This window comes from Saimiri boliviensis, chromosome 5 (genome assembly GCF_048565385.1).
Source record: "Saimiri boliviensis isolate mSaiBol1 chromosome 5, mSaiBol1.pri, whole genome shotgun sequence".
In the NCBI taxonomy this organism is placed as follows: domain Eukaryota; kingdom Metazoa; phylum Chordata; class Mammalia; order Primates; family Cebidae; genus Saimiri; species Saimiri boliviensis.
The window spans coordinates 19,648,958-19,937,315 of record NC_133453.1 but is presented as its reverse complement, the minus strand read 5'-3'; the positions used below and the strand labels follow the sequence as shown (position 1 = coordinate 19,937,315).

Below are 288,358 nucleotides of genomic sequence, written 5' to 3'. Positions count from 1 at the left end.
GTTTCTGCACACGGAATTGAAGATGCATCTGTTATTTTTTTAACTTCAGAAGATGGTGACCTTCTTCTAATCTCTGTTCATCTGGAATCCTATCTAGCCCCACTCTTTTAAGATTAATTTACAATCAAGACCAGATGGTTCAAGGCCACCCATTTTCATAACCAGGCCCAATCAGATAATTATCAAATCTTTAACAAAAACATCTTGGCTGGCATACAAATGCTTGCAGAAAGCATGATTATGCACATGAAATACTAAGAACATATATAAATATTTATGTATGAGTGTATGGCATACTTATAAAAAGTGAGCATTTATATTTAAACGTCGACAGATAATGTTGGCTAAGGGACACAGTGTAACAAGATGCTGTGTGGAATCACAATACATTAGGCTTATCCTAGCTTCGTCACTTGATCTCTTCGACAGTGTTCAAATGACTTGACCTCCTAGCATCTTCATTTCCTCATCGCCACAATGGAAATCTTGAATTAAATGAACTCCAATTTTATAACTAGCTCTAAATGCTATTCACCCACAAACGTGGATTGTGAAGATCACTAAATCACACTGAAAAATAGAAAAGCCTGGTCTGTAACTTTCAGTCAGTTAAGAGTTATTATAAACTGTCCAGTTGTGTAAAGTCTTAGAGTCTATAAGGTCTACTTTCAATGAAATTGAATTTTGCAGTTACATCGGAACCATGGGTGCTGGTTTGGGGAACACCACAATAAATTTTCAATACCTGATGGCTGGTCTGTCCCTGCCAGACTTGATAATAACCAGCATTTTTCTCTTTTCCTTTGTCCTATCTCTTCCTTCTCTTCCCCACTTAAAGTATATGTGAAAAAATTTAGTTGTCAATTAGGAATAGTATTTGCATCAGAAAACATTACTCTAAAAAGACAGCAAATGAATGTGAGCTAACATTGGTAAATCCACTATATGCCAGGCACAGTTTGTACAGTAATACATTTAATTGTGACATATTGTTACAAATGATTATGAATTATTAATCATTATAACTCTATAGGAAAACGATTACTAACCCCCTATTATCAAGAAAAGGAAATGACTACTGAAAGTTCAAAACTTGCTAAAGGCCACATGGCAAGTGTTAGAAAAAGAATGAATCTTGTCTATCCACTTCATTCCACAACACCATTCTCTCACAGAAACAAAGATATTAGAATCCTCATAAATTAAATTTGTATTACAAAAATATGAGTCATGGGTATTTTGTTCAATCACTTGGCACTAAAAGAAATGCCTGTTATGTTCCAGGCACTGCACTAGGCATGGCAAATATAGTGGGAAATAAAGCAGAAACTGACCTTATTCTTATGCTCCATAAAATGGACTAGTTTGTCATCTGGGTGATAGAAATAGAAGTATTTTTATTCGCTTTTATTTTTGCATTTTTCCCATTTTTTTAAATAATCTACAATATAAATAATCAGGACAAACTTTCATAATCAGGAAAAATATTTGAAAGTAAACTTTTATCATTTATAGTTGTGTATAAGATGGTTGATCACATTCTTCCTTTTTTAGGGGGTTGGGCTACGGTTAGTAGAAGCTATGCAATTTTTTAAGTAGGTTGTTTTGGAGAATATCACATTGTAATGTTGTATAGATCTGTTTTTATTTCAATGTAGTGAACAAAAATAACAAAGCATATGTTAAAAATTATTTACATGGAAACATTTTAATGTTCAAGAAGAGAAAAATTCTCATCGTTATGCTTTCTGTATATTATTTCTAAGTAAATTCAATATTCACTAACCTAGATTCAGGTTATATCCACCCTGTGATTCACCTCCAATCCTGTGATTCACCCCCGATCCTTATGTTACATGCCTTAAGTCTCAACATTTTTATGTTCTCATTTGATTGAAGTAAATTCATAGAGCTAGTCACCCTCAAACATATTTCCAACCGTTTCTCAAAATATTTGGTGATCCCTTCAACCCATCATTTGCTCTTAGCAGAGTGCTCCCTGTTTCTGTGGGTACTTCCCTTTCACTCTTGACAGAGTGTACTTTAAAGAATGTTTTATGGATTGGACTCTTCTTTTGGATTCTGAGCTTCTTAAGGACAGGTTTTGTCATTTTTTAATATGTTTTCTATTTTTTTAGCAAATGCACGAATGCATATTTTTAAAGGTCAAGTGTACTACATGGATTATAATGAAAAACAGCCATCTCCAGCTCTGATTCTTCTCTGGTCCTTTTGTTACTTTGATCTCTGGTTAGAAGTTTTTCTTAAAAGCTGTTAGGGCACTGAGTACAAACTTTGAGAACAGGAAGGATTTCCAAACATCAGGGGTCTTGATTATTTCATTACGAGACTCCCAAATGTTAATAACCATTTTTTCCCCTCCAGAGCTATTACAGTTTCTTCAGAGAAATATGCCTGGTTTCTTCAACTGAGTGGAAGAAGGAGGTTATAGGTCTTACCAGTTAGGGTGTTTTTCAGAACACAGTGCTGTGAGAATCTCTACAAAGCAAAGAGATTCTTTGTTTAATGGTTAAGTGTAGGAGAAAGTGCATGTAGGAGATAAGGCATGCCTGCCTTTCCATAATTTAGTGTATTCAAAAGTCAGCTAACCAAAGTTCCTTTTATCCTTTTTTCCCTTTTTCTTATTGAACGGGAGGTGGGGAAGAACTATATATGAGACTGTATACCTTGCCAATAGGGAGCTATTTACAACTTTATTTACCTAGTGACATCTCATGACCACAGGACACACTTCAAAAAACAATTATCTAAGTCAGAACTGCTCAATAGAAATATAATGCCAGCTGCAAATGTGAGCCAGAGAAGTAATTTAAAGTTTTTTACTAGCTATACTTTAAAAAGTAACAAGAAGCAGGTAGAATTAATGTTAATATTTATATTCTATTAAACCCAATGCAGCAAAAATCATTTCTTCCTATTATCAATAAGAAAAATATTGAAATATTAATTTCATTTTTGAACTAAGTTTTGAAATGCAATGTATATTTCACACTTATAGGATATTTTAATTTAAATTTAGATTAGCCACATTCTAAGTACTCAGTAGGCACAACGTACTTACAAATGGCTACCATATTAGACAGCAAATATCAGGTCAAAGATCTTGACCTGGAGGCTTAGTATGTCTATGAGATGTTGTCTGTTTATTTGTTTGGAGGGTTAATTTTGCTTTGTTTTATTGAGAGAATAATTTTAAAATAGGAGATTAAACATGATTGATTCCAGCCTTCTAAACATTCTTGAAAATTGGGAGGTTTTGGCCACAATGGGTCATTGGCAACATTCTCCATTTGGTGATTCATCACCACCTGAGCTTAGTAATGGCTGCACCTGCCTCTTGGTCATGCTGGTTTGCAGATCATTTCACACATACATATCACCTGCCTGGTTCTCATAGGATGCTGAATTTGCAGCTCTAAATCTAGGCCAACCTTTCTTTCTTACAGATAAGAAAACTGAGTCCCAGAAAAATGAATTTACTTGTCATTCAAGCTACAGATGGTAACAGAGCTAAAACTAAAAACTGTGTCCATGATAATGCTTTCTAGGGACATCAGGCTATTTTATCAGGCCAAACTTCAATTTTTCCCACTTTAATTAGCCTATTTCTCCTTTTGTCCTCCATAGACTTAGAACAATTGCCTAGAATCTTTCCTCTAAAAGCAACTCACATACAGTACTCATAGTTCCACAGTTTCTAGCTAATTATAGCTCCTCTTAATGTGATAAAAGCAACTCTGACTTTCGAACAATAAAATAAATGCATTGTTTTTGAACCTTTAAAATATCTGTGGCTCTTTTCTAGTCTTGGCATGGTTTACTTAGCATAAAAATTCTTTAAAAATTAAGTACATACCACATTACAGAATTCTTTAATAGCACCATAACTAATATCCAACATGGAGAAATTATTTTGCTTGCCATTCTCTTTAATTAATACTAAATTAGCACTAAAATTATTAATAACTTTAAATATGAATCCAGACACAAAACAGTACATATGGAATTCAATCTATAGGAATTGCAAGAATATGTGACACTAGCTGATGAAAATACAAGTAGAAATAGCGCTACCCCAAAAACGGGGAGAGGTGTATTAATCTGGAAAAGGCCTAAGGAAACCTCAGAACTGCAGGAGATTTATATATTTTGATGTAAATGGGGATTACACAGGTATATAGATAGATATGCAAAAATGTATCACTTGAGAGTACTGCAGCTTCATACTTTATTGTATTTATTTTGATCTCAATTCTAGAAAGAAGATAAAAATTGCATCTTTTATTGATTCATTGCTTTGTTTTAACTTTCAACTAAGATGTATAGAGCTTTACATACCAAGATACAGTCAGGTAAGTGAAGTATAATAATAAGCAATAGGGCTCAGAGGATCCCAGTACACCAAAAGACAGAAGAGAAGCATAAATATATACTTAGGAATTGCACACTAATATCAGTTGTTCCACATACACAAAAAAGTGACACACAACAATCGGACCTTATATATGCTAAAACATACAATCTGCTAGTTTGGGATCCTTTCAAATCAGATATTGCATCTGCCTGTGCCCTAGAACATTCAGTGACTGATGCCAGTAAGCCTAATGTGTGACCAATATAGTCAAATTGCCTTTTTTCTGGTTCATTTATTTTTTTTTAATTGTGTTAAGTAGTTAAATAATTAGTTTAAACATGTTCAAAGCCAGACAAAAGCAAAAATGTTGCAAAGGAAAGGAGAAAATGTGTTTGCCTTTCTTTATTCTTAAACTAGTGGTATACTGCATGGAATTTAGCATGATTGACCATTGTAATTGCTTTTTCTGGAATGAGCAAGAACCATATTCTCATTACTCTGCCACCACAAATACTAAGCAGTCACTGGAATGTCTCTTGTGGTGTATCTGTGGGTTTATATCATGTCACTTCTACTAGAATTATAATCATTAATTGCTTAAGAGTTTATTCAGTTTAAAATATTTTCCATCAAAAGCCACTCTCAAATAAATACTTGGATAAAATGAGAAGTAGTGAGGGATTTTTAAACTGTAGCTTTTAAAAAGCAGAAGTTAACTTTTTCATACTCTATAAATTGTGTCCGCGTCAAAATGCAACTTGCACACTGAATTGTTTTTCATTTGTGAATACAGAATTATTTCATTTGTGTTGGTTTATAGTGCTTCAATTTTTTAAAAGTCATTAAACTAGAAAGCTCTCATAGTCCTTGGTAGCTAATCCAGATGCTTCCTTAAAAAAAACCTGCAGGGTCCCTGTTTTCCATGACAAGATTGCATGCCTGTATCAAAACATCTCATGTACCCCATAAATTTATATACCCATGTATCCACAAAAATTAAAAATTATAAGAGAAAAAAACATTTTTTGGTATGCATTTTCAAAAAAAAAATCCCGCAGGGGATACATTCCAGTAGGAATTTGCTTTCAAGCAACAATTTTTTTTTCTAATGCTATTTCAACTATGTCAACCAATTTTTCAAGTTATATGAGGAGCAAAGAAGATAACATTTTTACATAAATTTTATTCTTTACATCCAAATCTTTAAATATTAAAATTTTCCCTTGGAGGAAGAAATAATTTATTATCTTCTGATATAAGGAAAGAAATAATTGAGAAAAGCTAGCTCTCCATTTTCTTAGTAATTGACCTCCTAGTATTCAGAAGGAGGTTATATAAATGGGAGTATTGGCTTTTTAAGCTTTGTTTATAGATTTTGCCAGATGAGGATGTACCCTGCTAACTATAACTGTGGATTTCCAGCTGTTACCAGAAATCTTGGTACGCACAGCTTTGGAACTCAAAGCATGTCCAAAGATCAGCCACTAGTAAGCCTAAAATAATATCAAGTATTAATTATTGGTAAACCTTTCAACAAAGCCTGCTGATTCATGAAGACCATAAAATTATAGGGATGAACATAGTCTTAATACATCCTCTTTTTTTTTTTTTTTTTTTTTTTTTTTTTTTTTTTTTTTTTTTGTCCACTGAGGCTTGAGTGGACTTAAATGAGCCTAAACAGAGGAGACATTCTGTATTTTAAAGACTATTCCAGTAATTCAACAACTCCCTTTAGGGACCTACTATGGTATTTCACCACCCTTCCTTTCAGAGTATTTTTTTCCCTTATTTATCATCAAAAGCCCTCTGGCTGCAGATGAAATTTGAGCTGGGTCTGTGATTTTTCTACTTTTTGAGGAAGTATTTTCTGGATTGGTTTTTCATGGCCTGGAAATGCAACCCCTAAAGCAGAGTTAGAAGGGGCAGAGTGCTGAATCCTCCACTCATTGGCACCAGCTCCCTTCTCTCTCCCCCTACAACACACACACAAACAGTCACTTTGTTTCTCCATCTTTTTCTTGTCCTACTTATACAATGTTATTCCCAAAACATAATTGAATGAATTCTCCCTGATTCCTGGTTTAGGGGAGAAAGACTAGCAAATGTTAAACTAAAATTGTCTGAGCAGTGGATGATGCAGTCTCTTCGAACTTCTATCTAAATGACAACCAGCTGGTGAAGTCCCAGGGTAAGAGAACAAATTAGGAGCCCAGTAATAAGGACAGGGGACAAAGAGCACTGGGGCAGATTAAGTTTTCCAAGCTGGGACTGACAGCAGAAGTAGGGCACTCCCAAAATGGATTTAGTCTGGAGCCTAAGGCGAAACACAAGAGGTGTTTAAATGCTGTGTGTTGCTTCAGGTCAGGGTTGTACCATTGAGAATAAACGTACAGGAAGCTGGTTAGTATGAATGCTATAGTTATCTTTCGAAAAGGGCGGGGAGGGCCAGGTCTAGAAACCAAGCCAGACCTGAAAAGAACTGTCTACATTTACAAAGTAACAAAACATTAAATATCCAATGATATTGTTATATACACAATAACAACTCAGTGGAATATTACGCAGTTATTCAAAATGATGACTATGACTATGGAGAGACATGAAAACATATTATGATATTAAATGTTTTATTTTGATAAGGTTGTCATAACAAAATACCACAGACTGGGTGGCTTAAACAACAGGCATTTATTTTCTCACATTCTGGAGGCTGGAAGTCCAAGACCAAGTTATTGGCAGGATTTGTATCTTTTCAGCTTGTAGATGATCATCTTATCCTCTTAGTGTCTTCTGTGGTTTTTTCTCTCTGCAAATGCATCCCTGGCATCTCTTCGTGTGTCCAAATTTTCTCTTCTTAAAAGGACACCAATCAGATTGAACTCACCCTAATGTCCTAATTTTAACTTAATTACCTCTTTAAAAGCCCTATGTACAAATGCAGTCACATTCTGAAGGGCTAGGGGTTAGGGCTTCAACATATGTGTGGGGGCAAGGAGAGACACAAAATCTAGCCCATAGTATGAGCAATAAGAAAAAAATATACTAAAAATGGTTAGGATGATGGAACTCCAGCATCCACTACTCAGTAAGACTTATTATTTATTAGTTCCTTCAAACCTCACAAGAACACAAGTCATAATTTGAAAGGAAGAAACAGAACTCAAAGAATAAAATAATTTGCCAAAGTACCCACAGTTATTACATATAGAAACTGGGATTTAAGGCCAGGTACGTATAGCTTATGATAAGTTAAAATAGTTATCTGATTTTAAAAAGTATATGCCATTATAGCATTATTTATACAAATAAAAGAGAGGGAAATGAATATAATCAAGAATTAAATATGCACCAAGTTACTTTGCAAAGTGTTATAGGGTCATAGTAGATGGATAAAATAGATGCAGTCCTTGTTTCTAAGAAGAGGGAAAATTTGCATGTATAAATGCCTAAAACAGCTACAGGTAAGAAAAACAGATGTGATAATTACAAAACAGGTTAACTAATTAATGAAGAAATGAATTATCTTAACCATATTATACTTACAACTAAGTTTTGGTAAATCCATTTAAATTTGTTTATATTGTATATCTGTATGCATTAATTCATTCAATTATATTTATTGAGAATCTACCATGTTTCAGACATGAATGTATAGGCATGAATAAAACAAAACTGGTTGATTGAAGACATGGAATCAACCTAAATGCCCAATGACAAACTGAATAAAGAAAACGTGGTACATATACACCATGGAATACTATGAAACCATAAAAAAGAGTGACATCATACCTTTTGTGGTAGTATGAATGAAGCTGGAGGCTATTATCCTTAGCAAACTAATGCAGGGACAGAAAACCAAATACCACATGTTCTGACTTATAAATGGGAGCTAAATTCGGGGAACTCATGAACACCAAGAAGGGAATAACAAACACTGAGGTCTATTTGAGGGTGGACGGTGGGAGGAGGGAGTGGAGCAGAAAAGGTAACTACTGGGCACTGGGTGATGGAAATAACCTGTGCAACAAACCCCCATGATATGAGTTACCTATGTAACAAACCTTCACATGCACCCATGATCCTAAAATAAAAGTTAAAAAATATAAAAAGAGAGTCTAGGAGCCATAAGGCGTTATCTTGTCCTTTGTCCCTACACAATAAGCCTCAAACAAACACAAATAGATCACAATCTTTGCTAGCCAAGGGCTTCTTAGAGATCTCCCTTTTTGATCAATGTATGATTAAGCCTAACAATCCTAGCTTGTCCTAAAGGATTCCCTTCTGGCCATTAAAATCTCTCTTGCCACAAGGAAAAAACAAAACAAAACAAAAAACGTTGTTTGTAACTTCCAGAGAGAATTTTTTAAAATCAGGTCTTGAGACTATATGCATAAAAACTCTCTGAACCTTTTGCAGAACTATTCAATCAGACTATCTGAAGCTGGAAATGTTTATTTTTAAGAGTTCACCAGCTAAAGTTCGTGATTTACTGATCTATGGGGAAAGGCAATAAATGTGATCGGAGCTATAATAATTATCTATTGCTGTGTGATAAATTATCTCAAAACTTAGCATCTTATGACAGCAAATATTTATTATCTCACAGTTCTGTGGGTCAGGAATCTGGGTGCTTCTGCCTCAAAGCCTCTCCCAAGCTACTGGAAGGGAAGTATCACCCAGAGGATGAACAGATGGCCCAGCTTCCAAGCTCACTTATGGAGTTGTTGTAGGCTTCTCTTCCTCATAAGCGGGAGGACTGAGGGCCTTGGTTCCTTGCTGACTATTGTCCAGAGGTCTTTCTTCATCTTTTGTCATATTGGCCTCTTCATAGGGCAGCTCATGACATGGAAACCGTGAACAAAAAAGAGAGCAAAAAAGACAAAAGCCAAGGCCTTTATGTAACCTCCTGTTGGAAGCAACATCCAATTCCATTAATCTAAAGTAAGTCTCTAGACCCAGCTCAAACTCAAGGTGAGGGAGGAACAAGGGCAAGAATGCCAAGTCATCTCAATGGTGTCCACCACTTGTCCCTCGTCCAGAACTGGAGGGTCAGCAAAGAGCCTCTGAGCTCAGACCTCAAGAATGAGTAGCCAACACTAGGGGAGTGGAGAGGCCAAGGACTATTCCAGAGGATGAGGACATTACCACAAACTCAGGGGATAGAGAGAGTTCAGTGCATCCAGGGAAACCCTATTTGTCTTGTAGATGTCTCAGCTGTTATCAAAAGCACACTATTTCTGCTTATTTGGGGGGACTTGAGAAGAAAATCTCATCTCTGCACTATCAGGATCAAGGGGATTTTTCTCTTTAAGCAAATGAGATTCTGGATATACTTAAATCTTAAATGAATCTTAAACCTACTCCGTGTGGGTTTCTGTTATTGACAACAACAAGAAGAAACTAAAACACATGAAAATATAAATATATATATGTTTAGTAGCAATAAGTTGGTTTGATTTCTTTTAGTCTGTCTTGGTTGTGGCAGAAGTCTTTCACTAACAATAAATCTTGTCTCCTTTGCCGCATTTTAGTCTTAATTCTTCATCATGCAAACGTGGGCCAGGTGTGGGCTACACATTAAAAAAAAAAAAAAAAAAAAAAAAGAAAGAAAAAAATAAAAACTACTGGATATTTGGACTCTGCTGCTGACTGAAGGGGAAAAAAAAAGAAACCATTTCAACAGAAGCTGCTAATCTGAGTGTCAATGTGGATTGGAATAAATTTATTTGAATTTTTTAGTCTGTATCATATAACCCAAATTCAAAGTGGGGAATTGTGGTATCATAGAAAAGGCTCTGACCTCAGCATCTGGGAGAATAGGGTTTTGCTGGTTTTGCTTCAGCTGCTAACTGATGAGTAAGCATGGGTAATTAGATTATCTTTGCAAGGCTTCTTGCCTAATCTGGTAAATAGTTTGAGTGAGACCAGTGTGGTTCTCAGTGTGATGCCCAGATCAGTGCTTCAGAATCACCCAGAAGGAAACTTGCTAGAAATGCAAATTTGGGGCCGGACTTCAGACATGCTGAATCCGGAACTCTGGAGTGGAGTGCCAGACTAGCCATTTGAATAAGTGATTCAGTACATTCTGAGACACGGATACATTTGGGAACCACTGAGCAAGAAAATCAGACCTTTCCAACCTAAAATCTATAGGATTCTGAACTTAACGAGGGTAGCAAAAAATAATAGAAATAGTAAAGATTTCCAATTTAGAAAATTTAAATTGTTTTTGGACAAATAAGGGAGATGCTAGCACATAATGCTCTAACACATAATCATTAAGAGAAATAGATCAGGGCAGATTATTATTTAGGCCCCTATCTATATTGTAGAGACAAGTAAAACCAGGACTGGGCAGATGAAGCATGTACACCCAGGGTCAAAAAGCAAATAGTGGCAAAGTCAGAACTCATATCCAGAATCCTGATTCCTGGTTTAATATGTCTTCCTCTCCACAGCTATTACTACTTCTGTTTCAATATACTTGGGTACCATATTTTGCCCGCATACGTTCTCTAGACACAGAAGCCAAGCATTATCTATCTGTAAATGTTTTGGGTCAAATTTTACCTCTGATATCAATGTTTTTTCTTAAAGCATGAGTCACAATAGAACACAAATATGAGTATCCTGAGAAATAGAGCACATATATATAATATATATACAATAGAAATATATTTATATTATAGAAATATATATATATATGTGTGTGTGTGTGTGTGTGTGTGTGTGTGTAAGTTTCAGTGAATTATTTTCTTGGAGGCTCCTAAGCACAGTCATTCTACTTTGGCTGGGTGCCTATAACTAAAGTTTTCCAAAGTTTTCATTCAAACTTTCATCTTTAAAATTGATAGTGTCATTAAAATAAAGGGACATAGGCATTAACTGTTCAGTAATTACTGACTATTAGATCTTTCATGGTACTTGAAAAACATCATCCATTTAAAAGATACATCAGGTAGTAATGGCTAATCGCCTAATTTGATTCTAACTTTTTTCAGTGAGTAATAATAATATTATTAGAAGTGTAATAAATAGAAATCTGTTTTGTGAGACCTGAGGAAGTCCTAGGCCAAAATAGATTTTCTAACGCCTTCTATAAATTGAAAGGATACTAACGAGGCGTTTGCGCTCACTTGTCCTCATTTGATATCCCATAACCTTTGTCATAAGGCTCAAGCGGCTAACCTCAGCGCCCTGTCAAATTCCTACTTTAGTAATACAGTTTTGTCTACCTCAACTTTTTTTATAATTTCCAGTAAGTTAATTATATCTCCACTTTTGTTTCCAAAATAATTTTATAGTGTTATAGTTTATTCTAACGGGTCTTGTTTTCTCATTCTCTCTCCCTCTCTCTCTCTCTCTCAGGATTAATAAAAGAAGGTTATACCATCTTCTTTAATCTGAAATTAGGAAAACATGACATAAATTGAAATACATATGATCTAATGCAGTGCTGGCTATCAGAAGCCTTAAAACACCATGTGGAGAAAAACACTAGACAGTATCATCAGTTTATTTTAAAACTTTCTTTTAAAATCGACTTTCTTTGATCCATTCTTAATTTCTTATGTTTTGAAACATGGCTATCTCTTCTCATTTGAGTTGTCATCTATCTCTCTTCCTAGGTCACTGCTCTGAAATCTATTTAGGAACCAGTAGACATGTGCAATAAAAAGACAATCCTTGTCTTGGGCTTACCACACTAACAAGCGAGGCCAGCCCTTGCAGCACTCTCTGCAGGAATGGCAGAGGCAGTGTGAGTTGGAAATCAGGTCACATGGCTTTGATCTTGGCTTTTAGTTCTGCCAATAACTAGTGTAGACGCTGGCCTAAAGCGTTTAAGTTCTCTGGGCTTTGGTATCTTCATCTATAACTCCTTTTAGCTCTGACATTTCATTAACTTTATCCCCTTTGGCCCAGAAGCAATTTTGGAGTCCAGGGGGTTCTTCAGGAAGCTTCACAGACTTCTTAGGAGAAAGGAGCACTTGCAAAGCCATGTAACTGGCAGAGTTCCAAGGCCTCCATCCCACCTTAAACATGACAATTTCCATGGTGTCTCAGCCTCTATCCTCATTATATATGGGAAGAGATTCCAGGTAAGATTATTTGGGGACTGGAGGTTAAGGAGTGGATGAGAAATTCCAACGCTAACTCTTCGTTTTGACAACTTTGTGCAGTAGAATACAATAAAACAGTATATTGTAATAGATTATAGAAATCATTTTCTTTTAGAGTCAAGGTCCTCCTTATCTTATTAAACTACAAAAAGTTTGATACTGTCATGTATTCTAGATCAGAGATTGGCAATTTTCTTTCTGGAAAGAACCAGATAGTAAATATTTTCAGCTCAGCTGGCTTATGGCCTTGGTTTCTGTTGCATTGAGTCTGCCATTGCTATATGAAAACAGCCATAGACAATAACTAAACAAATGGGCATGGAAGGGATTGAGCCTTGGACTATAGTTTGTTGATCCCTGACAGAGATTAAAGGGTGGGATTCACCTGTAAAAAGTGTTGAGGCATATTTGCTTGTTGGAGAACATTGTTTAGAACTATAATAAAGATTTTAGAATTTTTTTTGAATAGCTATTTTAGAAAAAATTATTTCATGATTGTATTTTTTTCTTAAAAGATAGTATGTCAAAGAAAAATCTTTTTCTTCTGTGCTCATTCTTATTTGCATTTTCCACAATACACATTCATTAAATATTTTGGAATAAATCAAAATAATATTAGTTCTTATAAAAAGTTTTAAATTAATAGTCGTTCTATCTTGTTATAATAATTTGCCATCAAATATCTCACATTAGAATTATTTATCAAATGATCACTCTACTAGTATGCATAATCTTAGAATTGTGGTCTAGAAATAGTTTCATTATTTTCAACATGTACCTTGATGATCTTTTATTTTCTGTATTTACCTCTAGAAAAATCTCTTGCCTCTCATGGAATAGAATTTATTTTTAACTGCTGAGAAGACACAATAAAAACATTTGCATTTGCATAGAATATATTTTTTGTTGATTCATTTTTAGCAACAAATTCAAGTTTCTTCAGTATGTTTACTTTTCAGTCTATGTTGGTGATTGTATAGAATCATGATTTCTAAATGGGTCGGTTACAGAAAAATCTGTCTAATCTCTACAATTTCTAGATAGAACATTTGTCCCAATGAACACACTATGGTGCATGTGGTAGATAACAAATAAATAATAGGGATATAATGAATGAGAAGCTTTCTAAAACATTATCAAATTAATCTTAAGCAGGACACAGCCAAACCAGAGATCTGATTACTTCATCCTAAAAGTGAATAGTCTTCTTGAGTTGTTTGTTGTCATTGTTGTTGTTGTTTAACGGAGTCTCGCTCTGTTGTTCAGGCTGGAGTGCAGTGGCGCAATCTCAACTCGCAATCTCAACTCACCGTCTCCTGGGTTCAAGTAGTTCTCCTTCCTGAGCCTCCCGAGTAGCTGGGATTACAGGCATGCTAATTTTTGCATTTTTAGTAGTGACACAGTTTTGCCATGTTGGCCAGGCTGGTCTCAATCTCCTGATCTCAAGTGATCCGCCTGTCTCAGCCTCCCAAAGTGCTGGGATTATGGACATGCACCACCGTGCGCAACCTTGTTGAGTTTAGATTATTCAACTAAAGATGTTAGCTTATGCCAGGTGCAGTGGCTCATGCCTGTAATCCCAGCACTTTGGGAGGCCGAGGCGGGTGCAGATCATTTCAGGCTAGGAGTTCCAGACAAGGCTGGCCAAAGTGGCAAAACCCCGTATCTAGTAAAAATACAAAAAAATTAGCAAGATATGGTGGCACAAGCCTGTAACCCCAGCGGCGAGGGTGGCTGAAGCAGAAGAATCACTTGAACCCAGGAGGTGGAGGTTGCAGTGAGTCGAGATGGTGCCACTGCACTACAGCCTTGGCGACAGAGTGAGAATCTATCTTAAAAAAAAAAAAAGAAAAAAAAGAAAAAAAGAAAAGAAAAGAAAGGAAAGAGAAAGACTAAAAGCATAAGCAAGCAAGTCATGGTATTTAAGGTTTTCCAAGTTCAGTGTAACTATGATTAATACATAACTAGAAAATCGAACAGTGGTCTTTATGGTATTTAATCTTCCTATATTGGCTGGTTAATATCAATACCACAAACTGAATAAAAACTGAAAAAAAAAAAAGAATTAAAATTATTTAAACCTCTCTGGTGTGTTAATGTTAGCAAAAGCACAAGGCTAGACTTTCAACAGAGCAGCAAATCCATGTCCTGAGTCTATTGACTTTTGGAAGTATAAGGAAGCATTCAAGGGAATGGTAACCTCGAAGGGATCTGACTTCACTTTGCTCAAACCTGAGAGGAAGGGTCCTGTGATTGCAGGTGAGTTGAATGGAAACTACGTCCTCTCCTATGCGTGGAGACTGTGCATTTGGAAACCAAAGCAGAGTTCAGATTTCTGACCCCACCCTTTCCAGCTGATGTGCCTATAACACTGCCGTAGAAGTGTTATAAAACTTATAAAATGGCTGTGAATAATTCCTCGTGCACGTGTCTCATCCCCACTCCTCCCCTCAGGAGTAGAGTCCATTTCTATCCTCCTTGAGGCGGGACTGGGCTTGGGAATTGCTTCCACCAATCAAATGTGAAGAAAGTGACACTGTCATCTGCAGCCCTTACAAGGCCTAGCAGCTTCGGCTTTTCTTCTCTGGGGGATCTGAGCTACTATATAAAGAGGCACCATTACCTTCCTGGAAAAAGAGACATCCCAGCCTTCTAGCTCAGGCATTCCAGTGAGCCCCAGGCATTCCAGTGAGGTTATCTCAATGTACCAGGCCCAGGCTTGCTCCCAGCTGAATGCAGCCAAGTAAGAGACCCCAGCTGACACCACGTGGAGCTGAAGAGCTGCCCAACTGAGTTTAGTCAACACAGAGAACTGTGAGAAATAAAGAAAATAAATAATAAATCAGTAGTTTGCAGCATAATCTGTTACATAAAATAGAGAACTGAAAAACACATCACTTTATTTCAGCTTTGCAGCCTACATTTTGATGGCTGCCTCTATAATATTTCTAAAATCAGTCTACTGCATTTACCTAAATGCATTCTGTTGAAGCTTCATTTTCTTCTACCTCATGACTAAATTTCTCAAGACAGACACACACATGCACACATATATGCACACACATACTAGTAACGTTTAGAATTGGCCAGGATCTGTATGTACTCTCCAGGGCTGTTTGTTTATTTGTTTGTTTTTGAGACAGAGTCTCACTCTGTAGCCCAGGCTAAAATGCAATGGTACAATCTCCATTCATGCAGCCTCCACCTCCCGGGTTCCAGCAATTCTCCTGCCTCAGCCTCCCAGGTAGCTGGGATTACAGGCATGCACCACCACGCCCGGCTAATTTTTGTATTTTTAGTAGAGATGGGATTTCACCATGTTGGCCAGGCTGGTCTCGAACTCCTGACCTCAGGTGATCTGCCCACCTCAGCCTCCCAGATCACTAAGATTACAGGTAAGAGCACCACGCCTGGCCTCCAATGCCATTTTTATTCTCTCATATACTGTCTTCAAGGTGTCAGTGAAACGTCAAAGAGAATTTTTCTTTTGATTATTTTCAACCTGTTTATAGCATATGCCAGTGAATTCTACAATTGATCCAACAAATCGTTACCCCTAAGCAATTAGCAGTAACATGAATTCACCAGAAAAACAAAAGAAAGCACTGTGCTGCTGTGTTTGTATGTGTGTGCACACTAGGGTGTAAATGTGTGTGTGTATTTTAACCTTTCATCTACTATAATTAAACTTGCCCATGCCTGTTGTATTCTTGTGATCTGAAAGGCTTAAAATGAAATTTAGCTGGCTCCATCCCCAGAATGTCTAAATTTTCCCAGCTCTAGGAAGAATGACTTTTACACCCTCTGTACACATCTGTCCCCCATACTCTTGCAGTCAGTTTCCCCCCGCCCCAGCATTAATCCCTTAGGCTTCTTCTTGCCAAAGATGTTCTGCTGTTTGATAGAACACTAATCTCCTAGAATCTCAAAGTATCAGCTTACCTGTGAACGCCCAGAAACTGTCTCCATCCTTAGCCTCATCCCCTTTTATGTTTTCTTCATCTTTGAACAAATGCATTGCTTTCTGTCTGAGAATGAGGCTTACATTCTGTTGTGGTTAGGAGGGATATTGACCTGAAGGCACACTGTTCCCTCTTAACTCAAAGAAGCAAGATCAACATTCAGAATTACTCAGTGACAAATCTCGATTGGTAGAAGAACAAGTCACCCATGGGCAGGAAACTCCGGTAAGCTCAGGGAAGAATTCTTTGTTAAATTAACCTAAAGGCTTTTACTGAACTAAAATAAGTCTTGGAGAAAGAAATAAAAGGCAGAAGTAGGCAGATAAAATGTAACAGGGAAAAAGTTCTCTTTCAATATTAATCTCCCGTCATGGTTCTACACATTTGTAACAGGAGAGAAGAGGTGATACAAAAGGAAAGTGCAAATTGACAGTCTTAGGACTCCAATTCGGGTCAATTTATTACCAGGAAAGAGGCTGAGCTGTGAAATGAAAAACTCAGTTCCTGCACAGATGAAGGGTCTCAAACTACAGTATTTCTTCACTGGGAAACTGCAGTCGATTTAATAGAATCCCATGGAGTACAGCTAAGGAGTTCACTCTTGTATGTCATATAAGCCCAATTTTCTTTTTTCACTTCTTTCTTTTCTTTTCTTTTCTTTTTTTTTTTCTTTTTTTTTTGAGAGGGAGTCTTGCTCTGTCACCCAGACTGGAGTACAGTGGTATGATCCCAGCTCACTGCAACCTCTGCCTCCTGTGTTCAAGCAATTCTCCTGCCTCAGTCTCCCAGATAGCTTGGATTACAGGCACGTGCCACCATGCTCAGCTAATTTTTGTATTTTAGTAGAGACAGGGTTTCACCATACTTGCCAGGCTGGTCTCGAACTCCTGGCCTCAAATCATCCACCTGCCCAAGCCTTGTAAAGTGCTGGTATTACAGGTGTGAGCCACTGTGCCCGGCCTCCAATTTTCAATTTTAATGGGCATTGAGTTTCTCATGCTTCAACCTAAATGATGATTGTATGAAAAGTTGTCTTTTGCTGGAATGATTTTTGCATTTGCTACCCTATGTCTAACTCAGGCTCACTGGTGACATGGGGTTAAAAGCGACAGGAAAGTGTCCAGCTTCCCCTCCTCCCAATCACAGCAGAGCTTCCTTCCCATCCATATCTGTGCTGCTGAGCTCTGCTGAAAGCCCTGGGGTTTCCTTCAATCTGAGGCTGAGATTGTATTTGGAATCTTTGCCAATACATCTCAGGAAATGCCATGATCTAGCAGCAAGGTGAAACAGTATATTGATGTTTGCCAGACTGCTCATGGTCGGTAGACTACATGTGTCCTTCCAGACCCTGTGAGCTTATGGGAAGGCAGAGAAAAAGAAAAAGGCAAGTAAGATTCATCTGAAAATTCAGAAACAGCATGGGCTAATAATGGTATATGTGTTTATGTGGCAATTTGACCTTGACCTTGCTTCTAGGTCCCAGGATACCTCTAATTTTGTCAGGCAGGAGTGATCTGCCTGTGATGCGACACCTAGTTAAAAAAGAAAACCTCTCGATTCATGCTTCTCACTGCATGCAGAAAAGCTGGGAAGAAAGAAAAGAAAAAGCTACACTAATCGAGGGTGGAAAGATACACTTATTTTTGAAATGGACATGGGAACAAGTTTCAGATGCATTCAAGATTCTTTTGCTCTTTTTCCCTCTTAGCTCCACACGATTGTGGTGAGACCACACCTAGACGGCTGCGTGATGTCTTGGGTACCTGAGTACCCAAAAACTTGGACTGAGTTCAAAGGAGATGATTAAAAGAATGGGGGAATTGGAAGTGATTGACTGAGGAGAAAAGATTAAAGGAGCCAAATCAAGGAATCTGACAGAGCAAATAGCTGAGGGGCAAAATGATAAAAGCTACAAGTACCGGGAATGTGCAAACACCAAGTAAGAGAAACATTCCTTGTTACAAATTAGCAGAGGAAAGTTTTGGCCGAGAATTAGAAAAATCTTGCAGGAGAAAGTGTTCAATTAGCCAACTGATTACTAAGTAATAAAAGTGGAGGCTGGATCAGGAGGGACATTTTACGAGCAGGCAGAATATATTTCCAGAAGGTGCATGGTAATGGTCGCTCCAGCACTTAGAAGGCACCATGGCCTGCACAACCTATCAGAACAAAACTCCAATAATTAGGACTAGTTACGTTAAAATTTACATTAATTACATTAATTTGTTCAGTCTTCTGAAAGGTAACTAGTTACTATAAGAGAAGAGCAGCAAAAAACTTTAGAAATTATAGACTCAGAAAACCAGCTTTAATGTCAAACAATTTACTACAAATTATAACATGGAAATTAAATGCATAGCATCGTAGTGAACTTAATGAGGTGAACAACAACTGCAAAGACTTCTAATGAAAAGTGAAAATAATTGAAAAAAGGCACTTCTTATAAAGTCAGCCTCTAGTAATGAGAACCACAGCTGCTTTGAAGCTTTCAACCCATTCATCCTGATGACCAAAAGGGATCCCTTTTGCTCACGGAAGTCATTTTTCAGTTGTCCTCCTAAAATTCCTAGTATGACCTTGCTGATAAAAGTATGCCAGCTTGTTAAAGAAACTCTTCTGTTTAGAGTCTTAGCACAAAGGTTATGGAAATCTTAGATACAATTTGCATAATCATCAACCAGATAACTTGCAGTGTTAAAACTATTCCCTTAAATGTTGAAAACCATGACTCTTGAAGATGACCACCCCGCCCCGATTTTTAGGAAAGACTGAGTTTATCAAGTGTTCTATAAAAATCTACTGAACGAAAATCATCAAATTATTTTGGAGTTTAAAACCTAATAGTTACGTATTTGCCTATCACCTATCCTTTTTGCAATTGTGTAAGATTACAAACAAATTGGAACTCTTTTTGATAATACTTTTTTCTGATTTCTTACTCATTTTTATCCAATTAAGTCCATTTCTCTAATAAGCTGGACAATTTAACCATTTCTCTAAGAAGCTGGACAATTCTCCCCATGATAAGCTTTGCCCTCTGCCCTCATTTAACTGCACACACCCCAATTTCCTCAGTGGTAAAATTTACAGGGCCTCTCTACCAGAATTAAGAATCATGAGCTTGCTTTAATTTGAAATTGCCCAGTCCTTTGCTACAATAAACACCCCCAAGATTTCCTCCACTGGCATTTAATAATCTGCTTAATTGCACTGGCAGACACAGGTATGGTTCATTTAAAGTCTGGCCATTCCATTGTGTTGCCACTCCTTTGTCCCTAATAACTGGTAAACAAAACAAAACAAAAAAAAGACTGGACATAAACATGTTATTCTATTGTACATGATGAATGTGATTTTTACTCTCTAATTACTACCTTTGACATTTTTCTCCTTTCCCTTTCCTTTTTCATTATTTTTCCCTAAAGAAATGTATAAGCCCTACAGGCTGGACATGCTGAACTTAAGCATCTGCCACAACGTGGTGTCTCTTTCTGATAATACCAGCAATTTCAGCTTCCCACTTGCAGCGTGTAGTTTCATTTTATGTCAATAGTGGTTTCATGCAGAGAACAAGATCTCAATGTGAGGAAAAGGATAAGAAACCATCCCCCAAATCGCTGTCACATAACCTGAAGTGAAAGGGATCCCAAAGATCAGAAAGGAGGCGCAGGATCTGAAAGCTGAGTGGGATCAGATAGACTGCACTGGAGAAAGTTTTCCAAGATCAAGTTCCTGAAATGACAATCATTCATCCTTCCCTGAGAAAGAGAAGATGCATGCGTGCTCGTAGGGGCCTGCTAAAGGGTCTGGGGTTATGCAGAAACAGTTCCTTGTAGTTTATTGTACTTCTCCAGGGAATATATATATACAGAAACCTCGTCTTACTACATAAAATTCCAGTAACTTATCAATATGTTAATTGCCATCTGTGACTTACCCTTCTTAGAAGTAATAAGACTAAAGAATATTTTCTTTATAATTTCAAAGTTATATGCAGAACTACCTTAACTTGTTTTTATTACCTTTAATTAGCTTAATAATCTTCACATTTCCTTGTTGAATAACTGCTAACTTAATGTGTTGCCATAATGCATTTTTAAATTACTGCTTCAGAAAATTCAGTGCTGATTTCCACTTTCCGCTCACTGTATTAATTATCTATAAATATGTGTAAGATTTCTTTCAGCAGATTTTCACAATCTCCTTATTATTACTATATAGACAATTTAAGGTGCTACAACAATTCAAACTTTAACATCCTTGTAATTTACTCAGCCTTATAATTGATATTTACAAGCTCGGCAAACCTGGAAGGAAAGAGAAGCATTAGCCAACCCCATTCAAGTTCACAGACCTTTAATTTGGACATAAGTGTCGGGTCTTGGTTGTAGAGAGTAACAGTCCCACCCTCCTTTGTGCTTAGGTATGTGTGCCTTTCAAGACACAGTTTCTCCTTTTTAAGCAAGAGATGATTTTCCTGAGCCCATTTATTCCTGTAAGCATGAGTTGAAAAAGAAAGTGAACAATTTGTGAGCTGTGTGTCGGGAATAGACAGTTGTTGGACTGTCTTCAGCATTAACAGAGTAGAATGAAAAATAAAATGCCTAACTCCTAGCACTTGTTATACAATGAAGAATTTTTCACTTAGAGTCACAGAACCTCTATTTTCTCATCCATACAATGGACATAATATTTGCTCAAAATAAAGCTTAGCAGCCTTGTGAAGATCTGAGGCAATATAAATATAGTGCTTTGAAAACAGTGAAATGCTGAAAATGTGAAGATATGACTATTAATGTTACTTATCTATGAAGGCCTGGAGGGGCATGTAGACCAATGGTCATCAAAGCATGTGCTTTTAATCAGCAGCATCAGTAGCCCTTGAAAGCTTGTTAGTTTCTACTACATCCAAAACTCTAGGGTAGGTGCAGCGCTCTCTGTTTTAACAAGTCCTTCAGATAGTAACAATGCACACTACAGTTGAAGAACTAATGACTTTGCCTATATCTGTGATTTACCAAAGAAATTTCAGGTTGGATTCTCTATGAAGAGTCATAAAACGGCCTAGAGCCCATGAAGAGAAAAGAGGAAATGGAAAAGCTGTTCTTTCCTTCATCTTCCACGGGCAGCAGTAGTGGGTAGTGATCAAAGGTGTGTGTCCTGCAGTCAGATTGCCTAGGGTCAAGTCACCCACTGGGTGACTTGGGGGAAGTTAGCTAACCTCTGTATCTTAGAGGCTCACCTGAAGACGTTATCAAGCAAGAAAGCTAATTCATACGTACAACGGTGCTGATCATGCCGCACGTGCTCAAAACATGTTAGCCATTGTTATTCTCTAAGTTTGGCTTTCTGGACAGCCCACAGTTGTGTATCTAGTTACTCGACTATGTAAATAAAGTAAGAATAAAGAAGGTATTGTACATGGTTTTGGGGATATATACACACACATGGTTCTTACATGCAAACCCAGGCAAACTTTAAAGGCGAATTGAGAGAACGATCCCAGATAGTCTTCCCAGTGTAGGAGTACCCCAAACCCTACCTCCCTTTTATTAGTTACTCTGATGCTGTAGATTTACAACTCTCCATTGTGCCTCCCTGTAGATAGAAACTGTTATCCATCCTCCTTCAAGAAATGAGAGGCAGAGTTGGTGGAAAAACAAAGCCCAGCTGATTATTTTTATGAATCCATAGAATCAATTTCAAACAGACACAGAGAAAAGAATCTTGAAGAATTCCACATTTAATGGAGAGAAGGTAGTCATTAATTTCTTAAAAAGAACCATACAATGTATATTCATTAATCTATCTGTGAGGTGCTAAGAATGTTCCAGGTGCAATGCTTATTACTGGCATTAAATGCACTGCGATGCCAGAAGCAGACAGTGAAATAATACAGATAAATCTGTGTGCATGGAAAAAAAAAAAAAGCCTTGGGAAATCTGCGAGACGCTACAATTAAGTTGAGATAGACAGCAACTCTTCTGAAAAGGGAGAATAAGGGAATCAAGGGCTTTCACTGTGGTTTCATGGAGGATTATTCGAAGATCTAAGGACAAAAAAGAGAAGCCCTGCAGGGGAAATGGAAAATACAGGTCGGAACCAAAGAGCCGAGAGGGGAGGAAAAAGACAGAAAAACGGTGCCAGAGTGTGTCCTGAGGGTCGGAGGAGGCTCTGTGCGATAGTGTTCTGTCCTGGCAGAAAGAAGACTTGGTAGGAGAATTGCACCTTAGTGACTACATCCACTTCTCAGGTTACTAACCAGCTCCTTAAGTTTATTGGTAAGTTGAGTGAAACTCAGAAAAAAACAATTTTCCTATGGAAACATCATTCATGGTGGTTTGGCTTTCCGGACAACACACAACAGGGTAGTTGACCCAAAATGAAATTGAATATAGAACCTAATCCTTAAAAATATAATTTCAACTGTGTCTAAACGGCATTTTTAATACTTGGGCCTTTGGAAAAACAGAGTTCAAATTCAAAGGTGGGATGAATCCATGGATTCCTGGGCCTGGGCCAGCAGCTTAGCTCATGGCCGCTCTTTCCCCAGACGACCTCAGGACTTCACACAAACGGCACCTTCTCAAGGAGGTTGCTCCTGACCATCTTATCTAGAATTTCAACACCCTCTCTCCACAGCATTCTCTCTCTTCCTTGTGTGTGTTGGGTATGTGGGGTTGGGAGAATAGCAGGGGTTATACATGAAACATTCCTGGCCTAAGAGTGAAAACAGCCTGAGATCTTCTCTTGTCTCTGGTACTTACTAGCATATGACCTTGGACAAAACATTCATCCTCCAGAATCATTGTTTCTCTCCATTTCACAGAGAGGCCATGCCCTTCATATCCTGCAGGGCTGTTGATGAAGATCAGCTGATAAAGATCAACATGTGATCTTCACATGAAGAAACTGAATATAGAACCTAATCCTTAAATATATAATTTTAATAGTGTCTGACCAGCATTTTTAATATTTGGGCCTTTAGAAAAACAGAGTTCAAGTTCAAAGGTGGGATGAATCAATAAATTCCTGGGCCCAGGCCAGCAGCCCAGGATCTTCTCATAAAGATTAATGTGTGAAAGTGTTCTGCAAACAGTGAAGTTCATCCCAAAATAAAGAACTGATGATGATGAAAGGATGGTGTATACAAATACATAGGAAAATTAATTCCACAGTGACCCCTCTGTAGGATGCTAGGGCTGTAGTTTTCTGAATACAGTTAGCTACAATGCTTAGCTCAGTAGCCTACATATGCAAAGTAATCAGAAAGACTGAGAAAAATGTATATACAACTGACATTCTCAATAAAAGTCAAAGAAAGAGTTTAGGGAAATATTCAATAAAATATGATACAAAAACATTTTGCAGGCTGATGCAGTGGTTCACATGTGTCATCCCAGCATTTTGGGAGGCCAAGGTTAGAGGATCACTTGTGGCCAAAAGTTAGAGGCCAATCTGGGCAAAATAGTGAGAATCTATAAAAAATAAAGTGAAATAAATTAGCTGGGCATGGTGGTACACACCTGTAGCCCCAGCTACTCTGGAGAATCACTTGAGCTAAGGAGTTTGAGGCTTCAATGAGCCGTGATCGTGCCACTGCACTCTAGCCTGGTGACAGACAGGGACCCTGTCTCAAAGAAAAAAATGACACCAACAAAAAGTTTGAGTTGGAAAATTATACCTTAGTTCAAATGTAACTTTCTCAGAGAAGGTTTCCCAGAGCTAGCCACAGCTCTCACCTATCTATCCATCACAAATTTAATCTCTCCTTAATAGCTTCTATCACAATGGGTAATTATATGTGTAAGACATATAATTTATTTGTTTACAACCTGGCTTTCCCCACCATTTCCATACTACAAGTTACATGCCCACAAGACCATTTTTGGCTTGCTCACTAATGAATAACCAGAACCTAGTACATTACCAGCAATGTTATAGCAAGCACTCAATAAATATTGGTTGTGTGATCAAATTAACAAGCACATAAATGAATGAATAAGTGAACAATGAATGAATGAAGACATGAATGTATACCCATGTGTCTATGTTCAAGGTCTGAAAAGGAGACCTGAATCCATCTGATAATTTCTTTCATGCATATGTAATAATAAAATACGAGGGCTTTGTGTTCTGTTTTAGCAAAGACAGCTTTCCTGGTGAAACAGTTTACTAGTATCTGATGAGAAGGGCTGAAATGGGCTGTGAGCTGCTGATTTTGCTCCCACTTTCATTCAAACTTCGTTATTGGTACAGGTGCAAGCAAGTCCTGCTTGACTAGCTAAACCTGTCAAGCAAAACTCTACTTAATTACAGGCAGAGAACCCTGGCACACCATTTGCAAGTCTGTCTTCAGACGGGTTTGTCCAACAAAGTCCAAATATGTGCGTCTGCTGTTTTACTCTGGCTAATTGGTCTGCAGTGAGAGGGGCCGGAGCCTGCTAGGGAATTAAAAATGTTAGACGGCAGGCCAGCCATAGAGCTCGATCCCTACAAATTTCTAGGACACAGATCTGCATCAAATGACCACACAGGACATGAAAACCAGGGAATGATATATAATAGAATGGCCAGGCATTGATGAAGATAAGGCCTGAGGGAAGGCCACTCAACCTGGTCTCCCAAAGAGCATATTCCATCTTTTCTTCAATATGCCCAATTATTGAAAAGAGTTCTGGTTCCGGAGTCAGACATCCAATTGATTTGCGGCTCATTTACTTAATATTTACAAGTTTCTGTTTCCCTATTTGTAAAATAAGAATAAAAATACTCCTCAGTATTGTAAAAGTTAAAAGTGTATGTATATGGCAGGCATGTAGTGAAAATTTGAAAATTATAGTTATTACTGTTATTTTCTGGATTATATGCTTGTCTCATAAGTCTCAGCATACAAATAGTTTACACAGGGGTATCTTTCTCTAACACAATCTTGGAAATTCAAAGTGGGTAACCTGGGGTGCTTTAAAAAAAAAGAATTGTGGCCGAGCGCGGTGGCTCATGCCTGTAATCCCAGCACTTTGGGAGGCCAAGGTGGGCAGATCACGAGGTCAGGATAAGGAGACCATCCTGGCTATGGTGAAACCCCATCTCTATTAAAATACAAAAAAAAATAGCTGGGTATGGTGATGAGCACCTGTAGTTCCAGCTACTCAGGAGGCTGAGGCAGGAGAATCGCTTGAACCTGGGAGATGGAGGTTGCAGTGAGCTGAGATCGTGCCACTGCACTCCAGCCTAGCCTGGAATTCCAGATTTTTAAAGCCTCCCCAGGTGATTCTAATGAGCAGCTAAGGTCACTGCTTTGGCTGAAGAACTTTTCACCCAAAAACTGACACCAAACCAAACTCTCTCTACCCCACAAAGCACTAACATCAGAAGTCCTTTCTAACAAAAAGTCAGCCTTTTTTGTTCTCCAGTGAGTTTAAGGGGACATTTTCCTGGAAAAAGCTACTCATTAATTTAGGTTGCAATTAGGATTTTAAAGTCTTTCTGTGGAGCAAGTTCTCAGAGAAGAAAATACAATGGAGCATCAGTACAGAGAAAGGAGGCTGGAAACAGCATGTGCTTCCATTTCTCACCATCTTTTATTCTCCAGAGTTATTAGCAAACTCAGAACTCAATTTTATACTCAGCTGCCATAGCTGTGTCTTCAGCCAGAATTTCTTGATAGTTTTCTCTTTGCCTCTTTCTTAACTTCTCGATAATTTATGCTTTTCTTGTGACAATTGGCTTTGGGTTTATCTTAGCTCTTCTTTTATTGTGGAACCATATAAATTGTTTTTTGAAAGAGAATAGGAAATAAATAAATGAGTAAAATATGTCACCATTTTGCTGAAACCTTGCCCTGCATTATTTTATAAAAATATAAAAATTCGGGCCGGGCATATTGGCTCACGCCTATAATCCCAGCACTTTGACAGGCCCAGACAGGTGGATTGCCTGAGGTCAGGAGTTCAAGACCAGCCTGGCTAATATGGTGAAACCCTGTCTCTACTAAAAATGCAAAAATTAGCCAGGCGTGGTGATGCATGCCTATAGTCCCAGCTACTTGGAAGGCTGAGGCAGGAGAATTCCTTGAACCCAAGAGGTGGAGGTTGCAGTAAGCCAAGACTATACCACTGCACTCCAGCCTGGGCAACAGAGTGAGACTCTGAAAAAATAAAGATAAATAAATAAAAATTCTACTGATCACTAGTAATGCAGACTCTCAAATGTAGTAATAATGCTTGTGATAATAATAATAATAAGCAAGCAAAAGTAATCATTTTTGAGTACTTACCCTGTGCCAGACATCATTCTGAGGAGTTTGCATGTATTAACTCAATTCGTCTTCATAACAACACTGTCAGCTAGATCAGTTCCATTCTACAGATGAGGAAATAGAGGTATTAAGTAACTGTCCCAATTTCCAGTAGTTAGAAAGTAAGCAAGTTAGAAGTGTAGACTTGCCAGAAAAAAAATATAGGATACCCAATTAAATTTTAGTTTTATACAAGCAATGAATAGTATGTTAGTATGTTTTAAATATTCAAATTGAATATTTTAATATTCAAATTTTAAAATATAAAATTTTAGTATAAGTGTGTCCCGTGTAATTTTAGAATTTTAGGGACATAGTTACAGCCATATATATATATATATATATATATATATTATATATATATATATATATATAATATATATATATATATATATATAATATATATATATATATATATAGTTTATCTGAAATTTACATTTAACTGGGTGTCTTGCGCTTTTATTTGCTAACTGTGGCAAACCTAGTTAGGAGCCAAAGCCAGCCTAATTCCAGAACATGTGCTGCTACCATTATGACCGTCAGAAGAATGGTGACCATTTTTGCCTTTAGGAATGATGGCCAACTCCATGATTCCAGAAATCTGGAAACAGGAGACATGGCTGCCATGTGCCAGGGCCATGCTGACCACCAGCCTCTTTCGCTTTCTCTCCCCAAGGTGATCACTTAGTCTATCTGCAGGCTCAGCCTTGCTACCAGTTTCTAACCTAAAGCAGTGACTTTGACCCAGCTGTTAACAACATTAAAGAGTTCAGAGTATCTTCCTGCAGTCGATTCAGACTGCAGGATAGCTTGCAGTACATGCACGATGTCCTGGATCTGAGAAGCAGCCTCTCATTTTCTCTTCCATCATCCATTCATGGTGGGACCCCAGCATCTCAACAGCTGAACTTTGGCCTTGACTGCTGTTATGAGTGGCCACTTAGGTAAAATGACTAGTGCATCTGCCCCCTCCAAGGCTGGCATCCTGCTTTGTTTTCATTAGATCTTTTCCCAAGGACTGCAGCCCTGCCTCCAAATCTTAGACCAAAAGTGTTGCTACCTGTTGATAATCTTCCCTCAGGCTGATGCACTTCTCCTTTAAATTTGGATAACATTTACTCCAGATTTCTCCTTGCTGAGTGATCATTACTTATCAGGACTCCCCCATTCCTCATCTTAAATTTCTGTGTATCATCAATTGCATCTGAAACCTCTGGCCTTAAGTTACCAGACTTGGCCTGCCGGACAGAACCTTCCTGTGTAAGCCTGCCCTTATTATTTCCCTGCCAGCTCCTAGCCTATCCCAGTGGCTGGTTTGAGCTCTAGGTCCTGGTGCTCCCCACATGTGCTCTCCAGCTGCAAGCAACCAGCCAGTTGGCCTTGGCTGCCTCCCAAGACAGGACAACATGACCAGTCTCTTCCCCCTGGCACCTTCCTAACGCCCGGCTTCGTCGCTTTTTAGTAGGATTTGAATTCACTGTTCTGTGGACATGGACTCCTGTCTGAAAGTTTAAACTACTTGGCAGTTCATGGGGGTTGTGGCAAGAGGAATACACAAAAGCTTTGTTTATATCCAAGAAAAAGAACTAAATGGTACCCAATAAACCCTGAAGTAAATACTAGGGAGAGAGAAAACTATCCAAATTCAAGAACTACGGGAAACTTGGGTTTATTTTTTAATAACAAATCATGCCAGACAATCTAATTAGCATTTTGATGGTGTTATGACATGACTAGTTAATGTAGCAGTTGGTGGTAATATCCTGGATCTTTCTTTTAATGAATCATTTGATAGCATCTCATGAAATTTTTACTCACTGTTATCACTCTAGTTTGTTGCAATTTGCTCAATGCCTCTTAATAAACATACAGACAAACAAGTCTTCTGCCCAAGGGAGCTTACAATCAACAAGAAAAGTCAAGCAGAGAAGGGATTCCCACAGGAAGGAAATAAAACCTCTTACTACCAACACAGCCTGCTCTAAATTACCAAGCTCACTGCTTGCATCATCAGTCATCTTCACAAACACTTATTAAATGCTAATCCGCACGTGGTGATGTGGAAGGATCTTGCTCAAGGGAGTGAAGCAGAAACAGTCCATGCTCTCTGCAGGCATTGACAATCCAGGGAGCCAGAGAAGACACTGTGTTGCACTCCTCTCCTCCTGTTTCCTGGTGGCTCACTGAGTTAGTGCTGCTTTTGCCTGGGAAATACTAAGTCATTGTGTCCTTGGGGCTTGCTTTTGTCCCCATGCTTGGGAATACAGGAGTTGACCTTTTCAGCTTCTGAACATTTTCTCCCTAAAACAAATTAGGTTTACTTTTTGATTGTTTGTCAAATCTGAAGTCCTTCCATATATAACTCGGCCTCCTTTTAAAGAGCTTTCATTTTGGATTCTTACTTAATTTTTAACACATGTTCAAGTGTGCTCTGCTCATCTTTCAAGAGCAGATTTCAAAAGCCAGTTTATAGTAAAGTATCCTGTTTCAGATGGTGCATTAAATCTTGATGTAATTTACTTGTGCTTCTGAGTAGACACGTGCATAAGCCTCTGGGTGAGCCCCTCCATCCTTAATTGCATATAACGTACAATATGAATATGTAAAATAATAATCAGGATTTATTGGGTATTCCCAAAGTTTTATGTACTGTGCTGATAATCTCAACTTCTCTTAGAGGAAAGCTAAGGTGTTTTATCTACATTTTATATATAAGAAGATGAAGCCACAGAGAACAGCCACACAGTAAGTCATAAAAGTGGTCTTTGAACCAACAGTCTAATTCCAGACCTATGCTCGTAACCATTACACTGATTAAAATTTTATTTTGAACATTTCTATTTATAAAACATGCCCTGGAGATTCCGATGTACAGCCAGTTTGAGGATCAGTGATGTATAGAATGCTGTTCCCTCATTTAAGACAGACCATGGCGGACTTCTAGAATAGACATGAGTTAAAGTGCCTCTGTGGGACCCTGCCGATGTGGTTGCCGTAATCTCACCGTGCACCACTGCTGCTGCTCCTGGACTAGTTTCCACCTCCTTGAAATCTCCCCGGACCCTTGTGCTCAGACTGATGACTTTCACCTTGAGAACACAGGCCCTACCCCTTACTGGTATCGTTCTCTCTATCCATCGGCAATACTTTTCCAAAGAATTCTCAAACACAACACAATTTACTTTTCTGTGCTAGTGAAGATTTATGAGGGCACAAAGGCAGGCAATTACAGCCCACTTGAAAATGTCTTTGCAGAAGGCTGAAATCTGATAAGGAAGCAGGGTGAGATTCTCAGAGGGAGCAGGCCTCCTGTTCTGTTTTTTCCATGTTCAAATCACCTCAATTTGGGAATGCAATATTTTTTAACTTGCACAGATTGACTTTTGTTCTGCTGCAATAGATGATACACTTAAATATTTTTCCAGAGCACACATAGCATTAGACCTTGTGCATGCTGGATTGGACAGGACAGGGCCAGTGTCCCCCAGCCAGCCTGCCCATCTGAGAAGTCAAGCCCACAGCTCTAAGGAAACGTGTGAAAAACAAATAAGTCACAAAGCTTTTCACTGTATGGTATCACAATCCTTGCCACAAGACGATTAGACCAAGATCATCCCCTGACCCAAGGCAACCATTTATAGGGTGTCTGGTTGTATTTGCCTGTTCTCACGCTACTAATAAAGACATACCAGAGACTGGGTAATTTATAAAGGAAAGTCGTTTAATTGATTCACAGTTCAGCATGGCTGGGAGGCTTGGGAAACTTACAATCATGGCAGAAGGGGAAGTAAAGATGTTCACAAGGTGGCAGCAAGAAGAGTGCAGTGCAAAAGAGGGAAAAGCCCTTATAAAACCATCTGACCTTGCGAGAACTCACTATCAGGAGAACAGAATGGAGAAAACTGCCCCATGATCCAATTTTCTCCACCTGGTCCCTCCTATGACCTATAGGGATTATGGGAACGACAATTCAAGATGAGATTTGAGTAGGGACACAGCCAAACCGTACCATGAGTGATCCATGAAACAGCTGCACCTGAGAATTCCACCCAGCAGGGTGCCTTGTACTGTGTAATTGTTAATGAACCTCACTAATCCTCCCTGTGCCAGAGAATTTGAACCTGAGAAACAGTAGAAAACAGAAGTGTAAATGCAAATAGAGCTAGGAGGTTAAAAGTCAGGAGGAAAGAGCAGTGCTGAGTACATGAGTTGATAGAAACAAAAATAATAAAAGCTGTCACCACGATGGTTTAGTCTCAAAAAATTGAGGCCTCAGATGCTTGTTGCTAAGATAGGAACAAGAGAGCCAAAGCCACAGTAAAACAATTCACAGCCCTCCTTTCAGGCTGGCTTTGAACAAGGAAGGGTCCTGCCAATGGTTTAATGATCTGTTGCTGCCATCTTTAAATTCTTCATAAGACCTAAGGGCCCCACGTTTGCATTTTGCATGGGTTCCGGCAATTATGCAGCTGGCCATGCTACTTGATGTCTTTTTAAAAACATTATATAAGTTCTTTTACATTGACAGGGCCTTACTGTGTTGCCCAAGCTGGTCTCGAACTCCCAACCTCAAGTGATTCCCCTGCCTTGGCCTCCCAAAGGCGGAAACTTCTAGAATTACAGGTATGAGCCACCACGCCTGGCCATTGCTGTCTTTGAAAGCCTAGCCTTTTGGTACCTGCGATGGTTTTCTTTCTTTCCTAGTGGACTACACAAGCTTTATGGATCCTGAAGCTTATGTAACCATGAGAGCCCCTTTAAAATAAAAGTTACAAAATTATGAAGATAAAAATAGGTTTGAAGTGAATATTTACCTAAATTGAATAAACAAATCCCAAAAAAAATCACCAACTAGAAAATCTAGAAACTGATGTATTTCTGTAACATATGTCTCACATTTTTGCATTCTCTTCACTTTTTTTACGTCAATGATTTTGTAACTCTTTTCTCAGTCTTCTAGCATAGTTGGTCAATTTTTTTTCTTTTCTTTTCTTTTTTTTTAGATGGAGTCTCTGTCGCTAGTCTGGAGTGCAGTGGTGTGATCTCCACTCACTGCAACCTCCACCTCCCGGTTCAAACGATCCTTCTGCTGCAGCCTTCTCAGTAGCTGAGACTACAGGCATGTGCCACCACACCCAGCTACTTTTTGCATTTTTAATAGAGACGGGGTTTTATCATATTGGCCAGGCTGGTCTCGAACTCCTGACCTTGTGATCTGCCCACCTTGGCCTCCCAAAGCGCTGGAATTACAAGAGAAGTCACTGCACCCACCTGCTCAATTTTTTAAAATTGAGAACTAGAGAGTTCCACTTTGTTTCACAACTTGATATTGGCAATATCATGTAGCTTTTTAGAATTGTTGTCAAATTTGGAAAACTCATTTCATTTATATGTGACTTCAGCACATTTCAGGATTATTTGTGCAAGGACTTGCCTTAAATGCCCCTTGAAACAGAAAAGTCAGTAACGAGTTTGTCTCTGATGTCTTACATTGCAGCACCAGATAAGTACTCAAACGCAGCACCCAAGGGGATATTTCTGGAACCCATTTTGACCAGCATTAACTAACACTATCTAAAAGTGACAGTTAACCCATCCATATGTCCTACTTATCCTAAACCAAATGTATACCCTACTCAGTTCCTTCTTAGTTGAATCTCAAAAATACCTGTATCTATTCCAATTCCACCTAATAATGGAGAAGCGTAATTTAGAAGTTGGAGTAAAATAAATGGTTTTCCTGATTGAAGTTAAAATATCTTACTTTTTGCACATTTTGCAAAATCCTGTGATTACATTGCTAGGGCCACTTCATGCAAGGGAGAGGGCCCTAAAGCTAAGCTTCCTGAGCTTTTAAGCACACTTAGAAGATACCTATACTGAAATCATCTTTGTTCCTTGCAACCTGAAAGAACCCAACACATGCCCATCCAATGCTGATTTGCTGGCTTTTCAAAAAAAGTTCAAAAACTTCGCAGGCTGACTTCATGTGGTCCTCTAACCACCAGGGGTGGTGGACAGAGTAGGTTTTAAGGAAGAGAGGGTTATTACAACCTCTTAGTCTGAACAACTCTTTCCAGCTACACCAGCAGAACTTTTTCTTGGACCAGTTTTCCTCTGCTTGTTTTTTTCCTCAAGCCTATTCTAAACTAAGCTACTCTCTACACAGCACCTAAAAAAATAATACTTCTAGGTTGTGAAGAATCCTAGGATTTCCTGTTCTGCAGTTTTACTGCGTAAAAGCATCTCTCTTTCTTTATTTCATTTTAATTATCCAGACACCAGTGTACTTTATCATGATCTTGTTTTTACAGCTTAAGCTATCATCCTTTAACGCATGTACACAATGCACCAGCAATACTCTCTACTCCAGATTATTAAATCTATCTCCAAAACTCCACCACACCTTTTTATTCTTGAAACTTGGTTTAGATGTGGTTTTCCTTTAATATCATAGATCTAAACTAGGAGAAGAGCAACAAACCTTTCTCAGTTTCATCCAGATCATACTTTGATGAACCAATATGTGTGAAAGTCCTTCGCAAAATATGCTGTTCATAATAGAAATTCAATAACTGCTTATACTTTTTTTGTTTCGCTTCTCTGATTCAAAGGGGTACAACATACATGGGAAAATTAACATTTTAAATGTCTTCTAAAGTTTTTCTTGAAAATCATATGACCCAACTTTCACCTATAAGACTGAGTGGAGTCCAAAAAGACTCATTGTCTTCTTTTAATTTTTTTCTCTAAGTTATTTCAAAGCATAATTCTTAATTCTAAAATGTACAAGGTAGTCTTAAATTAAGTTAATTGCTAGAATCAGTTGAAATATTTCACAACCTCTTCTAACTGTATTATGCTATGCTGGTTTAAAAGCAGTTAATAGTTCTATAAAATAATGTATTAGCAGTCAAAAATATGAATCAATGATATTACTCTAATATCATTTTAGAAGCAACCAGAATGGTGGAATTAATAACATCCTATTATTTTATTATCGTGTAAGAATTTATAGTGACGCTGACATCACACTAGGACTAATTCTCTCTTTTATTGGATTTATTAGACAACGGATGACACGGCCTTCTCCAATGTCCCTGAGGAACTCCACAGTGACCCAGGCAAGGTCACTTTCTTAACCCTCATCCAGAAGCTCATCATTCTTTTGTCTTTTCAAGTTCACACAGAGTTCATGCCTGCAAATACCTGCCTAAACCAGAGGTCAACCAATCAACAAGGTGGTATTGGAACACTTAAACACTTAAAATCCAACTTGAATTTGATAAATAATATATTACAGGCTTTCCATCAGCAACTAGCTTTGACAGGGTGATCTATCTTTAGATTGATGCTTTGGAACATTGACCAAAACTAACGTTGTCAGGCTGTCCTGAGTCTGAATTTACAGGCTGAAGGTATGAGGGGAGAAGACTTCGACTGATGATATTGAAGAAAGAATTTCATTCAATGTTTCTTTATCAGCATGAGAGTTTGGGGAAGTTTTGGGTCCACATAGGTTGAAAAGCTCATCCTAATCAGCTTATATTGTGAGGTAAATTGTATGATTCGATCTGCTATTGCTATCTGGATCTATAATACCTGCTTGTGGGCCAGGCAATTGATTTTAAAAGCTGCTCATCCCAGTTACCCTTTCACTTAAATGATATTTGCCAATCACCTGATATACACTAATCATGGTTCTAGATATCAAGGAGCCAACATGGAACAAGGGATTATTCTCCTTAAGATCATAATTCAGTCTTTCTGATCCACTTATAAGGCCCTGCCTTAGCTAGAGATAGAATGAAGAAAGTTCTGATGCTGTCTTTTCCTGGGACCCTTGGTTCTAACTTTAGAGAGAGCCTTTTTTGTTTTGGTTTGGTTTAAGTTTATAAGCCCTTCATATTCAAGGTTTCTCTCCATTTTCAAGAATGTAGCAATGGACACAAAAAAAAGTCGTTGTAATACTCTACATATTTAATAAACTTTTAGTCAATAAAGAGAATAAAATTTTGTATCATTTGGCTATAATAAAATTTCAGATCCAAGAGAAGAGATATCAAAATTACTATATTCAGCTCTACCAACGTATATTCTTTCTCTCTACTTTGTATTGTATTCTACATTGATAGCTCTCAGAAAAATATTCTTGTGCATTCCCAAGAGACAAGACAAGTGAACATAAAATAATAACATATTGAAGCTAGAAGAGACCTTGTGAATCACCAAAACTCTTGATTTACATGGAAGAAAATGGCCTTTTCTTTCACTATTTTCATTCCTAGCACACTGAAGTTTTTCAATGGCAGAAGTCATATGTCTTTGTTCATCTCTGTTTCTCAGCCTGCAGGAGGAATCCTATGGTGCCAGTGAAACTGATATGACCTTCTCAAGTTTATACAGTGAGTTATCAGCAGATCCAGGACTAAGACATGCTTCTAATCCATGGTCTGGGGTTTTTTCTATAATACTATGTGAAGGAGTGTGTGGGAGGAGAAAGTCTCATAAATTTAAAAGAAAAGGCTTTGGACAGTTTTCTTTAAGCCAAATTAATGAAAATTCATGAGTACTTTTGCCCCAGAGCCTGTGCCACCCACATGATCCTTTGACTGGTCTTCAGCTACTTAACACAAGCAGCTTTGGTTTTAACTGAATACAAGGAAAGTAAATCAACATTTATTGAGCACCTGCTATATGCCAGGAAGTTATCACATACCATCTCATCTATAGCCACATATTTTGTAGAATTATACCTTCTGATTTGTTTTCCTTTTATGTTTACTTGTGAAACTCTTTTAAGTAGTAATAAAGAAGAAAAAAGATATTGGAACAAGAGAGTTTGCAAGATCCAGCGTCTCCTGGTAGCTCACAGAAGTGATAACAGCCTGATAACCTGATAGAGGATTAGGTGAAAGATGGCAGAGCTAGAATAGGTGGAGATAGGAAACCTGCCTATGTGCACGAGACCCCAGGTAATCCATGAGACACAGCCCCTCAAGCTTCACCTGGCTTACAGGCTTTAAGCAAATAATAGGAAATCTGGAAGTAATTGTTAATAGTGTCAGTTAAATGTTAAATCAGGCTGCATCTTTCTGATTCTCTTGGCTTTTCCTTACTGTTTATCACTTTATGATTTCAATATGGTTGCTCAAGAGCTTAATGTCTCAACTTGTACAGAAAATAGGAAGGGGTTCCTTACACCTTATTCAAAAATTAACTCAAGATGGATTAAAGACTTAAACTTAAGACCTAAAGCCGCAAAAACCCTAGAAGAAAACCTAGGCAATACCATTCAGGATATAGGCATAGGCAAAGACTAAAACACCAATAACAATGGCAACAAAAGCCAAAATTGACAAATGGGATCTAATTAAACTAAAGAGCTTCTATACAGAAAAAGAACTATCATCAGAATAAACAGGCAACCTACAGAATGGGAGAAAAATTTTCAATCTATCCACTTGACAAAGGGATAATATCCAGAATCTACAAAGAACGTAAACAAATTTATAAGAAAAAAACAACCCCATCAAAAAGTGGGCAAAGGATATGAACCAACACTTCCCAAAAGAATACATTTATACAGCCAACAAATATATGAGAAAAAGCTCATCATCACTGGTCATTAGAAAAATGCAAATCAAAACCACAATGAGATACTACCTCACTCCAGTTAGAATGACAACCACTAAAAAGTCAGGAAACAACAGATGCTGGAGAGGGTGTGGACAAATAGAAATGCTTTTACACTGCTGGTGGGAGTGTAAATTAATTCAACCATTGTAGAAGACAGTGTGGCGATTCCTCAAGGATCTAGAACCAGAAATACCATTTGACCCAGCAATCCCATTACTAGTTATATACTCAAAGGATTATAAATCATTCTACTATAAAGATTCATGCACATGTATGTTTATTACAGCACTATTTACAATAGCAAAGATTTGGAACCAACCCAAATGCCCATCAATGATAAACTGGATAAAGAAAATGTGGCCCATATATACCATGGAATACTATGCAGCCAATAAAAAAGGATGAGTTCATCATCCTTTGCAGGGACATGGTTGAAGATGGAAATCATCATTCTCAGCAAACTAACACAGGAACAGAAAACCAAACACTGCATGGTCTCACTCATAAGTAGGAGTTGAACAATGAGAACACATGGACACAGGGAGGGGAATATCACACACCCGGGCCTCTCAGTGAGTAGAGGGGTAGGGGAGGGATAGCATTATGAGAAATATCTAATGTAGATGATGGGTTGATGGGTGCAACACACCACCATGGTACATACATAACTATGTAACAAACCTGCACGTTCTGCACATCTATCTAAGAACTTAAAGCATAATTTAAAAAAAAAGAAGAAGAAGAGGAAGAGAAGAAAGAAAGTAGGAAGGGGAAATGACAGCCACTTGTATGCTTTTTATCAGGATATGAAAATTCCGTAATAGGTTTTTCTTATATCTCATTGGTCAGAACAATGTCATGTAATCACTTCTGTCTACATGGGAAGCAGAAAAGATGAATACGCTATAGTGCAAGATGAAGAGTGACAAGGACGTTGGGAATAACTACTGGGGAAGCAGCATCTGCTTAGGCTTCTAGAAGTAAATTTAGGCTGGTGACCTTTGAAAAGACTGTAAGTCTCTGAAGGGAAACATTTGTAATTTCTCGGTGGCTGTGTCCTCAGAATTCAGTGGGAGTCAAATAAATGAAGCATCAGTTATTGGATGAATGAATAGAAACAGGAACTGGGGAAAGTGCAACACAGAAGCTTTAGAGAAACTGGGCTTCCTAGAGGAAGAAAGCAGAGTTGAGGGCCGACAATGCCAGTGGGAGGTGCTCAGAGTTGAGAGCAGAGTGGAATCTCCTTCCTCAAATTCGATCGTGACACCGTTTTTCTATGTCACCAATTTTCTGTGCCTTCTAAACCATCCCTGGCTTATACCAAAAGCAACAAAACAAATGTTATCGTCTGAAAACACGTGTTCTGGATCCCTTTCTCAGTGAAATCTGAATTGCTCTTATTAGGTGAGCTGAAGAACCAGTTAGCAATTTCTCAAAAGCCTGAAGACACTTTTTGGATGTCATCGTTCCTTCTCTTCCCTCTCCCCAGCCCACATACCAAGTAATTATGTATACACTTAAAAAAAAAAAATTCTTGGTTCTTTTTTCTGACTACATAGAAATGTGCTTAATTGGGCTTTGTCATTCAGGGAGAGTGAACAGATGGAGGAAGAAAAAATATTAACTAAGATTTCCCACCTCATTGATTGAGCCATCACAAAGGAGATTTAAAAACTTGAGATTTCTTATCATGCGTTAGAATATGATTAGGTAAGCCACCAAGCAGTTTTAGGAAATCTTTAGACAAAGCCATTTAATTATCCTTGTAATCAGCATGACCCATATCTCCAGCTCGGGGAACAAAGAGAATATATCTTTTGCTTTTTTCCTCAGAACTTACTTGTTCACTGCACCCTCTCCCACAGCTAGAGTCTAGTATCGCTCTATGAGCCTCCGTTCACTACTTGAACAACTAGGAGTCAGATGGTTACTTATTTAGTCCAAAGAGCTCAGTCTTCTCTCTAAATGCTTCCTGGACAGAAGGTTGAATTGTTCCAAAAGTCTACAAGTGAGTGATTCTCAATGTTTTTATTTTTTAAATCAACTCATACTAAGAAATCATTTTGTGCTGTGCACTTTGATATTTTCTATTGTATTTCATTCCAAAATAATACTTGATTCTTACCTACTAAAATGACTTTACCATACTACCCATTGCACTTGGGGAAGGGGGTTGTGATTTTCAGTTGTTGCCATCTTATGGGTGTTGCTATTGACAGCCAATCCAATGCCTCTCTGTCAACTGCTGCAATGACACCATCTGTGACTTCAGAATGTGCATGACCATAGTTCTGCTCCATCCTTTGGACTTTCACAGTGAGAGTTCTTTGAGTGCATTGTCTGAGAAACATGAATACCATGCTGTGGTAGTAATGAGAATAAGCACAGCGGATACCACAGTGGGTGCATGGTGGGCAATCTTAGTGCATGACCCAGCCTTCGTCATGCACTAGGGAAAACGTCAGCAGTTCCCTCACACACGTTAAACTTTGGCATTAGGTCTAAACTAACATTCCAGGCTCATCCATCTTTCATGATCAGTTTTCCCTGTGGGGTAACCATAGGAGACCTTTTAGGATGGCTACAAAGCAGAATAATATTGAGCCTCTTAGGAATTCCAATATTCCTAGTGTTTACATAGAAAAAGGAGGTTGTTCAAGATCCTAAAATAAGAATCTGCTTTATTTATGGTTTCTACCTGGACAGAAAAAGAAGTAGTCACATTTTATATTGCAACTTCACTTGTTTAAAATAATAACTGGCCAGGCGCGGTGGCTCACATCTATTATTCCAGCACTTTAAGAGGCCGAGGCGGGTGGATTACAAGGTCAGGAGTTCAAAACCAGTCTGGCCAACATAGTGAAACCCTGCCTTTACTAAAAATACAAAAAATTAGCCAGGTGTGGTGGTGTGCACCTGTAATCCCAGCTACCCAGATACTGAGGAGGCTGAGGAAGGAGAATCACGTGAACCTAGGAGACAAATGTTGTGGTGAGCTGAGATTGCGCCATTGCACTCCAGCCTGGGCGACAACGTGAGACTGCATCTCAAAAAAATAACAATAATAAGAAGAAGAACAATGATATTTCATCAAACTAGGCCCTGTTACACGTTACTATGGAGAACTAAAAGGAAAAGGACCAAGATTCACATCTGGCTTTATTGAATAAGCTGGATCACCCTGGTTCAGTTGCTTCATCTTTCCACATGGCTGTTTCTCCACATCTCAGACAGAGGTCATATACCTTCCGTGCCTAACTTCCACAATTATTATGAGACTGTTGAGCTATCAGAGGTAGGGCTAGAAAAAATTTTTAAAATTATCCTGATACAAGTAAATGACCATGAATGCAACCTTAAGGCTGTCTAAGGACATTTTTCCACTGAAAAAGTGAAATGGGCATGAACGAGGCCATGTTTCTAAAAACGTACTTTGCTTAAAGTCAAAAATCACCTTCCTAGCCATGCAAACTCCAAGAATTTCATTATTATCACTTTTTTTCCTGGAATCAAAATTGCCTTCTCTATTCACCCTTGAAGCCACTTCAATAAAAGCTCTTCCTAGTGGGCACTCAGAGGAAGTCATTTGTTTGATGTATATATTTAATTTTGTGTACATTTTGCGCCTCATCTGCAAATCCCACTTCCAATATTTATCTCAAGATCCTCTACAGGACTCCTGATGTAGACTCTTTCCTTCCAAGAAAAAAAAAACTAATGGACCCACAGAGAGTTTTGTAAAAACAGGGATAAATAGTAAATAAAAATCAAGGTCAAGGTAAAGAGTTTGTGTCATCTTGTTGCCTTTAAACCTGAATTGTAAGGCCAAGGCAAAATAGTGTACTGATTTTTCTTTCCTCGTTGATGACTCTGCTGCTGGATTGGATATATAACGTATTAGCTTTGAAAGAATGAATGTTTCAGAACAAATTTTCTCTAAATCATTTTTCAAGACTTCCTGTTACTTCATCTAAAGCTGCTTTCCATTAATAATTTCTCAGTACAAAGCATCTAGACACACAGACACCATAATTAGGGGGATTTCAATTACCTATGTGAGAAGGCAGGTAATTGACAATCTAATTAGTCTCATTTCAATTACCATTTTTCTCTTCATTAGAGCAGTTAGTTGGAGAGTAGAGAAGGTCTGTAAAATATTCCAAGACCATGCATTTTCAAGCTAGATTTACAAAAGATTAAGGCTGGACTTTTCCAAGACCAAGGGAGCATACAAGATAGGAAGACAAGGGCCAAGACAGCTGCTGTGCACAAGAGCCAGACAAGCATATTAGAAGCTCATCAGACAAAAATGTGACTCCAAATCCTGGGGTAGAAGCTGGCAGATTCTTCAGCTAGGACTAATTTCATTGTCCAAAGGAGAGGTTATTTGAAACATGCGTTGTTTAATGAGTTAATAATCAGTCTCATTTATTGTTTGCTATGTGTCAAATACCACGTAAGCATCTGATGTGTAGTATTCTCTCGTTTTATACTCACTTCAACTCTCTGATGTTATAATTGTCATCTCTACTTTACAAACAAGGAAAAGGAATGAGACAGGGAGACTGTACCATCTCTACACCCAGATATTTTGACCCTGGATCCCACCTCTCAAACTCTGTGTTTATTTCCTGATTTGTGAAGAAAAACATGGCTTTGGATTTTAGCAGACCTAGGGGAAAATCCCAACTCCTCCACCTGCCAATCAACTGTTCCAGTCTCGGCAAGTATCCGAGTTCTCTAACCCTCGATTTCTTCATCTATATATTAATCATTGTACTTCTGTCTTCTTGTGAGAATTAAGGAAGTTGATGTTTGTAATGTACTAATCAGGGTTTTTAGAACAACAACAACAAAAATCGGCACCAAAATACTATGTTCCCCCTCACCTTCCTGAATAAAATTACGGCTGCCTTTTTCTTGCTACTAAATATATGCCGCATACATATTACACAGATATGTATGTATATGTATATAAATATGTATGTATATAGAAAATTAAAAGTGCCTAAAGGACAAAATCCAAACACCAAGGTCAGTAGTAATACGGATTAACCCAAGAATAGCCCAAGTTTGTATCATCTCCTCTCTGAGCCCTATAGCTCTGTTGGGTATGGCTTGCACCCAGTCACCCAGTGCCCTAAGCACCCCTCTTCCATCTGGCATGATGGTCAGTTTCATTTGTATTTCTCTCCTTCTTTTCCCCTTCCCATTATGACCTTCCTGAATCTTCCAAGACAACTTAAAACACAAAGAAAAGTTGACACTGAAAAAGGTAATTGATTTTTACTCAATATATGTGACTGCCAGGAACATATTAGTTTATTTCTAGGAAATTTTAATGGCTTAATCCAAAAGTCATCAGGGCCCCTGTGTATAGATTATAAGAAGATAGTCCTAAAAATAGGGAAATGAGGTCATGAAGCTTCTGGGCCAGTGCTGAACAACAGAAATATAAGGCAAGCCACAAACACAAGCCATGTATATAATTTCAAAATTTCTAGAAGTCACATTTAAAGAAATAGTAAGAATAAAAAGGTAAAATCGTTTTTAAACATATTTTATTTCATTTAACACAGAATAATCCCAAATCATCATTTCAATGTGTAGTGAATACAAACATTATTATTGAGATACTGTGTTTTGCATTTTGGGAGGGAAACCAAGTCCTTGAAATTAGTCATTTTACACATCAGCATGACCCACTTGGAGTAGCCCATGTCAAGTGCTCCACAGTCAGCCAAAGCTGGTGGCTACACATTAGACAGCACAGGTCTAGATTTCTCATGAATCATACTCCTTCTACAGTCAGTCAGAGCCAATGGGAGATTCTCTATCCACCCTAAAGATAGGGTGAGCCTACCCTCTGCCACAAAGGATAGAATTCCACCTGCAATGCAGGTGAGCCAGGCTTCGAAACAGCAATGAACATCTGCTCCAAGTTTGTTGCCTTTACAATGCTTTGGCATGGTTTATTTCATTTGATCCCCACAGCAAATCCACATTTTATCATTCCCCTTATATAATGTAAGTTTCCACTGATTACCGATGGGTTTAAATACTACAGTGTAGTGATATGATTTTGGACAGGTCACCTAACCTCTCTGAGGTTCCCTTTTCATGCCTATGTAATAACATAATAATTATTCATGGTATAGATGATGACTGCAAAGATTAGAGGGAATGTATATAAAGTGTCATAGGATAAATTCTCCAAAAAGGTAGTAAATATTCAAAATATATAGACTCCAAGTCACACATTCATTGCCTCCAATGATGCTGTCTGCATAAACAGGTAGATCGGAAAGATTTCACACAAAAAAGAGAGAAGCCACCCAGCATCTGGCAGAGCAGTTTCTCATCTAGATGATGCTTTGATGCCATAGCCAATATTTTCTAAAAGTCCTTCATTCTCAACCTCTCTACGTAGATCCTGGCTTACCTTTGTAAAGATTCTCCAGTGTGGATAACTTGGGATGTGGCATGTGGGTCTTTTGGGGAGACCCACTTTGATATGAACATGATGGGCATGGTGAGTGTTTGCTTCTCTTCCCTTGCTACTGGATCCCCGTCTTTGACCCAAAGTCTAGAGTCCTGAACGCCTTGATGCTGCATTCACCCCAAAATTGGAACTCAGTGCCTCTAGAATGAATCAGAACTCAAATGCCTCTAGAAATCAGAATTCTCAGGAGCACTCGTCATCTCAGAACAAGGGATTGCCAAAATGACACTGAATAAGTGGCAAAACTGTGGGCTTAAAATACTGGCACTGTCATAGGACCCTATTCAGGCACCTGCTTAGTTTAACTACATGTGAGTCTTGTTCTGATTGTCATAAAAACTCTGGCCCCAGGCTCGACTCCCTTGGATTTCACCAGAAATAAAAATTTTACCCTTGATATTTATTTGATGCATATTGTTCACACACTTTCATTTCTGAATTTTGACAGTCTTATTACTCCCACATGCAGAAAAAGAGGCCAAGGTAGATTTTAACTGTTTTATTTGTAATTCTAAAATGTTACAGTATTTATCATAACAGACTCATCATGGGTGGCAGTGGAGTCTGAGTTCCAGGGGTAGCTGTAATATAAGTAGATTTTCAATAAATAATTGGGGAGCTAGTAGAAGAGGTTGGAGCACAGACAAAGTCAAGGTTCAAAGTTGGCAAGACTGGGGATAAGGGACCCATAGAACATGCAGGAAGTCAGAAATTCAGGTTCTCATGATGAAGTTGAAATAATACTGACTTTCTTGCTTCTCAGATGACTTCTAGTCACTTTGGCTTTTTGATGCTACTGTTGCTTTTGAGATGCTCTGATTTTTTTTCAATAAACTTTACTTGTAAGGACCATAACCATTCTTTACCAGGTTAGTCTTGGAATGACAGTACATATTAGTAGTTGTTTGCTGTACCTAGCACCCCTGACGAACCATTGTTTCGATTAGTGTATTTCTTTGGCCATGTGGATTCTGGAGGATAATCTTAGGGTATCTTAGGGTTCAGATAACTGGAGAGCTCTGATCACCTTTTTGACCAAGAGAGGATATAGCTACTTGCTGTCTCCATGCAGAAGTTTGAAGTTGGCTAATATCAAGCTGTGACCTTGACTACGGACGACTTCCTAAGCTTTCAAAGGATCAGCGTGGGTCTTCAACTACTGACCACGACTCAGGCTAAGACCATCTACTGCTGAACTAGTACAGTTCCTCTCTCAAGTACAGTCCTGGAACTCTTACCTAGTGAGTGTGAGATTTCCAGTATGCTTTTTAGAATATGCTGTATATTATTTTAAAAATGTGATCGAGCTGGAGACTTTCTTCCCTTTTAGAAACACTTCAAAAGGGGAAGAACAAAAGGAACAAATCCATTCCCACCAACAAAAAGACAATGTTCAGTTAACCTTGTTCCTTCAAATGCCCACGGTTTCTTTGGTTCACCAACTGTCATAAATTTGCTCCCTCCTAGCACAAAAGCGTTCTTTGAGGTTGAGAGGTTAAGCTTTATCTGCCTCCAGGGATACAGAGTTGCTCTCCTCTGCAGCCGAGGACCCTGGAGTACTGTCGCTGGCCTCTTTTTAGATGGGCTGGGTATTCTAATGAATGAGTTGTGGAATCAGTTCCAAGCTCTCCAGGAGACAGATGAAGCTGCCTTGTCTTCTCCAATGTCGACTGCATCTGTCTATTACAAATCAAAGTAAAACTAACACCTAGGCAAATCAATCCATCCCTAGAACTTCTATAAAACATTAACTCCCAAAGCAGGGGAAAGAACGGTAAGGTGAAGTGACTCACACTTTTCTGTTTCCCTTTAGGTAAAGAAAAAAAACAGTTCCCTGTTTACATCCTGTTGAAATTATTTTCAGGTGGTGAATTCTTGCTATTATTTGTTATAACTAGGCTATTGGTGAAGATCAACTTTGGGTTAAGATTCAGCATTTCAAAGGCACACTGGGAATGGACTGTTGTAAGAAATAGTCAAGTTAAAATATGCAGTTTCCTAGGTAGAATTTTGTACCGTTGGGTGTCTTATTGCCAGGAGATTTATATTCTCCACTATATTTTTTTTTAATTCATTTACAAGAAATCTATAAGTCTATAGAACCTGCAGTTGGAAAAAAAAAAAGTCCTATTGGGAATGTAAACAGAAGCAAAGCTATGGTGCTTCTAGAAGCTCTATTTTAAAAATTGTGTTACTGAAAGTCATAGAAACAGAAAAAAAAATATATGTATATATATAAGCAAACCATTAAGAAAGGGCAAGGACTATTTACTTGCTATTCCCAGTAGGGACTGGAAGATATTTGAAAATTGAAATATTGGGATGCCTCGATTTGGGCTATACTCTCCTACTAATTTCATTAATCAACTAGATCCATTGAGCTGAACATTTAAACCGTGTTTAACATTTCCCAGTCAATACATTTAAGACGCAGTCATAGCTGCCAACCATGAAATAGATTAAATGGTTCTGTTTTGAGCACTAAAACAACAGGACTAAACATATGCAATCAACAGAGTTATTTTGGCCATTTTATCAACCATGTGATTCCCCAATTGTTTCACGATTGCTAATTATCACAACTGAAAGAAGACTAAAATCCCCATAGAATGGCTGCTTCCAAACTGCCTGCAGGCAAAGTTCAATTTTTCTGTACCTGCTTCTGTAAAGCATACGGCATGCAGCATTTCCCTTTTCTGGAAGAGTGCCTTCTCATTACACATCCTAACAAAACTTTCCAGGACTTGCCAGGGCTTTGTGTAGTCTCCCCCTTATTATATAGGAACATTTACATCAGTAGGACAAAGATGATGAAATCTTTTCTGCTTTTCTTTATGTTTGAGTAATAAGCATCTGTGTTATTTTTCTCATTTTTATGTTTTGAGTCTCTTGCTTCAAGGTCCCTTTGTAAACTTGGGGTTTGGCCAGCTCTTCTGCTAGATCACAGGTGATAGGGGATGCAGAATCATTTCTCCTTGCCTGTTGTTGCACAGATACCCTGACAGCTGGAACCTGGAGGGTAGTCTCATTTTTATTGGATGATTGGAGAGATTTTCAGTCTGGACTGATATTCATCAGAGTATTTAACTAATTTCAAAGTTAAGAATGAGAATGATGCCGGGCGCGGTGGCTCAAGCCTGTAATCCCAGCACTTTGGGAGGTTGAGGCGGGTGGATCACGAGGTCGAGAGATTGAGACCATCCTGGTCAACAAGGTGAAACCCCGTCTCTACTAAAAATACAAAAAATTAGCTGGGCATGGTGGTGTGTGCCTATAATCCCAGCTACTCAGGAGGCTGAGACAGGAGAATTGCTTGAACCCAGGAGGCGGATGTTGCGGTGAGCCGAGATCGCGCCATTGCACTCCAGCCTCGGTAACAAGAGCGAAACTCCGTCTCCAAAAAAAAAAAAAAAAAGAATGAGAATGATGGTGTTTGGCTAGTTGAGTGACTATAGAGTTGTCTGGGAGGAATAACTTTCTAAAATGAAATGACACCAGAAACTTCTCCTATCCAATCAGAATAGAGAGCAAGACACCAAGACGTTCCAAACCATCATAGTTTATTTAGTACATGCATGCACTCTTTCTCAGCACAGTAATTGGCTCTACAAACTAGGCTCTACTTTGAGAGGCCTTTTTAATCAGAAATAAGAATTATTCTTAGAAGATTGAGAAATGAGACAACTTAGAAGACTGAGACTGAAGTGAGAAGGAGTGAATGTGTCATTTTAAACAATGTAAAAATATTCAGGTAACAACAGTGGTATCAAATCTCTATGATTATATCATACACAATCAAATAAACCACAAAGACATCAATGAAAAGAAAATCAAGTAAAACCCCATAAACATACAGCTATCTGTGTTGATGAGAAATTCGCCAGTTCTATTTCCTTATAAACGTTCATCTACAGTTTCACCCTGTAGTATCTGCCTCAATATAAGCAGTTATAAATATTTGGGGATCTTGCATCCATAACTAATATGCTTGCCTATCAAGCTAGAACCTTAGCATATTAGGAGTTTTGATAATTCCTGCAGTTAAAGAAACTTTGTTTTCCTTGATGTCACTCAATCTCTAAATGTATTCAACTTAGAAACACTTTGTGTATTTTTTTTTAGTGGCACTTTTTTAAAAATAGCCGTCATAAAGCACCATTCTAGAAACATGATATCTAATGCCTACTCTACACCAAGGACTGAGCTCTATGCTGGCACATGAGGTTGCACAAAATAGACAAGGTTCCTACCCTCATGGGTTTTACATTCCAGCAGCAAGAGACAGGCAACAAGAAGGAGTGAAGGCAGAGAAGACCAGTGTAGACAAATGTGAATCTTAGGAAGGACCTTTCTAAGGAAGTCACCTGCCATCAAACAGACTTTTTGATAGGCTACCTTATATCACCTACCTAAAATAGACAAACCAAAATGTTCCAGAAACATTTTCAAAAACAAAGTAGAATTCTGGCTGCAAAGCCCTGTGATTCCAAGATGGATAGAAAATTGTTATGTATGAAGGAAATCCAGGTACCAGCAGCCCAGTAAGGTAAGAAAACCTGTGTTCTAAGTTTGTAGAAGGTATTCAAAGTTGAGTTTCCTGAAATCTGAATGTCTTGTTACCTGAAGGCTTTATGTGAAATGACTTTTCTTCTTACACCTACCCAAACGCTTTTGAGTTCGGAGGAATTCTAATTCCCTCATGATTTTTAAATCATTTACAGTCTATATAGCATCATAGAAGGTTCAGATAGTCTTCCATTGCATCTATTCTGTGTATCATCCCTGCTTTATAACTAGTTTATAAGCCCTCCTACAGATGTCCCTGCTATATCTCATAGCAGGATCAACAAAATTTTCCATAAATGATCAAATAGTAAATATTTAGGTTTTGTGGGCTACATATGGTTTTTGCTATTCTTCTTTTTTTATTTAAATGCTTTAAAGATGTAAAAATTATTCTTAGTTTGCAGGCCACACAAAAACAGTCTATGGACAGGATTTGGCCCATGGGCCATAGTATTCTAATCACTGTGTAGAGCACAAATCACATAGCAAATGTGTAACATCTATGTGTTTATTGAGCACATGTACATTTTCTAGAGTAATCTCCATGTCGGTTTTCTAAGAATTGAGGCTTGCTTAGGCAAAGATTCAGCAGTCACACACTCAAAGTCACTGTTACACAAACACACACACACACACACATATTTACACACTCACACACCTACCACAGAGGAATCATCTTATGAAACAGATGGCAGAGTAACAATCAGCCATGGATCAGTTGGGATGCTCTTTAGACATACCCATATTGGCCAGGCGCAGTGGCTCATGCCTGTAATCCCAAAATTTGGGGAGGCAGAGGCAGGACAATCACTTGAGCCCAAAAGTTTGAGACCAGCTTGAACAGCATAATGAGACACCAGCTCAGGAGGCTGAGGTGGAAGCATCACTTGAGTGTGGAAGGTTGAGGCTGCAGTGAGCTATGATGATGCCACTGCACTCCAGCCTGGGCAACAGAGCAAGATCCTGTCTGAGAAAAATAGAAAATAAAAAATACCCATGCTCAGGCCACACTATAGTATAATTGAATCAGAATAGCTGGATGGGTGCTCAGATTTTTTAAAGTACTTTTTAAAGCCTTCCAGGTGGTTCTATTTTGCAGCTTAGATAAGAACCAACGTTTTAATAGCAAAAATTTGGAACCAACCCAGATGCCCGTCAATGATAGGCTGAAAGAAAATGCAGCACATGTGCTCCATGGAATATCATGCAGCCATAAAAAAAGAATGATTTCCTGTCTTTTACAGGGACATGGATGACGTTGGAAGCCATCATTCTCAGCAAACTGACACAGGAACAGAAAACCAAACATTGCATGTTCTCACTCATAAGTGGAAGTTGAACAATGAGAACACGTGGACACAGGGAGGGGAGCATCACATACCAGGGCCTGTTGGGGGGATAAGGGGCAAGGGGAGGGAAATCATTAGAACAAATAACTAATGCATGTGGGGCTTAAAACCTAGATGATGGATACAGCAAACCACCATGGCACATGCATACCTATGTTAACAAACCTGCATATTCTGCACATGTATCCTGGAACTTAAAGTATAATAAATAAATAAAAATCAAAATAAAAGCCCAAATTGGTGGCATGCCCCCAGAATTTCTGATTTAGTGGCTCTGGGATGGGAGGCCTAGAGTTTCTTTTCCTAACAATTTCCGAGGGGAAGCTTATACTATTAGTCTGGAGAATGCACTCTGAAAATCATTGTCATAGAGAGTGGAAAGTTGATCCAGGCGAGAGCTTTCCTCTCATTGAGGTTTTCTGGTTGGTTTGGTTGGCTGGTCCACTAGTTGGTATTTTTGTTTAGCTATTTTCCTTAATTTTGAAGTTTTTTAGGGTTATAGCAAAAGAAAGGGAGTAATTTGAAGGCAGAAAACAAAGTGAAGGCATAGAGTGTATTCTCACCAATTATTTGTTTAATTTAGAACATGTCATTGTCTACTAGGAATAAGGGAGAAAAATGGGTTTTCTCTCTTAGTAAAGAAAGAAGAAATACTGAATAAATAGCAGAGCATTTCAAAGACTGCTTTAAATACATATTCCAATAATAAAGAGAATGACTATGTTGAGGAAAACCCTACTACTCTGATTTGGCTCCATGTCGCCACCCTAATCTCCTCTCGAATTGTAAGCCCCATGTGTTGAGGGAGCAATCTGGTGGGAGGTGATTGAATCATGGGGACAGTTTCCCCCATCCTGTTCTTGTGATAGTGAGTTCTCACGAGATCTGATGGTTTAAAAGTGGCACTTCCCCCTTCACTCTCTCTCTCCTGCTGCCATGTAAGATGTGTCTCGCTTCCCCTTTTGGCTTTTGCCATGGTTCTAAGTTTCCAGAGGCCTCGCTAGCCATTCAGAACTGTGAATCAATTAAACCTCATTTCTTTATAAATTACTCAGTCTCAGGTATTCTTTATAGCACTGTGAAAATGAACTAACACGGTTACCAAAGCCAACAATAGCAGTCAAAGAGTTAGCTGATATAATACTCTGGGCCAAATATTTTGGGGAGCTTATCCAAAAGAGAAAATACATCAACCTTTAAGAAGTCGGTGCCATGAAAACTGGCAACGGCAGCCTCTGTTGAAAGTTTTATGCATGAAACTTTATTTAATAAGAAGAGAATCCCAGATATTCTACATGGTTTCAGACGCCCCACTCATCAACCACTGTAAGAGAAAACCCAATAAACCCTTGCTACTCAAAGTATGGCCCCTGGACTAGCAGCATTGCTATCACCTGGGAGCTGATTAGAAACGGGGCCTCATTAGGACTTTTGTGAGCCACAAAGACTTTCATCTTCACGGGCCCTTTCTTTTAGAAAGAAAATTAAGAATTATATTTTATAATTAGGCTAACATAAATATATATATTAATATTATAAATTTTTCTTCAACCTAAAAGTTCAGGGTTCTTTCCTTTTGATTTTAAAAGATGTTAAAACATTGCCTTGGGCCACTAAAAGTACCAAGGGCTCTAGGCATTGTGCATTACGTCCCCATGCCTAATAAACAAGTCAGCCCTGGTTAGAAATACAGAATCTTAGGCTCCTCCCCAAAGTTACCAAAATCAGGATCTACATGTTAACATGGACTCAAATACACATTGGAAGTTTGAGGAGCACTGTGTGTAATGTTCACTTTAGCTTTACAAACAACAAAAGTAATTCTCACTTTTCTGTACTTTCTGAACCCTGAATATATGCTACCATGTTCTCTGTGCTGCACAATCAACTGTCTACCTCCAGAATCCCCATTGGCCTTGGGGCTGCATTAAATTACACAGAGCTTTGTAGAGCTCTACAGCAGGGTAAACACAGAGGATAGGAGGGGAATGATAGCAAAGTTCTTATCCTTTAAAATCACTGAGCAGCCACAGAGGTACTGGATTCTAGAAGCCATTCAATATGTTTGACTGGACTAGATCACAGGAACCAGTGGAATCTTGATGTTATTTTCAAATAATGCTGGCGATGATGGACATTATTGCCTAATAATATTGGAAATTACAACAGACTTAAGGCACTCATTATTCCCTGACTATAGAATGGACTAAAGTTATATAATAGATGTAAGCATTTTTACTCCATTTTTCCAATAATGTTAATGAACAAAATGAAAAAACTGTACAGTACACTTAATGTTCAACTATAGCTTCATATCTATGAGAAAAAACACCAAATCAACAGTATGAAACTTATCACCAGTCTTTGGCACAGCTATTCTAAAGCTTCTATCTCCATGATTCTTAAACTGTTAAGTGGAAGTACTTTAAAATTCTAAATACTAACAAAGAAAAAAAAAACAAAATTTAACTCAAATTACTTTAAAATTCTAAATATCAACAAATATAAAAAAAAAAGTGGATCATAGACCCAAATGTAAAACACAAAACTATAAAAATTCTGGAAAATAACATAGGAAAACATAGAGGTGACCCTTGATTTCATGAGGATTTTTTATATACAACATAAAATGCATGTGTCATGAAAGGAAAAATTGATAAGCTGGACTTCACCAAAATTTCAAACTTCTGCTCTGAGAAAAACATTGTTAAGGGAATGAAAAGACAAGCCGCAGATTGGAATAATATGTTTGAAAAACGTGTATCTGATAAAGAACTGCTATCAGAACTATACAAAGAACTCTTAAAGCTCAACAATAAGAAAACAACCAAAACAATTTAAAAATGGTCGACTTAGCTGAACAGACACCTCACTAAGGAAGATATACTGGTGACAGATAAAAAGATGCTCATCATCCTATGTCATTAAGAAAGTGTACATCAGAACAGTGAGATACCACCACATACCTATTAGAATAACTAAATTCCAAAACACTGACAACAAATACTGACTAGGATATGAGAAAACATGAAATCTCGTTCATTGCTGGTGAAAATGAAAAATGCTACAGTCACCTTGGAAGATAATAGACAGTTCCTTGCAAAGCAAAGTATAGCCTTACCAAAACAATCCAGCAAAAGCACTCTTAGATATTTATCCAAATGAGCTAAAAACGTTAAGTCCCCACAAAAACTCGCACAGGTGTTCATAGCAGCGTTATTCATAATTGCCAAAATTTGGAAGCAACCAAGATGTCCTTTAATGGGCAAATGGATAAAAACAGTCGTAGATTTATGCAATGGATTGTTATTTATTGATTAAAGAGAAATGAGCTATGAAGCCATATAAAGATAAAGAAGAAACTTAAATGCACAATGCTAAGTGAAAAAAGTCCATCTGAAAGGGCTAGTGATTCTAACTGAAAGACATTCTGGAAAAGGCAAAACATCGAGTAGATGTGGACACCAAGATGGGAATAACAGACACTGGGGCTTACTTGAGAGTGGAGGATGGGAGGAAGGCAAGGTTCAAAAAACTATCTATTGAGTATTAGGCTCATTATTTGGGTGGCAAAACAATTTGTACTCCATGATATGCAATTTATCTATACGACAAATCTGCCCATGTACCTCTAAACCTAATGGTTAAAAAAAAATTGATAATAAATAAATAAATAAACCCATGAAGACAGTAAAAAGATCAATGATTGCTAGGGGATTGAGGGGGAAAAAGGAGAGATAAAAAGGTGTTTTCCTCAATTTTTAGGGAATTTTTAGAACAGTGAAATGATTCTATATAATACCGTAATGGAGGATGCATCATCTACCGTAACAAATGGCATTACACATTTGCCAAAATCCATAAAACTATACAACATAAAATGTAAAACCTAATACAAACTATGGACTTATGAATAATGTATCAATCTTGGGTCATCAATGGTAACAAATGTACCATGCCAATACAAGCTGTTAAAAGTAGAGGAAACTGTGTGGGGGAGAAAGGGTATGCAAGCACTTGCTGTCCTTTCTGCTCAATTTTCCAGAAACGTAAAATGACTCTAAAATATAAAGTATATTAATTTTAAAAGATAAAGCTTCTCAGTATGATGGGAAAATAGATGGCTTAGAATTTTCTTCACTAATTCCTCTCAGAAGGTATCACCTCATGCAGGCTACTGAACTCATCAAACATACTATGGTAAGACATCTGAGTCTCAGACTTCATTCTTGACAATCTCTGAACCTGGAAAATCTCTGAACCTTGACAATTTCTGAATCTGGAGCATTTCTTACCCAACTATTGTGTAAGAAAACCCTAATGAATTCAGCAAGAATAATCATAGCCACTATATACTAGGAAATGTGCCAACCATTTTACATTCTTTTATTTCATCTTTATAACAACATGTGACATGGTTTGTAACATAATTACGTTACAGGAAAAAATAAAAAGAAAGACAATATGATTTCCTCAACATAACTGTATTAGTCCATTTTCATGTTGCTGATTAAGACATACTTGAGACTGGGTAATTTATATAGAAAAATAGATTTAATGGACTCACAGTTCCAGGTGGCTGAGGAGGCCTTACAATCATGGTGGAAAGTGAAAGGCACATCTTACATGGTGGCAGAGAAGAGAGAAAATGAGAACCAAGCAAAACGGTTTCCCCTTATAAAACCATCAGATCTCGTGAGACTTATTCACTACCATAAGAACAGTATGGGGGACTGCCCTCATAATTTAATTATCTCCCACCAGGTCCCTCCCACAATATATGGGAATGATGGGAGCTACAATTCAAGATTTGGGTGAGGACAGAGCCAAACCATATCAGTAACATACCGAATTATTATCAGAACCAAGTTGCAAACTCTGATCCATTGCATACTAATATTTGTGCTCTTTCCATTAGGCACACTTTTTTTTTCTCAATCTGTGGGAATTCCCTTGAGTTGCAACCCCTAGGTTTTGTGTGTGCAATATTATAGACTGACATAATGCATTTCAGCCATTTTTTCCAGCCAAATATTAACATGTAGTCTCCAAAAATTAACATTCTCATCATGAGGAGCTTGTTTGTTGGTGGGAAAACATTTGAATGCCAATATGTCAACTTTCAAACACACCCCTGCTCCAACCAAAAGTTACCTGCATGTTATCATTTTAGGTCACAAACAGCAGAGGGTCACAGCTATCACGGGAGCCATACGGTAACAGCTATATGTCAGTCAGCGTTAAAACAAACCAGCATTCTCTGTCAGGAATCCAAAATGGATGGCTCAGAATATTCCCCACTAATTCCTCCCAGAAGCTACCACTCCATGCGGGAATCCATATTTTTAGGGAAATAGGTGAGTGTAAAGGAATCAAGCAGTAAGATCCAGAAAATAAGCAAATAATCAGTAATCAAGAGATCCACCCATGGCATGAGATGAATAATCAGGGAATAAACAGAGACACAGAAAGATAAGACAGAACTCAAACCAGCAGGGAGAAGCACAGAGTAACTGAGCTACTCTGCCTCGTCTCTGGCACTTTCACGGGTTTCCTAAGAATAGCAGATTTACAGGTTGAAATATATGAATCTCACCAGGCTGGAGTGAACATGTGGAGAGGAAGGTAGTTCCCATAAGATTCTTTCGTTTTCCTGAATATAAGAGTAATAATATTTTTAATATTCAACTATGTGCCGAGCATTGTGTCTATCCTATATTATTTCAAATAATGACCAAATACACCCAGGGAAAAAGACAGCATTATCCTCATTTTAGAGAAAAGAAAGCGTGGCTCCAAAAGCTTAAACAACTTTCTGATAATAAGTTTGAGTCAAGATTCAGACTGAGCACAGTAGCTGACACCTGTAATTCCAGCACTTTGGGAAACTGAGGCAGCAGATTGCTCGAGCTCAGAAGTTCAAGGCCAGCCTGGGCAACATGGTGAAACCCAATCTCTACCAAAAATACAAAAAATTAGCCAGGCATGGTGGTGCATGCCTGTGGTCCCAGCTACTCGGAAGGCTGAGGCTGGAGGATCACTTGAATCCAGGAGGCAGAGCAGTGAGCCATGATCGTGCCACCACACTCCAGCCAGGGCAACAGAGTGAGACCCTGTCACAAAAAAAAAAAAAAAAGAAGGTTCAGATGCAAGTCCTGTTGATTCCAAAATCGATGATGTAAGCTGCTATAACATACCGCCTTGCTACCAAATATTGGGTGGTGATAAACTACTACTCTCTTGCATTTTTATATTTAGTTTTTTGAGATGGAGTTTTGCTCTTGTTGCCCAGACTGGAGTGCAATGGCACAATCTCAGCTCGCCACAACATCGCCCTCCTGGGTTAAGATGCTTCTCCTGCCTCAACCTCTCGAGTAGCTGGGATTATAGGCATGCACCACCATGCCTAGCTAATTTTTGTATTTTTAGTAGAGACGGGGTTTCTCCATGTTGGTCAGGCTGGTCTCCAACTCCCGACCTCAGACGGTCAGCCCTCCTTGGTCTCCCAAAGTGCTGGGATTACAGGTGTGAGCCACCATACCCGGCCCTCTCTTACATTTTTTATGGATCTATTTCATTCATTCTGACAATCTTAATAGTCACAATTAAAACGGGGGGGCCCTTAAAATGAAGCTTTAAGCTGGCGGAAAGCATGGCAGAACTGCCTCTATATGATGCAATACAGAGATGGCTGCCAGCCTTGCCATCCATTCCGGCAGCCTCAGGAACCTCATCCAGTTCCCCTTTTGTGCTATTAGAAATGCGTACCTTGCCTGGAACTTAGTGCTTAACAGATGCATGATTTTTTTTAAGGTATATTATTGGCATTATAGTTACAAAGGGCTCAGAGTCAGACATATTTGTGTCCAATTTCTAGTTTCACTTATTCAGTGTATGATCTTAGTAGAGTTACACAATCTTGCAGAGCCTCAATGTCCTCATCAATAATACGGGCCTTCATAATACCTACCTCATATTGTTGAAATAATTCCAATGAGATTAGGTATTCACAGCATTCAGTACAGTGCCTGTCACATAGAATGCAATAAATAGTAACCTCTGCTTCTTTGATTTATTTTCCACATAACCTGTTGTATTTTCTCATTAACAGACAAGAGACTACACTAACTTTAATGCTGAAACATATACTCCTAAGGTTGACATGAACGTAACTACCTTACTTTGAGTATTAATTTTAGAATATAGTAGATTATTTTCTCAATGGATGAGAAGTTACTTAAATAGGGGGGTGGGGAGGGAGGGGAGGGTGGGGAGGGATAGCATGGGGAGAAATGCCAGATATAGTATGCACCTAAAGTAAAATAAATAAATTATTTAAAAAAAAAAAAAGAAAAGTAATCTTCTTTGCAAATTAGAATCCCAGTCCCATAAATCTGCTATCTGTTCATCTTTTGAATTCCATCAATCCTCAGTTCTTCAGGCTACGGCTGTTTTATGCAAGTCACAGCAAAACAGGGCTCCGATTTGTCAGTTACACTCCATAGATATAAGGGTACACAGATAAAATCTATTAGGCCAGCAGGGCACCCATTAATGTTCCAGTGGCAGTAATTAAATCCGGATGGAAAAATAACTACAAATATTTCCTCAAAACTGAACCAGATGTTTTGGCAACTGAATGAAGGCACAGACCTGAAAAGCTCCGCACTCCGTGGGCAAGGCTCCTCAGAAGCGAACCTTCTGTGAGCCACAGACTGCACAATGTCTCAGCCTGCCGCCACATTAAATAACAGCCAAAAACAAGTCTCTCCTTCTGGGGAACTGCAGTCCATCTGAGCACACAAAAAAACAATTGGAAGAACCAGAAATGTATTAAGAACCCCTCTGATGATGAGGCAAAATGATTAACACATTTATATTTCCACACGTGAGACCACAAGCAATTCACAGTGGTGCTCTAACTTAGTCATGCCTCATATATCATCTTTCTAGGTAGCTTATGGGGGATACAATTTCCTAATTAATGGGCAGTAAAAATATTAATTATTGCCATTTTCATTTAGTGTTCAATTAACAAATGAAAACATAAAATGCATTTCCACCAAAATGCATTTTATGGCTGGTCAAAAATGACCTAGGGGACCCCTAAATAACCAGTATCCTTTTCTTTCTCTCTTTTAGATCGTTGCTTTCCTTTTTTTAACCTCTATCTTGCTACTCTTAGGCAGGCACTCTGGCCCATTTCCCCTCTCAGTATATCATTTAAATATCTTGACAAAATGTTTTGCAGCGAGGCAGAGCTCACTCTTGCCCTGACATGCATATCTACCATGAAGCTGTCATGATGTCCTGTCATGAAATGAGATGAGAAGAGTTATTTGATCCATGGAGACTTAAATTAATAAAGGTGGCACTGGTTTCCATCAGTGGGGTCAGCAACAATGGGTGAGAGGAACACTGGCACAGCTGGACTTTAATTCAATGCAGTGAGTCTTGAACTTCAAGAAGGGAGGAATAAGAGGCTTTTCAGCCATCACGCCTGCACAAGACTGTGGAGCACAACAGAGTGACACTGGCTACCGTCTCCTTACGATGGTGAATTTCATTCTGTCAAGTCAATTGCTACCCTGGTACCTCTCTTATTAGTGTTAATTTATCTGCAGTGTTAAGGAGGTTAACGACACTGTTATTTTCTCTGCTACTGAGTTTTCCTGCATGTCTGTGGGATAATATTCACAGTAACCTCATCAGAGGAAGGAGTCACAGAGAGGACCTGCCTGGACAATAAATAACCTTTAAAAAATAATGTGTCCTTCAGAGAGAGGAAACCAAGCAGCATAATGTTAATTGTGCACACTACAGAAGAAACATTTTTCACCCATCAAGAATGACAGTATAAGGGTTGCACATTCCATAAAACACAATATCACATAACATCCTATACAAAGGACTGAGGCTATAATTTCAAGCAGTTCTTATTGGTTCAAATAGAAATTCATTAAGGAAAGAGTTGCAGATATTTACAAATTAGCCTTCATAATTATTTTTGTGTCAAACACTGATTCATAGACCTGAGCTTCCCACGATAGAAAACCACAATTAGGAGATACAGTTTCTTGACTTTCTCAGTACCAATAAGCCATATATTCCAAATCAAAGAATCTCCTCATGTGGTGATTAGATATGTGCCTCTCTTGCCTGCCTGCAATGCTTGGTTTGTATTGGGATTTGCTGACCTGGTAATTGTCAACTTTCTAAAAGTCATGTGTATAAAAGTTCATAGTGTTATAAGCACAATTTTAAAAGTTATTATGAAATCAGCATCTAATATAACTAGAGAGACTATTTGAGGTATTCTGTGGTTTTCAGTTTGATGCTCCTCATATTGAAAAGACTATACTTGAAATTCTTTGGGAAATGATTGTATTTTCAAGTCGTATCTTAGGGTTAGCCTTTCTTTCTCCTTTTAAAAATCCAGACCCCCTAGCATTATGTTAAAATCCATCCACAGAGAGAAAAAGAAAAAAAATCTGCTGTTCATGAACTTTTGCCAACCAACAAATTCCCAAATACTATTACAGCAAATGATTCCCGACATAAACTGCTGTAAAATGTGAATAAAAATTTTAAATGACCCCTCAGCCTCTTAATTTTCTGTCACTTGAGAAACAGCTTTGAATTGACTGAAGCAAGTTCATAAGTGCTTTCATGCAATGCTGTGTCTTATTCCTACATGGAATATGCGTTCAACTTTACCCATGATAAGTTTATGCCATTGCTGAGGTCAAATTAAATTCTTCAAATTCAATTCTTTTTTCTAAAAGAACAGATAATCTGTTCTCCCAGTACCTCTTCACTCTCTCTTGTCTTGCATTACCCATCCTTCTCTTTTGGAGGCCCCTTCCCATTAAAAAAAACACTCATAATTTGGTCACCTCCTGATCATTATAATAAATAGGAGGAATTAGGAGAAAATAACAAAGAGGAGCCAAAATGTTGATGCGTATAAGTCCGCTGGGTTTGCTCTTTTGTGCCACCCTTGAAGAAAATGGCTTAAACATCCACGTGCTTCATCAAAACTCTAAGTTATTTTGTTTCATAGAGCTCTAGGACTACTCCTAAATAATCAATTTGTAAATATGATTTCTATGAATCCTAAGAGCCACACAGACACAAATACATATATACAATTTTTCCCCTGGCCTTTTGACAGACAGCTCCTTGAGTCATCTATTTATTATAACCTCTCTGTGGACAACGATCCCACTGAATATGGTAATTAATAGAACTTATAACAAAAAAAGAAAGGCTTTTGGCCAGGTGTGGTGGCTCATCCTGTAATCCTAGCACACTGAGAGTCTAAAGTGGGTGGATCACTTGAGGTCAGGAGTTCAAGACCAGCCTGGCTAATGTGGTGAAACTCCATCTCTACTACAAATACAAAAATTAGCTAGGCATGGTGGCACATGCCTGTAGTCCCAGCTACTCATGAGGCTGAGGCAGGAGAATTGCTTGAAGCTGGGAAATGAAGGTTGCAGTGAGCCGAGATCATCCTGCTGTACTCCAGCCTGGGTGACAGAGTGAGACTCCATCTTAACAAAAAAAAAAAAAAAAAAAAAAAAAGAAAAAAATGAAAAAAAGGAAGGAAGGAAGGAAAGAGAGAAAGAGAGAAAGAAACAGAGAAAAAGAAAGAAGAAAGAAAGAAAAAAAATGAAAGGATAGAAAGAAAGAGAGAGGGAAAGAAAGAAAAAGAAAGAAAGAGAAAGAAAGAAAGAAAGAAAGAAAGAAAGAAAGAAAGAAAGAAAGAAAGAAAGGAAGGAAGGAAGGAAGGAAGGAAGGAAGGAAGGAAGGAAGGAAGGAGGGAAGGAAAGAAGAGAAAGAAAGGAAGGAGGGAAGGAAAAGACAGGCTTGGGCACTAACATTCATTCAATATCTACCACGTACTTTAGAGTCATGAACTCTTGCTTACAAACAGAAGAACATAGGAATTTATTCCCATTGTGCACATGAGCATACTAAAACTTAGAGAAGCAGGGCAATTGTAAGTATTGTACAGTTGTCAGCACAGAAAAAGGTGACTGCAAAGCTTGTGCTCTTTGTGTAGCACCTCTCTGCCTCTGAATTTTCTGCATCTTGTGTTGACAAGCCCATCCTGAAAAACAATCAACATCTCTAGGCTAAATATTAGTACAGACATCAAGTATTTCATCCATTTTGACACCGGTCATTAACTCTGACAACCTACAGGTATCTGTTTGTGTTGTGAAACGCTGTGTTTTGAAAAACATCCACATGTCCCTGGTAAAAATTAGATATATAAAGATTAACTTAGTCATTCCCATTAGTGGTATGGCTTGTACAGTATATTTTTCTCACTCTACTATCACGTAACAATGCTTTTGGTTCCAAGCACCACCACCCACTTGAGTTAATTTAAGCCTTGGTGATTCAGAAGAGTAACTGGTAAACAAGTTGAATGGGGAGGGTAAAGAATCAGGATTGAAAAACAGAAAGCAGGGAAGGAAGGCTAGGGATGAGAATCTGGAAGGAACATCCGTACCACCGCCACTGCACAGCCGTGGCACCACTGAATGCAAACTCCACGGTGTCACCACTTCTGCTGAGTTACACCATCTCGGTGCAAATCATGCACTCAACATTCAGAGTCCTGGGGGAGGGCATCAGACTGATGAGTCCTAGGTCAATCATCTTTCCTCTCAGCTGGTCTCCGGGGGACAGGGAGAAGTCAAATACACTGTGTAGTAAAGTGGTGACCTCTCTTCCTAATCAAGACTCATACAGTAGGGTGTCACCACAACAGAAAAGGTTTTCTGTTGTTGTGGTGGTTGATCATAAAATAAAAGGCAAGTGTCCACAACAAGTAGCTTTGAAAGGCTCTTCCAAATATTTCTATTCACCATAAATAAGATTCATAGATACTCACTGGATTGAATGAGAACATAGTGAGATGAAAAATGCTTTATTTAATTCCCAAGTCTCTAAGTTTGTTTTTGTTTATCTTAAATATATCGATATTTATTTTCAGACATTGGTTATTAATCAGTATTACCTCTCATAACCAGAGTGATATAGCAAAGAATCTCAGAATTCAGTGTACGCCTCTTTTCATTTTTGCAACTTAAAAACATGGAAAAATAATGCTCTTGGAAAAATTAGTGCCCTGGGAGGAAGTTGTGACCTGGTGAAGATGAAGTCAAGAATCCTGCTATCCAATCATTGTTCTACCATCTGCTATCTCTGGACTCTGTGCTACTGGAATCTCTGCTCCAAACCCAGGTCCCTCATAGGTGATTTGGGGCTAACAACACCCAGGTAGGGTATTACTGTTGGTGAAATGCGGTAGTGCCTGGCATGTAGTAAGCACTCAGTAATTATTAAATCTAAATGTTTATCTCTTTTCAGGATTGAAGCCAGTGGTTATAAACTATAAATCAGCACAGTTTTCTCCCATCACTACTCTGTGCTCATAAGGGCAACTCTATATCCTAAGTACTTTTAAACTGGCAGTTCCAGATAGGGTTGACTTTATTGGGTTTTAAAACTGAAACCACAACTATAAATCACATTCATCTCAAACATGTTCTTCTGCTACCTTTATATTATTGAGATTCTCTCTGAACAAACTCACTTTGCCTGGGGACTTTACCAGTTGATGAGCCATCATGATCAGGGTATCTGCTATGTTAGAAGCATTCAAATAGGCGGGTGTCGAAGGTGGGCACAGGAAACTATAAAGTGCACTTCCTGCCCCCTTGGAAGCTTGCAATTAAGTTGAGGAGAAAGAGTCAGAGACAGGCAGGTATACAACCTACACCAACAAGAAGTTAGCTCTGCATTTGAGTACACTAGCCAGCAAGGGCTGTTTGAGTCCAAGGATAGTGATCACTGTGGAGTAGCCCAAGCAGGATGGAGAGGAGTGAGAATTAATGGAAAATGTTTGCTCTAGAGACAGGGATTAAGGAAGACTATAACTTGAATAAAAAAGAAAAGAGAAAGAAGTCTAGCATTGAACCGGAGAAATCCATGGGTTTCCCCATATCCCACCTCTGTAGTAGATTTCCTATCTTCTTCTTCACTAGACATCTGAAAATTAGCATTGATGTGTCACATGTTCCCACAAAATTTCTGGCAACTTTCTTCATCTTGAATTTACATCCTGATGATAACCATCAAACTACTTTAAAATTATATTACTATACCTTATATACAAATTCTCTTCTCCAGTTTCATGAAGATACATCTCAAATTGTTCAGTTTAGAAAAAAAAATATTTCCCTGAAAATAATTTTAAGGCTCTAGCATCCTTGGAGGCTGTCCATGCATATTTTCCCCAGAGCTTTTCTAAACCTCTGTGCCTCCTCATCCATACAGAAGAGAAAGGAGGTATTCCAAAGGGAAACTTAGATTTACAATATAGAAGGTAGCTAAAAGACTTGAGGGTTCTTCACAAAAAAACACTATGTGAGCCTCTGTTTGAAATGTTATTTTTATGATGCCAGCTATGGTAATTGCACTGTCCCTGTAGTATTAGAGGTAGGTGGCTAATATTTACAGTAATTCAGGCCATCATCGTTAGACTAGGTGTTTACTGTCCTGGTCTCATTAGATGATGGCTGATTATTTTTCTCAGTGGAATTATAAATGTTTTTTCTTCCCTTGGTGGATTTTATTTTCCACATTCAAAATGTCTACGTTATCCGATGTCTTGTTTATATTTACACTGAATGGGCTTGGGATGTCTAAGTATCAATTCTAAATCTTTCAGTGTTTCAGTCATCAGCTTCTAGACTCATTTTCACACTATTTATTGCTTTCTACCTTTAAAAAATGGTTCTGTGGAGTAATTTTACTAGCACTACTCCATGAATTAATGAACTGATATAACCTCTATTACAGTGGATTTCATCAAGATGTTTGGGGCTTTTGCTACATAGCACAGGAGCACTTAAAAGACAGCACAGACTTATGGCCATAGAGCAAATGTATACACTGTACTACAGTTATCAGAGGTGTTCTTAGGACAGAGCTCTACCAAGGCTTACCAAGCTAATACTAGTGATGGAGGAGGCTCTGAGGCTCAGACAGACGGCGTTGTTCACTAACATTCTCATTTAACGAACTCTAAGGAACCTGGAGTAAAAGTCAGTGACATTACACTCCAGCCTGGGTGACAAAGGCAAAACTCCACCTGAAGAAAGAAAGAAAGAAAGAAAGAAAGAAAGAAAGAAAGAAAGAAAGAAAGAAAGAAAGAAAGAAAGAAAGAAAGAAAGAAAGAAAGAAAGAAAGAAAGAAAAGAAAGAAAGAAGGAAGAAGGGAAGGAAGGAAAAAAGGAAGAAAGATGAAAGAAAGCAAGAAGGAAGGAAGGAAGAAAGGAAGGAAGGGAGGAAGGAAATAAATTACACAAGGGCATGAATAGCTCTAAAAAGTGAGGATCACTGAGGACCATCTTATAGGACACACACCACACCTACCTATAAGCTTGAAAGTATTGAGCAACCATCTGCCTTACTCGTGTCTTCTCAGCTAAGCAATACAAAGACCAGAAATACGGTTTCCAAAATAGTCAATATAACTGAGGTGTCTGTATATCCTGTCTTGCCCAGGAAAGTCATGGTTTAGGCCTATTTCTCTGGTGTGATTATAAGAAGTGTTCTCATTTTTTAGGTGCTTTCAAAGGTGCCTAAATTTAAATAATACATTACATTGGAGCTGTTCAATACAACTTCCCGTGTTAATGGAAATGTCTTGCATCAGTGCTGTTCAATATGGCAGCTACTAGCCAGATGTAGCTATGGAACACTTGAAATATTACCAGTATAACAGAGCAACTGAATTTTTAAAAGTTGTTTCATTTTAATTAATTTAAATTTAAATAGCTATAAGCAGCTAGTGACTGCCATCTGGGACAGCACATTACAGGGTTGTAATCTAAGGTTAGCCCTCTTCCATGGGCAGGAGAAGCTGAGACAGAAGCCTGTTTAGTTTGACCCCCTTCTGCTCAATATGGTGATCTGGGGCACATCGTTTTAACTCTCTGGGCATCAAATGAGGAACCCTTATCTACAAAGTGATGTTAGAACTTTGCAGAAGCTTCAGTTGCTCCTCTCATCCTCATTTTCTCTCTTAGCATAATTACTCCTGCTAGAATGCTATCTTCTGCCACTACCCGCTACAAAACTCCTCTTGCCAAGGTCATAAACAGCTTCTAGGTTGACAAATCTCATACTTTTTTTTTTTTTTTTTTTTTTTTTTTTTTTTTTTTTTTTTTTTTTGAGACAGAGTTTTACTCTGTCACTCAGGCTGGCGTGCAATGGTGTGTTCTTGGCTCACTGCAACCTCCGCTTCCTGTGTTTAAGAGATTCTCTCGTGCCTCAGCTACTTGAGTAGCTGTGATTATAGGCGTGGCCCACCACGCCTGGCTAATTTTTGTATCTTCAGTAGAGACAGGGTTTCACCATGTTGACCAGGCTGTTCTCAAATTCCCAACCCCAAGTGATCTGTTCGTCTCAGCTTCCCAAAGGGCTGGGATTACAGGCATGGGCCACCATGCCTGGCCACAAATCTTATACATTTTTTTAAATCTCATCTTTCTAAATTTCTGATCAACTCTGATTATTGGAACCGTTTTCTTGTGTTATCTATGATGCCAATTTCTGTTAGCTTTCCTCCCACTTCTCGGGCTAATGTTTCTCAGTCTCCTTTAACAGCCCTTCATTTTCAGTGGTCCATGAAATGTAACAACCTTGATGAATCACGTCAATTCCAACTCTAAGGTGTATCTCAAATCAATTCAATTCTTTCTATCTCTTTTTCATTCAATACTATCTGAGCCACTATCATCTTGTCCATCATAATAGTCTCATAATTGGCCTTAAAGCTTCTACACTTGCTTTTCTCCATGAAATAGACAGTGGTCTTTTTAAAGGAAAATAAAAATCACTTTACCTTTTAAACCCATCAAAATGGTCTACAAACCCCATCTAATTTGGGTTCAGGCTCCTTTACAGCTTTAACTCATGTTCATGTCATTCTTCCAGACCTCTAGCCAAAGATGGCTTCTTTTAGTTCCTCAAATACACTAAAGTGCTTTCCTGTTAGAGTCTCTCCTTGATCTGTTTTCTCTACCTGGAACGTTCTTCCTTGAATTGAGTAACTCCTCAACCTCTCACTCTCTCTCTTTCTCTGTCTCTCCCTGTCTCTGTCTCTGTCTTTGTCTCTCTCTGCCTCTCTCTCTCTCTCTCTCTCTCTCTCTCTCTCTATCTCTTTCTCTCTCAGGTCTCAAGTCTCAGTTTGTAAGATCACCCCCTTATAAGATCTACCCCAACCTAATTTATGTGCCTGTTTTTCTTCCAGAATAACCCTGTCTTTCTTTCATAACATTTATTATCATTTAATGGGATTATTCATTTAATTATAAACTTCTCTTCTAGAATCTAAGCTCTCTGAGTCAAAGATTTTGTTTGTTTTGTTCTGCATTGTATAAAATGTCAAGCACAGTGCTTAGAACATACTAAGCACACAGCACATTTGCCAATTAAATAAGTTTACTTCCATAATGTAGTGTGCCATTTGCCATTTGCCTTAGACCCTATTTGGAATTCCCCTGAGGATGGTTTAATATTTTGTACTTTGATGATTTATCTGCATTCTAATCAAGCTCTTTCTAATCTATTCTTAACTTCTTGGCGGTTACCATGTTTGAAGACCTGATGTAGATTCTCTGGCATTTAGAAGGATAGAAAGGACAGAGTGAAATAACTCAACCTGAGTCACGGTTGGACTGTGCCCTTGGTTTTGTCCCTTTAAGAGTGTATTTCCAGCTCCAAGAGAATCACCAATCAACTGGTGAGAATAATAGGCTGTGCACCTGTTAAGTTTGTGAAATTAGTACCCCACTCAGCCTTCAAATTCATCTGCCTCTTGTTATATCTCTGGCTATCCCATTCCAGGTTGGACTTCTGTCCTGGCTTTTATTGACTTCCTGAACAGCTTGATTGCTTCTCTTGGATATAGACCGTGCTCTTTTATATGTCCGATGTGACTGCTTTGAACCTAATAAAGGACCACCACCTACTTTGACACAGCCCCAAGAACTCCCACCCTTCTGCCTTTCTCCCCAACCTTCCCTGACCCTCTTCCCAACTCATACCTGGTATGCTCCTTTTACAGGCAGCCTTGATTTGTTCTGGTTATGACCAAGCCCTGCCTTCTACTGCCCAATCTCAGAAGGTGACTTAAGCAATGCCTGCACAATTCCTCTTCTATTATAACCAATGCTTTTGGTTTCATTGGTTCACAAGTTTTAAAAAATTGTAATTCTGCCCTAAAAGCTGAAGAGCACTATTTTTTCCAGCAGTTAATGGTGCTCTCCATAGAGTCTCTGCCTTTATATTTTTGGCATTCTCTGATCACTTGCAATCATCCACTGTAGCTGATGTCACATAGGCTCAGTGTTCCACTATCCGGAGAGACTTTTTTTTCTCCTCTTAATGTTTCTGTTTGCAAAGGCTGACTCAGAAAACTCTAGAAAAGTCCACAGCATTATTGTTATACTTTCTCATTGGTTTTACTGTAAGAGGAAGATTTTGTTTGTGTACTGTTTCTAGAAAAAAAATCGTCATTTCTTTTTTTATATTCTCCTACTGTAAAACCAGGTTTTTATAAAAATATATCCATATGCATATTTTTAAAATATCTTATTAATACAAAAGTATTAACCAGCATACATGTCCGGTTAGTCAATGTGATTAATAAGCTTTCCACGTTACCACACTGCTGAAGCCTCTGCCCTCTAGCTAATGCCACTGTGTCGAGAGGTCAGACCGATTGAGTCACAATGTATCACTGTGAGACCCTGAACAACTCACTGGAGCTTCCTGAATCTCAGCTTCCTCATCCATGAGATGGACATAAATAGTACTAGCTGCCTCGCAGAAAGTGGGTACCACATAAGAGAGACACTGAAAACACATACCAACCTCTCTTACACCCGGGGATGGAGACCAAATCATGCTGAAACAGACCTTCTTTGTTCTAGGTAGAGTCTCCTGAATGTCTGACTTATACGAATGTAGAGTGAATAAATTTTCATTGTCTGGAACAAAAAGTGTAACAAACTTTTGCATGACTAAGTCAAGACTGTCTTTCATTGAGAACTCTGATATGAAAAGCTGGTCAAGGTGGAGGAACAGATCAATTTACATAAGAAATTCAGAGGCTTTGGGGGAGGATTGTCCAAGACCCACATTTCTACTCATATGAAGTCAAAGTGAACTATTGCCCTGGAACAAGGTAGCACTCAAGGTTCAGTGCCAGGGAAGGGTAAGGATGAGTCAGGTTGGCATGGCGCTTGTCTTTAGGCACAATCACTGGGCAATGAAGTATGAGCTAAGGAGCAAAAATCAGGGTCACCACCGTGTCCTGAGAAAGAATACGAAAAGCAGGTGTTTCCTGGAAGGAGCAGCCAAGCCTTATTTTTGAATGTACATGATCAGCCTTCAAAAGAAACACTCTGGGCTCCAAGAGGCAACAATAGTAGTAGACTGATTAGATTCTCACATTCTCTTCTTCTCCCATGCCCCCTTTCCTCTTCCTCCTCCTCGAACTCCTACTATCTTTGGCACTTTAAAAAGTAGTAATAAGTTTGGACTAAAGTCCCCAGGGTTCTTGAACTATTTTGTGGTGGTAGACCCCATTAAAAAAGTACTAACTTTTATGTGACTGCTACAGTAGTAAAAGTGAGCAAAGAAGCAGATAATTTAAAACCATACAGAAGTAACTACATTTATACCTTGAGTCAGAAGAGATAACACTATTCATAATAAAGAGTTGTATATGTAGAAGACTTCTGAAAATAACAACATTCTATATTAAATATAAGAAGGTTTTTTTTTTTTCTTTCAGTTTTTGCCTGTGACATTTACTCAAGACCCAGTATATTTCAAAATTATCCCAGGTTGTCTGAAGGGCTCCCAGAAATGAACCTAGATCTAGAATAAAAATAAACGTTCTGAGATACATTTAGATTATTTCTTTTTGAGATAGGGTCTCACTCACTCTGTTACCCAGGTTGGAGCCCAGTGGTACAATCAAGGCTCACTATAGCCTCAACCTCCTGGGTTCAAGTGATCCCCCTACCTCAGCCTTCCAAGTGGCTGAAACTACAGGTGCACACCATGATGCCCAGCTCATTACTGTATTTCTAGTAGAGACAGGTTTTCACCATGTTGCCCAGGCTGATCTCAAATTCCTGAGCTCAAGGTGATCTTCCCACCTCAGTATCCCAAAGTGCTAAAATTATAGACATGAGCCATTGCTCCTGGCTGAACTCTTCTTAACTCTGAAATAAAATGTTATGAAGGAATGTTTGAGATAACTTTAGACTAAGTAAGGAATACCATAAGCCAATCAGCTCTAAGTTTGCAGAACAAAGGCTATATCAAGATCTTTGTAACAATTTCCCAGTTCCTACGTAAAAACTAGTAGAGAACCACCAGACATCATTGGCCCCAGGATTCTGCACCTCACCTCAGATATGAAGTAGCTGCAACTGCTGTGTGACCAGGAAATAGATTAAACTTTGAGATCTGGAGATTTCTGTTCTTAGCCAAGTTCTTGGTCTTCAACTAGCTCCTCAGTTCCCTCCTCAAACTGTCCCCACTATCCTTAGCCAAGCTTCTCTGACCGCATTACAGACATGACCTATTCCTTAGGCATCCATTACCTAGCCCAGCACAGCATCATTTCTCTTCCACATGGCAACATAACTTGAGTCTCCTTTCCATTTTGTGCATTTATTGCTTTCTTTTCCTCACAACACAACATGATAATCCAACAATTCTTCTCTCCCATTTTCCATACCTATGATTATCAGTCATGCCTGCTTCCAAATTCCAATTTCTAAAACCAATTTTCTTTACCCTGCAAGGTGATATAAAATTACTACGCTGGTCTTCTCACTGTAGCCTATAATAGTGCCTGGAATATATCATGCATTCCACATAGAGTCACTCAGAAGAAACACAATTATTTTGCATTAACTATTTTTCTTAATTAAACTAGTATATATTTATTTTCATCCATTTAAGAATATTCAGGCTTGCTGTGATACTAGATATCTTCTTCAGAAACATTTATTGCCTTCATTTTTCTCTCTTTGTAGTTGTACCTGATATTTCCATTATTTTTAATAATAATGAGTGCTGTATATTATTTATTTGTTGATTCAGTTATATGCCATCTGGTTTCTAGTTCTACCAAAGAACTTAAGGTGACTTACATAAATACGCAAAATACAGCATTAATAAACAAATTTAAAATAAGTAGGGGGAAAAGTTTCTTTTAAGAACAAATATGAAATAGATTTTTGGAATAAAGATAGTATGAAGCTTTACACCATAAAAACTCATACAACTGCTCTGAGTGAATCACTAATTTGGCTTTCAGGTTCCCAGCTATCAGCTCCAAAAGAAAAGCCCAATCAGTTTAACAATTTATAGTGTTTGCAAGAGAAATACAAAGTAGTCACTCAGAAGGAACACAATTATTTGGGATGTTAAGACCAGATAGGAATGTCACCCATGGGGGCCACTGAGAAGAGTCCCATGAACCACATGCCTGTAGCAGACTAACAGGGAGTACACAGAAGTTTCATTGGACATTTGAACAGGGCTCCCTACTAAAAGCCTATGGTATCTTTCCCAAAGACAATGGACTGTAAATATCTTGAAATGCCTTTGGTATGAATGATATGGTACAGAAACACAGATCTCTGGTGACCTGACTTAATCTAGAAGTAAATATAGAGATCTAAAAGAACAGATGCAGTGCATCACTTCCAAGACATTTTCCCTGAGATGGGTTCTCTCAGCTAAGTTTCGATTTAAAGTAGGTGCCAATCACTACCAATGAGAAACCAGCCACTTGCCAGCCACTATATACATGATCTGGGATACTCATATGAACCCCAAAGGTGGAAATTATTATTCATATTATGTTGATGAGGGAGCTGGGACTCTGAGAAGTTAAATAACTGGCCCAGAGCCACTATAGCAAGAAAGTAAGGTGATGGGGATTTGAAGCCCAAGGCTTGGTTCCAAATTCATTTAATTATAAAAATTCTCACACATTCAGAAATATATAAAGATGAATATAATAAACAAATGAATAATAACTCACCGTCATGCCAACAGATGTTAACATTTTCCTCTACTCTAATCAGTATACCAATACACCAAATTTCCTCCTCTTGTTGCTTCTTTTGTGTCTAGGAAATGGGAACAGGCTAATAAGGATTGGAAGACTGTTTTTTTTCCAACCACACCATCAGAGAAATTTCCTGGCTACTTTCTTTTATAAATCTCTACTGCCTTTGCCCAAAAATGGATTTGGCTACATTATTTAAAACACACTGTGCTTTTTTTTTTTTTTCTTGGCTTACAGGCAAGCACAACTGGGGACTAAAACCTTAATGCTGACCTGGAGACGAAAAGGCTCTGCTGTTGGTTCATCTGCCAACTTCTGACAAGAGTGCCAGTGTCCCCACCTCTATCTCTAAAGAGCCCTCAAAATTCAAAACACAATATGTGATTGGTCAATATTTTCTTCTTCAATTTGGCTGAACATGAATAAGACACATTGAGAGAATAATTATTTCAAAGGTACCACATTTTAGGCAAGTGAATCTTTTCATTTAAGTGAAATTGGGAAAATTTTTAGTTTAAAAAGTTAAAGTGGATTCAAGGTCTCCTAATCATGGGTATGTGTTGTTTTAAAATATACTTTTCAACTGGGTACGGTGGCTCACACCTGTAATCCCAGCACTTTCGGAGGCTGAGGTGGGTGGATCACCATGTTGGGGTTTCACTCTGACATCAGGAGTTCAAGACCAGCCTGGCTAACATGGTGAAACCCCATGTCTACTAAAAATTTTAAAAAATTAGCCAGGTGTGGTGGCACACATCTGTAGTCCCAGCTACTCAGGAGGCTGAGGCAGGAGAATCACTTGAACCCAGAAGATGGAGGTTGCAGTCAGCCGAGATCATGCCACTGTACTTAGCCTGGGTGACAGAGTGAGACTCCATATATATACACTAAATTATACATTATATATGTTTATATATATATATATATATATATATATATATACACACACACACACACACATACACTTTTCCTCCTCTTTCACATCTATTCAGTATAAACTCTGGAAAGCCACAAAACATAAAAGAATTTTCCTAAGCCAAAGATGGCCTAAATTTCAGAATAAAAATAAAAAAGTCTAGAGAAAAACAGTGGCAGGTACTGAACAAATAATATATTTTACATATATATACATATGGACACACACAATATGCATGTGTGTAAATATATATATTCATTCTCTTCAAATAATTGGTATAAAACTGGGCAAGGCCTACCTAGTTATTTGTTACTGCACTTAAGTTAAAAAACAGTGTATCTTACTCTTAGAACTTTAATTTAGACTATTATGTCTGAATCACAATAAATGTTAAAATTTGTGATGGATACAATCACCATTTGAGTTAGCAGTCCTGAGTTCTAAGTTTCATACTATTGGTATCCAGATACTGACAAGAAATATCAACAACTCCAAAGAAGTCAATTAACTTGTCAATATTTTATTCATCCAGCTAAAGAAATATTTGAAGTATTTTGCTCTCTTCAGCCAAGCTTTAAAGATTTGCACCCAGTTCAATTTTTTAAAACATTTTTTAAAGCTCTCCCACATTTTGCTTCTCTGACATTAAATAATTTTTGGATGCTTTTTTATTTCCTGACAGCCAGTAAATGCTTAGACTTTACATGTAGGAATGATGCACAGTGGCAGGCAGACATAGACTGCCTGTGTTTAGTGAAGCAGAGACATAAAACAAATATATGGATCTTCTGGACCCAAAATCACATTTTTTGTGTGTGGTTGTGTGTTTCCTGAAAGTATCAATTCAGAATCATAAATATTGGCAATTAGATGATCACTAGTGATCTTATTGATCAAATTTCTTTCATTTTTAGAAATTTACACTAAAACCGGAGAGTTAAAGTGCTTTGTCCCAAATAATATGACATGTCCATGGGAATCAGCACTCAAAACATCCCTTCAAATCTTCTCATCACTCCACAAATACTGTATTGGGTATCTAATTTCTGAGGCAATATTTCTTTCAGTCTTTCTTTAAACTTTTCTATGTTACCCTGTGTGTGGAGACAAAGCTTTGGTTCTGATATAACTCAAATTGCTATGATTTTTTGGTAGCTGTTCAAAACAAATAAATCTTCTATGTATTTTACTAGTCAGGTTTATTCTTCTAGTTCTCACAGAAGCAGCCATTGACCTCTTCTCTTTCTTTGACCCAATAAAAAGATAGTCGAACCAGGCCAAATATTTTTAATACCATCCCCCTAAAAAATAGTACACACACACACACACACACACAAACACACACACACACACACACACACACACACACACACACACATCTGTGTGTGCATACGCAGAGGGACAACAAAATCAATTGTTGGAGAGCAATACAATAAAAGAGACAAAAGGGAGCGTTCTACAAGCCCAGTAAAAGTCATTTCAGCACCAATGTCACACTCTGAACTCTGGTTGCTCTTATTCTAACATCCTCCTGTTACCATTTCTTGGTGTCCCAGCTCCAACTGGACATTGGATACTGAGCATGAAAATGTCCATTAAGGACACCGTGCCTGTAATCAAATACTAAGACAATATTATCTCAGAGTGTACAGAGGGTATCATTTTCTTGCTCTTCTTAAGTATTCATAGCTAAATGATTTATGGGCACACAAATGGATATAATGTCCCATAATATATAATAGGACTAATATTTAATGTGTTTCTTTTTTACTTTGTTTGAATAAAATCCCCCCAAATACTTTTAGCAACTGATCATTAATTATGTGCATTGTCAAATGCTCTTGGGTTCTAATAAGGAGACCTCAGAATTTACAGTCCCCAGCTTTCTGCTAGTGCCCATAAATTCAAAGCAGGTGACAGCGCTCAATAAAATAGCCCCATCACCGGAACAGAAGCCTCAAATTGTTCACTTTTGGACATACCATGAATTTTTTTTCAATGTCTATAACATGAGTTGAAAAATACCCCTTTGAAAATGTTATTCTGCAGAACCTCTCAGATTATCTGAAGCTGTTTAAAAAAAAAAATAGGACTCTATGACCCACAAGAGCTAAATTTGGCCTTCAGCCTGTGGTTTTCTCAGTTGCATCTTTTGGATAGATGGACTACCTGGGACAGAGGTAAAAACCACAGTAGTTTCTTGGAGACTATTTGTCACCAAATATAATTTCAAAAAAAATAAATAAAAGTTTTAAAGGAAAAATGTTTCAATAGAGTTGTGACTCCATAGTTAATTTACTTAATCTTCAACATCTTTGCAAATCCATTACGCACTTGGGATGTCAGAGGGGTCTACAAATTACCAAGTTGTTTGAAGTTTGCTGCTTTCTGAAGTGGCTTTTGTCATTTATTTTTGTAGAAATGTTATTTCTTCAACTTACAAGGTATGTAAGAGCAAGGTCTTTTGAGACAGCCATCTGAATAGGAAATGATTATCCACATTTCTGAAGAAAGGTGACTTGTTTTTTACATAAAGTTCTCCAAGGAGCATTTAGCAATTTGAGAATACAAAAAGACCAAACTTCAATTTTCAAAGTCTGTAAGAAGTGTCTATGTAAAAGAGAGAAATACGGAGAAAATAAAGGAAAGATGTGCTGCTTTGACCTGAGGTGAGCCAGAAAGAATGAAGTGTAGTTAGTGTTGGATTCTTCCAGTCTGAAACTCTCCAAATACTTTAGATCAAAAAGAGCAATGTAAGAAGATACTGTCACCTTGTTCTTTGGATACCAGACTTGAAACTGAAGAAACAGTTGGTGCTTCAGTTTATGCGAGAATTAATAATCAAGTATGGCAAACTAGACACTAGGGTAAGTGACAAATTATGCCAAAATACTTTTTTTTACTTGAAAAAATCTATCCTGTAAGGGTTTAAAGAGTCCAACTAAAAACAAAAACACGTATATACTACCCTACCTTTAATAACTGGAAACTGCATAACAGAATATTAGTGAATCTTGCCACTAGAAATTTTGTCTGAATATATATTTCTAGTCAAAGTCTCCAACTAAAACTATGTATTAGTCCGTTTTCATGCTGTTCATAAAGACATACCTGAGACTGGGTAATCTATATAGCAAAAGAGATTTAATGGACTCACAGTTCCACATGGCTGGGGAGGCCTCACGATCATGGCAGAAGGTGAAAGGCATGTCTTCCATGGTGGCAGACAAGAGAGAATGAGAATCAAGCAAAAGGGATTTCCCCTTATAAAACCATCAGATCCCGTGAAACTTATTCACTACCATGAGAACAGTATGGAAGAAACCACCCCCATGATTCAATTATCTCCCATTAGATTTCTCCCACAACATGTGGGAATTATGAGAGCTACAATTCAAAATGAGATTTGGGTAGGAACACAGTCAAACCCTATCAAACTAACACAAAATGCAACAATATAATAAAAGGAAAGAAACACATGAAATGTTGCAATAAAAAGGTGGAGTAAGGAGTAAAAAGGAATAAGAAACATTATCTGCCAAAAAGGTTTAAAGAAGATAAATATGATAAAGAGTAAGATACATGAATGTAAGACCCCCCCAAATCCAAATGCAACCATTTTCAGTTGGAGAAATTACACCCATGGGGTACAGAACATGAGTTTCTTGATTCCCTGGCCAGTGTTCTCTCCCTTATGCAAGGCTAAGCCTTTACAGTCCTTCATTGTACTGCTACAAATAATCTTACCCCTTATGTCAAGCCTGCAAAACTTTGGCTAGGACCCAGCCCTCCAACTTCTTTCCTGAATAACAGGCCTTTTCTGGTTCTATCCAGGTACTGTTTTATCACAGGAATCAGCTTCATTCTAAAAGAAGAGATTCCTATCCCTGAGACAGTGATGGAGCTCCTCTAACCCACAAGATACTGTTTAGGCATATTTCTTCAAATACTCTCCCTAATGTGACAAAGAACTGCTCCTCCCACCTCAGGAAAGTAGCCTGCCCTGGTTTCTAGGACAGACACATCTGTTCCTTATAATAGGCAGGGCTATATTACCACAACTTTTCTTCATCTTCAGCTCATCTCTTATCTGCTACTCTCATTCTTTTTTCTTACTAGGGGCCAAAATAAGGAGTTTCCTAGTTCCTTGAAATCCCATCTATTGTTCAACCTTCTCTGTACCCATTCAGGACAATTCTTGGATCTTTTAGGAAAGCTGCTTTTAGAGTTGTAGGTTGACCTTTGTTGCTGCTAATCTGTCTGCTTGATTGTCTTAACATCCCACTTGGTTTTAGGAGGATCCCGTTAAAGTTTTTTGGTACAGTAAGCCTTAAGGCAATGTCACCACTGTTATTTTATTTTATTTTTTAAAAGCATTTTGTTTCTGATCTCTTTGATGAGAGGTTATTTATTTGGGTTTGAGGTTGTGCTTTTGGAATGGGAAGAGGGGTTACTGGGGTCAGGTGTTCCCATTAGGGAAGGAATTGTAACATTAAACAAGAGAACCAGAGCCAGATTTATTATTCTCTGAGTGATTCACCCTTCAGGAAGGAAATATTTGCCTCTCCTGGGCAGAGATTGGTTCATAAGGTTCACAACTGAAGCTAAGGCAGAGAAACAAGATTAAAACTAGACCTCTCAAAATTTCGATATCCAAAGTAGTTACTCTTCTATTAATTTGTATGTTAATAATCAAGAGGTATGTTGAAGAAGAATGGGTTGGGGAGGGCATAAGTAACTTCCAAGAAAAGAAAAAAAATCCTAAAAATAAGTAATTGTGAAGATAAGAAAGGTGATTTAAAAACAGGGTTTTATCTAGCTACCCATGAAGCAAAGATCCCTTTTGGTGTAAGTTGCTCAAATAGTGCTATCTGTCTACAAAGCTTGAAAATGTTAATTTGTCTAGAAGCATAAGATCAGAATGGTAATTCAATCCCTACCATGTGCACCCCAAAAGTAGCAACTCACGAACAAAAGCATCCCAATATTTTGGCATGTAGTCACATCTGGCAATTTCATTAACCCACAAGTTTTTCATCTGGAAATGGATCCAGATGTTTTAGGAAAATTTGTATTGGATCTGAAAGTATCTGGATCTTTTTGGCAAAGTGCTGTTTTTAGACTGACACCAGACCCTTTAGTTCCATCTATATGAAAGGGTCCAGATTCTGTTTCTATATGATTTCACCCCAAAAGAAAGGCAAAGTGCTTTTGTAATGTGTGTACTCTATTCTGGTGGGTCTGCAGACTGTTGCTTTTGTAGACCACCCATAAAAAGAAGAGAAAAATGGCCACCCCTAGGCTTTAATGCAGAGCATAAACTTTTACTGCTTTGTTAGATACTATGTCCTCACAAAAATTGGCTATTTCCATTGAACTAAAGTAAAAGAAACTTAGGTGAGTCAGAAAGACCCAACACAGTGATCTATTATACCTTGCTTCTCACCTTTAGAACAGATTATATTTACAACAACTCTGACCAATAAAATATACAACACTTTTAAAGTCCCCTAAGAGGAGCAGATTCTATCATTATTAATGTCAGTCCAGTCTAGTTCTTACAAACCCTCAACGAAAAGGAAATTGTGTTTATTTGGGGTTATTAGGCATTAACAACCCAGCTTCCCCATACCGTGGTCTCTGGGATACTCAGGAAGCAACAGTAGTAGTTAGGTTGCTCACTCTCCACCTTTCCTGACTTTCAGGGCTAAGTGTTCCTACACTCCAGGATACAGGGTGATAACAGCTGCCACCGGTTGCATCTAATCCCATTGCTCACCTATTTCCTCTGCCACTTTTGGTGGTTAAAGTTCATCATTCAAATCAAACTCTTCCATGTACAAGCTGTGCAACTCTGGACAAACCATGTAATCATTCAGTTTCCTCATCTGGAAAATGATGAGTATAATAGTACATACTCAACAGATTGCTTTAAGATGCAAACAAGAATATTTATGTAAAGTGCTTACCATGGTAATTACTCAAAAATTGTTAATTATTCTAGTGGGTGCATTTAAAATGACCACCAGTAATTTTCTTTATTCCTTCCTTTGCCCCCTAGTCCTGGTATCCCTCACTCAGACTTTTAGACCCTTGGCTGTAAAACAGAGATTTCTCATAAAATCCATTTCAGAGCAAATTATGCTATCTCAGAGCTAGGTTGTGGGAACTTTGACATGGCAATGTACTCAACCATTTAAGGTTAACTTTTTTTTTTTTTTTTTTTTTTTTTTTTGAGACAGAGTCTTGTTTTGTTGCCCAGGCTGTAGTGCAGTGGCATGATCTCAGCTCACTGAAACCTCTACCTCTCAGATTCAAGCAATTATCCTGCTTCAGCCTCCAAAGTAGCAGGGATTATAGTCGTGTGTCTGGCTACTTTTTGTATTTTTAGTAGAGATGGGATTTCCCCATGCTGGCCAGGCTGGTTTTGAACTCCTGACCTCAGGCGATTCACCCACCTCAGCCTCCCAAAGTGCTGGGATTACAGGCATGAGCCACCACACCCAACCTAGAGTGAATTTTTACATTCCATACTCTCTTCTAGTTCTCAGAGCATCTCCATGATATGTAAGGAACCAATGTGATTATTCCCATATTACCAATGAAGCAACTGAGGCTCATAAGGAGTCAGTAATTTATCAAAGACCATAAAAAAGATTTGGATTCTTACATGCTGATTTTGATTTTGTGTCTTCAAGCCTAAAGCTTCTTCCATCACTTCACACTGGCTTGAAATCATATATGGAAATTCTTGTTCCCATACTAACTTGGAGTTCTGGCAAGCATCAGAGAAGAAGGTCACAGAGGGCCATGAGTGTGAGCAAGAGGTAGCTCTCACAGGTTGCAGAGGAGCTCTGGTGTCACTCAGTATATGCTGAAAGTTCTGTATTTCTTGCACCTCCTCATTTGAGACATATAGCCCAATAGCAGTCATTCCCAATTTCAAGTATGCATAAGAATCATTTCATGAAATTTGATTCAGTGGGCTAAGAACTGGGGCCCAGAGATTTGGATATTTAATTAACACCCTAGTAGATATTGATGTCTGTGGTCCCATTTCCCCACTTGACAAGGGGCTGCTTGAGCCCTAGGACACTGGAATTCTCTACGCTTAGTTTCTCTTGGTAGCAACTACACTCTAATTCCCTTCTACTGAGACTGCACCCACTGAAGGTATTTTTTCACATTAAATTTGCTGATGATGTAATACGTATAGGCATAAACATCTGTATTATGTAGATCACTTTTCTGCAATATAGCAAGCCTGACAGTGTCATAAAAAAAAATTAGGGCAGTCTGGCAGGATTAAAGCAGCCACCAGTTATTCCTGTTAAACGGTTAAACCAGATGCATTGTCTGTAGGGAACATTGGATAGGTCCTAAATTATTGCTTTTGCTTTTTGTTTTTGTTTTGTTGGTTTTTGGTTTTTGTTTTTTTTTTTTGAGACAGTCTCTCTCTGTCACCCAGGCTGAAGTGCAGTAGCACAATCTCGGCTCACTGCAACAATCTCCACCTCCTGAGTTCAAGCAATTCTCTGCCTCAGCTTCCCGAGTAGCTGGGATTACAGGTGCCTGCCACCACACCCGGCTAATTTTTGTATCTTTAGTAGAGAAGGGTTTCACCATCTTGGCCAGGCTGATCTTAAACTCCTGACCTCATGATCCATCCACCTGGACCTTCCCAAAGTCCAGGGATTACAGGTGTGAGCCACTGTGCCTGGCAATTATTGCTATTTGTAATGGGGAGTTTTAGTTTATTATTTCTTAGACATATGGCTATAACAATATAGAACAGAAGATGATAACTGACTTTGGTCATTTACAGCATTATAGAATTAGAGGAAAAATTACTTCACTTCACATACAAAATCCACCATGCTTCCATTATGTCTGGTGACAGCCTTAATCACTGTGCCTAACTTTGTAGACATGATTCTCACAAGCTTTCCTCTGAGTTCTTCAAAGTGATCTGTAAGCCTGGGAGTCTTCTAAGCAACCTGAAGTCAAATAGAAAATACAAGTCACTGCAAGTCTGTGTGGGTATCTATTGCAGGTGTTTACACTTGTGTGTCTCTGTGTTAATATATCATAAAGCATTAAAATAATATTAAAATACCATCATAAAAATACCTGGGAAAGGCCTGTTTCCTATGTGAAATACATACATATCAGATGTCTGTATTTCCTATTTCCTATTAGGTTATTTCATATGTGAAATACAGATCAAGTTTCTACATAATATAGCAAATAATGACATACATATGTGTAATGTACATGTATGTATGCACATATATGTACAGTGGTACGCAGGTAAATGGTCAACTTGCTCTCTGTGGGGAAAGACACTAGTTTATAGCATTTGCCAATTCCCATGGTGTAAATTCTCCTACCATGGCTAATTTAAAACTACCAACATGATGGAATGTGCATAATGCTTTCCTGAGCCAGCAGGAGCTGTCTCTAGTATACCACTGCTATATAACTTGCCCATTTTCTCTTTGTCAGAAAGGAGGGTTTTTGACGCAGAGGAGAATTTAACTAGCTGACCTTGAAAATGTTTTAACATTTAACATGTTTTCTCTATTTGCATTTATACACTATAATTAATTGTTATAGCTTGAGTAGGAAATTAGGTGGTCCACAGCACCTTTAATCCTACTGTTTATCAAAGTGGAGATTTAAAGGCCACTACACAAATCTAGGGCTTTGAAATTTCATTGCTTCTCCCAGGGTTTCTAATCCCATGGGCTTGCAGAAATGGATTTTCAACTGGCCTATTTATCATCGCAATCACTTCTTCCTATATGATCTACATATTTTTATGTGTGTTTTTTTTCTTTTGAATAATTTCCTTTGTTTCATATGTTAAAATAAGAAATTTTATTCCACGCCCTAACAAAAAGAAAAGGGGGACAAAAGTTAATTGTATCTGAACTGAAGTGTAACTGTGGCCCTATTAAAGAGGTGTAGTTATGGGCTATTGATCGCAGAGCACAGGAAAAGCTTGTCATGTAAAGTCAAGAGGTTAATGTAATTACAAGAATGGGCAGCAGGATCAGCTGTAGCCCAGAAGTGGCGAATAACTAAAAGCTGCTTTAGAGACACATAATGTTGTCAAAGCATAAATAATTCATCCTAGCATTCGAGAAGAAATTACTCCTCTGTTCCAGCATATTATTCAGCCATTAAAATCTTGCTTTCTAAAGACTTTTGATGTAGTCATATTTTCAGTTCTCAGTCATTCTGAGGCATGCCACCTTCATTAAGCCTTATATTGTGTAGTTTTCAAAGTATTAGAAAGGATGTGGAATAGATTCACAATTTGTTTAATAACCACAGCACAGTTCAGATAAGAGGGAAGAAGCTGTGAGGATTTATGCTATTAATATATCCAGTAGCCAAGTAGGAACAAAGATTAAGTAATGTGGGGTAGAATTCTTTATTCTTGAGCTAGGCCAAGTTCCATTCCCTACAGTTCCTTGCTGGCATCAACTCCTGGCTGACCCAATCCCTGAAACATTTATCTAGTGCCAAAAATGTAGCAGAGGCATGAGAAGTACCGATGAGTCTCACTGACCTTCTTGTTAAGTATTCGCGCATGAATTGTTCACTAGCTCTGATAAAAATACTCTGACATTATGATTTGGAATTGAATTTGCTTTTCTTTGGTTGACATTGTTTTTCGATTTGTGTTTTTAGTAACAAAGTTTTGCACATCTATGGCAAATTGATAGCTGCAGGCCCCACAGAATCAACAGCCACCTGCTATCTCTATAGTGGTCAGAACTATCATTTAGATCATGTTGTGCACAGCATGTAAAAGGTGGTACATAAAACAACTAATATAAGAATGAATATAAACATGAAATCCTATAACCAAGGGCAACCTTAGAGGGACAAATGTCTTTTCTCTGTTTCACCTTTAAATTTATTCCCTATCCTTCTCTATTCCAGCCTCTGCCCCAAAAAGGTGAGTCAGGAGCCTTGACAACTGCCTTTTCTGTGGGGAGGAGGGTCAGCCAGCTAGAGACACCAGTGGCTTATCTGAAAGAAGGAGGAAAGAGCTGAGGGAATTTCTCCCCTGCTCCCTCCCTGCTGAGGTTCAGTTCTGGAAGTAGCTGTGACCTCTAGAGCTTCTTTTAAACGGCCTTCCATCTGTGGTTCCTGGTCTTCAGAGATTTTTTTTCCACCCTTTGTTCTTGTAGACCTATGAGATCTTAGCACTACCACAGCCTTCTCATACTTCCGCAGCTTTGATTGTCTCTTCATCAACAATTCTATTATTGAAAGTCTCCAATCCTATTATTGAAAGTGCTGTCCATGGTCTCCACAAATCCTGACTGATACATATAGCTAGGCAAGGAGCAGGGGGACAAACTCTCCTTAGTACATTCTCTAGAACAGATACCTTGTCATTAGTTTTTAAGTTGCTAAAGCCATCAATCATGACAGTTGCTGAGACTGTAATAAAAAATCAAAAACTTTCAAGAAAGTAATAACAAAACAAGACTCTGAAATCACAATTCAACAACCAACAATAAGGAGGTGCCCCCCACCTCTGCTTTTTATCTTGTGATGGAGTCTCGCTCTGTTGCCCAGGCTGGGATGCAGTGGCACAATCTCAGCTCACCACAACCTCCACCTCCTGGGTTCAAGTGACTCTCATGCCTAGCCTCCCTAGCAGCTGGGATTATAGGTGCATGCCACCACACCAGGCTAATTTTTATATTTTTAATAGAGGCAGGGTTTTCCATGTTGGCCAGGTTGGTCTTAAACTCCTGGCCTCAAGTGATCCACCCACCTCAGCTTCCCTAAGGTGGTACCCCTTTCATACACTAGGTCATACCACTAACCAATCTGTTGCCCTCCAACCACTCCTAGGAGCCACTGATATTAGAGTAGCACCCACCCTGCCCATGTTAGGACTGGGCTATCCTGTGACTTAAATACTAAGAAATCCACTCTCCCCACCAAAGGAAACAACTGCATACCCCACCTCTGGTTGAGCCCCAACCCATTGTACATGTCAACTCATTATATATGACTCGTTGTATACATTAAATGTTGTATATTTCAGTTATTAAATGTTTTTTTTCTGCTTTGGAACTAAAAGCTATGTCCTTCTGAATTGTTCCTGGCTTAGGATTTGCAATAAAATGATGTAAGCTTTCTATTAAGGAAGAAATGGAAAGTCATTATCCAAAATGACCGACACATTTCCCTTCAGGAGGCTAAACAGCAAGGATATAACAGGCTGCTTTGGGTCTTATATGTTGCCTAGGGACACTGCAGTTCTCTTTAAACTCTGCCTGGCTACTCTCCACAGTACTAGCAAATATTTCCATGCAGCATCAGTACCTAGAAGTTATCCCTGATTTCCTTCTTTCCTTACCTCCATGCTCAGTCCACTAACATATTGCATTATGTTAATGTCAAAAATATATCCCATATCTCTCATTTATCTGTATTGTCAATATCTGGTATAACCTATGGTCATCACTCACCTGATTATTGTTAATGGATAACCTCACTGCTTCCTTTTTGCCTGCCTAGAATCCCTTTGTACACAGAGCAGCTAGGTTGATGTTTCTAAAACGTAGATTAGATGACCTTCCCCCCTCTCTCCTATTAAAGCCTCCAGTGGCTCCCTTGATCTGCAAGGGCCCGAGGTAAACTTACTGCTTCCCATCCTTGTCCCTCACCCTCATTATACCCTAGACTTACTGACCTTTCTAAGCCTCAAACACAGCTTCTTCCTACCTCCTGGCCTTCTGGTTCTTGTGTTTGGAACAATCCACCACGATCTTTATGTGGCAGCCTCTGTCTTGCCATTCAGATCTCAACTCAAACACCAACCCCTCCAAGAGACCTTCCTGACCACACTCTTCAATGGCCCTCTTCTCCAGCTGGGCTCCATCACATCTTACTAAGCAGCATTTTTCTAGTATTTATTCCTCTCTGAAATATGCCGTTTATTTATTTGTTGGTTTGTTTGTTTCTACCTGTCTTCTTATTTGGAATGTGAACCCTGTGAGATGACAGATCCTGTCTATACTGTTTACTTTTTTTCTCTCCAGTCATTAGAATGGCACCAGCACACAGTAGGACTTCAGGCAGCCTTTGTTGATATACAAAAACGACTGATATACAAAAACGACTGCAGGAAGACCCCAACTACAGTCCCCAGCGCTTCCCCAATGCCCACCGGGCCTTTGCTGAGGATCCTTAGCTCTTTGCTCTATGGCCCTTTCTCACCAGGAGACTGCTCCCCCTCTCTTCCTTCACAGTATTTAAGAAATAAAAGTCGGATTTTTATTAGAACACGGCAAAATGGCATAGCCTCATGTTTATCGTTTTCCACCAAATACCATCAATTAGCTAGTTACCTTGTGCTCAAATTACTCGACTGCCTTACAGTAGTCATCAGCTAACCTTTGACCTGCTCTATTCAGTGTTAGAAAATGCTAGATGACATATGATATGAAATTGCTCTCATCGTCAATGGATATCCCATGACAATTTAAAACTTTGGGCTGGGTGCCGTGACTCACACCTGCAATCCCAGCACTTTGAGAGGCCCAGGCGAATGAATCACTTGAGGTCGGGAGTTTAAAACCAGCATGGCCAACATGGTGAAACCCTGTCTCTAATAAAAAAAAGAAAAAAAAGAAAAATTAGCTGGGCATGATGGCATACACCTTAATCCCAGCTACTCAGAAAGCTGAGGCAGGAGAATTGCTTGAACCCAGGAGGCAGAGGCTACAGTGAGCTGAGATTGTACCACTGCAGAGTGAGACTCCATCTCAAAAAAAAAAAAAAAAAAAAAAAAAAAAACAACTTTTGTTCTTAGATACAATATTAACCATTAGTGAAGTAAAGAACATGAAACATAAAAATACAGAAATGAGACCAAATGAAGAAGAGATAAAGAGAACAAAAAGAAGACCCTGACAAAGTGCCTTGGCTCACCCCTGTAATCACAGCACTTTGGGAAGCTGAGGCAGGTCGATCACTCCAGGTCAGGAGTTCAAGACCAGCCTGGCCAACATGGTGAAGCCCTGTCTCCACCAAAAATTCAAAAGTTAACCAGGTGTGATAATGGGTGCCTATAATGCCAGCTACTCAGAGGCTGAAGCAGGAGAGTCACTTGAACCCATAAGGCAAAGGTTGCAGTGAGTCAAGATCGTGCCACTGCACTCCAACCTGGCAACAGAGGGAGACTCAGTCCTTTCCAAAATAAGCAAATGCTGTTCATAACGGATTCCTGGAGAGAGGCAACACTCTTTTTGTCACTGGGGGAGAAAGAGTGTTGCCCCTCTCTTTCTGAAAACTTCAAAATCAAAAGGTTGCTGCATAAGATTAGAGATTTTCTGATCTTGCTGTCAGTGCATAACAGACTTTAATATATTAGCCAATGTGGAAAATTCAAAGGAGCATGATCTCTGCATTGAAAATCCCTGTGGAATCGTTCACTAGACCTTGAGCAAGTTAGATAACCTCATAGAGGCTAATTGTTATTATCCGAAGGTAAGGAAGGTACTCATACTTGCCTACCACTGTAAAGTCTGAGGCAGTCTGATGAGCCACTGTCAAAGTGTTTTGTGACTTGTTAATTGATACGCAAATGCCCGCTATTGCAATCACTACTGTTGCAAGAGTGCTAGAGAGATGACTTACAGATGCAAGTGGCAGAAACCTACACCAAACATCACAAGACGATACAAAGAATATTCTCCAAGTGCTTAAACATTTAGAGAGAAAATTAGGAAGAGGACATATACTTGTGGAGGGGTAGGAACTGGAAGGGCCTGGTCTAGAAAGTTTTCATAGAGAAGACGGGACTTGAAGAAAGATCTGAAAAAGGAAGGAGTCATTTAACATACAAAAAGAAGGAAGGGTGGTGTGGTGAATCACTGCCAAGAGGTCAGAGATACAAGAAGGTGAAGCAGGTGCAGGGAATGCCAGACTGGTTCATCCACCAGGACAAAAGTTTGACATGTGACAAGAGATGAAATAAATTAACCAAGAGAGGAACTGAATGGTGGGAGGGCTTAAAACCCCGGGCTAGGAGATTGTGGCCAGCTCTGAAGGCAGATAAGGGTATGATCAAAAGAACATCCGAGACCACTGAAAATCCCAAAACCATTCTTCTGCAGCAACAGAAGAGCCGTGTCTGGATTAAGGGAACAAGGGAACCCTCAGTGCCTGGATTAAGGGTTCAAGGGGATCCCCAGGATACTTTGTCAAGTCAAGCTACACCTGGAGAACTGGGTTTGTCTCAAGGGCCACATTTCAGAAAGTACATGGATTTCAAAGCACCCAGAGGAGGGTGACCAGCGTGGAGAAGCAACAGAAAATCATGCCATGCAAGGAAGAATTGAAGAATGGGTCTGGTTTTGTGTAACCCAGAAACATCAGAACACATGATATGACTTTCTTTTCTGTTTGGGATGGTCTCAGCTGACTTCAGGAGATTTTTACAAAGTTAAGACATGGAGATTCTACATGACTGGGAAGTCTGAGAGATATATGGAAAGCCCACTTACTTACCTGGAAGTCCACAGCCTTGGATTTAGTTACTTTTACTCCCTGTCCCCTCTTCTGCTCCAATCCTGCTCCAACATTACTTACTTTCTAAGTCCTTGGTTAATTCCTGTGTTCAAAAAAAATCTCTAAAATATTCTTATAACTAGCTAGTAGCAGAGGTACTAGAAATTGTCTCATTATTTAAGCCTAGTGGTTACTTATGCAACTAGAAATATAGATTGGTTTTCCCCACTTGGACTTACCTAAAAGGATATAAAACAAAGTGGTAGAAATAGGAGGACTTTGTTGGTAAAATCCGAGTAAAATAATAAGCACCTTACATCATATTGCACTGGAGTTCGATTATCTAAGTGATCATACCACAGTTGGAGATTGGAAAAGCTCCTTGCAGATGTGGCTTAGAGGGAGGACGGATGTGAAACTAAACAGGAAGAAATCTCTCTCAAACTGTGCTCAACACAATCCCACTATTTCTAGATACTCTTCTTTCTTTTCAGAGAGTATAAATCTTTCGCCTTTTACTATTTTTGGATGCTAAATCTATTATATCACAGAAGGAAAAAGAGAGAGTTCTGTGGTCAAATAAATTTAGAAAATGGTAGGTTCAACAAAATAATAGAGCTTCCTCTGCTGCAGGCTTTCTCTGCACTTTTAATATGTTCAAGGGTTCTCTGACTCAGTAAAGACATTGTACAAAGCAGTTTCTTATTTTTTTTAAACCTTCCTCTTCACAACATCCCCTACCTCTTCTTGCAAGCATTTTAGAGGGAGTAGTGTTTGTCAAATATTACTTTACAAAAACCCTGTAGAGCTCTGCTCCTGTACTGAGTGGTCCCAGTAGGGACCATAAGAGTGCTGAATTCACCCCGTGGGGATAGAGTGAGAATCCCTAAATCAATTATCAAACACTAATTAAGCATGTATTATTTGTCAATTGCTGTAGCAGATACAGAGGGTGAAACCTACTATCACCATTCCCAGAATTTTTCAGGATATTAAAAAGCATGCCAGGCATGGTGGCAAGTGCCTGTAGTCCCAGCAAATTGGGAGGCTGAGGGGGGAGGGTCATTTGAGCCCAGGAGTTTGAGACCAGCCTGAGCAACAATGTAGTGAGATCCAAACAGAAAAAAAACAAACAAACAAACAAAAAAAAAAAAAAAACATAAAGGAAAACAGAGAAAGAAAGAAAAGAAAAGATACCAACAAAATAAAACTTGTCCACATAAAAAGATAAATAACCATGAAACACTATCCTATTTGCCAAGTGTCCAAAAGAGCTGACTGGTGTAGCTGTGAGTATTTTAGGAGGTGGGAAAGCTTGTATTAACTTTGGCAGGCAAAAGAGGCTTCCCCAGGACAGAAATCTGGTGCTGTTCCTGAAAAGATGGGCAGGACCAGATCTGTTTATAGGAAGAGTCAGGCATTTTATTAATAGCAGAGAGGTGTGGCAGGTGCCAAGTGTACTGGGGGACATTGAAGAGATCAGTCTAGAAGTCCAAGTTCACGAGCAGTGAAGAATAATGCTGGATAAACCAAGGAGATGGGTTGATTACAAAGAACCTGGAATATCAGATATGGGATATTTGAGGCCTGCTGTAAAATTTTAGAACAAGTATGTGATATGATCAGAAAACTAATGTCATCATCAGATTCACAGAAAAATACTAAAGGTGACGACTACTCATTGGCTCCCAGGTCAAGGTAGATAACTTTTATTTCTGAGGCAAAGCATTTACTCCGTTCCAGAATTTAGGGAGGGGAGTGAAAGGGGAGGTTCTGTTTTGTCTCTTTCTAGCAAATAAACAACCTTCTGCTGGAGGAAGGGGCTCAGCGAACTATTTTTAGCCGCCTGCCAGTGGACCCCCGTGATAGAAGACACAGACGTGTTCTAATAAAAGATTCAGATATTCTTCTCAGCCAGCTCTGCACACTGTTGAAGTAAACATTCTAAAAATAATACGATAAACATATACAACCAGGAGAGACAAGCTGTGAATTGCAAAGTGATTTAAAGTGCTTTTTCGTTCATTTTGGAGGTTTCTTTGAATTTCAGCCAAGAAAAGCCACCATCATATGTGAGGGAAAAAGCCTTGAGAGAAGTTTGGAGAGACTTCCTCTCGAGAATGTTTATACAAATTGGATTATGACACTCAGAGTCTTCCCTTGCTCATCAGGAGCTGCTCCCCAAGTAAGAGCAGAGCCAGGTGGCCAGGAGCAGCATGTCAAAGGCCCTCCACATCCATGTCACGCATTCTCACTTCACCTGACCCAGAGGGGCATTTCAGTGCATGACTCTGAAGCTGAGGAATGGAGTTGGAAATGGAGCAGAGAGAAAAAGCTGTAGAGTGACCAGCCCTGCCTCATCCACACCCCAGCCTCATACTTCCTCCTGCTCCATTGCCAGCTGGCCTCACCCACCATCTGCTTTTTATGTGTTTGTTTTTTGAGGCAGGTCTCACTCTGTCACCCAGGCTAGAGTGCAGTGATGCAATCACGGCACACTGCAGCCCCGACCTCCTGGGCTCAAGTGATCCTCCCATCTCAGCCTCCCAAGTAGCTGGGGCCATAGGCATACACCGTGACATCCTACGATTCTATTTTTTTTAGAGACAGGATTTCATTGTGTCATCCAGGCTGATCCCAAACTCCTAGGTTCAAGCAATCCGCCCATCGTGGCCTCCCATAATGCTGGGGTTACAGGTGTGAGCCATTGTGCCCTCCCTTCCATCTGTCAATTGATACTGTAGGACCATGGTCTAAAGAGCTCTCTGTGCCACAGAGATCTTCTCAGGTGAGGGGATGGGGGAAAGAAGCCAGCTAGGGTGCAAAAGATGCCTAGATCTCTCAGTTACCAATTCAACCATATTTGCAAGAGTTATACTAGAAAGCGATTTTTTTTTTCCTATGACTATCCCAAAGTAGTATCATACATTGCTTCCAGTGAAAATACAATGCATCCATATGGACAATTTTTTTTTTCCTTTTCCAAATATATCTACATTTTGAAGGTCTGGACTCCCTTCATGCTTGAGTTAACCTAAGATTCAGGCGATCATTCCACTGACAAGTCTGGCTGGCAATAAAAGAAACAACAAAGAACTGAAATGGCTAGAAAAGTAAAGTATCAGTCATTTCAACATGATTTTCCAGGCTCTGCTGCTGACCTCCGGTTTCCACGGAGTGCTGGTTAAAAACCACTGCTGCGTTGACCTCCAACTACTCTTTCTTACATATGTAGCCAGCCTCCCACACACAAAGCCCAGCCACCCTGGCAAGTGCAAGCACTCAGCATTGCAAATGAATGCAATCGGACGGAACAATAAGTAAAAATAAAGTTCATCTAGAACAGACATGAGACAAATTTGTAAATGAAATTGCTTTCAGCTCTACCCTTTTGCAAAAAAAAGCCCGAAAATCAAGCACATTGCTTTTTCAGGGTTTTGCTTACTCTAAATGATGCAATCAATCCAGCACTGCCTCAGATGACAGCGTGGGGTGACAACATCCAATCCCATCACCAGTCCCGCTAGCTCTATCCCACCAGAAGCCTGACCCTCCCCTGAAAACTCATTTACAGAAAAATACAATCAAGCAGTCTCCAAGGGGCTGCCCCCTAGGGAACTTTTGTGTCATTGCCTTGAGGAGAAAGAAATTCACCTTGAGCTGGAATAAACTGGCATTCCCTACGTGGTGTCATGTGCCTGATTGAATGCAGAGAAAAATAAATCCAGGCTGCCCAGCATCTCTCTGCTGAAGGTTGTGTCGGAGCATGAAGGCAGGCAGGAAGGTGTTGTGTCGTTAAGGCACATGGCATTCATCTTTCTGTGATGATGAATCAAGAGACAAAATACTCGTTCTGTTAGAAACAAATTGATGAACCCAGGGTAGAAAGCCAGCAGCTCATTATCATTTCAAAAACCAGGCAGGGGTTTGTGCAGGGAATAGTAGAAGCCGAGATGAGAACGCAAGGACACGTGTTCTCCCTGTAAGGGCTTGACAGAGCGAAATAAATCCGCCCCATTGAAGACACAAAGCCGCCCCCATGGGCAAGGGAATAGGCAACTGTATTTGCTCTCCCTGAAGTTTCCAACGTGTTTTTGAGGCTGTTCAACTGTGGAAGAATCCGGAGGAAAGAAGGTCAGGACTGGAGGGGCTGCTGGGAAACAGCAATGAGTCCCCCTTGCCATGAGCGTGCAGGCAGAGTGCCAGCTGCATGTTGAGCACAGCAGGGCAATGGATCCTGAACCCTGGTCCTGGCGCCTCACAGTGGCCTCCGACCACAGCTAGTCCTTGAGCTCGCTGCAAAGTGGATTAGCAGGGCAGATGATCTGGAAGCTGCTAATTGTCAGCTGCCACCTGCAAGAGCCAATGGGCTAGAGCAGAGAGAGCAAGTTTCTGAAGCGGAAGAAAGAAGATTGCTGAGAGTGAAGCCAGCAAAGCAGCCATCAGCCATACTGTACACAGCAACGGACAGGGCGACCTTGTGACTTCTTGTCCATCCAGGGATCTTTCTGGTAATAATTAGACCAGATGTGGTGGCTCATGCCTGTAATCCCAGCACTTCGGGAGGCCGAGGCAGGCAGATCATTTGAGGCCAGGAGTTCAAGATCAACGTGGCCAACATAGCAAAATCCCATCTGTACTAAAAATACAAAAAATTAGTAGGCATGGTGGTGCACACCTGTAGTCCCAACTACTTGGGAAGTGAGGCATGAGAATCGCTTGAACCCAGAAGGAGAAGGTTGCAGTGAGCTGAGACTGTACCATGGCACTCCAGTCTGGGTTACAGAGCAAGATTCTGTCTAAATAAATAAATGAAACAGCAAACCTGTATAATTAGAGTAGACTGGGACTGTCCTGGCAAACCAGGACGGAGGCATTACTCTAGTTATGGACAACGTCAGGAGAAAAAAATGGGAGTGGCATCATTTTACCCCTTCCTTCCCTAAAGAATATCCAGCTTCCTTTCCCATCCAAATTTGCGGTCCAGAAAAGGAATAGAAGAGTCTACCCTAACTGGCCAGCATTTGAGGTCAAAGCCAGCCCCACAAAGATGGAGGCTCCCCCCCAAGTGGTGTGACAGTGAAGCCACTCCTAAATGGAGACAGAAGGGTAGTTACTGGGTCAGACAGATTTGAGTTTGGGTCCAGCCTGTGGCGTTTACTCAACCTCTCTGAGCCCCAGTCTTGTCACATCTAAAATGAGAAGTAGAAATTCATGTGGGGCAATTGTGAGGATTCAAGAGAGAGTGTTTGCTGACAAATAACCAATGTGGCTTGCCCAGTGCCAGGCCCTCTTCCAATCCCACGTATGCATTTACGTGTATCATTTATTTCAAGGCAGAGTGCCTGGCATCAAGAAAGTTTTCAAAATGTGTTTTAGCTCGTAGGATTTTGCCTCTCCACCTACGTTTTTGGTTCATAATTTGCACTACGACAGGAAATGCAGAGGACACCGTCATGAGCCAAACACTGTCACTGTCGCTGCCCTAGAGGTCTTATGATCAGATTATTTTACAATCAGAAAATAGATATAAACCCTGATACGTTACGTGGAGGAAAACAATGTGGAGTTGTGTGAGAGGGAATCCCAGGGTGAGTCTCCTTAGACTAGGCATTTGGAGAAGGCCTCAGAGGAGACAGCACCCCTACACGCTGTGTCCCAAAACCCCAGGCGGAGACAGTTTTGGAGAAGGTTAAGGACTCTCCAGGATAAGGGGAAGTGCAGGTCAAATATCCTGACCCAGGCAAGGACTGCACACATTGGAGGACCCAGGGGAAAGATGACAGAAGGAGAGAGGAAGAAAGGAAGAGAGAGGGCAGAAAATTACCCCAAAGTGTGTCCCAGCAGTGGGCAGTAGCCACACCACACAGGACCTTGATAATTAACAACTCGATATATATTTATCGTGTGCTTTCTATATGCTTTTCTAGGCACCAAGCGTTCAAATGTAATAAAGCTGAATGCAAAGCCATTGAAGAGTTTCAAGCTCTGAAAAAACACGAAGTGTGATCTACTTACTTTTGAAAGTATCCATTCTGGCTGCTGAGTGGCAAATCAGGGAGGGTGGGAAGAAGGAGGTGTAAGGAACTCGAGCTGTAATGTAAGGAACAGTGGCTAGTGATGTGGACCAGGGTGATCTTGGTGGCGCTGAAGAGAAATGGATGAATTACAGATATATTTGGAGATGGTGTCAGTGGGTCTTGGTGATACTGGGTGTGATGAGGAAGAAAGGGAGGTATCAAGAGTAATTCCATACTCTGAGATTTAGACTCCAGAATACATAAAGACTGGGAGAGGCTTAGGCTTGAGAAGATTAAAAGTGCTGTTTGGATGTGTAAAATTTCAGATATTTGTCAGATAATAAAGTGGCTAACTCAAGTGGGCAGAAATGTATATGAATCTGAAGCCCAAAGAAAAGAAGGTGGCCTAAATGTACATCACTGGGAGCAGTGGGAATGTATATGTTATTCAGGATGAGGACAGATGCAACCATGTAGAAACCCTGTAGAAAGAAAAGAGAGCAAAACCTGCTAAAAATTCTCCTTTCTCCATCTCATCTCTTACCTAAGAGTTATTACAAAATAATAATATTTATAATTATTCCTTTTTTTGGCCAAAAAAAAAATCCTCCTTATTACACTTGGTTTTTGATTGCTTTCCCATGTAAAGTCTTTCCCCATATTTCTGTTAAGATAATCTTGTTACAAAAAATGTAGGCATGCTCTTTACATTTGTGGATGATAAACTTTTGCATTTATGTTACCAATAGTTCTGTTTGTGACTTTTAAAATTCTTGTAAGAGTGAGTTCGTATCCTTCCTTCTTTGAGTAGTATGTGTTTTGTTTTGTAAAGAAATTTAGATTTTTCCTTTGTGTTTTTGCTTTTGGTATGAAGTTTAGAAAGACCTTGCCCATGACCAAGGTTTTAGAACAAAATCCTAGAAACCCAGAAGTTCATTACAGCATTATTTATAAGAGTAATTTTTTAAAAAACTAGAAATAGCATGAGCATATATCAATAATTGATTTGTTAAATATGTAACTTTACATGATAGAATGCTTTGCAGCCACGAAAAATATGCCTCTATTTACCAACATTGAACCATCTCTACTATACATTTAGTGGCAAAATAATATAAAATATCATTATAGAATAATTTCCTTTCTGGAAAACCGTTTCTACATTAACGACTATATTTTTATCTATTGCTGTTTCTTTCTGTAATAAAAGAGTAAACATTTTATTTATGCATATTTATCTCCCAATTAATTTAAGCTTTTATAGTCTCTTCATATATTACCTATTCAAGAAATTAACTAAATTTTAAACATTAATAAGGGATCACTTAGGATTTTTAAAATGTATACTACTAATAATGATGACTAACATTTGTTTAGTATATACTACGTGCCAGAATTTGTCACAAGCATCTATCAGTACAAAAGAGTAGAGAACTGGCAACGTGTATTTCAACAGATACATAATGAAGTCATCACTACCCTCTCATCTAATTAGCAAGTCAGAAATTTGGCTGTTGACTGCCTTTCATAAACTGTTCAGTTCTCTTCCTGGAGGCTATCAGGCTGGAGGTTTCCTTGCTTTCATGGCCAGGGGCAAACATTTGAACGATTCAGTATTGACTTTGACAGTCTCCCTCTTGCCTTTTTGCTCCACTCCTCATACTGTAGATATCCAGAACCAGCTAACTTCCCTCAACCTCAGATGCTGTTACTCAGTAGACCCCCTCCTGCTCCCCATCGAGAGTTCTCACCAACAAATCTCCTCTCTATCAGCAGTGGGAAGTCTTATTTCCTTTGTGCAGCTGGTCTAACCTAGAAATTATGGGGAAGCCAATCGAATTCAATTAATTTATTCTGAAATATTAATAACTGGCAGTCTTCTGACCTGCCTAGAATTATTTGCATTGAAAATAAAATTAAGATGTAAAGGGGAAGAAACTCCAAAACCTAAATGGCTCTCACTGGTGGGATGTTAACTAGTATGCCAACTGGAGTGAGCTGATCCATGCAGATACTTTTGGACCTAGAGGTGGAGGCAGGAAGGCGGGTGTCAGGGACAAGGAAGGTGAGAGGAGGTCAATTCCTTTTGTTTGTGATGCTCTTGATTTTCATAGTTTTGTCCTTTTCGAAAACCTCAAAACCCACGGATCCTCTAAAATCCCTGCATGTTGTCTTGTTTTGTTTTGTTTTGAGACCATTTCCCCATGTCGGTGACAGTGACATTCTGGCGGTAGAAAGGCAGGCACTAGCTAGAGGAGTGGGCTCCTTGTGCCTGAAAGAGCCTCTCTGTGGGGAAGGTCAAGATGACGTGCAGCGCAAAGCAGCCCTAAACCACCTCACCCACTTCTTCTCTACGTCCAACCTCCCATTTCCTGTCTCCGAAGAGTCTCACCAGATCCTAAGTTGGGCAGGCCTTGAGAAAACTGAGAAACCACACTGTCTTGGTCCCAAAAAACAGACACAGAAAGCTTACATTTTTCTCTTCCATTAACATTCAAGTATTTTAATGAATACCAGATTTTACTATTTGCTCCTAGGGGAGAATACTCGAGTTTTCTGTGGCTCATTTTATTTTTAATATTTAAAGATCTTTTCCCTCAATGAGGTATAACCATAATTGCATTTTGAAAAGTGAGCAGCATCTGGTTACTGAAATTGTTTTATGAATATGATGACAAAAATTAACTTCGTGTGTCTTTTTTAAGGTGCTTTATAATTTTTTTTTTTTAATTTATCAAGACCAGAAGGTTTTTAAACCAACCTGGATTCTGTAAAGTGTGAATACCAATGCAGAGTGACTTACAAGAAGCCATTTAAGCAGATATATCTAGAGAAAAAGTCATGTGCAATATAAAGGGTATTCACATTGTTTCATCTAACCACAAAGAAGAACAAATCATCCCCAAAGTATAAAGTGGTTTAAAGACAGGGAATTGAGAACTAAATTTGAAGCTGACATCTTGACAGCCTCATGACCTAGTTTCAGGCACATAGCTATACGCGAGTGACAAACGAGGAAGAAAGAGAGGTAGACTTAAAAAACCAGAATCAAACAAGAAAAAGAGAAAGAGGGTGATGTGGTGAAATGAGAAGAATAAAAGGCATCAGAAAAAAAGTTAAGAACGAAATACCGTGACACAATATGGCTGGTAGACTGATGGCCTTACAGTTTTTCTTTGGTAGATGGGATCAGTACATAGAGAACAAATAGTATAAATTTGAATATTATTGTATTTGTAAATATAAATTTACATTTTTTAATGCAAGAGTACTAATGCTCTATCTACTAAAACAACAAGCTGGTGAACACTGCCAGAGGGGAGATAAGTATTATGTTAATTTTTTCAGTGAAGAAAGCTAACACTAGTCACCACCAATATCTGTAGGTTTCTTTCCATTTCTGTGTTCCGGTATAGGTAGACACAACATTAGAGAGGATGAATTCCTCAGGACTCTAATCTGGAGCTTGTGGTCAGTGGATCTTCTCTCTCTCTCTCTCTCTCTGTCTCTCTCTCTCTCTCTCTCTCTCTCTGTCTCTCTCTCTCTCTCTCTCTTTTTGAGACAGAGTCTCGCCGTGTCTCCTAGGCTGGAGTACAATGGCACATCTTGGCTCACTGCAACCTGTGCCTCCCAGTTTCAAGGGATTCTCCTGCCTCAGCTTCCCAAGTAGCTGAGATTACAGGCACCCACCACCACGCCTGGCTAATTTTTGTATTTTTAGGACAGATGGGGTTTTACCATGTTGGTCAGTGTGGTCTCAAACTCCTGACCTCAGGTGATCCACCCACCTCCACCTCCCAAAGTGCTGGGATTACAGGAGTGAACTACCATGCCCGGCCTCAGTGGATCTTCTTAAATCTGTGCCTTTCCTTTTGACATAGAAATGGTTTCAAATTTTGCTGTTTACTCTCAATGTCTTTGGGCTTAAGAGACAACATCAGGACCCCCAAAAAAAAACTAGAGGAAAGAGAAAGCAGACTCTGCCATTGCCTGGGGTCAGTAGCCAGTCTGTATTGCAGCTTTCAGCCCAACCCAGAGTCCCATTAGTTTTAAAAAGTGTTTACTTTTATAGGCAATCTTTCTGTGTGTGGGTGAGTCTTGTACACTGTAGCTACGTGGCATCAACCAATCAGATAAAAATCTGAAGAATGTACTCCCTTAGGTAGGTACTTTAAAACATTTTGGTGTTTTTTGATATGTATATCTGGTCTTGGGCTTCAATTTAAAATACTCCTTTTGATACGAATTTTGCTAAAAGAAATGTTTCAAGAAGGTTAATTAAGGTCAGGAGAGACCCCGTAGAATCATCGTTTCATAGATAACTAAAAGATAGGTTAAAAAATATCACGCCTATGTTGTCAGATTAACTATATGCAGTTTTCCAGCAAACATGCCTATGTGTAGAAAATTGTCAATAATATGTACTCATTCCTCATTGTTCTCGGGGCATTGGTTTCAAGATTCCCTGAGATACCAAAATCCATAAATGTTCAAGTCTCTTATATAAAATGGTGTAGCCTTTGCATATAACCTAATCACATCCTCCTGTGTACTTCACATCATCTCTAGATTAGTTACAGTATCTAATTCAGTGCAAATGCTATGTAGTTGTTCTACTGGGCTTTTAATTTTTACTGTGTTTTACTCTTTTTTAATATTTTTGATCCATAATTGAAGTCTAGAGATGGGAAGTATTGACTTTGTAGATATATCTTTCTGTTTAGTACCACATTTTCTCATGAACACATTTCCAGGTCCCACCCTGGATTGCTGGGAGAAGAGGTAGAAATTGGTACTTTTAGAATGATCAGATGATTCCCCTGTAGATGGCCTGAGAGCACGTTTTTGAAGTAGCCTTCAGCTTTGATCATTGCAAAGTTCAAAAGTGAGCTCCTCAGTAAAGTTTTTCTGCCTCTACTAACTAGAGTTCAACTAACATAATTTTTACTCCACTCATGCTCAGGGAGAGAGGATATGGGGCTTAAACATGGTGGTCAAAACCCTCGATAACAGCTCCTCTATGAAGAATCCACTGGTGTTTAAGGCTTAGATTTTGATAACAGCAGAATTCATTAGGTCTTTCCTCTTAATCATCTAACTGCTTCTAAATGTACACAGATGTAAAGGAGTCTTGCTTGGGGAAAAAAAAAAAAAAAAAAAAAAACACAAGACTATGCTCTGTTTCTGTTAGACATTCCAATACGCATCCCTGAGATTTTAGTAGAACTTTGAGGTGGCTAGATTATAAGACAGACAAGAGTGGCCCTGGGAGTGAGCTCACCACAAGCAGAGACACTGCACATTAGCCAGATACAACATCCAGATCTAAGGACCATAGGAAGAGAAAACTGAAATGCTGCTGGTACAGCAGGCAGCAGGTCCTGGAACCCAACCTGGTAAAGCCAATCAGGCAGCATGTGCAACATAGGATGAGAGAGGAAACAGCAGCAGCCACCCTCCCGTAAACCACAGTGGCGGGCCTCCCAAACATCACCGTACAATGCCAACAGCAACAAGATGAAAGGAAGTTAAGCCCTGCCTCAGTGAGGCAAGTTCACAGCACCAGCCAGGTTTGAGCTCTAGGGAGCTGGCACTGGGTATTGCAGCTTAGTGGGGACTCTATAAACAAACCTGGGAAAACTCCAAATGTTGGGACAATGGGAGGCTTAAACAGACCGTATCTCCTGACATCAATTAGGTGAGGTTTTTAAAGCCAAAGAAACTGTATATTAAAGTAAATGTAACCCATTTGTACTCCCAAATAGGGAAGGATAGGTGGACTGGTTCCATTTGCAGGGTTTTTTATTCCTGTTGACTATTAACCCAAATCCACTCAATAAAGGAAATGCTCAGTACCTAACTCCACTGAGTGACTACCTTTGAATGCTCAAAATTCCTTTTGTTAATAGTCTCCAGCGTATGCCTCAGAGATGGAAGGACTGTTTCTTTGAAAGATGTGCTAGGATTGAGGGTGAAAAAAATATAAATATCTTCCAGGTAACATGTCACCCAGCACGTGCTCTCATTTTTCAAGTGCCTATTCTTGTGCCTGGGCCTTTCCTACCACCTAGCAAGGCTGGCATGGCAGGGAGCTTTGATGTCTAACAGCTTTGTGGATGTTACATGTGTATTTCATTGTGGAGGCCCAGCCCTAGCCTTCCCACATTGAGGCTTTGACAAGCAGAATCTCAATAGATTTTGGCCAATGTTTAATTTCAAATTCCATTTAACATCCCTTCAAGGTGTTTTCAGAGTAAATGGATGAACTGAGTGTTTTTAAACACTCAAGTTATATTTAAACAAATATATTTAAGATAGAATTTGTCATACGGCAAATGAAGTATTGGTGAGACCAACATGCAGGCTAGGGCTTGGCACACACCCTTTTAACAAGTCAGAGAGTCAATATTTTGTATTTGTGGGTCATAGAGTCTCTGTCACTAGTCACCTCTGCTATGATACCATGAAAGCAAGCTGTAAATCAAACATAAACAAATGGATGTGGCTCTACTTCAATAAAACTTGATGTGCAAAAGCAGGTAGATGGCTCATAGGTTGTAGCTTATTTATACCTATTTCTGGTCCTTATATTCTGACACAGGTGCCTTTGTTTTGCTTTGTTGTGGCTTTAACAAAGGTAGCTGTCTTTGAAAATATAAGTGATCCATGAGTAGCGACAATAGGTTTCAGAATATGAGTGTGTGGCCATTAGAATTGTGAAATGCTTCTCTCTGTGCAAAAGCATGAGATTGCTAAACAACAGCAAAAAACTAAATATTTAGAAAACAAACATTTCTTCATGTCAAAATCACCAAGGTGAGAACGTATACTAATGTAAATTCATGGTATTAGAAATTTAAAATAAGGATCTGGTAAATAAGTAGCCTAATTATAAAATCACACACATACACACAGTGAAAAGGATGATGCTGTACAGAAACAATAAAGGAAGTACATTACCATGTGAATTGATGAATATTTGAAATGCATAGCTACAATAAAGTCACGTCTTCCCATGTGAGCAACAAAGCTGTGTCTCTTGATTGCTGATTAAGTCCATACATTTTGAAAATGATAGACATAAACAAGTAAAGCCAAAAAGAGAAACAAAATAAAACAAAAAAAGCTTTGCAGTGATCTCTACCCATGACAACCACCCTCGGAGTTATACGCGTTGGAAAGAAAACGTTGGCTATTAAAGAAGTCAGTGATTTTTCATGAGCAAATGTCACTTTCCAAGATAATATGTTGATTTAAACTTTAAATTTTCCACAGGACATATTTTTTATAGGCTTGCATTTTAGTGAAGTCTCTTTTTCAAGCAATAAACATGCAAGGGAAAAAGTGTGGGTTTTCCATAGTTTCCGTGATGGAAACATAAACTCCTCATGTCATACTCCATTTTGCATAACAAAAAACTAGTTCCATTCAAACGTAAAAAATCAAGTGGTAATTCCTAGCAGCTTACCTGGTAGGTATTCAGTGGTTTCTGCAACATCTTTGTGTGGTTACTAAGAATTCCCTTCCACACTGAGGTTTTTTTCTTTGTTTTTTGCTGTTGTTGTTGTTTGTTTGTTTTTGGAAAAAAATGTACTTAAGTTTTAAAGAAAGACTAATTTGTATCAGATACTCTTTTGTGCCCATGCTTCTTATCTCTTTTTTAAAAAATTATTTAATTATTTATTTTTTTGGTACAGAGTCTCACTCTGTCACCCAGGCCGGAGTGCAGTGGTGCAATCTCAGCTCACTGCAACCTCCACTTCCTGGGTTCAAGCAATTCTCCTGCTTCAGCCTCCTGAGTAGCTCAGATTACAGGCATGTGCCACAATGCCCGGCTACTTTTTGTATTTTTAGTAGAAACAGGGCTTCACCATATTGGCCAGGCTGGTCTCGAACTCCTAACCTCAGATGATCCACCCACCTCAGCCTCCCAAAGGGCTGGAATTACAGTCATGAGCCTAATTTTTAAAATTAATATACAATAAAATTAAATTTTTGACATGCAGTTCTATGATTTTAACACATGTATAGATTCCTGTAAATACTATAAGATTCAGGAGAGAAAACAATTCTGTCCCTTCCCCAAATTCCTCCTGTTACCCCTTTATAGCCCCCTTCCTCTTCCTCTAGCCCTCGGCAACCTCTGACTCTTCTCTGTCACTCATACACTCTCTGTGTATGTGTGTGATTTTCTAATTCTCTTTTGAGACTTTAAATAGATTCCTTTTTTTACTCAGTATGCCTTTGAGGTCCAGACAAGCTATTCCACATATTAATAGTTAATTCCTTTGCATTGCTGAGTATTTTTCCATTATATTATTATAGCATGGTTTGTAATCTAATCACCACTGACAGACATTTGTTTTTCTTGTAGCTTTTGATGATGATAAATGGAACTGCTGTAAACATTCATGCACAGGTTTTTGTGTGACATAAGTTTTAACATCACTTGAGTAAATACCTAAAAATGGGATACCTAGTTATACGGCCAGTGTATATTTAGCTTTATAGGAAACTGCAAAAAGAATTTTCTAGAGTGGCCAGACCATTTTACACTCTCAGCCGCAATGGACAAGAGTTTCGGTTGCTCCATATTTTACGTCTTCGCCACCATCTGGTATTGGTAGTATTTTTTTTAAGTCATACTAATATGCATAGTAGGATCTCATCATTATCTTTAAAAAACAAATACTTCTTTTCCATTTTCTCCCTCTGAGAATCTATTTTATACTTTTATTAAAAGTTTCTTCTAACGCCTCTCTGTATTCTAAGTGCTAGAGAATCTATGCCCTGAGGAAGATCAAACTCACTGCTTTGACATCTTTCTTTCCCCTCGTTTTTGTTGATCCCAACCTCATTGTAGATACGATTTCTCTTTCAGAAGAAGCAAACTCATTTGGGTGGGTAGTGCTGAAGAGGAAGCTGTTAATGAAGAGTGAATCACCCACTTTGAAGCAATAGCTCTATTTGCTAGGGATCAGTCAGTTGATGCAGGTGTGCATGTGGTGTTATTGAAGAAGTAGAACTGGATTATCCCAGCAAGGTAGTGCACCTACAAATTATAGTCCAAACCCAGGCTTGCTGTCTAAAGCAGATTCGTAGCAAACACAGTGCATCTCAATATATGTTGACAATCTATACCATAATGGGATTACACAAGTAGCTAAACTTGAAAGTCAACTTGGTATTTGCATATCTAATTCTTGGGCTGACCCATCTGTGGGCTAATTAATAATGATAATGAAAAGAGGGTATAATTTGGGATTTCAACGTAAGGATATATTCTGAAAATTGCCAAGGCAGAGAAGGTGGAGAGAAGAAAAGTGAGGAGGGAGGTGGTGCTGAGAGACAAGCGAAAACTTAAATCTGGCTCCAGATCCAGTCCCTTGCTTTCCATTCTTTTGCAGTGGGCTTTGCAGTAGCCTAAAAGTGAACATAGGAAAAGTGGGGAAGAGAAGAGCTGTGCAGAAGTGTGGAGGTGAAGCAGAGGAAACTGCTGTTATGGCAAAGTGCATGGTGTACTGAACAGAAAGTGTTTACATTTTATTCATTGGAGGCTTTCAAGTTTATAATGTACAATTTAAAAAACAGGCTTGAAGAGGGACAATTTGACAGCACTGTATAGGATAAATTAAGGTGAACTAGTTGGGTTGAACTCTTGAAATGATCTTCATCTAACCTTAATAGGATTCTACATTGTCCATCATATCCAGTCAATCTCAACTCCTTTATTTTACAGTCACATCCTTTCTGCCTTAACCAGCATTTTAGGGGAGCTTCAATCCTGGGTTATTAGTGGTTCTAAATTTTCTCAATTATTCTCTCCTAAAGAATGTTTGAAAAAATTATCTCATGTAGACCCCATTCATACAGACAGTGAAGGGAAGTGGCTTAAAAAGTTTTTCTCTCCCATCAAAACGTGGGCAAAGGATATGAAGAGACACATGAAAGAAAGCTCATCATCACTGGTCATTAGAGAAATGCAAATCAAAACCACAATGAGATACTGTCTCATGCCAGTTAGAATGGCAACCATTAAAAAAAATCTGGAGACAACAGATGCTGGAGAGGATGTAGAGAAATAAGAATGCTTTTAAACTTTTTGTGGGGGTGTAACTTAGTTTAACCATTGTGGAAGACAGTGTGGTGATTCCTGAAGGATCGAGAACTGGAAGTATCATTTGACCCAGCAATCCCATTAATGAATATTTAGCCAAAGGCCTATAAATCATTCTATTATAAAGATAGACGTATACGTATGTTTACTGTGGCACTGTTCACAATACCACAATTTGGAACCAACCCAAATGCCCATCAATGGTAGATCGACTGAATAAAGAAAATGTGGCACATATACACCATGGAATACTATGTGGCTATAAAAAAGGGTGAGTTCATGTCTTTTGCAGGGACATGGATGAAGTTGGAAACTATCATTCTTATCAAACTAACGCAAGAACAGAAAACCAAACACTACATGTTCTCACTCATAAATGGGAGTTGAACAATGAGAACAAATGGACACAGGAGGGGAACATCACATACCAGGGCCTGTCGGCGGCTGGGGGACTAGGGGAGGGATAGCATTAAGAGAAATACCTTAATGCAGATGAAGGGGTGATGGATGCAGCAAACCACCATGGCACGTGTATAACTATGTAGCAAACCTGCACTTCTACACATGTACCCCAGAACAATGGAAACGTTGGTTCCTACACTGTTATTTCCCATAAAAAGTGATTCAAGTTCAGTGCGATGTGAATCAGTGAAGCCACTCAAGCACTTCTCACTGCTAGGGAGGCAAGTTGCTGCTTTTCTCAATACTGCCCAGCAGCCCCTCAAAACCCTAAGTACAGACCAAGACCAAGTACGTTTCTCAGGGTTACATTTTTTTTTTTTTTTTGATGGGCTTGAAGAGAGGGAGCTGCTAGAATCTAGACCTTCACAGGATCAGGACTCTAAGAAATGCATAAACAAAGTCCATGAAAATGACTAGATTCAAAATTCCTGACTGTAACATAGGGCCTTGTACATCGTTACTTAAAGTGTACTTACTAACTTGAATTGGATCTCACCATCTAATTTGATGTGACAATTTTTCCTGCTTCGTTTTCTTCTTTGCTATCGAAACAAGTAAAAAATGAGAAATTGTAAGAAAAAAGGTTTTTGAAAGAGAAAAACGCTAACAAACCAGAGGTAGAACTTTGAAACGGCTATAAAATGCTTGGCTCATGCAGACACAATTGTCACAGAGCCACATGGTGATGCCCCGCATGGTATGTGTATAAATCCCTGTGGGTGGTAAGTTTGTTGATACATAATCAAATCTACCTTTATTTAGAGTTCAGAGGAAAATTTTCCAACAGAAATGCTAATTGGCCACCAAGAGCAACTTTTCATTCACCCTCATTTTTTACCTTTAAGTAGCTAGAAACAATATAGAAGAGAGAAGCATTTGGGAACAAATCTTTTAACCACCGTATCTTCATGAAGCCTGTAATGAAGGCTTAATTACATACACTTGGTCAACAATCTCACAATAACTTTTAAAACTCCAAAAGTCAGACATTGTAATGCCACTTTTTAGTATTATTTGACATTACCAAACCTCATACATCCAATGACCCCATCAACAATAACTCAGTTGCTCTATACTTTCTGAATGAATCTGCTCATCTAACAGATTAAAAATGAATAAACCAAAATTGATGTGTTAGTATCGGATAAAAAATGTGTTAGCATGGTCTTTTCAAAATATCAGCATATAAAACTAACCCCATCATTCTGGAGGCAGAATGGCAGGCTTAACTTTAAAAAAGAAAAAAGAAAACGGTGTAAGATGAGTGAGCAAGATACCACATTAAGGAATACATTAAGTGCCTCCACAGTTCATCTCTCTATCTAAAGCAGTATCACATGCAGTGCTGCTACACAAGATAACCTAACCAGTACCAGATTGACCTGCCCAATCCACATTAGTAATGATATCTAGTTTACGTACTCACTCAAGAGTATGTTTTTAATTGACTGCATTTCTAAAAGCTTTTACAGAATCAATTCTATCATCTTCAGTGTTTTGGCTACAAGGTTAAGAGGGCAAAAACCTCCTTTTTGAAAAAATTGGAGCGTTTCTCATTACGTTTCCATTTTCAGAAACTGAGTTTGAAATTTTAGAAAAGTTGCAAAGAATTATACCCGTCCCATGCATTTTTCTCCTTTTATTTAATCCCATTTGTGTCATATAATCATATATCTGTATACAGTTCATCAACAGTCTTATCAACTGGAACCCTGGTGACATCAGGGTAACTTTACACTCACAAATACTTTTAGTGTTTGTTTCAGAGGCTACGTGTGTAGACATTTACCATTTCCATTTGTACCAAGTCTTAGCGTATCTGAATTATTAGATTCTAAAAATAATAATAATAATAATAATAATAATAAGGAGTGTTGGTTTCTGAGTCTGCTACTCACTTGATACACAACCTTAGGCAGGACACATCTTGAATCACAGTTTCTATTTCTACCAATGTTGAGATAAAAGGAAGGTAACTCTGCTAGGTTATCTTCCACGCTCCTTCCACCACCAGCAGTCAAGACCCCAAAGATAAATTTGTTTTTCTTGTTACCACTCAGCTGTAGTTATTTACATGCTTTGTAAAAAAGTCAAGACAGTTAGTTTCACAGCCCCATTCTTACTTGTACTCCAGCTCCTGGAATCTCTGATTTCCATGCATAGCTTGTCAACCCTACGATGGTTCCCTAAACAAAACAAAATCTCACACTTAGCTCTTTGGGATTGTTGAATTCATCCTTTTTTTTTTTTTTTTTTTTTTTTTTTTTTTTGAAACTCCCTTCTGCCCCGATTTCATAACCTTGAAAATAGCCAGGTGGCCTCCTTGCAATCACTTTGGATTAATTAGCCACTGTTTATTTGTAAGCGTCAGGCTTCCCTACTACCACCATCTGCTTCTTGTACTCAATGTTTCACTGTCTATCACTGCTAAGTATTAGTCCTGATGACGGTGTTTGGCCACCAGGGCAAGGTTTCAGCCAAACTTTAGGTCAGGTTTCATCGTGTTGATGCTCTTAACAAATATTTCTTGGAAAAAAAAAAAAGACTGCATTTTTTGAGAGAGAAAGAATGTGCAGACTTATGTACAGTCCATAGTTTCTATTAAATTTAATACAAATTTTGCCTGTTTATATTAACTGTCATTGCATTGACATAATAAAGATTAACATAACATTTATAGTTCTTTTACTATCAGCTGCAATAAATAACTGTTAATAATTGGGCCAAACGTTTACCATCTTGTTCCCAATAATTGGGCCTTTGTAAATCCGAGAGGAAATTGTAAAATCGACTCTCAAAAGACTTTTTTAACTAGGAGAGCACACCTCAGCCTCTCCAAAGAGTTCCTGAGTGGCCTTTGAGGTGGTGGACACAGCATGGTGACTGCACGCTGGAGGGGAAGGGTCTGTCCAGTGTTCTTAGAACAGTTTACCCTCTAAGAGGTGTATGGAAGGATGACCCTCAAGAAATGTTAGTTCTGCCCACCCTCAACGTGGCTCACAGTGTCAGTCCAAAAGATTTGCCTACTATACTATCAGGAAACAGGAAGCTAGAGTCCTCCCTAAAAAGAGAAAGAGGGAGAAAGAAGAAATACTACATATATTTCTAACATTGCACTTTTAAAAATACTTGATGGATGAATAACACCTCACTGCCCCCAGATTATAAAAACATGTTGCCAAAAGTTAAAGAATTTAATATTTGCTCTGTGTTTTGAGGTACTAGAAAGAAGTTTTCACTGTAAAGAATCAGGCCTCAACTAGCAGCCAGTAGTGATTTTATGCTGCCTTCCAGAGAGCCTCAGCCACAGCCCAAAAATTCAAACCAAGTGGAAGTGGGAACTCAGCTTGTCTCAATATCGATAAACTTGTCCTTATAATGAAAGACAAAACTTGTTTGCCAGACCTATGAGGCAAACATATCTGTTTTGTGTACTGCAGAAAACTGGTCCATGGACAGCGTCACTAAATGAAGGCAGAAGTCTTTCATGCTGGAAAGGCCTAATGAGAACCAAGAGTTGCCTGATTTTACCAAATGCTCTCAGATGACTGCCTTGAAAAGATTAACTGTATCCACCAGCGACTGACCCTTTATAGCTGGTCCTGAAACCTATTTAAGCTTTGCCAGTCCCTTTGCTGGGCCTTAATACTGAATCAAGACAAGCTGATTGACGCTGATTTGGGGTTTCTATAAACAAAGAAGGAAGAGTTCATAATTTTCCGTATGATTTTTTTTTAATGGAAAAACATCTGACCCTGGATAAGTTCATTTATAAGTGAGATCTTGAGGTTTATTTATTTATGTTTGTCAGTTCCTTAAAGAGAGAGAGAGATGTTGATTGTCTTTGTGCACAGTTTCATAAAACCACTCTAAAATAGAACAAAATGAGTTGTTTCCAAAAAAACAAAAGCAAAAAAACCCCCAAATGTTTATGTCCCTATATGATCTTGGTAAGTTTAGTTGGCTGACATAAAGAAAATAATTTAATTAGGAAAAGGAACTAGGAAATTGCATTAATTTAGTGACTTAAGGATGAAAATTAAAGAGAAAAAAAACAAATGTACATGAGCCAGATATTTTTTTTAATTCATAAAATATACCATTTTCTTGTTTTCTCTTTTGAGATCTGGAGAGTTCACAAGGGTTTAGCAGGAAGGACCGACCTTGTTAGAAGTGAGAGTCTAATTTTGCTGTGATAGGTTTATTCTCTTTGCCCTCTTGCCTAAGACGTTCTCTTTAAAATTTAACCCTTCTGTAGTTCATCTCTTTTACTAGAGGCATGAAAAGCAGACACCAGATCCCTGAAGTCAAGAACATGATCATTTGTGAGTCCCATCTTGTGAAAGGACTCCTGTTGGCTAGTACAGCCCCGTGTCACAGTTAGAGCATAGGTTTTGGGAGCAAAAGCCATAATTTAAATTTGGGCTCAGGCACTACTTTCTGGTTGACTGCAGGAAAATGTGTTCAGCTGCAAAATGGGAATAATTATTTTCATCCCAGGAAGCCACTGGGAAGACTAAATGAGGTTTGATTTCATCAGTTGTGAGCTGATAGATGGTACTGGATATGGGGCCTCCTCTAGGCTCTGAGTTCACAGACAACACTGTGCCCTCAGGGAAATAACAATAGATCCCATTTAGGTACTCCTGGCTTAATTATAAAGCACCATTTTAAAACATTCTAATTGATTATCAGCATATATACAAAAGTGTACACAAACCATATGTGAAGGCATGTATTGTTTTCTGCTACTTCACATAGGAGCAAATCAGAGATTCTCCTTAATCTTCTTTTCCATAAAACTAGTCTATAGATCTTGTGCTCCTCTTCTGGCTATTGTTTAGGTGCAAATAGATGGGATTTGTCTCCTTATGTCATAAAACAAAAATATTATTGGAGGAGCCCAAGAGACACAATAAGAATATAGTAAATACAGTATAGTATTAGGTTAAATAGAAGCCATCAAAACAATAATACTTTAAGTTTTTTTTTGTCCCATCTTAAGAAAAAATAAATGCAAGAAGCAGATTTCTCATAAATACAAACATACTCTTTCAGTTTCTAAACCCTCACTTCCTAGACATCTCCTAAATCAGTATCTACTTTCAGGCTTGAGCATATATTATTTTCCCTGAAGGAGGGCCCTAAAAATCATATAAGCTTTGAACCTCTTACACACCAAGATTCACCCTGCAAAAAAATCATATCTCAGTATCATCATCTTATTTCTGTTCCGTTTCCATACTGATGTCTTGGTTCAAATTTTGAATGTGGAGTCTGGAATCTGGTGTGCCAAACACATGAAAGAAATGAGATTGCCTGAGGAATTGGCAAAACCTTCGCACTCCAAAAACACTATGCACTCAGGGGACTAACAGTAGATCACATCTGGGCATTTCTCACTTAATAATAAAACACTGTTTTAAAACATTCTAATTGACAAATAGCGTACATGCAAAAGAGTACACAAACCAAATGTGAATAGCTAAGTAGATTATTACAAATTGAAGACACCCCTGTAACTCCCACTCATGTCTAAATGGAGTTCATTACCAACTCCCCAGAAAGCCCCACTGTGCTTTCATTTGTGTATCTTCTCCAGTGTTTTATGTGAAAAACTTCAACCCTTCAAAAAAGTTGGAATAGCACAATAAACACCTGCACAGCTTTTAGTTTGAGTCATCAATTATTAATATTTGGCCACAGTTGCTACCTCTTATGTTCCCCTTCCCTGCTCTTTCTCCTGTTGAAATACTTGAAAAGTATCAGAATGAGGCAGGAGAATAGGACCTGGAGGCAGAGAACCCACGACTGATACACACTGACTTCCTAGAACTAAATCAAAAGGAAAACCCCAACTTCCCATGCCCTAGTTACAAAAGGACCAGAGGCTACTTCCTTTGCAACCCACCCCTTTTCTGCATGACAAATGAAAAATTGAAAGTACCTCTGACTGGTTCCCTCCCATAACAAATCAGGCTGGTCATAACTCTGTAACTTCAGCATCTGATTGGTCACTTTCCACAACCGATCAGATGTTTGCATAGGTTGTGACTTTGTAACTTCGCTTCAGCCTCTGATTGGTCACTTTCCACAGTTGATCAGACTGATCTGGGCCTCTACTTCATTTACATAGGGTGCGCACCAAGTAACCAATGGAGAACTTCTAGGGGGTATTGAAACCCCAAGAAATTCTGTAACCCGGCCATTGAGCCCCTTGCTCAGCCCACTGCCCGTCTGTGGAGTGTGCTTTCGTTTTCAATAAATCCCTGCTTTTGTTGCTTCATTCTTTCCTTGCTTTGTGCGTTTTGTCCAATTCTTTGTTGAAAGCTCCTAGAACCTGGACACCCTCCACTGGTAGCAATAACCTTACTCCTACGTCACTCCTCAAAATTACATGTATTTCCAAAGAGCAGGCCGTTCTATATAATCATTAGTATGATAAATTAAATGTCGATTCGGTGACTTTGTCTAATATCAAATCTATATTAAAATTTCCCCGATTGTCCCCAAAACCTTCTTTATAGTTTTCTCCCTATCCAGGACCCAATTAGTATTTCTGTATTACTTCTGGTTATTATGTCTCTTCAGTCTTCTTTACTTATGAAACAGTCTCGCCACCATTTTCACCTTCAGGGCAGTGAAAACATAAACAGTCTTACCAAATGTCCCAGAGCTGGGTTTCAAAGTGGATCTTCTGTCTTTCTTTGTCATTGCTTGTGTTTGTTTCTATACCAGAGGATGGCTACCTCAGATGTCTTAGGCAAGACAAGCTATATAATTTATGGGAGCTGTGCAAAATGAAAAGGTAAGGCCTTTTGCTCAAAAGGCAGAGGAAATTGCTATTTAAGATTCTGAAATAGACAGGACACAATGGCTTACACTTGTAATCCTAGCACTTTGGGAAGCTGAGGTAGGAGAATCATGAGAGGCTAGAAGCTCAAGACCAGCCTGGGCAATATGGCAAGACCCCACATATATATACGAAAAAAAAAATTTGGCCAAGCATAGTGGCACATGCTTGTGGTCCCAGCAACTTGGAAGACTGAGGGAGGAGAATCACACGAACCCAGGAGGTTTAGACTGCAGCCTTATGTGAGCTGTGATTGATAGCACCACTGCACTCCAGCGTGGGTGATGGGCAAGACTCTTCCTCAAAAGAAAAAGATATTTAAAATATGAAGCTTTTACCTTTAAAAATGTTTTCTTACTATAAAACATAATGGGGCTGGTGGAACTGCATGAGTACCAGCATAAACTTAATACACTGTGAAAAAAAAATCTGCTATTATAATTTTAGGCAATACAGTAAATACTAATAAACTCAATACTTTATTAATAATAAAGCTAATATAATAACTTGATTGGTTATAAAATTTTTCTAGGTATATTTTCTGCCTATTCATTTCTTAGGTCAATCAAGTGTATGCTTTTAGTAACTTCATCTTTAATAAAATTGACAGCAATCACTCTTGCAAATAAAAGCTCATAAATAATTTTTGATAATTTTTAATTTTGAGAAGGATATTTATGAAGCAACTGTTACTAGAGTTATTGAGTGTTTTATAGACGATAATATTAGGAGAAATCTTTAATAAATTATTTTGAAATATAAATTTTGGTATATCTATAGCTGATGATTCTTGAGATATAATCTTTCTATAATGTTTAACTCTTTGTACAGAGCAGTTGTGTGTAAATGTGAATTTAAAGTACAAATTTACATAATGGCATTGTAATGGTTCCCCTGACAATTTTTGTGACTCATGGAGGTCATACAAGAAACTAAAAGTAGCTTCTTGATTTGTGTATAATTCAAACACCTGTTCACATGTTATATCACTGTAGCTTCAAGTACAAGAAAATATTCACCTTAAAGTTGTTTTCTTGTTAATGGTTGGTCCGTCCCAAACTTCGTATGAAAATAGCATTATTTTCCATCAAATGTGATGATCTTTAAATTTAATTTCTGTTTGTAGGACTGTGAATATTTGGTTTGCAATGGTACAGTAGTTTTCAAATCCAGTACTATATGTACACACACACACACACACACACACACACACACACACACAATTGAGTCAGAGAAACAATTATTTTATTTTAAGTTCTGGGATAGATATGCAGAATGCGTAGGTTTGTTACATTGGTAAACGTGTGCCATAGTGGTTTGCTGCACCTAACAACCCATCACCTAGGTATTAAGGCCTGCATGCATTAGCTATTTTACCTGATGCTCTCCCTCCCTGACAGACCCTAGGGTGTGTTGTTCCCCTCCCTGTGTCCATGGGTGGAGAAATAATTCTTTAAAAAGCCATAGACAGTGGAAGTTGACTGCATTATTTATCCTATTAGATAAAATGGATATCATATTTCCCTGCACTCCATAAAAAAGGATTATGATGAATAAATACATGGATATGTTCATATTTACATTATCAAATAAAAAGAAAACATCTCGCAAATCAGGTCAATGAATTTCCTGTGGATAAGAGCTATGAAGCCAAATGCAGATATATTTTCTTAGCCTAATTTTTGTTTGCACTGTGAAGTGCTTCTTTCACATTAAGACATCTCTCTCCAACACCTTCTTCTTCCTTTCCTTCCAACCCCAAACTTCCATTTAGCACAAATACCGTACAATTGGCTGCACAAATTCAATATTCAACAGCTATAATTAGGATCAGGAGAAAGATATGAAGGCATATTTTTCGTAAAGTAAAAAAAAAAAAAACTACAGCTGAATTCATTTTACTTAGCAGCAATTAAAACACATTTGTGAATTTATAAATATTTTGTAGCATGGTTCTGCAAGTGTTTCTAAATTAAGCAATGACAGGTGTTTGTTGTTTAAAATAAATAGCAATCCTGGGGTCTTTTACTTAGGATTCAAAAAATGTGGAGTACCTAAATTGAGTGCCAGCTGAATTCTTTTAAAGAAACAAATTCTGATATTTCCTAATAAGAAAATTCTGACATGTAGCAGAGTAGCATGTGAAGAGGTGCCTACTGTGTGTCAGGTGCTATTTCACTGAGTTGCATTTAATCATCAGAAAAATTCTGAATCTTAGTTCTTAGTAGCCTCATGTTATAATAAAAAAAAACAAAACTGAGCTTAGAACGGATAAATGACTTAGCCAAGATCGTGTTGCCAAGAAGTGGTAGAGATGAAGTGGCAGAAATGAACACAAAGTCAGACCCTTTCTCACGGGAGTAGTCGCTGGTGTTGATCCTTGTCTTTGCTAACCACAGCTCAACTAAATACCTGCAGGAGCTATCACAGTACAGCAATGCCAGTCTTGCACACTGTTTAGGAAGAAAAAGAATTGTGGGTTTCTGGTGAACAGTCATCCAAATGTCTGTGTTCATTTTGAGAAAGAAATAGAAAGATTCAATTTTAAGCTCTGAAGTCAGACTGTTGGCATATGAATCCCACCTCAGCCACTTCGTAGATTATGAACTTGGATAGGTTTCTTAGCTACTCAAAGCCCTGATTTTCTTTTGATAAAATGAGGATGCAATCATCATCTACCCTATAGGACAGCATTGAGGATAAAATTAGGTAATGAGTAGAATTCACTAAGCACACTGCCTGGCACATTATGAAAGCTCAATAAAACTTGGATATTATGATGCTGTTTGATTTAAAGGGATCTTTGGGAGCATACCCTACCTCCAAATATCATATCTACTCAAGAGCCACACCCGAAGCCACAGCAGGACAAATTTGCTCTTAGAAGTCACTAAGTCCCACAGCTTCTTAAAGAGTCAGTTCAAGCATCATTTCTCCTGGGAATATTTCCTAGATACTCCATACACATTTGTCTGGCATTCTGGTTATTGGAATATACACAATATTTAAGTAAACTCTATTCTGTAACAATGTATTATGATGTTCATTTATGTGGCTTTTGTGTTACCCAGACTGTGTGCTTTCTGAGGGCAGCAATTCTTTCTGTCTTACCCATCTGTGGACACAGTTAAGACTTGTGGCCCTTGCCCTAACTTGCTGGCACAGGGTCTTACCTCTGCAGAGCTGTTCCTTTCCCTGCAAAGAATTTCTGAGAGTCCCCAAAGTGCTGCTCTGTCTGCTGGGCACCATGGCGTTGCTAAGGTCTGTGGGTCATGGCTACCTCTCTTTCTGGATACCACTTCCTTTGTCCACCACTGCAGCTCCTCCCAAGTGCTGCTAGAATAGCTCTTGACATCCAAATTGAGCAATATTCTGTGAGAAAGTGGGGAAGAATCTTCTCTCTGTGTGTTTTGCTTTGTTCTAGGGTTTCCCAAAGTCATAGTGTAGTACCAATAGTGGAAAAATGGGAGTGGTCCACCCTAGGTAAAGGGAATACAGGGTATGTGTCTGCAGAGAATTTGAAAATAATAAAACCAACTTAAAGTCAGTCTGCTTTTTACTACCACTGTGTTCCAATCAATCAATCTAATAGTGATGGTAATAAACTACTACTCCCTGGGGAAAAAAAAATAAAACCTTTAGTTGATCTAATTTCTAAACAATTGCTGTAGTTATTGAGCTTTTAATAAGAACAACAGCAGCAATAATATAGGCTTCAAACGATCAAGTTTTGTGACTTATACCTTAATATAAATTGCATTCTACATAGAAGTTAACTCAAAGAACTCTCAGTGGTATAGTCAGCCTCCAGACATACAGGATCAGCTATATAATTTCCTTTGATGAGTAAGGAATGGTTTGGAATCAGTCCAACTCATCTTGGGTGGAGTTTATGTCTCTAATACCTTGAACACTACATATTACTCAGGGTAAACAATAGATTCAGAATAATGGTGGCATGTTGATTGTAAAGATGAAGAGACAGAACCTGAACTACTTCAACTCTGTCATTCTATATGATCTCTTAGAGGTTTTGTGTTTGAAATTTTAAAACAGCAAAGCACAGTGCAGACTTTGAGTCAGTTCAGTAAGTGCAAATTTTAGTTCATACCTTAAATATGTTACTGAATTTTAATAATATTAAATTGAAATTTTAAAATTGTTTTTAAACTAAAGAATCAATCAAGAAAATGATGATTATTTGTACATGATTATGATTAACAATAATTTTTAGAATAGGAAGGAGGAATCTTAAAAAGAATCTGCTCTGCACTCTGAGTGTCAAATGTATTGTATATGACAAGCATGATCTCTGGGCCACCATATTTTACAAATTTAGAGTAATCTTTCAGATACCGAAAACCCCAGTTGTGATGGCTAATTTTATGCATTAGCTTGACTGGGCTGAAGGACGCACAGACAGATGGTACATGTGTGTGTATGTGAGGTTGTTTCTGGAAGAGATTGGCATTGGAATCAGTAGATCTAGTAAAGAAAATTGCCCTCACTGGTGAGATTTGGCATTAACCAATCTGTTAAGAGCAGGGAGAGAACATAAGGGCAGAGAAAATATGAACTCTCTGTCTTTTATTGAATTGATACAACCATCTTCTCCTGCTCTCAAGCATCAGAGCTCTTGATTCTTAGGCCTTCTGACTAACACACCAATATTCAGACCAGAGACAATGAAATGTAAACTGGAGACAGAGGGCAAAACTCTTGCTTCGATATCAAGCTTGTCCTGCTCCCCACATTCCTCCACTCTCAAGGCTTTTTGGGATCTAGTGCGGGTTCCTGAGGAGCCTATTCCACTGTTTCTCCCACATGCACAGATATGTAGGCACATGGCCCCTTACGACACTTAGACTCAAGCTGGGCCCCTTCTACCTTTGTAATACCAGGTCAAGTACTGAGCCCAAACAGCAGATATACAAAGAATGAAATGTGTGTCATTCACCTACACCACATGACGGTGTTTAATCTGATCTATTCTTGACTGGATGAGGAAAGGGAAAAGGGAAGGATGAGCACCCGGGAGGTAGCAGGAAGGTCAAGGAAAGAATCAGTAGGTGTGGTGCAAGGACTGGGGAAGCTTAGATCATATCTCAGGCTGGCCAGGCTGGAGCCTGAGTGGAGTTTCATTCCAGACACTCTTCCTCCAAGGGCTGGAGTTGAGCCACAGGGAGAGTCCCTTTATTGTTGCTTTTCTATTCCCATAGCACTTTGGATTTTAGGCTTTGCAACCATTATTTATTTCTCAAGGCACTCTGGTGAGAGCTCACCAGCGAGGAAACACACAGAACAAGATCAAGTGCTTTGCCAGGCCCGTGGAGCACTTCAGGGGGCATGAGGATAACTGGCCTCAGAGTTTCCTCTCCCGTGCTCGGGTCCTCGGGGCCCTCTCCTAAGCCTTTCCTGCTAGAGGTAAAGAAGCACTCTGTGGCCTCCGGGAGCCATCAGAGATGTCAATCTACTCACTTGTGCTTAATAATAATTGAAGACCTTCCAGAAAATGACTTTAGCTTCTTGAAAGTAATTTAAGGTGAACGAAGAAAAAAGAATGTTTAAATACAAAATGTTGAGTCTCGACTTAATTTTTCCTTGAAAAAGTGGTGACTGGGGATTAGGCAAGATTGTATTGAACCCACCATTTGGAATCTGAGGATATTTGGTTCTTTAATCCATCAATAGGGCAAGCAGTTAGTACTCAACCAAAAGAAACTTGGGACTTCTGGAGTTCTGTGGAGACTGCCAACCGTGGGGCTCCCTGTTATTTGGGCTGTGGCATCACTCACTGCTTCCAGAGTCCCTCCTGCAACACTGACACCACCCTCAGAGGGATTCAGGAAGGCTCAGGCAGCTCCACGTGCCCTGGTAGGATTACCATATCTGCAGCCAGAGCCCCACCCACTTCACTCCTACAAAGGGACCTAAAACAATCCCCAGAAATGCTGTAGTCAGAATTTATGGTGTTCCTTCATCTAAAAGGCCATCACAGCGAATGTGGTGATGCTTTAATATCTCTGCTCATGTTAGCTACCTTCAGAAATTCAAGACTCAAGTTTAGCCTAGCTTATTGCTTGAGTTTTTATTCTTCTGTGGCCCTATAGTCTCCTAATGCTACCTGGTCTTCTATCACTTCCCGGCCTCCCACACCTGTTTACTCTTTTATCTGGAGTTGCATCTCTTCTTGTCCAATTTCTTTAGTCTCAACATTTTCTCCAGGTAGAATCCGACTACTGTCTGAGGGCACTACTTCTCCAACAGCACTCAGCAGCAATGATGTTTTTCTGCTGCTCCCATGTCCCCTGGAGCCTGGACATGAGGTAGCATTTTCCTTGCTCCTCTTGGTCACTTCCACCCAATTTCCCATCCCTCCTTTCTCAAACTCTCAGGCCTCTCTGAGCCCCGTCTATCAGGCAGCACCATTCACTACCCCTCCTTGTGGTGTTTATCTAACAAGTATCCAATTAGGCCTCCATATTTATTGAAAATGTTAGGACCCAGGTAACTAATGAGTCCTGTTCCTGTCATCATTCTTCACAGCTTCAACATCTGACAAAAGGATTTACCTAGCCACCCTGTCCTATCACTTTGGCTACAGTTCCTTTCGTTCACTTTAGCCATCAACTTCGATCATCTTAACAGCTTGGCTCCCACAGTTACCCATAACTGTATTACCTCCTTTATCTTGATTTCAAGTATTGTGCAATCTGACCATCACCTCTATCTTTCCAGCTCACATATCCTGACGTTTCTCCCATTCTAACATTTCTTTGGTCTTCACTGGGACTCCAAATCTACTGACTTTGACGTATCTATCAGTCCTCTTGGGGTCCTCACATCCTTTCTTACCTAACTTAGATTCCATAGATCACACAGTTTTTATGGATCAGGAATTGAAGAGAGATTGAATAGCTTTCCTTTTGGTCTCTCATGAAGTTGCAGACAAGATGCCAGTGAGAACTACAGTCATCTGAAGTTTGGACTGAGACTGGAGATGTTTCCAAGTTGGCTCAGTCACGGGCTGTGGGCAGGAGTCTTCATTTTCTCACCATGTGGACCTCTTCATAAGGCTGCTTGAGTGTCTTCACAAAACGGGAGTTGACCTCCCCCAGAGTGTGTGATCCAAGAAGAAGAGAAAGCAGGAAACCACAATGCTTCTTATGACATAATCTTAGCCACATACCACCACATCTACCATATTCGAGAAAGCAAATCATTAAGGTTGGGCATGGTGGCTCATGCCTGTAATCCCAGAACTTTGGGAGGCTGAAGTGGACAGGTCACTTGAGGTCAGGAGTTTGAGGCCAGCCTGGCCAACATGGTGAGACCTAATCTCTACTAAAAATACAAAAATTAGCTAGGCGTGGTGGTGAGTGCCTATAATCCCAGATACTTGGGAGACTGAGACTGAGGCACAAGAGGGAGTCACTTGAACCCCTGAGGCAGAGGTCGCAGTGAGCTGAGATCGTGCTACTGCACTTCAGCCTGGGAGAGAGAGACTATGTCTTCAATTTTAAAAAAAAAAAAAGAAAGAAAAAGAAAGTCATTAAGTTCAATGTAAACTCAAAAGGAGAAAAAAGTCTCCACTTTTTGAAGACAAGAGTGTTAGGGAGTTAGTGTACATACTTAGAAGAACCACATCATTTTACAGATAAGAAAATTTATATACCTGGGGGTCAGATACCTTGCCTGTGGTCATGCAGTCTCAAACACAAAAGAATATGTTATCTTGCTATGTAAAGTCCTGATCAGTGGATACTTCAGGTAGCAAGTGAAAGACCCAGTGTGCTTCCGTTGTTTGGTTCTACCATCTTCAGTCTATGGCTTTCAAGGTTGACATTTTTGTCCACATCAAGCCCCAGCAGGGAAAAATATGAAGAATTGAACATGCGAAGTTTTTATGGGTCAGACCTTTATGGATCCAATCTCCCACTTCATCTTATGAACAACAATTTCCAAAACCTCCAGATATGAATGAATCTGTGCTAGTTCTCCTATTCCCTCTGTAGTTAAGCACCCTGCAAAGTCTCCCCCAGGTATCTCTTAGATTCTCAGGGGTGGTAGCATCTTGTTGTGCTCAGCAACAAGTACACTCCCACTCCACTGATCCAGCCTCTCGCCAAGGCACCAGATCACTGACCATAAGCAAGTGGCCTCTGGAGAAATGCAGTTCCATTGTGCTCATCAATTCTTCACTGACACCTACTCTAAACCCTAAGAATGCCCAAGCGGTTCTCTGGTCTGTGGGTCTACTATTTGAACTCTCAAACTCATGAACTATTTCATGAACACATGTACTTTTATTCTGGTTTCAGCACTTATGGGTAGATTATAATACTGTTCGGGAAATATTAACTCCTCCCTCCCTTCCGACAGGAGAATATGTTCTTACCCACTGATAGTGGTTTTAGCCATGTGAATTGCTTTGACCTCATGGTGGGCAGAATGTACCTCCCTACCCCTTGAACTTGAGCATGACCCTTAACTTGTTTCCACCCATAGGATGCTAGTTGATATGACATACACAGGAGCTGGAGATGTGCACGTGTGTTTCAGCTTGGTCTATTACTCGCCACCTTTGCCATGAGAAGAACATACCGCATGTAGCATCTGGTCAAAAAAGGATAAGAAACACATGGTATATACCTGGACTTAACCTGCAGAGCTAAATCAGACAAATCCAGCCTAGATCACCAGAATTCCAGCCAACTCACAAGTGTATAAGAGATAAATAAACACTTATCGCTGTAGGCACTCCATTTTAGGGTGGTTTGTATGCAGCATTTATGTGGCAATATCTGACTGTAACACTCTACCGTGGTCTCAAAATCAGTCCCTCAGGCTGAGCCATGGGAGTAGACATCAGTCCCTCCATTCCAATCCTTTTCCTTCTCCTCTGTGCCATTCAGACACACCAGGACCAAACCAATTGAAATGAAGGAACTGAATCCAGTATGAGACTCATCTAGGATACCTTGGTCTATTCGACTAGTAACCAGCCCATGTTCCACGTGAGTCCACTTGTAGAATTTCTTTTAAAAAGGCATTTGGAAATAAATCTTCAAAACAAGTTTTCACTGTCACCCAAAGATGCAGGCTTAACATTTCCTTTTAGAGAGAAGTTTACAAAAGTTATTTTCTATTTAATTAGGCTCTTATGAATCACAGATCTTTCACATAAGTGAGCTTACCCTGCAGGGTTAGCGGTATCTTTTCTGGCAAATCTTTTACAAAGAACACATTTGTCTCAGAAATAAACATTTAATTTGGAGGAATTTAATAGCCACAGAGTTTGATTCTGATGAAAATGTTTACTAGCAGCATTTCTGCTTTAGAACTATTTGTTTCTATTATTTTGACAGAAACAAAATTTGGTTGGTTGTTGTTTGGGATGTGAAATGGTTTTGTAAGCATTTCAGCTTGATGTCCAGGCAGGCAGTCACAATAATTCTTCTTCAAATAAATGGGAGCCACCATTTTTCTATTCATTACTTCAATAAGAAAAGTTTAGCCAGTGAAAGGATTTGCAAAATACTGCATTATAAAAATCCTGAAGTAAATTGCAACAAAAGTTAGTACACTGTAAATATTTTTGCAAAGATTCGGGCAATCTTTTCTTTCTATAAATACTTGTCTGCACAACAAAGCAAATGAAAGTAAAAAAAAGAAAATGTGTTGTCTCATTTCTAGTTGGGAACAACAAATGTTATTGAATTCTGTGGAACCATATTGTGCGCTTCACGGGTTATACATAAGGTGGAAAAGTGGAGTCGAATTTCAGGCAAACGTATTAAGCAACATAGAAGTGACTTCTGTAATTAAACCATATTTTTGATCATCAAAATTGAAAATAAGAGAAAACAGCTTCTCAAGAAGTCCAGGGTCAATCAGCGAAATAAACTAAAGTCATTCAGTCAACTAGCATTGATTGGATTTTAGCAAGATGGAATTGACTTTGCTCCAACTCCACCCACTTCACAAACTAATTAAAAAAGCACATCAGAGACATCTTCAATCAGCTCAGGAAGATAAGTGGGCTTCAAAGCAATCAACTACAAAACTCTGTCAAGAATAGCAATAGATTCTCAAAGAACTTCAGAGAGCTTTCCCAAAGTTACTCATGTCAATCAGAAGAACAAAACCCTCAGGACCATGTGCTTATAATTTTGAGGAACATTTTTGTACAATGTGTCTGACTGATAAGAAAGAGAAATGCACACCAGCGGAGCATATATAGCACCCAACATCTCACTCAACTTCAGTCCACCTAAATACGCATCAAGCAAGAGTAATAACAATGTTTGGATGAAAGGGCTTGAAGGGTCAGTGGACAAATCATTTTAAATGTCTAGAAATGTACAATCTCATATTGTCCTTAAATGGAAGAGAGGATTATTAGATTACCTTTTGCAAGGGCCACTGTCTGCAGATCAGTAAAAGACCTTGCATCGTGAATGCTTTGTTCTCTTTGTTGTCCAAAGCACCACAGAACATTTTCTTCATTTTTGAACAGAGCGACGAATAAAAAAATCACTTTGAGTTCATTCAGTGGCACTAGAAATGCTTTCTTTCTATGTATTTTTATTTCCAAAGAACTATGAGTCTAATTTCTCTTTTTTGTAAAATAAAAATTCCTAAAGTATATGATAATCATTCAAATGCATGACAATAAACAATGAGATATGAAAGCAGTTGGTGCCCCATCATATACATTATTTTTTGTTTCTTTCTTTCTTGTTTTCTATCTGATCATATTCTGTATCCGTTAACCAACTTCTCTTCATTTGCCACTACTCCATCTCCTTCCCAGCCTCTAGTAACCATCCAGTCTACCTTCCACCTCCATGAGATCCACTTTTTAAACTCCCATATACAAGTAAGAACATGCAATATCTGTGACAGAAAGCATGGCTTATTTCACCTAACATAATGAACTCCCATTCCATCTGTGACAAGATTTTATTCTTCTTATGGCTGAATAATATTCTATTGTGCGTCTATATGTATACACACAATAGAATACCATATTTTCTTTATCTATTCATTCATTGATAGACACAGGTTAAATCCACATTTTAGAGATTGTTAGTAGTGTGGTCTTAAACATGAAAGTGCAGATATCTCTTTGATATGCTAATTTCCTTTCCTTGGATGTATACCCAGTAGTAGAATTGTTGAATCATGTGGTCATTCCGTTTTTAGTTTTTTGAGGAATCTCCATTCTATGTTCCATAATGAATGTGCTAATTTCCATTCTCACGCAGAATGTAAGAGTTTCTCTTTCTCTGCATCCTCACCAGCAGTTGTTATTTTTTAATCCTTTTGATAATAGCCATTGTAACTGGGGCAAGATAACATCTCATTGAGGTTTTGATTTGCATTTTCCTTGTGATTGGTAAGGCTGAGCATATATTCTTATGCCTGTTGGACATTTGTATGTCTTCCTTTGAGAAATGTCTATTTAGAACTTTTGTTTATTTTTTAATTGGGATTTTTCTTTTTGCTATTGAGTTATTTGAGTTTCTTACATATTCTGATTATTAAGGTCTTGTCGGAGGGATATTTGAAAATATTTTCTCCCATTCTGTAGTTAGTCTTCACTTTTCTGATGATTTTGCTTCTTTTTTTGTATTGTTTTGTTTTGTTGTTTTTACTGTGCAGGCACTTTTTAGCTTGAAGTAATCACATTTATCTATTTTTACTTTTGTTCCCAGTGCTTTTGAGATCATACCCAATGAATCTTTTCCCAGACCAATGTCCAGTAGCATTTCTCCAGTGTTTTCTTTTAGTAGTTTTATAATTTCAGGTCTTACATAAAAGTCTTTAATCCATTTTGAGTTCATTTTCCATATGATTAAAGAAGAAATTTAGTTTCATTTTTCTACATATAGATATCCAGTTTTCCCAGCACCTTTTATTAAAGAGACTGTCCTTTCTCCAATGTATGTTCTTGGCAACTTTGTCAAAAATGAGCTTGTTGTAAGTGAATGGATTTATTTCTTGGTTCTCTATTCTGTGTTATTGTTCTATGTCACTATGTCTGTTTTTATGCCAGTACCATGCTATTTTGATTACTATAACTTTATAATATATTTTGAAATAAGATAATGTGGTGATCCACCTTTGTTGTTTTTGCTCAGGATTGCTTTAACTATTTTGGGTCTTTTGTGGTTTCAGACAAATTTCAGAATTTTGTTTTCCATTTTTGTAAAATGACAGATCTCTACAAGTAAAACTGTAAAATATTGATGAAAAAATTGAAGAAGAAATAAAAAATAATAAAAATAAAAAGCTATCTCATGCTCATGAATTACAAGACTTACTATTGTTAAAATGTCTATCCTATCCAAGGTGACCTACAAATTCAAGGCAAACCCTATCAAAATACCAATGATATTCTTCACTGGAAGTCTAATTTGTAAATGAAAGATATCTATCTACCTACTCAAAGCTGTATTCTGCTGACTTAGGTAATAGAGTCAGGAAAAACCTGAAAACAGAACTTTCTTTTCCTTAACTGTTAGATGAAAACAAGAAGAGGAGGAGGAGGAGGAGGAGGAGGAGGAGGAGGAGGAGGAGGAGGAGAAGGAGGAGGAGGACTAAGAAGAAGAAGAAGAAGAAGAAGAAGAAGAAGAAGAAGAAGAAGAAGAAGAAGAAGGAGAAAAAGACGAAGAAGAAAGAAGAAAGAGAAGAAAAGGAAGAAGAAAGAAGAAGGAGGAGGAGGAGGAGGAGAAGAAGGAGGCGGAGGAGGAGGAGAAGAAGAAGGAGGAGGAGGAGGAGGAGGAGAAACAGCAGCAAGGGAAAAAGAAAAGACACAGAATGACATAGAAGGTAATGTTCTACATCTACATGGTGTTAAGTTTTCATGCCGACCTGCTGCTTTTCAGTGGCAATTGTTTCTTCCTTCTTCTGCTTCCCCAGACATGTTGCCTTGTTGTGTTTTTTTCTCTTTCTCACTTCTGTCAATATCTCTTTACTTGCAGATCTAGTTTTTACTCAGGATTATAGTTGCTTTATATGTATGAAAATAGTTTATAATCACTCCAAACAATACACTTCTATTAAATATTATGACTCGGTGATTGTGAGGCCACATCAGGAAATAGTTAGGACAAATAGGGTGATGGGAGCTGCTCAGGATGCTTCAGGACCACAGCCATGTACCAATTATCATGAATTACTTAGATATTGTAACGACAGCTACAGCAGTACCAGTGTGTGTCTGGTAAGTATCACTGTTGCCTTTCTTTCCTGTATCTATGTATAAACATTCTTGCATTCAGAAACTCACACTAGGAACCAAAGAATTTAGAGTATACATTAAATTTGAGAGCTAAAAATGTTAGATATTACAAAGCTTAAGTCCTAGTTTTAGAATAGTCATGTGTGACATACAATCACAAAGCCTTGTGCAGCAGAGTTCAGGCTAGATCCAACATCTACATATTCTTTTTCAACAGCATCAAGCAGAGAGTACCCGTTACACTAAGTAGATTTTCTATCATATTGGTCTTCAGCTGGAGTAAAATCAATTTCAGGCTATTGACCAGAGAATTAAAAGTCTTACTTAAGATGTTAAATGTTACTGGTTCTCATGAAAACACAAATCCTCCCTACATCCCACTCCTCCATCAAGACTTGTGGACAGAAAGCAGTAATGACAGGCAACTTATACAAAAAAGACTGCTGAAACTTATGAAAAGCAATAATTTCACAGATCTAGTTTGTGGAAATGCCACAGGAAATTAGCTAGCAGACCACATTTCTCTCCATTTCTATATTCACTGCATTTTAAGAGGCATCATGTTATTCTAGAAAGTCCATCATCATTGGTAGCAGATAAATAGGGCACAAATCTCAGCATGAAGATTTTATCAGCAGTTAAAACTTGGGCAAGTGCTTAATCTATGTATTTCTCATTTCCTAGATGTATGTGATAGGCCTAACAATACTTACAACCTGGTTCTTAGGAGAAAAAAGATGAGAAATCTGTGTGTCATCCATAAGTCACAAACCTCACCTGCCTGTGACTGCAAAATACTGTTACATTTTTCTTTTCAGGTCCAAACTATTATCATTCGACTTCTCTCTAGCCAGCTTCTGGTGAATCTCCTCCTCAAAATTTTCCAAGAGTATTCCAGCATTCCAGTATCCCAGCATCCTGCATCCCATGGAGTCCAGAACAAATCTGTTAGATTCTTCCCCTTGCCTCTCCTATACTGTGGACCATCATCATTATGATAGCATTGCTCTTCTGAGCAGCTATTTTTTAAAGCAGCCCCTCTCCCCCACTCCATGTCCCCACCACTACCTCCTACCTGGACTTTTTGTGAGCTTGCTGCTTGACCCAGTTTCCCAAATCACAATTGGACAATGTATATGGAGAATGTAATTTGGCCCAAATTTGACTGAGGCTTAGAAATTCAGTGAAGACTTTATAGCTGCTTCCATCCCAGATACCCAAATTCTACCTTAAATCTCCTCGGTAGGTAAATGCCCTGCCTATCTCCAAGGCTGCCTCCTTACACAGGGGCCCACTAGAATACGCCTAATATTTTCATGCCAAGAGTCTAGGACTAATTTCGCTTCCCTACCTGGGGCCCAAGAGAAGAAAACTGTCTTTCTCTTCAGCGATCCAAGGGCCAAATGTGTAACCCCTTCCTTCTAGGATAACTGACAATGATTTATTTTCCATTTAGGGCGAAATCATACCCCATTGCTAATGATCTGGCCCAACGGCTCACATATAACAACTACCAGAGCCAATGGGAGATTTCCTTAAGTCTAGTTTATTCAACATTCAATGATGCCTCACGTAGGACAAGGGTAGCTCAGTCCACATCACTGGGACCAGCCCAACTTTTTATTTACTTTTCCTCAAAGTGATTCTTCTGGAATGCAATACAAAAACATGAAAAATTATGCATTGCTCTTGTCATGGTCACTTGTTTTGATCTCACATTGATCTATGAACAAAGGGTCAGTCCTCCTCCACACACACACATTTGCATACAAAGATTCATGCACAGACATTTGCACATATATGAAATCTAAGAGAAAAAAATGGAAGAGGTCCAAAGACAAATGGCAATGTAACCCCAAATCAAACCTTCCTATAAATGCACAGTTACTGTGGTTTCAGCTTAAAACAGTTTTAGACTTCTAATTGCCCAAGGCATATAGTAATATTTATGGCTACTGTAATTTATTATTATTGTTTGGATAAGTAGGACACAGTAGTAGTAATTTGTAATATCCAAACTAGGTAAATGGAGGTCAGATACTAAATCTTATGTGGTAGTCCTCAAGAAAGAAAAAAAAAAGGAAAATATGGCTACAGTTGCAGAGCATGAAGTTACAGAGCTACCATTTCTTACCTATTTACTGCCACATACCATGGCCACTTTACCAACTATTTACTTTACACAATAACCTAAAATGTTAGGCATTATTCCCATTTTATGTATGAGGAGATGAAGTAATTTGCCTAAAATGACCCAGCCAGTAATTTGTGGAACTACAGTCCATGACCAATCCATCTGACACAAAGATCAGTGATCTTTCTAATATCTCTCAACAGATTCTTCCATCTGCATCATACCTGGGAAAATAGTACATGATGATAAAGAAAATGGTGATGTTGAAGATAAAAAAAATAAATCAAAAGAAAAAAGACAAAGACTTTTGATAGTTTATGATAATTCACATATTTCATGTAAGAATACATGCCAAGGGTAACAACAGCATTTCTTGCTTTTTTTTTCTCTTTCTTTTTTTGATAGGGTCTCACTCTGTCATCCAGGCTAGAGTGCAATGACATGATCTCAGCTCATTGCAAACTTCACCTTCCAGGCCCAAATGATCCTCCCACCTCAGCCTCCTGAGTAGCTGGGACTACAGGCACATGCCAACTGGCTAATTTTTGTGTGAACTTTTTGTAGAGATAGGGTCATGCTGTGTTAGGCTGGTCTCAAACTCCTAAGCTTAAGTGATCCACCCACCTGGGCCTACCAAAGTGTTGGAATTACAGGTGTGAGCAACCATGCCTGGCCTCAGCATTAATTTTTTTCTTGAGTTTTAGTGTAATAAAAACAAATCACAAGGATGCATTCATTCATTCATTCTTTCAAGTAATTCAGCCAACACCGACTGAGCAGCTACCATGTGGCAGTCATCATCTTAGGCATGCAGATATGCAAAAGAGAGATTCTTGCTTTTGTTGATCTTGCAGTCTAACAGGGGAAGCCAGCAATAAAATCACTAAGAATTCTACATTGTTGAAAGCATTCTAAATAAGATAAGGACAAGGTGCTGTGAGGAGTCACGCAGCTCAGACTAAGAGAATGAAGAAAACCTCCAGGAGGCACTGACTCAGAATCCTGAAGGAGGAGTAGGCACTAACCAGGTGGACACGGTCGATAAAAAGAGGAAACAGCATGGGTCAAGCACGGAGGTATGAAAAGGCTTTACGCCTTTGGAAAATTCTAAGTAGGTCTCTTTGAAGCTTGGGTAAGTGACATTTGCTCTTCTATTTGTTTTCACATTGCTATAAAAAACTGCCTGAGATTGGGTAATTAATAAAGGAAACAGGATTAGTTGACTCACAGTTCCAAATGGCTGGTGAGGCCTCAGGAAACTTGCAATCATGGTGGAAGATAAAGGGGAAGTAAGGCACCTTCTTCACAAGGTGGCAGGAGAGGGTCCGCACAGGGGAGACCACCACTTTTAAACCATCAGATCTCGTGAGAATTCCCTCACTATGTTGAGACTAGCATGGGGAAACCACCGCCATGAATCAGTCACATCCTGTGAGGTCCTTCCTTCCACACATGGGGATTACAATTCAAGATGAGGTTTAGGTGAGGACACAGAGCCAAACCGTATCAGCACTCCAAGGCTTGGTTTCTTCATCTATGTGTTAGAAATTATATAAAGTACCTTCTTCCTAGTGGTGAATGGTTTGTTTGACCTATAGTGACTTAGTTCTTGGCATGGTTCTTGGTCCTTGGTAAAAGGCTCCATGAAGGTTAACTGTTATAATTATGTAGAACATTGTTGGCCGTGGTAGATTTGCTTTTGGTTAACAGGAACAGAATACAGAAAGCCTCGGTCAAATTGACTTAAACAACAGTTTCTGGTTTCTAATGTGAAAATGGAATGAGTAAACCAAGCTCCAGCTATGGCTCTCTCAGAGACACATCCTGAGGTAAGCTGGTAAATATTTAAGAACCAGCTTTATTGGGACAGGGAGGAAGAGAAGAAGGAACTGAAAAGAGAAGGAGAAGGAAGAGGAGAAAAAGAAATAGCAGCCCTGATTTCCAGGTTTTTCAGATTTCTGTGGTGTAAATACTTCTACCATGACCAATACTGAGCTGCCGAGATGACCCTAATGGACTCATAAAACTCCTGAAATTTTTCCAATCAGCTCTCATGAGGTGGAACAAGGTGGCTCCAGTATCCCACTGGGTCCAGATGTTCCATGAGATTCTCCTCACATCCATGTCACCTTCATCCTAAGAATGTTTTTCACATGATCCCAAAATGGTTGCTGGAGGAAATGGTGTCATGTTTCTATGGAATGAGGAAAAGGGATAAAAAATGCTTCTCACATCATGGAAAGGAAAACTCAAGTTTCACTCTGACTGGACTACCTCTGAACCAGTGACTTGATCAAGGGCTTACTATGGTTCAGACCCTTTAGGGTAACTCATAGCTGGGGAGGGGCTGGTCTCACTCAAATGAAATAAAGAGAGAACACGGCTTCTCAAAATCTGTTAGCTGCCATTAGGAAGAGAATCAAAGGGTGTGAATACTGGGTGAGCTACAAGCAAAAGACTGAGATGCCACCTAAGGAATTTTTGCCTTACTGGGAATATAACACAAGGATTTGGGGTATGTGCATCCTTGGAAAATTGGTCTCCTGGTATCAGATGCCAACCCTTACTTTAAAAGCAAGAAATATTTCTAGCATCATTGCAGTTTACATCAAGGGAAAATATTTATCATCCTAGCTCAGGTTTTAACTTCAGGAATTTTATAAGTAGGATCTAACTTATAAAGAGGCAGTTTATGAGGATCTTCTTATTTTACAAATAAAAATCTGTTTTGATTCTGTAAGTTCCTGGATATATTGAGGGGGGAAAATGAACTCCATTAAACCTTAACTGAATGGTAGATGAGGTGGTGATTTTGTTATGTCATCCACAAGATAATGCATAAGCAAGGAGAACCTAGGGTCAATTAGCCCCTTGAGAGATTCTAATATTTTGTAAGTCACAGAAATAAATTCCGAGCAAGTTAAAGAACTCTATTAATTGCAGTATTCTCTTTCCCACACAAAAAAATGGTTGCACGAGTGTCTTCTTGCCTTTTTCTATCAAGCATTTCTTGAACTTCCTTGCAACTTTTTAGCCCCCTCAGATTTGCCTCTGGCTGATTTTAAATTATGCTAATTGGAAGAAGAGAAAATGCTGGTAATGGAATAAAATGGAATGCTATTTCTTATAGCATCTGGTGCAATCTGAGCCATTTAAAAGTGCATCTATGGAATAGAGCTCTGAATAAGCAATGCCAGTCTGATTACAAACAACATGGGTCTCATTAGCATATGTCAATCTGATTGCTAGGTAGTGATACACTGCAGATTACTAGGCCATAATTGCCTCTTACATATTATGTGTATAACAGTTTCTCTGGGTGTATGTTAAAGCCACTTTCTCTCATGGCTATCTTTTCCAGCTCTGCACAAAGCAATGTCTATGTTCCACTAAGTTGATTTTAACTGGGGTCTGTAGGTCCTAATTCTATTTTCTTCTGAGTATTCATCAAGTTTTCTACAGTGGTGCTGTAAACAAAGAATTATGTTGAGAGCAACTGCCAGAAATAAGATATGTCAGGGGTCTATTACCCACTCAACTGGGAGCCGTCAACGGCTCAAGGCACTTCCTCCAAAAGGAAAGGGTAAAATAACTGAGGCAAAAGCCCAGTCTAGCTACATGTCTTAATTTGCTTGTTGATTTAAGTGTGCCATGCATTTTTTCATTGTCAAAATCCATTTGGTTCTTTACTATAACTGGAAGAATTCAAACATCTTAGTTCAGGTCATGACTTTGGGGCACACTGTACCCTTCATTTAAAACCACCTATATGAGCTCTCAAAGCAGGACTTGAACATTCTTGCGTTCCAGCAGCATCATCTCTCTAACACTTGCTCCTCATCGGGCATGCCCTATCCCCAGTCAGTCTTGCAGCCACCTAGGTCAGCAAGGTAAAAAAGCCAATCTCCGCTCAGCTGCAAATCTAGCTAAATACTTGAAATATGCCTTGGGGTGTAGAGGTAGAGGATTCAGGAGACTGGAGCTTTTGTATTGACTGCAGAGCTATTAGCTGAGCAACATGGGGTGAGTCTGATTGCTACTCTTCCGGATTTTTCATCCGACACGCCAAAGAATAGATTTCCAAAATGTATTTCAGAGAACTTTTATTCCATGGAGATGTTAAAAGAGATTCATTTCCAAATAGATTTGCAAAAGGTTAGGTTACATTGGCAAAATTGGTTTCTTTACTATGGCGTTTCTCAGAGCCTATAACATACCAATGTGCCTTGTGAATCTACAAAAAAAGTTTGGGAAATATATCACTGTTACTCAATGTTATTTGGCCGTAGAGACTTTCCTGCCCTAACCTATCTTCCCCTGAATAATACTCACTGACATCTTACCAACCTAATGTCACATCTAAATACCCACTCTCTGTTGTGCTGCATTCGGACAGTGTCTCATGTGAATGCACTCATTCACATGGCCTGACTGGTCCACACAGATAGCTGTGTTTGTAGCGCCTGCTTTCCATAGCAGTTTTCCATAGACTTTATTACTCTGAGTTCTCAGAACATTCTGACAAAATAGGGAGAAATTTCTTCCATTTTAAAAATGAGTAAACAGAATTTCGGGGAGGTTAAGTGATTTGCCCAAGGTCACACAGCCAAAAAGTAGCCAAAGAAAAATTCACATAAGTACTTGATTACATCATGCTCTGTCTCTACCTCAGTTAATTTTCCTCTTGGCTTGGGATCCATTTTTTGCTTCTATTTAGTTAATCACTAGTCTCTCTGTTTCACAGGCCATCATCAAAGTGAAGAATGGCATTTGACAAGTGCTATCCATGGCTTTTATGCTTAGAACACAAAAATGATAATTAAAGAAAATCACTACCTTCTCCCCAGTTATATATCACATAGCTAAATCTTAGTGATAACAGATTGTACTCTGCTTTTAGTAAAAAGTCGATTGTGGAGATGAATTCTTACAAAACACGGTGTGTTAGATGAACGTTGTATTTATGTTACAGTTTTCTTCCACTAGAGCTTACCAAAAATAAATGAGCAACATGACAAATCAGTAAAACAATAAACTCTTCGGCAACAGAATAGGCCAGCAGTGTTGAGGGAAGAATGCAATGGCATATAAACTTGCTAACAATGGCCTGCGGCACTGTCATCAAACTGAAATGGACACACCTGAAGAACTGTTTAATGAGATAGGATGGAGCAACTTGGCTCATCACTGAGTAAGCCAGGTTGTATAGAGGTTAGGAGCAAATAGCTGGAGTCCAGCAGCTTGTGTTTAAATCCCAAACTCTAATCCTCATTAGTAGAGTAGCCTTGGACTTGCTGTATGCCTTAGTGTTCTCACCTATAAAACGGGGATAAGAGTATTTTTATCCTAGGTTGTTGTGAGAATTTGAATAGAGCTTAGTATCCTGTCTGGTATTCAGTGAGCGTTCAAATATGTTAAAAACAATGACATCTTGTAAGTGTGGGCACTGGCTTAAATTCTGAGGAAGCCTTAGATCAAAGTTTTAAAGTCTAGCTCAGCTGACAGATGTCAAGGGGCTAGGGTGGTGTGTTCTTGCACATTCTGCTTGTATTTTTATTTTTCAAAGGGAAAAGAATGTTTCACATGTCTTGCCTGGTATTAGGGTTTATTTTATGCTCTCCACCCACCTCTTTCCTCCTAGGGAGTCTGAGTGGCTAAGGCAATTTAAACCCTGAAAGGCAGGCCCTTTCATGTATAAACAGAAGACTGTTCCTAGAGAAAGTATAGAGATCTGCAATGCAGAAAGGAAATTGCAATTTCTGAAGCATCTGGATAAATGAAAATGCAAATACAAACGTTACAGCAAGTCTGAATGTTGTTCGTGCTTCCCAGCATCTCAGGGGAAGTGACCATTTGATGCCTGTGGGAGATCAAACTCAAAGCTTGTAGCTGCACTTGCGTCTACAAGACACTTCCCCTGACATTTTCTAGGTGATGATTTTCCTTTGTACTTATGGTAGAGACTCTCCAGCCACTCAACACTTTCAGTTCCTATTCCTATGCTTACAAGACGACTACATTTCTCAGCCTGCATGGTTATGATTGGTTCATGTGATTGGGTTCTGGCCAATGAGATAAGGGGAGTCGAAATAGAAGCTTTTTCTAAACCAGGTCATAAAGCTTTCAACACAATTGTCCGCATTTTCTTCCCCTTACGTGGTGCCGTTGGTCACATAATGAACATGGCAGCGTTGCAATTGGGAAGGAGCTTGGATCCATGAGTCACTGCATGGAAAACAGTTGCCAGAAAAATCCTCTGGATCTTCGTCACACTGTGAACTAGACTAGAAATAAATTTTGTCTGTGAAGCCACTGAGAATATGGGGTCATTTATTAGAAGCTTGCATTCATTAGCCCAAATAATATGAAATGCTATGTTACACTACACTAAAATTAATCTCAGAATTACTGTTAAGCTTACCTGTGTCTGGACACTGAATGTGGAATAACAGACACTGGAGACTTTGAAAAGCAGGAGGCTGAGAAGGGGCTGAGGGAGGAGAAATTACTCAACAGGTACAATGTACATTCTTTGGCTGATGGTAAAACTAAAAGTTCAAACTTCATCACTATGCAGTATATCTATGTGACAAAACTACATTTTTACTTCTTAAACTTACACATTTAGGCGGGGTGCAGTGGCTCATGACTGTAATCCCAGCACTTCGGGAGACTGAGGCGGGTGGATCACCTGAGGTCAGGAGATTGAGACCAGCTTGACCAACATGGCGAGACCTTGTCTCCTTTAAAAATACAAAAATGAGGTGGGTGTGGTGAGGCATGCCTGTAGTCCCAGCTACTTGGGAGGCTGAGACAGGAGAATCGCTTGAAACCGGGAGGTGGAGGTTGCAGTGAGCTGAGATCACATCACTGCACTTCAGCCTCCATGACAGACCAAGACTCTGTCTCAAAAAAAAAAAAAAAAAAAAAAAAAAAAAAAAAAAAAAATTAAAAAACATTACATGTGGCAATTTTGATATAATCCTAACCAGCTCATTTTAGAACATGCAGGGAAAAACACTTTGTGGGTTGACACTCTGTCTTGCCAAACAAATGAGGGAGAAAATGCCAAACCTAATCTCTTTCAAGTCACAGATATGCAGCCAATTACCATCCATATTAATACAGTTGATTCTAGAGAGCAGCTTAAGTAAGGCATAAACACAAAGTAACCAGACATAATCCAGGTTCTGAAATACTTTTTAAGACCCATGTTGTATAATGTTGCCAGTAACACAAAAGGCACACCCCTGCCCTCTTAAGCCAACTGCTGCTCTTAGGGGCTTTAGCTGAGGTACTAAAATAAAACTTAAACCTGATCAATCAATAGGGACTTCACCCAATTGATAATTTAATGAAATAGCATCACGAACAGAGCATGCATCCTAAAAACCATGGTCCTTAAAATTTTTGTATCCCATAGCAATTTAGAATTTGATGAAATTTTGAAAACCTCCCCATCAAAACACATATGCAAATATAATTGACATTTGCTCAGTCTTAGGGATGCTGTCAGACCTGTTGGAGCACCAGTGTACCCTCGAGGATCCATGGATCCTACCTTGAAAGCAGCTGGCAAGGATGGGTAGCTGGTTGCTTGGATCGGTGATAAGGATTTAAGAGAGGGTATAAAACTGGGAGGGTATTGAAGGGTATTGAAGAAGAAAGTTTGTATCATCAAAAAGGCTACCAAGAATCATCACTATTTGTTGAGTTCTGGCTGGATGTTAGACACTGTGCTAAATGTTTCAATATATTTAATCTTTTTAAAGCTCTTGCATTGTAATTATCATACAAGAAAGGAAATGGGCAGAGAGAAGTTAAGAGACTTGCCCTAGACTATATAATTAGTAAGTGGTGAAGCCTGAATGTCAACCAAAGTCTGTAGTCTTAATTACAATGGTCTAAGTCAGATTTTCAAATGCATTGTTCACAAGGGTGAGGAATCTTTAGAAGATAATAATTTTTAACCTCTAAGTATGTTCAATTGGAATTTAAGATTTTTTTGTTTTAATTAAATGATGAATAATTAATTCATCTAGGCACACCATATATATAGCAAGTTATTGAAAAGACAATTAGATTTCAGGGTTGTATACGGCAACTACTTTATTATTTTCAAATGCAAACTCTTTGCATTTAGTTTGCTATTTTACAATTTTACAAACTAGGTATAAAAGACCATAAATAAATGACATAAGTTATGTGTACCTAAAGTTCATGAAGGGAAGAAAAATACCTTGACAAATTAAAACAAAATAGAAAATCTATGTCTAACTCAAGAAATCGCTCGAATTTTGGAACGTGTGAACCAAACAATGTTCTGTTAATTTCTTTTTCGGTATGAACTAAATTATAATATGCCTTATACATTCTAATTTTAACCACAGTTCTTGCATATTCCAACATACTTAGAGTGATACAAAAAATAAATGCACTCTTCAGTGTGTATCAATGCTTGATGTTGTTTGGAGAATGTTAAATAAGTGAAAATATTGCTTCTAGAACTTTCCTTTACGAGTCAGAATTTAAGTGTCTTCAGACAAATATTGAGGCTACACAGGTGTATGGATTAATACACATATCCTTCACAGATTGAATACAAGAGTTCTCGGAACACACACACCAGCAGTGTAGTGAGCACAACCTTTCTTTAAAATAAGAACGTTTTTCAACACACCAAAACATTCCATTCGTAAGATTGCTAAAAAATAACTTGGGGCCTACATACACAAGGTGAAGCTACTTGATTTGGTGCAGGGGAGTAGCATCCCACTACTCTACAGATCAGCCCGTGAGTTAGCATTGGAGCTGACTCGGCCAGCGCTTGCTCAAGGGCTAGACCCAGACCCTGAAAGTTGGCCTCCTACTCTTACCTCTGGAAAAGATGATCTGCTCAGAGATTCAACCTCATTTCTTTATACATATTTTTCAGGCATCAATGCATAGGCACATCCCTTAAAAAATATATTAAAGTCCCCAAAAAGGGTTGAATTAACTTTGTCACTCTGGCATAGAATACAATGCCACACACCCTGTCAGAATGTAATAAATATTTATCGATGATTTTCTCTACTTATTCAACAATAAATGGTTCAGAATCTTTTTTTTTTCCTCATTTTTCCCTGATTTGATGTTATAGCTTATATAAATGGCCACAGTTTCTGCAACCATAGCTTAGGATAAGCAAGGCAGCCACTCAGATTATGAAAAATGGCAGTAAGTTGGCTGGAGTTTGGTATACGTATCATAGATCAATATTGAATCTTCACACTCCGGAGCTCTGATTCTAGAAGGCTGATGCTCTTGTGAGGGCAATAGGAGTTAGCTACATATTAATTACTGTAGAACCTTCCTGGTAATTTGGGAATCTGAAATTGCCTGAGGCCATTTCATCCCAACTACCTTAACCTCAAGAGTCACTGGCATGTATTTTTCTGTGATATTGGGAGACAAAGTATTAATCCAGGACACATCATCTCAAAGCTGACACACATATCTACGTTCATCTCCAAAAGTATATGAATTGCATATATTTGTTTGCATTCAACAAGTCCATTTATGCAGGAAAACAAAGGCTACTTGTACTCCATTTGGGGTTACCAGACACATTCCATCTCCTTCTCTCTCTCCATCAAGGAACTGATGATTCAGATGAGTTCAATCAGAATTTGTAATTTTGATGATGGGTTGTCACCTGAATGGATTTATATTTTAAATTACTTCACCATTAAGGTGAAAATGCCTCCATCCAAAGCTGTAGAATTCTTATTAAGGTTAGTGTGACAGCTATAAAATACACGTATCGATACAGGACACTGAACATCTCTGGGTTGTCTTTCCAAGGAGATGGTCTCTAGGGTCACTGTATCAGGTGGCTCTTCATCTTGAAACTAGTGGAAAACCAGATCTCTCCAGGTGTAGCATTCCACAACATTCATGGGTAGTTCTAAGCATGAGGCTACACACACATACACACACACAGACATACACGCATACACACACATTCATACCTATGTACACACATCAAAAGAGATAGTCAGCTCATATTTAGTCTAAGAAAAAAATATATTTATATCACTGCAATGGCACACCCTGGGTAAAATGTTACTTCCGCAATGCATATCGTAGGCAGCTCATGGAACTGGCTTTGTTTTGTGTGATTGCACCTGACCTGGTGTCCATAGTAAGACCTGTAGCATTTGGTCACTTGCTGCCACACCAATGCAGCAGTGACATACAGGAATGAAATATGGAAATACATATAAATAAAACAGCAAAGAGTCGGGGGCAAGGGCTCTGCAGAGCTGGTGCTGCGAACAGTGCATTCCTCGGTGCGAGTGGAGAACAGATGCTGAATCGTTAAGTGTTTTGCTGTTTCTTTCACTGGGAAAGGGGATTTGAAAGAGACACATTTATTCTTTTCAGGTATGGGTGTTGTTTCATCAGTCTCTTTGCCCCAGAACCGGCGTAAGTGAAGCAGAAGAAACACATTTAGACGGAACTGAGAAGGGTGTGTTCTGTTTTCTTCCACGGGCTTTGTAATCAACAGGAAGGGCTGTGAGGCCAAGATAGCAGAATCTACTCCCTGTAGATAAAAGAGCAAGACTTTAGACAAAATGCCACCAATACTGCTAGCCAGTTGTCAACCACTATTTTAAGAAATACATAGGTTCATAGAAGTTGATATCGTTCAGTAAAAGTAGTTCGGGGGAAATCACAAATTATATTTTCCTCTTCTGAAAAAATAGCAATTATAATAACAATAACGTTCACTAACAGCTTAATCACAACTCTGCGAGAGGTACTATTCTTATCTCCATTATATGGATGAGGAAAACTGAGGCATAAGGAGGCTAAGTACCCCACCCAGTGCCATACCCCCTAGAGTGGCAAGGCTGGGATTAGACCCCACAAAATCGTCGTCGATATTTATGTTTTAACCACTATGTTGAGCAGCCTGTCTTAGAAATGAAAATCCTGACTTCAGTTCACAATCTGAAGTCAACAATAATGATTGAAAAAATGCAAACTAAGAAGTGAAAAGAAGTGTTTTTCTTAACAAGAGAGTAACTCCTGATAAATAGAAGTACACAATGTAGTGAAAGAACCATGCTCTTTACCTGTAAACAGGCAGGAGGGAGGGAACGTGGGACACATGGAGAGACTTGCTCTGCCAGTGACAGAGGTCTGGGCTCAAGCCTCCTTCTGCATACCAATTCTAATCAGCTGCAGCTTAGAATTCTAGACATCAGCCTGGGATCGAACAAGGCTGGATGCAGCAATGGAATCCTCATGGCTTCTCATTGTCTATATATGTGTCAAATAATCAACTCAAACCAAAGGAAGTAAGTTCCCTTCTTTCATTTGTAACAATCGACTCTCCAGATTACTTATTGGGCTATACTTCCCACCACGGTGGCCATATTTAGCAGCTGGTGGCCTCAAGTGAAAGGCAGTAATGGACACCAAAATGCACTTTTATAGATGATTTTGCCTATTTTATAAAATCACGTTTTGCCTATGTGTACATTTACCGTGTAGAGAAGAATAAAATTTATTTTTTGTGGTAATTGACCATATTTAAAATTGTAGCAAACACTTTATTTGGAGAGACAGAAATAGTTTTCTGGCCAGGTGTTGTAGCTCAAACCTGTAATCCCAACACTTTGGGAGGCCAAGGAGGGAGGACGGCTTGAACCCAAGAATTTGAGACCATCCTGGGCAAAAGAGTAAGAGCCCGTCTTTACAAAAACAAACAAACAAAATAGCCAGGCATGGTTATGCACACCTGTGGTCCCAGCTACTCAGGAGGCTGAGGTGGGAGGATGGCTTTGGCCTGGAAGACACAGGTGGCGGCGAGCAATGAGCGCACCACCGCAATCCAGTGGTGACTGAGTGAGACCCTGTCTCCAAAACACAGAAAGAAACTTTGCTCCTAAGTTATCCAGAGACAAATTGTTATTTAAGCACTTTAAAAGTATAAATGTGGGTTAGGGTATTTGAAGATAACTACCCATATCTTCAAGATAACTACCCATATCTTATTGATGATAACTACCCATACCATCAAGATAACTACCCATATCTTACTGAAGATAACTACCCATATCTTCAAGAAGCCATTTGTTAGCCACTAAGGCTATTTATTTTGACAATAATGTAAACATGAAGGAAAAGGGATCAAATCTACTTTGTAACTATTTCCTCTCTGGAATTCAGTCGATTCCACTGAATATAGTTTTTGAAACCTGAACGTGCAGGGATTTCAGCAGGTGGGCAGGTATTTATGTGAAGAATGAGGAGAACATAAATATGTTCTTAAAACTTCAGAGTGCATTCCATAGCCTGTGGGCATACTAGGTGTGTGATGGTTTCTTTTGCTACTACAAATTCTTAGAGAAAAAATGATCTCACAAACACATGTTGCCTTTCGGTCTGCCAATTCCTTCTCCATTTAAATCTGGATAGTAAGGTATATTACATAAACATATGTGTAATATTAAGTGGGCAGTTTGGGGACTTGGCATGTAGGTGAAAATGACGGAACGTGTGAAGGGAAACGTTCGGGAATGTGAAGGGTTATATCTACGTAATGCCAGAATAAGAGTTGAGTGAAGTAAGTCTTCTCACCATTAAATTCAGGCAACTCCTTTATCATGGGAAATTTCTTGAACAGAGACCAGACAAAGCATGTGGACTATGTAGCGTCATGAGTTAAGGAGAATTCATTGTGACTAAATAAACAAAGGCTTGTTCCTTTGAGTCAGTCGTGAAGACATCAAAATGTCTTTACCATCCAGTTCTTTTCATTGCAATAGAATTGAACTTGTGTGTATCACTGTCTTTCCCATTATAAAATAATAGTTTTATAAACGTCAAGGCTAAATAACGCATGTTTATCCTGCCAGCATAACCTGATAGGTCTACCACCATTGTATAAATATGCATTTACTCCCCAAACTCTCGTAAATCCATTTAAAGTGATGAAGCTTCACTGCATGCCCCTCCTACCACTGAACTTCATTTCACCCCACTCTGGCATGTTGTAATAAAACATTTGGGATCACAAGTGAAAGACAGATGAATAAGACTTGGACAAGGTTGGAGGAAGAAGTGCACCTTTCTTCTGTGGCGCTTACCATGTTTTACTTAAGAGTGTTTCATACACACTTGCAACAACACCATGCATTAGGAAAGGTGTTATTATTAAGGTATCATTATCTCTCTAATTTCCAGGTGGAGGAACTGAGCTATAAATGAAAAGTGGAGTGAATTTCCCAGTGTCAACATTTCAGTTGGCTTTAGAATCCATAGCTGTCCGGATGCCAGAGTCTGGCTCTGCGCCCTGGGAAACAATGCTTCATTCCTATTGTTCTCACATTTCTCTTCTAAAACTTCACGGAGGCCGTGGAGAAAGGTAACACTTTTACTCTTGCTGGGTATTATTTTAGGCACTTGAAAAGTCCTTTTTTGGCCTTTCCATTGGCCTTCACTCTAACGTATGCATATGGTAAAATTTTTAAGATTCAGAAGGCGACCTTTGAGTAAAGTAAGATTTCATACTTCACCTCTCTTTTGATCCTTCCCTGATTACTTCATTTACAGAAATACCTGCTGAGCAGGAACAAAACAACACCAGCATAGTATATAATGTTAATTTGTTAGGCTATTTCAAAATGGATATATTCTCTTTTGAAATGGTCTGCTTTTCATATGTTCAGTGTTTAGAAAATATCTTAAGTTGTTGACTTTAAGAAAAAAAAACTTTTAATTATTCAACGTATGCAAGGTAACATTTTGTTGTTAGTTAAAATATAATGCCAGTTGGGCACGTTGGCTCATGTCTGTAATCCTGGCACTTTGGGAAGCCGAAGCAGGTGGATTGCCTGAGGTCACGAGTTCAAGACCAACCTGGCCAACATGGTGAAACCCTGTCTCTACTAAAATACAAAAATTAGTCGGGCGTGGGTTGTGAGTGCCTATAATCCCAGCTACTCGGGAGGCTGAGGCAGAATTGCTTATGCCCAAGAGGCCGAGGGTGCAGTGAGCCAAGATTGCATCACTGCACTCCAGCCTGGGCAATAGAGTGAGACTGTCTCAAAATAATAATAAGAATTTTTTAAATAAAGTAAGCAAAAAAAAAAAAAAGTCCTACATGTGTTAGCTTTTAACATGAATATCCAGAACTCCAGGCCTCTGCAAAAGTGGTGATAAAACAGAAATCATTGGAGCAGTTTTAAAAACAAATTTAACATTCCTCTGAACAGAAAAGCTTTTACAACTAATGTTGCAAAAAAGGTTTTTACTAAACTGTCATGATTTGACAGCATCAAATTTAACATTCCTTGTTCTATAAGAAATAGCTTTCAGGATAAAACCAAGGGGAACGAAAGGTCATTAAAATCAGCCAAACTCTTGTTTGAAAGTGATGAAAATGAAATAACTAAAAAAACAAAACAAAAAAAAAAGAGAGAGAGAGAGAGAGAAAGAAAAGTTAAAATGTGTCCAGTCCAAAGTTATGTCCTTTGCTTTTAGGAATGAACAAACTCAATGTGGGATGTAAAAATAGGAGCGTTGAAAGCTAATAGGCTTATGAATGAATGGTGTATTTTTCAGCAGGTCAGCTTTCTGATCACAAGGAAGCCGAGGTGAGTTCCAAGTCTCACCACTGACATCTTGGTAAATCTTCTTTGTGTGGCCCTGTATGGGTCAGACCTTCCTAGCGCAGGACAGAAAACGAGGCTAACGGAAAAGTCTCCCCAGTACTTCTTCATCAAGATAAAGTCTCCAAAGGACGGGACCCATGGCCCAAAAAGGACAGAAATGCTCCTGTGCTTGCTGCCTGGTGCCCAGAAGATAGTAAGTTTGTGTACCATGAATTAATGGCACCAAAGGACAGGAGCCCTTTGTGAAGGAGAGCAACAGCCAGCAGCCAGCAAGATTACAGGATCATCCCTCTGAGCAGCCTGACCTCATCTAGTTCCTTTATCACTTCTCCCTGGAAGAATCGCAGGGAAACTGTACTGTGTTTGGTCTCTCTCTCTCACTGTCAGTAAAAGGACTGAAATCGTGAAAAACACCAACACAATCCGAGATACATGAAAGACTATTTTTCTGTTTTCAGTATTTCGAATGAGATCGAGTTGAAAACACAAAGTAAGTTTCCAGTGGAGAAAGATTCATTCTTGGTTTTTGGACTTACCTTGCAGATTTGGGGTTGCTTCTTTAGAGGGAAGTGTGAAGTTCCCTATTCAAGATTGTCACAGCCCACTATCCATAAGGTAGTTATGACAAGTTCGTAGAGTCCCAAAATAAGACTTTATATGGCACAGCCTCAGGCCCAAAGAAGCAGACCTCATTTGTCCAGTTAGGGGTTATGGGGCTTGGGGTTTTGAATATATATTTTTAAATCCACTTTCCCTTTCTTTCCAGCCCCCGGGTCATAGGAATCTACCAGGTGGCTTGAGCACTGAAGAGGCAACACTATCAGCCACGTTGCTTTCTCCTAGGATTTTTTTTTCCTCATGGTATGAACCAAGCCCTAAAAACCACAACCAAGTCCTTAAAAAAATGTTCCTGGGCATGGTCTCCATTCCAGTGAAAGAGAGATGACGGTAATTTATGCCACAAACGAAATACAATGGTTGTAATTCCAAATGGAGAGAGAATCAGGGATGTCTCAGAAGCTCAGTGTCCGGCAGCAAGTACAGCATCAAAACTCGGAGGCAGTGTTCTATTTCTATAGGTACATGTATTTTACAGACTGGTGATGAACAGAAAAGTACTTCTGAGAAAAGATTTGTTCCAGGTCTAATTCAAATGACCGGCAGTCATTTCTGTAAGCCCCACAGTTTCAGCAATCTGTACACCAAGCAATGCTGCAGATATTTTTATTTCTTTAATTTCAGAGGGCGAAGACGAAGTAAAAAAAGTGCAGTTCTTCAATTAAAGTGCATGGATGAGGTAAACTAATTTCAAGAGTTCTGAGTTTATTCAGTACTGGCTCAGACAGGAACCATTCTGCCGTGTATCTGCTGCATTTGGGTTCGCATTGCCTGGACACTGCTCAAAATCTTATTCTGGTGTGTGATGGCTGTGATACCAATTCTTGCCAGGTCCCTGTACATAGGGCGACAAAAGAGGAACAGAAAAAGTCATGGGGGCTGCCAATCTCTTTTCTCGGGCTTCATGCAGACACACATTTGAATCAGCCACAATTAATACAGCACAACAAGGCAGGTGTATTAAAATGTTTAAGCAATTTAATGCAACAATGTAGATACTTTATAGAGGCTGTGTAAAATTATACTCAATCAAAATGAGAGGCATTCCAGTTTTTTTTTCTTTTTTTAAATGAGTAGGATGATTATGCAGCTCAAAGCAAAAGAAAAAGAAAATACTATTAAATCTAGATTTACCCTTTGGTGTTACATCGTTGAGTACTTACTCCTGGTTCACGTGCACCACAGCCTCTAGGGTGGTATAACCAGCAGCTGTGAAGTTATCCTTATACCGGTCCATTTTAATGGCCTGGAGCCAATCGCCCACTGATACCACAGCAGAGAATTCAGGGGAGCTTGGATCCAACAAGGCAGTGTTAGGTCTAGAAACAGAACAAGAAGGTATAAGCAGAATGGAGCTACCAGTGAGACAGGAAGACTCCGAAATCAGATTGCCCAAAATAGGCAAGGAGAACTGAAAAGCTAAGAGAACGTTTTACATGGAACCAATGTTGTTAAATGTAACCATGCCATATTTTGCTCTTAATTTCACAAAGCTGCTACAGCATGTATCAATCATCCTATTTGTTCTTAATTCTATTTCCTGCACTTGTTTTATGTGGCACTCTGAGGGCATTCATGCTCATAGCAGGTCTTTTAACACCCAAGCCTGAGGTGAAGACTGGGAGAGCCCTCATGGCTGAAACCTGTTCAGTCTTTGCAGAAGGGGTCCAGTCCCTGCCAGCACTGAATATTACAGACTTTGGTTCAGCAACTATGGAAACTCTAGTGAAGTATAAGTAAGGAAAATCGCGAGCTTGCAACCTGCCAGACTGGATGGAAGCAGAGAAAACAGCAAGAATTCAAGTCCAGCATGCTTCCAGCCAGGTCTGCAGGCAGGCTTGGGGCATTCAAACAAACCTGGGACAGCAGGGAGTTAATCCCCTCTTTAATCAACCCATGCTTGACCAGCACGAGTGCCAAGGCTGGCAGAAGAATGGCCACTTTGATCATTGTTTGGCTTGTGGAATGTGCTTCTCGTAGTCCCTTGCTGGGGTTCCTAAATAATGATTTCAACAAATTCAAAGCACTTCTTATTAACTTATTTATTAGTTTACTCATTTCTTAGGCCAGGTGTTTTCTATTAGGTCACTGTCGTGAGCAGCTACAGGCAGGAATTCTGCCTTTCCTAATGACATTGACATATAAAAAAATCACTTACTAATAAAAACTATTAAGAGAATTATAGTTAGTCATCTTCATCATCCAGTTGCTTAATAATCATAGAGTAGACCTTCATGGGGGTATTTATACTACCTTTACTATAATAACCTGTAGAGAAATACTGCTACTTGTTAAATCATATTTTTTGAACTACTGTTTTCTTTAAAAATTACAGTAACTATTTGATCTTAACATTTTGACCTGATTTTCAAGGTGATACTATGTTTAAGTACAAATGTTTAAATCAGAATTATATCATTACTACTAAATTTTCAGCCAAAAACCCTTTCCTTATAAAAACAAAATTAAGTTGATATAATACCTTAATTAATTTCTAAAAAGCAGAATTAATCCAATTCCATTTTAAAATTTTTCCTTTTTATCTAAATTGACTTGTATTATTTCTTTTTTACATAAATATTTTGACAAACATTTGTTTTATCAATCAGTTTTGTGTTCAAATAATACTTTGCCATTGTAACCTTTCTTTTGTGTCCATTATTTCAATTAAGTTGGATTTTCTGAGTAAAATTCTGTAAATGTTTACAGCAAAAATAATAAAAATTAATTACTCTCTGAATTTTGAGTCAATAACAAATGTTACCACATAGAATTTTGGATATTCAATTGAGTGTGGATGTAGAGCAATATTTGTTATTAGACAAAGGCAATAAATTTGCATTTACTTCTGACTTTAAGCTAAAAGCATTAATGAGGAAAGTGTAGGCTCTGAGCACTGACAAGGTCAAAATGACCTTACGATGAAAATATCTTCACCTATTCTAAGGGTTGTTCTTAAGCTTGTTCTGGAAGTCTTTGTGCTCTTGGTGGTACACTGACATTAGCCTAATTTTGTGCTGAGTCACATACCATGTTATACACCTCTCATTATCAGCAAGCCATAATAAGCTTCAAGGCTATTTAAGTACCTTCAGTGAACAGAATTTAGACCCGATAATAGTGTATCTAATACCTCGACTTGTTCCGTACTTTGCGGCAAAGCAGATGCTATGTAGTAATAGTGGCTGAATGACTTATGCTAACAGAAAAAGCACCAAACACCGGAAAACTGGCCTTGAGTGGACCCTCAGACAAAATACATAGGCTCTGGTGCTACAGATCTAAAAGGTGGAAGAGGTTTTATCTTGAAATTGAAGAAGTCAGTTAGATCTGGAAAGGAGGCCTTATAGTCATCTATTTCACCCTCTTGGAGAACAGAAGAACAAGAAATAGCCACAATACTAGAAAACTTTTTTTTTTTTTTAAGTTTCACTAGTGACCAAGTGGCAGGGATGAAATGTTAATTCACTCCTTTTCAGTGATACTTGAAAAGAGCTAGACCACTGAGCTTTTTGTATAGTGGCCGACGACAGGGATTTGAAAACCTGGAGGCGAATGTAGGTTATCTCTACTACCTAGTCCACAGTGCTCTGTTTTTCATGTAACGTGTATTCCTTCTCTCCTCGGATGTCCAGGCAAAGTTTTCAGGAGAAAGATGGGAGGAGAACACCATAAGGCCTGCAAAGACTGGAAGGGCTTGAATATTGCAAATGTCCTGTTTTTAACATGGGATCATGATGAAACAGAAGCCTGTGAGAAGCTCAGACTATTCCAATGTTCCTGCCCCATTTCAAAATATAACAGCTACTGATCCGAACGTCTTCTAAAAGTACATTTCATCCCTCTTCCTAAATTTCAGGTCTGGAATCCTAAAATAGGGACTTCTGTTATTTCTTTGCTATTATTATTTATTACTATTATTTAAATGTTTTCCTTATAACTATGTGATGCCTGACGGGCATTGGGCTCATTCAAAATGCTGAACAGAACTACCTTAAATACTCTACTAATTGAGAAAGAAGCCACCCAGGTTGCAGAGAGCCCTGAAGTGGCCTCTGATGAAAAGACAGGAATTTAAGTGAGTCACCACTTGCCTGCCTCCTCTAATGTGTTTTTTCATACATCACTATTAAGTAAGCATGGCTGACCTGGAGCTCTCCGTCCCCGTCCTCTTCAAGCTGTTGGGGTTGCGGATGAGTTTGTCCAACATGTTGACAATCTGCCCAAATTTAGGCCTGTCGCTTCTCTCCTTCTGCCAGCAGTCTAGCATCAGCTGGTGGAGTGCAATGGGGCAGTCCATTGGAGGGGGTAACCGATAGCCTTCCTCAATGGCTTTAATCACCTATGGAAGACAACAAGATGGTACATTATGCTGCCAGGCAAGCTGCTGTTTGAGGTTCACCCTTCTGACTGGCATACTTCTTGTATATGAAGCTGCCAGCAAGCTTGAGTCTGGGAACAGCTCCAACTGCTTCACATAAGCCAAAGCTGGACCTGAGTATTGCTGGCAACAGGAGACGGAAGCCAGCTGTTGCTATGAGGTGTACTCTAAAGGGAAGACGCATCTATGTTCCAAAGTGGCTAGAGCCCCATTAGATCAGCAATGTGGTATCAGTTTTGGTGATGGCCCTCAGAGATCACATGGCCCTGCTTCCCGCCCCCAGTCCCCTGCCTCCCTTCGGTCTACTATTCAGCATCAGCACACCTAAACACTTTTAGCAAAAGAGACTCTGACTTAGTAGTGCTAAAGACTTCCCTTGGGAAGCAATTAATAGCTGTCTCCAAAATGGAATTTTCTTCGCATCCTTCTAAGCCCCTGTCCTCTATTTACATAGACAGCTAGTAGGTCAACACCAGAGCCCAAGTCCAGATGCCCAGCCATTTTTTTCTTTTGGATTACTCTACCCTTAGACACCAATTCTGCATTTCATTCCTGGGCTCAGTTGGCTGTTAGTCAACCCTGTTAAAGGTGCTGGTATGTAACTTTTTTTAAAAAAAGTAAAAAACAATTAAAAAAATTCCTTTTTTGGGGGCATTTACATTTTAAAGGAGACCATCTCACATCTAAGGAAAGAAGTTATCATGGTAGATGATAACTGTCTTATTGCCCATGACCATCCACAGTGGTCTCCTTGCCTAGTAAGTCATACATAACTCATTCAGCAGTCTCTTTGCTAATTCTAATTTTCCTACTCTGTCTTCACAGGCATTACATTATTTTCTCACAGACTTTTCTCTGACATCCTCAGTATAAATTCCAATAAAGTGATATGGTAGGACATGCCGAATTTATAGAGGGGAATCACTTCACAGTTTTTTGGCTACTCATTATCTTTGTTTATGGGTATCCTCTGAGATTCTGGAGGCGATTTTGTTTGTTTTGGAGTCTAAAAGTTTTATTTGCTTTAAATCACTCCATTTATTTTTCTTTCTATTAAAATGATCGCTGCCAGGGAAACAACCAGTGGTTGAGCCATCCCAATGACCCCATTGGATTTACCCTGTGATGGTTCTATTGCCTGCTTAGAAATTAGCCTTCAACAGAAAAGAGTCTGTTGGGTCCAGTGTCTCTGGATTAGTATGACTGTGGGCTTTTTATCAAGCACACTGTTTCAGTTTAACAAATTATCTTGTGATTTATTAAACCCTCTGATCCTTTTTCTCCTATGTATTTGGCCAACATCATGTATCAGTATTACCTATTTTTCTTAGTAAAGTAGACTTCTCTATGCTGTCCTACTGAACCTTATTCTATTTGTTTCTAGCAATTACACTAGGTCAGTTTGATCACCTGGATTTCTTTTATCTTTCCAGGTGCATGGTGTTGACTCTAGACTTGAGAACATTCGCACTAATTGAGGAAAATGAAAGCAACACTGGGCTCATGCCAGGGGAACATAAATTGTTATAATCCCTTAGACTGATTAATACTCTTTTATAAGGTCACTATCCACTGCCAGCTTGGAAGATGGCTCATAGGTTAGAAAAGCATCTTTTCTCAGTTTACTGCTAAATATTTTGGGGAGCAGAAGATTAAACCAAACAAAAAGCTTGCTAAGTTTGACATATTTTCAAGTTACTTTCACTCCATTTACCATAATATGCCGGATTAATTTTATGCATCAAAGTAATTCTCCAGACACATTTCCTATTGATTCCTGTTCTACATAGAATACAACACAGGGGCAAACAGTAGAACAATATTATTTGTGAATGAGAAATGGCTTCAGATGCCTTTTCGTGGATAAAGCTTGAGAACTGACAGTTCAAAACAATAGAATTGTTTTAATATATATAGAAACTGCCAAAATTACAGATCTGAACATATTTAGGATGGAAAATCTGACATCCTTAGATATTCTGCTCTTACAAACCTTTGGCCATGAATTTTAATGGAAGAAAAAGAAAGCTTAAGTATCAAATAATTATGGTAAATACATTTACTATTTGCTCATTTAGGCTTTTTGTCTTTGTCCCTCTGAGAGTCTCTAATCTGAATCCAAACGTGGCTACAAGAAGGTACTAGAAGCTGTCTGCATAGCATAATCACATAAACGATAGATTACATGCTATTCACCTCCATAGTCTTTTTCCAGCCTGTAATTATCTATCACTTAGGCTAGCTGCTTTCTTTCCATCTGCTATGAATCTTCCATTATTAATTCACAGATAATACAGTGTGAACAATTTCATTCCCCTTAATCTGGTTGATCAGCATAGAGAATTCTTTTTGCCCCACCAGATATGGAATGCATCATTTTCTGTATTGCTCTGAACATTCTTTAATGGATAAGGCAACCTGAATCCTATTTCTTAAGTGCACCTGGTTCTTTAACTGTCAAGGCAGGGCAACTTCCTGGTGTTTCAGGAGGACAAGGCAGATGGATAGGTCACATTCCACCACAGAGAGAATTTTTGAAATGAAGTTTCCAAAATATAATTCTAACTGATAGTCTGAAGACCTTGCATTTGTAAGCACTCTGATAATGGTCTACCACATACATAAAAAATTAGGAAAGTTCAAAAAGTGTAGGTGGCCATTTAATTTTGGTATGATTTCCGGTCTTTTCAGAACGAATGTATACTTTTCCAGAATTGGCTAAAACGTATTCTAGGAAGACCCCTTGATCTAGGACTTTCTCTTACCTTTTTTTTTTTTTTTAAACTATCTTTCTCACTGGAGATGTTTGTAATTAAATTCTATTACTCTGGAATCTTATTAGTGTCATTATTGAATCCTTTTCTGAAATTGCAGGCATCGTGGATACTCCCTTACAAAGTAGTCCAGATGGTACATTTAAAGGGATGTGCATAATTTACCAAGGGTCATTGAGTGAAGCTTTATTTTAGAGTCCTCAAGGGGCAAGCTCTTATTACAACGCTGCCAGTTTTAAAATATTCACTAGTTTTCTTTCAATAAACCTTTCATGTCCATTTTCTCCTATGTGAAATTTATTTTTTCATAATCTTTGTATTATGAAAACTTTAAGCTTCTTAAAATTCAAAGTTTAATTTTCTTTCACTATAATTTTAAAGTTCACCAAGTAAAAATACTATCCTATATCGTTTATCTATGAATCTATGTGTGTGTGTCTCTATCTCCTATACCGTACCATGTAGCCATTTAATTCTTGTCCTTGAAATCAACAGTCGTTGGTTATAATGTTGAACTACCTTGCTAGATATATCTGTATTAAGAAATTTGAGTTTAATGTATCATTTCAAACCCCCTGCTCACTCCATCATACAGTAATGCAGAACTTTCTGAATCTCATTGTGAAAAGATATATTGCAGAACATAGAGACTTACATCTTGATTGGACATATCCCAATAGGGCCTCTCTCCGTACGACATCACTTCCCACATAACGATTCCGTAGCTCCATACATCACTGGCTGATGTGAATTTACGATAGGCAATTGCTTCTGGCGCAGTCCACCGGATAGGAATCTTGCCACCCTGCGAACATTTGAGCCATAAGTTATTCCTTAAGTACATCACTGATGTGCCATTTTAGATTCTGAATGTAGTTCCCGCCAGCCAAGCAGGACAACAGCGTTCTTGAGACAGCTCTCAAAACAATAAGACACTTGTTCATTTTAACTCAAGTCTTCCAGGTTAAGACAGTTCTCCTCATATGTTTTCTTTGCTCACAGTGAAGTGACTATGTAATCTAATTATGTTTTTAAAGCCTACCTATGATCTGAGCTCTGCTTAAGGCCATATTCTAGAAAAAAAGAAATCTCAGGTTTTACAAAATATATGTTATCCACAGGATATCAGTGGCTATGTATCTGACATTTGTTTGATTTCTTGTTGGATTCTCTCATCCAGTCGCACAAAGGAAGGCAATGCTTAATACCGCTTCAGGACTCATGAAGGAATTAAAATACGAACATTTCTATCCATCACACAAGTCTACCTCCCCTTATACAGCATGAGAAACATGCCAAATAGCTGGGAGATGATAGCTGAACAGGCCTTTAGAGAAAGCCAAATAATACCAAATACTAGAGCTGTTACTGACTTTAATGGAGTAAGGGTAGGATTTTAGTTGCTTTAAATTTTAAAAAAAACTTGTAAAATGGTAAAGCAACTGAATACTACCCTGGAAAAGTTTTTAAATGCACTTTTTTTTTTTTTTGCCTCAAATATCCGATTTATGCTTAGGTATAAAATGTTTTCAGTCAAGTTTTCAATGTCCTAGGGTTTGCCCTGGGAAAATTAATTCAAGTCAAATTCAGACCCTTGAGGTATTCCCAGGGCCATCATTTAAAAATGTTCTTTGCTTTATTAGGTAGGGCTACTACACAGGACAATAAATTCTGATGGAAATTGCTTTGATACATAGCTGCAGACTCTGAAAACCCAGTGTATTGTATTCATCCTTGTTACGTACAGAAGGACACTATGCTGCATTCCCCACTGCTTAAATGTTTGTCTAAGGTTTTATCTATGTAAATGTATCATTCTAGAAGTCTCCTTTAACTTTTCTTTCCCCAACTACTTGGAAAAATAAAAGATCATTAACATTCACAAAGATTTATTCTTTTCTAAATGAATGGACTTGGAATTCAAAGAAAGACAGGCATAATATTCAAAACTGGAGCCAAAGAAATAGAATACTCCCCCCACCCCCACCAACCAAACAACCACAAAAACCCTCCACTGCTTGGGACTGCAGATGTAAAATGAGGAGTGTTAAAGGGGGAAAATGGCTGGTAACTGTCAGCTTCGTGTTGATTTTAACAGTGTCAGTGTTAATGGCCAATAACTGTTTTATGATTCTGTGTTTATTCCATTAGTATTTTATATTCAGATAGTCAAGCTAAGATAGCACAGCCATTAACTGTGTACTTAAAACTCTTAACTGTGTCCTAATCCCCGCTTATCTACCAGTGGTAAAATGAAGGCCATTAGATACCAGAAAACCTTGCGTGATATAAATGTTTTATAAATCCTGTATATCTGTTCTGAGATTTGTAGCCAACCAACCAGAAACATTGCTTTGTCTCATTTAGAATAAGGATTTTTTAAAAGAATAGAAAAAAGGCAAATACAAAATCTGAAACAAAAAAAAAAAAAAAGGAAGAAAGAGGCAGGAAGACAGGCAGGCAAGTAAAAGGGCAAAAATGAAATAAATAAGCGAAGCTACCATTGGATTTTCTCAGTAATTGATCATTTGTTGTGTAAACTGATCCTTAACGCTTGCTTCTCAGTTCGCTTTTTATTTAAGACACCATCTTATTGTTCATTAGTACTTTGCACCCCCCCCAAAAAAAAACATAGAAGGAATGATAATTCCTTTTAGTTTGTGGCTGTTAATATGGTCATACATCTAGAGTCAGCTTCAAAATCCCTCTTTTCTTGGAAACATGGTTTAAAAATGGATGCAGGAATATGAAGAGGCTTCAAGGGATGAGAAAACTTAAAAAAAAATTTAAAAAAATCACAAAGGGTTTCAATGTCAAAGTGAGAAGAGAGGAACAGTTTCACCAGCACAAAAGTCCCGATGTCACCAATCTTTCTTACCCTGGTAGTGTAAGCTGCTTCCGGATCATCCTCAAGCACTCGGGACATGCCAAAATCAGACACTTTGCAGACCAAGTTGCTGTTTACCAGGATGTTCCGTGCGGCCAGATCACGATGCACATAGCTCATATCAGATAAATACTTCATACCAGACCCTATACCACGAAGCATGCCCACCAGCTGAATGACTGTAAATCTGCCATCATTTTTCTGCATAGAAAAGGAGCGAGGAACAATCCCATTAGCATTAGGCCAAATTAATTCTCACCAAACATTTATTACATGGATCTTTTTGGATCTCTGTATCCGGTATGCAATGAAACCTCAACATTATTTTCAGGCCTTTCTGACCAAAGTCGCTAATTCACTCGCAAACTGTACCCTAGGAGCTGGGTTTGCTTCCTGTGATACATGGACATTATCCAACTGCAATGAATCTATGATTCAACAGCTCCACATTACAAGAATAAATCATAAACTACCCTCGTTGAACATGGATTATTTAATAGCCTTAAAAATCACATCATTCTCCATTTCTCCTCTTCTTTGCCCCATTAAAAAAAAAAAATCCACGAATACAACCAAACAGAATGAATGCAAGGACTCTTGTTAGGAGTTTTCGAAATAGCAACATTCTTGGGTTTAATATAAAGTAGTCACATACCCTGAGGAATGCATCCAAGGAACCATTCTCCATGTACTCTGTAATGATCATTACTGGTTTACCTAGAGTTTTCAGAAAGAAAAACACAAACCTTTGATGAGCACTGCAGTTAATGAGATAAAAATGGGCTGCGCACAATTTTACTGCCAAGACACCTGTCTTGTGTGATCTAATTTAATTAAAACAAGCCAAGCTTATGCCTCAGCTGTAGGGCGCTAGGAATGAAATATTAAAAGGACGAGTAGTTTTAAATTCCATCTGGATGGTTAACCCTTTGGGTGGCTTGTTGACAAGGTCTTTAACTAAAGTGGCCTCTGGTATCCAGGGAGCATGTGAATGGGTAATTGCTCTCTCAAGCAAAAGGGAAAAATGATAAATGGGAAGGCTTGTTTTAATGCAAAAATAATCTTTAGGATAATTAATGTATTTTGTCCCCAGAAGAGTCATTTGTAAGAACCTAAGGAAGTCAATAGGCAGATAAACTTCTTTTCTTTATTTAGAGAAACCCACGTTTCAAGGAGAAGTAGCTATGTTGCAATACTTCATTACCCAGACACCTTTTTTTTTGAGACAGAGTCTCACTCTGTCGCCCAGGCTGGAGTGCAGTGGCTCTTGGATCTCAGTTTACTGCAACTTCCGCCTCCCGGGTTTAAGTGATTCTTCTGCCTCAGTCTCCTGAGTAGCTGGGATTATAGGCGCCTGCCACTATGCCCAGCTAATTTTTTGTATTTTTAGTAGAGATGGGGTTTCCCCATGTTGGCCAGGTTGGTCTCGGACTCCTGACCTCATGATTCACCCCTCTCAGCTTCCCAAAGTGTTGGGATTACAGGTGTGAGACACCGCGCCCAGTCTCAGACACATCTTAAAACTAAGCCAGCATGACATAAACTTCTCTCCGCTGTCTTGCTCAGCTCAGAGGCTCTGTCCTTTCTCTTCACTTTCCCTAGCTAGGAATAGACTTACTTCACTTTTCCTAGCTGTGAATAAACTTGCTTTGGTTTGATTCCTTAAACTGCCTACCTCAAAAAACAAATCAAAAAACCCAGAACAGTCACAGGAAAGGTTCAGTAAATGATTTCATCTGAGATAGGAATTTAAATTCAATACCAGAAGATCCTTGGTCCCCCCACATCCCACCCCCTCTTTTTTTAGCAAAGAAATAAAAATTATTTTAAGCTCTGAGAGGAATGAGTTGGAAACAAGATTTTCATTAAAGTCCACTCTCTGAGGACTTTAGGATGTAAGAAGCATTCTTTATTTTCTTGATCACCAGCAATGGGTTCAAGGTCTGAAATTCCTTCTTTCTAAAGGGTATTGTTGGGGAGTGAAGGGTTGAAATCTTTAGGCTTTTTTTTTTCACCCTAAAGATAAAACAGGTCCTTAAAATATTCTTGTGGAAGAAAATAAAATATCAGTTTGATATATCAAAAATATTCATACTGGCCAGGCACGGTGGCTCATGCCTATAATTCCAGCACTTTGGGAGGCCGAAGTTGGGGGATCACTTGTGGTTAGGAGTTTGAGACCAGCCTGGTCAACATGGTGAAACCCTGTCTCTATTTAAAAAATACAAAAATTAGCCGGGTGCAGTGGCACACGCCTGTAGTCCTGGCTGCTTGGGAGGCTGAGGCAGGAGAATTGCTTAAACCTGGGAGGAGGAGGTTGCAGTGACCTGAAATCATATCAATGCACTCCAGCCTGGGCAACAAGAGCGAAACTGCATCTCAAAACAAAAAAAAAAAGAAAAAAGAAAATAGTACCATGAACATTTTATTTTCAAGTGAGGAAAGAAGGCTGGCAGAAAAAGTAGGAATCTTGGTGCAGACCAAAGGATGTGTAAAACCATTTCTATATCTTTTCCCTTTGCCAACAGGGGTGATGCCTGCACATCCTCTATCAACATAAATAGGAAATGCTTAGTTATCAGATTCTTTTATGCTGTGTGACCAGGGTCTTATACTTTATATATATATATATATATATATATATAATTCATTTAATGAGACAGGGTCTGACTCTGTGGCCCAGGCTAGAGTGCAGTGGCATTAGCTCATTGCAGCCTTGAACTCCTGGTTCAAGGGGTCCTCCTGCCTCAGCCTCCTGAGTAGCTGGGATTACAGGCATTAGCCACCAAGCCCAGCTTGTGACCATAGTCTTCTGACAGAACAAATGTGTCTAAATGAGTGTTAATCAACCTGCCTCCATCAAAAGATACTTTGTCAACTAATGAGAAAGGGCAGCCTTTCATGGCTGTGCACTAACACCTCCTTGCGTTTCACCAGATCCCTCCGGAGCTGTGGAGACGACAGGAGAGGATCTAAAAGAGGGGGTCACGCGGAGAATTTACGGTACTCCTGCCAATTTAAAAAGTTACTCAAGGAACTGCTGGTAATGAATTCACACGCTTCCACTCTACCCTTTCACCCTCACACCTCCCTAGTCGGACTCTTGGCACCATCTTCACAATTTTTCCACATTCCTTTTTCTGTTTATTAAAAGTATCCATTTGTCAGAACCTTTATGAGCTCTACAAGAGAAATAAAGATTAATGTCTCCATAAGCAGAGGGGCTTATAAAATAGGCTTGGGCTGGGCTCTTGGATGGAGGGGTATCCTTCCCTGCACCACACAGGGATGCAGTGGGGAGGAAAGGGGTGGGGGAGGGGGATAGCTTCTCGAATAGAAATTTTAAATCATTTTAATTCAGTGACAACTGCATTATGCAAATGCATCCAGTCGTTTATAACAGTTACAGCTGTAATAGCTACGCGTTTCAGAGGCGCGGTGGGACTTTAATACAAAGATCCCCTGTTTCTTCTCTCTTCTGCAGAGGTGCTATGAAAATCACTGTCTGCGACAGGAAAAATACCCTAAGCTGAACAGAGCCTCCTTTTTAGAAAATGGACCTGCAAAAGTATTTAAACGGAATGTTATCTTTTAATTAAAGTAGTGAAGGGCTCTGGGCAGCCCTGAAGGCCACAGGCAACGGAAAGATAGCCTGTCTGTAAAACTAATCTCAAAAAGCAAATAGAGCTATTCTATGCTAATTATAGCCTTCACTTTAGGCAGAAAATTATATATCCTTCCGCCAAGTTCCTTTTTTTTTTTTTTTAAAGATTCTGAAGATGGGAAAAGAAGTACCTACTTCTTAAGACATAATAGCATCATTGAACACATAAGAGGTATGTGTAGAAAAAATTTGCTATTGTGCTAACCACTCTAAATACTCTATTTCATCCCCAGAATAACCTTATAAAGCAAATGCTATTTTCACCTCCATTTTACAGATGAGAAAACCAAAACAGAGAGATTGAACAAGTAGTCCAAGGTCACAAGCTTTAGTAGCAGCAGAGCTTCTATGCACGTTGTTTGTCCCCAGGCCAATGATTCTCCAAGTGTCCTTCCTGTACCAGCAGCACTGACTGCACCTGTGCTGAGTGCTCTAGAACTGCAAACCTAGGGGCCACAGCCCACCTGCTGAATCAAACCTCTCAGGAGGAGGCTTGTCCTGACAAGCTTTCCAAGATTCTTACTTATGTTTAACTTTGAGGATCTCTGAACTGAATAGTGTATACTTTCTCTCCCATTTTAGTAACCACCTGATTTCTTTTTCCAAAGGGTTTTGTACTTCGTGTCCTACTAGCCACCTCCCCCAGGCCTAATGTCTCATTTTTTCTTCTCCTTTTTTTTTTTTTTTAAAATACAGACAAGGTCTGCCTCTGTTGCCTGGACTGAAGTGCAGTGGCACTATCACAGATCACTATGACATGGATAGGAGTCAGGGAAATACTAGGTAGAAGAGGATGGTTCCCCTACAAAGGCCCTACCCTGAAGTCTGGAAACCATGACCGTTCGGCTGGGGACAGCCAAACTCTAGGGGAAGATTATCTTCCTACTCCATCCCCTTTCCAGCTCCCCATCCTACTTTGAGCCACCTCCATTACCCAATAAAACCTCCACATTTACCATCCTCCAAGTCATGTGACCTGATTCTTCCTGGACAATGGTCAGGAACCCAGATACTAAGAGGGGAGGGTGTAAAAGACTGTCACCCTGACTCTCCACTGAGCTGGTTAACAGCCGTCTGCTGATGACAACTGCTAAAAGAGTATTATTTGCAATATACACCCTCTGGGGCTCCAGAAGTCACAGGCAACTGCTCACCAAGGCTCCTGCAGGTGCTAACCTGTGTGTTCCCTCTCCAACAAGAAGTCTGAGCTTGGTGGCCAAGCAAAACAAGCCACACTCTGTTGCAAGTTCCATGAGGGGTTCAGGGAACTTTTCCATCTCAACTGCAGCCTCGAACTCGTGGGCTCAAGTGATCCTCCTGCCTCAGGCTTCTAAGTAGCTAGGACTACAGGTATGAGCCATTGTACCCAGCATCAGTTTTTCTCTTTAACCTACTTTTCTTCAACTGCTTCACCCTACCGGGATGGCTATATTGTCATTACTCTGTGCACGCTGACTTAAGATGCTTTCCACAGACACCTTGAATCAAAGAAGAAAAGACTTAGCCTTCCAGGAAACATAGCCCCAGGCTTACAAGATCCTTGACTTGTAGTAATTACAGTGTGTATGAGGGATCCTGGAACAGAGCCACGTCAACAGGGACTGCCTCAGCTGTACTGTCCATGTGACACTTTATAAGTTGGTCTTAGCCCGCCTTACAGATGTATTGAGGGTTTGCTTCACAAAATGCATCTGTTGAGCTGTGTTGCATTTTAACTGAAGTGTGGTTCACAGGCTCAGCGAATGCTAATGGACTAAAAAAGGAAAGTTCAACCAGGTGTTACTGTAAATAGGTGCTGAACCGCAACAGCCATAAATCAGGCAGAGCAGACAAGCAAATCCCCCAGTATAATAAAGATTCCCAAGCTTCACTCTCTGCATCTGGAACCAAAGCTTCCAGCACAAGGTGTGGCCAGGTTTTGTTGTGCTTTATAGGAAAAGTACTTAAATTTTATTTTGCTTACCATCTGCTTGTGCCTACCCTATGACAATCAGCTTGGCCTAGCAAATATCTGAAAGATGGCATGGCATACCAAAAATCTGCATTATTAATTTCCCTAAAATCTCACACAAGCTGCCTTGGAGATAGGGTATCAGCTGAAACCATAGACCCATTTAGAGCTGACTACAAGATTAATGACTTGTCCTGCACTGATTTCCTCCTATTAGCAATCAGTGGGTCTGTGCCATCTGTCATTTCCCTGGAAAGAAAATGTGTGTTTAATTTCTCAGTAACTTCTAACTTGGCTTCGTAAGGGGAATGACCCACATACATTTAGTGACGACGCCTTCCAAGTGAATGATGTTAGGATGGTCAAATTGTCCCATGATGCTGGCCTCACTCAGGAAGTCTCTCCTCTGTTTGTCTGTATAACCAGCTTTCAGAGTCTTGATAGCCACGCAGATCTCTCTCTTGCCAGGCACTTTGAGACGCCCACTGCATACCTCGCCAAATTCACCTTTGGGAGAGAAAAAGAAGTTACCATGGACCAGAAACACATTCAAGATGGAAGAATAATAGCTAACATTCCTTGAGTGCTTTTTACATGCCAGGTCCTGTGCTAGTGCTTTACATAGATTATTTCACAAAATCCTCCATGCAACTCTGAAGCAGATACTACTCTTAGCCCCATTTTAGCAGAGAAAACTAAGGCTAAATGAAGAAACCTACACCAAATCTATAAGAAACAGAGTAAATCTTTTGAATGCAATCATTCTGATTTCAGATCCCATTGATTTTCTCTAAGAATAAAATCAACATTTGTACTAGAGTTCTTTAGAACACACCATATTTTATATTGGAAAAAAAAGGAAATTTCATGTATAGACACACATATAATATACGCACACAAATACATTTACATAATCCACACACATATTTAACATCCACCAAGAAAACAGACTCATCAGCAGACAGACACTCAGACACTTACCAACTCCTATGACTTTTTCAATCTTAATGCAGGATGCGTCAATTTCTTTGGCAAATTCTCGAACTGCTTGGTTGGGATCTTCGTACGTAAAGGGATCCACATAAGTTCTTACACCTAAGTAATAAATGTGATAAGTTGGCTGAATACTTCTCAGGAACCACTAATAAACATAGGTAGTCTAGGTCTAAAATTGTGAAACATAGGAAAAGTCAAGTTAGCTGTATGGTCTTGACATACGAAAATGGTTACATTCTTGCTCTGGTTTTTCATTAGTACGTAAACAAAGAATTGTTAGCTACTTAAGAGGCTGTAGCTTTACTGACTTCCTGGAATGTCTTCACACTGCAAGGATAAGATTTTTAAAACAACCCATCCCGTGGAGGAAATTTGGATTGTGGTAGCTGAATACTATTGTCCCAAGCAGTTACTCATAGCTCCTTTGCCTTTGCACAAAGTCCTATCCACTACTTTCAGTTATCCTCCCTTAGGGAAGAAAATAGAAGTTTTTTAATTTCAACCAGCTCTTTCCACATGGTGTCACATTTTGCCCGATATCTGGATGAGTTAAATGTGACCGACAGTTAACAAAATCAGATTAAACTTAACTTAAAGCAGACAATAAGGATAGTATCAGCTGGCTGGTTTGAGAATACAGACTGTAGTGGATCTCCACTTCTTTTCTATTTTGGAAAGAAGGTGTCATAAACAAAGATATTCAAGTCTGCCGGAAAGCTTCAGCTGGAGATAACCATTACAGCCTAACTGTGAATGGTCTGGACACCAGAAAGTGCAATTCAGCCATACCTCATACTACTCATAAACTAAATTTAGATATGTTGGGAGGCATCCCAGTGACAGATATCTGGGTCAAGAGGCAGAAGTCATTGTAAAAAGCTGTGTCCCGGCATCTGCACCTCTTCCTCCTGGAGCTGCTGAGGCACTGGGGCACTGAGTATGCAGGACACCAGTCAGCCCAGTCCCTTTGACTTTCCAAGCCTCATCCTCGTATCAGCACCCTCGGTTAAGAATGAGCTCCTTAAATTGGTGATTTCTGGCTACTTTTTAAATAAATAGATCAGCTTTTTTTAAAAAACAAAAAAAACATATATCCCATGTAAAAATTTTTAAAAACAGTTTTAGGAGGAAATGAGGTGAACAAATGGAAAGCTGTTAGGCATTCCATATCCCACATCACTTTATATGCTATAGACAAGAAAATCTGTAAGATGAGTCCTGTTGCTGCTAGTCCCTCTCTTTCTTCTTTGTTTTTTTTTTTTTTTTTTTTTTTTTTTTTTTGAGATGGAGTCTGGCTCTGTCACCCAGGCTGGAGTGTAGTAGTAGGATCTTGGCTCACTGCAACCTCTGTCTCCCGGGTTCAAGTGATTCTTGTGGCTCAGCCTCCTGAGTACCTGGGATTTTAGGGGATTATAGCCATGCATTAGCATGCCTGGCTAATTTAGGTATTTTTAGTCGAGACAGGATTTTGCCAAGCTGGCCAGACTATTCTCGGACTCCTGATCTTAAGTGATCCACCCGCCATGGCCTCCTAAAAGTGCTGGGATTACAGGCATGAGTCACCACGGCACCTCGCCAGTCTTTCTTCTATCTTTCTGCACGAATATGTGAGTGACTTGTCATATGTGGCTATCTAAATATAAATCAGCCAAATGAAATTAAACAATCACTTCCTCAATCATGTTAGCTCCATTTCAAGTATTCAACAGCATTTGTGGCTATTGGCTTACATATTGGACAGGGCAGATATAGAGCGTTTTCTCAGAAAGTTCTAGTGGACAGCTCTCCTGGATAGTCACCAACCACTGTCCCTTTAAAAGTCTTCTACCTTGTTTAAGTCACTCTAGAGCCACTTCTTTGAATGTCTTCTTTGACCTCTCTGGAACAGCAAAATTAGAATCCACTAAACATTTATTGATAGTCACTAATTCTATATCACATATAGAATGGGAATTCTATATCACTTCCCATTCCCTGGGAAGTAGGAATTACTGTTACATTTCTTATTCTTTTCCTCCTCCTCAAATTTTTAGTTTATATGAGAAAAACTACCCATTTAATCTTACCACCCAGCTACAAGAATGAGCCAGCTAGACGGATACTTTCTCAGGGTATAAGATAAAATAGGCAAAGGGAAAAATGTAAAGAAACTTCTCTACCTCACTCCACATCTTAAATCTCACCATCCAAATCACCCATTTCACTTTGATACCCAGGAAGTACATTATTGGGATAATGGATATATTATATAACATTCATAGCCACATAAATACTATCTAGATATTTCTAAACTAGAAAATGTGAGGCATGCTCTAAAAATACTACTTGTAAACCAATTTTTTTGTACCTTGATTCAAATGTTTCTCTTCATCCGCTTCTTGTTTGGCTTTACTGTATTTACTCCGTCTATTAAAATTTTTTAAAAAGGATAATTATTTTCCTCAAACACACAAGCTTTAACACATGCCATAAGACAAATTCTTTGCTACTGTAAGTCAGGCAGGTATGCTATGTACATTTCAGAGGTGCCAAAATTGATACTTATAAGAGATGAAATAACTTGTCATCCGGGTAGTGAGTCATGGTTTTAAGCTCAAGACGTCAGAGACACCTTGGACCCACAACTTTAAACTCAGGTGTCTTACAATAGATTAAAGCAAACATTTTATAATATAATTATAATTTCAAATCTCTCAGAGGAAATTTATCTTATTGAAGATAACTTTATTGGCTATTTTTTCCATTTATATTTATGTACGTGTACATATGTGTGTTTGTATGTATACACACATTCTAAATTAAATTTCCACGGGTAGTTCTGTGTAAATCAAATGGCAATAATGTTCAGTATGTGACAGGTAATAGAATAAATCTTATTCCTGTAACCAGACAGCTATTACCACAGAAATTCATTATCATATTACATGATACTCTTAAAACAATAGTTTTGTGGTTATTGGTTTCAGTTGCTGCATACAAATTCCAAACTTACTAACAAAAAGTCGAGAAGTAAGTATTTGCTTTGTATTGAATTATGTTCCCTAATTTGTAAAAAACGAGCAAGGATAAAAATGAGAAGCTTTGGTTTGCTTTGCCTAATTCACTTTCAGTAAAACAGTGCATGGTCTTAAACCTGGCATTCTGCTCTTACAGCTTTCAATAGTGTAAATCTGGCTTTGTTATAAAGCTTTGTGGATTAGAAATCTTTAGTACATATAAATCTTGAATTAGGAATATATATATCTTTTATATGAACTGGAAAATCAACTCAAGCCTTGGGAATTAAAAATCTTGAATGTATGTATATGTATGTATGTATGTCTTGTGTCAGGAGAATATCTATCACTTAAAGGAATCAGAAAATCAACTCAACTGAGTTGATATTACATCTGCTTAAAGCATGGGAACTTGAAACCAAATTAGTATATAAAATGTATCCATTTATGTTTCTGTTGTAAAATTTACACTGGAATTTACATCTTACGTTTTCTTAGAGCTTCAAAGACAAGGTAAGGTAAGACTTGTACAGAAAAAGAAACAGACTTTGAGATGAGGAAACATTCCCCCAAGGCCAGGTGTCTCGGCAGTGCGGTCCTGTCAAAATCCTATACCCTGAACTTTCAAACTTTGAACAGGTTGAATGGCAGATGATTATGAACAACAGAGAACCTAAAGGAACCAGGCAGTGCAACCAGAGAGGCAGCGGATCCTGGTCACATGTTCTAAGCTTCCCTCCCACATTCCTCTCCTAATTGTCAGCAGTGCAGGAACCAGCTCAGCAATCAGACCCTTAGAGCCTACAGATGTTTCTCTGTGTGGATAATTCCCTGGCAAATAATAATACCTTGCACTTTTACACTGTATTTAACTTTTCAAAGGGTTCTCATCTCATGTATTATCTCCTCCCCTAACTGTCTGCAAAGCGGGAACCAGCTTAGCAAAACAGAGACCCTCATGACTACAGCTATCTGTGAAATACGGTATTTCAGTCCCAAATCATAAGCTTGCATTTTCCTTTGCATTTAACTTTTCAAAGGGTCTATTTTTATTTGTTTATTTTTAATTTTTTGAGACAGAGTGTCACTCTATTGCTCAGGCTGGAGTACAGCAGCATGATCTCGGCTCACTGAAACCTCCGCCTCTTGGGCTCAAGCGATTCTCCTGCCTTGGCCTCTTGAATAGCTGAGATTATAGGCGCCTGCCACCATGCCCAGCTAATTTTGTATGTTTAGTAGAGAATTTGGCCAGGCTGGTCTTAAAGTCTTGACTTCAAGTGATCCGCACACTTAGGCCTCCCAAAGTGCTGGAATTATAGGTGTGAACCACTGCGCCCAGCCGGGGTCTATTATTGAATTGCATCTTCATGACAACCCCATGAAAGCAACCAGGCAGACAGATACACGCTCAGTTTCCCTGTAGATGAGGACGTGGAGCTGGGGTGGGGAGCTAGAGGATCACCATGTGCTCTCCTAGCAAGTACAGGACTTTGTGGAAGCCCTGATCCAGCCCACTACTTCATAGGGCCTCTCTTACCGGAGAGTAGTTACATAAAGATACCTGGTGAGAGTTAATTATAAGTAGCATTACATTTTATATCAGTAAATTCACTTAAAATGAATTCAATGGCTCTTAAAATCCATTGCTTCATAAAAGTAACTAAACAGGTTTAAATACCCTGAAGCCAAACAACTTTCTATAAAAGATGAAATCTCCTCCAATCTTCTTCCCCTCCCTCCACCCCTGTCCTTTCCCTTCGTTGAAAGGAAATACAAGATCGTTAGGTCAGGGACTGCTAAAATAACATTTTATGTCAGGAAAATGCCGTTGCTGGGTCCCTAGGGTGTGATAGGGTCTTGCCAACCTGAAGGATTGTGTCTTATCAGAGCTCCTAAAAGCATTATCTAAAATTACAAGTATATCTTTCAAACCACTTAAGATCTCAAATACTGATTTGAATTTCTTTCCTTTGAAGAAGGGGAAAAAAATGCATAGAGTGAGAAAGCTTTGGTACCAACTTTAAATTGTCAATGAAACAAAAACCTGGCATATACCATAGAAACTCATGGCCTGAAGCTGCCCAGGAAAAGTGTTTATCTGTTTTACATCAAGCACATTCATTAAGTATGTGCAAAGCCAGAGGAAATACAAAATGACAGGGGTCATTAATTATAAGGTTGACACGCCCATCCCTTCCTCAGACTTCTAAACATAGGAGGAATTAAATTAGTAGTGTAAGTGTGTTTTTAAATGGGATTTTTTTACATGGAGAGTTATCTGGAGGAGAGGACCTTTAAGACTGCAGGAAATGGCTGGAAAAGAAAAAAACTACAAGGATGACTGTACAAAGGCTAATAGTAGTCTGCTTGCTTTTTAAAAATACCTGGAAAACGAAAATGCCTGTGTCCGTCCAGTTCTACATTTAACACCTGATGGCCCTTTTGCCTTGGCTCAGTGTAGGACAATGTGGTCCATTATCATCCCGGACAATAAAGCCCATGGAAGTTCACTACTGGGGCAGCCAGCCGGCAGGAAGCCACCCTGCCTGAAGAAGTGCTAACTCTAAGCTGACATCTGAGGCTGATCACCTGAATGACAGAAGGAAAACTTTGTTGCAGGTTTTTTAACTATGGAGATGTGGCCGAGCTGATTAAAATTGGGAAGAAGTGGAATGCTTTGTGAGTGAATGCTGCAGAAGGAAACACGGACCGATTTAGCCTCAGGAGTGATAGAAAAGGTCCCACGCTGCAGGTGAAACTTTGAAAAGAGTGAACTAAGCCCTCCTGCAGTCCAAAGGACACAGTAATAGGGGTATTAATAGACATTGTTGCGGAACAGCATGAGCCCTCTCAACCAGTGTGCTGTTCTGGCACCTTGACTATTCAATAAAGCAAACAAAACAGAGAGGGGGAGCAAGGCAGGGGCCCACCATAAACTGTGCTTTTACTAAATTACTAACTTTTCTGGTCAAGTGGACAGATTCCATTGATGCGGTTCACTGTTCCAAAACTAATTAGTAAAAGGTAAGTAATTTATTCAGCTAAAGTGCATATTGAAGATAAAGCAATGTAACTAGCAGGACTCCAGGAGGCCCCTTTCCAGTACCGAATGGCATCGCCCATGAAGATTCATAGAAGCAATTCTTGTTTTTTTCCCTTCTTTACGCTGTCATTGTTCTCGCACCGAATGATCTCTAACTGCTGTTCCTGAACAGCATGTTGAAATGGTTGCACGTAAGTTGTTTAGAAATGTTCCCGAGGTACCATCTGCCCCCAATTGTGTGGATTTACATTACTTTATCAGAGCCGAATTAGGCTAAAAGTGTTTTCCTTTTCATGTGATCCTAATATTCCAGGGAAGGAAATTAGGGTGCTGTGAAAGATACAGTTTTAGCACTAAGATTGTTTTAGCATTATGTGAACTCCTAGCTCCGCAGTGGAAAATCTTAATCTTCAACAGGAAGAGAAAACTAACTTGCAAACTCTGACTTTATATTGTGCAATAGACTTGCACATTAATTCACAGATTACAAATCTTACCAACATCCCTAGCAGACTCTTGAAGCTTCGGAGAAAGCTTAGAACTGCCAATGTCAGCTTTTTACGTAGGTCAATTTTCTCAGTTAAGAAGATATTAAAATAATATATCTATTCCAGTATTGGAAGTCAGGAGAGCTGAATTCCTGTCCTGATCAGCCCACTGCCATGTGATCTTTGTTTGTTTCATCTTTTTAGCCTCCAGTACCTAATACATAAACAAATTTTGCCGTAACCACTTCATTTTTTTTTTCTTAAAATTAACTCACTTCTCTTTCCTTATCCAGGTAAAAGAGGGTACTTTATAACCCTAACACAAATGGAAACCCAATGTCACTAGCAATCATTAGAAGGTTAGTATAAAAACAGCATGTGCCTGGTTATCAATAATACTTTCTTCTCACAACCTGTCCTTTAAGAAATAGGGGCTATTCTTGTATTCTAGTCCTTTCTTAAAATTGTTTTTCATATTTGAACAATAAAATACTGTTTGGGGGACAGGTGTGGTGTCTCACGCCTGTAATCCCAGCACACTGGGAGACCAAGGCAGGTGGATCACCTGAGGTCAGGAGTTCGAGATCAGCCTGGCCAACATGGTGAAACCCCATCTCTACTAAAAATACAAAAACTAACTAGGCATGGTAGCATATGACTGTAATCCCAGCTACTCGAGTGGCTGAGGCATGAGAATCATTTGAACCCATGAGGCGGAAGTCGCAATCAGCTGAGATCACGCTATTGCACACCAGCCTGAGCAACAGAATGAGACTCTGTCTCAGAAAAAAAGGGAAGAGGGTGTCAGAGAAATTTAACATACATTCAGTCATCAGTCCTGGAGGTTATGACCTTACAACTGTATTTTAGAATGTCATTGTTAATGGTCCTTTTAAACATCACTTTAAAAAGCAATATAGAAAAGTGGTTATGTTGTGGAGGGAGATCACAAATACATAAATGAAGAAATACTGCCATGGAAAAGCGGTTATGTTGTGGAGATCACAAATATATCAATATATAAATGTAGAAGTCATGAGTTGCTGCTAGAAAATGTACCAGTGTGGTTTGAAATAAAATTTCTAGGAACAGCATCACAGAGGTACAAGAAGTGTTGTATCTTAAAATAACCTAGACAACAAGTACAATTATGTGCTCTGGAAAGCTGAAAGAATTCTGAAATTACATCTTGAGTGATGAGAAAGACACAGACCGAGGATGCCTACAGAAAATATAAAATTAAATTGTTTAACTTAAATGTGGGTGATAAAAATATGTAATATAGATAAATCAGTATGTTTAGTATAATATCTTATTTTAGGTATTTTATAAATTTAGTAGTTTGATTCTTTCATCACAGTCCCTAAATGTTTACATGTTCCAGCTGGCCAGAAGAAAAATGTAGATCTCACTAAAAAATTGTAGATTATTCTGGCTTGCCTTAGGCTCAGGCTTCTCAGTGTAAACTAAGTATGTACAATGAAATAAATGAAACAATTGCTGTAAAGAAAACTAGCAAGATACCAACTGTGAGCCTGAGGCTGCTTCCTCTTTCTTAAATGACAAATTAGCACCAAGTAGATTTTCTCTCTGAGGTCATCAGAAGAACTGAAACTTTTCTCACTATGCGAGTTTCTTTCTGTCCATCGACTTCCTTAGAAATCTTGCATACCATCAGCAGAGTGGGAGTCAGTTCAAGGGGAAGAGACCCCCATAAGGGGTCCCCCATAAGGGATCTGTCTGTAGCATCCTTTCTGGCATAAACATTCGATGATTCTAAGAAGCAGGAAGCAGTCCTCCCAGCAAAGGACATGACTCAGATTTTATAGGCTAGGGTGTTTAATCTGTTGCTTTCCCATACTACTGGCTGAAGTCTGCAAGATTATTTCGTGAGTACCATATACTACTTTCATTTGTCCTCTCACGAAAAGCCTGGGCCAGGCTTTTGTCCACACTACCTGTCTCCTCTCTGTTCACCTGTTCTTGTCCCATTTAAACATTTATAGGCCAAGATAACAGAGCAGACAACCTGCGTGAGGAGAAGGATTGGCTGAGTGTGCGAGAGCTGCTGCAAGCCTGTCAGCTACCGGGCTCCAGGCGGCCTTTCCCATGACAGCTTTATGGCCGACACTAAAGGAGAATCAATATGAGGGCAAGGGGTTGACATTTCATTTTCTAAAAAGTGATCCATTGAGTACCAATCACCAAGCACTGTTTATCAGCCTTGGGAAGTGACTTTTTTTTTTAATGGGGGAGAAGGGACAGGAATTACCACTAGGTAACTCGACAGGCTCAATTCTCTAAGGTGAGGACTCATAATTGGAAATCCGATGCATCCTGCTATCAATCCTGCCTTATATAATAAAGTGATCAATAAAAGCAGAAAGGAAATTAAGTCATCAAGCTTATGGATGCTATAGTCCGTAGTCACGGATTTTAATAAACTTGTCTCCCAGCATTACATTTTCCTACGCTTTTCCTTTCTTTTCATCAAAGCCAGTGTTTCAAGCAGAACATCCAAAGGAAACTTATAATGAGGTGACTTATTTCTCATTACTCCAGTTTGACTGCTGTACTTAGGGCCATCTATACCAAAAACAAAAACACAGAAAGCCAAGTAAGCCTAAAGCAAAGCTGGACTACAACCAGAGAACGTTTCTAGTCAACTCAAAGAGATGGTCCACACAGACACAGGCAAGACCTACTTTCTGCAGAGAAGTGTTCTGAGCATCCTATGGTGCTGAATTTTTTTTTTTTTTTTTTTAATTTTGATGGAGTTTCGTTCTGTCACTCAGGCTGGAGTGCAATGGCACAGTCTCGGCTCACTACAACTTTTGCCTCCTGGGTTCATGTGATTCTCTTATCTCAGCCTCCCAAGTAGCTGGGATTACAGGTATGTACCACCACACCGGCTAATTTTTTATATTTTTAATAGAGATGGGATTTCACCATGTTTCGAAGGCTGGTCTTGAAATCCTTACCTCAAGTGATCCACCCACCTCAGCCTCCCAAAGTACTGGGATTACAGGCATGACCTACCACACCCAGTCGGTGCTGAATTTTTATCAAATATTTATAGAGGTGGAGTTATTTAATGAATTGTATCTGTTTTTAAACTTTTGAACATCTTAATTTTCTAGTAACAAAGATTATTTCTGTATAGGGTAAACTTTTAGACAAAAGACTATGTAATCATGAAATAAAAAAACACATGTAATTCCTATATACTGCCCCATATGCTCCCTGCTCCCCACCATCAGATGGATATATACTAATATAGATGGTTCCTAGCATTTATATGCATAGCATGGGTACATACACAAAACTAAATGGCAATGTACAAGAAAGAGGACCATCTTAATTGGCTTTCAAAATCAAATAACAGGAGAGGAAAGAACAGTGGGAATTTAAATTCTATGCAGGTCAACCTGAAGTTTCCAAAGGCCGAGATATACCGCTGTTTAGAGTATAGTGAGTATGCCATTGTCTATATATTTTTGCATGTGTGTGTATTAAAGAAACAGAAATGAGAATTTATTGTGGATTTAACATCTCAAGATTTGACTCATCACTCTAATCAAACATAGCTATTTATAGATTTTGCATCAAAAGCAATGAACACAATGAAAAATAGATGCCAGTACCGAATGTGTTTTTCTATCCTGTGTTGTATTAGAGTGAACATAATTGGTCCCTATATACCAGAACACTTTGGAAAGTCAGTGTGGGGGCATGATATTAAATACATGGCTGGGCACGGTGGCTCACGCCTGTAATCCCAACACTTTGGGAGGCCGAGGTGGGTGGATCACTTGAGGTCAGGAGTTCAAGCCTCCTGACCAACATGGTGAAACCCCGTTTCTACTAAAATTACAAAAATGAGCCGTGGTGATGCGTTGCCTGTAATCCCAGCTATTCAGGAGGCTGAGACAGGAGAATTGCTTAAACCCAGGAGGTGGAGATTGCAGTGAGCTGAGATTGTGCCACTGCACTCCAGCCTAGGTGACAGAGCAAGACTCCATCTCAAAAAAAAAAAAAAAAAAAACAAAACAAAAAACATGTACCAACCAGGACTATCCAGGCACACTAGATTATATGGTCATCACTCTAATTATAACGTATATCAGAGGAAAGTAGAAGCATGGTGGCTTGCCCAGGCCAGTGGAACTAGCCAAAAGCCTTGCTATGATAACTGGTGAGATCATCAGTCAGCAGAGAGGGACAAAACAACAGATGCTGGCCTGAGAGCCAAGCACAGCTACTACCACTATGCCGATGTGACAACGTTGGGCAAGAATTACTTCTTTCCTAGGACCCCTTCCCTCTTCTAGAGATTGAAAAGCTTTAGGTTTAAGAGGCTCCTTTTGACATCCCCAGGTTCAGGCTTGGTGTATGGGCATGTGGATGAGGAAAGTGCAGATGCTTACACACAAAAGACAAAGAAGGGCCGGGTGCGGGGCACACATCCGTGAGCACTCCTCTGGAGCCTCTGGGCAGGCAGAGGGAGGAAGTAAATGGAGGCAAAAATGGTAAAGAAAATTGGTTCAAAAGAAGGTGCCGCCGGTTTGTTGCTATTTCTCTCTCCTTCTTAGATTATTTTAAAGTATCAAGTCAGATTGCGAGCTTTTAGAGGCTAAGGACTGAGGTGTTTCAGGTTCCTTTTCAAGAGCAATGCCGTGCCCACAATTTGCTCAAGGGATAGTCTCTTGAAATCCATCGATTCTCTGGAAATGCTGATGGCCTTTCCTGGGGGAAGACTGAATGTGGAGTACCCATTTCTTTGCTTTAGTGACCATTACTGTTAACCAGTATCATCACATTGAAGCATCTCCCGTGTGCTGAATTATCTATTTTGCTTATCAAAATTCTCCTGTCAATAACCCTTCAAGGAAAATAATGATGATCTCTATTTAACAAAATAGAAATAAAGACTCAAAAAGGTTTATGTAGTAGTAGCTGGCAAATGGCAGAGCTCACAATTGGGGCCCAAGTTTTACAGGGCTTTTCCTTGCCTTTGGCAGTGAGTCCAGGCTTAAAAGTAACACCTGGCAGCTTAGAGTTTCTAGAAATCTCCCACTGGCCTGCTCTTCAGCTTTGTTTCCTACAATTAGCCGGGTCTTTCCGGACCTCTCGGCAGCCAGGCCTGCCACCAGGGCGCAGCCAGCAGCTTTAGTAGGGGTGTGGGAAGATCAAAGCAACAAGGAGGAAGCTTGGGATGTAGATGCCATGTTTATGATGCAATCAAAAGCTCAGCTTTGTGTGGAGGAGAAAAAAAAAAACCATCATAAACACCGGGAAGGTGGGGGCTGCACAGTGAGTGGCTTCAGTGCTTACCTCCGGCTGATGACAAAAGCTGCAATGAGAATTACCACCAGCACCACACTGCCTGAGACAGAGACCAAGAGGACTGTGGAGTTGGCCCCGTCTCCAATGATCCGGGAAGGCACTGAGAATGACAATTACACAAGGGTCACCTCTGGGAAAGTCTTAAGAAGCAGGACTTCTGAATGGGTCACAGTTTTCAACATTCTGAAGTCATTTGGAATGCTCACAGTCTCTTTGGCTTTTAGTTAAGTATTCACGCAACGGCATTTTCTAAGACAGCCTTAACGAGACAAAGACATTCTTTTTATAACTGAATGAAGAATTTCAAACAGAAGACTCATTAAATCCTATGGTAAACATAATTTGTTGGTTTTTCTTCTTTTCCTTTCTATCCCCACCCTAACCCTTATAGAAAGGGTCAAATGTATTCCTTAGTGAGAAAGACTCTTGAGCATTTCAGAAAGGGCAGTAGTTTTGAATGTACCTCCTTCCCCCAGAGCTATCAAAAACCTGCCCATTTTTGCCTAGTTCAAAAGCCACTTCTTCCTTGTACCCTTGCGGGATAATTTCAGCGGTTGTCAATCTCTTTCAGATTCAACTCTATTTTCTCTTCTGCTTTTTAATTTTTTTTTCATGCTTATTTTATAATTTGTGAACACAATTTCTTTCTTGAACTGAGGTCAAAAATTGTGCCCTATCATCTTTTCATCAAACAGGCCCAATTTGGGTTCATTAATTAATGGGATGGAGGTATCTTACACCAACTTCTTGTTCATGGGTAGGCCCCTTTTAAGCATTTTAAGTTTAATCAACCAGTCAATCCAACTTACAGTGTTTAACGATTTGATATGTTTGTCTACAGGGTCTTAAAAAAAAATCATATCTGACTTGATTTAAAATGATTCTTAGAAATAAAAAGGAAAAAAATATTCTTGGCCCCTTCTTTAATCTTCTCAGGGAGAGAATTCCCTGTATTAATATAGGGTAGCTATGCAACCCTCAATTAGTCAGTTTAGTAATCCCGTTTTTCATGGTTTATAGAAAGCTCAAAACAAGAGAAAAATAGGCAACATTTTCCATTCATACGAAAAGACAAATCAGATAATATTTCAAAAATGCTTTTCTCTAAATCACATGAAGTTTTCTAAGTTACAGACGTTGGGTAACTTATTTCAAGCAATGTTCATTGCAGCAAAATGTTTGCCTAACCGAAAATTATAGACAACTCCTGAGATTTCACTGTAATGGGATTCACCCTGTATTATAAAAAGAGCCTCAGAAGTGACCAAGTCTGGGTGGTCCTTGTTACCTGTGTTGGTTGTGACCTCCAAGGGCTCACTGAAGTCTCCATAGCCAGCTGCTGTCCTGGCTCGCACGTGGAAAACATAGGAAGTGAGTGGGTTCAGGCCTTTGATATCTGTGTTCCTGGCAGCTGTCCGAACTATACGATAGCTTCGCTCATTCTGATCCTACAACAGGGGAACATAAAATTAGGGAAGGTGGTAAAATAAATCTGCTTACTGTAGGTGCAATATTAAAGGAGTCAAGCCAGTCGACTCAGGAGCTGAGAGTGAATGGAGATTCATAAACTCTCGAGAGCCTTTATTCTCTTGGATGTTGTAAATGCTTTTGTTACTTCTTACTTGTTGAAAGAAATGTGGAATTCAGGTATGACTGCTGTTGACACTGGCATATCCAGATCTTTCCTCCTACTCTTTGTTTTGAAAGGAACATTATATGATGGTTGGTGGCTTTTCTAGCTCCATATCCAACAATTTAAAAGAAATAACTGTGAGAAGGTCCCCTGTCTTTTTCTATTTTCTGTCTAGAAAATATAAAAAGTGCTGTAACATAGTTTGAATGGAAAAATCCTATCCCTTTTCTGCTTTTAATAAGGAAGCCAATAAGTGATTATCTTTAAAAAGTAAAAGAAGACAACTGTTCATTTTCCAGACAACCTTGAATGCAAATAGCTCTCTTCAAAATTCTGTCCTTTAAGAGAGACAAGTTATTTGTAAAAATAATGCCTTTCTATAACTTTAAGAGGCTGAAGAATGTAATTTTCCTTCCCTGACTTTCTATTAAAAGTCATCAAAACCCACATCTTTATTCTGAATAGCAGTGATCTACTTAAACAGATCATTATTTCAACTGTTATGAGTCACTCTCCCTGATAGAAGATTCATAGATTAGAACTTCTTAGCTATCTTAATTTCCATTACTAGAAAGTAAAGATATAGTTATAGTACAATACAATGTATTATTATCATTATTATTTTCTAATTTTCAGGATAACTAAGTAAATGATAAATTTCATAATCAACTTAATTGGGAAGCAAAATGCATTTGATATGAGGATTCAATGGTATTCCATGACTTACAACTGGCTAACACTTAAACAGAAGGGGGGAGCAAAGGAGGATGGGAAGGAGAAGAGGAAAGAAGGAAGAAAAGAAGGGAGGGAAGGCGGGAGAAAGGAAGGAAGGAAATAAGAAAGGAAAAAAGAAGGAAGAAAAAAGTAGGGAGGGAGGGAGGAATAAAAGAAAGAAGGAAAGAAGGAAGGAAGGAAGGAACAAACGAACGAACGAAGGGAGTCTTGTTCACTCAAGTAATACCTTCTCATAATACTTGACTTCATATTCCAGGATTACCCCATTGGGACGATCTGGTTCCAACCAAGCCAGTGCCACACTGTATCTTGTGACTTCTTTAGCCTGGACCAAAGCAATGGATGATGGCGCTGTTAGAAAAAACAAAAAGACAAAAGCCATTTTTTCTTGAGGAAAAGAAATGGTTTTGGTGGTATCCATAAATAATTTCATCTTACTTAAGAAAAGTGTGAAAGATGGTCTTGTCTTCCTCTTGACCATTTCACTCTTCAGTATAAAAGCATATCACTTTTATCCTTGTCTCAAGTATATTCTCTTATGTGTTTGTCTTAAAAAGAGAATCTCTGAAGCAAAATCCTGAGGGGTTCATAGGCCTGTAGTACCACTTTCACAGCACGGCTGTAGGTACAGAGAAGGATACCTGGTTTCTGACCTTTTGTAAGCCATGACAGCCTTTGGAAAACTTCATTTTAAGCTCGGTAAAGCTACATCCAATCCTACCTCCCAGTATTATGAGTGACATCTTATTGGACTTTAATTTTATGCAATCAAGAGAATGTGCAAGTCTTCCATAGGTACTGTAGGGAATGCCAAAAGGCAAACAATTTACATACTTTGCAATATAAATAAAAGTACTGCTTAATTACGGTAAGAGTTCAGTCTGAACACGACCATGTAAATAATGAATACAAATCAAGCCGTGCTGGTCTCTCTGAACACATATGGCATTTTGCAGCTATTCTACAAGAGCTGATATGTCACCTTTGCCTGCTCTTTCCTCTGAGAAAGACACAAAAGCAGCCCTCTAGTGGGTGTGTTATGGGGGTGGGAGCAGGGCACACTTGAGATTTATAAACTCAGGCGGCCTGATGCTCACTTCGCCACTGCGGTGGTCGCATCTCCAGCCAGCTGTTATCAGGCTCTGCTGACACTGACAATGGCTGTTACCCATGTGCATCTCCAGGGAGAACAGGAAGCATTCATGAAATCCTGAATCTTATCTAACACAGCTGCCCTGGAGAACCGGAGATTAGGGAGCTTCCTAACTCCAACGTATATATTCTTTTGTTCCCAAACTGGGGAAACAAACATCAGAAACTGGCCACTGAGGAACAATAAGTTAGTGTTGGGTCATCCTTCTGCCCTCTCTCAATATATGCGTATGAATGCCAACCCCTAACTCCAGGGAACAAAGATAAAAAGTAAAATACATTGTCACCGAAAATGGTATGGGAAAAGCTTCAAACTTGCTTGACCATGTCTGATGGGCATACTGATGGCAGGGAAACCAAGCAGACACACTATGGTCACACAAGGCAGTCTTCCAGCTGAATCCAGTACAGCAAGGACTGTCTCCCGGTAGGGGTTATTTGACAGCCTGGCGTCTGTTAGGGATGGTAACAGACACACAGACACGCGCGCGCGCACACACACACACACACACACACACATACACTTCTCTATTTTTTTTTCTCTCTCTCGGTCCCAAAGCAATTCCAGATTGGATCTCAGGCAAAAACACAAGAGAAAAGAGACAGTAGATACACATGTCCTCCATCAAAGGCAATCCCAAGGTTAGTAATACCACACCCAGTGAACAAAGCGGCATGTGGCAGACATATGGAAGCCACTGAACATCTGAGGAAAATGAAGAACGGAAATGTGCTCATTACATTCATTAAGGCTCCCTTCTCCCAATACACACACATACACCACACGCTCACATGTTCTCTCTCTTTCTTTCCTGGTTGACACAAAGGCATTGTCCGCAAAATGCAAGGAGTGACTTTGTAAAATATAGAGGTAGCAAGGAGGCTAAGAAAACTGCCTGGCTGTGGAAAGCCATTTCACTCCAGGTAATAAATATATTGCCTAACAGAGCACTTTAGCATATACTCCATAAAAATGGGCTCTTTACACTCTGATGTGTAGGATTGAGAAATGAAACAGAAAAGTGAGGTCATTAGAAAGAAAGCAGGAGGGAGAAAAAAAAATCATAAAATTATAAAATGAACTTTCTCTCAGAAATGGTCTGAGTCGAGAGATTCCTTGGGAAAGAATTGCCTGCTTGCCCTTGGAGTGCACTGATGAACTAAGACAGCTTCTCTCTGGTTGGGTTATCACTAACCTGCTGCTTATGGGAAATGAACTTGATTGCGATTTTCGAAGTTTGAGCAGCAGTGTTCCTGTGGCCATCCAAAGGGAATATGAACTCAGCTAAGGTGCTCAAAAAATCTCAAGCAGGGAGTTAGCAGTATAATCAAGTTAACTCATAGAATGTTTCTAATGCAGCTCTACTTGGGACGCAGATATGCATAAATGTAAAAATAAACCAACAGAGTGTACCTTGACACAGGTTGTCATAAAAATGGAGAATCGGGAGAGAATGAAAGAGATATGTAAACAAGAATGAAGGACTGAATGAAAACAGAATGTTAGGCTGAGGACAGTCAGAAAATTGCTATGTTGACATTATCTTTCATATCTGCTAGAGATATCCATGCCACACATTTGCTGCCACATCCCTCTGCAGCCTGTAAGATGATTTAAGTAATATTTTCTTTAATAAATGCAATATCTTTAACTTCAACAGGTATATTTGAAAAGAAATTTCCCATTTACTGGTATCAATGAAACTCCGTAATCATTTGCAATGAATGGCAATAACCATAAAAAATGAACATTGCATGTAAATGAAACAATGTTATCCAGGTTTGCTGGACACTCTTACTTCTCCAAGGATTGTTTAAAATGGAGATTAGCCAGTGCTAGAGAAGCAAAGGATATCTGGGCACTTACTTGAGATTCTGACCTTGGATTACTCAGAATTAACTGAGAAAGAATTGAAAAGGAACTACATTGCATACAGGGCAATTCAGTATTATATAATGTTTCATCAGTTCATTCCCTAAAATCATCTCTGATGCCACCATTGGTGTTTCCACACTTTGGTAAACAATGCCCAACCCAAATGTCTTGAATCCTGTTTTGAATATCCCAGGGCTCTGCCCTTGGCTTACAGAATGAGAAGAGAAGATAATCTAATTTTTAAAAAAGATTGTACATCCCACCCTTAAATATATGGTTCAATAAGATCTGTGACCAATCAATGCCTAAGTTCAAAAGAGAGCGTCTAATCATAGCAGAAAATTTGGTCAACATAAAAAGACCAAGCAGAAAAAGAAAAAGATTCTCAGTGGCCACTCAGTTCTTTGATTTACATTCTGAAATCTCGTAGAGACAAGGTTCTTCCTCAACATCAACTCAGCCACTAGACACATACTTCATGAGCACCCGCGAAACAAGGTCAAGAGAAGGAATGGGTGAGAAAACAATTCTTGGTATCAGACTAAGTACCACCAAATACTTTAGCCTCTTCTGAACTAAAAAAAATCTGTTGGGAAATTTACATAACAGTCTTACAGAGAAACACTTTCTAAAGTCAAGTCAGAGGACCCATTTTTCTAGAATTTAAGAGGAGACGATTCCTGCTGACCCTCTTCTTATTCAAGTTGTCTCATGGGTGATGGGGAGAAACAAGTGGAGGGCCCTTCCTCCTCACATTCTATCTGTAGACACTCAATACACCTGCTGAGTGTCATAGTAAAGCCAGGAAGTAGCTAGAGGCTGATGAACACATTCTCACTACAAGAAAGAGATGCATCATAGATTGAAATGCATTCCTATCTACCCACGGACTTCTTTCATAAAGGAGATATTTGTTCTAAGGACAGTTTTGTGCCTCCGGACAAATGCAGGCATGCTTTAATGGCTAGAATCTAGACATGACGCATAGCAATGAGAGCTGGTCATGCTAGTTGACAGTAGTATGGTTAAAGAAAGATGACAATGTAAGAATCACAAGGCAAGCACTACTAAAGGGTAGCTCTTTAAAAAAGATGTATGATTTAATTCAATCGAGTCCTTAATTTTCAAACCTTTAAAGCAAAATCTCCAATGACTCATAGATGTTAATTTTCCTGGTCTAAGGTGCCTATAGTGAGACCATCATTTTTTATTACCCCCAAGGAGATTTTGGCAGTTTTTAATCTAAAACATGTCTTTCCCTTCTTCTTTTTAACTTACAAATCATGTTGACACATCCATTCAATGGTGCTCGATAAATTTGTCAAATGAATAAAAGTTTTTACATATTAAAATTGATCTTAAAAAAAACTTTGCTGTAGACAGCAAAAATTTTCTAAACATAAAGTACCAGAAGTAAACCATCCTTAAGACAACTTTCCATCTGCACCTGTTTCAGATGGCCTTTTGTGGGGTTAGTTTTACTATTTAGGTTGACTGACATATTGACAATTAGAGGTGAAGCAAATGACAGCTCTAATTATAAATAGAGTCTCTGTTTCTAAGGTCTATGTGATGCTTCTGAACATTTTTCAAACACACAGGCTGTAAAATGTCATTCAAATGTAAGTTAACATTAAAACTAGGCATCACTGCACCTGTTACAGACAGCATTTTGAGGTTCTGCTCTTTAGGCTGATGAAGGTGTTGACAATTTGCTCCATATTTTTCCTCTGTATCTGTAGGGCATATGCAAATAGTTCCCCTGACTTCCTAACTGCCAAGGTGTAGTAGTGTTAAGACTCCCAAGTCATAACCTAAATCCAGAAAGGATCCTAAGCCTGCAAAGATGGACTAGGGCAAAGCCAGTTACTGCCAGCAGAAGGCATTAGTTAACACATTATGCAACAGCCATCAGAGTTGAAACACGGGGGTAATAGGGTGGACAGACCTCTGAAGACAGACTGTAGGCAAGCAGGATTATTGGGAACAGAGTGTTTTTCCGCATACCCAATGGACACAAGTGAAACTGTAGTAAAATACCATTTTTAAAAAAATGATTAAGGAAAAACCAAAAGAGGATGAAAGGAAAAATTCACCAAAGCTTGTCAGCTGAATGATCTGGGCTTTCTAATAGAGCTCCAAGATAAATTTCACTCCCAAATAATTTTGTATTCACAGTTCTATATATCCCTGAGAAACTGAGAATGCTTTCTAAATAGAATCCCCATGTGCTATGTACCTGTGGTTACATTTGGTTTGAGAGCAGACCACACTGCATTCAGAAGGTACATGTGCATTTTGTCTCTGTGTGTGTTTTTGATAAACAGAAACAGCACAGATTAGGGGGCTCTATCACAACTCTCTAACAGTGGTGTATTTCACAAGGAAAAATTACAGGAGATGCTTTGATGTCAAACAGAGGTGGCTCCCTTTAAGAAAATGGTAAATTTAACTTTCTCTGGTTCAAAGCTCAGCAGTTTTCCCTGCTCCCCACTGATGTGAATGCTGTAATTTTCTTTTATTCACTTCCTCAGTGACTTGCCATTAAACACCTACAAGTCATTTTACTGCAGCAGTTTGGCACTTGTGACACCCAAATGGGATGGAGAAGAGAAGAGGAGATATGAAAAAAAGAAAGAGAGGAAGGCTTCACATGGTTCCTGAGCTAGAAAATTTTTTTCTTGAGTCCAATTATCACAAGCAATGAATTAAAAACAGTTCCGGGGGAACTTGGGAGGAAAAGGAAAACAGCTGAAGTAGGCTGACTGTATTTCATTACTGGTTCAAATTAGAGGGGTGGAGGGGGTGAGCCAGGAAATAAACAGATGCAATGAAAGGTCTCCAGCCTGTGGGCAAGGAAGAGTGAAAACAGCTCTTGAAGAAAGTCAAGACACCTGAAGCCATGGATGTCAGTGGTATACAATGGTCAGTGTTTGGAGGAGAGATGGCTTCTTAACCACAGCAGGATTACCATTCTCCTCACCAGAATCCGAATTTAAACAGATGATATTTACTCAAGGGGTCTTTCACTGATAGAAAAATATAAACCCATAGTTTATACATATCTCTGCTTAATGCAAATAGCATGTTATTTAGTTACTTGGAGCTTAAGCTGGTTTTTGTTCCATTTCTTTCTCAATTCAGCACCCCAGCTCTGATTTGCTCTTTATCAAAGGTTTGTGCATTTTAAAATGCTGTCAGGCATCAAAATTAAATGCTTCAGAGCACTAATGATATCCTTGTGATTAAGGGTTTTGCATCTCTGAGACGCTAAGAACTCTGGTGCTAATATTAATTGCTTTCTTCTACATTCCAGATGGAGAGAAGGATTCCTCTTCTCAAGCTAGGCAATACCTACGGCATCAAGCATCACTTAGCAATATTTATATGTTCTTTTTCTTACCATTATCATTGCACTATTTCACAGTACAACAGTCTACAAAGTGCTTTCACATACACATGATTTTGTTTGCTGTACACGCCATCAACTGGGTCAACTCCTCTGCTATCTTTTAGGCAAAATCATTAAAATCTCCAACCACCCTCACTGGATACATCAAAGTAAAAAGTCAGCTCCACCCTCAACAGCTTTTCATTGTTACATCATGAATCCACATAAGCACTTTTGCAAACAGTGAAATTGTTTTAAAAACAAACCAGCAAATGGTATAGAAAAATACTTGGTTATTCCGAAATTGACATAGGGTTTTTTTTCTTTATTTGACAAAAAAAAAAAAACAACATGGGACCAAATCCTCAACCAAAATCTTTAGAAGACTGTGAATTAAATGAAGTTCATTTATATTTAGATATGGAAGTATTCATATTTATTAAGCTTATACTTAGAATGTGTGAGAGATACATTTTTTTCCCACAAAGTGATTTCCAAGGTCAGTCCAGAGTCTGTTTTAAACACATATTATAAAATAAAGGAGTGCACAGCCACATTATCCTTCAGCAACATTCACTGAAGGATGCAATTGACTCATGCTGCCAACGATTTTAAGAGTCTGATTTTGGAACACTACAAATATTTGAACTACATGATTCCAGAGTAACACTTTGGAAAGTCTGTTTCAGTTTTTACTTTTGGTTTAATAGAAGATGAAAATTTTATAAGCCTTTTTTTTTTTTTCCTAGATAGATGGTATGGCATGCCATTTTCTTTTTTTCCAGAGAGATGGGCAACAAATTATTTTTGACAAATCCTTTACAGAGAGCTATTGGTTAAATTTTAAATGATAGAATGTGGTGTTATTTTTAGCCTTCACACTGTTTCCATAGGAAAGTTGAAGGCGTTGGGTGGGCCTCTTTCGCTAAGCATCCAAAACTGTGAGATCTCTTCCCTTCTGGATGGAAGAGATGGAACTGCCCAGCCAGGGACTACCTTCCTAGATTCCTGTGTGTCTAAGGTAGTTCATGTGACTGAGTTTTGGGTAATGGAGTATGTGTTGAAGTGATTTCTCCTCTTCTAAATATTACCCACAAATAGCTCCCTGTGACTGTTCATTTTCTTGAACCCACAAACCAGAGAGAGGTTAATGCCCCAGGCCCATCTTGGAAGACCCACACTCAATAACCCCTGATCACCACCAACTGGATGCGATTTCAGCAAGAAATAATTTTCTATTGCAATAACCCATTGAACTGGCATTTTGGGTCAAAGCAGGTACTCATTCAAGTGAAGTGGAGCAAAAAGAGGTATTTGCATATCACAACTTTTTTTTTTTTTTTTTTTTTTTTTTTTTTTTGCTAAAAAGAGGTAATTTTTAGCAAAAAAAGAGATATTTTCATATCACAACTAACTCGGATAAACTGTAGAAGTACTGTGGCCCACAGAAGATTGGTCTGTGGTTTTGCAGCTTCCTGAAAGGCCTTTGGGTTCCCTCCTTGAAACTCCAGCTCCTGGTGATGTAGGATGAGCAGATATCCACCCATTTGTGAGATACTGGAGTGTGCTGCCCTGAGGTCAGCAGAGCCAGTGACAGAGGCTGCGTGGCCTCTCAGGGAGACAATCATGGGCACCGGTCTTCTAACAGTGAATAAGATCAGCAGAAGCACAAAATACTGGGCCAAAAGATTCAGCTGAGCTTGTGTGAATGCTAAATGGGAAAAGACAGTGGCATTCTCAAAAAGGTGAGGTTGAGTTTTCTTTGTAGAAAAGTTAGTTGAGTTTTCACTGCACAATTAACTGCTTAAGCAGATGAAGACTCAGGCCCTGTGAACTGCCATAAAACAAAGAATGGGGAAAGGAGCAAATCAGATGCCAGTAAACTCTTGGGTGAAGACACCTGCACATGCGCGCATGCCTGACATCATCGTTTCATCCTTACCACTCTCTGAAGTCGTTATAATGATCATCCTTACATTTCAGATTTGGAAACTCAGGCACACAGAAATTAAATGATTTGACCAAAGCCATAAAATGAGATTTAAAACCCAAGTCCACCTGGCTCAAAAGTATGTGATCCTCCCTCTATATCACATGTCTGTAACAACATACACACTGAACTAGCATTTATTGAGTAATTACGACGTGCTGAGCATTGTTTTAAATCTCTTGCAGGAGTCAATTCATGTAAACCTCACAAAAACTCTATGAGACAGGTACTATTATAATCCTCATTTTATAGATGAGGAAGATAAGGTACAGAAAGTTTGAATAACTTGCTCCAAGTTATAGCTTACATGAGTGAATTCAAAAGTCTGAGTCTAGAGCCCACATTCTCAACCACTGATTACAGAAAGCAGCTACGCTCTGCCCCTCCTTCCTCCGGTAAGAAATAGGAGACTTGAAGGTTAAGTGACTGTTTTCCCACAGGAGTAGTGGCAGCAGCAACAGAGTAAATCTTTCTAAAGTCTGCTTTGTTAGGTGCAGGGCTAGATCTATGTACATTGTGGGCTGTCAGAAACCCAGAAGTAAGTTAGATATGGTCCCTACTCACAAGCAACCTTAAAACTTTTGGTGCCGAATGAACTTACATTTGAGCTAAAGAGCTGAGACGAGAATAAAACAAAACAAATTCAATCACCGCATAAAACAATAAGTCTTTGGAATTAGTTAGGGAAGGGGGGTAAGGACACAAGACAAGCTTCTGGAAGACTCACAGTGTTCTACTGTTCGGTTCCTTGGACTGGGTGATGGTCACATAGGTGTTTACTTTGCCATAATTCAATGACTATACATTCGAGTCCTGCCCACTTTCCCATAGGTACATATTTCACAATAAATAGGTTATAAAACAAATACAAATGTTAGGAGTATTAAAAAGGAAGTATCACAACTATTACTAGAAAGATCCATACACAATCTTTAGTATACCTCCTGGGTTAAGACCTAAAGATGGCATGAAAGATGTAAGGTTTTGCAGATTAGAGCTTCTGCACCTATTTAACCATTATGCTGAACCATACAGCAATCCTTGCTCTTTGTAGTAAATAAAATGCATTCCTTAAATGTCTGTTTTACTTTTTTAAGGTAGCTAATATCTTGAATTAGCATGTTTACAGGTACAGTCATAGGATCAGTTGTAAAATTACAAGTGGGTAACAACTCAACTGGAAACCAAGGTCCGTGTCCACTTGAATTAACAGGGAATTAACCTCAGGGGCACCTAAGTGTCTCTGCTGAAGTTTAAGTGTGTCCTATGTTTCGTCTGGGAGCTGCTTGTTTTACTTTCTACTTGCTTACTAAGAAATTTGTTGGCAGGTTCTAACAAGGATAGTTCAATACTTGCCAACAGAAACATGGCAGGATTCAATGTGTGTGTTTCCTGTTATAAGTAAGAATGCCAGTTTGAGGCAAACAGGAAAACAAGTCTTTCCACTGGAAGGCAATTTAGAAGAATTTGCCTGAGCAAGAAAATTGTTTTAAGGTAAGAAAATGGGGTGAAGCTAGCAACAATAACAAAACATATATATATATATTTTTCTCCCAATGCTTCTAGTGAGATGAATCTTCTCACTAAATACGGTGTTGAAAATTACCTAACGTTTTCTTTCCTAGTTGAAATTATTTTATGTGTAACTTGGTTAGACAGGATGGTGAGCCCTCGCCAAATGGGAGTCTCCATGACCTGCAATGTCCTCCACTCACTTCCTAGGGAAGATCAGAGAAAAAAAAAGACGAAAAAATTTTTTTTTAACTAACAAACTACAAAAAAAAAAATTTCCAAAATTAATTTGGAAGATGGAGAACATGTAAGGAAAAGGTTCTTTTTTACTGAACAGAATACAGAAAAGGGAACGGGAAAGGATTAGCTGCTGTGAATCAAGGCTTCTGTTCCTTTCACTGTCAACTCCACCAGAGAGCTTCAAGCATTCGAAGTCTGGAAAATAAAAAGCTATGCTGCAAGGCATCAGGTTCTCTTTGTTATTCAAACAGCTGCTAATCGTCCTGCTGTGTTAGGAACCTGTGAGACAATGCCGTAACATTTAGCTTTCTGACATCCAAAGCATCTAGATCAGTCCCCAATTAAACAGGTATTAATCACAAAGACTCTAAAAGCCACGATGACAGATGCACCCAGTAAATCTTTGCTCTTGCCTTTTACTTTTCACGCTCAGATTTCTACATTTACAGGCAGAAATACTTAAAAGCCTGCTCCAGAAACTTGGCCAATCAAATGCCGTGTTCGTTACTTTATATCAGATGCTTGATGATTTCCTACCTCTGAAAAGCCTTTCAGAAAGAGGTAAGACATTGATCATTCTGCTAAAAGAGCCTGTCTGCTTCAATAAATAGATCCACTATGGTTGTTGTCATTTTGACTTTTTAAGTGTGATGACTAATTCAGAAGTGTTGTGGCTTTGCCACTGGCTATAGAGAAATCCAAATCATCTGTGAAGATAAAGAAAAAAAAAAGCCAGTGGATGAACCCCCAAAATATCAAGGGGCAAAATCTTAATATGCTAGTAATACTAATGAACTCTTCCAACTTGGGCCAAGTCATCCTCAGGTCATGAACCTGATTCAAGTGAATGAATGACGTATATTAATCCAGATGATAGAAAACAGTACGTGTTGAATGAATCCTTCCAAATTCCATGCTTTGAAATTTATGTTCATAAATGGGACTCAGTGTTACTTTTTCATCAATTTCCATTTCACAAGGGCAGGAAGATAGCGTTATTTAACTCTGTCAAAGAGTATCATTTACAGTGTTTGTTATAAATCAGTAACTAGGTAATCAACCCCAAACACACAAACAAATAAAAAGTAACAATTTTCATAGCCAATATCTAATCACCGTAATATAAAATGAAGAGAAAAGCGCCAACACAAGAGGCTCATACGACGGCAGAAAAAGCCAACATTAGCTATTCTGAGTTACTAGAAATCATTTTAAATTACATTCCTATTTTTTATTTCTCAAGGTAACAGAACCCATGAGACAAGTACAATATTTGCAAGGTGCCAGCTCAAGAAGCTGAATTCCTTGGCTTTCGATGGAGCCTGAATAGATCATGAATTACTCCATCCCCATCACTAACTCAATGGCGGTCCACTGTCTTCCAAGTTGAAAGAGTTGGAAGTCAATAAATGTCACTTATGATATGAACACCTGTCGACTAAGACCTGGACTGAGACCAAGTCCATTAACATAGTCATTCTATGGCTGCCAAATGGCCCGGCCTTGGACCACTTATGATACAGTCCCCCTTCAAGGAGGTGACCTAAAGACAGAAAGGTCCAGAATCCCATTAGTCATCTTTCAAACTATCCAATTCTCCATGAGCTACACTGTTGGAATGGGGTACCTAGCTTTTTAATCGTCATTTAAAAAGATCACATGAACTGCTCAAAAAAAAGTCATGGTGACCATAAATTGAAGATAGATGCTCTTTAGCATTGTTGCCAGCCACTGTCCTTTTTATCTATGAAATTATTTTTTTTTTAGCAACTTATCTTTCTTTCTCTTGTTGCACTTAAAACACAGAGGCAGAACAGAGGGAAAAAAAATGAAAAATATTTGACAAACTATAACTTACAGCATGAAATTATAGGTTACCAATGATTCCTGACAGGGCCAGAGTCAGAGGAAACATGGTGGTAAAATTCAGTTGCAAATCAATATGCTATTTGGAATTTTTCCAAATTCCAAATGTTGCTTGGCTTAAAGCACAATGTCTGAGGGCTGGAAGTGATGATCATGGATGATAAACTAGAATGGTACGAGTAGGAGAGAGAGAGAGAAATAAAGAGAGAAACAGGAAGAAGGCCATCGGGGTGAAGTTCTGAGACTCCTCATCTTTCTTATTACCAGTTTGGTTTCACTACATGGAAGTCTGGGAAAGTTCCAAACACAGGGGATCAAAATATTTTGAGTACAATATTCACGATCCACGGAATGCTGAGGAGCTGGGTTTTAGTACCACTTTGGGGAACTTCTGCTTTATGTGTAGACAAATCTTTCCTGCCCTATTTCTTCCTTGCTATGTAGACAAGAGTAAGGAAGCACCTGGTGAGTGGAAAGATGGGGGATAGAGACCTTAGGGTTAAATTACAGTCGGCGCATTTTGAGAATTCTTCCTACACAAATGGTCACCACACGCTATGCTCTCTAAAAATGTGGCCATGAAATTATATTCTTGCAGCCCTCATATTTGAAAATCTGTCTTTTTTTGGCAATTTTCTTAAAAGCTACGATATAAGTTAGGAACAGGATAATCATTTAGGAGAAGAGGTTTTAAGCTTAGAAATCTGCAACCTGAGAATTGTATTTTTATTTTGGAGTATCGGCCAGAAACTAAATTCCATGTGCTAGATAGTTTAAATTTCTATGGCAGAAAGAACTGACCTATTAAATTTTAAAATGTTACTAAGGTCAAATGATACCTTCAACTGGATCTGTGCTTGAGAATTCAAGATAAATTTTGTAGTCATAAGAAATAATAAGGAATGATGTGTTAGGAAAACTAATACTGTTTTAGGACTTTTTCTTTTTCTTTTTTTTTTTTTAAGACGGGGTTTCACCATATTGATCAGGCTGGTCTTGAACTCCCAACCTCAGGTGATCTGCCCGCCTTGGCCTCCAAAGTGCTTGGATTACAGGCATGAGCCACTGTTCCTGGCTTGACTTTTTTTTAAAAAAAGAAAGAAAACCAGGGGGTTCACAGCATTTCACAGGGGCCTCTCTCATTAACACAATTTGCTGAAGTGTGAAATTCAGTGTAACTGGCCCCACCCACAGAAGTCAGTATTTACTCCATTCCTAAATACTGGAGGACCTTATTAGAACTACATCTCACCTAGAAATAGTTCCACAGCATGATGTCTACGAAAGACACTGGAGTGGCCAGGCGCAGTGGCTCATGCCTGTAATCCCAGCACTTTGAGAGGCTGAGGTGGGTGGATTACAAGGTCAGGAGTTCAAGGCCATCCTGGTCAACATGGTGAAAACCTGTCTCTACTGAAAATACAAAAATTGGCCAAGCATGGTGGCGCCCCTGTAGTCCCAGCTATTTGGGAGACTGAGGCAGGAGAATCCCTTGAACCCAGGAAGTGGAGGTTGCAATGAGCTGTGATTATGCCACTGCATTCTAGCCTGGGTGACAGAGTGAGAAAAAAACAAATAATTAAAAACATTTTTTTTAAAAAAAGAGATAAGAAGCATGGGCACAAAAGAGTATCTGATGCAACTTAGTCTTTCTTTAAAACTTAAGTACGTTTTTTAAAAAAACTGAGCAAAAGCTGAGGTTGTAAGTGAGCCCAGCTCGGGTCACTGCACTCAAACCTGGCGACAGAGCAAGACTCCGTCTCAAAAAAGAAAAAGGACACTAGAGCAAAGCTTCTGCACACTACAGAGGAAGTTATAGAAAGTTAATGAGTTAATGGAGGTTATTTTTTGTGTTTTCTGAAATAGGAAGAAGAAAAAGAAGTGGCGGGAAACAGAAAATGCTATCCTCCAACGAACATATATAGTTAAGGTAAATCCTTGAAGAGTTTACAGAGAGACTGAAAGAGCTTCTCACTGATCCTTCTCCCCAAACAATACATTTTTACATTATATGAGGGTCATCCAGGTGAAGTTCTGAGACTCCTCATTTTTCTTATTGCCAGACTGATAAGAGGGTTCCTTAAATATATGACCAGCCTGTTAGAGCCACACCTGAATTCTCACTGATCCTTCTCCCCAAACAATACATTTTTACATTACATGAGGGCCATCCAGGTGAAGTTCTGAGACTCCTCATCTTTCTTATTGCCAGTTTGGATATGAGGGTTCCTTAAATATATGACCAGCCTGTTAGAGCCACAATTCCTTGACTAGTGTACAATGAAGGCTGTAAACACAATGTGTGCTTCTTAAATTTTCTGTGCACTGTTCATGGTTACAAGAGGAAACTTTCAGAGGGCAAAGTTCTGCTATAGTTTTTCTCCTTGCTTCTAAGGTAAAACAAAACAATAAGAACCTTTATCACAAACTGTTATAATAACCCTACTCTGACTGTAAATGGAGAGAAATGAGATGATGTTAGCTTCAAGAATTTCCATGTCTCCAAGAGCCTTCTCCTAAAAAGTTTCCTAAAATCACACGCTCTGGAAACCCTACAGGATTGGGATTAGATTCAGAGGGTCTTAACAGGAACAAAGGCCTCATCAATAATTTTCAGATAAAATAAAAGCCTTTGATTATCTTATTTCTTTATTTATCTTCAGATAAAAAGTCTTTGATTGCACTTGAGAGTATAGAGAACACGTGATCAAGCTTTCTGCTAGTTACATATTAAAAATCCCCGGCTTGTTTATAGGTGTGCCCCTAGCTTTCACAAAGAAACGCGAAGGAAGCTGTGCTCCTATCTAACTTCACACTTATGCTCAAAATATGCACTTTCAAAAATTGGGCTGATTCAAGAGGCAGATTTCCAGCTTGCAGTATGTTATCTAGAAAAACACAAACTCTCCGGGGAACCATTGTGAGCTAGCCCCTTTTCAGAATTCGTACTAATGGGTGGATCTTACCCAAGCTTGCAGCACACTGTGAGCCTATTTGGTGGCAGGTCACTACTTAGCACCCACTGAGACGTTGAAGCTACATATTTAAGCCTTGGTTGTATGCACATGTCACAGACAAAAGGTTCCTAGATTAAAAAAAAAAAAATTAACTTATCCTATCCTATAAACTTTATGAAAAGGATTATTTTGAAAGTGGTAACCAAACTGCCTGAAAAATTTGTGTACTGGAAGATGTGAATCAAAAAGGGACCAACCATAGCTCTTTATCTTTTCTCCCGTCTCCGCTCCAAGAGTAAAAGAAAGAATAGAATAGTAATAGAAAAAATGTTTCATGTCTTTACAATTTTACCCATGAAGTATTTTAGGTAGATTTTTAGGGAGTGGCCTCTATACTTTGCCATTGTAAAGCAAAACCCAAAAGATGGTTCAGAGGAGAACCACAGTACAGTTCATTTAGATCAGGCTTACCAATTTATCAGAATACAGAAAGAAGAGATGTAACCTAAGAGTGATTTCTTCAGCTCTGTGTCTATATTGGCAACATTTGATGACTGTTCAGCCAGATTCCCACAGTCCTCTGGGTGCCAGCCCTCACCTACGGAACTAAATCATTAGTGACATTGCTCAGTGAGGAAGCCAAGGGGTTCACTAGGCAAGTGACCACACTGACTGGCATCATCTCTCTCTCTCTCTTTTTTTTTTTTTTGAGACGGAGTTTCGCTCTTGTTACCCAGGCTGGAGTGCAATGGCGCGATCTCGGCTCACTGCAACCTCCGCCTCCTGGGTTCAGGCAATTCTCCTGCCTCAGCCTCCTGAGTAGCTGGGATTACAGGCATGCGCCACCATGCCCAGCTAATTTTTTGTATGTTTAGTAGAGACGGGGTTTCACCATGTTGACCAGGATGGTCTCGATCTATTGACCTCGTGATCCACCCGCCTCGGCCTCCCAAAGTGCTGGGATTACAGGCTTGAGCCACCGCGCCCGGCCCCCCATCTCTCTTTTTTATCATTGCAGTTTTAGGGGAGCCTGGGGAACCTGTTACATTTTCTACTTTTTGGCAGAAGCAAAGAATGAGAAAGCATGAGCGTAGGTTGGGGGAGGGGAAAGGTGAACAGCAGAAAGTGGCTCATTAAATAAGACAGATATTTGTCACACTGATGGATAAAGCAAAGGTTTGCTTATCTTGACATATTAAAATGTAAACCTTAAAATAATCCTTACCAATCTTGACCTGAAGACAACATAAAAGACACCCTCTTATTGTATACCCACAACACGAAAACACACAGTGGTGTTGAGGTTCTGAGGAATTCTCTATGTATTTGGGTGACATGGACAAGCATTTCAATTAGTCCCTGTAGATTTAAGATCTCTTAATGCAAGATTAGTCCTGCAGCATGGGTTTTGGGTTTTCAAGGTGTTTAAAGGAAAAAAAAAAAAAAAAAACATTTAAAGACATCAGCAGGGGGTTAACAGAAGCTTTGATAAAGTTTCTCTGGATCTTTTCATTGATGTTCAATTGCAGACTGGTTTCTAGAGACCTGTCTGGCTCCTCTGAAGAGACAGTAATTAATTGAGCCAGTTGGAGTGACAACTAGATAATTCAGAAGCCCATCGGAAACCCTTGCTAGCCCTGCACTGTCCATTTCTCATCTCAGCCAGACACTTATTTTTTAAATCTCTTGATGGCTTCTCCAGAGGGTGTAAAAGTTTGCAGTTAGTGTTCGATGGAACAAGCACAATACTGAGAGATGAGAAACAAATCAGAATTAGACTGTCAAGTGAATGCTGGTGAATGAATTTCCCTTCTTACAAATGAACACGCATATATCTTTCTGTAGGAGCAAAGGGAAAGGACTCAGGAAAAATAGTGCTCTGAGTCCCGGCTGTATACATAAAGACTTCATTTTCTTAAGAGTGAAATATTCACATCTTTTTTTAAAAAAAAAAAAAATGCAATCTAACTCTTACTTATATGCAATAATTACCACTATGCTCTATAGACATACTATTTGTGCTGTTCAGTCAACCTTGAAAAGTTGGATAATTTAGTAGGCTCTTCTGGAAGGCTTTTATTTATTTTTCTCCTCACCAGGGCTTGTGGTACCCACCCTGAAGACAAATTCACAGACACTGGTGCCACACACAAGAGGCTGCACCACTGTATATCTGCAGGTTTATTTTACTTTTAATTACGATCATAATTAGTGAGTATGCTTACTAATTATGGTGGTAGCAATAGTATTCTGGAAATGAAATTCTTTTCAGTATAAGGTTAGAATCAAGAGACTGTTTCTTCTTTTAAAAAAATGTCCCGCATGTTTTCTTAAATGTGCATTTCACAGACCTTATAAACGAAATCAGGATCCCATGGCTAGACCAGAGCTGTTAATGAGAAAACCACAGCCTGGCTCCTCTGAAGCTCATTGAGGGCTTGCTTGGGCCTATAATTACCAGCCACAGAAAGGACTCTCCAACTAGCAACGGATTCCCTACTAACAACGGAGGATGTGCAAACAACGTTTCAGCAAAACCTCAGTGGAATTGCTCTGCTGTCTGTTTGAAGGATTTTAAACTGTGTCTTTAGAAGGAGTTCTTTATTTTATAGATTTCACTAGTTCCATCATTTGTTTTTTCTTTAAATTTCTTAGGGGTAAGGAAAGATAACATGATTTACCGGAGATCAAAGGCAAACATAAAATCATCTTGGAGAGAAAATAAGGCACAGGAGCAGAACATAGAAGAATTATTACTATTTTGAGACAGAGTCTCACTCTGTTCTCTAGGCTAGAATGCAGTGGCATGATCTCAGCTCCCTGCAGCCTCTGTCTCCCCGGTTCAAGCAAGTCTCGCGTGTCTCAGCCTCCCAAGTTGCTGGAACTACAGGCGCACACCACAATGCCTGGCTAATTTTGGTTTTTAGCAGAGACGGGTTTTTGCCATGTTGACCAGGCTGGTCTTTAACTCCTGGCCTAAAGTGATCCGTCCGCCTCAGCCTCCCAAAGTGCTGGGATTACAGGCATGAGCCGCTGAGTCTGGCTAACATAGAATTATTTAAAAAGGAAACTGCTACCAGCAACTCCAGGACCTAGGCAATAGTGTGAAGAACGCGTATTTTAAAGAGAACCAGGTCATCAGTGACGCCTACCCCACATAATCCATTGAAATCTAAGTGCCCATGGGAAAAGATCTGTGGTTCAAGAAAGCAAGGTTATGACTGAAATCCTAATTATTTCAGTCAATTTTTTTTTTCTTAGTCAAAACCTTTAAAAAATAAAGTGTCTTGCCAAATGGAAAGATTGTTTCAAATGTGAGATCTACCTAAATGTTTTATTACATCCATTGCCAAAACAATGTTCCACAAGGGATACTAGTATTTCAATCTTTTCAACCTTGTGTCTTACTGGTCTCCTTTCTTGATTTAGTACTCCAGAGCTCAGATCGGCAAACATTTTGTGTCCACAGCGAGACAGTGCCTATGTTTGTTCTGCCGGACACTTTCTCTCTGCTGCAGCTGCTCAACTATGCCACTGTCACGTGAAAGCACTCTTACACAGTATATCAACGAATGAGTGGAAATTTGTTCAATTACAACTTTAGTTACGAATGCCAGTGTTTGAATTTTATGTAATTTCCAAATGTCACAAAATATTATTTCTCTTTGGATTATGTTGAACCCATTAGAAATACAAAACCCACTATGCGTGGGTTGTCGCAGTCTGAAGGACTGGATTTGGCTTTTGGGCCGTAGCTTGCTGATCTCTGCTTTAGGGTACTAAAAGAAGCAAACATTTGTGCCTTTAAAATATCATCACTTGGCCCCGGGTTCTGTGGCTCACACCTGTAATCCCAGAACTTTGGGAAGCTGAAGCAGACAGATTCACTTGAGGCCAGGTGTTTGAGAACCGCCTGGGCAACATGGGAAATCCTGTCTCTACTAAAAACATACAAAACTTAGCAGGATGTGGTGGTGCCCATCTGTAGTCCCAGATATTCAGGAGGCCGAGGCATGAGAATCGCTGGAACCTGGGAGGCAGTGGTTGCAGTCAGCCGAGATCACATCATCTCATTTAGGTTTAGTATTCCAATCCAATTCTCAGGATCAGCAGGAATGTGCTTTCTTGTCCCTTTGATCTTAAACCACATCTCGGGTCCACTCCAGAGGTGCCCCTCCCACCTAATGGTGAGCCAGAACCACTCACTGTCATGACCTGTCTTTCAACACCTTCATATCAAGCCAAACTGGACTTCCCAATATCTTATCTTTCTCCCTTCTCCTTTCTGCTTTTAGGGATAATTATGCAATAGTCCTTTTATCTGACAATTGCATTCATCTCAACACAGAGGCAGAATTTTATATATCAAAGCTAAAGAAGTTGGTATGGGCCCTTTCTGAAGCTCTGTTCCTAGTCTGATGTTTGTAATTTTGTAGAGTTTTACTTTTTCCCCCTTAATCACACGATAGTTGTTTAAGCTTCAAATTCCACAAAATCTGGCTCTACCATGCCTACAGCATTTTATCTGAATCGATTGCTCTAAGATTTTCCCCTTTCTCCCATCATTTTCTTGAAGCTTTCCTCTTACTATCTAGAAGACAGGTAGCAATTATACCCAGTGGGGATGAGAATTCCCACTGTTATCCATTATCCCACTCAAATAACATAATATGTCTAATTAAAAGATGGCAGAGAGAGAAAGAATGGGAACTTAGCAGTTGAGTAGTAAAAGACAGTGTGCCTCTTATATGTAGCTATTTTCTTTTCTTTATTCATTATTTTGGTTTTATTAACTTTATCACTACTTGACAAAGAGAGTTAACCGATTTGTTTTTACTGTAAATAAATGTTAATCAACAATCAAAGATGGAGCTATACAAGGACTACATGTACGGGGGCATAATGATGGGGGTAATGCCACTTTATTGTCGGTGATTTTTTGTTGTTGTTGTTGCAGTTAATGCATAACTGTCCAACTCTAGAGAAAAAGGCCAGCCTAACAAACATCTGATGGCAAAACAGCTATAACAGGATTCATGAGGGGCCTTGAAAGGCCCTTTATAACTGCCTGTCCTCTGAGAACCGTAATGGGAGCATCATGCTCTCAGCACGAGGCAGTGGAGCCAGGGAAATGTGGAATCTTCCCTACATGTTGAGCCACAGGCCAGCCCAAGATAGGCCAGTTGGCTATGGAACCCTGAAGTGGTGGGCAGTGCTGTGGAATCTGTTCTTACAAACTATGGCTAGAGCAGAGTTTTTCAGTCTTAGCACTATGAACATTTTGGACCAGAAAACTCTTTATTGCAGGGGTAGGGGATGCTGTGCTGTGAATTGTAAGACGTTTTATCGGCATTCCTGGCTTCTACCCACTAGATGCAACGGCACCAAAAACTGTCTCTAGACATTGCCCATTAAGGGTAGGAGCAGAAATCACCCGCAGTTGAGAACAGCTGTTCACTATCTTACTGTTTTTCCCTGCAATGTAAATACCTTGGCAGGGCAAGGAATTGGAGAGATGGAGGGGAGGCAGAATTCAGGTGATAATTCTGCTGAAGCATTTTTAGAATTTTTTCCCACTCTCAGAATTGCATTTAGGGACCATTTCTGAACATGTTAGAAAATAAGCCTTACTTCTTCAGGTTCATAGCTCACAGCTCAAGGTTACACACTTAGAATCATAGCATTTTGAAATAGAAAAGATCTTAGAGATTAGCTGGTTTAAATAATGAGGTATTTCATCAGCTATTTTAACTCCTCCAAACTAAGCATGCTACAGACATTTGTCTGTCACTAGGACACCATAGCTGTGCTAGAGAGAGATGACGAGATCTTTCCATTATGAAGTCTCTAGAATAGTGTCACACGCAAAGTAAAAATCAAAAATGGACATCACTGCTCCTGGGTGCAGTTTGGGATGAGTAGAGAGCACCACTCATGGGGGTTGGGTCCATAATGATTTAAAACACCAGAAAATGGTCCAGCCTCATAGCTAGAAAACCAAGCAAAGGCGATGGGAGATGAATGGCAAAAAACGATTCAGAGATATTAAGCTACTGCTGGCTGCCATCACAGTCTTTTTAACAACAACAAAAAAAATTCACAGTTCTGTTGCTCGGCCAGAAAACCTCGTTTCATTTATGCAGCACTTCTCTCTCCTAGTGACACATCCTGTCTTCATTTGCCTGAGAGGGTCCACTTAAAAGTAAACCAAAGGAAAGCCATCCAGAAAACAAATCACCCAGCAGTTTGCTTATCCATTTTTCATAAACATCAGGACTATCTCCTTTTAAACAAAAGACAGAACAGTTGCTAAAGGATGAAAGATGAAGGAAAGTGGAATCTCATTTTGCTCTTTTTGGCCTGTAATGTAGAAAAGTAACTTTTGGGGGAGCTCCAAGAGCTACTGCTTCTCCAGTTTTACTGGGTACAACTTTAGCTGGAATAAGTAACACCCCCCACCCTTACTCTTTTCCCACCTCTTCCCTTCCTTGCTTCTGGCATGGGGGTGAGGCTTGGAGTGACACATCTCATTAGAGAATTTGGGAGAAGTACTATGTCCTCAGCTCTACCCACTCTCAGACCTGCCTACCTGCCTATCTGCCTACCTGCCTATCTGCCTACCTGCCTGCCTGGACAGTGTCCTTCCAACAACCTTAGCAGGGCAGTCAGAGAGCCTGCAGTGAGGCAGCTGGGCTGTAAGTGTCACAAAAGCAAGCCCTTTTGGCCACAGATATAAAGCTCACATCCTTCCATCAGTTTATCAGCAAAAAGCTGACAGACACTCAGATTTCCTTTGTCTTCTGTGTCAAGTGGTTTTGAACCCAGGAGGAGGGAAAGGGTGTTTATTGACCCCCTAAGACTCTAGAAGTAAGATTTAAGTTAGGATGATGTAAATAACTTTGTGAGAACACAGGGCCATTCACACAACATGCTACAATTAAATGATCAAAGCCCAGTTAAATCTCCATTTCCATGACCAGATACTCACATAATCTGGTCTCACAAATGGGGAGAATGCCAAGCTGAATACATGAGTATTATTCATTATCTCTTAATTTTAAAGGAAAGAACTTTCTAGTTTTAGAGATAGGATTCTCCCTGGTTTTGAGTATTGGCTCTGATATTAGCATGGATGAGTCACCTCACCTTCGTGGATCTGCTCAACTCTTAAAGTCTCAAAGGCGGTGAACATAGGACCCAAGAATTCTAGGACGTTTTGCCTGATTGATTTGATCTATTATTTTTAACATGTTACTGATGAGAGAACCCTGTGAAAACAGCAAAGGTAGAGTGCCACTAATTTTTGTGGCCTCCAGGTGCTAAATGCTAACATTCATTAATTCTATGTATTCCTTATAGAGTGAGACATCATTGCCTATAGTGGTCCTTACGGAATTGAATTTAATGAAATGATAGGAGCAATGCAATTAGAATATAATCGTGTGTATGTAAATATGCTTAGGGGAGCTTTGATAGAGTTTATGGTTTCTACATTCAACCGGAATTTTGGCCTACATTATTAATTTGCACTACTATGAATAAAGGGTTTGTTAATCAAAGATAAACTATCCTGATGATTTGAATTAGAGAACTTCAAATTAGGGTAGGATAATAAAGCAGTGCTGTGCACATATACAATTCTCTACTAAGCGAAAGCTTTCTGGCTGGCCACATAGGAGGTCTCCCTATTGAAAGATTTATTTTTAATTTTGAACAGCTTCCCAGCATTACCCTTCATGAAAATTAAAATAAGGAGCTAGAATTTTGTCCTGTTCAGCAAACCTCCTGGCAGGACTACATGCCAGGCAAAGAAAACCTTATTGTGTCAGAGGAATTCTCTGTCTGCTTACCTCCTAAATCCAGGAGAATTATACCTACATTTAAAATAAAACTTCACCCTGCCCCTGGAAATTTTTTTGCACATTTTCTTCTGTGGAGGATTTTAGTGTGTCTTCTTTGGGCTCTCTGGACTTTTGCCCTGGTAGGTGTTGACATAACTTCTTGACTAAAATCCCTAGGTACAAAGGGAGTCACAGAAGTCTCCCCCAAAATCTGTGGGAGCCAAGACTGTCCTCAGCACATCTCCCACAGGCTTTTCTCTGACAAGGAGAATGACTTCACCTTTTACAAATGAGGCTCCAAAAGTCCATCCCTAATTTTAATTCGGTTAAGAACATGATGTAGTGCTTGCAAATGAATAGCCAAAAAGGTAGAAGGGGGCTGCATGCAAGAATACTGATTGGATCGTCAACCAGATTCTCCACACGGTGCAGAAATCATTCTGCACTGCAGCACTTCCTAATTCAGAGAGACCAGTGGCACTGATGCATATTCCCAGGATCTGTGTGTAATATTTCCATTGCATTTTTCCAAGAGAGAACTAATAAAATGCTGGCAGTCACCAAGTACTCGTGTTTCTATCAAAACCTCCTAAATCATACTAGTCTTTGTAGAAATAAAACTAATGACCATGAACAGTGTTCACAACCTAAAAATACAGAATTAAAAGACAAAGGCCTAGCTGGATGACCCCTTCACACTAAGTATTTTAAAAGACTGTTCGCATTTGTAGAGCTAAAGATACATTCCGGTAAGACTTGCCATGCTAGCCCCTGCACAAAACCTTCTCCGAGTCTTAACTTTTTATTTATTCCAAAAAGTTCAGGGCAAAATGGAAAAATAATGGCTTTGGATTTGGACACTGGAATAGTTTTCACTTATAGGATCAATTAGTACAGATATTTTACTAAACTTTTGAGTGCACTTACTGCAACATTTATTTAAAAGAAAAGTGCAGTTAGAGGCGATAGGATTGCTGGCAATTTATAATCCTTTTCCGGCGATATTTTCTACCCCAAGAGACTTACAAAGAATAAGCCACATTCCTGTTTCCCTTCTCCTCTCTAACTTTCCAGAAATAAAAAAGCTGGCAATATAAAACTCCTGAAGGGGTGGTAACTTTTTCAGGGAAGGAATACAGATGAGTAAGTCAGAAGCAAAAGCCTAGAAACCTAGATTTTCAAAATATTTGATATTCAAGATTTCATGACAGTTCTGTGATTAACTCAGTACAAACACTTCATGAACAGGAAATGCTTTCTAGTCATCTGTATTAGCAAAAAGTGATGTAGGAATTGGAGGAGACTGGCCACCCCACCCTCTACCGCGCCCCCCACCGACCAGCCCTCACATCAATCATGAAATCAACTATGAAAGTAGCTGCAGAACTATTATGTGTCTCAAAGTAAACTTCGTTAACAACAGACATAAAGACGTACATGGGGGTTCTAGTATAGGTCTATCTGGATCATTTATAACATTTTACATTAAAGCATAAGATCAAAACTATAGCTGCTAATGTTTTTGTTAGAAAATACAAGTAAGCCAGACGTGGTGGCTCATGCCTGTAATCTCAGCACTTTGGGAGGCCGAGGCGGGCAAATCACCTGAGGTTAAGAGTTCAAGACCAGCCTGGCCAACATGGTGAAACCCTGTCTTAAAAAAAAAAAAAAAGTTCAAGTTACAACAGAGCATTCTGTATTGGGAAAAATCAATTTTACAATTGCATATCATCTATAAGCATTCTGATGTCCAGCCATGGACATTATAATTAAAATAATGGATATGAATCTCATCCAGGACGGAGTGACTCAGCTCACTAGAGTATTGTTGTCTCCTTTTAATCACACACTGTCTTAGTCATCATATTATCTCCACCGTCTACAGGGCATTCTATGTAGTTGATATCCAAAAAAGTTTGAATAAATGTCATATCCTAAGTATCTTTTTTTTTTTTTCTTCCTGAGACAGGGTCTCACTCTGTTGCCAGGCTAGAGTGCAGCGGTGTGATCACAGCTCACTGCATCCTCTGACTCCTGGGCTCAAGCAGTCCTCCCACCTGAGCCTCCTGAGCAGCTGGGACCACAGGTGTGCACCACCATGCTTAGCTAATTTTTTTGTTTGTTTTTTTTTGTAGAGATAAGAGTTTCATGATGTTGCCCAGGCTGGTCTCAAACTCTCAGGCTCAAGTGATCCACCTGTTTTGGCCTCGCAAAGTGCTGGGATTACAGGTATAAGGAACCACACACAGCCCCTAAGTATCTTTTATATTATAACACAGTTCCCAGGCTTAATTGGTTCTACTTCAATGATAGCAATGTATTACAATTTGTCATTTAAAGCCTTTTCTCTACACACATTCAGATCATACAATAAAGTAGATTTGATTCCTACCTGCTTGGTTGGTTGTCACAGTGACAGAAACTGATTGGTCTGGGCTAGGGTTATACTTGGACACTCCGTTCACAGCCCAGATTTCAAAGGTGTAATTGGTATGAGCTAGGAGGTCAGTGATGGAGACTTTGGTGGTCTTCAAGCCATTCTGCTGTGGAGTGTAGTGGACCCCACTTCCACAGGGTCGGCACTTGCTGGGGTCACCAGCTCCACATTTCTTGCACACCACATTGTAGGAAATGTCCTGGCGGCCACCTGTGTTCTGAGGGCTGCTCCATTCCAAGTTCACGGATGTCTCATTGACATTTGAAATCAAGTTCAGGGGGGCAGATGGTGGGCCTGGAGAAAGAAAACCACATCATCACACCAAGAATTGAAATACCCTTTTGAAATCTCTCAGAGTTTGTATTATTTTCTGCGGCTCTCCAAAGTAAGGTGGACCCACTTGGCAAAGACAACAAAAAGCAAATCAAGCCAGCATAAAAGATCTTTTAAAAGAACAATATAATAGAAGGCTGTTACGTGAGTGTCAGTCTCTTTCCTGTGCAAACGAACATGGCATCGATTGTCACTCTGAGATGTGAAGCAACTCTCCAGAAAATGGGCTCCAAGCCCAGGCTTTCCCTCTGAAGTGGCAGAAAAATATCATCATTTGTCTAGTTTCCATCTTATCCTCTAAAAAACAAAGGTGGTTCTAGTTCCCAGAGCTGTTGTGAGACTCTGATAAATTAATAGTTATATACCACTTCTGAAGATAAATTATAATTTCTAAGTACAACATGTCATCAATAGCAAATAAACTTAACAGAACTGTAGAGATGTGCCTCTGCAGTTCCACATGGCAGCGGAGGGTTAAGCTGCTTATGGGTAATTAGTAGGAACTGGTTTAACATGGTTGCAGAGATGCTGAAGATACAGCTGTGGAGAGATCGCAGGGGTTTTGTTCAAGGCTCCCAGACCCCTCCTCCTGCCCGTCAAGGCATGTATTTCCACCAACATCAAAGAGTTTCTGAAATATGGGTGATGGCAGTGGTAGTTATGAAACAGAACAACTGATCACCAACAATATAACGGTTGGTTAAAAAATAATATTAATAACAAAAAATAAGACTATAGATCATGATGAAACTCTTGTTTCTTGATGTAGATTGGTCATTTGTGTGTGTGTGTGTGATGGAGTCTCTCTCTGTCACCCAGGCTGACGTGCAGTGGCATGATTTCAACTCACTGCAACCTCTACCTCCCAGGTTCAAGTGATTCTTGTGCCTCAGCCTCCCGAGTAGCTGAAATTACAGGTGTGCACCAGCACACCAGGGTAATTTTTGTATTTTTAGTTGAGGCGGGGTTTTGCCATGTTGGGCAGGCTGGTCTCAAACTCCTGATCTCAAGTGATCAGCCCAGTTTGGCCTCCCAAAGTGCTGGGATTACAGTTGTGAGCCACTGTGCCCGGCCATGATTGGTCTTAATATGGCAGAAAATTGTGACACAACGTTGCCTTCAAGTGGAAGAATCAGGCTGGGAGAAGAGGAAATTCTTTGGGTCTGAGCCAGTTCTAAAGGCTTAAAAGAAACCTGCCACACTCAAATGAGACATATCTACTCAGTTTGATACTTGGAAGTGCCTTTCTTTGCCATTTCAGTCTTCCAAGAGGTGAGCACAATGAGTTTTAAGGAAAATTTGAGGTTTCTTGATCATTGTTATCTATACCACTCCTAATGTAATTGGAATGACTACTTTGCAGGAAATTAGTACAAGTTTCTCAGGAAAAGAAAGTTACCAGGAGGCTTTCATGAACTTGGGTAAGCTTCACCTAGTCTACCACAGTGGAACATCCTGTTCCAAAATGGCTGTTGAGAGAGAATTTGAAGAGGTAAGCTACAAATGAGGAATTATATTCAGTATTTATTACTTAGCTTGCAGTGATTAATGGCCAATGATTTTTTAGTGGTAACATTTAATAAGGGTAATTCACTGTCCTTTTCTCTTTGTGGCACTTATTGAAGACTTTATTTTAATAAGGTAAGCAGGTCTTCCCAAACTCCCCTCGGGACTAATTACCAAAAACCCCTGAAAGCATACAGATCAGCTCCCCATCTCGTGAAACTTAAAAAAAAATGCAAACCTTTAAAACGTTTCACAAAAGTATTACAAAATTTGTATTGAAAGAAAGATTATTTCACAGAAGCCCTCAGAGAGAAAATATAAATTTCTTTCTTGTTTAGATTTCAAAACTGCATTTACAGTTTTTAGCATGGTAACTGGAATACAATGACAAATGACTGCTTTTTTGAATAAATGAAATATACAAAATCACTGACTTTAAGAACCACATAGGATGTTAAAATCATTTGGTCAAATAGCCTTATAAATATTCATCTTTAAAGACGAGGAAACTGAGAATTGGAAAGTAAATCTAATAATACTGAAAGTTCATGCAATCTAATTAGTGACAGAACTTGACTGAAATCCAAAAGTACTGTCTGCCATTTGGAGTTATTTTTATTCCACCATGTGTTCCTCGCTGAAGGCAATATGATAACAAAATGAAAAATTTCTGCCACAGTTTGAGAAAGCAAACATGGAGACAGTAGTGCGTTATCTTCGGCCCTGTTTTAATTCCGTAATGTTTGCCACCACAGTGAAATCCATGACTAGTCTGCAGCTGAAGCTGACCATGGCTTGGTTTATAAAACGGGTCAGCCATTGGTTCTTCTTTTGCTGTGACTTTCAGGGTTAAATAAGAGTGACTCTGAAATCCATTAACCTCCTTGCCAAGGCTCCTGGTCTACTTTCACATGGGAAAATGTGACACAATGAATCAAGCACTCCAGAAGCAAAAAGTCAGTAATTAGTATGTAGGATGGGGCACGGCAGTATATAAACAGAGAAGAAATGGAGCAGAAAACTAAATGGTTACAGGACGAGGAGATATAGCACTGCCACATGGAAAAAAAAAATACTACAAAGACGCTGTAGGATTTCAAAATGGACGGCTGGCACAAAAACACGTGCTAACCTAGGGCAGCCTCCTTCCTGTGGGCAGTGATTCTGAAAGAAGGCCCTGGGGTAGATGCTCAAGGAAGACTGAGAATCAGGCAAACTCAAATTCAGTGTTGGTGAATCATACTGAGTATGTTTTATGCTTTGCTATCATAGAGAGCAACAGATTTGTGGGGACAACGTAGCTGCCTAGAAACTGGAGTATGACCAAGTCACATGATATAGGGGAAAACAAAATATAGAAAATTCATCCAATATGATTATGATGTTGGTCTGAAAAAACCTGGGAGAGGACACATGTTTTACGAATTAAAATCATAATGGTGGTGTGCTGTGCTTGCAGGATTGTGGTTTCTTTTTTAAAAAATTTCTGCCAATTAAAAGATGATAAATATATAAGTGTGTTTCTCATTTAAAGGGAGGACCCATCTCCTCTTTAGGAATAAAAGTATTCTATTCTCAAGACAATGAGAAACAAATAAGGTCTTGAATGCAGCCAAAAGCCAATCTGTGCCTGTAGTTATACTGAACGGCAGCACCTTAAAACAATTACCTACAGAGGTGGCTACAAAGAAGAGAAAACTGGTATTCTGAGTAACCTGAGCTCTCCTTTAATAAATACAAGGCATCCAGAAGTAAAAAAAACCTAACTCCGATGATTTTCTCTTTCATTTATGGAAGTATTGCATCTGGTTATTTAGAAGCAATTAAATTTCTGACACAGCGATTGCCTTTGTCATCAGAAATATGTCCACCTGCAAGAAAGTCTCTAATTACAAATATGAGGTTTATAACAAAAAGGGCTAACTGTTCTACTTGTTCTAATTTTCTAGTCTCCATAATCGAATCAACCCTACTGAGCACACACACACAAATCAGGTAGCTTGAGGGTCACGGTGAATGGCAATATTTTATTATTTTCAAAACTACCCACGACTAGCCTCAGTATAGGACTGGCACAACACTAGTCCTTATGGTTATGGCATTGCTCGCCATTGCAGTTCCTTATTTCCTTTCTGGCTTCTTTTGTAACATACAATGGTGTCTTGCTACTTAGACACCATTCCATGTCTGTTTCCATACCGGCATACCTGCTCCTCAAAACGGACCTCTTGGCTGGGCACAGTGGCTCACTTCTGTAATCCCAGTACTTTGGGAGGCCAAGGCGGGTGGATAACCTGAGCTCAGGAGTTAAGAGACCATCCTGGCCAACGTGGCAAAACCTCCATCCCTACTAATAATAAAAAATAAAAAAAAATTTAGCCAGGCATGGTGGTGCATGCCTGTAGTCCCAGCTATTTGGAAGGCTGAGGCAGGAGAATCGCTTGAACCCACAAGGTGGAGGTTGCAGTAGGCCAAGATTGCACCACTGCACTCCTGCCTGGGTGACAGAGCAGGACTCTGTCTCAAAAACAATAATAACAATAATTGATGTCTTTATCACTTCCTGTTTTCTACCTGGGTTCCTTGTTCAGAAATTTCAAAAAAACTGTTTGATGGGTCAATGAATGAATGAATGAAAAACAAACCAAGTCCTTTAATGCATCTTATACCCACCTACCTGCAGTGTCATGAAGTGTGTGAATGATGCAAACTTCTCTGAGCCAAAGCTGTACTAGTCAGCTTTTCAAGTACAGATTCATTAGCTTTATGCCTGTAAAGTAGTAACTCAGTGTAGCTAGTTTAATTCAAGTTCCTCTTCTTTTCATGGTTAGGAATTACTTTGGAAAAAGTAGAAAGGGCTATATATCAATTAGTGGTTACTTCTACTGGGAGAGATTGTGCATCATTCATTTATTCAAAAAACATCTCTTGTGTATCTAGTGTTTATCACTTACTTCAGAGGAGAGAGAAAAAATACTCATATTCATTTTGATAACTTCCTGATAGTTTCCTAGATAGTTGCAGAAATGGGTGGGGAACCTAGGGGCAAAGGCAGAAACTAAAGGAAACTAAATAGGTATCGTATGTGCAGTGGATGTCACAGCAAGCACCTGCCTAGTCCTGTTTTTAAGCTGTGTAACCAGCGACGGCTACAAATTTGAGATGTGGGTTCTATCAAATAAGGTTTTGTCAAATTGGGATTGGTTATTACTCTTCTTCCTCTACCTCGATTTCAGGTGGTGATTTACTCAGATGTGAATGCTGGTGAAAACTTTATCTCTGAAGAAGCTTAATTTTAACATTTCTAAAAGTAGATAGGTATTTTCCTTATTAGTCTTTATGAAACTACAGCTTTTGCCTTTAATTTAATTTTTTTACCCAAATTAAGACATTCTAAAATATTAAATTGGTGCAAAAGTAATGGTAGTTTTTGTCACTACTTTTATTGGCAACTACTTTTGCACCAAACTAATATAAATTGATCAAATGCTGAAGTGTATTTCAAGGAACATAAAGGTCCTTCCTTTACGTTTTTGGTTTTTTTTGTAAAGCTTCCATGAAATTCACATATAAGCCTAGGATTCTCTCTGTGTCTCCACCCAAAAATGAAAACAGCATGTTAAACTATTTTAAAGTTTTCATATTTAGCATGCCTTTTACATTTGTAATACAATTTAGTGGCATAGATATTAGTGGTAATCCCATAAACAAAATTCAAAAGCAATAATCTTTATAAATCTTTTGCACAGGGGCCAGCATAATTTCTCTGTAAAGAAATTTTATGATCCGGCCAGAAAGTAAATATTTTAGGCTTTATGGGCCATCTGGTCTCTGCAGCAACGACTCAGCTCTGTTATTCTATCTCCAAAGAAGCCATAGACAATACCTAAACAAATGAGCATGGCTGTGCTCCAAGAAAACTTATTTGCAAAAGTTGGTGGCAGTTAAAATCGACCTTCAGACCACTTCATGATGAAAAAGATGATGAAAGTAAAGCATCTTCTTTCTAGGAAGATGCTCTCTGGCATCCTCAGAATTCTGCACATAATTCTAAGGACTAAAAAACACACCCTGAGCCTATCTATAAAGCTCAGTCTAGGAACCCCCTGATTAACCTATTTATATAACCCAAGTAACAACCCTGGCGGCCGAAGCCCGAGTTAGACCTACCTTTATTGACTAAGGAAGAAATAAAATGAGACATATGGCTTATTTCTTGAGTTTCTCATTGCTTTGAAAGAAATGGGCACTGAATTTCTTGCCATTGTAGATACATTTAATGAACATCCTCACTTCACTGGTGTGAAATACTTTCTGCATCACACAGCAGGTACTGGAGAAAGGTGCTACAATGGGTAATTATTATTTTCTAATGGGATGTCATCTCACATTCAGTTGATAGGAGTTTGACAGTATTAAGCCCCAAAGAAACTATAGCCACATTATAGTTGATACAAACGACTATCGTATCATATTATAAAATATCACATCATATCATGTTATATTATAAAAGGAATCTTTTACCAATCATGTGCTGTTGTCTGGGAAAAAAACAAGCTTCTGGAAATGAACCACATAACTGTCTAGAGAAATCCAGCAAATGTGACATTTAGGAAGGGCAATATTTCAAGCATAACAGAAAATTCCAGTAATTTAACATATCTTAATTCTTTCCTCCCATGGATTAGACTAAAATTTAATTCCTGAGTAGTTTAGAGAACACACTTGCTGGCTTATGTCAGGATTTAAAGTAGCCCCTTTAGGACAAGCCAGTATTTACACATCCACATGAAATCTACGTGAGCCTTAATCACATCATTTAAAAGCCAACAGTCAACACTGAACCTAAAGTCATAAATGTCTCCAATGTGACTACAAGTTTGTTATGAGCCATTCTATGCAAAGCCCAGGCACCCTGTATACTCTACCTCACACCCAAAGTTAGAGAAGATGCATTTCTTTATCCTTACAGGAAGCAAATGAAATTTTAGTAAAAGATGAAAACCTGCTATGATAATTGCATTTTGAAATAGGTTTGGCAGAAATGGGTTCTGCCAAAGTGTTAAAATATATGTGTATATATGGTGTAACATCCCATATAAACCTGAAAATTCTATTTCTCATAATAACTGGAATTAAAGTGCTAACAGAATGCAAAACTGTGGAAAAAGTAAGTCAAGTTTAAAACTCACATTGTTAGCAAAATTTTACACACGCAACTCAAAATACCTTGGCACTGGTAGCTCTGCTTGAAATTCTCATTCCCGGCAATTTGAATAACTAACTCCTTATCCCTGGAATATCTGTCATACCTGACTACTCCATGTAAACTTCCCTGTCCCAATGCACTCAATCACATCACATTTTAAAAACTTTCCTTCTTATGAGAACCTTCAATGATCTTGTTTATTCATTTGTTTGTTTATACTCCCATTTGAACAAAAGCTCCAGGAGAAGAGGAATCTTTTCTTTTTCAGGTTTATGAGAATATCCAAAGCCTTCAGAATAATGCCTGACATCTAGTAGATATTCAATAGGTATCTGCTAAATGAACAAATGAATGAATGATGATGCTTTAGCCCAGTCCAGCTCACTAATCAGAAGCATCACTGCATTAGCACTATGGCTAAGCACCATGGCTCAGGACTGTAATCCTAGAACTTTGGGAAGCCATGGAAGGGACGGCTTGATAAGCCCAAGAGTTCAAGATCAGCCCGGGAAACATGGCGAAACCCTGTCTCTAGAAAAAATATAAAAATTAGCCAGGCATAGTAGCACATGCCTGTAGTCCCAGCTACCTGGGAAGCTGAGGTGGGAGGACTGCTTGAACCTGGGAGGCGGAGGTTGCAATGAGCTGAAATCATGCCACTGTACTCTAGCTTGAGTAATGAACTGAGACCCTGTCTCAAAAAAAAAAAAAAAAAAAAAAAAAACCAACAAAACAAAACAAAACAAAAAAACCCCACTGCCATAGCACTTTTGTATCCCACAAAAGCTAAGCAAAATAATAATAATAACAACAATAATGATAAAGAAAAGAAGTGGCAATCACGTGCTAAAATGTAAAAAAAAAAAAAAGAAAAGAAAAGAAAAAATCAAATCTGCAACCAAGGCAAGAGGATAGTTGATAGAAAAACGAAAATTATTGGCCTTATGTGATAGAGTGGTTTCCAGAGCTATCAAAGACATTTAATCCTTCACTGACTTTTAGCCACCATTTAAAAATTCAATGCCCGGGCTATGAAATGCGTTCTGGATGGGAAATGCAGCACCCCTCAAGAGCCTGGGCAGAAATGTAACTCTTCCATGATCAATTTATTTAAGCACTACCGTCACCTCACTAAAATGCCAAGGCAACCAGTTCAACACATATCTTGGAGGAAGTAGCACCTTGGGTCTCTAGTTCCATTTTCTGAGGCTTCATTAATCATGTACAACTTTTGGACTGTCAATAGCACTTCAGCGTCTTAGCCGTAAAACCCTTCAACCCTTGAGATAAGCCTTTGTTGTTAATCTCTCTCCAGCTGAAAGGCGGGTTATAAGGCAGAGTCAACAGTTGGGGTGCGTTACATTTTGACTCTGAAATAAAGCCCATACTTCCCTTGACAGTTGTATATGTTGCCACCACTAATTGCTTTCTCCCAGTCCTATCTGCTGTGGGTTAGTTTACTTAACGATGGCTGTTTAAGGACAGCCCTTCTGACATCTATGAATAGTGCATAACCCCTTATCATGGTGGTTTATGTGTTTTAACAAAGAAGGCAACCAAGCAGGGCTGTCCATGATTAAACCAGAACCTTTTGGATGCATCAATCACTTGTTGCTGTCATGAAAATTTCTTGGCTTCCTACAGAGGTTCCTTTCTTGCTGAGACTTTCCCATAACCTATTTTTCTGGTTATATCTCTTTTCCCCCATTCTCCTCTCCAAGAATCTTTGTCTTGTCTTTACTGGGTTAACTAGGGCTTGGTTACTTTTATTAGAATGACATGTTTATGGCTGAAGTACTTTATAAATTCTCAGTTGTACATAAGAAAGATACAATGTCAAAGACTAAGAAAAGTAGAATTGAGTATTTCACTTTTAAAATTACCTAGCTTGTGCATTAATTTACATTTCTTGCAAAGCACTTTTTTATATATTATCTTATTTAATAGCCACAATCAAATCTGACAGAAAAGCATTTATTGTTCACACCAATCTGATTACCAAAAACTAAGATAAGTTAAGCTACTCACCCAAATTAAGACACCAAATATGTGCAAAGCTGTGATGAGAAACCCTGACTCCAAGGCTAAACAACCCCGCTTCCCTTTCAGAGAGATACAAATAATATAAAGAAAATAATAAACCATAATTACAAATTCTTTTTGGAAACAGGGTAGAAAGTTTCCAATTTTCTCAATTCACCCCAGAGTTAAATTTTGCCTTACTTCCCTGCCCTTCATGATGATGACAGCTAGCTATTATTACTTTTCGGATGATCCTCTTTTATGATTTTTAGGAAGATTATCTTTTCTGCCTTTTCCTATCTTCTGTGCAAGAGAGTAGTTAGAAGTGTCTGTTCAAGGTTCTTTTTCTAGGTGGAAGATCACAGGGATGGGGCGAGGGGCAACAGAATCTCTCATAAATCAAAATGTTGACAGCAAAGAAGATACCCTGGGCTGGGTGTGGTGGCTCAAGCCTGTAATCCTAGCACTCTGGGAGGCTGAGGTGGGATAATTGCTTGAGCCGGGAGGCGGAGGTTGCAGTGAGCTGAGATCGCGCTACTGGGTGACAGAGTGAGACTCTGTCTTGAAAAAAGAAAAGAAAAAAAAGATACCCAGTTCTCACCTCAGGAGATCTCAGAAAAATGTGTGATTAACCATATGTGTGAACAACCACCATACGACTCCCATGCACGGTGTCAAAAATGGCATGCAGAAATGACAGACTTGGTCAATGACAAGCCACTCTTAATTATTCATGGTGGTAGAAAAATTGTAATAACCTGGCTAAATGGTATTGGCAGAGTATTCAAGCCTTCCACTTGGGCATATATTAGTGTCCCTCGAATCTTTGCATTTTCCAGTTGAATCTACAATGGACTGTTTATGACTATTAAATTGAGGAGTGTGTGGGGAAAAAAAGAGGAGGCCAAAACAGCATTTTTTTTTTTTTTTAAGAATTCAGTGAGGTGATACCTGATCTTTATGAAATATCCTGAAGCTCTTAAAATTTGTCAACAACCAAATGGACAATGATCAGTCTGGGGTCTATCTAGTGCCTTCGTTGAAGCTCACCTGGTGATCATTCTCCTTGTATCTTTAATTTTCTTCAAATAAAAACCATCCACTTGGTTGCCTAGAGGTACTTTTTCCTGTTAGTAGCTAAAATGCTGAGAGGCAATCCGAAAGGGAGAAACGAGAATGTGGCATACTCACTAGCTAATGTCAGATGTTGAACTGCTAAGATCGAACTGAAGGAGCAGCCTACGTTGACGGCTGCATCTGAATCGTCCAAATGTCTTTGGTTGCTTGGATCAGTTCGTACAGTCCATGGGACAGACACATTAGCTGGCTTACCAACTCACAGGCAGCAGGACCATATGTTCTGAACTAAAAACCAACTATGTAATCTGGCAGTGGGGGAGTTGGTATCTCAATTTGAGTCTCTGTCCTATGATAAATGGAATGCAGTATGCAACTCCACTATTACATTGCAAATTTGATAAATGACATGGAATGAGAAATTCCCCTGGAAAACCTGGATTTGAGATTTTTCATAAAAAATATGTTCATGAAGATGATTGATTGCGTGAATGATAAAACAGCTAGAGATCAACCAATAGATCTTCTGAAACACTTTCGCTCATGACACTTTGGGAATCTTTGGCCTTTGTTCTCACTTTTCTAACTAGTCTTTCCCTCTAGAGCTAAATGCACTCTCAATGACTTATTTCATAGAATGTTTTCTTCCCCCATCATTATATGATTAGTTGTTTGCAGCTCTAAAGCAAAAAGAAATATGCTTTCGAGTGGATTAAAAAAAAAAAAGTGTAGTTTACTTGAAATTGAAGCTGCCTTTTATCCTATGGTTTATACATCAAAGCCTCCCTCTAGACGTTCCTCCCCAAATCCCTTAGCCAGACTGCTAAGCATGTAAATCTTTGGGGTAGAGAACTGAACAGAATATCAGGAGCACCTTTCAAGAGCTTGTTTGAAAATGGATGTGAGATTCCCAAAATTAAAGTACTTAAAAAAAGGAAAAGAGTCCCACTCTTCTCCTGACCTTGGAAACAAGTAAGGATGATGTTATTTTAATTTGCATTCAAATTTTAACAACACAGTCACACAGCACCAGTGGAATCGACATTGGGTTTCCACCGAAGATTGCTCATCATTTCATTATGGTTCATTATGTTGATAACTGTCAGAAAGCATTAGCAGCGAGGGCTTTGAGTAATAAAACTGAAATGGTAATTTTAAAACAATACACTTTCTGGAGGAAATACAGTAGTGCACTAAATTCAATTAGGAAAGGCAAATGTAAAGACAAAGTAAGTGATGTTTGTTGTTTGGAACTTGGCTGTTTCAATTTCTTGATAACATTAACCTGGAGAAAGCTTTTTCAAATCAGGACCTTTCGTCACAAATCTTAGTAAATCTGCCCTCATTTGCTGTGAGCTATCCTAGTATAAATTGTCTTAAAAGCTGCAATTTTGGAATATTTTTGGCCACATCTAAGTATCAATCAATCACTGTTTATTTGGCACAGCTGACTGAATTATTCAAGGCCGTTTACTTGGAAACAGATTCGTGAAGGCCCTTCAACTTGGCAATCTAAAATAATAATCTCTCATTTACAGAGTGTTCCCAATCACCAGGCTCTAATAAGTTTCATCAAACAAGTTAAATAAAGAGCGCCCAAAAGCACAAGGACAGATTTCCAATTGAAAAATACGAAAAAACCACTCTGGTAATAGTGCTCAGAAGTCAAGGTGGCAAAATGACACATGAGCTACGTTTTTCTAGATACGCAAAGCCAATTTACTACCTTTACAAGGTACTTTTCTAGCGTTTTGAAACACAATAAGGGGCTGGAAAGTTACCTTATTGCCAGGTGCAGTAGCTCACACCTGTAACCCCAGTCCTGCTCATAACCAGACTGCATTCCAGAAGAAAGGGAAGGGAAACAAGGAGAAAGATCTGGAGAAGGGAAGGAGCTTGCTAATCTGTAGAATTAAAGGATATTAATTTCATTAATAAAAATTACATCAAATTCTCTGTTAAGAAACGATTCATAAAATCAAAATCCTGCCTCAGCTTTAATGGCAGCCCTGACTGTGCAGAAATAATAATGCCTGTCCTGGCAGTGTTGCCAAAAAAAATAACAAAATAAAAAGCCTGTTGCTGCTCTTCACTGATACAGGTGTCTAAGGTGAACATTCACATTTCTGCTCTCTGGCAATAACTTAGAATTCTGGAAGAAACAAACAAACAACAGCAAAATTTAAAAAAAAAAATCCATAGTGAGTGCATTTGGTTATGTGATTCTACCCAGGCTGGATTTTCTTCATCCAGGAGACAAATGAAATATTTCATTTCCATTAAGGGATAATGTTCAAAATCCATGAGATATCTTTCTAGAGTCATCACTGAGCTGAAGAACAGGTCTGAAAGTTACAGGCATCAAAACAGAAACTCCTATCTCCCAAGAGCCATGAGGCAGGGAATCTAAATCCTTGTTACCTAAAGATGGTTTGCAGATCAGTAGCTTCAGCCTCACCTGGGAACTTGTCAGAGACAGAATCTCAGGCCTAACCTCTGTCCTCCTCATCCCCAGGTGATTTCCATGTGATTTTTTGTGCATGTTAATGTTTAAAAAGCTCTGTTCTAAACTCCCTGTTCTAAATAGTCATAGTTTTCTAGAAAATGTTCAGATGGTGTTTCCGTAGAAACATCTCAGTCCATCTCACAGACAGCCATTTATGTTAACCTAACCAGAGGCTCCATCAAAAGTATTCCCAAAGGTAGAGTTTGTTTACTATTAAATTTGCTGAAGTTCTCCAGCAGTGGTGATGGTGCAAACTTCCTAGGCAGTTTCCTTCTGAATTAGCCAATGCTACTTGTATTCACCTGGTCTAATCGTTTTCCAAGTGAACAAAAACCTGATTTTACAAGCCAGTGGAGCACAGTCTCTCTTTGGCTAGAAGAATGAGTCTCAGATAGTGTGTTTTATTTCTTCATTAGTGTGCCGTCACAGTGAGCGATCACTAAATGCGGGGCTGCATAAGAATGCTGGGGTTAAAGACAGCATAATGAACAAAGAAGGTGCCTGATTATCATGGCTGTCAGCACAAGGGAATTGGGTTTGTCACCTGGCTTAACCAACTGGTAAGAACTGATTAGAGGCTGGAATCAGTTTGAAAGGATCCCTGATGTTTATGCTTCTTCCCATCCCTACATCTTGTCAAGAGAATCTGATAAAGCTGGAGGCAGGGTGTGAGTAGGAAGGGTTAGTCTGCAGGTCATCTGAACAAGAGGTTCTTTGAGAAACTCCCACTGTCTTTTCTATTGCAATGTCTACTACAGTACTGTCCAATAGAACTTTCTGTGATGATAGAAACATTCTCTGGGTCTGCTGTCCAGTATAGTCTCTACTAGCCGCATATGCTATCGAGCTTTTCAAAATGTGCCAAATTTAAATCACAACCTGAATTTTAATTTAATGACTTCAAGATTAAATAGCCACATGTGTCAAGAGGCTATTGTACTAGACAATACAGGTCCACTATATTCGCCAGGAAGGGAGATGTCTAAGGAAGAGCCACAGGCTAAGAATTGGAATCCAGTTCTGCTACCTGACTTACTACTATATGTATTATCAGCAAAGTATAGTCACTTCCCTGATTATCCCTATCTCAGAGGAAGCTTTAAGAGGCTTATGCAGTCAATGTTTAAGTTTAAAAAAAAAATACTTAAAAGTTTAGTTCTGTTGACCGGGCATGGGGGCTCATGTCTATAATCCCAGGATTTGGGGAATAATCCCAGAACTTTGGGAGACTGAGGTGGGTGGATCACCTGAGGTCAGGAGTTCAAGACCAGCCTGGCCAACATGGTGAAACCTAGTCTCTACAAAAAATGCAAAAAAAAAAATAGCCGGACATGGTGGCGCACGTGCACCCATAATCCCAGCTACTTGGGAGGCTGAGGCAGGAGAATCACTTGAACCTGGGAGGCAAAGATTGCAGTGAGCCAAGATAGCGCCATTGCACTCCAGCCTCAGTGACAAAAGGAAAACTCCATCCCCCGCACCCCCCCAAAAAAAAGTGGCCAGGTGCAGTGGCTTATGCCTGTAATCCCAGCATTTTGGAAGGCTGAGGTGGGAGGATTATGAGGCCAGGAGTTTGAGACCAGCCTTGCCAGTACGGTGAAACCCTGTCTCGATTTAAAACAAACAACAAAAAAAAGTAGTTCTGTTGGAGGGGGTCTGAATCTTAACCGTACAATAAATCACAGGCCAAGTTTAGAAAATACTGATGCCTGAGTCCTACCCCAACCCTCCCTGCAGCCCCTGGAATCCCTGGGGTAGAGGGCAGCCATCAGCAGCCATCAAGTAATTTAATTATGCAGTGAAGGGTGAAAATAACTGATAGGGAGGCAGCGAGATACACTGTCAACCTGCTATGGAGGTAGTCTGGGGAAGGAAGTGACTCGCTGGGGATAAAAGGGCAAGACAACAAACATTTATTAGATCCCTACTAGGTGCCAGACCTTTGCAAAAATTTTTATTTTATTCTTAAAACAGCCCCAGAGGTAGATGGTGAGAATTCCAATTTGCAGATGAGGAAGCTAGGGATTGGTGAGGGTAAACCCTCTCTCAACATCACAATGCTGGTCAGGGGTCAGAGGCAAGGCAATCTGATCAGCAAGTGGATGGTGTCACCATCAGCACTTTGTTTTCTCTTAATTGAAGCGCTGCATGTAAAGTTAAGTGGAACGTGATAACCATTAAAGTAATAATCCACAAGGTTGGACTCGGTGGCTCACCACTGTAATCCCAACACTTTGGGAGGCCCAGGTGGGTGGATCACATGAGGTGAGGCGTTCAAGACCAGTCCGGCCCATAGGGTGAAACTCCATCTCTACTTAAAAAACAAAACAAACAAAAAATGGGCATGGCGGTGGTGGGCACCTGTAATCCCAGCTACTCAAGAGGCTGAGGCAGAAGAATCACTTGAACCCGGGAGGTGGAGGTTGCAGTGAGCCGAAATTGCAACACTGCACACCATCCTGGGTGACAGAGTGAGACTCTGTCTAAAAAAAAAAAAAAAATTGAATAAATAAATTAGTAAAGTAATTCACAAGACCTTGAAGTAGTAAAGTGTAGGAGAAGGAGTTTGAAGGGCAGGTATTTTCATGGACCTTTTAACAATGACAGAAAAAGCCACCAGTCTTCCCTTAACCTTGTGGAAAATCACTTTTGAAACATGCAAATGTTACTTTAATTTTTAGACTTTTTGGTCCATCCATATGCTAAAGTCAAATTTTCTCTTTTCCCCTTTGCATCCTTAAGATCAAGCTAACAGTTTTTCCTACAGAAAGATACAATTCCAAGGACTCAACTACCACACCCTTATTACACATACATCAAATGTTCCAGCATCACAAGCATATGGCCATCTTTGAAGGTTTCCTAAACTCCCAAATAGCAAGACTTAGTAATAAAGTGATGGGCACATGGTCCCCTTAAATGCTAAACAGGTCAGCATTATGAGACTGAAGAATACCTGGGAGAAAGAGCCAGGCCCTACTGCCATCAGAGATAAATTTCATGACATTCATAATACAATCAAATCTCGAGCTAGAGAACGCTTTATCTGCATTGGAAAATAAGTGGGGAAGTACATGATGCAAATTGAGGGCAATAATCAAAATGTCAGCCCCAAATACTTCCCCGTGAGTTTGCTATTGGGCCCCAGATTCCCACAAGAAAATTGTTGGCAGCAGGTGTGGTTAAAGATGAAGAGTTTATTATTAAACTAATCACAAAAATGTAACATAGTGTGAAAATACATATATTGGAAAAGAAAAAGGTTGGGACTTAAATAGTTCAAAACAAAAGTGGTCACCCAGGGAAAGTACTTAGTCTATGGAGGCATAGGAAAGGAAGAAAGAAAGAAAAAAAAATATGCTTGCCTCTTTTTTCTGTCACCCAGGCTGCAATACAGTGATATGAATGCAGCTCACTGCAGCCTTGACCTCCAGGGCTCAAGCGATCCTCCTGTCTCGGTCTCCCAAGGCTGGAACCACAGGTGAAAGGCACCAGTCCTTTTTTCTTTCTTTTTTGAGACGATAGAGTTTCCTCTATCATCCAGGAGTGGAGCACAGTGGTGCAATCTCGGCTCAGGGCAACCTCCGCCTTCCGGTTCAAGTGATTTTCATGCTTCAGCCTCTTGAGCAGCTGGGATTACAGGCTCATGCCACCATACATGACTAATTTTTGTATTTTTAGTAGAGGTGGGGTTTTGCTATGTTGCCCAGGCTGGTCTTGAACTCCTGACCTCAAGTAATCTGCCCACCTTAGCCTCCCAAAGTGCTGGGATTATAGGCATGAGCCACTGCACCTAAACCTCTTTTACAGTTACATCTGAGGCTGATCCTAGGATTGTTCTTAACTCTGAATGTTTATGCTTGACCTGGGAAAGTGGGCAAGAGAATCTCCCAGTAAATAGATACTATGTGAGTCTTCCGGTTGTACAACTCTGTCCAAGGTAGGGTGTGACCCTGGGCATGTTACTTAACCTCTCTGAGCTTGCAGTTACCTTTTCTATAAAATGGAAATTATACTTACCTTGCAGATTTCTTATAATAGGAACCACATGTTAAGATATTTTTCAAGTACCTAATATATTACCCGGGCATAATTATAAAATTGTCGTCATCATCATTATTGTCTGTCATTATGAAAGAAACTCTGCAGGTTATATCCATTTGAGTATAGAGTCACAGAGACCTGCAATCTCACTCCAGTCTTTTTAAAGATTTGACTGCCTTAGACAATGGTCTCACAGAGGCCCAAATACCCCCCCAAAAAAACTTTTATTTGCAGGGTTGTTAGCTCCAGATTGGCCAAAATAACCGTTTGCAGTAGTTAGGAAAGAAAATAATAATAGTCATAATGATAACAAAAGCATATATCTATATCTATATCTATAGATACAGATAGATATAGTTATATTTCTTTGAGATAGAGTTTTGCTCTTGTCACCCAGGCTGCAGTGTAATGGCACAATCTCGCCTCACTGCAACCTCTGCCTCCTGGGTTCAAGTGATTCCGCAGCCTCAGCCTCCCAAGTAGCTGGGATTATAGGTGCCTGCCCCCATGCCCAGTTAATTTTTGTATTTTTAGTAGAGATGGGGTTTCGCCATGTTGGCCAGGCTGGTCTCCAACTCCTGACCTCAGGCAATCTGTCTACTGTGGCCTCCTAAAGTGTTGGGAATACAGGCATGAGCCATCCATCCCAGCCAAAGCTAAAATATATGAAAGCGTATCATCCTATGCACTTTACATAGCACATAAACAACATAAGGCTGTTTAATACCAACAGCCACTAGGAGGTACTGCTATTAACTCCATTCTCCAGGTGAGAGAACAGACAGAACAGTCACCCAGCTACACAACAGCAGGCTGGTAAAGGTCTCTGAGCTGAGCCATGAGGCTATCCCTCCAAGCACAGATTCACCTAATGGAACTAAATGCATTGGCCTCATGCTCCCTGTTCCGATCAAGGTCATGGCCATTGTAGGGTCTGTGAAGCCCCAAGGGTACATGAAAGCAATGGTAACACCTAGGAACACTGTCCATATAAACTGTGAGAAAAGATTTCTTGACTCCTGCTCTTCATACCAAGCTTGCCAGCCTCATCCATTCATTAACCCGTCATTTATTAAGTGCTATCATTAAACAAGCATTTATTAGGATTTGGGCCTAAGTGTTATGAATACAAAACTATGAGTAGAGAAGGAAGAGGTGTAATGACAACATAAGCAGTGATCTCACTGCACCCTGAGCTGCCCTTTACAGACTGAAACCACATTCCAAAACCCTGCCATCCACCTGTTTCTCCTGCCAGTTGTCAAGCTTCCCCAAGTCCTCAGTGCCATGGCAAAGCCACTTATAAATTCCAATCTCAGCTCTAATTACACTGTCAGACAACCTCTGAACACTGAATCTCCTCTCCACCAAGTAGTCTGTAGGCAGCTGTGCACACTAAAGGCAATCAGAAGCAGTGGGAAAGATCCTTTCTTTGTGTAAGCATTTCCCCTGCTATGATTGAGAAAGGATGCATGTTTGTTCTCATGTGCCCCCTGCATGATTATCCTGGGAGAAGATCTGGCAGTGATTTGTTAGGTGGTAATGAAGGCTGTTGGCATCACAGGAATGAGAGACAAGCATACAACTTACGGGTGCAGGGCATAGAGGCAGCATCACTGTCAGCTCTGAAAAAGCCTCGGTCGCAGGTACAGGAGGTGGCTCCCTCCCAGACAGAGTAGCTGTGGGGTGGGCACTTGGCACAGGTGGCATCCGTGGAGAGAGCCTTGTAATACCCAATTTTACAAGCTGCAGGGAAGAAGGAAAACAAACAAATATAAACTGCTGCAAATACAACAAAGCAAAAATGCAAAGCCACCTCCTTGATTCAGAAGAACGGAGACATTCTGGGTAATCATTAGCGATCATGTGGCTTGAAATGCAGGTAATGCAACCAAAACCATTCATTGATTACACTCTCTAAGGGCCATTAATATTCCTGGTCAGGTGACAAGAAGTCCAAGGGAAGACATTTTCTTAAACCTGGCAGAATGAAGTAAAAGCACAGCTAGTTCACTAAATGCCTTTCTATGTGCCGGGTACCCTTTATACACATTTACGCTGCTTGATTCTTACAGCAACCCTTTCCAGCAGGCATTATCTTCACCTTAGAAGTGAGGAATTTCAACTTTGAGCAGTTAATTTCGGGCACAAGACCATACATCTGGTAAGTGTGAGCACCCAGCTTTGACCCCAAGAGTTCTGCCCTCAAAGCCTGTATGCTTAGTCACATGCTATGGAATTTCAGCCTGTAGCCTTTAGCCAGCCAGTGGGAAGTACATCCAAGTGATAACAAAAAAACTGCTTGGTGATTATTTCCTAATGACAGCTATAGAAAGAACCAAATCAAAAGATCAACAAAGGCAACCAAGTAAAAAAGACGAGTTTGTAAGGCATGGGTCTCAGTTTCAGGGTGAAATAATAAAAATTATAAATTGTAGATTTTGGAATACCATATGCTAAGATTTTTTTTTGATCAATGAATATTTTGTGTCTATTTCTGAGTTAATAAAACCCTCCTGTTTTTCCCTCTATTTTTCTAGCACCCTTCCCCCACAATGCACACACCTCCCAAGAGGCTGGTATAGAGAACACGGGCTATGTAGTTTTTTATACACCTGACACGCTTTCCATGACTTCATCTTCATAAACATTATACTGACACTGCCATCATACTGACACTAAGGACTGCTTTTACTAGTGTGGAAAAACTCACTAATTCTGGGAAAACTCATAATAAAAAATAATGACTAGGGTCTTGCTCCTCACTTTTTTTTCTTCCCCTATGGCCTTCATGATCACCTCTGAAACGTGTCTCAACTCCAGATAAAAACTGACCAACACCTGATCACCTCTGAAATGTGTCTCAACCCCAAATAAAAACTGACCAACAGCATCATGATTAAACCCACAAAGCCAAGGCCATTAAGAATAAAGTTATTTCATAGCACCAGAGGTTCAAAGAAAATGTGCCAGTGACCCCAATCTTCCCAGGATGATTCACTCTCATTTCTTTTCATTCATCATGTCTTTGGGATGTATCTATACTATTAGAAACAGCAGTGAGAAGAAGGACCCATCAGACATTTTCCATCAGCCTGGCAGTCAAAACAGACAAACTATGCTAGCAACGCAGCAGATCTTATTCAAACGAGTACTAGAAAGAGATCCACGAAGCTGCCTGATTCTCTGTGGAGATAGGGCCACATCACATTGTTGCTACTCATCCATCAAGCATCTGTATGGCTTCCAGTTGAAGTCTATTCCACCCACTTGCATATCCTGTTGGCATTTTCTTAATCATACTCTTGTAATGGCAGGCGGAAAGGGAATTTAGCAGAGGCTCAGAAAGGTACACAATTACTTCATTCTAACTGAAGTTGTTTATGGAATTTCCTTTAACAAGCCAAAACTTTATGACATGTGGAGCACCGACAATAAAAGTGCTGGGAGATCCATCTCTCTCTTATTTGCTTTAGTCTTTCACTGGACCGGAGCATCTTAGAAAAACAAGTTGCTCCAATGACTGAGATTTATGTGTCTCCAGTTTATACACATTGCATAATTAGATAAGGTTCAACTTGCAAGGTGCTTTTTTGGTCATGCTTAAGATGGCCCTAGGGTTTTGAGTAAAATCAGAAACCCCTGACTTTGGCAGGAAGAAAGACTGGGGGTCAAGCCCAGCTTTCCCACATCAAACACAATGAGTCTCTGAAGAGGAACACAAACCCACTGGGTCCTACCTGCCACTCAGTCAGTTGCAGTTGACAAAAGCAACTCGTGGCAACTCAAGACTTTGAAGAAAGCAAAAAATGTTTTCATTTTTTTTTTTCACATCTGAATGTTTGCAGAAAACTGCATATTACTGACTGATTCACATGCACCCCTCAATTTCATCAAGCATCAAAATCAAAACTCACAGAGGGAGTGGAAGATCAACAAGGACGAAAAACTGTCCACTGACTGATCATCACAAAGTGAAAATCATGTATTTGAAAAGCTATTCTGATGAAACTACTTCCAGTTAAAACATTAAACTCATTGTTCACAAAAGTCAAATGGAAAAGGTTTCCTTCAATTTCATTAAATTTCTTACAGTGAAAAAACTTGGTATATATATTACGTGAATTTAAGAAAAAGTGCATCTGCAAGTTTATATTTTTTTCTGTTTTTCCTCGAAGCTGGTATTAATATGTCATCAGGAATAAACATATGTGAATTCATTTGGGAAATACAGTTTTATACCAATTTAGAAAATTGAAGGCTGCTGTTCTTTAAACACCCTATTTTTATTCTCTTTTCTTTTTGCTTTTATAAGCAGAGGCAGAAAATACAAAATTGTCATTGTGCTATTCTCGGCAGCCCTTGCTACCCTTAACACATTCTTTTGTCTTCAACCACATTAAGACCATGTTATTAATATTTCAGGATTCTTAGAAAGGTTCTCTCAAAATATAGTAGTGGCTTTTCACACACACTGCCATTTTGCTGCCTACATTTAAAATGACCTAGTAAATTGATGGTTTAGTACATTTCTTTGCTCTATGTGGTACATAGCCTTCCAGCATTTGGTGCATAAATGTGTAAGTACATTCTGCATTTATTCACTACTTACTAGCATCTTAAAACTTTCACTATCTCTTTCATTCTAAATAAAACCCCTGTGAAAGATATACCTGGCGTAACAAGCGTTGACTGTTATTATTTCTCATCCTTTTATTTAAGGTGAGAACTGCTACACCGTATTTCTGAATACTAATGACTTTGGGAGCAGGAAACAACTTTCTCCTGTCCTATTTCCAGTGAAGGTTCACTAGTTAATGAACCATTTGAATGGGTGTCTTACTTGATCTTCTAGATATGCCGTGGAGAAAAGATTAGTTCACATGTGTGATGCAAACTTTACATTCAATTCCTTTACCTTTGCTTTAATTAGTTTTTTCTGCTGACCTTAAATTTTAAAAAGATGGAGAAGGAGAAGAAGGAGAACAAGGAAGAGGAAGAAGAGGAAAAAGAAGAAGCAACTCTTTCCTCTCATTGGCTCACCCACTATCATAACAACGTTGAATTTCTTTTAAAGACAGGGTTTCACCATGTTGGTCAGGCTGGTCTTGAACTCCCGACCTCAGGTGATCCGCCCGCCTTGGCCTCCAAAGTGCTTGGATTACAGGCGTGAGCCACCATGCCCAGCCCAACACTGAATTTTAAAGTAGTCGTGGTAATGTAGTATCTTTGGGACTTTTGGTGCATTGACGTGTGTACATGACAGTATAATGCCCAATTTAATGAGCTAATTATACCTACTATTTGAAACATTTTCTTTATGTGGCTACGACATTTTTCTGTTAAGAAATATAGAAAAATTGATAGTATCTAATTGTCTTTATAGTTCATTTTAAAACTAATTTAGTGCCTAAGAGTAGCTAATAATGGCAGTTGGGAAAATAAATATCAATTGTTCACTGAGTGTTTATTGTTTTTATGCTCATTAGTCCATTTAATTGTCACAATAATTCTGTGAGCTTGAGGCATTATCAGTGTTCCCATTTTACAGATGCAGAAACAGGGTTTTCAGCAACTTGTCCAAGGTCATATAGTTAAGCGGTAAAGTCAAGCATCTAACTCCAGCGAAAACTTATGTTTTCATGAAAATTTTTATGTGCATAAGGTTAAGCTACCTAGAGTTAGGTCTGACCTTCAGCAAAAATATGACTTGGTTATAATGGAGGGGTGAGGATCTGGGGGTGGTCTTAACATCTCTTCGTGCCCCCAGCCCAACCCTTTGCTGCCTTCATCAGCCATGAAAGCAGCCACACTTTGCTCTCTGTGACCCACTTTCCAGTTCAAGGCCCTCCAGAGCTGCACTGTCCATTAACATAACTGCTCACCCCATGTGGTTACTGAGCACTTGAAATCTGGCTGGTCAATGAAGACTGGCTGTGAGTAAAAAATATACACCCGATACCAAACACTTAGTATCCCAAAAGTAAAATATCATTAACAATTTTTATATTGATTGCATGTTGAAAGCAATGTTTTGTCTGCACGTAGAAAAAAAAAGAGAAAAAGAAAAAAAATAGAAAAAAAGTAATGTTTTGAATGTAGACTAAAATTATTAAATTTAATTTCACCTTTAAAATTTATTTTGCAATGTGGCTACTAAAACACTTAAAATTATCTATGTGGCTTGCATTATATCATTATATCTCTATCAGACAATGCTACAGCATAGGGCCTTGTGTGTGTGCTCCTGTGTGCACACACACAAACACACACACACACTTTTGCAAACACAGGGCACTGAAAGTGAAGAAGGATGTATCACAATCACCAAGGACCTATTTTCAAAATTTACTGTGAATCTACTTAGAAGAATCCGGTTCACTTCTTAAAGTACTGCTCTCAGCCAGCTGCCTAATATTGAAAACTTAATTTGGGCTAAAGTACTAACAAATGAACATTAATGAGGGGTTAAAAATTACCTTTCCAGGTAACAAATTTGCATCGTAATATAGAGTCGCCTGAAGGTCTGGAAGTTCTGATGTTGATTCTCTAAGGAGAATCTGAACCATTTATGCAAACTGGTTCCCGTAAAATATTTGACAAAGAGGCTTCTAGGTCTCCCCAACTCTATCCTGTGGGCATGATATTAGGCACACATGACCAAAAAGCTTCCATGGGGAACTCTGCCTTCTCTGTACTGGATACATAGTATATCCAGTATGCTTAGGAATCTATGTTGGAAATATCAAAGTCATTTAGTGGCCATTATTAAATTAGTTCTTTGATAAATTTTTCACTTGCTGTTAGACTATTTATTATGTTAATAATATAAGAAAAAAATGATGGGAAAGAAACAGTATCTGTCAAAGAGCATTACAGCTTTTGAAGTTTTTGCAACAAGGTGCAAGCACCAGCCATCTTTGGGGAAGACGTGAACCCATAGATTCCCCATAGTACAGATGGGCATATTAAGGCGCAGAGGTTAAAGATTTGCCCAAGGCAGGGTTGATTTTCTAACACAGACAATATGACTTAAACTAATATGCTAACAGACTTCTCTTTCTTTTCAAACAGACAGAATGAAGATGGACAATTGAGACTGCTATTGGGCCCATCTGACTCTCCTCTATTCATGAACAGTTAAACGCTGGCAAACCCATATTGTCCAAATCACCTGCATGCTACAACTGGTCTGACTGCTATCTATAGAGAATAGTTAAAAATTAGATTGTTGAAGGGACCTTAAAAATCATCTCATCCAGGGATCGGCAAATGTTTCTGTAAAGAGCCAGGAGCCAAGAGGAAAACCAAGGATATGATGAAGGTGCTTTGTAGACAATGCCTTAATCTTCTGCCTCTGAAGGTACTTCATCATATTTGTTATTATGCATGTAACATGATAGAAAACAAATTTTCTCAATTTTTTTAGTGATAGAATTCAAAATATAATAGTAAATCATATAAATAGTAAGTACTTTTTGCAGTATAGATTTATTTTATTTTTATTTTTATTTTTTGAGGCATAGTCTCGCTCTGTTACCCAGACTGGAGTGCAGTGGTGCGATCTCAGCTCACTACAACCTCTGCCTCCTGGGTTCAAGCAGTTCTCCTGCCTCAGCCTCCCAAGTAGCTGGGACTACAGGTGTGTGCCACCATGCCCAGCTAATTTTTGTATTTTTAGTAGAGACAGGGTTTCTACTGAAATGTTGGCCAGGCTGGTCTTGAACTGCTGACCTTATGATCCACCTGCCTCGGCCTCCCAAAGTGCTTGGATTACAGGCATGAGCCACCACAACAGGCCTGCAGTATAGATTTATTAATGAGGAGAATGGAATTCTTTGTTGGAGAGAGAACAATTCACTTAATTTGATTTCAAAAAAAAAATGTTCATTATTACCAAATCAATTCCAAATGTCATCTATTAAAAAAGCATTCTTAGCTTTCGGATCATACAAAAACTGGTGGCAGGCCAGATATGGCCCAGGGGGTCATACTTTGCCAACTAGTGATCTTGCTGGACATGTTCATTTTTGAGATGAATAACTTGTCCATGGGTCGTTTTTGAAGCACACCACGATTGAGTCTTTACTCTGTGGTTCCTCTGCAGTACCTCCCTCAGTTTGGAATGACAAAGCGTAATAAAATGCATGTTTTTGTCATTGCTACAAATGAGTAAACTTTCCATCAACCATCTTACTGGAAAAGCTGATTTTACTGAGCACCATTATAAGTAAAACTACTTTTTAATTGATCTCCTCCTTCTTCTTTCTTCTTCCTCCTCCTCCTCCTCCTTCTTCCTCTTCTTCCTTTCTTCTTCTCCTTCTCCTTCTTCTTCAATTGATTTTCTTCTCCTTCTTCTTTCTTCTTCTGAGATACAGTCTCACTCTGTTGCCCAGGCTAGAATACACTGGCATGATCTTGGCTCACTGCAAAACTCTGCCTTCTGGGTTCAAGCGATTCTCCTGTGAGATTACAGGTACCTGTCACCATGCCTGGCTAAATTTTGTACTTTAGTAGAGAAGGGGTTTCACCATGTCAGTCAGGCTGATCTCGAACTCCTAACCTCAAATGATCCACTCACCTCGGCCTCCCAAAGTACTTGGAATTACAGGCATGAGCCACCACGCCCAGCAATTTAATCTCCCTTATTTTATTTTATTTTATTTTTTTGATTAAATGGTGTAGCCTGATTTGGAGGCTATTCCTATACCATTTTGGGGGCAATTCCTTATAGTCAGTTCAAATTTCTGCAATTATACATTACCATTAATTTTATATTTACATTGTTTTATGGTTTTTCTTTCCTGAGGATCCTGAGCTTAAACTGTTTTCATCTATGAAATAAAAGAATAATCCTATTTTTTTAAATTTTTGAGCCACTAAGTTCATGAAACAACTACAATAGTAATTGAAATGCTTTGTGTTGATGACTGATGTAGACAAATAATGCCTTAACCTTCTGCCTGTGAAGATGGTTTTACTCCAAATCCCAGACTGAGATAAAGACAGAGACAACAAAAAGTGTTCAAGAGCTTTGAAAGATGTAACTGGTCTCTCACCTGTGGCCTAAGCTCTAGTTTGGGACATTAGTTAGCTAAAGAAAAGCTTTTAAACTGGAGATAACCTGAATCCAAATTCAGCAAAAATGCCAAACTTCTCATTTCAGTAGCTTCTAATCTCAGAAGATCAGTGGTTTCTAAGCTTCCTTCCCAGAGTCTAGCATGCGTCAGAATGACCAACAAAGGACTTGTTAAAAGGCCAATTGCTGTCCCCCACTCCTAGATTATGATTGTTGAGTCCGGAGAATTTGCATATCTTAAATACTCCCAGGCAAAACGTGTTTCTGGACCCAATGGCAACACTGCTGGTCCAGGGACACTTTTTTTTTTTGACAGAGTTTCGCCCTGTCGCCCAGGCTGAAGTGCAATGGCACGATCTTGACTCACCGCAACCTCCGCCTCCCGGGTTCAAGAGATTCTCCTGCCTCAGCTTCCTGAGTAGCTGGGACTACAGGCTGGCACCACCACGCCCAGCTAATTTTTTGTATTTTTAGCAGAGACAGGGTTTCACCATGTTAGCCAGGATGGTCTTGATCTCCTTTCTGACCTCGTGATCCGCCTACCTCAGCCTCCTAAAGTGCTGGAATTGCAGGCGTGAACCACCGCGCCTGGCCCCAGGGACAAATTTTGAGAACCACTGTCTAACTGTAAATAGACCCATCGCTAAGTAAAAACTTAAAAATGCCGCTCATCTCAAATAGGTTGAAACCGTCTCATCCTTTCTCTAATACCCAAATGCTAAAGGGACAAATTATTTTCAGGAGAAGAATAATTGGTTTTGGAATTCGTTTTGAAGAGTATGTCAGAAATCTGATGTGCTTGAGGCCAGGCATGGTGGCTCACACCTGTAATCCCAGCACTTTGAAAGGCCTAGGTGGACTGATTGCCTGAGGTCAGGAGCTTGAGAGGAGCCTGGCCAACATGATGAAACCCTGTCTCTACTGAAAAATACAAAAATTCGCTGGGCGGCATGTGCACGCCTGTAATTCTACCAACTTTGGATGCTGAGGCGGGAGAATCACTTGAACCTGGGAGGCTGAGGTTGCAGTGAGCCAAGATCATGCCACTGCGCTCCAGCCTGGGCAACAGAGTGAGATTCCATCTCAAAAAATAAAATAAAATAAAATAAAAAAGAACTCTGATATGTCTGAAATATAAATTTTAAATTATTTCTCAAACCAATATCAATGTGCCCTGTAATGCCCCCCAAATTATGGGACAGAGCCTGGAATGAAATATCCTTATAAAAATGGATTGCTGCCAAAGAAAAAGTAAAAGAGATGAAGCTCACACACAGAACTCTGTTATGCTGAAGCTTACACTATGAAATTCAAAGGAAATTTACCAAACTAATACTGTCTCAAGTAAGTAGTTATCCTCTGACATCAATATTATGAACTGATCATTGCTGTTTTTTGATACTGTGTTTCACAACTATTAAATGATACAGTTAATTCTTACGTATTGGATTTCAAGTATTTTTTTATTTGATACTCTTCTTCTGTTTTCTGGATAGTAAAATCGGTATAGTTCAGCCTGATCATTGTTAAAAATTACTAAATAATTAAACTTAGTTATTTCAAGATTTTTTGTGTGCATTCTGAGGAGACTAAACTCCAAAAGACAATTGCATCACTAGAAATTCAAGTTTATCCCACTCATACAAAGTTTTCCTTTCTCTAGTAAACATCTGAAAAGTCAGAAAAGATGTTTTGCAGGCTCTGACCTAATGCTGGTCTTTAGAGGCCTCAGAATTTTTTTTTTTTTATAGCACAATATGTGACATTTGGATAGCAAGCCTCAGAATATTATTTTAAGATGGCTTTGGGGAAAGAGTAGAGATGTAAAGGTTGAATTAAAATTGAAATATTTAATTTTGGTTACCTTAATCAAGTTTATAAAGGAATATACCAGACATCCATTTAGAAAGGTTAAAATATTTAGGACAGAGATGTTTCACCGTCCACAACAGCAAGAATATAAGTAAAGGATGACAAAGGAAAAAATAAACTACAAACAAATCAATGGTTATTTTCTGTCTGAAATTCATACTTACTATCTGGTGGTCTCTTTTTGCACGGAGGAATAATTGACAGCAAGGGCAGTGGAAGACATAAAGGGAAAGGTCTGAATTTGGTTTTTAGCTTTGCCCCTTATTAGCTGTGTGAACTTGAACAAACTATTTAACTACTCGGAACTTCAATTTTTTCATCTGTAGGGCTGAAACGATGATGAAATAATACACAGGAGGATAAAAGACACTGTGTGCTGTATATTAGCTACTCACTAAGAGTAACTCATCATTCCTATTGCATGGAGTATGGCTGCAAGAGAGGAAGATGGGCGTGACCAATGCCTTTTCAGAAAACTTCAAGTCTTTTGTTTTGTTTTTAGATAACACTGAATATAATTTCTAGAACACTATAGGATAACTTCTCCATTGTTGTTTTCATCTCTTCTGTTATTAACATGAGGTAGAAAACCCAGGATCGAAGCCTAACTCAGCATCCGCAGTTTATTTAGTAACTATAGACAAGATTGGCAGTAGGTAAAAGTTTATTTTTATTTAGACAATTTAAACACATTCATAAAGTTAAATAAATTATTGTATTGGCTTTGGAGGTTTCTTCTTTCAACCATTAGTTTATAATTCAGATCATCTCCTCTAGCAAGGCACAGTTCTATCCTATTTTCTATGTTCCATCTCTTTACATTTTTCTCCTTTTACCTTGGAGCTAGTTTTCAGAAAAACAGACTGTGAAAAAAAAAGGGATGGAAAAAAAACTATGCTGAAAATTGATTTGCTCTTTCAAGAACAGAATGCAGTATAAACCCATACATAGGTGAGTAATTCTAAAATGTCAGATGAAGATGTTTTGTACAAAAGATTCAATAAATCTTCTACAGAAACTTTACATAAGGCCTGCTAAATCTAAAGGAACTCTATAAAAAATACTGAACAAAAACAAAAAGAATGCAATGGGGGAGATAACTTATTATTATAAAGAAATTTACTTCTCCTCAGAGAAGTAAATTAATCAGTAGATTCAGCACATTCATAAGACCTAATTCCACTGTCATAAACTCTACTTGAAAGCAGCCCTTCTTACATATAAAGGTAATGAGACTAAAGATTGCTAGCTCCAATCTCTGGTTGATAATGCTGGGGTCTCTTTCATCAGGGCTCCATACAAAAGCAATGAGGCCACCAAATTTCCATGGAAGTAACTCGTAAGATAAGTGATAGGCTTCTGTTATTTTTGGAAAAAAACCATAATGCATTCTTTTTTAAAGCACAGACATTACTACCAGGTTTGATAAAATATTCTTGGAGGCCAGACAAGGTGGCTCATGCCTGTAATTCTCGCATTTTGGGGGGCCAAAAAGGGCGGTTCACGAGGTCAGGGGATCGAGACCATCCTGGCCAATACGGTGAAACCTTGTCTCTATTAAAAAAATAATACAAAAATTAGCTGGGCATGATGACGCGTGCCTGTAATCCCAACTATTTGGAAGGCTGAGGCAGAAGAATCGCTTGAACCAGGGAATCAGACGTTGCTGTGGGCCGAGATCGCACTACTGCACTCCAGCCTGGTGACAGACTGAGACTACAGCTTAAAAAAAAAAAAAAAAAAAAAAAAAAAAAAGGATTCTTAGAGAAACTTTTACTTAGTTTGATCACTGCCGTTTTCCCTGTTAAAGTGAACTAAAAATGGTCTCAGAATGACTCTGTACTTCTATATTTGAGTCCTTGTGGAGGAACTGTAACCTAACTTAAGAGGTGGACAAAAGTGACAATCTAATTTAGAAGTATGTGCCTATAGCAGGCGTCCCCAAACTTTTTACACAGGGGGCCAGTTCACTGGCCCTCAGACCTTTGGAGGGCTGCCACATACTGTGCTCCTCTCACTGACCACCAATGAAAGAGGTGCCCCTTCCTGAAGTGCGGCGGCGGTGGCGGGGGTGGGGGTGGGGCGGATAAATGGCCCGTGGGCCGTAGTTTGGGGACGCCTGACCTATAGCAATCACTGAGTCTTGGCCAAGCCCAGCAGCCATGCTTCAACCTCTCATACACTGCTGATTGTCCAAACTGTGTTCAAACAAGGCAAAGGTCAATCCAGCTGCTTCTGTACCTCACTTCCGATTTCTGTACATCAAATCCCTGTTTTTGTCTATAAATCTTCTTCCACTACATGCCTCCATTGGAGTCTATCTAAATCTGCTGTGATTCTGCGGGCTGCCAATTCACAAATCATTCATTGCTCAATAAAGCTTTAAATTTAATTTGGCTGAAGTCTTTCTTTTTTTAATTTCTTTTCTCTCTCTCTCCTTTTTTTTTTTATTTTAATAGCGATGGGGTTTCACTATGTTGGTCAGGATGGTCTCAATCTCCCGACCTTGTGATCCACCCGCCTCAGCCTCCCAAAGTGCTGGGATTCGGGATGGTCTCAATCTCCCGACCTTGTGATCTGCCCATCTCGGCCTCCCAAAGTGCTGGGATTACAAACTTAAGCTGCTGCACCCTGAAGTTTTACTTTTAACATCCCTAAGGTGACAGCTAATATGAATTTGTGATTAATCACAACAGAGCATTGTCAGAAACAAACAAATACATTATTTCAATTTGATAAGAAATGACAATTTAAAAATAGAAGGCAGTATAGCAACCTATAGTCACATTAATTTCTTTTTAAACATTATGTCATTTCCTTAAAGATCCCTTATTCCTACTCTAACCTTTGTTCTAATTGTTCCACTTAGAGCACTGAAAATTTCCTATCTGAAAAAAATTATGAATTTCAATATTGCCTTAAACAGTTCAGGGAAACAAACTAATACCTAGAGCTCTATATGTTTTTGAGATTAAAAAAATATTAATTCAATTTTCAATAAATTAATTCTGTTGAAGATATAAATTCAAGTAGATTAAGCAAAACTTGATTGAATGACTCCATAATCATATTTTTAAGGCACAAAAGCCAAGTCAATTTGTTTACCTAATATGTTGAAATTTATATTAGGAACAGAAACAAATGGATGCTAAAAATTGAAATGACCACCATGTAAGGAAAAAAAATCAAGAAAATCAAATATTTTAGATGAGCTAAATGCAGAAAGTATGTAATCATGTTTTTTAAGAAAACTAATCCCTGCCTTTGATTTGAATTAAAGTAACTAAAAATATCTGAAAATATTTTTGAAAGATTTAAATAATGCTGCCATGTAAACTATCAATCCTCACCACAGCTAGCACATCAATCACAGCCATGAAATGCAAATCAGGAGACACTAACCCCTAACCTGATTGCCTAGGACATTTCACAGAGGATCGAGCTTTTTGATGAGTTGCTATTTTCTTCTTCACCCTTTGATATTTGGGGTACATGGAGATGAGTGGCTCATTATATATCCACTGATTACAGATAACAGGTCAGAGCGCTGAATAAAGGAAGCAGCTGTTCTTTTCTTCTTCCTCTCCTCACGCTGGCCCATCTGAATTTAATATGTGGGTCTATGCAGATTAGTGTCATTATGTAGAAATTTCATCCAGTATTAGGTATGTGCATTTATTCATTCACTGGGCCATTTATGTTTTAGCAAACATTTATCAAACCTTTACATAATCATAGTAATGGCAATAATGAGAGTAACTATTTATTGAGCACATACTGAGAGCTAAAAGGCTGGGAATATGAGGCTGTTCCCTTCAGGAAGGAAGCAGACCACTGCTCCCTCTCACTTCTTAGGAAGTGCTCTCTGGCAGAGGTGCTTTGAGAATTTTCTGGAATCTCACTCATGCACCTAACCCATGCTGTCTGCTTGCAGAGGGAATGGAGGAGAAAAACCACCTGAAAGAAAAGGTACCTCCTGAGTATCACCTGGAGAAAAAGAGTTTAACCAGGAAGCTGGTTTCACTCAGAAGAAGCAAAAATAATAGTGAGGCCAGTCTGGAGCAAATCACTGAGGTGAATACGGTGAGTCTCACCCAAGCTAATTTAGACAAGAATCCGCTTTTGAGGGAGAACACAGTCCGATAGGACACGTAAGCGACTCTGTCATTGACTTTACGTATATCCTATATTTGCTCAGTTCCTCCATTTATTTAAAAATAAAGGCTGTCCAGAGGCCTGGGAATGAAATATGTTCTGAAGCCAGGGCCAGACCAAGGGAAACACATGTTAAATAATTATTTGATTAACTCTGGCAGCGTTGCTAGTCATTGTCATCCAAACGACTTTACAGCCTGAGTTGTCAGGAATCATGATTTATGCAGCTGAAATGACTGGAGTAATAAGTGCTCGGTGAGCCTCTTTTTTTTTTTTTTTTTTTTTGTTTTGTTATGTTGATGGGGCTTGAGGATCACACACACAAAAAGCACAGGAACCTTTAAAAGACTGAATTCCCTAATGCTACAGTCATTAGCAATGCATTATGATTCTCTGCTGAGGTTTTTCATCATGGCTCCTCTGATGGGTTACTTTTAAAAATAGGTGTACATATTAAATATTTTCTGAAAGTTTTTGGGCACACAAGATTTTTAAAAAGTGATTTGTATTTGACAGATGTGATCAGGTTAATACCAATTTTTGGTATTGCTTGTAATGGACTAATGACTTTATAGGACTTCCTGCCAGCATTTAATATCATATGTGTTTGAATCTTTCAACATTGCATATGTTTGAGGAGCACAAAATAAAAATTCTCAAGGAGCTCCCTGAAGAGACCTAGTCTAGACTAAGTGAAATTTATGGAGAATTTGCACCGTCTGCTTTTGGTGTTTTATACGGAAGTCCCAGGGATGGTAGCAAAGATGAGAGGCCCAAGCGCTTTGGGATAACAGACGATGGGTCTTGCTCTTACACAAAATAATGTGGACAACAACCCGCCCTTTCCCACTGACTCAGTTAAACTCCTGTAAGCTGGGAGGTGTGAAAATCTACTTAATGCGTTTTGAACTCTTCAGCTTGATGGGTCATTGTCCCAAGAAACTGGTTTGAATTGGTAGCAGAAATACACAGCTGTGGGCAGGGTGCGGTGGCTCACCCCTGTAATCCCAACACTTTGGGAGGCCGTGGCGGGAGACTCACCTGAGGTTGAGAGTTTGAGACCAGCCTGGCCAGCATGGCGAAACCCTGTCTGTACTACAAATACAAAAATTAGCCGGGCGTGGTGGCGCGCGCTTGTAGTCCCAGCTACTCGGGAGGCTGAGGCAGGAGAATTGCTTGAACCCAGGAGGTGCAAGTTGCAGTGAGCCGAGATTGCACTGCACTCTGTCTCAAAAAAAATTAGCAGGGCGTAGTGGCAGGCACCTATAATCCCAGCTACTTGAGAGGCTGAGGCAGGGAGAATCACCAGAACCCAGGAAGCGGAGGCTGCAGTGAGCCGAGATCGCACCACTGTACTCCAGCCTTGGCCACAGAGTGAGACTCTGTCTCAAAAAAAAAAGGAAGAAAAAAGAAATACAGCGTGTGACAGTGGAAGGTCCTCTGCACCCAGTTTGACAAGGATGACTTGGCATTTTGTCCGGGCTTACAGGTGAGCCTTTCACAGCACCACATGCACAAAAGGGAACGGAGGGGAGCCGAAGCAAGAGGTCCACTTTCTTGCTTTTCTGTGATCCACTCTGGTAGGACACAAAAGGTGGGTGTCTGGTCCTTCTCACAGCATGGCAAGAGGAGTTGGTCCCAACCTCGGGGGCTTTGGGAGGTTCTGTGGAAAGTGTTTTGGCAGCCTCAGCATTCTCTGTCAACAGTTCAAATTCATGGGAAAAGGCAGCCAGCCAAAAGTGCTTGCAGGTGAATTCTCTGTCCCTTTCAACTGCATCTAACTTAGCCTGATGATGTGTAAGTGTGTTTATCTTTGTTGGGAGGGACTATCAGGTAGGTCAGTAAATCCTTTCACATATAAATTATAAATCACGAACGGCATTCGCGAGAAATACTGAGTCAGAATCAGCTCATTTGTCTGTCCATTTCTCATCCCAAATATTAAACATGAGTGATGGGTGAAAGATTAATATTAATCATAGGAAAAACAAGACCATGATGTTGACATGTTCTCAAAGTGTTTGGTCATCAGAGAAGAAAAAATGGGAACAACTGCTCTTTGTAAAACACGGATTAGAAAGAAGCCAGAACCAACTCATTTAAAGAAAGCAAGAGAAACGTATCAGGCTTATTATCAAAATACAGAAGAACAGCGTGTCGCTAACCACCTAAATTCATCTCACATGTACTCAGATCTTACTCATCCCAAACAGATCTCTAGAGCAACATTCAAAAATGACTATAAAAGGCATGGAGGTTGAAAACTTTTTCTAGGATTCTATTTACAAGATGTAAGCTACCTTAATTTAAGACAGGTTGTTTGATATCTACTTGCTAATGAGTCTTCCTTTCCATACATCACAAAACAGTTGAAAATTATTTAAAAAATACTCCTAATCAACAATCAAAAGTAGATCTCTGCCATGCCAGGCACGGTGAGTGGCTCAGCACGCCTGTAACCCCAGCACTTCGCAAGGCTGAGGCAGTAGCGGTGTTTATATCCAGGAGTTTGAGACCAGCCTGGGTAACATAGTGAGACTCTGTCTCTACAAGAATTTTTTTTTTAAAATTCGCTGGGCATAGTGGCATGCACCTGTAGTCCCAGCTACGGAGGAGGCTGAGGTGGGAGAATCCTCTGAGCCCGGGAAGTCAAGGCCACAATGTACCATGATCGACCCAATGCACTCAGTGTGGGCAACAGAACAAGACCCTGTCTCAAAAATAATAATAATAATAAACGTAGATCTCTTTTGTGTCTGGAAAACAGACTATAAGGAGATCTATGTTTTATTTATTGAAATAGGATTTTTTTTTCCCCCTAGTCTTGAGGCAGGATCATTTCTAAAGAGGCTCAGATATGGAGGGGAAAGAAAAGGATGAATTCGTAAGTTCTTCCCCCAGGAAAAGAAAAGCAAAACAAAACACAGAATTAACAACTTTGGCAGATGGATGATCACCTTCGTGAACAAAATGAAGCTGTTTTGCTCAAGGCTGTGTTAAGGTTACACTTCTCCTGTCAAAAACACACCCAGGCATACATTCCCTGCTATGCAGAAGTGGGGGAAGTGAATGCCCGAAATACAAGGACTGAGAAGAGCCCAAGCTCTGTGGAAAGGGGACCTGGATTCCAGTCCTGACATTTAACAATTTAAGGTTTCTAGTTGTCAGTTTCCTCTGAGAGTACCAGACTAAATAATTTAAAATATCTCTTTTTAATCCTCTAAAATTTTCCAAGTCTATACTGTTCTTGCGATCTGATAGATGCAATTATTCTTTTTTTTTGTTTGTTTGGCGGGGTAGGGGGGGAACAGGGTCTCACTCTGTTGCCCAGGCTGGAGTGCAGAGGCGCAATCTCAGCTCACTGTAACTTCCACCTCCTGGGTTCAAGAGATTCTGCTGCCTCAGCCTCCCGAGTAGCTGGGATTACAGGCGCCCACCACGACACCCGGCTACTTTTTGTATTTTTTGAGAGACGGAGTTTCACCATGTTGGCCAGGCTGGGCTTCAACTCCTGACCTCAGGTGATCCACCTGTTTCAGCCCAAAGTGCTGGGATTCCAGGTGCGAGCCACCATGCCCAAGTTAGATTCAATGATTCTGATATAACCGAGGATTATTTGATAAACCACAAAGTCACTTACAATTTGTTTCAAATGCCATTTAGCACAGTAGTCCAATACATGTATCTTTCCTTCCAGGACTGGTGCAGACTCATTCACGGAGCTCAGGATCTGAGCTTCACTGCTTTACCAGCCCTGGGACTGTGAGCAAGAGACTTTTTTTCCCCCAGATAAATCCATCCCTCCAAACTATTTGTTGAACTTTCTCTTGCCTGTCTTAGCAGAGATTCCCAAGCACTGCTGTGCTCTTCATGCCACCTACTAAAAATCAGATCAGAAAAGAGGGAAAGAATGTTCAAGGGAAAGAAATGTCTTTTCTCTATAGTGTGGAGGTTCATTCATTCACATGTATTGCTGAGGACCTATGCGTGCCTAGCATAATGAAGAGAGGACTGGCAAGGCCTATGTTTCCACAGAGCATACATTGTCCTGGCAGGGGTGGAAATGTACAGGAGAATAGACCTCGTGATATGAGAGACTGAGGACGGGGCTGGGAAGGCGGTTCATAGGGTACCCCAATTAACAAAGGGCCAGCAACTGTGAAGACTGCATGGGAAAGCATTCCAGCAAAAAGAGAAAGTTGCAAAAACCCTGCAGTAAGCATGTATTACACAGACAGAAGATTACTGAGGCTAGGAAATGTTACAAGAGGCATGCCAAGATTGAGATCAGAGTGGCCACCCTGGGCCACCTCATAGGCCCTTAACTCAGTGAGGAGTTTAGGTTTTATTCTCAGTACGGCAATATGATTTTATAGAAATTTTCAAAAGATTTATTTGGCTGCTAATGGAATGTGGATGACAGGCAATATGATTAGAAACCAAGAAGCCCTTCAGATCGAGGAGAGAGGGGATGGCCACCCGGACCAGGGTGGAGGAGGGAGAGCGGGGAGGCAAGTTTCAAGTTAGTGACATAAAGGACTAACTTTGCTCTTCTTCACAGTCACAGGATGCTTTTTTAAAAAAGTGGACTTAAGATTCCAAACAAGTGACATAAAAAGAAAATTTTGATTTTCCCCTTGGCTGTATACTTCCAAATGAGTCATGTCTACATCTACTTAAGCAGACTGGGCCACCACTTCCCAGCTCAAGAATGCCACCCGCATGTGCTATCACAACAGCCTTGATGAGGCTCAGTCACCAGGTCCTGAGTCCTGACCACTTACAGGTGGGCCACACCTTGACAGCAACTTCATGACAACATCCACTAACTCGAGGAAGCCAGCTGAGGGCCCAGCTTCCTGAGCGTGATTCAAACCGGAACTAAGAGTGCAACTGACAAGAGTCTGTCAACAGCCATTGAAGTAAATGAGTTATGAGTTTTCAAGTTGACATTAGGTAGCTGCTGGTGTGGGCAGTGCAGTGTTGTTTTTCAAATGAGGTCTCTACTTTCCTGTTTCCTCCCAGAACAGAATTTCGTCTAATTGGGAGGCAGAAAGTAGGTTAGTTGGTTTTCAGGAAAACTGAGAAATTGAGTGGATTTATTCAGATCTGAAACTGCTCATGCTTCCCCGTGCCCCACCATTGCTTCTGTTGTTAAGAGCTCAGTTCTTATCCACAGTGCAAAATGGTCCTCATCCCCAGCTTGTAAGAAACAAGAATACTCTCTTGATGCCTGTAGTCTAGATTAGGAAATCTCTCTTCCCTAGACACGCTCTTTACCTGCTCCTTCTGCACAACTGTAATTCAGTCATGAACTGGGTGCCTCAAGATTTGTCATCTATCTCCCCTTGCAGAACACACTCTGAGCTCTATAGCAGCCACAAATATGCCCATCCAGTTTACTATTACATCTCTCATATGTAGTACATAATTTAACAGAGATATTTTAAATTATTTAGTCTGGTACTCTCAGAGGAAACTGACAACTAGAAACCTTAAATTATTAAATGTCAGGACTTGAATCCAGGTCCCCTTCCCACAGAGCTTGGGCTCTTCTCAGGAGCTGTAACAACGGCTGCTCACCACAAATATGTAGACTAGGTACACGGATGAATGAATGAAATGATGACACAGTTGCCTTTAGCATCCGAATGTGTAGACACAGAGAGCAGCTCAGACCACTCCTCGCTGTGAACCAAGCTGTACAAAGATCACTTCAGATTTACTTTTCCTTTTCCGTTCCTGTGTTTTCTGTTTCTATGTTTCTTACCATTGTGACTTAATTTCCCTTCAAACAGCCTTGCAACATTATGCGCTTGGCTGAAAGTTGCCAAAAAGGAAAACAGCACAATCCTAACAGGGGTAAGCAAGCAGGTCTGCTGATAATATTTAAAAGGTGGGAGGAGCAGGGAAGGCAGAATTGTAATGTGCTCTTGCTTGGGAGAACTTGTCTCCCGGAGGAAGGTTTAGATCACTCAACAAAATATGAAACCAGAGAGCAGAGTAGTTTTGAAAAGCTAAAATATTTAGATCTGGATAATTTTCCGAGGAAAGATAGCAGTAAAGGTTGGAGGGGCGGGGCTGGTGAGAAAAGAAATAAATCATATCAAAGGCAGCCTTGGGAGCTCAGGCAGATAGGATAAGAGATAAGTCCCTTTGCAGAGTTAGTCACACCCTCCCACATACAATTCACTTGGCAAAGATTCCTTTGCTAACAAAGCAGGTGCATATTTTAACCAAAAAACAGTGCAGTGCAACAGCTAGGGTGCCTATAAATGTAGTTTTAAACATTTTTTTTTTAAAGCAACCGAGTAGGCAGGATATGACAAAACAATCTACAGGAAATCTGAGAATACTAGGGTCTTATGGCCACAAAGCAAGTCCAAGTTTTCTTGTCGACTTTAAATGATGCACAGTTTCTGAAAAGAGGCATTTGGACCTTCAGTTGGAGACAACAGAACTGACATTCTTCCCGAAGCTCTGTGGAGTGGAAAACAGATGGTGATTCCAAAGCAAGAATCTGAGGAAAGGAGCCAGGTTGAGATGAGAAAGGGACAATTAACAGTGAGAAAACCCAGTTGCTTTCCTTTAGCTCTTCAGATGAATCCAACAGAACGTCAGTCCTCTGCTCCAGCTATTAGGTTGGTGCAAAAGTAATTGCGATCTTTGCCATTACTTTCAATGGCAAAAACCGCAATTACTTTTGCACCAAGGTACCTAATGTAAGGACATGCTACCTGGGAGACTCTGCTGGTGGATGGTATCAATGCTTCTGTCCCTGCCACTCAAAGTCAGCCCTGTAACTATCCCCTAGCAAGGGAGCTTCTCAGGATTTACAAGCAAGGAACATTAAAAAGGTCTGTGCATAGTGGTAGAATCAACAAATTCGCCTTTCAGATGCAAGGCAAAGAAGCATTCTATCCTCACAGCCCAAATTTTAAAAAAGCAGTTTATCTCCAATGCAGCCTAGAGTCCTAGCCTCACCCTTTCCCTCTGGACTAAGACCTTTCTACTTCCTCTGTAGTTTCTCGTGTTTCTTCTTTTCTCTTTTGCTTCCTCCCGCATTTCAGAATTTAAGATTAACTTTTAAACACACATTTTGTGTAATTTTTTAAAAAGTACAACGTTCATGCTGATCATGCCATTCCTGTGATGAATATCTTTCATTGGCCCCCATCGTATATACCACAGGATTCAACCAGAAGAACAGAGAAGCTCAAGTCCTCTCATATCCAGCCCCAATTTGCCTCTCAAACAACCTGCACTTCAATCAAACCAGAGAGTGCCAGTTGCTCTCACTTGGATTGTTCGTTAAACATTCCCCATTACCTATAAATACTGAAATTTTATCCTGTCTTCACATGACTTAATGATTGCTCACCACAAATATGCAGACTAAGTACACAGATGAATGAATGAATAAATGAATGAAGTGGCTAAAATCAGCCACTACCTTTTCCATCAAGCATTACTACATTTGGGAATCAGAATTCAAATGTTTTTTGTATATACAGCACTTCTGTATACAAATAAATATATGTTTCTTTGAACATATATTTATTTACTTTATTATCCAGTAGGCAACTGGTAGACCCAGAGTATGAGATTTATTTCCTCTAACCACCCGTCCAACACACACACACACACACACACACACACACACACACACACACACACACGAGAGAGAGAGAGAGAGAGAGAGAGAGAGAGAGAGAGAGAGAGAGAGACAGTCCCTATTATCTTATCTTAAATACAATAGCTGTATCTTGTATCTTTAGGAAGTGGAAGTTTTAAACTTAGTAGCTAAGTGTTTTGAGACTTTCAATTTCACTTTCTCTTCCCCCAAATCTTATTTTCAAAAATTCATGTAATCTCTGATTTTGTTTTCTATGAGCTGGTGACACTAAACAAATGAAAATCATCAAGCATTCTTGAAATTCATGTTTCATAATGTAACGTCGTAACAGTTCCATGAAACCCCCCTGACAGTCGCACTTTTCGTATGAATTTTTAGACAAAGTAGAGAATGACAAAAGGCCACTACACATTCAATAAGCCTTTAAAATATATTTGCATTTTGTTAACCATAATAGATTGGCATGCATTTGGAATTTGCTATGACTTAAAAGTTTTCTTATATTGCACCCCCTTTGATGCTTTATAGAAAACAAAATTTAAAACTACTCTTTGAAGATATAGAGATTATGAAATTCTGATTATTTCATACACAACAAGGCTTGGACCATATAGTATTAACCCAGGAATAATTATTTCAAGAATTCTTTCCTATTCTCAACCCTCAGAGTCTATTACCCAATGTTGTGAATGTCAGTGAACTAATGATTGGTTGGCCTAACTTCTAGAAGCCAACTTCATTCCAAACCTGCCCTTGAGTAAGGAAAAGAAGAACGCTCTACCCAAGACCAGTGCCAACAGGAGGATCTCACTTCCATTTAGATGTTACAGAGTATTTTAAAAAGTAGAATTGAAACTGGCCTTAAGTTTCCCAGACAAAATGCCAGAGACAGCAGACGTGCTATAACCAACATAGAAAAGAGAGGAAGATACGTCAGTTTTGAAAGGAAGGGCATGAAGTTAGTTAGGAGGTCATGACATGTTTGAGTTGAGTTGTTCAGGAAGCAATTGGAGATAGAATTCTGGAGGTCAGCACCACTAAAGGTAGAGATTTGGAAAATATCTGCCCAAAGCGTAAGAGTCATAGGAGTAGGTGAACGGTAGATTCAGAAAAAGTTCAGGAAATAACTTTATAAATACCATATGTCAGAGGTAATTGGTGAATAAGGGATTTAAAACAAAACAAAAAAAAAAAAACAGGCTGGACACAGTGGCTCACACCTGTAATCTCAGAGCTTTGGGAGGCTGAGGTGGGTGGATCACCTGAGGTCAGGAGTTCGAGACCAGACTAGCCAACACGGCAAAACTCCGTCTCTAATAAAAACAGAAAAAAATTAGGTGGTCGTGGTGGTGCGTGCCTGTAGTTCCAGCTACTCGGGAGGCTGTGGCATGAGAATTGCTTCAACCCAGGCAGCAGAGGTTGCAAGATTGTGCCACAGCACTCCAGCCTGGGAGATAGAGCAAGACTCTGTCTCAATAAAAAAACCAAACCAAACAAACAAAAAACCCAAAATATACCAGAAATACAAAGTAAAAGGGAACTAGCATTTACTGAGCACTCCCCAAGACTAGGCGAGGCTCTTTAAACAGGCATTCTCGTTTAATTCTCACCATTTTCTCTTGATATGGACATTGCCAGTTATGCCCATTGCACTTGTGAGGCACCTGAGAACCTTGAGGCCAGTGTTACAGATCAAATGCTATATTCTTTGCTGAAGAACTGGGAAGGTGCATGAAGAAACCCAAGAGAAAGCAGAATTTCCAACCATCAGGTAGGGCATCCAGGAAAACGAGGCCTAGAAAAAGACTTTGGGATTGTCAATATCACACATTTGTGTTCTTTGAGAACTGGAACCAGGGAAGTGACAAAGATGGAAGTTAAGTTGTAGGACTGGTCCGGTGCATAAAGGCACAATGAATCAAAAACTTAGCTAAAAACACCTGTGCAATGACTGACCTAGAAAGGATATAAGGTAACAGATTTTTGTCACTCATCTCATCATAGGGATTTGAACACTGGGTGAAACTGGGGTCTCTGAAACCAAACTGGCTTACCTAATAAATTCCCATTCTCACCCCAGCACGTGTTTCAGACAAGGTTTCTCACACTTCATTTACTTATGCTTCATTTTTATGAGTTTTACCTTCTGAGAGTTCAATTACGCTCTTGATCTGTCAAAAGCAACTTGCCATAAGTCAAAGAAAAAATAAAAATAAAATTTCATTATTAATTTTTTTTTTGAGACGGGGTCTTGCTCTGTTGCCCAGGCTGGAGTGTTGTGGCACCATCTCGGCTCACTGCACCCAACCTCTGCCTTCCAGGTTCAAGCGATTCTCCTGCCGCAGCCTCCTGAGTAGCTGGGATTACAAGCATGCCCGCCTAATGTTTGTATTTTTAGTAGAGACGGGCTTTACCCTGTTGGCCAGGCTTGTCTCGGACTCCTGACCTCAGGTGATCTGCCTGCCTTGGCCTCCCAAAGTGCTGGGATTACAGGCATGAGCCACTGTGCCTGGCCAAAAGAATTTTTTAAACGGTCTATCATCCTGCAGCATTTGAAAACCCCGGCACTGCCAACATGCCTGTCTCACTTACAGAAGAGAACACTGGTGACGGGTTGGGTCATAAGAATAGCAAGTAGTTACTGGGGCTCTCTATGTGCACTTACATTTATTCCTTTGATCCCTCCAACAATCCTATGAAGAGGGCCTCTTGTTAACTGGCTCATAGATTTAGTCAATAGAATATTTTTTATTATTATTATTTTTTGAGACAGAGTCCCGCTTCATCACCCAGGCTGGAGTGCAGTGGTGTGATCACGGCTCAGCAACCTCCACCTCCCAGGTTCCAGTGATTCTCCTTCTCAGCCTCCAGAGTAGCTGACATTACAGTGTGCCACCACGCCCAGCTATTTTTTTTTTTCCACATTTTTAGGAAAGATGAGGTTTCACCATGTTGGTCAGGTTGCTCTCAAACTCCTGACCTCAAATGATCCACCTGCCTCAGCCTCCCAAAGTGCTGGGATTACAGATGTGAGCTATCATGCCCGGTGCTTGGTAGAACATTTTTTGAGCACCTGCTATGTGTCAGACAATGTCCTACGTACTGGGATAAATCCAAACTCTTTTTGTTAAATTTGATGGGAGAAGAGGGAAGTGGAAAGAAACAAACAAAGCAAAACAAATATGTGATATATATATATATATATATATATATATATATATATATATATAATGCCTTGTGGTGAGAAATGTTCTGAAGGAGAGAAAAAAATAAGATATATGTCAATGGAGAAAACTGAGGCACCCAAATCATGCTGGACTTGCAGAGGGCAATGCAAAGTTCATGAAGTGACAGAGCAGAAGTCAGAGGCTGAGAGAATGGCTCCAGAGCAAAGACATCCAGCCACTTCTGCATGCTGCCTCCTCTCCTGTCGCATGCTGACCCTACTTCTTAGCATCAGTACTCCACAACAGATGATGATCAAACCCACCAGATACTGCCTGAGTGCCCTTTAACGCTAGGCTTTGGGATAAAAGAAAGAACAAACGAAACTTGAGAAAGCATAATCACCTACATACAGTAATTCCAGCACTTTGGGAGGCCAAGCTGAGCGGATCACGAGGTCAAGAGTTTGACAGCAGCCTGACCAACATGGTGAAACCCTGTCTCTACTTAAAAATACAAATATTAGTCAGGTGTGGTGGCATGCATCTGTAATCCTAGCTACTCAGGAGGCTGAGGCAAGAGAATCCCTTGAACCTGGGAGGTGGAGGTCGCAGTGGCGACAGAGCAAGACTCCATCAAAAAAAAAAAAAAAAAGAAAAGAAAGCATGATCACCTACATACAGTCAAGAGAGAGAGTGGTATATTGCATGTCTCTTACGGTTCCTCCAGCATTTGCCTATCTTTTCAGGATGTTTTGCTGCAATGAGAATGAGGATGTAGGCAGTGGTTGGTCCATGTTAAATCTTAGTAGAAGTCATTAGAACCCACCCAGTTAGACTTATCATCAGTCTTGGGACGTGGGGATGAATGTCTCTTGGGAAGAACGACTGTAATTTCCTAACAAAGCCTATGTCAGATGAAAAGGCAAATTAGGAAAGACACGGAAGTACATGGTACTTAGTGACCTTTTAGAATTTACCAAGTGCTTAACCAACTACATAAAGTGCAAATAAGCTTTAATGGCTTTACTTAACCTGGGAAGACATATAAAAACATCTCACGTGTCAATTCACATTACTAAACACAGGCTGGATTAGTTGCCACACAATTGATGCTTATTAGCACCTGAAACATTGATGTGATGGCTACGGCTCGGATACTGCTCATGAACTAAAATGGACATGCTCATTATTAAGGTATGTGTTTCCTAATTCAGAGATTTAAAATGAAGTTTTCCAAGTAACAATTATATTTTTATAACTCCTAAGTTCTAAAAAGTATCCTGTCTATCATCTAATTTACCTGGAATGAGTGCTGAAGAGAAAAAAAAACAGGCAACTTTTATACATCTATAAATAGGTAATTTTATAGCCTTTGAAAGTCTTTACCGTTTTCAATGCTCTCCAAATTATATGCCCATGATAGAAATTTCTATTTCATAAAAGAATGTGATAAAAATTGACGATGTAAACTAGACCAATCTGTCAAGGACCACGGTGTTCACAATGGCCTCAGGGCAAAGCGGCTGCAAGTCATCTGTCTCCCTCAATGTGAACACACAGAGGATGTCCATCAAGCCGTGTGAAACTCCCCCACTTAGGCGGATGAAAATAGGCACAGGACTCAATGTCCACCATATAGATTAAGCAAAAAGGTTAATTTTCTGACTTGTGGTCTGGATAGTAAAGCTGTAGAGGAAAAGGAGTTATCACGTGCTCTGTAAATTACCTTTCAGTTACAAAAGATAAGGGAGGGAGAGAGGGATGCATTCTTGATTCAGTGCCTTTAGTTCTGGCCATTAGGATGCTCACTGTCACGCCTTTGATCCCGTGGAGGACGAACAACCCAGGGGTTAGACACCGGCTTGGCAGTCAGACAAACACACTGAATGATGTTCCTGCCGCTTGAGAGAGTGGCGCACTGTGGCTCTTAACTGACAGCAATGACTTCCTCGGCAAAATGCGGTTGATATTAAGTGAGGAATAATAATAAGAAACTGCCCACAAAGTACTTGGCACCAGCACTCAGTACACCACTACCTGATGTCTTCCCCAGAAAACAAAGTTGGAGGCTATATCCCCTACAGGGAAGTGTTTCTTCCTGAAATTGAGATTCTCTGAAAAAATTAAAACATTGCCAAGAAAAGAGGCTGGGAGAAGAGGAAAGAATCTACCAAGGACTTTTAGGGACCGTGTCTCCAGAGCAATAGCTATAGTGTATAATTCTTTTATAACTCTGAATTAGATCCTGTGTTTCCCATTTTATTTTCTAGATTTAAATAATTGAGGTTTAGCAAAGGTTCCAACTGGTTATGTGGCCAAAGCAGGAGTCCAATTGAGGTTTAACACATTTCAAAAATAATTATAACTAGTATTTATTGAAGGATTATAGCTCAGCACTCTATACACATTGTCATACTAAATACATAAAACACTCTTATGAATAAGGAAACACACTATCTCCATTTTAACCTAAGGAAACTGAGGCATATACAGTTAAGCAGTGGCCTGAGTAAATACAGCTAATAAGTGAGAGAGCGAGGATTTGAAGCAAGGCAGTGTAATTCCAAGGTCACTGGCATGATACACACATGCCTCAAAGGTCTCTACCCTTCTCCTGTGTGCTCAAGAAACAACACGATCTAGTGTAGAAAAAAAAAAAAATTAACAGCTGGGTGCAGTGGCTCACACCTATAATCCTAGTACTTTGGGATGGCAAGGTGGGTGGACCTCTTGAGGTCAGGAATTTAAGACCAGCCTAGCCAACATGGGGAAACCCCCTCTCTACTGAAAATACATAAATTAGCCAGGCATGGTGGCCAGCGCCTATAATCCCAGCTACTGGGGAGGCTGAGGCAGGAGAATCACTTGAACCAGGGAGGTGGAGGTTGCAGTGAGCTGAGATTGTGCCATTGCACTCCGCCCTGGGTGATACAGTAAGTCTCAGTCTCAAAGGAAAAAAAAAATTCACAGTAAAACACATACACACACACTTTTAAAATGAGCAGTATTAAAGACTGAATCTACTACTTTGTCCTTACAACAACATAGGAATAAACTCAAACATGGTAATTGGATAAATTCAACATGCTCATGTTCTCTTGGTTTAGAGGATTCTTATTAATATCCCTGTTGGACTCTTGAAGACTCTTCAGAATGACAAATGCCTCTGATTAATGTCCATGTGCACATACTCACCTGCCCAGTCTCTCATCAGAAAATATTAAGAGGAAGGGAAGAGAAAAGGAGAAACAGAAAACTACAACCCTGGGAGGAGGACGTTGAAATAGACAGACACAGTTCCTCAAAAGATGCCCTGGCCAGACCTTCACAATCTCCCGATTTAGGACAATGATTCAGTCTCGCACCAGAGGCTCCTGTGGTGAAGCCCACTGAAAGACCCTTCTCATTCTCACCTGGTCATTTACCGCTGAGTATAGCGGCCCCACCCCCAGAAACCGGGGAGGTCCACAGGGATCTGCCCAACACTGGGCAGTTACAGACAATGGGGCAAGAGGGCGTATCTGTGCTTCCTCAGGGCCACTTTTCAAAGCCTTCACAAGGATCAACACAATGTTGGCCTGGGTCAGTCCTGAAGATATCAACTGTTTATATTTATCTCACAATAGCCCAATGAGGTGCATTTTTTTATTATTACCACTTTACAGAAGAGGAAATTGAGGAAAAAAGAGATGAGGGAACTTATCTGTCACAAGGCTAAGGAGATGACGGTGGGGTCCAAGGCAATCTGACTACAGAGCTGAGAAGCTGCCTTGCAAACTCTCCTTTTAATAGTTCCCCAATTTCTGAGGCTCATGGGCAGAGACAAAGACATTCTTTCACAAGTTAGAAGTGTTTATACATCTTTCCCAGGCCCCACCCCTACCTAACCACCACCCCCATTTCCCTTCCCCTCCCTTCTCTGTGAACACAGCAGACAAACCTTATCTGTTGTTTAAAACACAAAATTATGCCTGTCTCATTTTCTCTTGTGTAAATGTAGCAAGATTCCTGATACAGAGGTCTGTGATCCATAGTAAAAGTCTGATAAGCGTCTCTTAGGTGAAAGAGCAAACATATTAGCATTACAGGGGAATGCACTCATTGAGTAAAAAATACAGACTCAAAGAAGACATGATGACCAGCATAAAATAGCAAATAATAGCCTTGCTAAGCTGCCTCCCTCGTAATAATCCAGGCTCGGTAACCATTTAAACAGAAAACGTACATTAACCATTAGATGCATCAGCAGCAACAATAACAACAAAATTCGAGCAGCCAATTTAACATTTTCTCTGCTCATGGACATAAGGCTAAAAATCCCAGCCACTACCTGTTCACCTTAACCTTATTCCCTTTGAATCACCACGGCCAAGTCTGAACAACTTTTTCATTATCATATTAGTACCTGAGTCTTGCAGTGCTTGTTTATAAAGCATTTTCCTAAACAGTACTTCATTTAATTAACTGAATCATCAACACAACCCAGTAAGGTAGGAGTTCTCCTTTTTCCCAGATTAGGAAACTGAGTTTCAGGGAGACTACCCAGCCAGCAGGAGCAGAAACCGGCTTTTCTTATTCTAAATCCTATGCTGCTTCCATACCACGATTTTCTGATCCTCTGATGCAATTTCTATACATTTTTTACCCTTGGCCTGTGCCATCACCAAATAGGCTACATTCCAGATTTCAGATAAACAAATGGCCCACACAACTAAAGGCATGCTCTTTTCCTCTGTCTGACATACTCTCTGACACAACCAGATGAAGAATCAAAGTAGCATTTGTAGGTCTCAAATACATCAAATGCATGGATCATTTTTTAAAAATCTATGTATATAAAAGTTTTAAAGAAAATTTTTAAAACCACAAAATAAGTTTTAAAGAAAATGTTTAAAAACCATTCCAAGAGCACATACAATATAGTAATAGATGTTTTCCATGAGTAAGGGAATTGTGGATAATTTCCTTTACTGCAATATTCTATTCTTTCTAAATTTTCTATAATTAACATACATGACACTGTTGCTTGACACCAGAAAAAAAAAAATTCAAAAATGTTCAGCAGTGAAAGCACTGAAAAATGCCAGGTCTCCAGAGGAAGGAAGGAAAAGGACTTTGCTGCAGGGGGCTGATTCTGTCCCGCCTTGAGGAAGGCTGGAGAGGCTGGAAGAAGGAGCGGTCACCATTTACAAAGGACAGGAGGGAAATTGAGTAGACGGTTTCCTCTCTCCACCAGGAACTGTAACTTCTGGGAAACAGCCACCCCTCCCTGCGGGCTGCCAACTCTCTCCACACCTAAACACGCTGACTTGTACCAAAGGAAAACGCCTAGCTTTTAAAACAAGTTTACAAATCTGTTGCATCCAAGCAGAGAGGGAGTTGATTATTCTGCAGATACAACTAATTATTTTGACCTAATGCTTTGAGATCCTCCGGTGTAAGATATGTGACTCCAAATGAATAGAGAGGTCATCATCACATGTTATCTTTACGCCTAGACTTAAAAACAAAATTTGAGACGGTGCTGAAGGGCATAGGCTCTCTCGCTTTAATAGCTTTAGTACAACACTCTCTGCAACGTTGCTGACAATGGCGTACGAAGCTCCAGTCTGCAACACTCAGTGTTTCGATGTGTGACACCATGGAGCTTTTAGACACAAGGCAAACAACATTTTTTCCCCCTATATTTGATGAAACCCATAAGTATATTTTCCTGGACATGAAGACAGAGCATAGATAACAGAAAAAGGGCTCTCAGGTAACTATTTTCATATGAGAATGTCTGACCTACCCAAGAAAAAGGGAGAAAAGCAGAGTCAGAAAGCAAAATTATTTCAAGTGTTATGTTAACCGAATATCCAAATAATAAACACCTAACACAAACAGTCTAGTAGGGACAGGTCATAAATCCTAATACTTGTGGGGATCAGACCTCATTAGATCTGAAAAAAGAAACACTGTTGCACAAACTGGCTACTAGAACAAGGTTCTCGCTCCCTGCTCTCTTAAAAAAAAAAAAAAAAAAAAAAATTTGGGACAAAGCCCAAATCTTTACGATGTAATTTCTTTCCTTATTGTACATGTCTCAGCAAGTCCCCATCAGCTGTTATTTGTTATTAAGGAACTGTATAAACATTAAGGCAAGGAGACTGACTCATGCCTCAGAACAGGAAGAGAAAGGATGTGATCACACTGTTACTTTCATTTGCAGTCGTGTTCAGCATTATCCATTATAGAGATGGCAGTTACCATTCTCTAACATGAAACATTTGCACGCACTAGGAAGCAAATTCTAGAATGGAGCAAACCAGCAGCGGGTAAGCAGAAGGCTGGAGGACTTAGGGATGGGTGAATCCCTGCACCAGGCCTGAAGCTAAAGGGGGCTCTGCCACAGGGGCAGCGATCTACAAGGAGTGGGAGGACTGGGAGACCACGCACCCCCTGGACATCCTTCCTGGAAGCAGAGAAACCACCAGAAAAATCTACTAGGCTAGGAATTCTTAAATCTGAGGGCTGACGGCTTTGGGTATATGATTTGGGCATGGTATACACAGGGAATTCTGTTTTGGGGCTCCATGGAGTGAATCTGTAGCCCTGCCTCAAACAAGGAAAGAATCCCAGCAGGATATTGTGGTCTGCAAGAAGTCAGGGCTTTTGTAGTCCAAAATTCAGCACATCCTACACTCAGCCCAGATTGCACTACTTCGTTGTGTTGTGGGTAAATGGGATTCTTTAAGCACCACCACCTCCCCCTCCAAGTACCCTGGAAGTCCTTCAAATATTAGCTCTAAGTGGCTGAGGACAGAGTTGACACCTCGAAGGCCTGGGAATTAACTTGTAACAGCTAATTTAGAGAGTCACATGATCACCCAAGTGTACCCAGTTACAATGAAGTTAAGAAAATAATCAGACTATAGGTGCTTTAATTGCAGCAAACAAATATGCTCTCAAACTACTCAAGAAAGCAAGGATAAGTGAGATCTGTAATAAAAAATTCTAACTCGTGCTTAGTATTGAAACTGCAGAATTAGGTTAAACTTTCTCTCTAAGGTAAGCTGAGAACTCCAAATTCTAGTTAGCAGATGTTTATACAGGTTTATTACCCTAGTATAGATTAATAGATTAACCACCTCAATGCCTCCGAAATACTGATTATATTTTACATTCTTCAAAGCATTAGGACCTGCTTCTGCTTGCAAAAGCCACGCGTACTTTTTGAGCTTAAAAAGTCAGCATGCCTGGGACTCAAAATCCTCTTTCAAAGAATTTTGCATTGTTTAATTTTTACAAAATTCCTGGCAGCCCTTAGGCAGGAATTTCATAGTAATCACAAATGGAAGTAGAAAAATAAAAGACAGTCTAATTCAAGATTGAACCATAACAGAAAGAAAAAAATATACAAAACTACTTCCTATATAAATAGGCACACTTGTTTTCCATCTCAGGGCTGATTCTAAATGATACCTTTTTCTTCATTGGTGTAGTATCTAAAAAGCATTTTTTTTTCTTTAAAGAACAAAGCCAATATAAGTAGGATAAAAACAGTTATATCGGAGGTTGCGGTGAGCCAAGATCATGCCATTGCACTCCAGCCTGGGTAACAAGAGTGAAACTCCGTCTCAAAAAAAAAAAAAAAAACCAGTTATATCCATCTATTTGTCTCATACATCTATTCGGCCGGAATAATTTCTACGTAGTATATAGATATAGGTAAAATACTTTCTTTAAATGTCTATTTCATTTTTATTTTTCATACTAGTTATTCAAACTAAACAGAATCTTGTTTTTTAATTTATGTATTTTTATGTATTTTTATTTTTTAGAGACGGGGTTTCTCCATGTTAGTCAGGCTGGTCTTGAACTCCCAACCTCAGGTGATCCGCCTGCCTTGGCCTCCCGAAGTGCTGGGATTACAGGCGTGAGCCGCGGCACCCGGCCACAACAAAATCTTGGTTTTGTGCAAAGGCCATGATTTTCTTCTCAGAGAAGGTAAGAGTCCTTAAAGACAAATATTTGCTGGGCAAAGGGCCAAATGAGGGAGGAGAGACTTTGTACTAAATTTCCCAAGGAGAACATGTCAGTAACAAGGACCTACAGCCCTACAGCCGCATCACTGACCTCATTCTTTTTATTTTTATTTTTTCTTGAGACAGTGTTTCTCTCTTTTTGCCCAGGTTGAAATGCAGTGGCATGATCTCGGCTCACTGCAACCTCCGCCTTACGGGTTCAAGAGATTCTCCTGCCTCCGCCTCCAGAGTAGCTGGGATTACAGGCGTACGCCACCACACCCGGCTAATTTTTGTATTTTTATTAGAGGCAGAAGATGTTCTTGATCTCCTGACCTCGTGATCTGCCCACCTTGGCCTTCCAAAGTGCAGGGATTACAGGCCTGAGCCACCGCGCCTGGCCCACTGACCCCTTTCTTTTACCAAGGGAGTAGTCAGTGCTCTTCCAAAGGAGAACTCACTGAGACAAACCAAATATGGTGGGGTGTTTGCAAGGGGGAATTTCAAACATCAGGCAATTGCCACACAGATATTTCAATTTATTCTTTTTTTTTTTTTTTTTTTTTTTTTTGAGATAGGGTCTCATTCTGTCACCCAGGCTGAAGTGCAGTGGTGTGATCTCAGCTCACGGTGACTTCTGCCTCCCGGATTCAAGCTATTCTCCTGCCTCAGCCTCCCGAGTAGCTGGGATTATGGTCACACGCCACCATGTCTGGCTAATTTTTGTATTTTTAGTAGAGACGGGATTTCACCATGATGGCCAGGCTGTTCTCAAACTCCTAATCTCAGTTAATTTTCCTGCCATAGCCTCTCAAAGTCTTGGGACTACAGGTATGAGCCACTGTGCCTGGCCTGGTATTTCAATTTATTCTATTGAAGGATGAGAAAAACTCAGATCAGTTGAAATTTAACATTCTAGGCCAGGCATGGTGGTTCATGCCTGTAATCTCAGCATTTTCAGAGGCCCAGGTGGTAGGATCACCTGAGGTCGGGAGCTCAAGAACAGCCTGACCAACATGGAGAAAACCTGTCCCTACTAAAAATACAAAATTAACTGGGCATAGTGGCGCATGCCTGTAATCCCAGCTACTTGGGAGGCTGAGGCAGGAGAATCACTTGAACCTGGGAGGCAGAGGTTGCAGTGAGCCAAGATTGTGCCATGCACTTCAGTCTGGGGAACAATAGCAAAAACTCCATCTCAAAAAAATAAAAAAATTCTAGTTCTGATTGCTGGCCATTTTAATTTGCCAAGCAGGCAAATAAATTTACCAAATTCCTACTTATCACAAGAGCAGATATTAACTTTAGTTCTTGCTTAAGGAACCAACATTTTAAAACCCTGAAGACCAGAGCGAAAGTTGAAGCCGTCATGTCAAAATAAGCTGTTATAGATCCACACAGCCTTGACCAGGCCAGGGGCTGCATTCTGCCATCTGGACACCTTGTCTGGAGCTGGTACCATAGGCTTGGCCTCCTAAGGGGTGCACACCACTCAGTTCCCAGAAGCCTACTGGAACTTTGGCATGGCCAATGCCCACCCTTCTCACACACCCCAGCCCTTTTGAGAGGGCTGCATTGCAGAAACCCCTCTAGGAATGAGTGACTGTTTGCCTCTGAAACCACCTTATTCTCAGCAGTTTTTACTACTAGGCTCTAAGTGAAGACCGCAATTCGCAGACTGGGGCCTCTGTCCGGGGAGTCTGCTATTCTTAGGCAGACTTGCCCTGGCTCTTTGGATCCACTTGTGTTTAATGACTGGCTTTTGGGGGTAATTTGTTGAGAGTTGGAACAGGGCAAGGATTAAAAGAGAAAGGTAAATAAGGAACAACAACAATGAAAAATTTTCATTATAGTTCATCTGAGGCATACATAAAATTGATGGGAAAGTTACCCTGAATAATGTACATGCATTATAATAAATCCAGCATTTATCCTACCATCAGGCAGCTCCAGAGCTCCAGACACTTTTTTTGTTGTTGTTCAAAATATGTTACAGCCCACCCTAAGTACAATCTGTCTTCTTTTAAGTTGTTTTCTCTATTTCTGTTTGTCGTCCTTTGCTAATATTTGAATGAGAAAACAGAGGCAGTGGCAGTAACCACCTTCACGCCTGCCCCCATGTGTGTCAATAAAGGATGCAGATGTGCTATTCACTAAGGTGGCTGATGACTTGGAGGGAGGAGGAAGCTGATATGTTCCAAGCAGAATTTCAAAGGTGTGTCTGTGAAAGAAAAATGTTGAAACACAGGTCTACACCCATCTGTGTGACTCCTAAAGTCAACACAGCTTCTAAACACACAGATTATAGCACGCTGAATGAGTTTTAGTCTATGGAGTTTCAAAACATATATAATAATAATGGTACCAGGGGCTGTGCCTCTTCCAGGGAAATCATTCTGATTTCAAAAGCCTCCTGACTGTTAGTTTTGTGACTAGTGTCAAAAAAAAAAAAAAAAAAAAAAAAAAAAAAAAAAAATGGAGCCGGGTGCGGTGGCTTACACCTGTAATCCCAGCACTTTGGGAGGCTGAGGAGGCTGGATCACGAGGTCAGGAGTTCAAGACCAGCCTGACCAACATGGTGAAACCCCGTATTAAAAAAGAAAAAAAAAATGCCTGTGACGGTAGGATTCGGATTATAAAGATCAGAGAGAGAATCTCTCCCTTGTGAAAATCCAAACAACCTTCTCTAGGGCTATCCTATCCCACTCTCACTTCTGGATAACACTAACAGGCAGACTCTTTGCCACCTTGGAGGCATACCAGAAGAGCCAGCAGTGTCCAGCCAGAAGAGTTCTAGGCAAAAGATCCCTGTGAGTTACCTATTCCCACATCTGTGTGATACTCCATGTGCTTCACACTTAAGGAATTAAAATATACATTTAAGAACAGCCCCGCGGGCATGGTGGTTCATGTCTGTAATCCCAGCACTTTGGGAGGCTGAGTGGGTGGATCACCCCAGGTCAGGAGTTCAAGATCAGCCTGACCAACATGGAGAAACCTCATCTCTACTAAAAATAGAAAAAAAAAGTTAGCCAGTCATGGTGGGGCATGCCTGTAATCCCAGTTACTCTGGAGGATGAGGCAGGAGACTTGCTTGAACCTGGGAGGTAGAGGCTGCAGTGAGGTGAGATAGTACCAGTGTGCTCCAGCCTAGGCAACAAGAATAAAACTCCATAAAAAAAAAAAAAAAAAAAAAAAAGAACAGCCCTAGGTAATCTAGATAATTATCCACTGATAATTCATACATAATCTGTCCAATCTAGGTAGGCAGGGACTCAATTTCAAAAAGCAAGCCAACTACTTCTCGTGAAGGATAATAGATGAGATTTTTAACTGATGACTTTAAAAGGATACTCAAAAGGATTATTCAAGAATGGCCTGCAAGTAGCATAAAGTATGTATGCTAAAAAATGAATTTGTGCAAAAACCTGCCTGTAATTAGTAAGTCACTGGTGTTCCAGTTACCCAGAAGTGGCTCTGGAAAACTGTGTCTGTTCTGTTTCTGGCCCAGATTCTATTTTGATCTGTGATTCTTCTTGGCTAATCCACATCCGGTACTGCTCTAAATAGATTTTTCTTTTATTAGAATGCTTTGCTATCACCTGCAAGTGCTCAAAGTTCTAACACGGGCACCTAGAAAGGCTCCAACCCCTCAGATGATAAACTGCATCCTGCACATGCTGGAAACAGCCCAAATTGGCCTTCTTCCTTGGTCGGGCTACAGTGGCTATGATTGCATGCGTTTCCCTACCTTTTAGAAGAAAGAGAATAAGCAACTTCCAGGCTGTGATTATCCCTGGTACTCATGGTCAATTTGTTAGCTCTGTCTAAAAGTCTCAATAGTCAATAACTGTGATTGTTCTTCTTTGTTCTACTAGGGCTGTCACATTTAGCTGAAAATTTAAGTTTTATGCCCATAATCAAACTGAATGGCCTTTCACTTCTGTGTAGCTGTCCTTCCAGTTCCTTATTCTCCTCAAGAAAGTTTCTAGGGGAAAAAAGGCAAATAACTCACCCTTTTCCAGTAGACAGAGGTGCTCTTCACTTGAGCATCTACATGATTAAACTTTTTTATTGACCAGAAAGCATATATCCACAGCATCCAACCTAAGCATATGTGCTATTGGTTAATTTCTAGCTATCTGGGATTAACTTCATCGGCAATTTGGGGTGCAGGCTCTGTACCTTCTCCATTTCTACTGGATCCACAGAGCTTTTCAATCTTGTCAAGTTAAAGTGAAATAAGCAGCACTGTTAAATCTCTTGGATCTTTTTTTCTTAGCAATGGGACCTGCAAATCTCCTCAGCTCAGTGTCATCCAAAGTCAGCCTTAGTGGTGTGGGCAATACACAAGTTTACCAGTGGCTTCCAAAATGCTATTCGTCAACCTATATTAATCAGAACCACCTAGGAGCTTGTTGAAATTCAGATCACAGATTCCAAACTCCAAAGTCTTGAGGCTTGACGTTAAAAGTGTATACACTTGTAATCAGCACCTCAAAAGATTCTAATGCATAAACTCATTTTTGCAACCACGAGCGTTCATCATCAGACAGAAAAGCCCAGAAAGCACTCACCTTCTGCTAAGGGATCTTATGCCATTCTTACAGCTACAAAAAGTGACAACCATGTATTGACTTTCTAGAACAGTTCCAAAAGCCAAATCTAAATAAACATCATCATCTCTTGTCCACTGCCCTAAACCACCTATCTACAAGGCAATAAAGCATCAGTCATGCCAAATCAAAGGTACTTCTTTTTCTCTTTTTTTTCTCTTCAAACAACTGATTTGTTATTTTCTCCTTTTGTTCAAATAAAACCAATCATCCTTTAAATATGACCTGCAAGTCAACTTTACTCTGAGGCTTTTCTTATCTTCTTCTATGCCTAAAGTGGTAGAACAAAGATTTTTTTGGTAAACATTACAAATCTTCATATGAAGAGCACATTCTCTTGGTTGGATGAAATATATACTTTTCCAACTCCAGTAGGGAGAGAATCTTACAAGATCAGTGACTCTCAATGGCTGGAAGATAGCTGGCAATCAAGAGATATCTGACAAACAACCTGGGGAAGAAACCAAACTCCTCTGTACTCTTGAAAAATCTTTCAAACTCAGCCCACCTACCTACTTAGTCTCTTCAACCATAAAGTGTGGCAGCTAACTCCTGTTCTTGGCTCAAGGGATATTCATTCCTCTTTTTCCATCTTTATTTAACTACAGTTTACCAAGTTCCTCTTCTCTTTGGAAGCCTTTTCAGATAACTGTCAACAAAGATAGTCCTTCTTATCTTTGGCAAAAGAGTACTTTATCAAATCACTCATTCTGACACTTAAGGGCTACCGGGCAGCCTGTGGATGACCTAGTCCAGTTAACAGACCCTGACATTCTGGAAAGACATTTCCCCAAACCCTCATTAATTCCCAATAATTTAGCCCTAACCCCCAATGTGATTATATTTGGAGACAGAGGTTATAAGGAAGTAATAAGTCCATGCTTCATCCATGAAGTCATTCTTTAGAAAATCCCTCTAAAGAATGTACTTTGGTCAATTTCCTTATCTCTAAAAGGGGGTTAGTATAGCTCCAGTTTAGGATGATTGAAACATAATGTGAGAATATGACCAAATCAGGGCAACAAAGATGTACAGAAAAGCAGCCCAGATTCGTAGTTGAGGGTAGAAGGAGGAGGAGAAGGAGGAACAGGAAGAGGAGGAAAAGGAGGAGGAAGAGGAGGAGGAGGAGGAAGACAAGGAGGATGAAGAGGAGGAGGAAGAGGAGGAGGGGGAGGAAGAGGAGGAGGAAGAGGAGAAAGAGGAGGAAGAGGAGGAGGAAGAGGAGGAGGGGGAGGAAGTGGAGGAGGAAGAGGAGAAAGAGGAGGAAGAGGAGGAGGAGAACGAAGAGGAGGAGGAGGACGAAGAGGAGGAGGAGGAAGAGGGGGAAGAGGAGGAGGAGGAAGAGGAGGAGGAAGAGGATGAGGAGGAAGAGGAGGAGGAGAAAAAGGAGGAGGAGGAAGAGGAGGAGGAGAAAAAGGAGGAGGAGGAAGAGGAGGAGGAGGAAGAAGAGGAGGAGGTGGAGGAAGAGATGGAGAAGGAAGAGGAAGAGGAGGAGGAGGAGGAAGAGGAAGAGGAGGAAGAGGAGGTCATCAATAAAAAGAAGGTCCCAGACATTTTGAAGAAGGCAATTCCAAAAGAATTTCCACAAAAGTTGTGGCAGCCTTACAATTATCCACAGACTGTCCTTTTCAAGAATTCATTTGCATGAAAGTCTCTGCATTTGTTCATTAAAAAAAGTGGGGGAGTCAAACTTTAGAATGATACAGACTCTTTTGTGCAAGTATACTGCCCAGCAAAACCAACAGTGTTGAATGTGTGGCAAAACGAGTAAGTCATTGAATTGAACTAAGAACCTAAAACATCCTGGAAAGAAACAGATGTATGAGCAGGGTTGTAAGTCTTCTGTTATAAGACACAAATGAAAATCTCCTTAGGGATACTGCTCTACCTGTAATTTATTTCTACATTACTCTTGTGTGTAATATTATTTTTGGCGTGTTAATGTATTGTCAAAGAATTCCAATCTAGTGACATGACAAAAGTTGTATTTCATTTTGGAACGTTAGAAGTGTGAAAATCAATTGAATTATATATCAGTGACATGCAATAAGAGTAACTAGTATATTCTGGGTAATGTCACTTTTCTGGAATGATTAGCAGCCTAGAGCTATTAGATTAATTGCTAGAGTTTTATTCTTACTATTATAATCAGTTGGATTTGCTAACATGAGATAAAAACTCAAAGCTCTCTTTTGTTACCCCCCCAAATGAAAGAGAATTTGCCAGAATCTGCAGATGTTAGATTATTAACTTCTTTTCTTGGCATTTGACTGAACCCATAAGTTTATGCTGGTAAATAAAATAAGCCCTGAAAGTTGAAGGCACTCTTTGATCTAGTAAATAAACCTGCAGAAAATTCAGACTCAATTACTCTTTGTATTTATGACATTTCCAGTGTTGTAACAAGACGGTGACAAACACTGCTTTCCCACTGACAATATGTGATGTATTCCATGAGTACGCTTCAAAAATCAATGAGCTGCTTACAAATAAAACCATATTGACATTTTTACATTTTCCTTTTTACATTTCTTTCTTCATTCATTGCAATGATCACATGTTGAGTGCAAGGACTGAATAGGACTCTGTGTACTGTATTGTTTTAGGTGCTATAGTGAATGCAAAGAGACTTAGCCTGGGAAGTGCATAGATTCTGGTACAAAACTGTCATATGTAGTTGTACAGGCTGTTCACTGAAGAAGATTATCCAACTGAAGGGGAAAGTGGGGTCCAAAGCCCAGCCTTACACTCCTTTACCAAGATCGAGGCCCTGACACAGGACCACGACAATCCAGGAGTAGTAGCAGCAGTAGCAGGAGTAGGAAGGCATAAGTGCTAGTATTTATTACGTGATTCCTACATCCCAGCCATGGTTCATGTGTGTTTCACGTATTTGCATATCTAATCCACACGACAAGCTGATGTTGTAGGTACTATTACTACTTGTATTTTGCAGATGAAAAAACCAAGGACAGAGAACAATAATTAATTTGCCTGAAGTCAAACAGCTAATACGTGGCAGCACATCTCTTCACTGAGTAATACTGTCCTCTGTTCCCTAAAAAGTCAGATAAAATGGCATTACACAGTATAAGCGACATGAAGGAATGCAATCAAAATGCTGGGGGAGTTAGACACGAGAAGAAAATGATGCTCCTGCAGAACCTTGCGGAATGTGCAGAATTGTGACCTGCAGGAAGGGCTTTGGGACAGGGTAAATTGTGTGGAAAAAAGCACAGCAGCTAGATTCTTAGGGCAGTGAAGGGACGTTGAGGAAAGAGCTTGGGGACCTACCCTAAAATACAGTGTAAACTCCTCTGACTGAGGTTACAGCTTTTATATTGGGCCACAGTAACTCGGAGTAGTCACAGGAGTAGTAGTGGTAGAAGTAAGAGCTAATATTTACAAGCAAATGGTGGTTTCAGAGTTAAGAGTGATCACAGAAGCAACACTCAGGTTTAGGAAGACTCGTAATCCCCCAATATAATGAAGGCTGAAGGATGTGGAGGAGGGGAGCAGATAGAAGAAGGGAGATGTGTTGGTACACTCATTTATTGGCACTTGGCCTTTGTGCATCTTTACAAGCCAATTTTCTTTTCTCTTTTCTTTTATTTTCTTTTTTTTTTTCTTTTGAGATGGAGTCACTCTGTTGCCCAGGCTGGAGTGTAATGCCACGATCTTGGCTCACTGCAAACCTGTACCTCCTGGATTCAAGCAATCCTCTCACCACAGCCTCCAGAGTAGCTGGAATGTCAGGCGTGCACCACCATGCCCAGCTTTTTTTTTTTTTTGTATTTTTGGTAGAGATGGGGTTTCACCCTGTTGGCCAGGCTGGTCTCTAACTCCTAACCTCAAGTGATCCGCCCACTTCATCTTCCCAAAGTGCTGGGATTACAGGTGAGAACCACTGTGCCCGGCCCAGTTTTCTTATTTAGTTCAATGAATTCTCTCCATTCAAAGCAAAATATCCAGTTGCTGCTCTTGTGATTACTAAAATTTCCACGCGCAAAACGAAACATAGGAACACCCAACTAGTGCTGCAGTGCAACCAGTGACTCAAAGCATGTCCTCATTTGTCATACCATCTGACAGAGGAAACAGGATTGCTACGTCACATAAATAATTTGGCCAATATGACTTAAATGATCAAACATGCCAGTTTTGATCAACTAATTTTTCCCCTCTTTTTGTACTGATAAAACCTTTTCAAAATGGTGAATATACCACAAAATCCATACCAAGCCATGCTCTGCACAGAAATGGGAACACAGTAAGAAAATTTTCATTGCTTGTGAAGGGCAATCACTGTTGAATTGCAATAACCTCAGAATTATAAGAGACCAGGAGTTATTCCCATCCCTGCATATGGATAACCAGCCAGGGGTAACAGCTGAAGCTTCTTTTATTAAGGACTCCCTTTTATTAAGGACTCATCTTTCTATGACCTAGACCTTAATAGACCTTAATGCTTATCTTTTTTTTTTTTTTTTTTTGAGACGGAGTTTCGCTCTTGTCGCACAGACTGGAGTGCAGTGGTGAGATCTCAGTTCACTGCAACCTCCGCCTCCCGGAGAATCAAGTGATTCTTCTGCCTCGGCTTCCCAAGTACCTGGGATTACAGGCAACTGCCACCACGTCCAGCTAATTTTGGTATTTTTTGGTAAAGACAGGGTTTCACCATGTTGGAGAAGCTGGTCATTAACTCCTGACCTCACATGATCCGCCTGCCTCGGCCTCCCAAAGTGGTGGGATTACAGGCGTGAGCCACTGCGACCAGCCCTACTGCTTATCTTTGATGGGATGGCTGTCCAAGCATGTTGCAACTTCACTGACATAGGCAACAGAGGGAGATGGGAAAAAGAACTGGAATTTGGGTGATTACATTAAAAGAAATGGATGTAGGGCAAAGTCAGTGTCCAAAGTGTTGTGGAGAACTGTGTTTTTTTATTTTTATCTTTGCATAGGGCGGGGGAGTGCAGGGACAGGAACTTACTCTGTCTTCCAGGCTGGAGTGCAGTGACACAATCATAACTCGCTGCAACCTCAAACTCCTGGGTTCAGGCGAGCCTTCTGCCTCAGCCTCCTGAGTAGCAGAGACTATAGGTATGCACTACCACGCACCACTAATTACTTTTTTACTTGCAGTAGAGACAAGGTCTCGCTGTGCTGCTCAGGGTGATCTTGAACTCCTGGATTTAAGCAGTCATCACATCTCAGCCTCTCAAAGTACTGGGTCGTAATGGCATAAGCCGTCTTGCCCGGACTGAGAACTAAGTCTTGATGTGAGATGACATCAGGACTTCTAGGCAGAGGGCAGAGAGCAGAAGCAGCTAGGGATCCCCTAAGAAGGCTCCACATTAGAGTTAGATCAGTAAGCCAAATTCAAGCTCCTGGTGATTCAGAAAAAGATTCTGTAGGATTGAGAAATAGGGTGTAGTACCCTAAGGGAAGGGAACGGCAGGAGCTCATTCATAGAGGATTTCAGACTTACAGCCGAAGGTGCCAGTCCTAATGGGGAACTGGAATGTTGAGCCGGAGAGGCAGACGGAAGTAGCTGCAGTTTCTGGGCCAGTAAAGTGTGTGGGAAGCTGTAATTCCACAGGCATGCAGATGACAGTACTCATCCCAAGCAAAACAGAAATGCAATCTAAAACAGCAAATGAATGCTTTACCCAGCAAGGTGGGTGATTTTGACGTTACCAACAAACCACTGTCCTTGGTCTGTACTAGCGGTAGAGAGAAAAAGGCAATCACCACCATCCAAACAGAGTAAATACACTTTATACTTTGTACATGGCATTTATACTTCGTACATTGCATTTATACTTTGTAAATTGAATGTACAGCAATGAGACAGGAAATAGGCCCCCAGAGGTTGCCAAATGTGATTTTCGGCTTACTTTGTATGTGACAACATTGCTTTCTCTGCATTTATCTACAAAAAACAGTATTTGTTTAATAAATAAAATAAATAGAAAAAATTCAAAAAATAATATGATTTTATATTCTTAATGCTGAAGGGAAGAGTTACAGGAAGCAGAATGAATGCTTTACTTTCAAGAAAATATATCCCTGGTTTCACTGTCCTTGGAAAGTCTACTCTGTTTCTAAATGACAAGGTCCTCCGGATCAGAGCCAGGGTGTGCAAGAGTCTTTCACTGAGAAGGGAGAGACAAAAGGACGAGGAAAAGATGGGAAAGAAAGAGTGAAGCATTTTTCTACAATCTGTGCAAACAATTGGAAAAACAACTTGCAAAAATATTGGACTCATTTTAAAAAGAAGGTGCTGAAGTGGATAATTATTAATAACAGTCCATGGTGTATAAGTAACAGCTGGGAGAAAAGTTTATGGACTGCTATTAGAGATATTTAGATGACCCACTTTCAAGGTGATACAGCTCAGGAGTCTAACAAGATGAATTTCAAGGTCACAGAAACAATTGATTACACAGCAATCAATGCATTAAACTCATAAAGAAAGGGAATTAGGCAACTCTACAGGGACTTGAACTCCTGGTTCTGTATGGGGAAATATTTTAAAGTCCATACTTCATTCATGAAGTCATTTTCCTTTCCAGTTGGTGAAACCCTAAAGGCATTCTGTGAAATTGTAAGACAACAGTGTCCAAGCCATTATATAAAAATAATCAGTCTCATCACGCTCACTTTAATTATACCTTTTTGAAAGGGAGTTTTTCTTTGGGTTTCAAAAGCAATGTTGTTCCCGAAATAGTGGGAAGGAAAACTTGCAGTGGAATTAGAGGTGATAATTTGCATCAGGAGACTAAAATATATAACCCTTTATATGAAAGGGTAGCTGCCAACAGATGCCACAGGTAGCTAAAGAATCCTACAATTGTGTAAAACAAGTGTTAAAATTAATTGATTTTTTAGAATGAAAAGAAAGGCTTTGATGGCAAAAAAAACCTTGAGAAAGTAAATCTTTAAAAGAAGTTTTCTCACATGCAAGTGCTAATAAGTAAAACTACCTTCACTTTGGAGTTCATTTCATTAATGAGTATTGCATGGAAATTAACATATAATGATCCTACATGTATGCTCTTCCTCATCATGTTTGCTTCAAGCTCAGAAAGCATGTATTTCAAAACTAAGCCTTTTTCACTACGTACTAAAGCTATTTTTAAAAATGCCTATTTTTCAACTTGGCAATTATTTGAAAATAATTAAAGCTACATTTTAAAAGGCTACATAAGGTATTAATACACAGTGCATTGCATATTAATAACTAGTTTGGTCAAGGATATTAAGGGCAACATTATTAAAAGCATCAAATTGAAAACATCTTAAATGTCCAACAATAGAGGATGCTGAAGAAATTATGGTACATTCAAGCATCAGAAAACTCTGTAGCCATTAAAAATGTTATAAAGTTATATTTATCGGTCTGAATAGATTTTATGATCATGCTGCATGATCATTAACTCATTTTGTGGGTGTGTATGTGTGTACATCAAAGAAAGTCTGGAAGCAAAAAAGCAAAATGATAAGTGTGGCTCTCATTATGTGGTAAGATTATAGATGATTTTGCCTATCTTTATAATTGCCTGTATTCCACATTTTTATACATACAAAATTAATTTGTGATTTTTTACTAAACCCAATAACCTTATGATTAATAAGTTCCCTTCAACATGGCTTTAAGCCTTATTTAGATACATCATGTTGTGGAATTAAGGCTTCAACATAAACATTTTGGAGGTGGGGGGGATACAATTCATTCCCTCCACATTTATGTTATTTCTTCTTGTTTCATAAAAGGCTGTGAACACGCCAGGCATGGTTCACTCCTGTAATCCCATCACTTTGGAAGGCCAAGGTGGTCAGATCATCTGAGGTCAGGAGTTCGAGACCAGCCTGGCCAACATGGCGAAACTCTGTCTCTGCTAAAAATACAAAAATTAGCTGGCAAGGCTTTCTATGCTATACTTAGCAGCTATGCACACAATAAAACCACGGTACAATTAAAAAGAAATCTATGTTAAAGTCTAGTGAAATAGTAATCAGCTAAAATAGATAGATGATTGATAGATATATGATCTCCATTTCACAAACAAGGTATACAAGGGCTTAGAAGAATAAAGTGATTTCTGCAAGATTCAAGCATCCAGAAAAGTCCTGGTCATGGGAGGTGGAAGCTTTAAGATGCTCCATGTCTTCATCTGTTGGGCTGCTGAAACAAAATACCATAAACTGGGTAACTTATAAATAACAGAAATTTATTTTTCACAGTTTTGGAGGCTGGAAAGATCAAAGCAATGTCAGTGTCGGATGAAGCCTCGATTTCTGGCTCCTAGACAGTTCCTTCTTGCTATATCCTCACATGGTAAACGGGACTACCTAGCTCTCTGAGGTCCCTTTTAGAAGGACATTAATCATATTCAGGAGGGCTCTACTCTCATGATCTCATTGCTAATCAAAGGCCCTAATTCCTAATACCATCACCTTGGGGGTTAGGATTTCAACATACATAAATTTGAGTGGGGCATAAATATTCAGATCATAGTACCAAGCTATGCTGTCAGTACAAGAAACCCATACAGGCATTACAAAGTCTAAGTCTTATAGATCTGACACATGTTCACAACCTTTCATTTTTAAATTTTTTATTCCTTTATTTTATTTATTTATTTTTTTGAGATGGAGGCTTGCTCTGTCGCCCAGGCTGGAGTGCTGTGGTACTATCTCAGCTCACTGCAACCTCCACCTCCCGGTTCAAGGAATTCTCCTGCCTCAGTTTCCCAAGGAGCTGTGCGCCACCATGTCCTGCTAATTTTCGTATTTTTACATTTTTAGCAGAGACAGGGTTTCGCCATGTTGGCCAGGCTGGTCTCAAACTCCTGACCTCGGGTGATCTGCCTGCCTCAGGTTCCCAAAGTGATGGGATCACAGGAGTGAACCACCCCACCTGGCCTGTTCACAGACTTTTATGAAACAAGAAGAAATATATGAATGTGGGGGGAATGAATTGCATCCCCCCTCCAAAATGTTTACATTGAAGCCCTAACCCCACAATGTGACCATATTTGGAGGTAGAGCCTATAAAAAGTTAATAAAAGTTAAATGAAATCATAAAGGCGAGGTCTAATTCTGATAGGGCTAGTGCCCTTACAAGAAAAGAAGGAGACCCCAGAGATTCCTCTCATGACTCTACCCTAAAGAAAAAAGACGTGAAGACAGAATGAAAGGCAGTCTGCTGCAAGCCATGAAAGAGGCCTCACTGAAAACCAACCCTGCTGACCACTTGATCATGAACCTTCAGCCTTCAGAACTGTGGGAAAATCAATTGATGTTGTCTAAGCCCTGCAATCTGTAGTACTGTATTTTGTGTTATGCCAGGATGAGCTGACTGATACGTCTCCCAAAGCATATCAATCTAAAGCCTCTCAAAACTTGCTTTTCTACAAAGTCAAATTCAGAATTGCAAAGCAATTAAAAACATGATCACCCTCCTTTCCTGGACCAGTGCTTTCACTCATTTATGTATTCTACTTTCAGCAAGTATAAATTAAGCTGACCCTCTATCCTGCCATTGTCAAACCGCCATCCCTTAAAAACTACCTTCTTCTTGGCCAGGTGCGGTGGCTCACGCCTGTAATCCGAGCATTTTGGGAGGCCACAGTGGGCAGATCACGAGGTTGAGAGTTTGAGACCAGCCTGACCAACACAGTGAAACCTCGTCTCTACTAAAAATAAAAAAATTGGCCTGGGTGACAGAGCTAGACTCTGTCTCAAAAAAAAAAAAAATTACCTCCTCCTCAAGGCCTTTCTAAAACTAAGAATGGAATAACCATGCACCAACAGATGAAGCCTAAAACTTAGACCTTACTTACAGCTTTCTCTTTTACTCATCCCCTAAGCCCCAATGGCCACTGCATCCATTGGTGGGCTCCCCCGGTACACACATTCACATACACACACCGCCCACACACAATGCGTTCCTCTTCGGCTGACCTGGAATGCGCTTGCTTAATTCATAAGATTCTACATTTAAAGACCATGTCAGGCGTTTTTGCCTTTCCATTGTCTGAGCACAGCAGATGCTTAGGAAATGTTTACAGTTGAAAGTCAGCTGCTGTTCAATACTGTTTAATTTTCCAAAACCCTTCCTTTATACCTCATCCCCAGCAGGACTCAGCATTTCCCTCCACCAGGGCTTTACCTGAACTTACTTATCACATATTACAATTATTTTTCCAGGTCTGCGCACCACCTTAGACTATGAACTCTTGCAAAGCAACAGTTCAGGGAAAGGCATGGAGACCGCAGAATGTACTGGTGGTAGACACGTTATATCCAGGCATTCAAGCCTATATGGGAGGGGGAGGGGGCAGTGCACTGAAACCCCAACGATCGTGGGGAAGGAACAAGTTTAATCTGATTCCGAAGGCTTAAGCTGGGAGTAGGTATGGATATCCGAGACTTCACTTCTTAAGGCCTCCTTCAAAGACACACAGATGCAGCTCTGCCTTTGGCTGCTCATGTGTTTTCTGGGCTTATCCTACCTTTAACACTACCAAGAAGATACGACTTAATCCAGAATTAAAGCACCAGCCTTTAATATTTATTATATACTTCTTTCTTTTTTACTTTTATCATTTTTCATTTATTTCCTTTTTTCCCTGCCTCTTCCCATCTGATATTTATGATGTACTTTATTAATTTGAGCCTCCATTTCCTCATCTGTGAGGTGAGAAGCATAAACTAACTGAAGGATTTCTAAGGTCCTTCCCACTCAAATATTCTCCAAGGCTATAAAGAGAGACGTTTTTCGCTTCACTAAGCCATGGTTTGGAAGAGGCTTTGTCTCTGCCTCTGTCAGTGACTCAAGCTATTCTATCTGGCCATAAGCCTGAGAAAAGAGGATAAATAATCATTTAAGATGTTTCCATTGTTTATAGGACTATAAAGAAACCTTTAGGAAAAAGAACTATTCAGCCTGGGCAAACATCATGTTGCCTATATGAAATACTTGTGTGTAGATAACTAGTTTGCATGTTAAAATAATGCTACTTGACCTCCTGTATTAATTAGGGTTGTGTTACAAGAAACAGGAAACTTGACCCTGAATAGCTCAGAGGCTAAAAACAATAAAGGGACACATTTCTGTGGCTAACACAATTCAGGATATACCAGCTCTGCCATACTGAAGGGTGAGTCATTTCCACTGAAGCTACAGGTAGCAATACAGCAGGGGAAGGTGAGAAAGTACCTGTGGATGCTACAGGAAGTGACAAGTACCTCTATTAGCAATTGCTTACTTCATCTTTTTTCCATTTTCTTCTTATCACATAAACGGATTGCTTTCCAAATAGTTTCATCACCATTGTTTTTTTCTGTAAATGTTTAACAGATATTCTACCTGAATCAGCTTAAAATCACACACCCAATGTTTAGATTATTAAAAGTTCACTCTCATTTTAACATTGATTTTCCTTCTCTAGATTTATTACAGAAGCATTTGAGAAACTGAAAACTTCTCATTTAATTAAGCTGTCCTCCTGCTAAGATGAGCTGATGCTCTGTCTTTTCTCAAGTTGGGTTTATGCTTGTAACTTTCCAATTACTTAAGTTGAAAAGAAAAGGGATCATCTGTTTCTGCTGTGATACAGTCAAAATAAGAATAATTTGCTCAGTAATATACTCTCTGACAAGGTCTCCAACCTTGCAGCTGCATTTTGCTCTTTATAAGGCCATTCAAAGTAACACAAAAGCCACCCATTGGCAGGTGAATAGCTGACAAATCTTAGAGACTAATTATGGAGCATTTTTAACATGTCTATCACTCAGGCATTCAAAATACTCTTCGTATATGTATTATATATAAATATTTATATTTAAATACTTAAATACAAGAATGCAAGGCAGATCCTATGTCATTAGTTAACTGGGGAAAAGTTTCTTTTTAACAGTTCTCAAGTGTGGATACTAGAACCAGTCTCTTTGGGTTCAAATTGCCGAGTAGTCTACATGGCCAAACACATCCATCTTTTTGCGCCCTGGCCTTTCCATCTGTAAAATGGGGATAATAGTACCTGACTTACAAGGCTGTTTTAGAATGAAGTAAATTAAAACTGGTAGAGAGCACTTGGCTGATGGTCATCATTACAGATGCTTTTGTTAAATATTAGTAATTTCTTCCAAAAAATTTTCCCAGACTTCTTCAATTCATGTTTATTGAGTGATACGGTTTGGCTGTTTCTCCCTTCCAAAGCTCATGTTGAAATGTGATTCCTAGGATTAGAGGTGGGGCTTGGTGGGAGGTGATTGGATCATGGAGGCAGATCCTTCATGAATGGGTTAGCGCCATCCTCTTGGTGATGAGTGAGTTCTTCCTCCATTAGTTCACACAGATTTAGTTGTTTAGAAGAGTCTGGGACAAATTAGCCAGGCGTGGTGAGCACGCCTGTAGTCTCACCTACTCGGGAGCCTGAGGCAGGGGAATTGCTTGAACCCGGGGAGTGGAGGTGGAGGCATGAGCTGAGATCACACCACTGCACTCCAACCTGGCAACAAAGTGAGACTCTGTCTTAAAAAAAAAAAAAAAAAATCTGCAGCATCGTGCTTCTCTCTCTCTAGCTCCCACTCTCACCATGTGAATGCCTGCTCCCCTGTGCCTTGGGACATGAGTAAAAGCTTCCTAAGGCCTCACCAGAAGCCAAGCAGATGCTGAGGCCATGCTTTCTGTATAGCCTGCAAAATCATCAGACAATTAAACCTTTTGTTTTTTTCTTGTACATTACCCAGTCTCAGGTCTGTCTTTATAGCAATGCAAGAGCAGACTAATACATGGAAGAAACATGATAATTGATTTTGAAATGTTATGATATACTCTTAGATTTATGGAAAACAAAAATAAGAGAGATGGCTAGCTGCAATTGTTGGAAGATCTTCCCCATCTTTTCTATGTTACAAGATATTAGACCTAGATTGTCTACCCAAGGATTTGTGAAATACTTAGAGAACTCAATACCCTATTTTAGAATCTTAGTAACCTCAGAGTCTAGAAGTTTATAATTGAGATTAGCATCCATCCCAGGACATTTCTTTTTTTTTTTTTTTGAGACGGAGTTTCGCTCTTGTTACCCAGGCTGGAGTGCAATGGCGCGATCTCGGCTCACCGCAACCTCCGCCTCCTGGGGTCAGGCAATTCTCCTGCCTCAGCCTCCTGAGTAGCTGGGATTACAGGCACGCGCCACCATGCCCAGCTAATTTTTTGCACTTTTAGTAGAGACGGGGTTTCACCATGTTGACCAGGATGGTCTCAATCTCTCGACCTCGTGATCCACCCGCCTCGGCCTCCCAAAGTGCTGGGATTACAGGCTTGAGCCACCGCGCCCGGCTCATCCCAGGACATTTCGAAACACAAGGGCAGGTTTTGGCCTGTCAAAATGACTGAGGATGACACCAGGATTTATTGCTCACAGACTGCTAGGGCTACTAAATTCTCTACACCGTGCATACTAGCATGGAAAGACCTGCAATTCTTTATGGAGTTTTATTCCATGAAGAATCATCCTGTCCAAAAATGATAACTGTGTTCCTTTTAAGAAACACAGGACCTCAAATCTTTCACTGTTAGGTGCCTTGGGGTCATGCAGCTAGTGTGAACAAATCCAAAAATTATGCTTCAAAACGCATCACACTCTGCTCTTGTCCAGTTCAAAATGTTAGACAGCTCTTCCTTATGCTGAGTCAGTCAATGTCTGTCCTCTGGTCTTCATCCTGCCTGCTGTGGCCCACAGAATTTGTCTGGTTACGTAAAAAATGAAACTTGCCAATCCTCAAAACCAATGTAAAGTATTTACAAATTGCTATGCCAGAGTTGCTGATCTAAGGAGCACCAGATGTGTCTCTAAACAGTTATTTCATAGTCTCTCCCTCTCTCATTCTTGTTCTCACTTTCACTCTCCCTCCTCTCTCTCTGGTTCTTGGTCTGTCAATTAAAAAGGAGAGTAAAGCACCACAGCTCAGAGGGGCTGCATCCACATTCACTCTGCAGTGAAAGGTAGCTTCCCCTAATGGGATATTAAGTATTTTGTCAATCAGAATTCGCATTACAAGCCAGGGCTCTTGATTAAAGAGTAGCTCTACCATGTCTATGAAGTAACTGAGTTTAACAAGCCCATTATCTTTAATTCACATTTAAAATCTACACAAGACCAGGCACGGTGGCTCATGCCTGTAATCCCAGCACTTTGGGAGGCTGAGGCAGGCGGAGTGCCTGAGGTCACGAGTTTGAGACCAGTCTGGCCAACATGGGGAAACCCTGTCTCTACTGAAAATATAAAAATTAGCCAGGTGTGGTGGCATGTGCCTGTAATCCCAGCTACTTGGGAGGCTGAGGCAGAGGAATGGCTTGAACCAGGGAGGTGGAGGTTGCAGTGAGCCGAGATTGCGCCACTGCACTTCAGCCTGGGTGACAGAGTAAGACTCTGTCTCCAAAATAAAAATAAAAATAAATCTACACAAGTAATGAGAAATTTCAATAATGTAATTACGGATGAGAGCAATGTGTCATCTTTGCTGTTCACCATAAAGGCAACAGAGGCTGAGAAGACATCAAATCAAAGAACATTTCCATTATGTTGGTCTGGGAAATCTACATGCGTGATTTGAAAAGCAACTGAACAAGGTCTCAGAGAGTTTCTTTGTTATGGCTGTTGTACTTTTTAGTAAAGTCTAGCAAATGTAGAGAAAAGTGCCCAAATTATAGGTACACAGTCCAGAGCCAGTGTTAATGGTGGAATCTTTCAAACTTGCAAAGAAAAGATAGTTCTCATGCTCATGAACATTCAACAGTGCTAATTTTTTCACGTAAAACTATTTTATGAATCAACTACAGTACCTAAACCTGCTGAGGAAAGTGGGGGGAGAGAGAGAGAGAAAGAGAGAGAGAGAGAGAGAGAGAGAGAGAGAGAGAGAGAGAGAGAAAGCATGTAGACTAATATGACATGGATATTTATTAGAAATTCAAAAGAAAATAACAGTAAAAATTGTGACACTTACTGAACACTTAACAGATACTACTTCCTTATTGAGACTTAGATATATTATCTTACTTAATACTATGTATACTCACCCCATAGACATCATTATTGCCATTTTATAAAAGAGGAAACCAAATTACTAACTTTCACTAACTAACCCACACTCACACAGTGAGTGACAGAGCTGAGATTAAAATCCAGTTTGTATTCCAAAGTTCTGGCTCTTAATCACTATTTTCAATTAACAAATTGAATTGAAAAGACTTTGTCAGAATTCACTGCTATCTAATGAGACTTTTTTTTTCCTACCAGTGCAAAGAGAGTTAGTTTATGATTTATTACCAGAAAAAAAATCTACAATCTACTAATATATTATATCTCATAAATACAACAAACCAAAAAAAGCTACATAACCAAAATAAATATTTGAACTTAACAAAATTCAACATTCACTCTCTCCAAGAAGTGTTTAAAAATTGTTAATATTGTGGGCGGTGGCTCACACCTGTAATCTCAGTACTTTGGGAGGCCAAGGCGGGCGGATCACCTGAGGTCAGGAGTTCAAGACCAGCCTGGCCAACATGGTGAAACCCCGTCCCCCTCAAAAAAAAAAAAATTGTTAATATGATATTAAGAAAACAGATCTAATATCATAGTTAAATTATACCTATTAAAATTGGCCACAGGGATGCTCACCATCTACCTTATTATTTATTACTGGTCTGAAAATTCTGACCAATGTTGTAACACAAAAGTTAGAAATTAGAGGTTTAATTTTTTAAATAAGAGAAAAATACATATATAATTGTTTGCAATGGAAACTATTTGCTCTCCAGAAAACCCTGGAGAATTAACTGAAAACCTATTAGTATTCACAAGATAGTTCAATAAGAAGATTGGATGTAAGATAAACATACAAAAATCAATAGCTTTCCTGTAGATCAGTGATAACCAGCTAGAAGATATAATTGAAAGTACTGGAAAAACTCAATGGGTTGTGTTTTTTAATCATTACCTCTTGTAGAAGTCAACAATCCTTTTTGGAGATGGGTTCTTGTTAGTTTTTTTTGTTTTTTTTTTTTGAGACAGAGTCTTGCTCTGTCGCCAGGCACCAGGTTGGAGTGCAGTGGCACAATCTCGGCTCACTGCAACCTCTGCTTCCTGGTTCAAGCAGTTCTCCAAATCAGCCTCCCTAGTAGCTGGGACTATAGGCATGCGCCACCACACCCAGCTAATTTTTGTATTTTAGTAGAGATGGGGTTTCACCATGTTGATCAGGATGGTCTCGATCTATTGATCTGGTGATCCGCCCGCCTCGGCCTCCCAGAGTGCTGGGATTACAGGCATGAGCCACTGCACCCGGCCTCTTTTTAGTATATTTAGTTTTTAAAGTTGCAATAATAGTTACAATTTTTATTTGGTAAGATATTCTCTTCAGTAAAAGATTTTATGTTTCTCTATAAGAAATATCTAATAATGCTTTTTAAAAGTTTTAATACAATTGCTGAAATTATAGTGCAGGATTTTTGTCATATGCAGTAACCATTTAAAATTTTTGAAACAGCTGTAGCTACAACATTTTGTAAAAGAGAATCCCAGAATCATGTATGAAGGCCAGAATAAATGAGGTACTTGGGCTTATTTTAGTTAAGTACACTAACCAGTTTTTGTCCTATGGAAGAAAACTTCCAAAAGTAAGATCATTTGAGACCATTCAGTGGTTGATTCCAAATCTTTTAAAAATGCTTTTCATTCCTGCAAAGATAATGTGTTCATTTTCCATCAACATGAGTTTATTTTTTTCCTTCCAAAAATAACCACTCTTACCGTGTTTCACTGTATCAGTGGTAATTTTAATCTCTAGGATACAAACAGAGAAGCAGTTCTAAAAGAAAGGATTTGAAAAGGAAACCTGAATATTCAGGCTTTCAACTGTAATTTTCAACTGTAATACTTTCAACTGTAATTCTTTGCTGGCTCCTCCTTAAAGAACACAGTAATGAAATCTCAATCTCTCCCATTAGTTAATTAGTACCTTTGCACATTAAGGACTGGAAACATCACGTTGTTAATTATCTACAAGTCCGCTCACAAAAACCGGAGGCTGCTTATGTCTTCTTTTTCTTATGCATAGGTTTACACAACCCCTAAAGAAATAAACAAGTCTATCAGACATTCTTCTGTAAGCACAGGCTAAATATTACAAAATGGAGTGCCCTAACAGCTAAAGGTGAATTCAGTCAACTAGCGCCCTTGTATTGATCTCTTATTTCACCCAACACTTTTCTTCTAATCCTCTCCATAATTACATGAACTGCTAAAGCTTTCCTGAAGCTGTCAATGCCTCTTGCATCTATTTTCAAATGGCCAGCGGAGAAGCGGTCTGGGCACTAGATCAAGCTGTCAATGTTCCCCACTTGGGCTACTGACAGTCCTCTTGAAGCCTCCTGGCACCTCTGTCAAGGGCCTCCTAGGGTTCTTCAAAACTCTTCTCCCTTGGAAGACAGCGAGGAGGGTAAAGGAGCCAGAAAGGTATTGATCCATTCTTTTAACATGCTAATTTGCCTGGGGCTGCTTCAGCCATTGCCAAGCTGAGCACTTCAAAAGGAAACTGTTTTTCAAAGTGGAGATGTCTTTTTCAAACACTTAAATCTGAGAACAAATGAATCTAAGCCTCAAGTTCACAGTGCAAAGCAAGACGGGTTGGACAAACACAAACAGGATGCCTAACACGTAAAAAGATGTCCTAAAATTAATTGATGAATATTGACTGAGAAATTTGAAAGTCTGAAATGTATTTTAAATGTCTAAAGCCTGTGAATGCATCATAACCAATTAGGATGTAACCCTATCGTTACATTAATCTATGGGAGAAAAATTAAGGCTGATATAATTAAACCGATGTAAAACATTAATAACATTGATATTGATGAATACTTGGGTCTCTCCATAAGTGATGAAAATGCAAAATAAAACTGATTGTTCATTTAATTGCTCCTCTAACTGGCAACACACCATGAGGCTAGGCAAGAAAAAGGAGGGGTTGGGGAATTGCCACATCATAAAAGTATCTTTGTTTACTGCCTTTGTTATCAGTTTATTATTTCATCAGTAAAACATACAGTAGAGATAAGACTACAAGACATAATTAAGGGTCTAAAGATTGCAAAGTATTCCCATATTCAGAGTTTGTAAAATTAATTCATGAAAAGCAAGGATTTGTTCGAGTTTTCAGGTTCAGGTATTTCTGGGGATCTATTGTTAGTTGTGAATGGTTATTACAGGAAGAAGTCACATAAAAGAGACGGCTGCAATCCTAATGAAGAATCCACTGTGGAAAGCAATAGCTGGGAAACGTGAAGTCTTAAATCCGGGAAGTTATTAAGGACAAAAGCCCAAGAGAAAAAGCATTCCTAACTGAGCTGAGTCTTAACTGATCATGAGGTTGGCCCATATTTACCTGCCATGGTATTATGGGAGAAAATCAGTATTCTGTTAACCTCTGACCCCTGGGATCTGAGACAGACAAAGGCCCAATCTGGAGCCCCGAGAGAACATAGCCAAATGTCAAACAGCAGGGAAGCGATTGTTACAGAAACATTTGGCTTGGGCACAGGCGGCTTCACTGGGGCAAACTGCTATTCACAGAAACAAGCCATGAAGAGATAACGCCATAAAATATGAACAAAATGGAACCTTTTTCGCCTTGCTTCTAAATTGTTAGCTTTATGGGACTTCATGCTGAACAGTATGAAAAAAAATCCAATTTGCTTTGAAGCGCATTAGTCTGTCTAACATCCTAATTATTGTTTACATTGCCATTTGCCTTCTATTAAGAATTGAATAATTACCCAGCACTTCATCGTTTAAAAATACAAGCAAACAGGATTATCTGGGTAATTAAGAAACTGTACCACAGCTTTGTACTGGTGCAGAAAATATCTGTAAACGGAAGGGAAATGATAATTATCAATCAACTTACTTCAAATGGTATTTCAAGGATTTTGAGCAATTTGAGATCTGTAACTTATTAAGCAGAGGTTAGTAAGATCACCTTTGAGAAGTGTGGGTCTGTGGAAATCCACCCTGAGAAACAAGAGCCAGATAGATAGGCAGCTGAATTTTCTCATCCGCTAATGCCACCAGAGAACACACCGTGTACAGAGCATTCTGCTGCTCTTTAATCCCAATAATCCATCCCAAATGGACTTTGAACAGCATCATCAAACTTTGTCAGACCATGTGATGCAAAACCAAAGCTCTTTCCACGTTATATGTTGTTTTAACTGACCTTGCCTCCACTTAATTACACAGCAACATCTAGCTATACCTGTTTTCTGCCCTGTGAAATTAGTTTGAACTCAAGTCTAATTGAACTTCAAAAATATTTCATGCAAAGTCCTCTTCTTCTAGTTTATAGAATGCATATATGATCGTGGCCTTTCAGAAGGTGGTGCTGGTTTCAACCAGAGTTAAGTTTGTTGGGTAAAATATGGAGTACGCTTGCTTTCCCATTCTAGAAGGAATAAAGCAAAAGTTAAAAATTAGGCATATCTGGAGACACTGGAGGGAGTCGGGGAGGGGAAGACAGGAACAAAAGACAATATTCAGCCAAAAGTGAATCCACAAATATAATAAGGCACAGAATTATAGCCAATACACATTTTAAAGGATTTTATCTGGTGACATAAGTAAAAATAAATTTTAATTGCTATTCTAGGTATGAAGATTGATGTATTCGTTCATAGATGAAGAAACACAGATGAAAATCCCAATGGTGATTTGTACATCATAAACTTCCAATATCTACTTATTGAAGGCATGAATGGATTCCAGCCCATTAGTGACCTAAAGCTGTTTCTCAGAACTTCCTGGGATCTGAGGATTCTTTTTCAAGGAATTGTATCTTCTTACTTTACAATTTTTTAAAGCCCTTTGTTGGGACACTTCTGAACATTCCTAGCATAATCTGAATAGTGCCATCCCCTCCCACCTCAAAGAACAGCAAGATTCCAGCTGAAGCTGTCACTAAACAGACAAGCCAAGGGATTCACCAAGCTGGGTTCCTTTTCCAAAGGTCAAAATGAAATGAGCAGCAGGAACTTGGGTTGTTTCGCATGGGGCAAAGGGGCTGGAGATTGACAATCAGTCACACTGTGGGCAGAGGGTGCATAAAGAGCCCTGTGCAAATAGTCGCCTCTCTGCCTCCTGCCCCCAATCTCTGGAAGCATTCAAATCAAAACTGAATTAATTTGCATGGTGTCTAAATCACTGGGTTCTGCATAAACAGAAGGATATCTTGGCTGGAGTTTCCAAAGGAAGCCCTCATTGCCTTTGTGAAAGGGGGAAATGGGTGTGCTGTTTTGCATGAGGGGGAATACAGAACATGCAAATGAAGAATCTGCTGCCTGGAACTGCAGGGCTGGGCAGACAGCTGACGACCTGCATTTACCCAGAAAAGGCTGGGGTCTCCAAAGGGAGTTGTAAGCAGTACCAACATGTGTGTTTCCCAGGAAAAAGAAATAGACCCTGAATATTCATAAAATGTCCATTTAATTATGGGATTCTTAATTACCCTCCAGAACATGGAACCAAGCGATCTCACCTGTTCTCCTCCCCAAAACAGCTCAGAGATCCCAGCTGTAATGGGATACAGGGAGAAAGGTTTTACGCCTTAAGTGAAAAAGATAGTCTCTCAGGGTCCAGGGGACAGCTGAGGCCTTCTTTAATCATTCCTTCTCACAAGCACAATAAAACTAAAGGGAGCACTGAGCCATGTTATTGGACACAGATAACCAGTTTTTAAAAAGCCAAGAGCTATAAATTGCTGCCTAATTTTATAGAAACATCTAAAGGGTTGAGTAAATAAAATGTCATTCGTCTAAACTACCTAAGTCTCCCAGATCATGAAAAAGTTTTCAGAGCTTTCTTATTTCATTTTCATTTTAAAACCTCTCCATGACCCACGCAAGTGCAGACTGTGTTAACCTTACAAAGAAACTCAAAGGTGATGGACCAGGTGCCATGGCTCTCAACCTTTCTGGTCTCAGAACATCCTTACACTCTGAAAACGTATCGAGAATGTTTTCGTTTATGTGAGTTATAACTACTAATATTTATCAGCATAAATTGAAACTGAAAAGATTTTTAAATTACTTTGCATTCATTGAAAAATAACAATAACTCATGACATGTATACACAAATATTTTAATTAAAAAAGAAGACCACTGTTGTCCAAAACAAAACTTACTGAAAAAATGACATTGTTTTGCGACTTTTGTTTTTTTCATATTTCTTGCATTTCTGGTTTAACAGAGGACCAGAGTACAGTAGTCTCCTTATACCCGTGATTCGGCTTTCTGTGCTTTTAGCCACCAAAGGTACATACAGTACAGTAAGATATTTTTGAGAAAGAGACAGAAAAAAAAGATAGAAACTATATGCAAATAATTAAAAAATATATAGTGTTATAATTGTTCTGTTTTATTATTGTTGTTGGCATTCTCTCACTGTGCGTAATTTATAACTTAAACTTTAGCATAGGTATGTATGAATAGGAGGAAACATGTTTAAGGGTTTGATGCTATATGAGCTTTCAGGCATCTTCTGAGGGTCTTGGAACAAATCCCCCAAAGTTAAAGGGGACCACTGTATTTGCTTCTGTATTCAGTTTAACAGCATTATCATATATCATAATGTTAGCTTCTGAAAAACTCCACTGTTCACTCATACAAAAAATTGGAAGAAAAAGGCAAATAACATCTTAGTGTTATTAAGAAAGTTTTGACCTTACAGACCACATGAAAGGGTCTTGGGGAACATAGCTGGACCACATTTTGAGAACCACAGTGACTTGGGGCACAGAGGACTGGATCAATGTAAACAAGACCAGCCATTTGGTACCATCCCTCCACTCTACCCTGTGTCACCACTGTCTCTGCAAAAAGTCAAAACCAACCATACAAAAAACTCTACTCTGGAACCTAAATGAAATGGTTTCTTTGTCGATCAAACAGCCCATAGTGTCACCATATTTCCATCTAACAACAATAAAAATAAGAATAACAATTTTAATTTCTAAGTGTTTAATTTCTAAGTGTTTCTAGGCACTGTGCCAAGCCCTTTATATATTCACACATATATGTGTGTCATATATAATAACATACTATTGTCACCAATTTGCAAACGTGAACTTTAGGTTAGGGAAGCTAAGTTAGTGTCTACAATTGCACTTCTGGTTAAGTGGCTCAACTCTAACGGGAGTTCTTGGCCATTCTGTGCTAACTGTATGTTAACTTCATGTGCTGTAGAGAATTTTGAAGGTTCAGATGTAAAGAAGATTCAAAAACATGATTTAAAAAGGACCCAATTGAGCAGAAATAATGAACAAGGAACTCGTTAATACATTAGTCACATGAAAATATTTTAATGTATCATGTTGACTCCATTAAAGGTAACTCCACCAAATAATTGTTCTATACAAAACAGGACACTGTTTCTTATACATTCATTCATTCATTCACTCATTCATTCAATGGACATTTAATGAAACCTCGTGTGTTCCATACTCATCACTGATGTTACTACTTTGGTTCTGCCTAATGTACCCCTCACTGACATTTTCATAAGGAAGTTCTACTAAATTCGTATGTCCAAGATAAAGGCATAAAAATAACAAAGCAAGGTTAACCATCGAATTTTTTAAACAAAAATATACATGTATGATTACAAATTAAACTGTCAGTTTAAAAATATCACCAGGAAATACTGAGACAATCTACCAACAAGGAAAAGGTTAAAGTATGGTATATTATACTACAGAATATTAATCTTCAATGAAGGAGAATTAAGAAAAGCTATATTCTCTAATATAGAGTGATATCTATGACAGTCAAGCCTCATAGAAACAGGATGACAATTACAAGGATGATTCCATCTATTATTTTTAAAATATATGTATATGGCTGTATCTGAGTTGCCTGCCAAATTGTGAAATATGGTAACATGTAAAATGTTGGAGTAAGATTTTGAAAACTGTGTGTGTGTGTATGTGTGTATCTGTGTGTCTGTGTATCTGTGTATGTACGGGGGGGTGTGTGTTGGGGGGAAGGAAGTAGAAGACTTATAATTTTTACTTAATGTAATTCTACACTAGAAATTTATCTGACAAGCACCCAGTACTTCGGGAATGTTAAATTTACCAATTACCCTCCTCCCCCAATTTAAGTAGTAAAGTTCAGTTATGTGAAAGTCAAACTTATATCACGACCACCTCTGCTTTGCACAGCGGTAACTGAAAAATCACTTAATAAAGCTTTTTCCTAGAGGCTCAAGTCTTAACAGAATAATTATGTCTTAATTCATTTCTGAAAGGTCCAAGAAGCTCAGTTAGACTAAAATAAGTCATCATATCTTGAATACCATATTCAAAAATCCCTAACTGAGATAATTCCTATGTGATGCTTTGGTGAACCCCAAATAGAGACTATTGCATGATTCACACTCACAAAGGCAGCCTGGTCACACAAAGAAGAAAAAATAAAAAGAATAACAGAAAAAGGACAATAATTAAATGCTGCTCTTCTAATAGATAAAAAATTATGTTTTTCGATGATCACAGCTATGCTTCAAAGCTGGAGATAAAAGCAGCCTGTGTTCAAGCAATTGATTCTTAATGGCATGATTCAAAGGTAGAAGAAAAATTTCAAAAGTGCAAAGGATATGAAGGAGCATCTCTGTGAACTAGAATTTAAATACTTCCTTTCCATTACTTCTTCCTCCTAAGCTCCTTCTATAGTATATTTGAAAAACTAATCATTTTTTGATATAGCTCTCTCCCTCTTTTCAGATCACAAGTTTGTTATTGTAAAACCACTGGAACATTTCTATCTTGTTCTTTCTTTCAGAAGCTTTTAATATGATACCTTTTGCTGATATGAATACATTATAATATTGATAACCTCAAGATACAGCAAAATTGTATAGTTCAGCAAGGCTTGATTCTTACCTAGCTTAATTTTGTGACAGTGGTAATTATTTGGCCTCAAGTGACTCCAAAACAATGTTTTCTTTGTACTGGTATTATTTTTATATGTATACCCTGAAAACTGCTGATTAATATTTCTTACAGAGAAAATCTGGAGCTCTCCTTTCATTTTTCAGCTTTTTAATCAGGCAAAAAATAAGCTAATAAAGAAGGTTTTAGGCCGGGTGTGATGGCTCATACCTGTAATCCCAGCACTTTGGGAGACTGAGTTAAGAAGGTCACTTGAGGCCAGAAGTTCAAGACCAGCCTAGGCAACATAGCGAGACCTCATCTCTTGTATTAAAAAAAAAATAATAAAAATAAATTTAAATTTTAAAAACGGGATATTTTCCTCTCTTCCTTCTACTTAATATTTCTAAAGCAATGAAAACAGTCCTGTAAAACATCTGGAACATTTCTTCAGTAGGGGTGTATCTGTCCGGAAGGAGATGTCTGAAGTGGATTTTGTTTCCTTTTTCTAACAGTCTGATGTGGCCTGGAAGCTGGACTAAGTGGAATCATTGTATTACCCTCTGCATCCAATCACTAGGCAAGTTCAAAGGGCTGCTAATTCCTGGCATACATTCTCCTTGAGAAGATGGGTACGTAGCTCACACACATTGTTGTTCTACTGAGGCCAAGCCAAATCATTTCAGAGAATGTGATTCAAGAGCAGAATGAACTTGCAGCTGCTTCAGAGGGCAAGCCCGCCATCCCCCTGCCCTCGTCCTTCCCCTCCATTAGCATGTGCTGCTGGGGGTAGGAACTGCAAGAGGAAGTGTAGGTCTGTCCCCAGGGTCCTTTGACGACTCCAGTGGATGATCAGGGTTAGAGTCAAACAGCACACCCCAGGCCCCCACCCTCCCTGCCCATTTTTTGCCCAAGGATCCTTTGTCAAACATTTAAGATCTTAATCAATCTTCGCTCTGACCTCCCGGACCCCAAGGAAGATGGATGAGGAAGGAGGTGACCTTTCACCTGTTCTTCTATTTGTCCTGCCACAGTAGAACCATTGAAAAGACAATTGGGGAGGAACCTGCTGCCAAAGTTCTGAAGACTTGCCCAGTTTTCCTTTATATTCTTTCTTAAGCTTTCTTTACACCCTCTTTCTTGTCCTACCCACAAGTCACTTTTCTCTCGTTCAAAGGAAAGTTCTCTTTCCTACCAAGAGGGGAAAAAGATGACATCCTCCAAGTAATATTTTCAATACCAAGTGTAAAAATGTATATTGTTCTTTGTTAGGGCAAAGGAGAGAGATGCTTCCTATCCTTACTTAGCCTTGATGTCAAAGAGTGGTCAGGGGATGGATTTCCCTTTTCCTGTTTCACTGCAACACTCTTAAAAGTCAATAGCTATGACCTTGGGAAGAGCACAGTGACAAAAGAAATGCTAGTATGAAATTGTTGCATGATCTATAAGGTGACTTCTCTCAGTCTTACTGCCCCAAGTCCTCATCACAAGTCTGTAAACTAAATATAACTATTATCATCCCATTTTACGAATGAACAAACCAAGGCTCACAGGGTTTAAGAAACATGCTCAAGGTCATCTAGCTAAATGACCAAATTCATAAATCTTTCCTTGTCTCCATATTCTTTCCACTGTACCTGGGCACTACTCTTGATGCCTGAGTTGATGTCAAAGATAGGGCCAACCATTTTTATTACTCCAAGATTCCAAGACTTTTACAGTCTCCAGTGATCTTTTCAAAGTCTCACTCAACCTTGGAATCCTTTGTCATTCAAGTTTTTTCTTACCTAACTTCATCAGAAATTTTCACATGGCAATAATAGAAACAAGCAATCAAAGTGCAGGTCTTATGCAAAAAAAATGTCTTGAAAGAGTTAATCATTTTATTAGCAGGAAAAAAAACCCAAAATAACAAAAACAAAAGTAAAAGCAAAACAAAAACAAAAAACAAACTTGGTTGACATGCCTGAAAGCACTGAAGGTTCTCAAAAACGACTTAATCCACCTTCTTCTTCTGTTAAATATCTGGCCTCATGTAGGAACAGCTTGCTCGGAAGCGGGCTAGATCTGAAACACTGAATCTCTCCCCTTCAAAGAACCACATGATTAACTGGATCCCCAAAACTATTTCCATAAAGCAAACCAGAAAAATGTTCAATTGCCTTTATTTTCACTTTGCCCACCATCTTTTTCTCTTTTCTAATTTTGGTTGTAAAAATGTCAAGGAGTGTCACAATATAGCAATGTATGAGTTACTGGGCTCTGTGACATAAGAAAATCAATGACATTAGATACACGAACCTGTACTAATGCTAAAAGAGTGAACATTTTAGCAGGAAATGGAAGGCAACATATATGTTTTTAAAATATATATAAGAATCTTGACATGTGAAGATGTGCAGGTCCTGTCTTACAAAATGGAAAAGGCAGAAAAATTTACTCTAAAATGTGACGGGATGTCATTGCTCTGCTCATTTCACTGTTACTGCTATGATCATTGTAATTTAGTTGCCAGTAACAATGCACTCACATATTTTCTTATATTAATGCCAGAATATACTTTGGGGTATCTATTCGGTACAGCTCATGTAGTAGTTGCTAAGTCAAAAGCAAACAAAATATCAAGGCATTAATGTTTATTTTTTAAAAACCTTAAATTCCAACTTGTAAACTTTTAACTTTACACATTTCCTTGTGTTGCTGTTGTTATTTTTAACTCTGGGTAGACAGAAAAGATAGCCAGTCTTTGTTCTATTTACAATGAAATGAAAGAACATTCGCTGCTAGTTACTCCTAGAAATAACTAGTGCCAAGCAGGAATGGCACTTTAGAAAAGCGTCAACTATGAAAAAAGTAATGCATAACTTTATGATACTAAACCACAAAAAAACGCAATTTTCTTCAGGTTATAACTGTGGATTTTCAATCAAGTGGACTGTCCCATAGTCAATCCCGCCCTGTCATTAAGATGGTTGAAATGCCAGACAAATTGTTTGGCAGTCAGTGATTTCAGGCTCTTTAATCACCAAATCAGATGAACCACGTGGCAATGCTGTCTATAGCTCAACAATTACCTGGAGAAAAGACCAATCTGATTGTTCCATAGATGAGACCAGAATTACATTCTAACTATTTAGTAGTAACCATAACGGGATTGGCAGCCGCAAGCTATTGATAACTACTATTATAAAAACAAATACCAAGCAAGGCAAAAACTTGGAATAAAGTCTTATTTCACGCATGACAAACAATCCGTATACATAGGAATTACTGTCATTTCTTACTCAAAGTTTCTATAAAGCTAAGGACTTTATAAATTCCCCAGTATTCTAACAGGAAGGGGTAAGAAGGTAAAAGTAAATTGCATACACTGAACCTTAGGTGAGAAAAAAAAATTTGCTTAGTAATATGATAAATAGTAATTAATATGATAAAAATACATAGATTTCTTCAAAAACTCGATAACTGGAATCAGTAACTAATTGGGTCACAATTTGCTATTGCTTCTGACCACAGATCAAATGAGAAGACTCGATTGCTTTATTATCACCTCCTCAGAGAAATAAAGAAGCCTTTCGTCAAGATTAATCTCATTTAGAGACCCCATCAGTGGGTGTTCAGGGAACAGAATGTACTTGAAACACTGTCACTCCGCTTTGTTGGGCCACATCTCCACCCATCCACAAGGCAGAAAGAAAAAATGGACTTTCTTCACTCGATTTTAATCAGTGGGAGGGAATGGGAGCAACTTAATCCTAATTTCACATTTAGATCATTCACTCACATATGCAGAAGACGAGAGAGATATTTAGAATCTTTGTCATTTTACCAAGTCCATAGACAGGAAAACTGTGACTCAAAAATATGTCCGCCCTCTTTACGTAAGGATCAATCAAGGCCGTTTCTTCAGCTTGTTCATTTACATTTCAGAGGGCGCATCAAGCGGGTTCAGATCTAAGTGCCTGTTAGCAAATGTGTTTGGCTTTGTGCTGATTACAGCAGCATCATTTATTTTGTCAGTATTAGAAACGTCTTAGCCTTGCCACCTGGAGCTATAGCACTTACTCATTAGACCCCTATGGCCCACCACATCCCACAGGGGCTGCTAATTACTGGCTTTACTCCATTTAGTCTCATCTCTGATTTAATTACTTGCACCAAGCCCCAGTGAAAAAACTACAATATGGCCCCTCTTACCTTGGCATTCTCCGCTCCGCTCCTCATGCCCAGCGTTGCATAGACAGTTGCCAATGGGTACCAGCCATTCACCATCTGCCCCACAGTACATTTTTGGCACATCCTTCTCTTCTGAGTTGTTGACACAGGAGCCTCGAACTTCCACCAGGGAAGACGTATCGGCCCCTGTAATGGTGTCGGGAAACTGGGCCAGATTGCGGACCGTGAGTGGACACTTCTTATAGAACACACGGACTGATACCAGGGCGATGCAGGCCCCCACATCCTGAAAAGCCAGGTAAAACCCCTTTTTGCTCAACGGTCCTACATCCCGAATCTCGGTGTTCAGCTTCATGATTCTGTCGCCAATGTCCACTTGGGTGAAGCTCTCATCAGCAGCAATGGTGTCAATTTTGGCAAATTGGCTCTCTCTGATGAAACGCTCTTTGTCGTTGTCTGATTCGTAGTAGTACAGGTTAAACGTCTCCTTGCAAGTCCCCATGACACCCGGAAGACTATTGCAGTCCCTCAAGGTGAATTTAATCTCAATATATACCCTCTGAGCCCCTTCACGGGTGATCCAATCAGTTCGTAGCCAGTTATTCTGGCTGGGTTCCATCACGTTGCACACTTGATAGGTTCGGATTGGTGTATTTTTTTCATCCATGATACTCACTTCCTCCCACTGCAAAGATCCAAAGCAGATGTATCAACTATGAAGTTTCATCATGCAGTGATTTATCAATCCCATTTTATTCTCATAGGACACCTGATTATTTTTCTTTCAATAATGAAGCAAACTACTGAGCACCAATCATCACTAATAAAAGACCTTATGGGAGATAATATTTTACTGAGGAAGTGTTTTTTGTTTTTTTTTTTTTTTAATTGTTTCAATCTTGTGCCTGAAATCCAGAGGCAATGGTGGATTTACTACTTGTGAGTTCTTAGCGGTTCCTTGTGGTGGTCCAACGACCTCAAATTCACCTATTACAACAGCTACAATTTCGAGTGGCAACAGTTCAAATTTACTCATAAATGAAAAACTAGTATGTGTATTGTTTCAACCACTGAGCAGAGCCCTGCAAATTAAGGGCAGGAAGAGTAGAGCTTGCCAAAGGAAGACAATTATCAGTTAATTAGCAGTGCTCCTGTCAGAACTTTGCTCTCTAATACCTTTAAAAAAAAAAAAAAAAAAAAAAAGGCAATTGATTTTTTTGGCACCCTCACTATTCTTTAAAGGGGAAAAGAAAATCCCACCATTCTGGTTTCTGTAATCCTAGGTAGACAGGGAGTAAATTTTAAGGTTGGATTTCTCAAATATGCTGTCATTCATTATAGTAGACAACTTTCAAGAGTGTGTATTCTATTAAATTTGTACACGTTCTCATTTTTAAAACACAGACAAATAACAAAACTAGAAAGTATTCATGTTTTGCTTCTGATTCTGCCAATGACGTTAAAAACAAAATAGCAAGTGATGTTTATGACTGAAGTCCCCATAAAATGAAAGGAGAGGGCATCATTTTCTTTGCATTTTATTTCCTAACATGAAGAATCTAATGGGTAGGACAACTTGAATTCAGCAGAATTCACTGTGATTAAAGTAATAGTTTCACTGTCATTATAGCTTTTAAAAATAATCTCAAAAGCAGCAAAACTTTTGGAGCTTCTACTAGGCTGGTAGGCAGCCTCGAATTTTTCATTAACATCTACAGCAATGCATTGATATAGATCTATTATAAATCAGCTTAAGTATCTAACGAACACATGAACATAATTAGAAGGAACAAAAGATAGTTTTAAAAATATTGTATTCTGTAATAGCTCCACTTAAAGCTCCATGCAGTCCAATGAAGTACATAGAATCATAATGTATCTCTTAACAGGTTTCCCAACTGTGCACTGGAAAACTCTTAATGGATGGAAATGTTACTGTGTGGAGGTCCATAAGGCATAAAATTCTGTATCCTTTTCATCTGACACCATTATAAAAGTTGAAACTGGGAGGGGTAAGTGCCCTATGCTGATGAAAATGTCTTTTTATCTGGTAAGCAATAAAATCACCAGTAATTTACTTATTTTAGGAAATTCATGTAAATCCGAAAATAGATTCCCATCTTCAAAAAAAACCTACTTAGCATGTTTCTCTTCTCAGAACAATGGGAATATGGAAAAACACATTTATCAATGAAAATGAAGGCACATAGGGTATCTCCACAGAGTTCTTAGAGGGTAATTCAGGTCTAATGTGAACTTTTCAGCTTGAACTTAATTGTCTAACCACATTGATCAATTCACCGGAACAGTGACAAATCCTCCCCTAGTTTTGTATTTTATAATCAGTGTCAGCGATTCAATATACTCTTTTAAATGAATATTACCAAGAAAGTAGCTTTTTGTTACAGTGATGTTATCAGGAGCCAACACTTTCCCTAATTCTCAAGTCCTGCTTAGTGTTCTTATAAGACAAACAATGGATTGTCTCTGATTCTAATGCATACTTTCCTTGGTGGTACTGTCAAATCAAGTTTGTTTTTTTCTTTTCAAGCATACCAACAACAACAAATAAATGTCATTATCAAATCAAATTACTATCTCAAGTTAACAGTGAATAAAGGCATTAAATGTCCTAACTGCAAGCAGAGATTTAAAAATGATTAAGATTCAATATGGTTTTACTCTCTGCTAGAAAGAACTTTTTGAAGACCATCAATCCATTCCTCATTGATAGATATCCAATTTATCCCTTTGCTCTAAGCCTGAAAAAGTCCTCTTCAATTGTAAAATCTAGAGATTAATTAAACTTTATAATTTGACACAATTTCTCAATGGCTACTGTATATTTTGCAGAGACTAATTCTTTTATATACAAATAAAATTTCATTTATCTTACAATAATACTTAAAATGTTACATGCCTATATTTAAGGAAAAGGAAAAAAAACAACAAAACTTGCTTCTATCCAGTCCATTAAAGGTAGTGGGTTGTATACAATCAGTTTCGCATAGTTTTAAATAGACTTCAAGACAACCAAAATAATTTTTGTGTCTAGAAAAAGCGCCCAGGTGCTCCTTCAGGAGCTCTGGAAAAGGGAAAAACAAAGCAAAACAAAACAAGATGTCTCCAGCATATTAAATTGCAATAAAAGTTTTCCAGAAACTAGATAGACTATAGACTGAACCCTAAAATGTGTCACTCCTTGCTTTCATATAGGTCACATGTATATTTAGTGAAACAAATCAGGTTCAAAATTTTATTAGATGTATGCTCTATTCAAACTTAAAAGCAGCCAGTAAGAAAAATGAGGCTCATTAAATTTATTAATACAAGTACTGATACTTTCCATTCTCAATTTTACCAGCAGTTCTAATGCATTTTAACTTACCAAGGAATACCCCTGGTACACGTAGCCTGGGAAAGCCTTGCCTGAATCAGTGACCTTTCCAGAGTATAGGATTAACAGTGAGTCTGACTCTCACCAAGATAAAGCTGTACCTTTCTTCACATTCAAAGGATGAGGGCAATTGCCTGCAATCAGTGGTGAATACAGCCTGTCTACACTGCCAGAGGCCTGCCAATCACTCCTCCCTCCTTTAAAAAGATGGTTTTGAGGGCAGACTAGAATATTTCAGCAGAGAACAAACCAATGGCAGTCAAGTTCAGGAAGAAAAATAGAAAGACAGGGCAATCTGTTTTATTTCACGTGGATTACAAAACCAGCTTTGCAACAAGACAGCCTAAAATTCTCCATTTTCATGATTATTTTTTTCCTTAGTCTTAGTTCTGAAATATGTCCTTGATAACAGACTCTATGAATCTTTATTTTAAAATTCTTAATTCTTTATTCAATGGACGGGTGGGGAGCCCATGCTGCGTTCTAGCATTACAGTTTTTCCCTATTAAAGACTTCTAATCTTTCACCCCTATTGCTTTTAATCAGTTGACTCAGCCATAAACTATCAAGCCTGTGAAGGTAGGATAATTTGGTTACTTTTTAAAGGATTTGAGAGTTACTTTGATTTGGCAGAAGTCAGTTGCATGTCGTACTGTTTTCTTTCCAAAGCTGATTCATTCTGACTGATTATTTAGGGGGAGTAGGAGAATGTGGCTATTGACCTAGTAAGATAGTGGCAGAGAGGACAAGTGTTACAAATTCTAGAAGAAATGAAATGATGCTTTTTTTCATACCTTATAATCCAGGCTACTCAGTCCCCAAAGATTCAAGACCCCAGACACTTAAAAGTTTCTCATGTAACACCATTAATGCACAAGCTTGGGGGTTTTCTGAGACAATTTCACTTGACTGTCTCTCAGTGTGCAAGAGAACAGCAGCTGACGTAGGAGTGTGAGAACAAGGTACAGAGACTTTCTGCAGTTCATGCAGGTACAATTAGAAATGTCTTCTCTCTCGTATCTTTATTGATTCCTTTTTTTTTTTTCATCTGGAAGTAGGACAATTGCTCTTAAATTAACCCTGTCAGAACTTCATGGCCATCACAGTAATAGGCATAAATTATAATTTGGTCTCTGGATCATATTTCCTGTCGGTATGTTAGTTTTAAATAGGCATCTAAGTCTATGCCTCCACCAGTCTCCTAATTTTGAAACCCCTTTCTGCCCTTTTGGTTTCTAGTTCTTCCATGACAGAGCTATCCAAAGGGAGTATAGGATTTCTCCAACAAAGCGTAATTCACTTCATAGGCCACAGCGGAAATCTGACCCCCTCACCACAATCAACAAGAATCAAGCCATTAGGACTCTCAGAAAGTTGCTAATCACTCTTTTTTTACCCTTTGGATCACAGAGCAACTCAGGACTTACCCCTCCTTCCAGAGGGCTTGCTATCCACCCAAGTTCTCCCTGAACAGATCTGGAATCCAATAATGTAACTGCAAAAAAAAGAAAAAAAAAAAAGAAAAAAGAAAAATAGATTAATTTCCAATTGCAAAAAGCCAATAACACAAAAACCATTTGCCTGAGCGTTTCCATATGTGCTGAGGGTGCGCATATCCAACCCTGATCAAAACCTAAACTTGGGCTCACTTACGTAAATAATCATTACTCATTTGATCTTCTCCCCCTCTTTAAATCTGCAGGTTCTTATTTATTTAACTTGCTTAGCATTTAAAATTCCATCCCAGGACTCAGTTGATTCATTTTTCTAAAAAGGATGAATAGAGAATCTCAAGTACAATTTAAAAAGATACATACATCTACGTACAGCAGTTACACTCCAGAGCAAAATCTGCATTCATCTCTGTCTGGTATCTACCAGAATTATTTGTTTTTGTAAGTTTCAGATGACCACATAACTCATCAGGGTGACAGAGCCACAAGTGAATTCTCTCTTCTATCAGAGAGTATCCTATCAAAAGGGTCAAGAAAAGGCTCTCCCTAACATTTTCCTCTTCACCATCAAGTAAATAGTCCCTGACTACGGTATCCGCTGCTTTTTTAAATATCAAAGTTTCAGAAAGGGGGAATGCCAGATGTGTAGAATCAGAATGCAAATACACCTAAAGTACTCTCTCCTTCTCAAGATGTGTTGGGGGACAATCAGAGACTTGTCTTCCAGCCGTAGGAAATCACTGGCTTGAATTTTAGGTATGGAGTGCTGCCTAACGGCTTGAGTGTGCTTGTGCTTACACCTAGAGTGTGTCAAAGCTTGAGGGGAAGGAAGGACAGCCCACTCAGCTGCGGTACCCCGCTCCTGCTAGAACACCGCTAGGTACGGGGAACATTCAAAGGGACGCAGTGAATTCGAAACCCCTCTTTCCCACCGAGATCTGCAGTTCTGTGGGTCGAAAGGCCCACCTCAAAGGAACCACTGGGTTATTAATTTGATCAGCCAGGCTGATTCTTCAGGTTGGGGGAGGGGTGGGAATGGGAAGGCCTCATCCGTGCTCATGGGCACCCCAACTCTCAAGCTACCCCCAGACCCCTGGATTCTGCCCACTTCCCCTCTCATTTCGCCTTAAAGTCAATGGAGTTAAAAATCAGTCTCTTTCCCCTGGTTTTTCCGGGGTGTCTGAATTCCTGGGGTCTGTTAATGATTTTAAAATGTAGAGCCTTCCCTGGGTCGCTCCCGCCTGGAGTTCCCGCCCCCCCCACGCCCCCCCCCACGCCCCCCCCACCCCCACCCCCAGCAACCATTCTCTCTTCTCTGTCCCTAGAGAAAAGCCCGCTACATCCATTTGGATTTATGTAAGGTGGATTAGGGACACAAAGGGAACAATAAGACCCAATTTACAAAAAAAGGGAGGGAGTAGAAAGGGAGGGTAAAAGGGAGAAAAGGAAACGTGATGGGAATAAAAAGCAACAAAATGAATTAATTTTTAAGGGGAAGATGGGGGAGGGGAGGGGAACAGACATCCCCCTTCCCCTTCAACATTAGCCTAGGGTTCTCAGCGCCTTTTTGTCTTGGGCTCCCAAGTTTTTCTTCCAAAAGAAAAAGCAAAAAAAACGGCGAAAAAAGAACGAAAACAGACTCTGCATCTGGGGCGAGAGAGGTCTCAGGGGACGTCCTAACAAGTGTGCGAAGTGGCCAGGCGAACCCGGGATCCACGATTCCGCTCAGGCGAATGAATAACCCTAGGGACCTTGGGGCGGCGGCGGCCGAGAGAGCACAAGAACCACCAGAAGCCACGTCGGAAGGAGAGGGGCGATCCAGAGGGAGAGAGAGCGCTCCTTTCCTCCCAAGCGATGTCTGTGGGCAGGTGCATAAATCTCTCGGAGCCTCCGTCTGGAGAGCTCTGAGTACTGGCTGCCCAGCCAAGGCTAAGTTGGTTTTTGGCTCCCTCCTTCGGAACAGAGAAAATGATAGATTGCACAGGGATGGATGGACGGATGTCTGGATAGATGGAGATTTGAATGAATGGATGGTTGGATGGATGGATGGATGGATGGACGGACGGATAGATGTATGGATGCGTTATGGATGGATCCATGGACGGACGGACGGATGAACGGAGAGATAGAAGGATGAATGGATGGATAGATAGATGCATGGACGGAAGGATAGATAGATGGATGCAGGAAGGGAGAAGAATGAGAGACGGATGTGAGACTAGATGCACACAGGCCGGAGCACGAGCATATGCTGGAACACAGCACGAACATACACTGGAACACACACGCACACATTCAGGACACTTGCGCGGGGACATACAATCCTCCGCGTCCGCTTCCACGCAGGCATTCGAGCACCTACATACACGCAGTTGAACGCGCGCGCGCCCGTGCACACACACACACACAGAGACATGCACACGCACACACAGAGACACGCACACACACGTCGCCTCTCCCTGGGTTCCTCATGAACTAAATGATCCCCCCCCCCACTTCCCGATACAGACACACAGCCACGTACAATCCTCCCAGCACGTCCGAACCGATGCACAGAAAATTGAGCACCTAGCTGGATCCCGTCGATCCCGCACGCTAGCTCTAAACAGTGTGCAATTCTGGGGCGAAAAGCAAAAACTCGACTGCGTTCAACTTGCCCGCGGGTTCCCCAAGTCTGCGGGGTGAAGAGCTCGGGCCCCTCAGGCCCGCAATCGCACCCTCGGGGCGCTGGGCTTGGCGAGGAGAAAGGTGTCTGACGCCGGGTGCTAGAAATCAGGTCACTGGCGTCTGACGAGCCGCGCCACGACCGCTGCGCTGCGGAGCAGGCCCCGCAGCCGGGTCCCGATAAGCTCAGGGCTCGGGAAACTTTGCAGAAACCAGAGCTCGAAAGGCTGTTGCTAGAACCCGGGAGTACCAAGCCCTCTCACTGTGCTCCAGGCTGCGTTTCCCCGTCGCCCCGGGCTGGCTCGGGGGAGGACACGGTTCTCGTAATTTTTTTTTTTTTTTTAATCTTGGCGTTGGCTTCCGTGCATCCCCTCGGGGCGCCTCGAGCGGGCCTCGCCGGCGGATGCTGATAAACTTTGGCCTTTCGTTACAAACTTGGACAGACCCGCCGCGTGCACGGGTCACCGCCTCGGGACAGGGCCGCCCGGCAGTTCCCCGCCGCCCCTTCGCCGATCCCCCCGCCCCGGGCTCCTTCTCCCGAATCGGGACGCACCGCTCACGCCGGGCGCCCCCTGCACCAGCCGGCCCTGCGCTCCTGAGGACCCCTCACCCGCGATGGCCCCCCGCTGTCCCCGACCACAGAAAGGCCGTCCCGCTCTTACCTTCATTCGCGGGGTACACCCTGGAACCGGTGACAGCGTCGCAAATCCCGAAGAGACACGAAAAGAGGGCGAAATAGAAAATCCCAGCCATGGTTCGCCGGTGCCAACGCTGCTCCTGCCGCTGCTCTCCCAGTGGAATAAATGCTGAAGTTAGGAGAGCAGCGGGCTGAAGACATTGCCAAGGGGGCGGGCCGGGCCGGTGACGTGACCCGCCAGTCCGGGGCCCGCGGCCAATGGCGGCGCACACGGGGCGGCCGAGGCCCCGCCTCCACCGCGCAGGCTCCTCCCCCTCGGGGCTCCGCGGGGCGCGCGGTCTCTCGGGGCTCGAGGGGGCGAGCGCGGCTCTATCCCCGCCCCCGCCCGCCGTAGGGAGCCAGCGGGATCCCCCACGTCACCTCGAAGGTCGAGCCCCCGGGAGGTGGAGGGAGCTTCGAGAGGCTCTGAATGGACCGAGGGGAGCCCGGGAAGAGGTCGGCAACCCTTTCTCCCACCACGGGCGGTTCGAGATGGAGGAAAACGCTCTGTGACTGAAATCAAAGAAGTCTCTAAGTTGCCCTGTGCCTCTGCGGCCGCGCCCTGAGGAGGGCCGACGTGTCCGCGCCCCGCGCGCCCGGCAGAGCTGCACACGCGCGCCCGCCGCCGCCACCCTCGGCCACCTTGCCCTGTTTGGTCTTTATGGCGCTTCCGCTCCGAAGCGCTCCTTGGGGCGAGTTTTGCGGCTGGATCACTCGCTTCTTCCCTGGCTTCCCCGATGCCTGCAGAGCGCGGACCTGCCCGGTCCCCAGCGTCCGGCCCGCAGCAGCGCCCGTCACTGTCTCCAGAGACTGAACCGGGGACTTTCGGGCGACAAGGAAGTCCCCGCTGGCCTCGCGCCCGTGAGCACCCCGCGGACCTCGCCCGGGGCCCGGGACGCCCCGAGACGGCCTTGGGCTGCGGGGGACCAGCAGCGGGTTCCCGGGGGCCGGGGGTGTCGGGGAGTCCCTGAGACGCGGCCCGGCCTGTCCGGGAGCGGCGGGGGCGGAAGCGAACA

At 39.5% G+C, this 288,358-nt stretch overlaps 1 protein-coding gene across 2 annotated transcripts; it reads right to left on the bottom strand.

Annotated features, from left to right (window-relative positions):
* Positions 1-132,378: 132,378 nt before the first annotated feature.
* On the bottom strand, positions 132,379-287,529 carry EPHA4 (EPH receptor A4). 2 transcript variants are annotated; one of them, XM_003925485.4, is made up of 18 exons: positions 287,329-287,529; positions 283,976-284,043; positions 279,173-279,836; positions 214,031-214,186; positions 195,699-196,037; positions 170,708-170,832; positions 169,402-169,561; positions 168,102-168,213; positions 158,588-158,646; positions 156,226-156,339; positions 155,566-155,751; positions 150,285-150,346; positions 149,621-149,830; positions 147,398-147,547; positions 143,736-143,929; positions 140,751-140,906; positions 139,506-140,422; positions 132,379-134,888 (listed from the first exon to the last, which is right to left on the bottom strand). In XM_003925485.4, exons 1-17 carry the CDS (start codon positions 287,417-287,419, stop codon positions 140,308-140,310), a joined length of 2,961 nt encoding a protein of 986 aa, XP_003925534.1. In that variant the 5' UTR covers positions 287,420-287,529; the 3' UTR covers positions 132,379-134,888; positions 139,506-140,307. The 2 variants fall into 2 exon arrangements, with proteins under 2 accessions (XP_003925534.1, XP_010334551.1); XM_010336249.3 differs by lacking the exon at positions 132,379-134,888 and having other exon boundaries at positions 140,333-140,422; positions 140,722-140,906.
* Positions 287,530-288,358: the final 829 nt, after the last annotated feature.

Bases quoted from the DNA above. Each gene is read 5' to 3' on its own strand.
- EPHA4 (XM_003925485.4), bottom strand. From the start codon at position 287,419: ATGGCTGGGATTTTCTATTTCGCCCTCTTTTCGTGTCTCTTCGGGATT. The intron at 279,837-283,975 runs GTAAGTCCTGAG...GGATCTTTGCAG, and splicing joins CAAGCCCTCTGGAAGGAGGG to TGGGAGGAAGTGAGTATCAT. The intron at 169,562-170,707 runs GTATTACTTGAG...CCCCTGTTGTAG, and splicing joins AAGTCAAGTATTATGAGAAG to GATCAGAATGAGCGAAGCTA.